Source organism: Ursus americanus, chromosome 9 (genome assembly GCF_024610735.1).
Source record: "Ursus americanus isolate L20-20 chromosome 9, mUrsAme1.1.p, whole genome shotgun sequence".
In the NCBI taxonomy this organism is placed as follows: Eukaryota; Metazoa; Chordata; class Mammalia; order Carnivora; family Ursidae; genus Ursus; species Ursus americanus.
The window spans coordinates 51892760-52181117 of NC_142135.1; the positions used below are offsets into that span (position 1 = coordinate 51892760).

General features: G+C 40.2%; 2 protein-coding genes, 1 long non-coding RNA gene and 1 pseudogene across 8 annotated transcripts; 2 read left to right on the forward strand and 2 right to left on the reverse strand.

The window, feature by feature from the left end:
* Window positions 1–22660: 22660 nt before the first annotated feature.
* On the reverse strand, window positions 22661–23056 carry LOC123797696 (small ribosomal subunit protein eS24 pseudogene; annotated as a pseudogene).
* A 5216-nt stretch (window positions 23057–28272) lies between these two features.
* Window positions 28273–126923, forward strand: TPD52 (tumor protein D52). Of its 5 annotated transcripts, none has more exons than XM_087864788.1 (8): window positions 28273–28482; window positions 101673–101788; window positions 107599–107747; window positions 109281–109382; window positions 110447–110473; window positions 119022–119063; window positions 120556–120604; window positions 124160–126923. In XM_087864788.1, exons 1-8 carry the CDS (start codon window positions 28464–28466, stop codon window positions 124277–124279), a joined length of 624 nt encoding a protein of 207 aa, XP_087720914.1. In that variant the 5' UTR covers window positions 28273–28463; the 3' UTR covers window positions 124280–126923. The 5 variants fall into 5 exon arrangements, with proteins under 5 accessions (XP_087720914.1, XP_087720913.1, XP_045662030.1 ...); XM_087864787.1 differs by lacking the exon at window positions 28273–28482 and adding an exon at window positions 34789–34875; XM_045806074.2 differs by lacking the exon at window positions 28273–28482 and adding an exon at window positions 89116–89557.
* LOC148109468 (uncharacterized) lies at window positions 95934–100379 on the reverse strand. The gene is made up of 3 exons (XR_015725816.1): window positions 100094–100379; window positions 99596–99703; window positions 95934–97603 (listed from the first exon to the last, which is right to left on the reverse strand). It is a non-coding gene; the product is annotated as an uncharacterized LOC148109468 (long non-coding RNA).
* A 3043-nt stretch (window positions 126924–129966) lies between the features above and the next one.
* On the forward strand, window positions 129967–236850 carry MRPS28 (mitochondrial ribosomal protein S28). Of its 2 annotated transcripts, XM_045806075.2 has the most exons (4): window positions 129967–130221; window positions 151658–151839; window positions 212982–213032; window positions 236559–236850. In XM_045806075.2, the coding sequence occupies exons 1-4, from the start codon at window positions 130006–130008 to the stop codon at window positions 236722–236724; spliced, it is 615 nt and encodes a 204-aa protein (XP_045662031.1). In that variant the 5' UTR covers window positions 129967–130005; the 3' UTR covers window positions 236725–236850. The 2 variants fall into 2 exon arrangements, with proteins under 2 accessions (XP_045662031.1, XP_045662032.1); XM_045806076.2 differs by lacking the exon at window positions 212982–213032 and having other exon boundaries at window positions 129969–130221.
* The last annotated feature ends 51508 nt before the right edge of the window (window positions 236851–288358 follow it).

The window sequence follows — 288358 nt, forward strand, 5'->3', positions numbered from 1 at the left end:
GGCTTTCTGTTGCACCTAGAATAAATTATAAACCTCTTAACCATGGCGCCTAGGGACCTCTCCTACCAGCCACTGTTCTCCCTTCCTGCTCGCTCCATTCCAAACCCCACTGGGCTTCTCTGGGTTCCTTGAACAAGCCAAGTTTGCTCCTATCCCTGGCACTTAGCACCAGCTCTGCCCTCTACCTGGAATGTTCTTCCCCAGCCCATCATGTGGTCTGACCTTCTTATCATTTAGTTACCTGCTCCAGTTAAAATTCTTGAAGAGATTCCCTTGTGACCAATGAGAATAAAACTTCTCCCATTATCTCTATGCTCTTACTAGATTTCATTTTCCTTGTGGCACTTACCACTAATATAATTTACTTGTTTACTTTCTTAATCCCCCTTTTACTCATGTATGTGAAGGTTAGAAGGTCATCTCTTTCATTGTGGCCTCTCTAGTGTGTAGAACAAAGCCTGCTACATAGTAGCTGTTAGTTTTTTGTTTTTGTTTTTTAGGATTTTATTTATTCATTTGTCAGAGAGAGAGCACAAGCAGGGGGAGAGAGAGGGGCAGGCAGAGGGAGAAGCAGGCTCCCTGCTGAGCAGGGAGCCCAATGTGGGGCTCAGTCCCAGGACCCTGGGATCATGACCTGAGCTGAAGGCAGATGCTTAACCAACTGAGCCACCCAGGTATCCCGATGTTAGTATCTTTTGAATGAATGCCAGAAAAATTTTCACATTTTATATTTAACCGAATGAAGGAAAAAGGAAGCTTCAAAATGGTATGTACAGTCAAGTCCCAGTAATATTAATACTAATAAATATCTTCACATATGTTTTTATTTGTATGAAACATAAGATTTGAATGAATCCATGGGAAAATTTTCATGATGTATACTTTTATTGGGGTGCCTAGCTGGCTTAGTGAGTAGAGCATATGACTCTTGATCTCAGGATTGTAAATTTGAGACCCATGTTGGGTATAGGGATTACTGCAAAAATAAAATCTTAAAAAAAAAAGATGTGTACTTTTATTAAGATATAATTCACATATAACTTTGTGTAAATTTAAGGTATATAATCTGTTGATTTGATACATTTATATATTGCAATATAACACTGTAGTGTGAGCTAACACCTCCATCACATCATGTGATTCTTTCTTTCTTGCGAAGAGAATATTTAAGGTCTAGTCTCTTAGCAACTTGGAAGTATATAACTCAGTATTATTATTATTTTTTTTAATTTTATTTATTTGACAGAGAGAGACAGCCAGCAAGAGAGGGAACACAAGCAGGGGGAAGGGGGGTGGGAGAGGAAGAAGCAGGCTCCTAGCAGAGGAGCCTGATGTGGGGCTCGATCCCAGGACTCCGGGATCACGCCCTGAGCCGAAGGCAGACGCTTAACGACTGCGCCACCGAGGCACCCCCTAACTCAGTATTATTGATTATAATCACCATGCTGTGCATTAAGTTCTGGAGAACTTACTCATCTTCTAATTGCCAGTTTGTACCCTTCAACCAACATCTCCCCAATTCCTCTACCCACCCCCACTTACCTGGCAACCACCATTCTATTCTCTGTTTCTACAAGTTCAGCTTTTTAAGATCCCACATATAAGTGATATCATAGAATAGTTACCTTTCTTTGGTTGACTTATCTCATTTAACATAATGCCCTCAAGGTCAGGTTGTCACAAATGGCAGGATTTCCTTGTTTCCAATGGCTGCATAATTTAATGTATACGTGATATGTGGTATATATACATAAAATACAATGTGATATTACTAAGTACACACTCTTTATCCATTCATCCATTGATGGACATTTAAGTTGTTTTTTTCTTTTTTTTCTTTTTTTACTTTTTAAAGATTGTATTTATTTATTTATTTATTTATTTATTTATTTATTTATTTATTTGACAGAGAAAGAAAACAAGCTGAGAGAGCAGCAGGCAGAGGGAGAGGGAGAAGCAGGCAGAGGGAGAGGGAGAAGCAGGCTCTCTGCTCAGCAGGGAGCCTGATGCCGAGAGTCGATATCCAGGACCCCGAGATCATGATCTGAGCTAAAGGCAGACGCTTAACCAACTGAGCCACCCAGGCGCCCCATTTAGGTTGTTTTCCTATGGCTTGACTATTGTGAATAATGCTGCAATAAACACAGGATGCAGGTATCTTTTCAATATTCTGGTTACATTTCCCATGACATATGCTTAAATGAAAAAAGGGGAAGTTTTTATATGATGTGTAAAATCAAGTACCATTTCTCTTACTATTAATGTCAATAAAATATCTTTACACATATATGTATATATATGCTTAGATCTGGAGAAATGTACATCAGTTATTAACAATGATAATCCCTGCAGATGGGATTTGGGGAAGTTTGCTTTCTACATTATATATCTCAGTTTTAATTTTTACATAACCATGAACATGAATCTGAAAAAAAGATATATTAAAAATAAAATCAAATAAAGTAGAAATATTTAGAATGGTAAAGATGCTGAAAGTCAGTTGGGTAAAAGGTTAAAAATTGACGTTAAAGGATATAAAATTATGATGAAATTAAAAGGCATGCGTAAAATGGTAGACTCACGGGTGGAGACAAAAAGAACAAAGAAGAGGAGAAACAGGCCGGGTAAATGGCTCTCCTGGGGGCAGAGGGTGAGCCTCTGAGAACACCTAGGCTTGCCCAAGCCTTGTGCAGAAGAAGCGACAAGGCCCAGAGCCTAGCGTGTGTCTAGCATAACCTGCGTCAGAAGGCAGGTGCCACTCTTGACTTTGAAGGCAGGTGCTGCTCTTGAGGGCGGGGAAAAGCCTCGTGGCTCACGGTTCCACAGCTCCAACCTCGTGCATATTTGGACAGGCAGAGGGCCCACAGCAGCCCGTTTCCAGTACACTTTGCCGCTGCCGTATGCCAAGGACCATATGGGTCATGCCATTCTTTTCTGTGTCCTCGGTCCCTGATCCAGGGCCTGGCACTTTAGAAGGCGACGGGAAGTGCTTGCTGCTGCTATTGTGAGCTGCGGAGCCCGAACTGCTGCTGGGAGAAGGGGTGCCCCAGCCACACAGAGCTCCCCCCCGGCAGTTGGCGTGACTCGCCTGGGGAGCCTTGGAAGCCTTACCCCCAGAAATTCTGGCTAAACTGATCTTGGATGGTGTCTAGGCATCAGCATTTTCCAGTACGTTTAGTTCTTTATTTTGACATCATTTTAAATGTACAGGAAAGTTAACAAAATCGTATACAAAGCGCTGTATACCCTCCTCCCAGATTCGCCTGTTGTTAGCATTTTCCCGCATATGCCATATGGTTCTCCTCTACACCGCCCCGCAGAACACACACCTGCAAGCGCACACACACACACACACACACACACACACACACACACACACACACATTCCTTGTTCCCCCTTAGTTAAGTTTTAGGCACGTTGTCTCATTACCCCTACTACTTCGGTGTTTATTTCTTAAGAAAGCAAAGACTATAGCCATAGTGCCACCATCAAATCAGAAAATTAAAAGATTCAAATGTGCCTCCTAATCCTCAGACCCTCTTTCGTATTCTGAATATCGTCCCCATTATTTTCATTAGAGGTCCAGGATCCAGCCCCAGGTCACGTGTTGGGCTTAGTTATGACACTTCTTCAGCTTCCTTCAATAAGGGACTGTTCTGCAGACCTTCCTTGTCTCTAGTTAACCTGTCATTTTTCGGGGCGCCTGGCTGGCTCGGTTGGTAAAGCACGTGATTCTTGATCTCAGAGTTGTGAGTTTGAGCCCCATGTTGAGTGTAGAGTTTACTTAAAAATAAATAAATAAATCTAAACCCCGTCATTTTGTAAAGAATACAGGCTAGTAATTATTTAATTAACCATTGGTTTAGGTCAGTCTGATATCTCTTCATGATTTACACGCATTTGTAAGAATACCATAGAAGTGACGCTGTGTTTTCCTAATTGCATCATTTGAGGGGCACGTGATTTGTCCCCGGGAGACGGGCAGGGAGAGAGGGAGAGAGAGAATCTCAAGCTGATGCGGAACTCGATCCCACGACCCTAAGTTCATGACCTGAGCCAAAACCAAGAGTCGGATGCTCAACCGAATGAGCCACCCAGGCACCCCGATTTGTCTCATTATTGATGATGACAACATTTGTCACTTGTTCAGTGTGATGTTTGCCAAGTTTCTCCCCTATAAAGTTAACTAATGAGTACTTTGTATTCACTAATTAATAAGTAATTAATAGGTACTTTGTAAGGATATATTTTAAGACTTTTACTACAAGGCAGAACTTTCCTTTCTCCCCAATTATTTATATTGTGATGTGTTCATGTCCTCCTAGTTTAGCCTGAAATTCAATCCGAGCTATTAGTATTTGATGTTCCAGTTGTTTCAGAGTTTGCCAGTGGACGCCCTCTCAGCTGACTCCCGTGTCCTGTGTCAGCGCTTCCTCACTCCGGCAAAACAAGATACTCCACACTCATCTTGTAGTTACCTTGTCCCAGATTTACGTGTCCCAGCAAGACATTTCTCCAAGGGCACTAGCTCCTTTTTATTGGAGGAGGATATCTAGAAACCAAGATGCGGACGCGAAGTATACCCATTACCACCAGGATGGCATTCTACCCAGAGACCCTCCAAGAGAAGCTTGGGCAGCAGCCTGTCTTACTGCTGCATTTCTTCCTTTTGCTCAAGGACACTCCCAAGATAGCTCTCTGAACCAGATATTTTCTAGCCAGTGTACAGCCTTCTCCCCCCTGCCCTCTGCGCAGGAGGCTGACTGGTATGGACTAGAATGATGTGTTCTCAGTCCTCTGTCACTCTCGTTGGGTTTCACCAGTCAGGAGTCCCAGTAAGAACAGAGAAGAGGAAAGCAAAGTCAGGGCATTTCTTTCCTTGTCTCCCTCCCTGCGAGGTCTCCTGGAGTCGGCTGTGTCCCTTGACGAGAAGTCCCCATTTTTCTCAAGGCCACTAACTCTACACAGTCGTCTTCTCCGTGTTCCTGGCAATTGTTTCCCTCACCCCTTCAGTGGTGAAGCCCAGCTCCTAAATTCATACCTTTTTAAATAAACCCTCTTCAAAGTACCTTGTTCAAATGGCCATCTGTTTCTCGTTAGGACTCTGACTCATACCTTTTGGGTAAGAATTTGGATATTCCTAAATTGTTCTCCCTCTTTCCCAGTGATCCAGAAAAACAAGGCTCTGTAAAGGTACAACTCTGGTATGAAAGCCTTCCTGTTCCAGGGAGGGCTTGGCAAACTTCTCCCACAGGGCCAGATATTAAATATTGCAAGCATTGAGTTTCATTTACAGCCACCCCACTCTGGCAAAGGATAAACAAAGAACTTGACATTCAACTACAAACATTCAAATAATGCTCCTATTGTATTATCATTCAGTAATGTGGTTGCTATAGGATCTTGTCAAATATTCTTTATAAAGTCTAGGAACACACTATTTGTAAGCTCCGTTTTACAGATTAGGAAACTGAAAAGCACTGAGGTTAATAGCTTGCCATAAATCCCATAATTATGCCGTAGGGTAGTAGAAGTAATCCTCTGATACCAAATTCTTTGTTCCCCTTATCATGCAAAGTTTCTTTGAGCAAGGTATTATTAAGGCAATATTATTTTAAGGGTAATAGGTTAGTGAGGGAGATTTTTGAAGCTAACAGTATTTGAGCATTTACTGGAAATCATATCATCTATCGGTAGGCTTGATTCTAGACAGGCTGTATCACTATGGGATTGCATCTATTATGACAGTAAGACTCTAGGAAAGAAAAGAAAAGAAAAGAAAAAGAAAAAAGTGACATTTGAGTTTTTCCCAAACGGGGTTCTTTTAGAGCTGCTAAATCAACCCATTTTGAAAGCTGTCTGAGAAACAAACTGAGGGCTTCAGAGGGGAGGGGGGTGGGGGAATGGGATAGGCCGGTGATGGGTAGTAAGGAGGGCACGTATTTGGTGGTGCACTGGGTGTTATACGCAACGAATGAATCATCGAACTTTTACATCGGAAACCGGGGATGTACTGTATGGTGACTAACATAATAAAAAAACATTAAAAAAAAAAAGCTATCTCATCTTTAAACTAGTTATTGTTAGCCAGTTCTAGTTATTGTTAAGCAGTTTGAGTTGGGCTTTCTGTCTTGCAACTGAAAATACGCTAATAGACGGTGCTTCCTACTGTGTATTGATTGGGAAGCCAGAAGAGAATATGTAGCAAGCCGAAGCTACTGAATGCAGAGCCCTGCAGGTGCACGCTTGTTTTCTCCTGCCTTCTGCTTTCTGCAATGGTGTAAGCTTTTCAGGAATAGGTCAAAGTGTTTTTGCATATTCAGGAACACTTGTTAAATATTTTTAATGACCCAAATACTACTTAGCTTGTAGTGTATTCGAGTACCTATCTTGTCTGAAAACTATTCAAAACATAGAGTGAAAGGAGGTTATATAAAATTAGGCATTTTATCATTACCTCTTTTTTTTTTAACTAGTGGTTAGTTAGTTAGCTAGTTAGTTTCAATGGTGAAATGCTAACTTTGTCATTTACAAAACTAACTTGGGAAGAGGACAAATGACAAGGTTTTTAGTTTGTTTGCAAGCAAAGCAGTGACAATTTCTGCTGTAGGAATACTGTTAGCTGTTGCTTTCCAGTAAGAAAAAAGTGGGCACTCCGGGAAGAAAATATTCCAAATGTTTTTCATACTTTGTCTAGTCTCTGAAGTTCTCTTTGTTCTGTTGGAATGCCTAAGTCAATGAATTCAGTATTGATTCATTTCATAGGCCCTAAGGCTTGAGGCTTTGAGGGACAATGAAAAGAACGAAAAGAAAGATTTTTCGAAAAGAAAGATTTTTCGTAGACTGTATGAAGCCTCCAGGCAGAGAAAATGTACAAGTGAAAAGCACGTCAGAGACATCTTTGTTCCTTGTTAAAACATGTGGAAAATAGCTCTATTGCCAGAGTGGAAAGGTATACTACTGATTAATGATGAGATTTATAATTTAACCAGGCTTTTTTTTTTTTTTTAAGATTTTATTTTTAAGAAATCTCTACACCCGGGGCGCCTGGGTGGCACAGCGGTTGGGCGTCTGCCTTCGGCTCAGGGCGTGATCCCTGAGTTCTGGGATCGAGTCCACATCAGGCTCCTCCGCTATGAGCCTGCTTCTTCCTCTCCCACTTCCCCCTGCTTGTGTTCCCTGTCTCGCTGGCTGTCTCTATCTCTGTCGAATAAATAAATAAAATCTTTAAAAAAAAGAAAAAGAAATCTCTACACCCAATGTGGGGCTTGAACTCCCAACCCCGAGATCAAGAGTTGCATGCTCTGAGCCAGCCAGGCGCCCCTAGCCAGGATTTCTTAATTCCACGAAGCAAACCTTGACTGTAATATAGTGACCGTATCGGTCTTCTGCTACTTCCCGTGTTCAGATCGCACACCTTGCCTGCTCTAACCGCACAGGTCCCAGCTTGCCCGTGCTGGGCATTCAGCATGTGGTTCATGACTGACTGGCTGGCTGAATTAATGAGAGAGTGCAAAGCTAATTTAAGTATCTTCTTGACATAATTTTTACTTCCACGCTGCCCAGTTAGACATGTTAAAAATTTTGATTTCCTGTCTTCAATTACAAAAGAGAAGTAGGGGAATAAAAAGTAGTATGTTCCAAGAAGGCTAGTTGCTGCTGTCAGTTAACACTCTACTTGAAATAATACATCACCTTCCCATCAAGAAAAATTTTAATGTTTATTGAGTTCTTACTGTTGGCCAGGCAATGAGCTTTATTGTTCACATGAAATTTAAAAATTCATCTCCACGGGGCGCCTGGGTAGTACAGTCGTTAAGCGTCTGCCTTCGGCTCAGGGCGTGATCCCGGCGTTCCGGGATCGAGTCCCACATCGGTCTCCTCCGCTGGGAGCCTGCTTCTTCCTCTCCCACTCCCCCTGCTGTGTTCCCTCTCTCGCTGGCTGTCTCTCTGTCACATAAATAAAATAAAAAAGAAATCTTAAAAAAAAAAATTCATCTCCACAACAACTTTCTTAAAAAAAAAAAAAAGATTTTATTTATTTATTTTTGTGAGAGAGAGAGAAGGAGAGAGAGAGCATGAACAGGGGGGCAGAGCAGGGGCAGAGGGAGAAGCAGACTCCCCGGTGAGCAGGGAGCCCCATGCAGGACGGGAGCCCCATGCAGGACTCCATCCCAGAACCCTGGGATCATGACCTGAGCCGAAGTCAGACACTTAACCGACTGAGCCACCCAGCAGCCCCATAACAACTTTCTAAGTAGGCAGTATCATTTTTCTTATTTTACAGATGAGAAAACTGTAAACCATGTTGCCTCTTGAGTTGTATAAATTATACATGCTTGCACAGAATGAAAATGAGGACATTAACAATCCTTTTACACTAGGTATTCACCCAAAGGATGCGAAAACACTAATTTGAAAAGATACATGCACCCCTGTGTTTGTTGCAGCATTATTCACAATAGCCAGACTATGGAAGCAGCCCAAGTGTCCATCAACAGATGAATGGATAAAGAAGACGTGGTGCATATATACTGTGGAATATTACTCAGTCATAAAAAAAGAATGAGCTCTTGCCATTTGCAGCAACACTTGCCATTTGAAATAAGTCAGAGAAAGACAAATACCATATGATCTCACTCATATGTGGAATTTAAGAAACAAAACAAATGAACAAAGAAAAAAAGAGACAAACCAAAAACAGATTCTTAACTGTAGAGAACAAACTGATGGTTATCAGAGGGGAGGTAGGTGGGGGGTGGATGAAATAGGTGAAGGGGCTTGAGAGCACACTTATCACGACGAGCACTGAGTAATGTGTGGAATTGTTGAATCACTATATTGTACACGTGAAACTAATATAACACTGTGTGTTAACTATACTGGAATTAAAAAAGAAATAAAACAGAGGCCATATTTAGGACTCTGCAAGTCATGTTAAAAATAGAAATAAAAAATAAAATTAAAAAGAAAAAAGATCTGGCTTTTAGATAATTTCCCCTAGCTGTCTCCACTTAACTCACTTCTAATTCAATTCTCAAAGTCGTATTTCTAGTCCACCTCCATGCTCAAGAGTCAGCTCTTCCTAAACTGAACAACCTTTCAATGTCCATTTTTTCGTCATTAAATTATTAGAAGTCTCTAATGCACTTGGTTTGCTGGTATTTCCCTACACATCACCATTTCTTATTCATCCTATAATCCTCGGTTCAAGTGTCATCTCCTTCAGAAAATTTGTATGTGTTATCCTCCCCCTACCCTCTGAAAAAATTATCCTTTTATAAAGAGATTCTTTATCAAGTGACAAGATTCCCTCTAATCTTTTAATACAACAAATACTTCTAATTCATTCCAAAACATTTCAATTATAATAGTTCAATTTGCATGCTTTTCAGTTACAACAACTCTTCAGGAATTCAATTTTTTACATATGAAAAGAGAACTATTAGTTACTGCTCCATTAATGATATTTTTAGATTTGAAAGAGAGATATAATTATCTGAACTTAAAAATAAATGAATACTCCATATTTGTTTAAACCATAACTATAAAAACTTAACTATAAATAAACATAAGACTTTTTAGTATGGAAATTAAATAAATCCTCATATACCTATCGCCCAGCTTCAAAAACTGTCAAAACTTTCCAATCTGCAAATATTTTGAAATATTGATAATAAAAAGAATGCCCATATAATTTATTATTCAAACCAGGACACTTTTGAGAGAGTGAGAAGGGATGTTATTAGTAATTCCACCAGGACAGCAGGCGCTCACCAAATCTGTACTGGGGAAACCAGGTCATATAATCAGCCCTGGAACAAATTCACTTTTCTAATATTTAAGGTATTTAAACATATACCCAGATGTAAGAATGTAGAAGACAATACAGTTCTGACGTGAAGGAAGATACACATCTCTTGTTAAATAGTTTTCTTTACTCATCTTGGTTCTGGACTGCATCTATCTCCTCAAAATTCGTAGGCTGAAGCCCTAACTTCCAGTGCGATGATTCTTAGAAGTAGGGCCTCTGGGAGCTCAGTAGGTCATGCGGGTGAAGCCTCACAATGGGATTTGTGTCTTTTAAGAAGAGGTACAGCTCTCTCTTTCTCTCTCTCTCGCTCTCGCTCTCTCTCTTGCTTGCTCTTTCTCTCTCTCCACGCCATAGGAGGATCAGTGGGACGATGGCCTTTTATGAACCCGGAAGGAGGCCCTCAGCAAGGAACTGAACGAGCTGGCACCTTCAGCTTCCAGAACTGTGAGAAATCAATGTCTATTGTTTAGGCCACTTAGTCTATGATGTTTGTTATGGCAGCCTGAGCACAGGAAGATAATCATGTTGGATAGAATTTATATGGGCTCTGACTACTCTGAGGCAGAATTAGAAAACAACATGTATTTTAAGAGCGTGTATTTGGCAATAAATCGATGACTATAATCTAGCAGCAATGGAGTCATAGGAACTCCCGCAGGGACTGACACAGCACACGCCTGGGTGGGTGACTTTACAGGGAAGCTGGAGCGGAAGCGCCGGGGCTGTTCCAGGGCCAAGACATTCACCAGAAACTCACCCCGTACCGGGGACAGTGCGATGCAGGTCGTTTCTTGCTCCCAGTCAGGGGGGTTCAAAGTGTGGTAACTGGAGCATTTAAAATTAGAGCTTTATTTTCGGTGGAAGACCGCTGGGGTCTGAACGTATCCGTTGAAAGTAAATAGGGGTGGGGCGCCTGGTGGCTCAGTGGGTTGGGCGTCTGCCTTCCCATGATCATGATCCCAGGATGCTGGGATCGAGTCCCACGTCAGGCTCCCTGCTCGGCATGGAGCCTGCTTCTCCCTCTCCCTCTGCTCCTACCTCCTGCTCGCTCTGGCTCCTGCTGTCTCTCTCTTAAATAAATAAATAAAATCTTAAAATAATAAGTAAAAATAAAAGTAAAGTAGGGGTATTATTCACCTCAGAGAATTGCTATGAGGGGTCAAGTCACTTAGGTACAGGGTGTAGTGCAGTTCGGGCCGGCTCGCTGCAGGCCTCAAAATGGTGGTTACCTTACAAATTACTTCTCCTGAAAAACCTCCTGAGAAGGCACAATGAATGGAGGAGAGTCACACCAAAGCTTCTTTCTCTGACACAGAGGAGACAAATCTTCAATGCCTCACATGAGCTCATGGAAGATTCTCCCTGAAAGGCCAACACAATCTTTAATTAGCTCAGAGGACTAGGTTAATACTTAAATTTAAAAGATCCATTCCTGGGGCCCTTGGCTGGCTTAGTCGGTGGAGCGCGTGACTCTTGGTCTCGGGGTTGTGAGTTCAAGGCCCATGCTGGGCGTAGAGATTACTTAAAAAATAAAATCTTAAAGAGAGAAATAAATAAAAGATCCATTCTTGACCACATGTCAACAAACAGAATAACAAAAATGTTTTAAAAGAAAATTTCCTTTACAAGGTGTGTATTGATTATTATATTTCCATAGTTGATGATTTTTCTCAGTAAAAAAATTCTCTTTGTAAAATACCTCACAAATGTTTCATTTCTGGCAATGACACATGAGAAAAATGATACCGTTTTGTTCTTTACTCATTGCGTTAATGGTACCTAAGAGAAGAGGGCTCCGCAAAACTGTAAGTGCCATCCGGTCACTGGCACAGACGTAAATAAAGATAAATCTTCTCAAAGGAAATTAAGTGAAGCCAGCGGGCCATTAGCTAATCCTTCTGGAGCACTTTATTGTGGTCCTAGAGAGAAAGGACTGAAAGATGGACACTTAAGATCTGGCAACATGCAAAGGTAATCATCCAAAGGAAGGCTGTTGGTTATGTCACTCCTCTGTTTTTCCATAGATAATATATTACTATTGAATTATATGAAGGGCGAAGCAAAAATTTGACCAGGTACAAATACCTTAACAGAATTATGAATATAGAATTGCAGTGCGGGATGTATATACACAGAAGCGTCATGTTGGCGTTGGAGTAGGGCACTAATTGTTTTCAAAGCCATAAGCATGGATAAACTGGAGAAGAAAAGCAGCAGAAAGAGAGAGAGAGAGAGAGAAGCTTCAGCTTCAACCGGATAAACAAATAATGGCCTCATTTTATGTCCTGCACAGGAAAGAGTACTTTCTCTTTTTCACACGTGGCTTCCCCTGACCCCTTCCAGCCCTGAGATGTGGTGTTTTTCCAAATCCCCCCGAAGCAGTGCTGCCAAGCACTGGCATTGACAGGAACTCATGGTGCTTCCGGAGGGTCAGTTCCTCTCCCTGGTCTAGGGTTCAGTTTCCTGATTCCCTGAGTGACACATGGTTTCGGAGCCCCAGGTCAAAGAGACACATATCCATCCACATCTGCATGTACTTCGTGCCATCCGAACATTCCTAACCAACCACCATTACTGGTGTGGGAGCGGTGGTTCAAATTGTTCTCGAAGGTTGGAGGCCACTCAGCCAGTTCAGTATCTCACCAGCAGCCCCAGCAAGGCAAAGTCTTTTCTTCCCTCTCTTCCTCTCGTGCGCCTTCTCTCACTTCCTCCCGTCTTTTGTCTCCAAGAATGATCTCTTCCTAACTTGAGTTGCAGAGAGCCGCCTGAGAGGTCAGTTGCCTTGTGTGACCAGTGACAAACCACCCTAGGACCTGATCACCTACAAATGTCTCATTTTAGCTCCTTCTAAATTGAAAAAAAAAAATCAAAAGTGTTCAACAGAGGATTGAAATTGTGATCCCATCGTTCACACCCGCGGAAAGTGGCAGTGACTGCTGTTCTGTGGGACTTCCTTCTGCTCCTTTCCACCCCCAAGCCCCTTCTCCCTATGTCCTTCTCCCTCTTCTCTTTCCTTTCCCTTTCTCAGCTTCTTTCCTTTTCCTGAGGTCCGGCAGTCGTCGAAACCCCAAATCCCGGTATTTCTTCCTTTCCTCTCCAGGTTTCCTCCACACAAGACATAAATAGCATCAGCATTTGCACCAGAAAGAACGCTGCTTTAAAATCCAGCAAAAGCAAGCATTGAAAAGAGGTAATGTTTAAGGACTTAGCATACTCATTATTGAGGGACTTGCTTATGTGTCCCTCTAAATTCCGATCTTAGGGAAATGTTTTCATCAGTTTTTCGTGAGGAAAACCTGGATGACTTGCTTGAGCAGAACTCGTATCCACCGCAGTCATTATTGCTTGAATTCCTGTAAGTAGGCTGAACCTCCAAACTTTAAAAATCTAAAGCAAAGTTTCAACCTCAATCAATGTTTTCATGAGCTGGTAGTAAATAAGCTAGAATAACTGGAGTCAGTCAACAACTCCATTACAAGGCTCACGAAAGAATTCCATATTACTGAATGTGCTAATTATGGTTCCCAGTGGGGGCAGCAACCCCCACTGGGCTTCGGTGGGACACATAGACTTTTGTGCTTTTATACTGTTGGTCTTGGAACTTCCCTCAGGGACAAAATGCGTTGGGCTCTGTTTAATTCTCTGTAACAAATGGTACAATGCCAGCTAGGTACTACATTTTTCTTTTCTTTTATTTTAAGATTTTATTTATTTGAGAGAGAGTGCGCGGAAGAGCACGCACAGGGGGAAAGGGAGAAGCAGACTCTCCGCAGAGCAGGGAGCCTGATGCGGGGCTCGATCCCAGGACCCTGGGAGCATGACCTGAGCCGAAGGCAGATGCTTAACTGACTGAGTCACCCAGATGCCCCATACTAAATTTTTCTTGAAGCTGATCAGTGAGATGGTAGATAATAAATATGGCTTCTGGGCTCAGGACAATGCACAAAATAAACTCACGTCTGATCCTTATTTGTCAAATGTTGTCACTGCAGCCACTGTCATAACCCCACCTAAAATGAGACACCTGCTCTTACCCAATGGCCACGTTGCTTCTGGGTACACAGTCGAGGTGGAGGTTGCTGTCAGGATTCAGAACCTGGGTTCTGGTTATGAAGCGCGAGCAGAGAAGCCTCCGCTCCCTCACTTGTTAAACAGGCACGTGTGGTAGCTAGAATGATGATCCTCCAAGAGGTCCACTTCCTAATCCCAGCAACCTGCGAGTATGTTACCTTACACAGCAAACAGGACTTTGCCGTTGTGACCATGGATTTTGAGAGGGGGAGATCATCCAGGGGGTGCGATGTAGTCACTAGGGTCCCTAGTGGGAAAGAGGGAGGCGGGAAAGTGAGAGAAGTGACAGCAGACGCAAAGGTCAGATTGAGGCGGGGGGCCTCGAACCAAGGAGAGCGAGTATTCTCTAGAAGCTGGAAAAGGCATGGGCATGGGTTCTCCCCTAGAGTCTCCAGAAGGAACGCGGCCCCTGCAGACCCACTTGAGACTTCTGATCCTCAGAACCGTAAGAGAATACGTTTTTGTTGCTTTAAGCCACTGAAGTTCTGGTTATTTGTTACCATAACGGTAAACTAACAGAGGTCAGTCGCCTTGTGTGAGGATGAAATGAAAACAGCGCCAGTCAGTTGAGCATGTGCCTTCGGTTCAGGTCATGCATCGGGCCCCTTGCTCAGTGGGGAGCCTATTTCTTCCTCTCCTCCTTGCTTGTGCTCTCTCTTGCTATCTCTCTTCAAATAAATAAATACAATCTTAAAAAAAATAAAAAATTAAAAATAAACAAAAAATACATGTAGATTCTTTCAGGAGTCTCATGATTCCTAAAAGGCAGGTCTTACTATTTCCTTTTGATAAGAAGTCTGAGTGTGACAGGCTGCTTTGCCCAAGGCAAAGTGACATACCAGAAACATGTCTCCTGATTGAGAATGTCATGCCATGTCCATTACACTGGTCTTTGGGAGTGTCCTGCCCATCACGGTCCGAAAAGTGATTTGCAAACTCCTTCCTGCAGACCGCCTCAGCTGCGGTCAGCTGGCAAGCAGGCATTTAGGCAAGGAGTCCGGAAACAGTGTGCTGAGCTCTGGAGTTATTTTGAGGTCAAAAGCCAGATCTTCTTATGCTGAACACTAAGCTTCCAAAGAGGGAATTGGAGTAAAGTTTTGCTGAAGGTCATTGTATTTTTATAGTCTGCTTGAAACTCTGTATTCTGTGTAATAGCTATAAATTCTTCACTTAATTATGGTAGGCTCTTATAGTTTATTTTTAGTTGCAATGGTGTAAAAAGAAAATAACCAATATTTCTCTTTGAAGTTCTCCTGTGCAAACACAGTAGTCTCTCTTCTGTCTCCAAGTTTGGTAGCCTGATTCATTTGTTTCCAGGAACTTTTCTTTATACAATATAAATTCATTCCCACGGACTTGAGATAATTACACTTTAGACAATTCCCTTCCTATGTAATTATTTACCAGTTCCCTATCCTTTTCTCAGGATGCACATAATTAGTCAAATAATACACTTAATACTCCCCTCATTTTCATCTAAGTTTACATGCTGTTCTAAAATGCAGAAAAATTGTCCAGAGGACTCCTAATTTTGCATTCACTTATTTATGATTGTAAGTATTGTATGGTCCCATTAGTGTTTCTGCTATTTTTGAATCTTCATTAAAAAAAACAAAACTATTTTGTGGGGCACCTGGGTGGCTCAGTCGGTTAAGCCTCCGACTCATGATTTCGGCACAGGTCATGATTGCAGAGTCGTGAGATCGAGCCCCAGTTCTGCATTCAGTGCAGAGTCAGCTTGAGATTCTCTCTGCCCCACCCCCCCCAAATAAATAAAATCCTAAGAAAAAACTATTTTGAAATTCAAAATTAATTAAATGTTGTGTTTTATTTTATTTTGAAAAATAGACATATTTCCATTCTCCTCCTCCCCTCCTACTTATATGTTGTGCATTCATTAATACAAACTACCTGGTTTCTCAGCAATTTTATTATTAGGAGTTTTGAATAAATTAATGATTAAAATGGTAGAATTAGATGATCTTTTACTACATATACACACACTTTATGTATTTATTTATTTATTATGTTAAAGATTTATTTACTTATTTGAGGTTGGGGGCAGAAGGAGAGGGAGAGAGAGAATCCCGAGCAGAGTCCACTCTGAGCACGGAGCCCGATGCGAGGCTCGGTTCCACGACCCTGAGATCATGACCTGAGCTGAAACCAAGAGCTGGAGGCTCGACTGACGGGGCCACCCAGGTGTCCCTACATTTTAGCTAGTCACAGCCATAATACACCATTAGTGAAGCATTTTATAAACAAGCTACTGTGTTTCATTCATTCTAAGACAGAGTTTTTTCACATTTTACCGTTACTGAAATTGAGACATGTCTTACAATCATGTGGTAAGAAAGCATAGCGTAATTAGCACTGTTTTTTCTATCTTGGCTGAATGACATCATTAAGGCTGCATCTTTAATTTGGTAGCATTTTAGATTTGATTAAATACAATATATACCAATGCTATTCTACACGCTTTCCCTCATTCAATCCTCCTAAGCAATCCCATGACGTGGGCAAATTATTCTCCACACTTCACAGAAGAAGAACATAGATTAAGGAACCTGCCCTCCATTGTTTACCAGCTACCCCATAGTCTGTGGCGTGCTGATAACTAGCTCTCGCAGGAGTGGGAGGGAAAGCTTTGATTTGTAGCATTTGCTCATTTCCATGGCATTAATACTCTCATATGGCCAACTTCAAGCTACCAAGGTGAAGTCCCTGAACACGGAGTTAGGAAGATATGGACAAAATCGGCTTTTGTGAGTAGATGTGAGCTGGCTCAGGCACACCGCGTACGTTTCGTGCTCTTCAGGGCAACCGTTACCAAGTCTATGCCGTGAAGATCACTCATACACCAAGTACCACCATATCCAACTCTTCGTTGGTCACCTCCACTTGGATGCCCTCCTGGCTCCTCTAGTCCAGTAGATACATCATAGCTGTCTTACTACTGATAATCTCCTTGAGAATCATTATTGAATACAGGAGAAGGAAATCTGGAATTTAGATAATACGGTAGTAAGAACTGTGAAGGCTATGAGACTTTCTCCTGCTTACAGGCCAGCAGATTAGCCCGCCACAGTTTCGTGGCCGGTCTTACAATATTCCTGGATCAGAGACCAAGGGCTTTATTATTCTCAGACTAACAGTAGTCACAGCACTGACATTTACTTTTTTTCAGCAGTGGCAGCAGCCTGAGTCTGGATTCCCACCGGATGACATCGGAGTCCCGCATGGACAGTGGGAGGCATTACAGGGAGAGGAACCTGAGTTCGGGGCACCCATATCTTATATGGGGGTAACCTTGCCCGACTTTTGCCTTCAAGGAAACACTATCTATCTTACAAGGCTGTAAGCAAACCTGCCCTTTGCTTCAGAGGAAAAACTCTCTGTCTTCCAGGAGGGCTCACTATACAATCATCTTTGACAGGACAGTGTGGAACAAGATGTGCAGAAACATGAGAGACTCACCGAGAAGTTTCCGATGACTCTGTCAGCCGCTCTGATTAATCTCACTTACAGAGGTGAGGGCTGAAGCCATTCGTTTCTTTGTTTTTATTTATTTATTTAGAAGGTTTTATTTACTTATTTGTTTATTTATTTTAGAGAGAGAGTGCAAGTAGGGGGAGGGGCAGAGGGACAGGGAGAAGGAAGAAGCAGACTCCCCACTAAGCATGGAGCCTGACACAGAGCCTGACCCTGGGCCTACCACGGAGCCTGAGTCAGGGCTCAATCTCACGACGCTGAGATCATGACCTGAGCGAAAATCAAGAGTCAGAAGCCTAACCGACCGAGCCACCCAGGTGCCCCAATGAAGATTTTAGTTTTAAGTAATTTCCACACCCATCATGGGGCTCGAACTTATAACCCCGAGATCAAGAGTCACACGTTCTACTGACTGAGCCAGCCAGGCGCCCCTGAATCCCTTTAATCTACCTCACACAGCATTTAATTAAGGCTGCAGTCCACAGCATTCCATGCAGCAGAATGGGGCCAATCTGCAGTATTGACCACACTCATACCCCTAGGATCCTGGATTCGACTAGCTGAACAAATTCCAAAGGCCATCAGGGGGTATCCTACATAGCTTTATGGCTTTCTCCTTTAGTTTCTGTATTGATTTTTCCACTTGGCCTGAGGTATTAATACAGGTACAGTACTAGACAGCACACAGACTCTGCCTTGATCTGTAGAGAAGACATCTAGGGCGGTTCAATAGTGACAACCCCGGCCATTGAACTGAAGATAACCTGAATGCTTCCAGGGGTCAAGCTGGTGTCAGTGATCACCTCAGCCAGAGTCAAGGACAAACTTTGAATCACCTTTTCTAGTTGGATGACTTGCATTGTAGAGACCGCATCAGTAATAAGTCAGTTAACCCTCTGGAAATTTTCCTGAAGTTACAAAGCCTTATTCTGGAGAGATCTCTGCTGTTGTCTGAGGGATACATGATCTACGTATGGTGTTTCCTTACATACTTACAGGTCTCTTATGGTTAATATGCAAGTCAATAAGTTTTTTTGGAGAGTGGCAAGTTAACCCCTAGTTTCCATATAGGAAGCACAGTCCCAGGGGCACACAGGATGTTCCTGGAAAGAAACTGTTGTGTATAATTTTTTTTTTACTTTATTTTTTTTTAAGATTTTATTCATTCATTTGAGAGAGAGAGCACACATGCATGAGAGAGACCATGAGCAGGGGGGAGGGGCAGAGGGAGATGGAGAAGCAAGCTCCCTGCTGAGCAAGGACCCCAATGTGGAACTTGATCCCAAGACCCTGGGATCATGACCTGAGCCGAAGGCAGATGCTTAACCAACTAAGCCACCCAGGCGCCCTGAAAGTTTTGTGTATAATTGTTGAGACCCCTAAGTGGGACCAACACCAGTCAAGGAGCACAGGCTGACAGGGCAGCCAGGGTGGCTTCCCAACTGTCTGATGGGTTTTGGGGTTCCCAGTTCAGTTCAATCTAGGCATTATTTTTGGAGGGACTGCCCAAGAGCAGTCAGTCCAGCCTGTTCAGTTTGTTCATACGACCAGTTGAGCGGCATTCTTCTGCCCCACTGAATGACGGAGTGATGACTCTAGAAGTGGGAGTGAGGAAGAGACACCCAGAGGTGTTGACAGGGCTTTCTTGCCTGGAGGTATAGAAACTGAAGCCATCCTCTGCTGTTTCCAACAGACTTCTTGACAGGATTAAAGGGTGCCCGGATAGTGGTCAGAGCTGTCTGGGGGAGGATGTTAGACTCAACAGTTAAATTTATGACACCTGCAAAAGTTTGGGAGTGGTTTTGTCAGGAAGGCTTCAGTTCTGAAACATAAAGACCATTAATGTCCTTTCTCTCCTATGCCCCTTGGATCTTAAGATGTTCCCTCCACTGCCAAAAAATCAATGTGCTCCATTCTAGTAGCTACAAATTTGCCTTTATTAAATCATCCTCTGCTTGTATTTAGACCTCTCATCTGGAAAGGGCAGATGCAAGAAGGACACGAGTATTTTGTTTTTTAGAGCAGTTCTAGGTTCATAGCAAAATTGAGAAGAAGGTACAGAGATTTCCCATAGATCTCTTACCCCCATATATGCACAGCCTTCCTCATTACAAGTAAATTTTTCAAAACTTTCAGAGACCCATTATGTCCCTATTCTGGTCCACATGTCTAATGTAGGGGACATGATGAGCAGTGTACTCGAACAAGTGGTCATTAACCCTATGATCTAAGCCGTGTCAATCCAAAGAGATAGCTACCACTTTTTTGGTGTAAAGTCAAGATACTACTAAGGCCAGGCTGGCTGCATTCTGAATACACCATTTGCATTTCATCAGTGAGTCTTGTTGGGTCCTTCCTACATCGTTAGTCATTGAGGCCACGTTGACCCTCCTTAAAATGAAAGATATCAGGGGAAGAGTCCCAAGGCCTCGATAGGTCAGGCATTCAGTTTCTATAGGAGCCAAGTAATTGCTTCCAGTTGCTTCAAGTCAGAGGGGCAACAATTCCAAGACCAAAGGGGTATCTTCACAAAGAGGCTGGCTCCTTTTGTTAAAGGCTGCCACTGGGGAAATCATCAAAGAGATGTACAGCAGAAGGTTGTTATTAGGGTTGTGGGGTTCCAAGGGAACTAGTATGTCTGACTTTTCTCTACCAAGATAATCCCCTCTGACCTTTGAGATCATTCATAGTACAGGCAGGTGAAATACCCATACCGCTTACACAGCGTCACTGGAAAACACAGCAGTACATTGAGTAGCCCAAAGGGTCCTAGCCAGAAGATCACATTGGCTTCTTTTCCCTTCCTTGAACCATGCCCAAAACTCATTAGCTTAATCAGGACTCAATTATACCCAAATTCTACTTCATTCCTATTATTTCTAGTTATGTGAACCCATAATTACCTTTTTTACTTAAACTAGCTCGAGTTGGGTTTCTTTCTTTCTTTTTTCTTTCTTTCTTTCTTTCTTTTTTCTTTCTTTCTTTCTTTCTTTCTTTCTTTCTTTCTTTCTTTCTTTCCTTCTTTCTTTCTTCTTCAGATTTATTTATTTATTCTAGAGAGAGAGAGAGCAAGAAGGAGGAGAGGGAGAGGGAAAGAACCCCAAGCAGACCCCTCTCTGAGCGGGGAGCCCGACATAGGGCTCCATCTCACAACCCTGAGATCACAATCTGAGCCTAAATCAAGAGTCAGGAGCCCAACCTACTGAGCCACCCAGGCACCCCTCAAGTTGGGTTTCTATCACTTGCAATTAGAAGAGAAGTGATGAATACAGCGGAAACCTACAAGATATGCTAAGAAGTAGGGTTTAAACATTGAAAGCCGTGTGCAGTCATTTGAAAGATTTCCATCACATGATTGATATGGTCAGCATATTTGGCTTTCTCTGGTTGGTACTGCATTGGAAGCAGTGACAAAAAAAATAGGGAAGCTGGCAGTCATTGACCAAATCCTGACTGTTCTTGTGTTGTTTGCTTTAGAGGTTGTGATTTGGCTTCCTGAACTGGTTGTGATTCAGAGTTCTATTGTCATATGTCATCTACCATCATCCATTTCTATACTCAGTCTCTCAGGCCCCTCTTTTGGTCATTCCCTCACTTTTGAGACGTTAGCCAACTCAGGGAATGCTTGAGATCCAGATCTTTACCCCATCTCCAGGAGAGAATTGTCCAGTTGTGTCCATAGCCAAGTGTATTGAGAGATATCTAGCAAGAGAGTGGCTAAGAAGATGCATTTAAAACACAGAAAATATGGCGAATTCATATCATGACCACTCTGACAAAAACAAGAACAGTTATTGCTACTTGTAAGATGCGTCAATACCAGGAACCCCAGTTGCCCGACTCAGGACACGAGAACAAATCTCATAGGCCTTGAGGATCAATCTTAGAAAGCCAAGTAGCTTTATTCTTCACAGGGTGCAGCGCCTATGTATCTTGCCTGCTTTATTGAGCCGAGTGCAGCAAGAAGTATTACCGATGGTACAAATGGCCCCATGCCTACACAACAGCGAATCGAGAGTTATGCTATTGTCTCTCTCCACTTGTGCCAAACAGTTGTGACTGATGTGTATTGCATCAAGGACAGAGGTGATATGATTATTAACTTTTGCCAGAGTTGTTGATATGCTTCTTACAGTCTTTTTTATTTATACAATTCCCACCTTGGAAACATTGCCCTGGTTGTTCACAGAAGCAGGGAGTCTTCAGTAAATGAAAGGTAAGGCTTCATTGTCCTCTAGTCTTGTTTAGAAGTAAAAAATCATCCTTATTCCTTTTACTCAAAGTGTGACCCAATTTTTTTCGTCTCTGGAAATTGTAGGATCTTTGTCTTCAGTGTTCTGTGTTTCATAAATACGTGCCATGTTCTGGGTCCTCAGTGAGCTTTTCAGATCAGAAAATCATGTCCTTCCGCTTGGAGAAATTCCTATTTTCCTGGTGATTTCCTTCTGTTTCCTCCCTCTCTCTCTTGAGCTCTTTTTTTTCTTTTTTGGGGGGGGGATTTTGGATTGCTGGAATCCAATGTCTAATTTTCTTGTATTTTCTCCTTTATTTTCCAGCTGTTTATTTTTTGTTCTACTTTCTAGGAAATTCACTTGACTTTATACTCCATGGAGTGACTTAACACAAATGTATCATCTTACATTTATGATGATCAGAAGCCTAACATGAGTCTTACCGAACTAAAGTCAAGGTATCTGGAGGGCTACCTTCCTTTCTGGAGATCTTGGGAAGAATCTTTCTTTGCTTATTCAGGTTGTTGGCAGAGTTCAGTTTCATGAGGTCGTAGAGCTGAGGTCTGTATTTTCTGGATGGCTGTCAGTTAAGGGCTTTCCCAGCTTCTAGATGCTACCCACATTTCTTGGTTCATGGCCTCTTTCCTTCATCTTCAAAGCCAGCAACAGTGAGTGGAGTCTTTCCCATGCTTCTAATCTCTCCTGCCTCTCCTTCTATCTGGCATCTCTCAGTCCCCTGCAGGAAAAGTTCCCAGCTTTTAAGAGCTCATGTAACTAGATTGGCCCCACCTAATAATCCAGGATAATCTCCCCATCTCAAAATCCCTAACCTTAATCCCAAGCTTTTGTTTAGGTTTAGGACGTAGACATCTTTGAGAACCCTGACTCTGCCTAGCACAGGAGTTTCAATGTCCACTATAATATATTTAATTTCCAAGAACTCTTGGTTCTTTTTTTAAAGATTTAAATTAATTAATTATTAATTAACATTCTTAGTTTATTAATCCTCTCATGAAAAATCTGCACAATCACCACAGATAAAGCCACTCCTTCTGTTGTCCAATCTCCAGCTCACTTTTTGCCAGCACCAGCACTGGCTTTTGCAGCCCCCCTGACTTTCTTTATTCTGTTCTTGCGTTCCTTTCACTGTTTTCTTGACGTCTTTTTCTTCTCATACAGGCCGTGTCTTGCAAGTCTATGTTTGGGTTCATTTTTCTTTGCATAATCCAAGGAATCATAAGTCATGCCAAAGCCAGTTGTCTTGCCACCACCAAAATGGGTTCTGAATCCAAATACAAATATGACATCTGGTGTGGTCTTGTACATTTTGGCTAGTTTTTCCCGAATTTCTGTCTTAGGTACTGTTGCCTTTCCAGGGTGAAGGACACCAATGACCATCTGTTTCCGCCGAAGTAGTCTGTTGGTGATAGTTACTGTGTCGTTCATGATGGCGGCTGAGCTTCAAGAAGCCGGAGAGGAAAAAGGCAGTATTTTATTTATTTATTTGAGAGAGAGAGAGATAGCTAGAGGGAGCACAAATGAGGGGGGAGAGGGAGAAGCAGGCTCCCCAGTGAGCAGGGAGCCCAACGTGGGGCTCGATACCAGGACCCTGGGATCATGACCTGAGCCGAAGGCAGACACTTAACCAACTGAGCCACCCAGGCACCCCTGTTCTTTTTTGTATAGCAGATTTTTGTTTCATGTTTGGGACATCTTTACTGCTCTCTCTGAATGTAATAATGATAGTTTAAAAAAAATGTTTGTTTTCTTTTCCCTGTGTAGTTTGTTTCTCGTAAGTTGCTTTTTTGTGTGTTTATTTTGGTCCCTATCTTCCATTGTGAAACTATCTGTTGGTTTGGGGCTGCCTGCTATGGGCATTAAGCAGCTGATTGGTCTCCCCGGGTTCCACAAGACTTGTAGGTCCTGGGTTTGAGGGTAAGGTGATCTGGCTTACTCAGTATCAACATTTTAGTTTAGTTTTGTTTTTCTTGGGGTGGTCAAGTTCTTGGGAGATGGATCTTTCAATCCCCTGCTTTCTAGGTATTCCTGCTCTTATAGGCCTGGCTGTCCACATTCTGGGAACCAAGGAAGGGGAAGGTAGGAAACCTTACCATTCATGACGTGAACAGCTAACGAATTATAGAGCAGAGCTGGGGAGGGAACTGACCTACCTAATTCCTTTTTAGGTAGACTTTCAACTAATCTTCCCGGTTTGAACTTTGCTTTTTATACCCACACATACCTGGTGCCAAGTCCTGTGGGTTTGGAAGTTCTGAGGTGGAATTAGGTTCTTCCTGGCTTTCCCCACTGCTAGCTTAGCAACCAGCTTTCTCAGATCTGTAATATCAATTATCATTATGTAATCTCTCAAATCCTCTTGGTCCTTATGGATTTATCTCTTTATTGTAATTTTAGTAGCATGGGGAGGAAGTAAGGATGAATGAATGTTTATTCACACCACTGAATTATGTACTTTAAAAGGGTGAACTTTATGGTAGGTAAATTATATCTCAAAAAAAATAAAATTTTGAAGTCAACGAATGTGTGCCATGTGCCATCTTTCTCCCAATGTGTGCCTCCTAATTTTAGAGGTGTGACTAGTGAGCCTGAGAAGCCCAGAATGGTGATGGTTTTAAGTGATTACTTTTAAGTGAGAGTTCAGCTACATCCACTCAGGTGTTCTGAGTGGTATCTGGCCTTGCAGAGTTGTGTTTTTGGTGACAGTGACACAGACTTTGGTTCCTTGGCCCTGACCTTGGGCACTTGCCATTCTAGCCTACATCATTTCTCCAAGAGGGGCACTGGTGCTCTGGAAAACTAACCATTCTTGCAGGGGGGAAATGGCCTGTGAGTCACTGAGTCAGAGGCCAGATGAAAAATGTGTGAACGTTGCTAGTCACTTCGTTATTAAACCTAGATATCATTGATACAGTTTATACCGTACAATAGTCTAAAGGATAGATGAACATATTTGAGAACAGTGATGGTGGACAGTCCAGGGCAAAAAGGGCTGTGGCCGCCCGTGCTTCCCTCACCACCCAGCTCCCATGATATAATTCGATAAACACACAGAATTCGAAACGGCTTTAAAAAAATAAGGAAGAGTAAGTGGTCTATGGCTTTTCTTAACATAGCCCAAATCAATAAAGTGAGATCACTTTCTATTACCATTCAGGGATTTACACGTCTACCTTCCATTAGTATGAAGCACTCTTTCCTGCCAATACCCATTTTTACACATTTTAAAAGATGTTTATTTCATAATCACAGTCAGTCTTTTACATGGCTGAGAAGACAAGATGGTCATGATATTTTCTGAAGCAATTAAATATTAATTACCAGACATTAAATCAATATTTCTCCAAAACTTGTTTTTTATTTCTTGGGCTTCTGAATCCTCCCCCAGTATATGTATCTAGTTTACTTGCACAGTTCAAGCATTAAGAGTCTGTCTTTCTGCTGGAATATGATCCCTTTCTCAAAGTTGTGGTGTCATATGCCTTCAGTTATATGACTAATCAGGGAGCCAGAACTGCCCTTAGGAACACTTTGGATTGAGAGAGTTGGCAAATAAAAGAGGCCCCCATGAAGATAAATAATGAATATTCAGATAAATAATGAATAATTTCTTTTAGTATAAAAGAATTTAGTATAAAACATACTTGTAAGCATGTTACAAGTATTATAGGGGATATACTTATACTAACAATTATTTGCTGTTTATCTGAAATTCCAATTGAATGGGGTGTCCCATATCTTACCTGGCAACACTAGACCCAAGTGACTGGGGACTCCCTTACTGGGCCCTGGGCTTCAGAGACTGCCCACCAGTGCTTCAGCTCAGGGTAAGGAGTCCTTGGTGCCAAGTGGACATATCCTTCCACTCCTGCAACCTGTTTATAGACCATGCACTGTGTACCTGCAGCTTCAAAATCTCCCACCTAAACCTATGTTTCCAGGGCCTTTGGCCTTTTCCCCAAGACAGTCCTTTTGAGTTCAACCTAGTCCAGAGGTATGACCATGTGGTGGCTGATGGGAAAGTGTGGATAGAGAAGAGATATGTGGCTAAGCTCTCAAACAGAGAAGCATGCCAGGCCCACATGGATATAGGACAGAGCCCTTTATGAAAAGACAGAGCTGGAAGAGAAAGTCAGGGCCCTGCATTTGTACCCTTACTCCAGGCCCCACAAGTGTGAAGAGTGGGTCTGCAGACAGCATCTGACCACCCATACATTTTGTGGGCTTTCTGCTGGCTATCTGATGGGAAATGGCTACAATGAGGGCAGAGTGTAGAAGTTTCCACTTATAATGTAGAGCTTCTATTTCTATCCTTTCCAATATATTCATTTGCTTCAATTCATCTGCTTTTGGGCAAGTATAAATTTTACCAATGGATGGGTATTTGAAAAAAAAACTTAAAAAAATTCACATCACCATTAACAAGAACACTATAAAGTGAATCTAGTGTCTCTTCTCTGTATAGAGTGAGCCTTTTAAGGGATGATTCAGCTAAATGCACCCAGGTGCTCTGTTGAATGGCTAGCTCTTCTCCAGAGATTCCTCAGAGTGCTAAAACATAAGCTCTGTTTATATCAGACGTAACACAGTGTGAGTTGTAAGTGCAGATTCTGTTTGTCAGGGAAAAAAAAAATTAAGTAGAAGGAAGACACAAGAGAAAAGCAGGCTTCTGTGGAAATATCATGTACTGGGTTGTTTATGGTACGAACAGTGCTTATTTAATCTCATAGAGAAAATTAAGTTAATATTTGCCTAAGGCTCAGGATTGCATGAACCCACCTATGTTGGTACAGGCCAGACAGGGATTTGTAAATGGCACATTGCATCAGTTAGGATTGCTTTTGGCTCCATGTAACAGGAAATCAACTAAAATGGCTTTAAAAAGTCAGGCACTTTTTTTAATCCTGTAAGAAGCAGCTCCACCATGCCATTGAAGACCCACGTTCTTTCTGCCTTTCTACTCTGCCATCCTTGCTTGTGGCGTTCTTCCTCATGCTTGCAAGATGGCTGCTGCCCTTCTAGGGAGGGTGAAGAGCAAAAGAAGACAAGCCTGTCTTCTTTTAAAGTGATTTCTTGAAGGTTCCAGCTAGCACACTTTGCTCATATCTCATTGGTCACTAATGCGTCAGAGCGCCATGACCAGCTGCAAGGGAGCCTGAAGTGACCAGTGTTTCAGCTGGACACGTTGCTACCCCAAACAATATTTGGGTTCTTTTAGGAAGGAAAATGGGAAAACTGAACATTGGTTAGGCTATTAGCCATCTCTGCCACAGATGTGAGCAAGCATATAAATTCTTCAAAAACAAAACAAAACAAAACAAAACAAAACAAAACAACCAAGGTATTTTTTCCTTCCAACATACAATTAAAGTCATCTAGCAAATTAAATAGATACAAATGAATAAATACTATTTTCAACCAACACAGTTTTCAAGTGCCATTTATGTGTCTACAGCTTAGTCTCTACGTTGAGACATTATCTCTCCAGATTTTTATCTCTGTGCAATAGATCTAAACAGCAGTTAGTTAAAAATTCTTTACCACATTATAGAATTTTCTGCCAAAGCCAAAATTCACCTTACTGTTACATTTTAAAAATCATTAAAAAAAAAAAGCCTATTATTGCACCTCTTTGTTACAAACACTAGATTGTTAGTACATACAATATACCTTGTTTTAAAATTTAAACCTGAAAGCTGTGCTTAAAATGTTTATTAAATGCATGGTATAATTAAAGGGATGAGAAGATGACCGAAATGATCCTTGACCTTCTCTAGCTTATAAACTACCAGGCAGGAAGGAGCTGCCCTTGACTTACAGTGCAATGGCATGCAGGAAACGTGGAGTCGCCTCGGGTAACTACGGATAATTTTAAAGCATATTAATAAAAGCCTAGTGTGTGCGGAGTACCATATACTATGCTGAGATGAAGGTCAAGCCAGAGTTTCCAGGTACGTAACACAAATGGAAGGTTGCCTCCACTCGCAGACCGACGGCTTATGAAATTGAGGTACCACCTCAGAAGGACATATTCAAAGTGGCTTCATGGAAAATGAGGCAATGCAAAAACCACTCTGAAAATAGAGGGCTGATCATAATAAATAACTGTATTATTACAGGAACTTCGAACTGTCTGTCGATCAGTGACTCTGAAGCCTCAAAATACATTCCTGATTTGTCACCGAAAAAAACCCGCACTGTCTGTGAAAAGAGATTCTTTGTAATTTTCCCCTTTGCTTGTTTTGCTCGTTATTGAAGCTATCAGAGGATGTTGTTTGGGCAGTAGGAAAAGAGCCATTGGCATTTCTAAGGAACCTTCCTGTGTTTTCTACTCAGTGAGTACACAAGAGCAGGTGCTCGCGGAGGCAGAGAAACGGCATCTGCAATGCCTCAGAGGAAACTTTTGATATTATAAATAACTTGAGGGTGGGACGCCAACGCCAGCCGGGTCCGCGAGCCGTCCCCACGCAGCCTCCATGCTTGATTCCACCTCCTCGCCACCCGGCTCTTCCCTCCCGGCGGCGGAGTTCCTCCCGCGGCGAGCCGGCCGGCCCAGCCCTCCTGGCCGGGCACCGCCCGCCGCGCCGACGTGGCCGAGCGCACAGGTCGGCCGGGTCAGGTGGTTGGGTGACGCCCCGGGAAAGCGCTCCCCGCCGAGGGCGGGCGGCGCCGCCGCGCCCGACGCCTCCGGGGGAGGGGACTTCGCGGGAGTCGCGGGCGGAGGCGAGGAGGAGCGCGGCGCGGTGCGGAGCGGCGGGCGGGCGTGCGATCCGAGCAGGACGGGCTGCAGGCGGCGGAGGCAGGCGCAGAGGACGCGAGGCGGCGGGCGGGAGACATGGACCGCGGCGAGCAAGGTGAGGGCGTGGGGACGGCCGGCGCGGCGTCTCCGGGATGGGCGAGGGCGCGGGGTCGGACGCGGCGCTGGGCTGCGCGCGGCCCGGCGCCCGAGCAGGTGCACGGCGTCCCAGGCCGGCGGCCGAGCGGGAGCCGAGCCTTCTTCAAGTTGCATCTTCCGTATCGGGCTCTGGCATCCTGGTGGGGCCGAGCCGCAGGGAGCGGCTCCGGCGGGCGGAGCGGGCTGATGGGGCCGCGTGCGCGCGCGCGCCCGAGACAGAGAGAGAGAGTGTGTGTGTGTGTGTGTGTGTGTGTGTGTGTGTGTGTGAGAGAGAGAGAGAGAGAGAGAGAGAGAGAGAGAGAGAGAGATATGCAGACAGAGACAGAGAGACAGAGGGAGAGAGACAGAGACGGGGGTGGGGAGGGAGAGAAGGAAAGAAGGTTCTGGGTGGCGGCGAAGGGGTTGGCGGCAGGCTCGCGGAGCCGGGGCTGCGGACCGTGATGCGCTTTGGGTAGAAGGCAGCCAGAAGGGAATACTGTACAGCTAGCTCTTGTAACTGGTGGAGACTGAGGAACTGACGACAGTGGGTCGTTTCTCCGTTCAGGATGGGAACATGACTCCGTCCCCCCACCCCTAATATTGAGACTTTTCTGCCCTCTTCTTGTTAACGTGGTTAGAATTCTTGGTGGTGTCTCATCCTATGGCGATGGTTTTGAACGTATATATGTAATATGAGAGGTGTCCCTAAATTATGTCCTGGTGTCTATGGGTTTATTTTGGGGGAAGGGAGCTTTTCATAGTAAGGGGCGTCTTTTACTCATCAAGATGAAACCCCATAGTCTCATTACTACTGCTTTGGATGCACTTGTTTCTGAAAACAGTATCTCAAGTGAAATTGTCTCCCCTAGAATTATTAAGAGAGATGTAAACAAGGGCATGGCTTAAAGATTTAAATATTAAATATTTAAATATTGCTTCATCTTTGTGACAATAAACCAGTAACTGTAATACAGGTGCGTGGCACGCTTTTTATTTTTATTTTCTTAAAGATTTTATTTATTAGAGAGAGAGAGAGGGCGCGCACACGAGCGGGGGCGGGGAGGGGTAGAGGAAGAGGGAGAAGCACACTCCCGCTGAACAGGGAGCCCTATGCTGGGCTGGGCTCGGCTCGGAGCTCCATCCCAGGACGCTGGGATCATGACCTGCTCCCAAGGCGGACGCTTAATCGACTGAGCACCCAGGCCCCCGCGTGGCACACCTTTTAAAAGATACATAAATGATAAAAAAAAAAAAAAGTAACAATATTAAGGTAAATTGTAGGAAGTGGGGATACGAATTGCTTTTATTTTGAGTTCAAACACAACAGTTTTCATTTTTGCTTATTACTCTTTGCATTTAGCTTTATGTATACTTTTTATGTAAATGAAACCATATTCCATACATATTTTTTTTTAAGGTTTTATTTATTTATTTGACAGAGAGAGAGAGAGCCAGCGAGAGAGGGAACATAACCAGGGGGAGCGGGAGAGGAAGAAGCAGGCTCCCAGTGGAGCCTGGAGCCCCATGTGGGGCTCGATCCCAGTACTCTGGGATCAGGCCCTGAGCTGAAGGCAGATGTTTAATGGACTGAGCCACCCAGGCGCCCATTATTTTTATTTTACTTTTGATAAGTTGTAGGGATCTTTGGAACCTTTCAACCCTTCCTTTCTCCCCACCCCTCAAATTGATCTCACACTTAACATATGAGTGCTTATACTGTAAACATTATATACAATATGTAATTTATATTATATATGTATATATGTACAATAAATAATGTATCCTATATATATTATATACACACCCATGTTGTTTAGATTTTAAGCTTATTGAGGTTAGAAGCATGTACTTCATCTTTGTCCATGGTTGGGTAACATGGTGATTTGAACATGTAGATATTTAAATGTTTGAGTCAGAAGGCTCATCTCAGATCTTACATGTATTGTTAGGAGAAGGCCTAGGAGCCACCATGTAATGCGGTATTATTCTGTCTGTCTTGCAGTGAGGGTGTCCGGGCTGTCACACATGTGAGCATGCATATTTGCATCTGCCTTACATTGTCATATTTAACAGGATGGTGATGTTAGAGTAGCTGTGGTTGGTACTTGACAAACTAGAGTAAATAGCTGTTTGACTAGGTGAATGGAGTGACTAATTTTATTAGAGTTGGTGTTCTAGTTCTAGTTTGGCTGGTGAGAATCACAGTCATCAGTGCTGATGGCACCTTGTGTGGTTTTTGTAGGACTAGTTTTTCATGCGTGTGTCTAAGACATATTTTGTAAGTTCTTTGGCTTATAAGAGGAGTCTTTCTGTTTCTAACTTTCAGATGTTTTCCTCGGGTAGTCGTGTTAGTTCTTGTTTTTAATTGTTATTCCTCGAGGGCAAGGGAAATCCATCCTCGTCAAGTGGGGAGTCTGGACACTCAGCTCAGAATGAAAGATGAGTCACCGGCCTTGGGAAGGTCAGCTGGCTCACTCAGCTTTGCTGTGTTGCAACCACGTGGCCTTTCCTTCTGCTTCTGGTTCCATCTGCCTATCTCTTTTGCATTTTCACCTATATGTTCCCATGGCACAGAGTAGGTGCTCAGAAGTGTTTGTGGACTGCCAAGGATGGAAAGGAAAAGTGACCACGAGCACCTTCCGGCTGTTGGAACCTCTGATGCCCTTCCTTGGTTCCCACTTACTCCCGTTCTTTTTCCCCTCATATTTTAAAGGAGCAGAACTCTGTGGTTAGGCAGAGAAAGTTGTTAATAAGGCTGTGTTGGACTGGGAGGGTAAGTTTACGTGGAAGGTCTTTGAGCTAGCAGAGTGGATGGCTCAGGCTTCATCAAATCCATAGTGAGACTTCTGGCTTAAAGGAAGAGGAATTTGGGATTGTAAACCTGCATGTTCACTACCAAACAATGTTGGCTGAAAGAAAGTTTATGAAACTCTGTGATTGTCTCTTGAATTGTGATTTTTGTAAAGTACTTAAAGCCACACAGGGACATTTTAGGATTTATCTAACTTACTTTTTAGTATGCATGGAGTTGCATTTGTCTGTCCCCCCCCCCAAAAAAACCCCATAAACTCTAGATGTAAAATTAAATACCTTACTTCTTGTCTTAACTGTGTTTCTTTATTGAAAATGTGTCCTTGCACCTTCCTTATATGAAGTCGTCAAAGTCTGTTCTTTGCTACTGTTTTTATTTAATGGAGCTATAAAGTTTTAGAACAGTTTTCCTTGTGTTTTATAAGATGTATTCTAATACTCTTCAGTATCTGGCTCAGATTCTTCTGTTTTCCCCACCTTCCCCTGTACCCAGACTTTGTACATGATATTCTGCTTATATTGGGAGCTCAGTCCACACAATTGATTTAAAACACCTTAAACAAATAAAGAAAAACATACCATAAAGTGCATAGTACCTCTCACGAGTTTCTCACCAGAAGCATAGCACATGGACCGTGTGTGGCGCTTCCTACTTTGAAAGTGTAGTGTGGCATGCTAACCAGAGCATACATGTGTAAAAAAACCCCTCCTGGCTGCCTTTTAGGGTGCAAATAAATGTTTATACTTGAGTAGTGTCTTATGTTAGCAATAACCTGTAGTTTAGCACTATATTGAAGTGGCAGTCACCTTAACCATTAGTGCATTTTATCTGTGTTTGAATTCACACACAACACACACACACACACACACACACACACACACCCCAAAGCTTTTTTTTTTCAGGGAGAGAGGGAAGGCTGCTGCAGCCAACAACCTGGGAGAGGAGAAGGCTGCAAGAAAAGTAACACAATGATAGGTCTCTGTAATTTCAGCATTGTAATTATGCCTTTGAAATAATAGAGTGGTGAGAGGTCACTTCTTTAAAAGTAAAACAAATGTAGAGACGAACGGATAAAGCTATGGAGGGTCTGCTCACAGATGTCAGGAACTGACCCACCCCAGTTCTGGGTTTCTTTAGCCAAGTCCCGCTTTCGGTACCGTGCTGATGTCTTTGTCGTTGGAATTCACGTCCTGCATTTATTTTATGCAGCGCCCTGCCCGGTCTCTAGGGCACAAGCTGAGTGGTAGGAGGGGTTGTGATCTCTCAGCAGGATCTCAAAATGGAATAATCTATGCACACAATAAAAGCAGATATACTCCCAGTGTGAAACCAAAAAGAACAGCAAAATCCCATGAATTTCTGTGCTTCTAATCCTTTTGTTGTAGGCGGGGTTCATTATTTCTGTTTTAATTGTTGTCTGATGCAAAGTCTTTCCCAGATTTTATTTGCATATGGTACAGAAACCATAATCTTAGCAATATATTTTTATTAGAAAAATATCCAAGGGATCAAATGATTTAATGTTTAGTTGAAGTTAAAAAAATGTTTAAATTAAAAATACATTTTAGTAGCTGTGAATCGTTTTTCATTTTAGAAAAATCAGAAAATACAGAGAAAAAGAAAAAATCACCTGTAATCCTACTTTGAAAAATCATTATTAGCATATTGGTTTATATGCATCCATACATCTGTCTATCCTTTTAAACAAGTCACAAAATAATTTCTTATTGAATATTTCATTTTATAACTCCTTTTTAAAAATTTTTTAAGCTTTTAAATATATTTAAGTGATCTCTGTACCCTACATGGGGCTCAAACTCACGACCCCAAGATCAAGAGTCACGTGCTCTTCTGATTGAGCCAGCCAGACACCCCTTATAACTCCCCCTTTTTTTTAAAAAAGATTTTATTTGTTTGTTTGTCAGAGAGTGAGAGAGCGCGGGAGAAGGAGATTCCCTGCTGAGCAGGGAGCCCAGTGTGGGGCTCAGTCCTGGGACTCTGGGATCCTGACCTGAGCTGAAGGCAGAAGCTTAACCCACTGAGCGACTGAACGCCTAGGCGTCCTGTTAGAACTCCTTTTGAGAAAAAAAAAAAAAAAAGCTCAATATATTTTAAAAATATACTTTTCTAACATCATTTTGACTACTGTGACCAGGTAATTAATGCATATGCTTAAAATTCAAACGGACTAAAAAGTTGCAGAATGTAAATCTTCCTCCAGTTCCTGTCTCAGTTGGGGGAGGGGTTATTTCCCGAGGATAGCAAGGCCGCCCTTGTAGCAGTTTCTTCTCTTTCCATCCAGAGAGATTCTATGCATGTAGGTATCCATACACTTATATTTGAATATATGTGTATGTGGGTATATATATTAACTGTAGCATACAAATCGTTTAGCCTCTGACTTCTCCATTTAAATACAATATATGTTTTAGAGATTATTCAGCATAGTGTTATATAGAGCTGCTTCATTTTAATGACTGTCTGTAGGTGTACCGTGTTATGTATCATAATTGGTGATATTTGACTTGTTCCCTATTGATGGCCATGTAGGTTTCCCCTGATATGTTGCTTTTAAAACAAATCTGCAGCAAATGAATTTGTATGCAAGTCATTCGATAAATGTGCCAGTATGTCTGTAGGAAGGATTCTTAGAAGAATATGACTGTTCAGTTTGGATAGTGCAAAATCCTGCTGGGTAGAAGTGATGCCAGTTCGACTCCCCCAGCAGTGTGTGGGCATCTGCTTCCCTCCATCATTGGCCTAGGTGTTGTCACACTTTCTCATCTCTGCTTGTCCTATACGGGAAGAGGGGTTTCTTAGCATATGTTTTATTATATATATATTTTAATATGAAGGTGGTTTGGTAAGTTTAAGATCTGTATTTCATTTTCTGTGAAATGTCAGATCATATAGTTTGCCCAGTTTCTGTTTTGTTCTTTTTTCCCCTCGATTTGCAGAATGTAGCCCTCTGTCCACGACATGAATTGCTAATGTATTTTTTTTTCCTTGTTTGTCTTTACTCTTTTGACTTGGTAGTGATTTTTTTTTCCAAGTAGAAATACTAATTGATGGCTGTTTTCGTTTTTTAGCTTCTAGCTTTTGTATCATTCTTAGAAATGCCATCCTCACTCTGAGTTTCTGTTTTTATGGTTTTGTTTTTCACGTTTAAATCTTTCATCCATCTGGAGTTTATTTTGATAAAAAGTATCAGGTATGACTCTTAACCCCCCCCCCCCCCCCCGTGCCATTGGCTACTCAGTTGCCCAATACCAGTCACTGAATAATGGATTGTTCCTCTACTGATTTGAAATACTATTGTTGTCATATACTAAATTTCTGTTTTCTTTTATTTTCCATCGATCTATCTATCTGTGCATTCCCAGCAACTAAACTAAGTTATTGTAGCTTCATAATGTGTAAAAATACCTGGAGGGGCTGGTCTCCCCTGATTACTCTATTTTTCTTTTTTCTTTTTTTTAAGTAGGTCCCATGCCCATCATGGAGCTCGACCTCATGACCCTGAGATCAAGAGTCACATGCTCCACCAGCTGAGCCAGCCAGGTGCCCCTCTGTTTTTCTTTTTATTGTTAGATTTTTTTTTTTTCCCTAGCTATTCTTGCCAGATTTCATTTCCAAATGAACATTAGAATCAATTTGTCTGGTGAAAATTCGACAGAAATCCTGTTAGCATGGATTTTCTCCCTCTCCTTCTCTATCTCCCTATCCCCATCCCCCATTTCCCTCCTCCCCTCCCCTTCCTCCTGCCCCTCCCCTCCCCTCCTTTCTCCTCCCTTCCCCTCTCCTCCCCTCCCTCCCTTCCTCCCCTCCCTTCCTTCCTTCCTCCCTTCCTTCCTTTCTTTCTTAGAGGAAGGGGTGGGAAGGGCAGAGGAGGGGAGAGAGAGAGAATCTTAAGCAGGCCGCACACCCTGCGGGGAGCTGATGCAAGGCTTGATCTCCCTTAGATCGTGACCTGAGCTGAAACCAGCAGTTGGTTGTTCAACTGACTGAACCACCCAGGTGCTCTCCACCAACAGTTATTTTAAAGGGAAGAGGGAAGGCGTGAGGCGGGGAGCAAAAAATGGACAGGGGAGGTTGAAAGGATTCTTGTTTCTCTGCATCCTCAGCAATACTTGTTATTCTGTTTGTTTATTTATTTTGATCGTGGCTATCCTAATGAGTGTGAGGGGATAGCTGATGGTGGTTTTGATTTGCACTTCTCTGATGACAAGTGACTGAGAGTATCTTTTTATATGCTTGTTGGCCATCTGTATGTCTTCTCTAGAGAAATGGCTGTTGAAGTCCCTTGCCCGTTTTTTGATTGGATTATTTGTTTTTGTTACTGTTGTCAAGTTGTAGGGGTTCTTTCTATATTATGGATACTAAGCCCTTATGAGATAAGTGGTTTGCACATATTTTCTCCCATTAAGTAGGTTGTTGTTTCACTCTTGGTTGTTTCCTTTGCTGGACAGATGTCATTGCCTTAACAAAAAAAGTATTGTGAACTTTATAGGGGAAAAGTGTCATCTCTTCTCATTTAAAATTTCTCCATTTACTAGAGAGGCTATATATGTTATTAACCATTTTTCTTCTCCTCTTGAAATTGTTACTTACTCACTTTTTACACTTGGGATCTTGGTGTGTCTTGGCCTTCTCATCATCCCCACCTCATGCCCTTATTAAACCTTTGTGTTGTGTGGCACATATTTATTTTTCCTGTTTTTTTTTTTTAAAGATTTTATTTATTTATGTGACAGAGAGACAGCCAGCGAGAGAGGGAACACAAGCAGGGGGAGTGGGAGAGGAAGAAGCAGGCTCCCAGAGGAGGAGCCTGATGTGGGGCTCAATCCCATAACGCCAGGATCACGCCCTGAGCTGAAGGCAGCCGCCTAACGACTGCGCTACCCAGGCGCCCCTATTTTTCCTGTTTTTATTTTCATTTTGGTTATGTCGGACCTTTATAATGTTGTTTTTACTAACAAAATACAGTAGTAAGCAAATAGTTTCTAGGTGACATTTTTTGGAGTAATTTGCATGGCTCTGAGTAGCTTTCAGTTCTTCCTTCTCTGTGTCTTTAAGTCTTCTGTCTTAGGACACTTTTGTAATTAGTCAGTACTAAAAATAGTGGTTTTAGGCAGGACTGTTAATTTACATGCCTCGGCTTATAGGCATGGTGTAGTTCATGTTACAGCTATGCAAACATAAATGTCAGGTTAAAAAAATCACATAAAATGTGACCTTGATAAAGTTTTGGATTGGGAGTTTACTGTTAGGATCAAACTTCGCCGGTTGTATTCTGAGCTTTGTTGGAGGCACTGCAGTGTGAAAGGGAGCATATGGTACAATCAGTAGGACTATAGGAATAAAGATAGTAGTTTATCCAACGCACTGGGATCTGTACTTGGCTAGAGATAAAGTGTCACTAGAACAGAAGAATGTTCTTAAATTTGTATTCTAGCACTCAGTCAGTTGTGTATATAGCAGGCACTCTATAAGTGTGTGTCCTATTGTACATAATTAATTGGAAAGATTTCTAGCCTAGAGAGAGTCAGATGGGATTAGATAGAATGGGTAAGAATTAGGGAGGGATAATGGTTTGGCAGAGAGACAAAAATATATGTTCCAAATGTGCTTATAGTTTTATATAAAATCACTGAAAATCTGTAAATAGAAGCCAGATTGGCACTTTACTTCTGAAGTATTATGCTGACTGTGTGTGTATACGTACACAGACAGAGGAAGAGACAGTGAGGGTTACGTTTCTGGTCTCTAAAGCATGTTGGTGTAGTGTTCAATAAATACTTCCATAAATATGTTTCCTATGTGGTTCTACCAAAGTTAGTGATTTGCTTCGAATGTGTGCTGAGCTTAGGAGGCAGGAATGGTCTCAATCCATTTTAGAAGTTCTCTTTGAATACGATTGCGAAGGGCAAGGGGTGTGTTGACAGTGGTGGAAAGTACATGCTACTAAACCAGAATGAAAATTCTGCAAAGAGAGAAAAATGCAAACATTTTGGCCGTTGGGGCACCTAGCAAAAGAATGACCCACCTATTGTTGTGGTGTCGGGTGAGTGTATCACTTTTGGTATATCGCTTTATTAGGACTCAGAATGCTGTTGGTGGTGATGGTGATGCCACCACCTGGCTTTTGCACAACTCTTATCCATTTTTCTACACATTATTTCATTTGAATCTTTTAATGCTGGTGGGTGATAGGACGGGTATTGTTTTCATTCTATATATGAGGAAACAGAAGCTGATTGATCATGACTTCCCCATACATACTGTGCCAGATGTGGTGAGCGCTACAGAAACTGTGTCCCACGCCTCTTGTCTCTAAGAGAAGCACCAGGAGCCCCAGAAAAGTTGAAGCTACGTTTGTTCACCAGTTTAAAGCCCTGCAGGTACTTCATATGTCTTAGAAATGTTGGTGGTTTTTTTTTCCCCCAACTAATTAAAATAAAATTGGAATCTGAAGGGACATAGCTTCAGCCCTGCATTATAATTCCCTAACTTTTCCAGCTGGGGTTTTTACTGGGTCCCTTTTAGAAATACTCCTCCAACTCCTAATACCAGAGACAGCATTTGCTGAGTGTATTTTATATGCCACGTTACATTCTGAATGCTTTTCATGTTTCATTTTTCTAATACCTTCACAAGAAACCCATGAGCAGTGCTCTTAATATCCCTGCTTTACACATGAAGAAACAGGTGTAAAGCAATGGAAGAGAAACTTCTCCAGGGGCACACAGCTTGATACAGACACATCTGGGTTTTAAATTTGGGATATTTTGCTATAGAATACATGTCCTTACACAACATGTGATACTACCTAAAAGTTACGTGCAGTCTTCTTTTCCTTTCAAAGGTGTGGTTCAGAAGAGCAGCATGCTGTGGGAGCAGCCGTGGGAGTGGGACCACTAAGGGGTATATCTTTGCCAGAATATGGCCGTGTGTCTGTCCCTGTGCCAAAGCACTGATTGTAAATGTTTAGGGCAAAGAGTGCTGGACTCGAACTTATATCTGGGTTCAGAATTTGGCTTCATCATCATTCTGGTTTTGAGACACTGGGTAAGGCCCTGCACCTCCTTGAAGCTAGTAATACTCTACGTATCTGAGAAAATTAAGTTAAAATCTGTGACTGGCTCTGGTGCCGAATAGTATTGATTCTGAAACCGGATATAAGATGTTTCTGTAAGAGACTCACTTAATGGTTTCCAGTTCAAATCAAACATTTAATTTATTTGGGGGCAAACATGAGGCTCACAGGCCAGACCGAGAAACAGAGAACTAGGTCAGTATAGTGAAGTGGCTGTTGTAAGGGCTTGCATAACTGATGGAGGAGGAAGTGAGCAAGTCCGGTTGGGTCATCAGAAAAGATTCTCCAAGTATATAACCTTTGAACGTGGACTGGAAGGCTAAGCAGGAATCTTTGTCAGCGGTGAGAGAAAGAAGGATGAGGAAGGGAATTCATGGAGGAGAGTCAACACGTGCAACGGTGCTGTGGCATGAAAGGGCAAAACGGTGTTTGTGAATCCTCAGAATTCCCCTAGATCCAGAGTCTCAGGTAGTCACCTGAGTGGGGGAGGGGCAGTGGTGTGCCAGGAGCAGAAATCCGGACTGTGTTCTGTAGGCGATTAGTAGGTGGTCAGGTGCTGGGAGTTAGGTTTTTGGATATTATTTTGGCAGTTGAGTAGAGGGTACTAGCAAACCAGGTGAAGAGCGTCACCGTATTCCTAGCCAGTGTTAACCTTAAGAAATAAAGCTGCCAGTTATTTTACCAGCAAAAGATGGGTTTATTTGGGAATAACAGAATTGCAATCCAGGACAGGTAAACTGTGGCAAAACCATAGGCAAGTCCACCAAACAAAGGAGAGGAATGCTCTTGTAGAAGAAAGTGGGAAGCTGAGAAGACTGTCATAAACAAAAAGTCCATTGGGTAAACTGGGAGTTCCTTTTTTTTTTTTAATAAGATTTTATTTATTTACTTATTTGAGAGAGAGAGAGCGTTTGCACATGCATGGGAGCAGGGGGAGAAACAGAAGGAGAGGGAGGGGAAAGAATCTCAAACAGACTCTGCCCTGAGCATGGAGTCCTACACTAGGCTCGAACCCGCCACCCTGAGATCATGACCTGAGTTGAAGCCAGGAGTCTGATGCCGCCTAGGCGCCCCTGAACTGGCAGTTCTAAGTTATAGTGGCTTTTCATTGGCTAAGCTGGGACTGGCTCTCATTGGCTGGGCTCTTGGGGCAGGAGGAAGCCTTCCTTCTTCCTGCTGGGATAGTAAAGGAGTATCTCTGTGCACGGTGCTGTCTCTTCCTATTGGATCTGCAATTGACTGCGAAGAGTGGTAGTGCAAGAGAGTCTCCCTGCCCACCCTCCCAACTCCATTTTAGTGAGGTTTCCCTTTATTAATTTTCACACCAGAGGTGGGGGTGCTGGATTCCTGAGAGACCGCTGGGTTACAGTGTGTCAGATGTCAGGGGTGGAGGGGATCTGAGGGTAGAGAAGAGTAGAGAAGGGCTTTCAGATTGCATGGAACAGGAACTGGGATAGAAAATCTAGAAAGAAGAGCAGATGCAGGGAGGGAGATAATGAATTTAGTTTGGGCTATGTCACATTTGAGGTCTTTCCGGTTGTCCAGAGCTGCATAACAAACCATGTTAAAACCTAGTGGTTTAAAATAACAGCCTCTATTATGGTCACAGATCTGTCATTTGGACAGGGCTTGGTGGGGACAGCTTGTCTCTGCTCAGCCTCAGCTGGGGCGACTTGAAGTATGAGGTGGGGATCATCTGAAGGCTTACTCACTCCTGTGAGGGGCAGTTGTACTGGGAAGACCCAAGCAGTTGGGGTCCTTGGCACCTGTCTCTGCATGGTCTCCAATGTGAGTCTGTTTGATGATGGCTCTTTGCTTGCCTGTGTTCAGTGTTGCTCTTTGCCGGAGACTGTGCTGTAGACCCAACAGCAGGCAGCCTCAGGGTGCCCAGCCTTGTAACGTGGCCTAAGGGCGCCCAAGGTGTGACTCCTGAGAGAGAGGCAGGCAGAAGCTGTGTGGCTTTGTATGACCTAGCCTCCGGCGTTACTTCCTCCTCCTCCTGTTGGAAATGTGCCTTGAAGGCCAGCCCATATTCAAGGAGAGGGAGGTGGGACTCCACTTTTGGTGGGAGGAGTGTCCGTGACTGCGTGCACATGCTTTAAACATGTCACCTGAGACGCTTATGTGGGTAGGTTCAGGAGTGAAATACGGATCTCCAAGAGAAGGAGCGGGGCAGGATATCGAGGTTTGGGAGACGTGATAGTGGAAGCTATTAAGTTGCTGAGATGGCCCAGGAAAAAAAGTGGAGTAAAAGGAGAGCAGAACTTGGAGGTGAACGTTTCAGGGCAGGGAGAGGAAGGTGCAAGTTAAGCCACAGGGAGTTCAGCTTTCAAGGCTGTGGGGAGCCCAAGTGGATTGGGCAGAAAGAGTAGATATTGGCTGGTGCTGAGTACCCATGGTACGTAGTGCTGAGAGATTCAGGCTCCGTGCGGTGGGATGGGGTGGGGTGGGATTTGCTTGCCTGTATTGAGTGTTGGTTTTGTTTTTGAGTGCAGAGAGGGTGGTAGTTTGACCTTTGTGCATGTTTGTAAAATGAGAGGAAGAAACCAGAGGCCGGGGAGAGTAACTAGCTTTGCTATTACTCTGTATGTCCCTGGTTTTAGTTAAGATGCGTTTAATGCAAAGTGTATTTTAATAGTCATATCCTAGAGTTTGACCTTCAAGGAGCTCAAGTCCGCGAGCAATAATTCACTTTAATGGTAACAGCCTTGCAGAGCATAAGTACTTATTAAATATTTGCAAAATGAAAGTGCAGTATTATACATTCTCTGGGTGATGTGAGAGCCAGAGAAGCAATTTTGCCTAGAGGTGACATTTGAGCCAAATCCTCGTGAAGCGGTGATTATTATTATGATTTTTTTAAAACTGGGGATTTCTCAGGGCACATCTGAAGTTGTGAGCGTTCACTTCCGTCGTGGAGTGTCTTGGCTGTGGGATTCATGTCTGCAGCGTGTCTGGATTTGTCAAATATGCTCGTCCAGCTTCTCTTGAGAAATGATTTTCAGTCCCGAGTGGCAGGTCCCAAACTGGAGTCCATCAGTTATTTCTCTCGGGTCATTGTTGGGAGGGAGACATACCTTTCGTCGATTCTTCTGGTGATTTTTAAATGGATTGTTCATTGCTTCAGGGAGTAAATGAACATTTTGACTAGTAGTAAAGATAACATGACAGATTTCTCGTGATTTAGGGGCTTTTATTTTTCCCAGAATTATAATCTGTTCTCAGACTTCCTCTTTTTAACCTCCAGAAGGGACTCCAGTCCTGGGAGTCTTGCTGGTTGGACGATTTGCCTCTGGCTGGGGCTGTGGTCACTGCAGCTGGTCTGATGATGTTTTCCTAGTCTGATTATTCTATTTATAATGGCAACTGTAGCTGTTAAATTTGAAAAGCCATGAACTCTGCTGAAACAACCAACTTTTCAAAGTGCACTAGAGAACTTTGATAATTCCGTAAAATCCAGAGTGAAGCGTAAACCTCAAATCACACATCTCTCCTTCAGCTGCTCTCAGTTTTCTCTTGGCATGCTGCATTTTTCTGTGCATCTGTCATCCAGCTTTGCTATTCCTTCTTCCCTTAGCTTTTCTCTCTTTTCCTGTCTTTTTTCTCCACCGAATTTTCATTTTCGTCCTCTCTTTTTATCTTTCCCCATTTTGGGCCATAAAATGGAACTCAAAAGAGTTTTGTTCTTATTCTTTTTATTTTGCTTTTACTTAAGGGATTTCATGGATTTATTCATTATTTTATGTTTCCTATTAGTATTACATTAAACATTATTTTATGTTTCCTATTAGTGTTAGCTTTTTTCCTGTGGAAATTAAAAAAAAAACAACAACGCTAGAAGCAGATTTCCTAGTTTGTTCATTTATTATTAATTAATTTCATTGCTATTGTGATGTTAATTTAGGTCTTTCTCTTTCAGCATGTGTGTAATGATTCAAACCTTAGAAAAAATTTCAGATTATTAGTTGGGAATTTTCAAAACTCATACTTTATTTGTTTAACTCTTTGGGTCTCTGTATGGATTCTGGGCAAAGTAGAAACTTAGAGGCTGCATAATTTTTAAAATTTACTGGAAGAGGAATTTTTTATTTTTATTTATCAATTAAAGGAATTGAAGGAGTGGTTATTCAATTGCTGTTCTAATCCTATGCTATCCCAGACCATGGACATTGTCACATTGTCACTTCCACTTTGGATCCTTGGACCTGGTGGCCACCGGCAAGTGCTCCAGCTCCCTGAGCTGAGGAGGAGGCTGTGGGGTGGGTACCCCTCCCATCTGGGCTCCGTGGGGCTTTCATGCACATTTGCCCATACAGCACCGTAACAGGGAACCCCCAGGCACTCTGACTCTCCTTCTCCTGACCCTGGGGCCTGTTCACCCAGTCACCCTTTTGCTTTTGGCAATAAAATGCAGTTTTGGGGGATTTTTGTTTTTGTTTTTAAGTAGTCTCCACACCCAGCGTGGAGCCCCTTGTGGGACTTGAACTCACGATCCTGAGATCAAGACCTGAGCTGAGATGAGGAGTCGGGACACTCAACCGACTGAGCCCCCCAGGCGCCCCTGGGCAATTTTTAATATGTGTTCATTTTCTTATTAATACCACTACCTCACATCTGTATTTTCTGTGCTGAACAAAAGAAAAATGTTACCGGGCCCTTCACGGTGTGTGCCCTGCCACAGGGAGTGTGGTAGTTCTGCCCGTTTCTTTAGAGGTTGGCACAGTGAATGGAAGGGTGCAGAAGGTGAGATGGGGATGGTTTGGGCTTTTCAGCTTTGGAAGAATTTGAAATTCTTAGTTCTTTTCAACCTGTATCGTGTGGGAAGGAGGAATTTTATTTGGCAGTGGTGCTCACAGTCTATTCGTTGAGCCCCTGGGCCTGGCCCCAGCCAAGCAAGTCCGGGCAGCAAATGCCTTATTCGAGTCTCTCTTCAGCTCTGCTCGGAGGTACTCTTCCTTTTCCATCTTACCGCTGAGGGAGTGTGAAGTGTGGGGGGCTTAAAGAACTACCCAATATCCTATAGTTTACAATATTTACCACCTCTCAATCATGTAGAGAGACCTTACTTTATTTTATTTTGTTTTATTTTATTTTATTATTTTACTTGAATTAACTTTTTTATTTTGAGAGAGAGAGTATGTGCACTCCCTGGAGGGGGAGAGGGAGAGAGAGCATCTCTCTCGGGGCTCGATCCCAGGACCCCGAGATCATGACCTAAGCCGAAACGAAGAGTCAGATGCCTAACCCACGGGGCCACCCGGGCACCCTGAGAGACCTTATTTTAAATGCATTTGTTACAGACATAGCTCTGCTAACATGGAGCAGATTTATTTAATAATCCCGAGTCTCCAGTGTACGGAATTTTGCCTGCGAGTCTGGTGCTCAGCACGGATGACTGAAACGTTTGGATGCCAGTCTAGCAGAGTCTTTGGGTCTGCAGGTACAGTCTTGCGATTGCTGTTTTGGTTAGAAGGCACGCCGAGATGTGGAAGTGCAGGAAAAGAAGCATTCCCTAACCCGTCTGGCCTGCCTGAGGACACTTGAACACCGTTTGAGGAATTCATTTTTTCCTTCCAGCAGAAGCCAGTGGGCAGCGCCCCTGGGGCTTTTTGGGAAGTGGCTACTGCCGTCACTCACTTCCTTCAGTACCTGGCATCTTGAAGTTCAAGCAGCTGTACTTCATGTGTTTATTTTTATTTTTTTTAAGATTTTATTTATTTATTGGATGGAGAGAGACACAGCGAGAGAGGGAACACCAGCAGGGCAAGTGGGAGTGGGAGAAGCTGGCTTCCTGCCAAGCAGGGAGCCCGATGCGGGGCTCGATCCCAGGACCCTAGGATCATGGCCTAAGCGGAAGGCAGATATTTAACAACTGAGCCACCCAGGCGCCCCGTTTTGCAGGAATTCTTTACCATTTTTTCCCTGTAAGTTAAGCATCATCTTAGTGGGCGAATGTGTATGAAAGCAAAGCAATAAAACATTTCTTTTAAGTAAAAAGGCCTAGAGACCTCTGTCATCTTAAGCACCCCTCCCGCACATGTATTTGTTTGTGTCTCAGCATCATCCTTTGAAAATACCTGTTAATTAAGGGACAGATATACTAAGGGAAGCATAAGCACATTTTAATGAAAGTAAAAACCCAAGTACAGACCTCATTTCCTGTATTCACAAATATTTGTCTGCTGGCCCTCCCCCCTCCCTCCCCCTGCACACACCCTGTCCAGTCACTATTCAGGTTCTTAAGCACAAGCATGTACTTGAAACACAGGCTGCTTTCTTTGGCAGGCCTTCAGGATATCAGGTTTCCTCTGTTCAAAGGGAACCCGAGACCTGCTTGTGCCTGACTTCTTTCAGAGAAGAGATCTTCTTTAAAGCTGGATTTACCAGTCACCGTTTTGGATATTAAATGTAGTTGGTGTTGGGGGGGAGGGGTGCGTGTTGAGGAAGCACGTTTTCACAGCAACATTTCGGACCTCGACCTGGTGCTGCAGCTGCCTTGGGTCCCTCCATGGCAGCCCAGGTGGAGTTGGCTTCTGCCCGCGTGATTCTGTCAGTCACTGTTGCAGGCTGGCCTGGTCCTCCGCCCCCCCCCCCCCCGAAGATCAGGCTGGCCCCTCATCTCCTGATGGAGCTGGGGCAGGGAGTGGGGGAGGAAAAACGTTCAGGACTGACCTGCTTCTGAGGTGTGCAGCCGTGGGGGAGGTAGAGGCAAGTTCCTGAGTATTCAGAAATGTCTGTTCTAGAAGGTTCCCCAGGAAGGTGAAGGCCTCCTGGGGTTGCAGCATTCTGTTATCGAAGTTAACAGAGAGGTGCAGGGCTTGGTCAATGCTCAGGCCTGCTCCGACCCGTATTAACATAAAGGCCATTCTATCCTGTCTTGCTTTTAACTTGCTTCCTAACTCATTTAGGAATGGAGCTGTTACGGTGGGGGCATATTACAAAACGATCTCTTCATATGTCTTACCACCTTACCCTGTGGTCTTTTTCTCAAGTTTTAAGTCTGTTCTCTTTAGAGGTAAATCATGTTTTTCTTTATTACTCTTGATGTAGTGTTAAATCTTGTCTTTTTAAAAAAAGGGATATTTCTATTATATGAGGCTTTAACTTTAAGCTTCATCTTCTCTAGCTAAAGAGCCCAAGTTTCTTAAATGGATACAGCTAAAAATTTGGCCTTGTTAAAGGAAGAAAAAAAATGGCTGAATGGTGGGAAATGAGAAGGAAAACTGTGCTTGCTTTCAGGCTAAAAAGAGATGATTTTTCTCTGTACCATGGAGAAGCATGGCCCAGATAATTGAATGGCACACAGCTGTTTCTTTGTAGGTCTGCAGTCACTTTGAGCATGGGGTTTTGCTTGTGTCAAAGAACGAGTGGGTTGTGATGACCTCGCAATATCCAAGAGAATAAAGCTTGAAAATGAAGAAGCTGATGTTCCCAGAACCCAGCAGTGAAAATGTACTCTTATTCTGCTTTTTCTCTTCAGTGAAACTTGAAGAGTACTTGTTATAGAGAGTGAAACTTCTACTTGATCTTTTATCGCACAGTTAAGGTAAGAATATCCAGGCTGTTTTAGATGTTGGCTTTTTAAGCTGTTGTAGGATGTGTGTCAAGGGCAATTGCTGCATTTTTGACATCAGATCACCTATATTCTCGCTTAAAAAATTCAGAAGTGGAAAATCCATAATTCTTTATAAAATAACCACTTGTTTTTATTCCTGGTTTGGAACATGGCTTGTAGCAATAATAGGGAGATTAAAAGGTTATCTCTTATTGTCATCTCTCAGCTGAAAATTAAATATAGCTAATCCTATTTTTGTATTACAGGTTTCCATTACCTTATTTTAAAGTGGATTCCAGACTACACTTGAGCGTTTATGTTCATAAATATTGGCAGTAATGGTTGATTTTACCTCTGTGAAGTTAATGAAAAATAAAATACAGGTGTGTGTGTGTGTGTGTGTGTATGTGTGTGTATGTGTGTGTGCATTTCTAGGCCCCACAACTCGGAAAGGAGATGTGAAGGCTTCGAGGGATAGTAGCTACTATCATTTGTTCCTAACATTTGTTAGATTTCAAAGCCCTCTCTCCTGTCTCCTTTTCCCTGCTGCCCAGGCAAACAGCCCAGCAAATATAAGATGACGGTGGGGGCTGGGAGCAGTATTGGCCACTGCAGTGGGGCTAAGGAATCAATCACTGTTGGGCTAAGGAATCAACAAAACAGGACAACAGAAGACTTTGTGATACTTCAGCTTTTCCAAAACAATGTCTGCTTTATTCTTCTCTTATTCTTTGGTAGGTGGCTGTCCAGCGTACTAGAGTTGACTGTCGCGCACACTCTGAGATCAGTCGAACCCACTGAGACGGTAGTGAGAGTTCTGGAGTAAAATTCCTACTTGGCTTGTTTTTCATGATTTTTTATGACCTCCAACATTTCAGTAGCTCACAGGGAACCTCCATTCTCCTATTCCAATAGCTTTTCCTCTACCATAGTTGCTTATTCAACCATTTCTCCAATCCCCTCCTAGTCCCTTTAGTATCTAAAAAAAGTTACTTTTAATTTATGGGAGCAATGCGTGAATACACTCTCCTTGTCAAAAAAAGGTGGGGTGGGAGGGTGAGAGAATGCAGATAAAGATATTTGCTCAGAGACCTCAGTTGGTGAGAGTCCTGTCCTTTCCTTAGGGACCGGAATACAGACCTGTGTAGACTAGCAGTGCTCAAGCTTTTGCTTGCATCCGAGGGCTTGTTCAAACATATTGCTTTACTCAGACTGCTGATTCAGTGGGTCTGGGCTGGGGCCTGAGAATTTGCATTTTTAGCAAGTTCCCAGGTGATGTCAGTGCTGCTGGATCAGGGACCACACATTGGGAGCCCTCATAGAATAGATTTTTGCCTATGTGTGACTTTCAAAAAGGCAAATACTGCCATACTCCGTGCACTTCTGTATTTCTCATCTGCTCTGTTCCGTGGAGAGCTTTCTGTGCTATGTAGTGATCATTTCTTTTTTTTTTTTTTTAAGAGAGGGAGTGTGAGGGGTGTCAGGAGGGGCAGAGGAAGAGGGAGAGAGAGAGAATCTTAAGCAGGTTCTGTGCTTAGCACAGAGCCCGATGTGGGGCTTGATCTCACGATCCTGAGATCATGACCTGAGCTGAAATCAAGAGTTGGACGCTTAACCAACTGGGCCACCCAGGCGCACCCGTGATCATTTCATTCTTTTTAAATGCTGCATAGTGTTTCAGCGTATAAATATGCTCTCATTTAACTTCTATTAATGGGCATTTTGGTTCTTTACAGTGTTTTTTTAAACTGTTATAAATAAATGCTGCACTGAATGTCTTTGTTTATTCCTCCTTTAGGCAAGCGTGTTGGCCTAGGGTAGTACGGAGAAGTGAAATTGCTGAGCATGTATATATTTTATTTTATTTTTGTTCTGACTGATAATGTCACCCTGACTCTTCATGGTGTTCACCACATTAACGCCTAGTTCTGAGTAATTTGTTTTATTACCCTTCTAGGCTGGGACTAACCCAGAGTTGCTAGGAAATTGTAAAAATGTGCTGATTGGGCTCTTTGGAAATTGAGCCTGAAATGGGCCTTGGGCTACTGGCCAATCTTTTTTCCTTTTTTGTAGACTTCCTAAAACGGATATTCAGCTATTTTTTCCGCTCGCAATACACTGGATGGATAAGAATTGCTCTCAGTAACAATGGCTCACAAACTCACAGTCAAGTTTCTAGAGGATATAGGTCCAAATGTATCTTTTTATGTGAAGTCATTGTTCAACTTCTCCATTCTGGATGTTCTTCCCTCATGTCAGACTCTACATTGATAAGCAAATGTAGCATTTCATGTGTCCTCCACTTTCCAAACCAGTTATTCCTCTTTTTCTATTCGGCTCCGAGCAGTGATATGTGAGTGAGTCTGGCAGGTATTAGGTGGGGCAGAGTAAATGGGCGTTACGTCTCAGCACTACCACTGCTAATACGTTTGATTTAATAGATGGGTAAAATTAAAATTAGGGGTGGGGAGCTCACTCTGGGGTTGTCACTTCCTTGTTTTTCCAAGTCATTAAAATCAACCAACATAAAGCCCCACCATCTTTGTATATGTGTATGATTTTTTTTTTAAAGATTTTATTTATTTATTCGACAGGATAGAGACAGCCAGCAAGAGAGGGAACACAAGCAGGGGGAGTGGGAGAGAAAGGAGCAGGCTCCTAGCGGAGGAGTCTGATGTGGGGCTCGATTTTTAACACCCCTCTACCCCCTTCCAAATCAGGAAAGACATAATCTGAGAATAAAGGACATTACCTTTAAGTTCAATTTCAAAAAAAAATTTTTTTTTTCTCCTTTGTCTGCGGCAAGTGAAAATGTTGATTGGTCCTAGTGTATGGAGGCACCTACCATTCCTTGAGTAAAAAAATGTGATGTCTGCACGAGCTTTCCTAGTTTGTCATGCTATGATGGTGCTCCCCAAAGCGACTGCTGGACGTGGGGCGGTCCTCTGCTCTGCAGCTCTCCTGAAGGAGAAGAATCCTTAGGATTCTTGGTCACCTGTTCCCATGCTTTGAGCACGTGCTGGGCGCCAGGCATTGAGTGAGGTTCTAGATAAAAAGAAGCAGATGAAGGAGTCCTTGCATCTCACCGGCTCCCTGAGAGTCCTGCTTCGTCTGTACCGTGCAAACTGCTTTGCCATGAAAACGTGTTCAGAGTTTTATGATGACAACTACTGTGTGTGCTCAGAGATCACTTGCCGTCAAAATCTCCTTGGATTGGTCACTTCGGGCTACAAGCTGTGCTTAAACAAGGTTGCTGTTGTATCTCTGAGCTTCTCGGGAGCATCTCCTTTTAAAGCCAAGAAACTCTATTGTGAGGACACCTGAGTATCTGTAACTTCTGTGCTTTTCTGCTTTGGGATGTGAAAATACCCAATAAATGATAGTAAAATTTGTGCTGATTTTAACAGCAGGGCGCCCCCAAACAGAGTGAACCTCCTCCTCTCGGAGAACTTCAGCAGAGCCTGAGACAGTTGTGCATTTGGAACCTCATGGGGTGTGTGGGAACAAATTAAAAAATAACCCACAGAGTAACTCATTACGGTGTTAATTCTTTCCAAACAACCAAGATCTAAGGGGCTTATTAGGTTTTAAATAGATACAGTGCTTTCTTAGATTTTTTTTTTCTGTTACGACTTATTGGATGAGATGCTGAAGGGGTTGAGATGACCTAAAAAATTTGAAAACCCTGCGGTTTGATTAAAATGGGCACTGAACACTGTGAGGAAGGCAGCTCCACAGCCTCAAGGAACCCGGTGTGGGTTCATTTCAGTGAATCTGATAGAAAAGGTATTTTGAAGAAAGGCCAGTAGGCTCTAGACCATGTGTGCGTCCCATAAACTTCCCCCCAAGACCACTATCCTGAAACCTAATAAATATTTAATAGAAGGGGAGGCATCTGATGCTTTTCCCAGCGCTAAAGGGCTTGCTGTGGGGGAAGCTGGTGCTGGTCTCAGCTGTGTGACTGAGACACTGCAGGCCCTTCAGGAAGGGGAGCAGGAGCGGAAGGTCATTGAACCTCAGTGAGCTGGAAGAGCCCTGTTGGTTCTGATGAGTATCGATCTGTTTCTTTATGGCCTCCTATATTGTAAACTGTCTACTGTTTTTGACTGTTCAGTATTTTTTAAAGTACTTATTTTACTTGGAATTTGGCTTCCTGTTGCAGAATCCTCGCCTTGTATGTTGGTAAAATTAGGATGTAATTTAGTTACTAATTATTTGTATTGTTATCATGATATTCTTTTTTTTTTTTTAAAGATTTTATTTATTTATTCGACAGAGATAGACAGCCAGCGAGAAAGGGAACACAAGCAGGGGGAGTGGGAGAGGAAGAAGCAGGCTCATAGCGGAGGAGCCTGATGTGGGGCCCGATCCCATATCGCCGGGATCACGCTCTGAGCCGAAGGCAGACGCTTAACCGCTGTGCCACCCAGGCGCCCCTGTTATCATGATATTCTTAATAACAGAGGAAAGGGCAAAATACTGTAAAACACATTTGCTTGACAAGGATTACTTTGGTTTGAAGAAGCATAAATGACCTGATGTATTCTGACCGTTCCTTGAATTTTTTTTCTTTAAAGCTAATTATTTAACTTAAGTATTGGAGTCTTTTCCTTGGAATTCACCTTACAGATTAGTCTACAAATAAACTGTGACTTTAATGATTAATGATTTAATATGTATATTTCATGAATGTTATGAGAGCATAAATAACATTTTTTGAAAAGTGTTTTGTTTTTTTGTCTGCTTTTGTGCCTAATACAGTGGAAGGTACTAGAATCTTAATGAACATTTAACACATGTGCTTCATGTTGAAAGTGGAACTATCCAGTCCTTGGTAGGTTTTTAATCTTTATGTACTCTTAGTCCCCAGAGTAGGTTTTTGTGATACGTGTAAATTCTAGAAATGATAATTTTTAGTTGATTCATCAGTTGGCTGCCTTTAATGTGGTGGATATTACTAACTATGAAGCTTAAAAATAGAATTGGCCCGGACTGTACTTATGGGTGGCCTCTTGCTAAGTTTTAATGAGTTCTGGTCAAAGGGCAAATGTGTGTTCGAAAATAACCAAACTTTTCATTATTTTTTTAAAGATTTATTTATTTGAGAATGAGAGCCAGCGAGCATGAGTGAGGTGGGAGAGGCAGAAGGAGAAGCAGACTCCCCAGCTGAGCAGGGAGCTTGATGTGGGGCTCAGTCCTGGGGCTCCAGGATCATGACCTGAGCCAAAGGCAGCTGCTTAACGAACTGAGCCACCCAGGTGCCCCCAAAGTAACCAGACTTTTAAATTGGGGCTGTATATGGTATATAAGTGAATTTGAAGGTTGTCTTTCCAACACTAAAGCCTCTTTTTTTTTTTTTAAAGATTTATTTATTTTAGAAAGTGTGAGTGGGGGGAGGGGCAGGTGGGGGGTGGGGAGAGAATCCTCAAGCAAATGCCCCACTGAGTGTGGGGCCCGATGTGGGGCTCGATCCCAGGACCCTGAGATCATGACCTGAGCTGAAACCAGGAGTCGGCTGCTTGACTGACTGAGCCACCCAGGTGCCCCACCTAGGGCCTCTTTTGGGATTTATAGCAACAAAGGCAAATAGAGATGACTTGACTTTGGGTTCTCGTGTTACGGTTTAGATCCTCCTGTTTGGGGCACAGCTTCTGAAGGCTGGCTCCAGTGAGGGGAAGAGAAAGGGGATGAGATAATAAGCAGCTTTCTAGATGTTTCACATAAACTTGTAGATTGTCTCATTTAGTCCTTTCAAAAGCTGCCTTAATAACTTGCAGTAATTTACAGGTGGGAGATGTGAAGTCCCAAGAAGTGGATGCTTCCTTCCTTGGTCTTATGGTTCCTAAAAGTGGAATCAAGATGCAAACCCAGATCAGTCTGCTTCCCAGGTTCTGCTCTGTGACCACTACCATCAGCTGCTGGAAGGCGCTGCAGCTGACTCGGACGGTGGTGTTCTGTTCACTCCTGAACCACCTGCTTTATCTCACTTCCTTTGTGAATGTGTGAACACCTGTTTCCATCAATTATTCCTCCTTCTCCATTCTCTTCTGGTGGGGTTACAAGAGAAAGTGTAGGGGTAGGGAAAGGAAGGACAAGTTGAGTTCTGCCCAGCACCAGTCTGTTTTTTGTTTTTTGTTTTTTTTCCTTTTTCCTCTTACTCTGACTGTCCCCGTTTTCCAAATGTGATCCCTGACTACAGCAGACCTCTCCACAGTTAATCAAGTCTTTATTACTGGGGATCAGCCCAACCCTAGCTAATGTCCAGTAACATCACTCCCTAGTTTTTTGTGTACACAGATGTGGGATGGCTGAGAATCCTTGATTTGACTAGGACAGACCGGTGTTAATGAGAAGATAGAGACCTAATTTGTGCCTTGAGGAGGTAATGGCTTATATGGGATGTAAGTCTCTGAAACTTTACTGCACCATAAGACGGACTGACCTCATTGTTAAAGTGACTCACATAATTTGAATTAAGGGAAAGGAGTAAATAAGTCTGGTGAGGGAGAATCCAAAGCATTTTCATGAAAGATAAGCCCCACTGGATCTCAGCCTTGAGAATTTTGATAGGTGGGCCTAGGAAAGAATATTCTAGATGGGGGTGCCTGGGTGGCACAGTGGTTAAGCGTCTGCCTTCGGCTCAGGGCGTGATCCCGGCGTTACGGGATCGAGCCCCACATCAGGCTCCTCCGCTATGAGCCTGCTTCTTCCTCTCCCGCTCCCCCTGCTTGTGTTCCCTCTCTTGCTGGCTGTCTCTATCTCTGTCAAATAAATAAATAAAATCTTTAAAAAAAAAAAAAAGAATATTCTAGATGAAGGTGGTATGGAGATTGCCTAACATATGGTAACAAATTCGTATGTATTTTTTTGTTGTCTAATATATTATCCTAAAACTTAGTAGCTTAAAAAAACAAACAAACGTCTGTTACCTTATACAGTTTCTGAAGGTCAGGAATCTGAGACTGGCTACCTACATAGTTCTGGCTGAGGGTCTCTCATGAGTTTGCAGGAAAGTTGTTGGCTGGAGCTTTAGTCATCTCAAAGGTTGACTTGGGTAGTCTTTGGCAGGAAGTATCAGTTTCTTACTCCATGGGCCTTTCCATCAGGCTGCCAGTGACGTAATTTTCATTGATCCTACAGAGAGAGAACCCAGGAGTTGTATTTTATTGGTCGTAGAGATGGTCCCTGGTACAGGTGTGTGACTACAAGCAATCAGTGAAGCCATCTTGGAGGCCATCTTGTGGATCACCCTAGAGATGACCTGGTGTGTAGAGTGTGTGTAGAAAAGGTGCAGAGCCTCTGTACCTGGAACTTTGGCAATGAGGAGTGATATCTGAGAGGTGAGGTTGATGTTGTTGTGGTGTGAGTTGCATGAGATGAGTGCGATGTGGAATTAACCTTCGAACAGCTTAGTCTAGTAGGAGAGTTACATTTTGTACCTAAGTATGATCCCAGGTGGAAGGCAAAATGCATACAGAGGTATGAGTTATAAATATGAGAGTTCAGAGGTTACTGCTAGCGGGGGAGCAGAGTCAGATTTGTAGGAGACGTGGGGTTTGTGTTTGAGGGAAATGGTCCAGGTGTTGCTCCCATTGAGGTGAGGTCGTGTGGTTCATCTATGCCTTATAATGCTGTGGACTGCTGTTAACCTCTTCATTGGTTTATTCTTCCTGGCAGGATGACAGAACCTGTAACGAATACTGGATTTTAAGGTTAACTTTGAGGTGATTTTCACTAGTTGGTTTGCTAGTGTTGATCCCTCCAACTTTTTTCTATTTTTTTTTTTTAAGATTTTATTTATTTATTTGACAGAGAGAGACAGCCAGTGAGAGAGGGAACACAAGCAGCAGGAGTGGGAGAGGAAGAAGCAGGCTCCAGGCTCCCAGAGGAGGAGCCTGATGTGGGACTCGATCCCAGAATGCTGGGATCACGCCCTGAGCCGAAGGCAGACGCTTAATGACTGCGCCACCCAGGTGCCCCACTTTTTTCTATTTTTGAGCAAGAATGGAGGGTGGTAGAAATGTTTAATTTCTTACAGCACAGTGCACTAACCATTTTATTTATGTCATATAAATTTGTTACTATATGTAAGCAGTACATATAAAAATAGAGTACCTGTGGGGGATTGTATTTGTGTGTGTGTGTGTGTGTGTGTGTGTGTAGTGTGTCCGAGCATCAGTGTTCTATGTCCCGCGCTGTCGTGGTTTTCTGTAGCCATAGGGAAGGCTTCACCATTGTTACCCACAACAGATTACTTTTCAGAATTCGTTAATCTCTTTAAGGCCGTTAAAGGCTTAGTGACTAACGAGTAAACCCACTAAATACTACCTGATGTCTGAAAAAAGAGTTAATGTTCCTGGAAAAAGCGAGCTGTTTTCTCTGGTTAACAAGGTGGAGCCGGGTGTTCCCAACGTTTCAGGCTATAATAAGCGCTTGGTGAGTAAGAAGCGATGTTATTCTGGAGACAACTGTTAAGTAATTAGAATTTTACCTCGTTTTAATTAAAATTTTCTAGCTCTAATCTGTCTTCCCAACCGTTGAGCAAGGCAGAGCTACCTGTCAGTGGGGTTCCATTACTGACTTTGAGGGTGACCTCAGGAGCACCTGGGATTTGGGTTAGAGAGGGCTCACGTTCCCTCCGCTAAACAAAGAGCATTTACACAGGCCATTGAACCAACGTCTGTGTGTCACAGCTGGACCAGTGCTGGCAAAATCTCCAGGGCCTTCGCATAAAACAAAGGCATGTTTTGTTGTGTGGAGAGCATAAATAGGCTTGTTTTCTTTCTTTCTTTTTTTTTTTTCCCAGTCAGATATGAAATTGAAATTGCTTTATGGTAACTGCTCAGCGAGCTGCTCTTGCACTTCTCCCGTGACAGAATAGTGAGAAAGTGTGGCTCCAGGAAAAAGACAGAGGGTCAGGAGAACTGGGCTGGGGGACCCGCCTAGGTGACCGTGTGGGTCAGGCATGTCCCTGAACTTCAGGCTCCTTCTTGTAAAAGCTCTGTAGGCTTATCTAGTTAGAGGCTTGGAAGGATAGAAAAAAGCCATTGTATTTGAGTGCATTTAAAAGCCACGAGGCGCTATCCAAATACAAAGGGCTCTTCATTGTTGCTTGTTATTTTAATAGTTGTGCTGATTTTTTTCCCAAAGGGGAAACTTTACCTCTGTCCTTTCAACTGCATGGCCTCGACAGTGGGTAATTATTAACTAAATTAATCTAGATACACACTGTACAGTGTTTAGATAGCATGAGCACTTTATCACTTTCAATGTTCTAAAAGTTTGCAAGTCTGAAACTCAAAAAACATTTTTTTTCACGGAAACACTACTCTAGATGCTAATCGGCACGAGACTTCTTTTGGGGGCGATGAAAAGTTCTAAAATTAAATTGTAGTGATGGTTTCACAGCTGTGAATATAGGAAAAATGTTAAAAAGTGTGGTTTAAAAAGTGTGGTTTTGATTGTATGTGGATTACGTGTCAGCGAAGCTGCTGTTAAAAAACAAAACACCATCCTAAATGTTACCTACAAAACTCCCATCACTTCCTCCCTCCCCGCCAGCGTCCCGGACATAGCGGGCAGGTCCGTATAAGTGACTGAATGTTGAATAATATAGTCGAGATCATCCAAGTAGCACAGTGAGATGAGGGTAGAAAAAGGGGCTGCAGTGGTGGGGGTAGAACTCCAGGGGGCGAGCTCTGCAGGGAGGAGCGGAGGGGGGTTTGGTTGGTAGTTGGGGGGCTTGTGGCAAGATCTGGCCGTGCGGGTGGATGTTTGTCAGGCATGGCTCCGGAGGGAGGAAGAGGAAAAGCAAGTGAGGCTCTGGCGTGGGACGGGCTGCAAATAATCTTGGATGCAGGTTAGATGGAGTCTTGGGTGTGAAGTTGGGAACGCGAGTATTTTGTGGTCCCAATTCTGGTGACCTTGGCCTTCTAAATCAGGAAGCCCTGTGGTGACGGAGTGGCTTAAGGCCAGAGGATGGCTGCATTTTGGGAAAGTGGGGCAGAGGGGGATTCAGGGAGCCACAGATTCTTAATTTTCAGAGCGTCCGTGTCCTTGAGTAGCAAGGTGAAGAGCCTGATCAGGTACTCGGACGAACAAAAGCCAAGAAATGAGGTGAGGCGGGAAGGCAGAGAAGCCTGGCCTGGATCTGGGCAGCTACCAGAGATCTGGTTACAGACTTTGGGAGTGTGGTATTCAGTGGCCTTTTGGGTTCACTTCTAGTTTTTTCACTTGTGTATTCTTTTTATTTTTAATAAATTTTGTGGCGTATATGTTCAATTTTCTAGATGCATGTAGTCTTGTGTTTGGTCAGAATGTATTGAATGCCTTTTCAGTTGTATAATTGCAAAGCAGAAACCACTCTTGTTCTGTTCCAGCACCTGCAGGAGCTGACTACTAAGACTTAAGAAACCACATTTTGCCCCTTAAAGGGCATTCAAATTATCTTCCTGTTGGGTTTTATGCAATGAGGTTTCAGGCTGAGGTTTCTGTCACTTTAGGTATCTTATTGTTCAAGACCATCACCTTCTTAATATGGTCTTCTGAGAAATATTTAAATTCTGAAGGACGGGGCTAGCCCCTTCCTCAAAAGAAGGTATTAACTAGCACCGTCATTAACTACTGAGAGGGTCCTCCTTCTGAGGGCTCCTAACCAACTAACTTTCGTGTTTATTTATTTTTTTAAAGATTTTATTTATTTATTCCACAGAGATAGAGACAGCCAGTGAGAGAGGGAACACAAGCAGGGGGAGTAGGAGAGGAAGAAGCAGGCTCATAGCGGAGGAGCCTGATGTGGGGCTCGATCCCAGAACGCCGGGATCATGCCCTGAGCCGAAGGCAGACGCTTAACCGCTGTGCCACCCAGGCGCCCCTAACTTTCGTGTTTATGGAAAATAATACATGTTCAAGGCAAATGAATTCAAACAATACAAAGGGAAATGCAGTTAAAATCAAATCTCTTCCGCCTTGACTCATTTCCCAGACACCTGTTGTGATCATGCTCCTTGGATGTCCTGTAAGCAGTGTAGGTAATGGTAAATGTATAACCATTTAAAAATCTGAATGAACACATGTCATACACATTATTCTGCACTGTGATTGTTTTACCTACTGTGTATCTTCTTGGATGTTTTTCCTCATCTAACACCGATGGATAAATCTTCCTTTTTTAAAAAAACAGCCTTATTAGTTAAAAAAAAAAAACAAAAAACTGGGGCACCTGGGTGGCTCAGTCAGATAAGCATCTGCCTTTGCTCAGGTCATGATCTCAGGGTCCTGGGATCGAGCCCCACCTCTGGCTCCCTGCTCAGCAGGGAGTCTGCTTCGCCCTCTCCTTTTGCCCCTCCCCCCTGCTTGTGCCCTCTCTCTCTCTCTCAAATAAATTAATAACATCTTAAAAAAATAAGATAAATAAAAATAAATAAAAAGAGCTTTACTGAGATATAATTTGCTATAAATAATTGCCATATGATTTACCTTGAAATTCAGTTGTTTAAAGTGTACAATTCAGTTTTTGGTAAACTTACAGAGTTGTGAATCTACCACCACAATCCAATTTTAGAACATTTCCATTAGCCCTGTGCCTATTTGCAGTCACTCTGCTTTCCCGCCCCTAGGCCACCACTAATCTACTTCGTCTCTGTAGATTGATTTTTTACTCTTTTTAACTGCAACCAGTGGTCCATTTTGTGGAAGTACAAAAAAATGTGTTAAAGGTCTCTGTCCAAGCAAATCTAGATTTTTGCTGATGTTTTATGTTGCTGCCTTCTTACTTCCTGTTAAAAATTTGACAAGGTTGAAGATTTGCCTTTGAGCCAGGCTTGGTAAGAGTGAGAAGGGGATTTTAGTGAACGTTGTTTGTGGATTTCCCAGTCATTAGCTGTAGGACTGGAAGAATTTCAGGGCCTGGTGAATTATCTGTGTTTGAGTAGAAACTGCCTGAGGTCATCTTGGATTAGGTCGAAACCTAAGCATTAATGCCTGTTTTTTACATGTGGGGAAATGGAAATCTGATTTACATAAGATTGAGGGGAATTTTTTATTATTATTATTATTATTATTATTATTATTATTATTATTATTTCCATTTTGTCTCCAAGTAGGAGGATTTCAGGAGTAGCTGAGTGTTCATGAGTATGTCAAAGTATATTTTGGGACCCATTATTGGGTCCTGGATTCTAACCAGCTGTTATTTAAAAAATGAAGTAGAACACAGTAATACCAAAATGCTATGCACGCTATAAATGGTGAGCATTGTTTTCTGAAAATTCAGTTTTAATTGTAAATTGTGTTTGTGTATGTTTCTTTCTTTTTTTTTTTTTTTTTTAAAGATTTTACTTATTTATTTGACATAGAGACAGCCAGCGAGAGAGGGAACACAAGCAGGGTGAGTGGGAGAGGAAGAAGCAGGCTCCCAGCGGAGGAGCCTGATGGGGGGCTCGAACCCAGAACGCCGGGATCACGCCCTGAGCCGAAGGCAGACGCTTAACGACTGCGCCACCCAGGCGCCCCTGTGTATGTGTGTTTCTAATGTAAACATTAGCAATGTTGAAAAGTCAGTGCCCTAGGAATTACTTCTCAGTTTCAGTCAGGGGAACAAATAGATTCTATTCCAGCGTTCTCTTCATCTGAGCTGTATTAGAACTCTTCCTGGGGGCAGGCAGGATGAGAGGACTGACGGAGCGTGGTTCATTGAGATAAACATTTGTTGAATTTTGGCTGGGAAGGTGAGCCAGCGGTCTGGGAGAGTAGGAGGTAGAGATGAAAATGTTCAGGGAAACTTCCTGTGTGACCACATTTTTCTATCAAAATATTGAGTTATTTCCAAAGTTCTAGTGAGGAGGCTTTGGATCCATTTTAGTCAGTTCATCAGTTATTCCGTTCTGGCTTTTTTAAGGCCAGTATATGTATCTAGACTGAGAAGCACTTTAGAACAATTAAATTTGTTGGGTCTGGTGGTTGGAAGTTACTTGAAGTTACTCTGCAGACATCCCTGCTGTAATCTCTCTGCTGCTGCTTCTCCCTACACTTCTCTACATCTGCTAAAGGGGAATTCATTCTCTCTCCAGGCATCCCAGTTGTTCTCCAGCTTCTTCACGTTGACGGCCTTCAGCCTTCCTGTGTCTATGGTTTCTGGATTGGGCAGTTGTATTGTTCTCTATTGCTGCATGACACATTTCCTCAAAATTGACCAGCTTAAAATAACAGATGTTTCATATGTCAAGAATAAGCTGGGAATCTTGGAGCAGCTTCTCTGGGTGGCGTGGCCTTGGTCTCTCATGAGATGCAGGAGATGTGGCGAAGTTAAGGATTGGGGTGGTCATTGGAAGGCTGAATGGACAAAGGATTCACTTCCAAGATGGCTCACTCATATAGTTGTTGACCAGAGGCCTCAGTTCCTGCCTGTGTGAACCCTGGCGTGGATCTGCTTGAGTGTCTTCAGGACAACCCTCTGTGGGATCCAGAGAGGCAGAAAGGCAGAAGCCAGAATGTCTTTCATGGGTTGCGGTAAGGACCAAGGGAGAGAACACCGTACATCCCATAGCACAGTGCCTGGCGCATAGTAAGTACACATTAAGAGCTGCTGTTACTATTCTTGAAATAACTATGACCATGGATTAGGGTCCCTGTGTGTCTACTGTAGCGTCAACTGTATGGAATATTACGTATAGGGAAATAGTTTTCATTTGTTATTTTTTATATTTGGATGACTCCCAATTTCAATTCCAGCCATAATTACTAGATGCCTGTGTCTTCATCCTGTTGTCCTGACACAAGATAACAGAAACTTAAGTTCTAAAAAAATAACAGTGGTCTTATTGTTCTTCTTTGCTGTGTTTTAGCTGTTGTTCCCCCTTCATTGCCCAGGTCCCCCCAAATGTACCAATACTATGGGTCCATTTCTTTTTATAAACATCAGTAGTGTTGTCAAGTTCCTGGACTCCAGGTTGGAAAATTGAGGCGGTTTCTACAGGTACTTCATTCACAATTGAGGAGGTGAAGAGGACTGGGGCTAAGGTGTGGTAGGAGGGATGGAAGGAAGAAATGGGCCCAAAGGAGCCTGAAGGAAGATTCTGGCTGAATTGGTAGATGGAGAGAATGAAGTAAAAAGTATGGAAGTTTTAAGCCTGGTGACTAGAGAAATTGGTGGTACTATTAATAAGAAGTCAGGAGGGGGCCCCTGAGTGGTCCAGTTGGTTGAGTGTCCAACTCTTGTTCTCGGCTCAGGTCACGATCTCGGGGTCGTGAGATCAACCTCCATATCAGGCTCTGCGCTCAGGGGGGAGTTTGCTTGGGATTTTAGCCCTCTGCCCCTTCCCCGTTCTCTCTTCCAAATAAATAAATACATCTTTAAAAAAAAAAGGAAAAAATAAGTCAGGAGGAAGACAATAGACGAAAGAAATAAAATTCTGTTTCAGTTTTCAATTTGGGGGAGGTTGGTGTCCACCAGGCAGTTGTGCATGGGTTACCCGTGGTTGGCCACACTGCTCCTTGCAGCCATCCCTGGAACCTCTCAAGGTCAGGCACAGGGTGTAAAGTCTTTGTTTGCCAGAGCACGCTGCACCCTAAGATAACATCTGCAGTGATTCAGGAAGCGGGACCTATAGTTTACTGAAGAAAAGCGAAGGAGACGAACACGGAGCATCAGGGACTGGTGCTTTTACATGTTGCATTTATTCCTCGTAGCATCTATACACGGTATACGTGGTTACCTCCGTTTTACAAATATAGAAAAAAAGGACCAGAGAGATCAGGTGAGCTGTCCAAAAAGTAGGTGCTGCAGCTAGGATTTGAACTTACCTTTAGGAATGAATGTATCTTCTTTCCCCGTGAGCATCAAAGGGCATATGTATGGCTGGTTGAATTGCTAGAATCTGAACACTATAAAGTACCTCAAAAATGGCATGGGACCGCTGGTAACTAAGTAGTTACTCGGGGTAACTAATTGCCAGGTTTTGTTTTATGCCTCTTTTCTTCCAGCCCATTGTTTGTTCTGTTTCTAGAGGACTTGCTCACGTGGCACTGTATCTGAGGCAGTGTTCCCCCAAAGGTACTGAAGCAGGAGACCTGTGCTCGTTGCCCTGAATCAGTAGGGGGTGGCAGAGAACATTAAAAGAATATCTGCTTTCAAATCCTGTCCTTAAAAACTCAGGCTTCATTAACTCCCCTTCCCTCTTGGCACCTCTCCCATCGTCACCATCACCATGGCATATTGTCCATCCAAGCAGTGCTAGTCTGTGTCCCCTGGCCATTGTGTTGTGTCACCGTGGAGGCTGGTTTGCAGATCAGTTTGCCCATAGGAACCTGAATCCTCACAACAGTAGTCGTCATGGTTTCCGTGATCAACCATAGAATGTGTACCCTGCACTGAATGACTTGCAAACATGGGAAGATTTGATCCTCACAACAACCACATGAGATAGATTTTTAGTCCAGTTTTATTCATGAGGAACTTGAGGTTCAGAGTGTTATATAAAGTTTTAGAATTTCACACATCTAGTGAAGGGTAGAGCCGAGTTAGCATTCCTGATTTTTCTGACCTTCAGCTCTGTTCTTAACTAGGATGCTGGATTGCCTGTTCACACAAAACGTCTCCCCAGACAAAAGCTTTTCCCATGCATCTCTACTCTTATGGTATCTGGGATAGGAGTAGCTGTAATGGGATGGATGGCTGTGACTGGTCATGGAGGACCTGGTCTTTTGGGTTAAGTCTTCTCATAGGTATCACTGAAGGATACCTGGTCCCAAGGAAGATCAGATGTAGCCAAATGTCAACACCGTTGTGTGGGGCTGGAAAAAAATAAACAGGTTAACAGTGGTCCAAGGACTTTTTTTTTTTTTTTTAAGATTTATTTATCTATTTGAGAGAGAGAGGAAAGCATGCGTGAGTCAGTGAGGGAGGGCACAAAGGGAGAGACTCTTCAAGCAGACTCCCCGCTGAGTGGGGCTCATTCCCCAGACCCATGAGATCATGACCTGAGCCAGAATTAAGAGCCTGAGGCTTAACTGACTCACCCCCCATCCCCGTTTTTTTTTTTTTACGACTTATTAATTTATTTTAGAGAGAACAGTGGTCCAAGGACTCTTGTTACAAAAGCTATTTGTTGATAGTACCAGCTATTAACTCTGTAAAATTCAGCTAGAGTCTGGCCCCAGAGTAGTAGGAATGGAGGATTTTGGAGACCTCCTGATCTTTTGTTGACAGAAGAAGAGGATTTCACCTGAATATTAGCTAATATCAGATTAGCACTTAAAAGCAAGCCTGTCTTCCTTAGTGGACCAGTTAGTATTTGTGCTAGGTATTTTGCTGTGAAAAATGTATACTGGGATTAACAAAGCAGATTTATCAGAATAATAATTCAGTAATACCAAGGGAAACATAACAGTAGGTTAGAATGGAATTGTTGGGCTGGTCAGTCACCTGTTTCTCCTCCAGTAGGAAGCCATTTTGGATATCTCGGTGAGTCAGCTGAGTCTTCCTTATTATTTTAGCACTAAGCTTTCTTCTTGGCCTTCCTCTCCTTTCTGTTTACACTTTTTCTTTAAATGCTCCTTCCCTAAATGGATTTAAATGACATTCAGTCATTGATTCCTGAAAGTATCACTCCTTTCCCCTTACCACCTTCAGCAGTTTCCGGAAGACACTCTATATGTGAGTGGGAAGAAAAAAAAAAAAAAAACCACTTAGGACTTGGGAAAACTCTGGGGGAGCTTTTGGGAAAATACTTTTTCCTCAATCCCTCCCTCCCTCTTTGCCCCTCTCTCCATTTCTTTCTTTCTTTCTTTCTTTGAAAGTTAGAACTTCAAAAAAAAGAATGCTTTTATTTGTCTGTTTATTTTTAAGTAGGTTCTAGGCCCAATGTGGGGCTTGAACTCATGACCCTGAGATCGAGTTGCATGCTCTACCAACTGAGCCAGCCAGGCACCCCCAATCTCTTTCTTTAAAAAAAATATTTGTTTTTTTAGCACCTAGTTTGAATAATCATTTATTCTGAATGGTGAAAATAGTTTATGATAAAATGGTTCTTTTTTTGGTTAACAGAATCATGGAATCAGATAATTTGTTTCCTATCCTTTAATTGATACTTTCATGAACTAAAGACTGTTGTTGGTAAGAAAATATTCCCAGTGGATTGGATTAAGGTCAAACTCTATCTTGAGGGCAGGCAGGGTTCAACTAGCCTCAATTAGACATCTCTGAACAGTCCATCTGGTTGCTCTACGTTTTAATGTTTGACTCATACTATAGAATGTTACTTCAAGCTAAAAACTTGCAATTTTTTTTCTAGTATCTTGCTTGTGATTTCTAGCCTTCATATTGTCCATCTCAACCTAAGGGGATAACTAGAAATCCCTGCTATAGGCAAGAGGAGTGCTCTGGAAGGAATAGCATGTGTAAGGTCCTGAAGGACCTTTCCCTCTTCAGAGCATGTGAGAGCTGGCCATCCTTATCCAGGGAAAGCATTTAGAAATACCATAAGAGAATTGGGATTCGAGAGATATGGGGGAATTGCTGCCACTTCCAACCCGAGCTGAAATCAGCTGTGCAAACTATGGAACATAAGTTTTCCTTAGGGAAAAACAAACCAACATCAAAAACATAGAGTACAAGAGCAAAGAAAAGCTGTGAGCACTTAGGTATGTCTCAGCGAACAAATTCCAGAGTTGACATTTCTATCTGTTTGGCATTCTGTTTATAGTACACAGTAATTTGTTCATGTGAGTGCCTTAACAGATTTTGTAATGCTTATATGCGAATTTCATATAAATTTAGTGGAAATATAACTTTTAAAATAATACTTAATATGATTAAAAATTTTTAAACACAAATTACATACTCTAATGAAAAATTTGTTTAATATTTTGTGTGTGGTTTAATTTTTAAAATAATAGCAATGACTTAAAAATTGTTCTTTTTTTTTTCTTTTTTGTTATTTTTTTTTTAAGATTTTATTTGTTTGTCAGAGAGAGAGCAGGAGTAGGGAGAGTGGCAGGCAGAGGGAGAAGCAGGCTCCCTGCTGAGCAAGGAGCCTAAAGTGGGGCTCCATCCCAGGACCCTGGGATCATGACCTAAGCCAAAGGCAGATACTTAACTGACTGAGCCACCCAGGTGCCCCTGTTCTCTTTTGTAAAGTGCATGTTCTGAGGCAAGCCGATAGGAGTAGTAGAAACTAGTGAACATTTTCACTAGTAATAAACTCATGTATATTTAAGATAAATACTGAGATGAGAATGAGGAAGTGTCAAGCAGGGATCTTATTTATTTATTTAAACTACGAAAAATAAATGAAGGAACATATCAACCAAAATTTACTTGCTAGTTACAGGACATTCAAGGAAGCCTCAAAGGTTTAAAGTTTTATAAAGGATCCTATAATTTATATTTTTTATAGTTGGAATATAACATTACAAAGGATGAAGTCTTGTAGTATTCTGTCCTCCCTTCCTCCCAAAAAAATCTAGATAGAAAAATGATCTGGAGAAATTTAGAAAACATGAAAGGGTGAAAAGGTGAATGTTTTAAAAATTATTACAAGTTTTGAGAGAAAAGGTAAAACATTCAGTAAGTTATTATCTATTCATGTAAAATAGAAGAAATGGAATGTACTCTTAGTTCCCAAGTATTTTATTGAAAATGGAATTTACCATTTTAAGGCATAATACATATTTTCCTTCTTTGCATAAAGATAAGTATGAGAATATTAAAGATAAAAATCATAATAAAAGCTAAAGGTAAGAAATTTCATTTTATGAATTTTAAAATCCATAAAAGAGGGGCGCCTGGGTGGCACAGCGGTTAAGCGTCTGCCTTCGGCTCAGGGCGTGATCCCGGCGTTATGGGATCGAGCCCCACATCAGGCTCCTCCGCTATGAGCCTGCTTCTTCCTCTCCCACTCCCCCTGCTTGTGTTCCCTCTCTCGCTGGCTGTCTCTATCTCTGTCAAATAAATAAATAAAATCTTAAAAAAAAAAAAATAAATAAAATCCATAAAAGATTAGCTTAAGCTAATATGTACAAAATAAAGAAATTTCAAGGGAGATAATAAAGGCTGAAATGTAAGGCATTATAAGTGAGATACTTGTTTCTTCTGTTTGTTTAAGATTTTATTTATTTGAGATAACCTTTGACATTTTCAACAGCTATCTGATTTTCATGAGCTGTTTTTTAATAAATGTAAAACAACAATAACAAAAGTCAAACACTTTTGTTTGACAAACAGCACAGAGAAGTACGAACTGAAAAGCAAAAAGCATCCTTATCTACTTCCCCGATCTTTAGTCCCATTTCTGAGAGAGAGACCAGCTATTAAAGTTTGAATGTTTATCTTTATATTTTCATATGATGTATCAGTGTGACCTGTATTTGTCAGGTTACAAGTTATAAGATAACTCAGGTAAAAGCTCAAAATTTTAGTGGTTTCACATAATACCATTTTAATTCTCATTCACAGAATGGTTCAATGTGTGGTGTCTTTGGTTAGGTGGTACTCCGTGGCAGCTTTGTATTAAGTTGGAAACTTGGGAAGCCACGCTTCTTTCATCTGGTATCTTTACTTGCCCTGGTGGAGATATGATAGAGCATCAGAGATCACAAGGGAGGCTTTCATGGGCGGGACCTGAAAGTGGCAGGCATCACTTCTGCACACTTTCTATTGGCTAGCCTTAGTCACATGCCCCACGTTACTGCAGGGAAGGCTGGGAAATGTAGTCTAGCTGTGTGCCCTGGAGTAAAAACAAATGTGATTTGGTAAATAAATAGAAATATCTGCCATAGAACTTTGCTTTTTTTAAAAAATTATTTTAACAATGTTAACATATTTTCATATTGATATTTCTAGCAATCACACTATAAAAATGGAGTCAGACTCTTCCATTCTATAGCAGGGTCAGAGTGGACACAGCTTTCCACCCTCTCTTTATTATAATCAACAGTGCTATAAAGGAATACCCTTTGTGTATATCATGTGTCTAGAATGACAGTTCTAAGCTCCTAGAAGTAAAGTTGTTGGAGGTCTGTATATTTAACATTTTTATAGATGGTAACCAAGTAGCCTCAAAAAATTTGCAGTAGGTTTAAATCTTCAGTAGTGAATTACAGTGCCTGTTGTCTAACATCTCAATATTATCAAACATTCCTCTTAAAATTTTTCTTTTTCTTGGTGGTTTAAATGATTTTTTTTTTTTTTTTTTTTTTTTAGAGAAAAAATTAGCCCTTTGGCTGTCACATAGTCCAAATACCTATTCAATTTGTTATTTGACTTTTGGCTTTGTTTATGATAGCTGTTTCCAAATAGAAGTTTTGAATCTTCACGAAGTAATATTTGTCCATCTTTTCCCTTATGTCTAATGAGTTTTCTGTCATTTTAGAAAGTCCTTTCCATTCCATGATTAATTTTTAAAAATGAGAAAAAAAATCCACCATAATTTCTTTTGTAAATGAAAGAAATGTACAATCAAATATTTCTTCCATCTGGAGTATTTTTGAGTATGAGGAGTTATGGAGGTGTAGGGATCAAGCTTTATGATGTATTTTTACCTAATGGCTAGCACATTGTCTGCAGCAGTGATTACTGAATCAACGGTCATTTCCTTGCTTCTGCAGTTGGCTATCTTGATGGAAACCAGTAACTTAACTTTAATTATTGAGAACACTCCTTTAATGAATTTGTTTGCAGCAGATTGAAATCAATTTGAATAAAATGTATTCGGGCTTAGCATGGCTCCATTTTTGTAAGTAGAGAATTTTAGTTGCAGAATTTGAGGGAAAGAACTAAGAGCTCTCTATCCATGCTGTCGCACATATCTTCTTAGTTTATAAATAATTAGATTTTGTGACTAAGTGACATTCTGTCAAATTTTTTGTCAATTTCATTTCACAGTTATATTCATGCATTTATGAAATGATTGTCAAATTACCAAAATGTATATAAGAGTGAACAGGCGATAAGCAGGAGGAATATAATCTATCAAAAGCATCCAAGCCAAAACAACAAAAAAAACCCATCCAATTATTCACGTTGGAATTGAGAACCAACAAGTATTGAAATGTTTCAAGTTGTACTGAAAAAGACTCTTTAAATTTATAGTTAGCTGATGAATCAATTGTTAGTTGATATGGTTTCTAATTGTGAATTCTTTTATTTAAAGTTTCTGTTAGGGGCGCCTGGGTGGCTCAGTCGGTTGAGGGTCTGCCTCCGGCTCGGGTCATGGTCCTGGAGTCCTGGGGTAGAGCCCCACTTCGGGTTCCCTGCTCAGTGGGGAGTCTGCTTCTCCTTCTGCCCCTCACCCTACTTGTGCTTTCTCTCTCTCTCAAATAAATAAAATCTTTAAAAAAAATTTCTTTTAATGTGCTGTCTAAAATGAAAATGTTCTAAAGAATTTAAAAGCAAATTATAAACTTTTACTTTCAAAAGCAGAAGTATTATTTTATTCTTTCAGCCTAGAAGAAATAATGACTATTTAAAATCCATTTAGGATGAACAGAGGATGTTCGAAAAAAAATCTCAAAAGGTTTCAAAATAAAAACAATTTTTTAAAAGATTTTATTTATTTATTTGTCAGAAAAAGAGAGAGAGCACAAGCAGGGGGATCGGCAGCCAGAAGCAGAGGCAGAGGAAGAAGCAGATTCCCCGATGATCCAGGAGCCCCTTGCAGGACTCAATCCCAGAACCAGGGATCATGACCTGAGCTGAACGCAGACGCTTAACTGACTGAGCCACCCAGGCACCCCCTCCTCCCTTTTTTTAAAAGATAATAAACAAAAACAAATTAAAGAAAAAAACAACTTTCCCTTTGGAAGAGAAGAATAAAACCTGAAACAATAAATTTGGCATTTTAGATACCACATTTTCCCTTTCTCAAAATAGTATAAAATTTGTGATCTTGTGCTTGGATACTGCTTAGGTTTTCAGAAATTAATTAAAGCATAATGGAACCAACATCAGAATTACTTAAATGAACAAAAAACAAATGTTAAGTGAAGCAAGCATCAAACATGTAGGAGAATTTCAGACTCCCTGAGTAGGAGTGTGGACATTTGATTTTACTGGAACTGTGCTCGGCTGAATTGTGTGGCACGTACTAATGCTGGCTTTGTTTACTTGGTGTAGTCTTCACAGTACTCCTTATTTCCTAGAGTATGTGCCAGTTGGTGTGACCATTCAGGACAGCCAACCAAGAGTGCTCTTTTCCTTCTGACATATTTAGGGCCTGGGGATGGCGGTTCTGGGAAAGGATTTGTTAACTCAGCTGATAGAGTCTGCGGCCAGCAGTGGTTCTATGTAGAACTTTGCTGGATCGCCTTAGAGATTGGTGATGTTTAACAGTTAATCTTTAAACATTTTACACTTTGGTTGCTGATTGTCACATTTCATATTTAAATTTCAATCATTAAGCAGTCTTTAGGACCTGAAACTAAAATTGGATGTGGTGTAGATGCTATTGGGATAAGGTCATGGAAGTGAACACGTATGGGGCCCCTTAGTGGCTCAGTTGGTTAAGCGTCTGCCTTCGCCTCAGGTCATGATCTCAGCATCCTGGGATAGAACCCTGCATTGGGCTCCTTGCTCATCGGGGAGTCTGCTTCTCCCTCTGCCTCTCCCCCCTGGCTTGTGCTCTCTCTCTCTTGCTCACTCTCTCTCAAATAAATAAATAGTCTTTAAAAAAGAAATGAACACTTACAAAAGTACTGTATTTTTTGGACTCTAAAATTGGGATAGGTGCCATGGTAGCTTCTGAGATTAGATGAAATGCAGTAATTTTTTTTTAATGAAAATTTCATAGAACTTTTGGCCTGCTTATTAATAACTACTTGGAACAAGAAATACCAATATTATGTCTCCCTTCCAATTGCACTAAATTTGCGTCTTCATCTCTACCTGGGACTCTGTACTCTTCCAGATTCTTGTTCCACGTTAGCTTCTTTCTTGGGTCTTTGTTCTTCCATTCTTCATAAACTGTTACTGCTGAGTCCAGTAATTTTTTTTTAAAGATTTTATTTATAATATCCGAAAGAGAGAGAGAATGAGCGTGAGTGAGGGGAGGGGCAGAGGGAGAGAGAGAATCTCATGCAGGCTTTGCAGGACTGTGGAGCCCTACGCGGGTCTTGATCTCATGACCCTGAGATCATGACCTGAGCTGAAACCAAGAGTCGGACGCTCAAGTGACTGAGCCACCCAGGTGCCCCATGAGTCCAGTGGTTCTTAGCAGTTGCACATGAGGATCACTGGGGGAGCTTTTAAAAATGACTGATGTTGAGAACCATTGCCTTAGCCTGTGAAACATGCCTGTACCCCTTCTTTGCTCATAGGTTCCTCTCTAGTATTGTCTAGATGCCTCCCCGTCTCCTGCATGATTGTCCAGAGTGGGCAGCTCTCTGGAGCTGATTGTCCAGAGTGGGCAGTCTTCACCTCCTCACCTTTTGGTCATGTTCAGCCCGTGTAATGAGGCTTCCTCCTTTCAGCACTTTGCTGAAGTGCTGTTGCTGACGTCACCATCACCACCTGCTTGCCACTGATTTCTTCTTCCTTATTTTACTGGGTATTTCTGTTGCATTTTGGGCGCTCTTGCCCATTCCTTGTTGTGAAACTCTATTTCCCATTCCTTCCAGGTTTTGAACTTTCCCCCTGTTCCTCCTTATATACCTCTTTGACCAGTGCTTAAAAACTCTAGGTTCTCTGTCCATCTCTTAAAGATACCTGTTTCCCCAAAACAGATGAGCAAAAGGAAGAGAGAGAGAGAGAGAGAGAGAGAGAGAGAGAGAGAAGCAAATCAAGAAACAGACTCTTAGCTATGGAGAACAAACTAATGGTTATCAGAAGGGACGTGGGGTGGAGGGATGGGTGAAATAGGTGATGGGGATTAAGGAGGGCACTTGTGATGAGCAGTGGGTGATGTGCGGAAGTGTTGAATCACCATATTGTACACCTGAACTAATATTATGCTGTCTGTTAACTAACTGGAATTTAAATAACAACTTAAAGAAAAGATAACTTTCCCTGCCACTTTGCATGTTCTTCCTCCGGGAGCTTAGGAGCCTCAGGTGTCCAGCTACCTTTCTGTGCTAATGGTTTCTTGGTTATTCCCATCAGTATCAGAATCTTATTTCCACCTTTCCATGCAGCATATCTACTTGGATAACCTATGAACTTGACCAAAATGGAATTTATTTTTTTCAAAGCTGTTTAACCTCCCGTGTTCTCTTGGCACCAATTTTTAGGTTAGAAATCTGAGAGTCATCTTATTTTCTTTTTCTCCTTCTACATGCAGTCATCTAGTAAGGGCTGCAAATCTTATGTCTTAAATTATTTCTCAGCCTTTATCTTTTTCTCTCTCACAAACAACCGGGGGGCTCCCTAGCTCAGGACCTCATTCTCGTGTGGATGCTGCAGGGTCTCCTGACTGGTCTCCCTGTCTCTCGGCTTGTCCCTCTCAGACTTCTCCGTAGTCACCAGAGGGACTCATCTAAGATGCAGATCTGAACTGTCACCTCTCTACCTGGACATCACCAGCATTTCTCTCCTTTCCCCTCATCTCCTTTCTCTCCTTTCTCCTCATTTCCCCATCTGTTTGTCTGGAGTCCCAGCTGGTGCCCTTCTGCCCGGAAGACCTTGCTGGTGTTTCTGACCTCTTGCTGGGCTTGCTTTCCTTTTAATCCTGTCCTCTGTTCCTGCTCTTCACTGGCCTTTGGCAAAAGTCCAGAGGTTCCCTAAACCTTACTTTCTGATCTAACTAATTCACTTACTGTCCTTAGAACTGTCATGTCCTTGTTTATTGCCATTCATTCAGCCCTGACCCTGCTTCCGAGTCAATGCCTTATTCCCTCTGAGTGCTCCAACTTGGTTTAATCTTGTTTTCTGTTTTATTTCGAGATGCAGCGAGTTGCAATTAGAGAAAGCCCTAGTCATGGTGCCAGACCCGATTCCTAGTCGGATGAGAGAACTCTCGTGAGATTTTAGCGAAGTAATTTATTTGATTTTCAGTTTTCTCATCAGTGATAAAACATCATTTGGTAGGGTTTTGTTTTGTTTTTAAAGGCTTTTGTGGGATAGTGTATTGAAAGCACAAGGGGAATATGTAAAGTAGAAATAAGAACAATGACAAACCTAATTCCTTTATTATTATATAATTACTAATAATTGAAAAGAAAACTTTTCACTGTGTCTTATTTCCCATAACTCTATGAACTCAGCTGGAAACCAGTAAAAATCTTCCAAATGAATAAAAAAAAGGTTAAAGTCAGACTTGAGCCTGTGCGCAAACCAGGCTGCCTGTCTGAAAGTAGACAAAAAGTGATCAGCCAGTGCACGCCTTGTGTCTCTAAGGCAACATGGTTAGGTCTGGGCTTGGTGTGCTTTGAAATTAAAATCAGGGATTTCTACTGCAAATGTAATCCCAGTAGGAGCTCCCTGTAACAAACATAGAGTTCAGGCGGGTGTATTATTACATTACATTACATTTTTCCATGGGGTTCCGGAAGTTTCAGGGGATTCGTCTGGCCGGTCTGTTTGGAGTTGGCTTCTTTCATACCGTGTATTTGTTAGTGTTTGCAGTAAGGTGTTTAGGAGGATTAATGACTGCATGAAGTAAGAGGAAACCTAAGACTTTCTGAGAGCTCATTATAAAAACATTCAGTCAAAACCTCTACTCTGTGTGACTGTAATCTTTGAATTGAATTGAATAATGTGACCTCTTATCCCAGGGAGAGGAGAAGCTGTCACTTCATGTATTGTTGGGACTCTTGTCATGTCGTGCCTTTTCTGGGGCTGTGGAAGGGTGGTAGTTTTTCTATGTTCACCTTAAATAGCACTTAATTTGTATTTATTTATTTATTTATTTATTTATTTATTTATTTATTTATTTATGAGAGAGAGTACAGGAGAGGCGCAGAGGGAGAGGGAGAGCAAGAGAGAATCTCAAATAGGCTCCATGCCCAGTGTGGAGTCGGGCTTGGGGCTTGATCTCACGACCCTGAGATCATGCCCTGAGCTGAAACCGAGAGTCGGACGCTTAACTGCGTGAACCACTAGGTGCCCAAAATAGCACTTGGTTTTAAATTGATTATTTGTTTTTAGTGGGAAATAGAAGAGTACCTATCTTAGTCATCTTGGTAATGATCTTTTTTTTTTTTTCCCTTGGTAATCATCTTGTACTTAGCTGGATATATTCGTAATTTTGTGTGGATAAAGGAGGAGAAAACGAACATAAATTTGAATGTTTATTGTAGTGCAGTTTTTTTTGCTTTTACACCACATGAGTATATCTCTGTATTGTGAAGCATATGATAATAGAAGAAAACCTGCTTACTGAAAAATATTTCTCTTAGATTTTTTTTAGCTGAACTGATTATAATAAACATTGTTTTGTATTGCTCCCTGAAGAGGGTCAGATGACAGTGTTGGTAAAAATACAAACCATTTTTAAGATTATAGCTGCACTTCACTTGTATACATATATTGTATTTAAGTCCCATCAATAACTTTTACAATGAACGTGTAACTCAACGCATCCATTTTGTTTAAAAATATTAATTTAAATTTTATTATGTTAAGGTACCATCAACTGAATTCTTACTGTATGTATGTGCAAAGTGTGTAAACTTCCATCTGTTGTAAATATTTTCTTGCAGGCTATGACTTATCTTTTAACTTAACTAATACTATCTTTTATCATAACAGAGTTTAAGTTTGTATGTAGCCAAATCTGTCAGTCTTTTAGTAACTTTTGGATTTTGTATTTTAGAGAAGCCATCACTTATTATGAAAGTAGTCCATAGTTACAGGGTAGAGTGCTACCCCGTACAGTTTTTCTAACATTTTTATTGGGCATATTTGATCTGGAATTTCTGGCGTGAGTTAAGGAACAGTTTATCTTTTCTCTGCTATACTATTGTCCTATATTAAATTCCTCTGTGTACAGAGATATGTTTCTGGACTTCAGTTTGTTTCATTGATCAGTTTGTTTATTCTTACGCCCATACTGTGTGGTTTTAAGTACAATACAAAACTCATACTCTTTCAATTTTAAAAAGTTTACATTTTCTTTTATATGGTGTAAAATGAATTTTAAATGAACAGCAAGGGATAAAATGAAAATTGAAATTCTTCCTTTTAGTTCATTCACCATAGTCTCCCTTCCCATTGTTAATTACTGTTATATTTCTTGACTTTTTTCTCCAGGAAACTTCTGTCCCTGTTCCAGACACACACGTACCCAGGGGTGAAAATGTATACTAATGGGGTCATGCTGTATGTACTACATATTATTATTTACCTTTCTTTTAAAAAAATATAACAGCTTTATTGGGATAAAATTCTCATCCCATACAACTCACTCATTTAGTGTACAATTCAGTATTTTTTAGTATATACTTGTGCAATCTCTAACACAGGTTTAGAACGTCAACCCAAAAGATACCTCCTACCCATTAGCAGTCACTCTTCACCCCTCCTGCCCCAGCCATAGGCAGACAGTAACCTACTTCCTACAGATTTGCCTGTTCTGGACATTTCATAAAAATGGATTTATATGTATGTGGTCTTTTATCATTGGTCCCTTTCTCTTGGCTTGTTTTCAGGATGCATCCATGGTGTAGCATGTACCAGTACTGAATTTCTTTGCTATCAAATAATATTCCATTGTAGGGATACACCACATTTTATACATCCATTCATCGGTTAGTGAGCATTTGGGTTAGTTCCACTTTTGGCTATTTTGAGTACTGCTGCATATTTGTGTGAATGTATGTTTTCTTTTCTTTTCTTTTTTTTTTTTTAAGTTTTTATTTACTTATTTGACAGAGAGAGACACAGCCAGCGAGAGAGGGAACACAGGCAGGGGGAGTGGGAGAGGAAGAAGCAGGCTCCCAGCAGAGCAGGGAGCCCGATGTGGGGCTCGATCCCAGGACCCTGGGATCATGTCCTGAGCCGAAGGCAGACACTTAACGATTGAGCCACCCAGGCGCCCCATGTTTTCATTTCTTTTGGGGATATACCTAGGAGTGCATTTGCTGAGTCATCTGGTAACTCATTGTTTAACATTTGAGAAACTGCTAGACTGTCTTCTACAGTGACTGCACTCTTTTACATTCCTACCAGCAATATTTGCAGAATCTGGTTTCTCCATATCCTCACCAACACTACTTAGTATTGTCTTTTTGATTATAATCATTCTAGTAGGCTTGAAGTGGTACCTCACTGTGGTTTTAATTTCCATTTCACTGATGGCTAATGATGTTGACCATCTTTTCATGTACTTATTGGCTGGTTTGTACATCTTCCTTGGAAAGATGTTTATTCAGATCCTTTGCCCATTTTTAAAAGTGGGTCGTCTTCTCATTGAGCTGTGAGAGGTTTTTATATATTCTAGTTACAAATCCTTTATCAGATACATGATTTTCATACATTTCTTCCCATTCTGTGGGTTGGCTTTTCACTTCCTTGATAGTGTTCTTGAAGCATAAAAGGTTTTATTTTATTTGTATTTATCTTTTCTTTTTTTACTTGCACTTCTGGTGTCATAGCTAAGAAACCATTGCCTAATCCAAGGCCCTGTAGATTTATGTTTATGTTTCTTCTAAGAGTTTCATAGTTTAAGCTGTTATATTTAAGTCTTTTATTCTAAGTGTCGTAGTTTGAGATGAAGTCCATCTTCATTCTTCTGTATGTGGCTATCCAGTATTCCCAGTACCACTTGATGAAGGGACTGTAAGATGTTCCGATCACCCCCATCACTCAGGAAATTACAAGGGTTTTAGGAGCTCTGTGTCAAGAACTGAGGGTAGAGACCAAATGTATATTTCTTAGTATGTCACACAGCCTTAGCAGGCTAATACACTATCCTTATGTCCATACCACACTATCTTGATTACTATAACTTTCTAGTAAGTTTTGAAATTGGAAAGTGTGAGTTTTCCAACTTATTCTTCTTTTTCAAGATGGTTTTGGTTATTATAGGTGCCTTGCATTTCCCTATGAATTTGATAGGGATTGCATTGCATCCATAGATTGACTTGGGGAATATCACCACCTTAACAATATTAAGTCTTTTGATCCATGAATATGTGATATCTTCCCATTTATTTAGACTGGCTTTAATTTCTTTCAATAAATTTTGGTTTTTAGGGTATAAGTTTTATACTTCATTTGTTAAATTTATTATTACTGCTGCTATTTATTTTTTTTAATGGCTTTCCTTTTTTTTAAAGATAATTTTTTGGGGGTGCCTGGGTGGCTCAGTTGGTTAAGTTGTGTCTGTCTTTGGCTCAGGTCATGATCCTGGTGTCCCAGGATCCAGCCCCACATTAGGATCCAGCCCCACATTGGGCTCCCTGCTCAACAGGGAGTCTGCTTCTCCCTCTCCCTCTGCCCCTCCCCCTGCTCCTTCTCTCTCTCTCACTCACTCTCTCTCTCTCAAATAAATAAAATCTTTTTTAAAAAAAGTTTATTTTTTTTAGTGATCTCTACACCCAACGTGGGACTCAAACTCACAACCCTGAGATCAAGAGTTGTATGCTCTTCTGACTGAGCCGGCTAGGTGTCCCTCCACTGCTATTATTAAATGGAACTTTTTTTCTTAATTTCATTTTCGGATTATTGACTATAATCATCGTTATGCATAGTAAGTGTATTATATAGTGTTAACATATGCTATTGAAACATTACATAGAGCAGAATCAAGGAGAGTCGTTATGTGTGTGGGGGTGGGGAGGGGTGGGAAAGAGCGTAGTTGGGATTTTAAATGGGTAGTCAAGGTAGGCTTCAATGAGAAGGTGGTACTTGATAGAATCTGGTAGTACATTAGAGAGAACAGTCTAGGAAGCCAGGTTCTTTGGCACTGATTGGAGAGAGGGGTGGAGGGTCTGGAGGCAGGAAGACCACCTGTGTGAACTGATTCCATGCTTCAGTTGGAAGTGGAAGTTCTTTTCCTCTTGGTTGTGTATCTTTGTCCCTTAGCAAAGAAGTCCAGGAGTTAACTAGCCTAATAAGCTCTGTTTTGTTTTTTTAGGTTTAGGAGAGATTCGGTTTTATGGTGTTATTCTTTACTACCAGTAGTCTAGTGTTTCTTTAAGTATATTCATGAACTATTCATATCAGAATCACTTGGGATACAAGTTAAAAATGTAGATGCCTGAGCCCTTTCTAGACTGATCTTGGAGGTAGGATAATGGTTAAGAACACAAGTTTGAGATAGTCTGTTTGGGCTCAAATCCTAAATCTGTCTCTTACTTGGCTGAGTGATTTTGGGCAAGATATATAACCTTTCTGTTTCCTCATCTGTAAAATGGGAATAATGATCGTGGTAATGATAATAGCTATTTCATAGTGCTGTGAGGATACATTAATTTATGTAAAGTGTTTAGAACACTGCTTGTCACATTGTAAGCATTTAGTTTTAGATACAGTTTTTGTTTTTATGGAATTGTAATCTCTGAAGGTGAGGCCAATAATCTTCATTTTCAGTAGTCACTTTGGGTGGTTCATTCGCCCATGTGCTACAGCATATAATCTTAATACTTCCAAAACTATAGTAATAATAGGTGGTGATTTTTGTTAGAATATGAGACAATTAATGTTTTAATTTCCAGATAGAGTGTTTTTTTTAGCAACAAATGCCATTGTTTACTGCGTGTCTATGCTAACCATGTTCTATTCTGCTGGCAACATCCCTGGGGAGAGAGGTAGATATTAGCCTACTTGTACAGATGAGAAAAACTGAGGCTTATGCTGATGAAGAAACTTGCCAGAGGTGAGACAGTGAGCTGTGGAATTGTCACTGATGTCCCCACTCTGCCTGACTCCAGAGCACTTGCTCTTCCCATAACATCATCTTCTAGTACTCAGCCTTTTTATCTTGAAAACATATACTTTGTGCGGATACCTCCCCGCGGCCATCCTGGAGGTAAACCTCATTGGGCGTGCTGTGTTTGTAGAAGGGGAGTTGCATCATTCTACATGATGGAGAATTGAAAAAAATTTTGTCTTTACGAGCTGTGCTGGAAGCTTTCCTGTTTGCAGGTTTCACCTGTCACAGCTCATTACTGAGATGTGTCTCGGTACTGTGGGTAAAACTAGCATGCCCTGTGTGGTAGGCAGCTTCCACCATGGTTCCCGGTGCGCCCGGTATTCAGTGTTTGTATAGTTCTCTCCCAGAAGGTACCAGAAGGTATCATCATTTCTGATATGTGATGTCCCTTCTCAGATTTCGGTTGTAAAAGTCTGTGGCTTTCTCTCTCTCCCTCTCAGTCTTTCTCCATCTCTCACTCTAGGGGAAGCTAGCTGCCGTGTTGTGAGCGGCTCCGTGGAGGGGCCTATGTGGGGAGGAGCTAACGCCCCCTGCCAGCAGCTACGGGAGAGAGCTTGGCAGCGTCTCCTCCAGCCCACCGAGGACCTCGGAGGTTGCAGCCCTGGCGGATGCCTTGTCTGCTGTGTCATGAGACACCCTGAGTTAGAAGCACGCAGCTAAGCTGCTCCCTGACACCTGGCCTTCCCAAACTGTGACATCGTGACTGGTTGATGTTTTCAGCTGCTGAATTTTGGAAAAATATGTTAAAAAGCCTTAGATAATTTTTAGTCTGAAGTTGAGAGTGTCACCATGGTGTCTGGTCTGTCTGAGCTTGTCATCAGACAGTACTGGGGTCATCATGCCCCTGTACAGTCCCTCCCTCTGATTTCTACTTCTCAAAATTCAGAGGCCAGATTTCCCCAGAGGATTATCTCTCTAAATCAAATCCTCTTATGGAGAATCTAAATTTGAATTGCTCTCTGTTTTGATCAACATGCTGGTTAAGTGTTTAGAACCCTACTTACTGGAGATGCTGGGGCCTCGCTTGCCTCCCTAGAAACCCACTGAAAGCAGCAAGGGCTGCCAACATTAATTGTGTCACTGGGCTGTGATGGGTCTGCCATCTTGCTAGTCTGTTTTCACTGAATTTTGCCTAGAAAGAAAGACTCTGAGAATTGAATGTAGGCCTCAAACTTGGTGCCCTACTTCTGTATTGAATAGATTGTCTGTTTCTGTTTAGTTTTAGGAAGATATTAGACCACTAGCCAGTTTGCAAGCCACCTTCACCTGTGGTGGGGGATTCTTTGAAGATGACAGTACTCCATAAATTTGTAGCATCTTTGATTAGGAAGCTGATAGTCAAACCACTATGTTGTTATTGTTGTTAAGTATACAAGAGGAATTTAGCTAGACTGCTCAGGTGATTGTTTACTTTGCATTAATAATGGAGCTTGGTAATTAAGTCATTTCTTTTTATCATGAGCGTAGACCTGTCCTGGAAACTATATATAAGTGTGCTTTATGTGGTGGTCCTTCAGATACTTACGAAGCCTTGATAACAGTCCGAGCAGGTGAGTTGCAGTGCCCTGGGTGTTTTCCCCTGGGCAGAATAGCAGAGTAGGTGAAACATGTTTGTTGTTGTTTTTTTTAATTTAAATTAATAGGTGATTTTTTAGCGCAGTTGTAGGTTTACAGAAATTGAGCAGATAGTACAGAGAGTTCCCATATCCACCACCCTCCCTTCTAGTTTCCCTTATTATTAACATCTTGCATGTATGTGGTTCATGTTCTAATTGTTTAACCAATATTGATACATTATTATTAACTAAAGTCCATAGTTTACGTTAGAGTTCACTCTTTGTGTTGTACAGTTCAGTGGGTTTCGACAAATGCATAAGGTCACCTATCCACCGTTACAGTATCATACAGAGTAGTTTCACTGCCCTGAAAATCCTCTGTGCTCTGCCCCTTTATCCCCACTTCTTCCGGAATCCCTGGCAATCACTGATCCTTTTACTGCGTCCTTAGTTCTGGCTTTTCCAGAATGTGATACAGTTGGAACCATACAGTATGTAGTCTTCTTCAGACTGGATCTTTTCACTAAGCAATATGCCTTTAAGGTTCCTCCATGCCTTTTCATGGCTTAATAGCTCATTTCTTTTTATTGCTGAATAATACTCCAGTGTCTAGGTGCACGATAGTTTATCCACTCACCTGATGGACAGCTTGATTGCTTACAGTTTTTGGCCATTATGAATAAAGCTTCTGTAATCTATGTGCAGGTTTCTGCGTGGACCTAAGTTTTCGGCTCATCCAGGTAAATACCAGGGAACATGATTGCAGGATATGAAACAGGTTATTGGCCTGGCAATGATACGCTCTTGCTCCTTAGTGACTGTTCTCTCGCTCACTATGGCCTCCCTGCTGTGACAGCCTAACCAGGCTACCTCTGCCAGGGGCTTCTTATTTTTCACTGGAAACATTTTCTGAACAAGACAGAGGTCTTGATTGTGTTCTCAGAAAAGAATATTTAAAGCGTTTAAGAGCAAATACTCTTCACTCATGGTTGCTCTGCTCCCATCTCTCCCCCTATTGCTCCAATTCGAACTTCTTATTTTAGTCTTTCTGGTAGTAATTTAAAGTGTGAATGACTGCCTCAACCCTTAAAGTTATGTGATCTTTTTTTTTATTATTGTTGTAAAATCTGTGTCTAACACAAAGTTTGGGTTTTCTGTTAACCATTTTTTAAAGTATTTTTATTTATTTTGCAAGAGAGAGAGAACAAGAAGCAGAGAGAGAAGTAGGCTCCCTGGTAAGCAGGGAGCCCGATGCAGGACTCGATCCCAGGACCCTGGGATCATGACCTGAGCCGAAGGCAGATGCTTAACCAACTGAGCCACCCAGGCATCCTCTGTGAACTGTTTTTAAGTATACAATTCTGCAGCACTAATTACATTCATACTGCTGTGCAACCGTCACACTGTTTTCTAAAACTTTTTTATCCAGGGATGTGGTCGTTTTAAAAGAGGAACTTTAAAATTCCATCTGAAGCTCTATTTGGCAAAATATTTCTATCATTCAGCTTCCTCTAAATTTTGCTGCAGTAAAGACCTCCAGATCTCAGTAGCTATCAACAGTCTTTCTATCCCCCTCATGTTAGATAAATACCATTTTCGTTTGGCTGGAGCTGAGTCACATGGCCGCAAGTAACGGAAGGGGAAGTTAGGCAATGTAGGAAATGATCTGTGTGTGCAGGAATAAGGAAGCTTGTTCAGTGATTAGTCAGCAGTCTTAGCCGTATTAAGGACAGGTATTGAATCGGACACGTAGCTCTTTAGTTTGATCTTTCAGGGACAATGGAACAGAAATTTCATGATTTCATAGTTCTGGCTACTTCTTAGGAAAGCATTTTTCTCCCTGTGCTCCTTTCCCATTGCACCTTGAATTATCCTATCCTTTTACCACTGAGAGAGCTTACTGGAATGAATAAAGTTATATGCTGTTTCGATAAATACCCGTTTGGTAATGACATTTTCTAAAACCGAGAAAAGTCAGTAAGAAGCCCTAACAATAGTAAGTATGGTTGTTATTACTTAAAAAAAAAAAAACTCCCTGGGTGGCCCTCAGTCTTGTATCACAAGACCGGCCTACTTTAGAAGCCTTCCAGCTACTGATTTGGTTTTAAGATAATGGGCTCTCCTCGGAGTTACTGGTAGCATTGCTATTCTTCTGTTGTCTTTAAAAAGGAAAATATGTGGAGTTTGTAACTGGAGGTGGCTTTTCTTCACCAGAGTAGCGGGTTCAGATAGAAATGCTCTACATTTTAGCATAAGACTATTTCCTGGTAAATTTTAGGAAAACATGGGCAATATTTATGCTGTGTGCTTTTCTTCCCCCTGGGTGCTTTTATAGGTTGATCCATCGGATATACCTAATTAACCTGTTACAGTTAGAAGCAAGCTCAGCTGCCTAAATGTCTGGCTTGGTGATGGGGTATTTTGAGCATTTTGGTATGCCCCAGCTTGCTGATGATTGAAGTTCATACTCAAATATTAATTTTCAGTAAGTGCCTACTGTTCTCAAGCAACTTTCATTCCCTTAAGGAGAAGTGTTTCATTTGAGCCTCTTAGTTGCTGAAAATAGCTGTGTAAGCATTGTGGAAGTTTTTCCAAATTAAAATTTGATCCGCCAGTTCATTTATTTCTTTTGGGTTGTGACAGTCGGTTGTGTTCATAGACCCCTACAGAGCTCTCTTTAAACTCTGTCAGCAAATTGGAAACATTTAGCTTGGGCGCAAAACCTCTTTATCTTCCAGTACTCTGACCGTGGAGACCACTGTGCTCTTAAATACATCCTTAGTACTTACTCTTAGACGGAATGGCCTTTCATTCCTTTCTTACCGAGCCATTGTTCTAGACTGGTTATACTATCCTAATTCGAGACTCAAGGTACTTATCCCCTTGAAAAGGCCTGGCGGGTGTCCACCCTGTCGTGACACAGCCAGTTATGTCTTCTGTCTGAACCTGCTTGCTTTGCGCACTGTTAGACTAGCAGGAAAACAGAAATCAACACCAAAAAGGAAAACCCCTTTGGCTACCAAATCTCTTAAATTTCAAAAATGTGTATTTGGAAAGTGCTAGGGCCATGTAGCCTGACAAGTATTTCGAATTTGTTCCATCTTTTATCCTAAGACCAACTTAGCAGCTGCTGTCTAACGCAAGCTTCAGTTAACACCTGAGGTTGTCCAAAGGGCAGAGTCTCAGGCCCCACCTAGACTTCCTAAGTCAGACTCTAGTTTAACGTGGTCCCCAGGTAGTTTGTGAACATATGGAAGTTTGAGAAGCACTGGCTGGGGACCTTTTACCTGAGTCTGTAATCATGGAAACCACGCATCATTGTGACGGGCCGTCAAACTTTAACTCAAACTGTATTTATAAAGTGAAAAGTCTGTACGTTAGAAATGGATTATCTGGGTTACATGACGCATGTTGAGCTATTTCGTGTTGTTTTCTGGTGTGCTAATAATGCAACCTCTTCAGTCTGAGAACATTAATGGCAGCAACACGTCCTGAATGGATGAGAGATGACCTCCTTGAAAGAGTGAGACCTTTTTGTACATTTCAGAGTCTAATTTCTGACTCCCTGTTGATAGAGAATTCAGGCATTCTTGAGATTTCTCAACAGGTTGTGGTGTTCTCAGTGAAGGGCTCACCCAGAACGTATGTGTGGAAATAGGTTGAGAGAGGAAATGAACTTTCACTGTCATTATAAGTGTAACTCCTCCTCTTTTAATATGTCAAAAACATTTCTTAGGAAGAAAAAAGGTCCCTGGCTTGTCTGTTGGACATGAACTTCCATTTCAGTTATTTTGAGAGAGCAGAAAAATGTTCACCTAGAATATTAGCAGCTCCTGCCACGTGAGAATTTCTTTGCAAGTCAGTGGGTCAAGTACATGGATTTGTACTTTACAGGAACTCATTTATCACTTAGAGTGTTTGCATTTAGGTCTCAATAATTTGAATATGTTTGCTAATTTATGCATGTTTATTCTGGAGAGAGGGTGCCAGAGAGGATAGTGTTGCCTCGTACCATGCTACAACAGCCTTTTTTCCTCTTGGAGTTTAAAGAGGGAGAGTAATGGCAATTCCATGGGGGAGTATTTCCTAAATTCTCCTGTGACTTTCTAATCTGAGGGCTTACTCTCCCCCCCACCCCCCGCCCCTCAGGGCTAACGTTTGTGAAAGAAAGCCAGAATGATTCCATTTAGAATTGAAGGCCCCCTGTCATCTGGGGACCGGTCCCTGGACTGCCTTCTGTGTCTCTCCATCACACACACTACAAATACACAAGCCCTACCTTGTCTTCTTGGAGTTCTACCCTTTTTTCCCCCTCCACTGGCCTCTGCTTCCTTATCTGTCTGGCACCATCACTCTGGCGAAAATTTCTTTGAAAAATCACCAGGACACCAGGTCCAGTGGCTTCTTTTCTGTAGCATTTGGTCTTGTCCATTTTCTTTCCTGCTATTGTCCCTGTGATGTTGGCCACTTGGGTTTTTCTTCCATGCTTTTTGCTTCTAGAGGGCATTTGAGCCAGACTACCCAAGTTCGAAACCAACCTTCACTGTTGACTAGCATGTGCCTGGGGGAGTTAATTCACTCCATGTGCCTTAGTTTTCTCATCTGTAAAATAAGACTCAAGAAAAAAACCCTGCACCGTAGGGTTGGTATGAAGGGCAAGGAAGAGTGGCACATAGTGAAAGTTTTCTAGGGATGAGTCATAACTGTCGTTTCTGCCGCCTCATCATCATCATCATCACCATCCCCATCATCAAAGGGCATTTTCTGCCCTTTGGAGTCTCTTTGACCTGCTTCCTACTTGCAGGTGTTCCTGCCTTTTTTCTTACTTTCATAGGACTGCTCTTCTCTTTGGTCTTGGGGATTCCCACGTTGATCTCTTTAGCCCTAACCTTTTTCTGAGCCCCAGAGTCTAGCAGTTTACCTTCAGAAATCTCCTGAGCATTATAAACCAAAGCTGCCAAAGTGGAAGTCATTCTCTTGTCATCCAGAGCCTCCCCGCCCTCCTTCCACGGCAGCCCGTTAATGCAGCCCGCAGCTTTCACAGCTCCTGCTGGGGAGTCACAGAGTTTGGTCTTTCCCTCGCACCCCAGTCCTCCAGGTGGATTGCAGAATCTGTTGATGGCCCCTCTGGTGGTGTCTTGCAGTGTGTCTTTCCTTCTCTGTTCCCACTGTTGTTCCCTGGAACATACTCTTTGTATTAGTTTGTTCAGGCTGCCATAGCAGAATACCTCTGATTGGGTGGCTTAAACAACAGAAATTTATTTTCTCACCAGAGACTCAAGTCCAAGATGAAGGTGCCAGGAAAGTTGATTTCTGGTGAGGTCTCTTGCGCTCGCAGATGGCTGTCTTCTTCCTGTGGCCTTATATGGCCTTTCCTCTGTGCCTACGAGCTTTCCTGGTGTCTTGGCCTCTTCTTATAAGGATACTGTTTCTATTGGATTAGGGCCCTGTGACCTTATTTAGCCTTAATTAGTTCCTTAAAGGCTCTATATCGAAGATCCAGTGACGTTGGAGATTAGGGCTTGACCGTAATGAAATTTGTGTGGGACACAACTCAGTTCCTAGCACCCTTGGTGCTGCTGATGGGCTCAGTGATTTCCATCTCCCCTCTGTAATCCATCTTCATATGGAGGCAGGAATGATCTTCTAAAGTACAGCTCTGACCAGCTCCCTCCCATTGCTAATAACTTGAGATGGCTCCCTATTGCTTTGGTGTAGTGTGAGGAGGGTTACTGCTAGGAGGCTTTTGGCACCGTCTTTCATTTCTCACTTCCCTGCGTTCACTCATCTGGAAATGGGAAGTTACCTACTCCATGTTGCAGTAAGGATGAAATAAATGCAAACCAGTTGTTTTGTTGTTATAACAAATCACCTTCACGTTCCTCAGCCTGCCATTCAAATTAAGTTCCTCCATCACTTTGTTACTCCGAGTGTGGTCCTGTGCCCTTTTTGGGTTCTCAGACCCTGCTCCAGTGTGTGGGTTAGGTTCCCCACACGCACCACCCAGCAGTTCTCAAACACACCAGCAGGGTATCCAAGATACAAGTAAGTTCTGAGGCTGTCTACTCAGAGGTACCGTCAGATTCCAGGGGTTAAGGGCTCAGTCCTGCAACACTGTCACTCCAGTCACTCCAACCCCCCACCTCCCACTTTAGATGCCAGACGTAAGCCCCAGGCTGTTACCTGTGCTTCTACCTGGCCTGCTACACGTTGGAGGTTCCATTGACCTCCTTAGGTTTGAATAACGTGCCAGAGCAGCTTACAAAACATAGGGAAACACATTTACCAGTTTATTAAAGGTTACAATAAAGGATATGAATCACCAGCTAGATGATGAGATAAATAGGCTGAGGTATGTGAGAAGGGCATGGAGCTTCGCCCTCTTTCAGAATGTGCCATTCTCCGCACGTCCACGTGTTCACCAGCCTGGAAGCTTTCTGAGCCAAGTCCTTTTGGGTTTTTATGGAGGCTTCTTTGCATCATCAAGATTGAGTAAGGCTGCCATTCTCTGATTCAGCCTCCAGCTCCTTCACACTCCCCAGTGGGCATGGGTGGGATGAGGGTGGGACTGAAAGTTCCAACCCTCTAATCACATGGTTGGTCCTTTAGGCAACCAGCCAGTCCCCCTGGGTGGGAAGTCACCTTCCTTAATAACAAGAGATACCCATTTCACCCTTACGGCTCTGTCTGAAGCATTTTCAGGAACTGTGGTGGAAGACCAGATGCACCTACCTGGTCATGTGAATGCCTACATACGTATCTCTCCTATCGCACGTGTTAGCAGCCTCCATCACCTGGAGCCCGTTAGTGACGCAGACTCTGCCTGGTAATTAGACCCTCAGGTCATTTGAATGTGATGTCCTGGCTCAGCATCTGGTGCTTAACTCTAGTCCAGCCCCCCCCCATAGAAAAGGACACAGGCTTTGGAGGCAGACCACCTGTTTCCTAATTCCAGCTGCTTCACCAAATAGTTTCATGTGGGTGTGGATGTTTACAAAAACTCTCTTTGCTTTGTTTCCCATCAGGAAAATGGGCACAGTCCATAACACCCACCTCACAGGTTTTGAGGCTTACTTGAGAAAGTATGTAAATAATGGAACATCTACCCTTGTGATTTTAGATTGAGTTTTACATTTAAAACTAAGTACTTGTTTTGTTCTTGGTTCACGGTACTCTCTGTGTGTGCTTTGGGGTCCAGGTTTGCTTAGGTAGCATTAGTCGGGGAATGAAGGTCGTGTTCACTGACATTTCTTCCCTTCCCTCTCATCTCCCTCCTCACTATCCTGACTGTGGAGCGAGTTCCTCCTGGCCTTCCTCCAGAAAGATGTGACCTGCAAAGGGTGCGATGGTGAGACTTCTTGTACAGGAGAGGGTCCATCAGCGGCTACTTCTGTGGGAGATGGAGAGAGCCCTCCTAGCTCTCCAAAGTGGCCAGGAGCCAGGATGGGCCTGGATATCTACTCTGTGACCGTAACTAAGTCCTGTTACGCCACTTCCTCTTACATTGTTGTCACAAGGGCCCTGCTCCTTTCAGCTCCGGCCCGCTCAAGGCTGTTTAATCCTATACAGAGTTCTTCTCAGTCATTAAAAAAATTTTTTTTCAAAGCTGCAGAAAGGTTGCAAGAATAAGAATGATAAAAACAACACTTGCATGCTCTACCCATATTATTCATTCGCTGTTAACATTTTACCCCATCTGCTATGGTTCTTTGTGTTTGTGTATGTATGTGTACACACACATATTTTTTTTAAAGATTTATTTATTTATTTATTTATTTATTTATTTATTTATTTATTAGACAGAGACAGCCAGCGAGAGAGGGAACACAGCAGAGGAGTGGGAGAGGAAGAAGCAGGCTCCCAGTGGAGGAGCCTGATGTGGGGCTCGATCCCAGAACGCCGAGATCACGCCCTGAGCCGAAGGCAGACGCTTAACGACTGCGCCACTCAGGCGCCCCCACATAATATTTTCTGAATCATTTGAGAGGAGGTTGCATACTTCATGGCCTTCACTCCTTAATCTTTTCGGTTTGTATTTTCTAAGAATAGAGATATCCTCTTACATAACCCCAGTTCAGCTTCAACTTCAGTAAATTTGATATTGATATAATACTTTGATGTAATCTGCCTTTGTATTCCAGTTTTTCTAACTGACCCAGTAACATCCTGCATAGAATTTCTGTTTTCCTTTTGGGGCAGGCCTTCAACAGACTGGGTGAGGCAAGTCCATGTTGGGGAGGGCAATCTGCTTTACTCCTGTCTACCCATTCGAATGTTAATCTCATCCACAAATGCCCTTGCAGAGACACCTACAACAATGTTTAACCAAATCTCTGGGCATTTTTGTGGCCCGGTCTGAATGACATACAAAGTTAAGCACCACACATGGACTCTTGGATTCCTATTTTCAGTAATTTATAATCCACTGCTATCCTTAATTCTGTTGTGATGAAATTGTCGTATATTTGGCCAGCTGGAGCTCCTTCCAGCTGTCTGCTGTGTCACTGTGACATGTCCACAGTGTCTGGTATCCGTGGACTGCCTCTCCTACTGATAATGATGTCATCTGTCTGTGTGCCCTTCAGGGCCCCTCCAAGTGAACTGTATGTGTGGGGTAGCTTTTACATCAGGCTCTCCCTTAAATATCTCTTAAAATTAGGGAGAACCTACCCAGACATATTTGAGTGAAGTGTTAATAGGCAGGTAGAAACTTAATATTCTTTATAGTCATTTTTACTTACTCCATTTCTATTTGCAATAACATGAGTCATCTAATGGGTTATTGTTCTGTAGTATGCATTTTACTGGCTGCACTAAATTAACTTCTGAGCTGCCCAAGGCCTCCCTCTGCTGGCAGTACAGTGTAAACACTTTCTGGGGTTGTAGGATAGGGTTCTTCTGCCCCTTTTCTTTCTTTTGGTTGGTTTACCTCTTTCCGATTATTACACGATTATGGATCATACAGTACAAACAGTTTCGGAACCTGGTTTATTCACTGATGATATCAAAAATATCTTTTCTTATAAAATCTATACATTTCTACATCATCATGTTAATGTTTTGATAATTTCATATTACATGAATTAAATTTAGCATTTGAATAATTCAGTTTTAGTAGGCATTTGTTTTTTTTTCCCATTTTAAATAGCACTAAAACACCTCCTACTGCCATCAGTTTGGGGGAGGGGTTCCACATGTGAATTTTGGGACCTTTGCACGGTGATTAGGTTCAGACGAGGCCAGGAGGAGGATGCCCCAGGATGGGATTAGCGGCCTGGTAAGAAGGGAGCTAGCTCTAGCTCTCTCATCACCATGTGAGGACACAAGATGACAGCATGTGCCAACCAGGAGAAGGGCTGCCACCAGGAATCTAATCAACTGGCACCTTGATCTTGAACTTCCCAGTCTCCAGAACTGTGCGAAAGAAATGTATGTTGGTATAAGCCTTCCAGTCTATCATAATTTATTACAGCAGCCCAAACTAAGACAAGGTACTTAATACAGACACACATGCAATGTAAGCCACAGCTACCTCCACACTTCTCACTATCCCTCAAAAATCCCGTGTCCTTGACCTTCAGTGTTGACATCCAGTGTCACACCTCAGAGGAGTCACTGCCAAGTATTCCTGCTCTATAAGGAGGCACCACCGAGGGCTGTTCATCCAACTTGCACTGTCTGCCTTTTACTGCTTTTCCTCTTCTTTTCTCTCACTGACCGCACCCTACTTCAGACCTACCCGGAGTGTTCCAATCCAGGGAGAGTAGATATATATTTTTTTAAGATTTTATTTATTTATCGGGGAGAGAGAGAGAGAGCGCGCAAGCAGGGGGAGTGGCAGGCAGAGGGAGAAGCAGGCTCCCCGCTGAGCAGGGAGCCCCATGTGGCACTCATCCCAGGACCCTGGGGTCATGACCTGAGCCAAAGGCGGACACCAGGCACCCCAGGAGAGTATATTTTTATCAGGGCAGTTTGTGAAGGTAGAATACTGCCTTTTTTTGTTATGCGGTGATAGACCATTGCCCACCTACGAGAGGGGGTGGGCTCTATTTTCACCTCTCTAATAGAGGAGCCATTCATTCTATAGCAGCAGAACCTTCCGGTGCTATCCCTTGAGCAAAGGCCACGGTTAACAAAAAAGGGTCTGCTAAGAGACTTGTGTCAAAGAAGGCGAATTTGGTGACTTAGAAATTCTGCTTCCGAGGTTCCTGAGGCCCAGGCACTCTGCAGGGCGTGTGCTGCGAAGGGCAGTGTGTTGCTCCTGTGTGTTTGCACGCAGGTTCATTGCAGACTTGCAGGAGCGTGGCCTTAAACCAGGAGGGGCCAGACTCCCTGGGAGCTTTCCCTTCAGAGCTGATCCTCTTGGCAGCCTAAGTAGCTAAAACACCATCTTCCCAGGAAAGGAAAGGGAAAAGAAAGAGAAAAGGAGGGAGGGCGGAGGACAGACTGAAATTTTTGTTACACTAAGCCAGACATTAGATAAAGTAATAATGGAAATACAGCTTTATTTCTATGCGGACTTGTACTTAGGAAGCTGATCACTAAACCAGGAAGCTTGGCTTTTAGGACTCTGTTGTAATCCAGGGTGGAAAAAAGTATCACCCAGATGGCTTTTGGAGGAGATTACTGACTGGTAATCCTTCCTTGTCCTAGAAGATTAAGTCTGCCCTGGTGTAGCTGTGGTCATCTGACCGGTTTAAAAAAAAAATTGTGGTTTCTTGTCATTGTGCCAGTATCTGACGTTTGCTTGAACTGTTTGTACATCTGGGCGATACGGCAGAACCGGACCCTCCTTTATTTACCAAAGAAAGCTCCGCTCCCCGGTGCGGGTGCTTCCACTGCTGACCGAAATCAACAGCAGGTGGTGAATAGAGCCCTGAAGTTGCTCCAGATAAGTCATTTATTAAACAGGCCCGCTTGTCTTGAGGGCGTGAAGGCTGTGAGAAAGGAATATCACACCTGGGCCCGGAAGCCAGGATCTTCAAACCCTGGGGTTGATTTCTTCCCCAAGGTGGCTTGGGAATATGACCAGAGCGGCACTCAGCTGAAGAGTACCAGAGGGTTACAAAACGATGCGTTCTGCATTTGTCTGGAATGGACTGTAGACAGATGGATTTTTATGAAGATTACCAGTCCCCATTTGACTTTGACGCGGGAGTGAACAAAAACTATCTTTACTTGTCTCCTAGCGGAAATTCGTCTCCATCTGGATCACCTACTCTTCAGAAATTTGGTAACTATTAATTTGTGTACAGAACTTGGACACAACCCTGGGTTTGCTTGGCTTTAAAATGATCAGCGTCAAGAGCTACCATGGTGTTGCAGTGTTGAAACTAGTGAACAAAGCTGTTGCAGAATCCAGGCAGAGAGAGGTGGCTCGTTAAATAGTTAGAATATGTTTATTTATACGTAAAACAGGAACCTTAATTTTAAAGGTTAATATGAGCACTAGAGTTCTTCGGATCAATTTGAGTTCATTGACTAAATCACAAAAAAGGGAGACTCTGAAGGTCTTTGCTTGTGGCCATCTATATGTAATTTATTAAGGACCCCCTCCCCACCCCTGTTTTGTCTTTGTTAAAATGAGGCTTGGGCATCTGAGGCCCTGACTACATTTAAGGCCCTGCTAGTGGACATCCTGGATTTTGTTCTGGAATCTGAGAATAGTAGACAGAAATACTTAGGCAAGAGATTTTTTTAAAAAGAAGAACTCAGTATTGCTGTACCTTGGGAAGCACTCATTCCTTCACAGGTGCCAGTATGACTCGTTCTGCAGGCCAGGTACCGGGCAGGGAGAGTCTTCTTTATCCGCACAAGGCAGCAGGAGGCTGGAAGCAGCCTGAGCAGTCATCCGGGCCAGTTCTCTCTTTCTGCAGCGAAAGCCTGGAGAACCCCCTAGAAGACCTGCGCTGTAGCTTGCCAGAGAAGTGAGCAGATTTTCCTAGAAGTTAATGTTTTCCTTATTAATGAAGGATAGGTTGCAGTGTGCTGTTTTTACGTTTACAAAGTGGGTGATTGAGAACGAAGCAGTAAAGGGTACAGCAGGAGACCTGGGTGTTAAGTATTTTAGGTTTTATACTTGCTGACAGTAGACGTTCCTCTAACCATTGGTTGCGGCTATGGCTACCTTTGGGGTCTAGTTTGGAGTTCCAGGCAGGGAAGAATGTTGAGGATACCAGGTTAGAGCTCGTTTCTGCAAGTGGGACTGGGAGGTAGCCATTAGAGGTCTGCAGGGAAGCACTCTCCCCTGCTACCCTTCCCCTGTCCCCGGGGCCCATCTTTGACCTCCGTAATATAGGGGATCTCCCCTATGCCTGGCCCCTAAAAGGGTGGCATCATCCATCCTAACTTCTAAATCCTACGTACAAAAAATGCCTGAAGAGCAACACATGGGGGACCCCTGGGTGGCCCAGTCAGTGAAGCGTCTGCCTTCGGCTCAGGTCATGATCCCAGGGTCCTGGGATCGAGTCCTGCGTCGGGCTCCTTGCTTGGCAGGGAGCCTACTTCTCCCTCTGCCTGCCGCTCCCCCTGCTTGTGCGCGCTCTCTTTCTCTGACAAATAAATAAATAAATCTTAAAAAAAAAAAAAGCAACACACAGTAGGGAGTTTGAGCTCGATGACGAGTAAAGCCCAGGGGACAAGGGGCCACGGAAACAGAGGCTGCAGTTACCTGACCTCAGGTAGGTCTTGGCGGTCGGTGTGCGAGGGGCCGCGATTTGGGGGAAGATTTACCTAGCTTGTTTTAGTTCTCCTCCACTCTCCTTGTGTCTCTTTTCACCTCTCTTCACTTTTCCCAGTTGCAGTAATTGCTGCCTTTGGATGTTTTCTGTTAAAAATAAAGCAGTTTGGGGGCGCCTGGGTGGCACAGCGGTTAAGTGTCTGCCTTCGGCTCGGGGCGAGATCCCAGCGTTATGGGATCGAGTCCCACATCAGGCTCCTCTGCTATGAGCCTGCTTCTTCCTCTCCCACTCCCCCTGCTTGTGTTCCCTCTCTCGCTGGCTGTCTCTGTCTCTGTCGAATAAATAAATAAAATCTTTAAAAAAATAAAAAATAAAAAAAAAAATAAAAAATAAAGCAGTTGGAAAGTTGGAGATGTCTCCAGGCAAATTTCAAATAATTGTCTTTCCAGTTCTTAGTAGCAGTCTGTAGGAGTCCGGGCTCATGATATTAAAAACAAAATTATTAAAAAAAAAGGGCAAGCGAACAACAAAAATTAAAAACAAACTCATGTACCCACTAGTGCTCAAGTTGAGCAGTTTGCTTTAATTGGAAAAAAGGAGAGGGCGAGCATTAAAACAAACAGAAACTACCCGAAGCAGTCATTGAGTAAGAACATGGTGATTCTAAAAAAACCAAATAAAAGACGATCTAGAACAGTAATCAGCAGTCTCCGTGCCGGAGACCCCTCAGGGCACAGGAGGCCTGCAAATCCGTTTGAACAGCAAGCATGAGGCGTGGATGGAAGGAATACTATGTTTTGGGTGCGTTTGTACTCTTTGTATTTCTAAGTAGGAGCTCTTAGGACGGATATATTATAAATACGTTTAAAAGTTCATGTGGCTTTTGGTCATTGTGCATTTTCTCTTTTCTTTTTTTTTTTAAAAGATCTATTTGTTTTAGAGAGAGTGAGCGAGCTGGGTTTGGGGGAGGCAGAGGGAGAGGGAGGGAGAATTCCATGTAGACTGCGCTAAGCGGGGAGCTCTTCGCGGGGCTCAGTCTCATGACCCTGAGATCACGATCTGAGCGGAAATCAAGAGTTGACTGCTAACGAACTGAGCCATCCAGGCACCCCCACCGTTCATTTTCTTAATCAGCAGACACGTAGTGCACGAAAGGGACTGATGTTAAAAGGGCTCCTGCTCAGAAGGGTTGGGAACACTGATCTGAGAAACATATTCTTTGATATTTATCCAGGCCATCATGGGGCAAATGAGAAAGTAATGAGATTTAATCTGTGGGCAGAATGTTCCTAAGAAGCAGTCTGAGTGAAGCAGAGGATGAGGGCCAGTAGCTGGAACAAAGAGAGGTCTTTTATTAGGGATTTTTAAACGCTTTGATATAACCAACCTACATTCAGAGCACCTTATACGTCTTGACCCACAACCCTCATCAGTACAAATATCAGTAACCGAAGAATTCTGTGAAAACAGAACTTACCTTGACTCTTTGTGATGTACTCTGATATCTTACACTATTCCATTTGTTCTTTTTAAAATGCTCATTTGGTACTGCTAAGTGGATTTCACAGCCCCTGGTTTGAAAAACGGATTTTTCAGAATCTGGAATGTACATTGCATTAGGGACGTTAGTCTTTTTTGCTCACTGGTCTTCCCTACCACCCGAAGTAGTGCTTCACATCTGTGGCTCAACATCTACTTGATGAATGAATGAGTGAGCGAATGAATGGATGAATGAAATGAAACTGACAAGGACTAATTCACACTCTAGTCCATTTTCCAGATGTGAACGTTGAGGCCAGGAGAGATGTTGTGAAGCCCCCACATCACAAAGCTCAGTTAGCCCCACTGGGCCTCACGCGCATCCCTCGGTCCTCAAGCCAGTGTTTTCTTGTTTTTTGATCACACTCTCCTGGCCTCTTTGGCGACGGATATTACACAACAGGTTCGTCATTCCAGGTGTGGTCTTTCCTCCGTCAAGGGCTTTACCGTGGAGGGAGTGTGTGGATTCTTCACGTACCACTTGGATGTGTACGTCCATTCTGTCTTTGCGCTCGCTGGTCAGCACAGCTGTCTCTCAGCTCGTGGCCCTTGCTGCATTTTCTCTTCCCTTCGGTGAACACCTACAAAGATAATTTCCCAAGCCCTATTAATGTAGACCCACTCTTCCTCTTACCATTTTTTTTTTTTAATGTACAGAAAGATGCAGCCCTGTTGTATAAAACACCTTTGGTTATTTCTAATGACTTCAGGAAATAGGTTCAGGAGCCATTTAAGAATCTGACATTTTAGGGGTGCCTGGGTGGCTCAGTCGTTAAGCGTCTGCCTTCGGCTCAGGGAGTGATCCCGGCATTCTGGGATCGAGCCCCACATCGGGCCCCTCTGCTGGGAGCCTGCTTCTCCCTCTCCCACTCCCCCTGCCTGTGTTCCCTCTCTCACTGGCTGTCTCTCTCTGTCAAATGAATAAAATCTTAAAAAAAAAAAAAGAATCTGACATTTTAATTTTATGCTATCATATTTGAAACTCTAAAACACTGAAAAAATAAATAAAACTGGAGTTCTCTTAGCTCAGAGTCCTTCTTTTCATTCTGTTTTATTACCCTTTTTGGTTTCTACTCTGTGTCATTCTCACTTCTTTTTAGGGAAGTCATTATTACTTCTTCAAAGTTAGGTGTAATTAATTGTGAAAGTCTTTTTTTTTTTTTTTTTAGGTTTTATTTATTTATTTGACAGAGACAGACAGCCAGTGAGAGAGAGAACACAAGCAGGGGGAGTGGGAGAGGAAGGAGCAGGCTCCCAGCGGAGGAGCCTGATGTGGGGCTCGATCCCGGAACGCTGGGATCACGCCCTGAGCCGAAGGCAAACGCTCAATGACTGCGCCACCCAGGCTCCCCTAATTGTGAAAGTCTTAAATAGCAAATGTATGGTTTACAAAATAAAAATCAGAGCAGAATTGAAGTTATGAAGAACTTCCTTATTCCTACAGAGGAAATTTAAGAATGGAAGTGACTTCCTCCCTGGGGATCCCCAAATTTCTCCATGGCTGACCTTTGATCTCTCTTTTGTGGAGTGCCCTAGTTACTCATTTTACACTTGATTGGGGTTGGGAGGACAGATGGTTCTGAAGTTATCAACTGAAGGGTCCCCCCCTTTTTTTTAAGATGAAAAAGATTTAAGGGTCAGTTTAGGAATTTCTGGAGGAGGTGAGTAAAGCATTTGAAAATACTGATGGGGGCGCCTGTGTGGCTCAGTCTTTAAGCATCTGCCTTTAGCTCAGGGCGTGATCCCAGAGTCGTGGGATCGAGCCCCGCATCGGGCTTCTCCTCTGGGAGCCTGCTTCTTCCTCTCCCACTCCCCCTGCTTGTGTTCCCTCTCTCGCTGGCATTTTGGCCACAGCTTGAGCCAATTTTGAGATGATTCTGGTTTTCACAACTGCAGTTGGCTTTGGGGAGGGACTACCACTGACATCAAGCGGGTAGATGCCTGCATGCCACCCGGGATGATGCCCGGGACAGCCCCCAGCACAAGAATTCACCTGCTCAAAGTGCCCCTCATGCCGTGATTGAGAAGCCCTGTGTTAAGTAGATCCTTTGTTGTTAGAGTTTCTTAAAAGAGAAGGATCTTCCTTTGTTGTGGGGACCTCCAAATATTCCTCTGCGTCCGCTGGCATTTTATTGCATTCGGAAACAGAAGATTCAGAGAGTAGGAGCCCCAAGCACAGCCTTAAAGAGGAAAAATAACTTTATTATCTTGTGATCTTTTTGGCTGGTACCACTAAAGACATTTTGAACTAAATGTTGTTATCTCTTCTTGTGTCTCTAGGTTTTAAAAAGGCACACATTTCCTCTTGCTTGTGCTTAAGTAAAACAGTTCTTAGAGCCTGAAGTTTTCTTATTCATACCGTGGTCCTAAAACCATTGTTGTCTCTTTAAAGACTGTGTAAGAGAGGTGTATACAGTTTTATTTCCTAGAGAAACTTCTAGGGCTCAATTAATACTCTATCAAATTCTCTCTTGAGTAGGCCCAGTGTTAACTAAATAGCATATATCTTAGACTCCTCTTCTGCCACTTCTTCCCTCCTAACTGCATATCCTGGGAGCAGCTGACATCATATTCTTCCCTCTGTAATATCACTTGCGCCCCCCCGCCCCGTAAAAGCATGGTGCTTTTGATTGTGAACACACCTTGTAACGCGAAGGTATATGACCTCCAAATGTAAGAATCTTTGTATAGATTATGTATGAAATGGAAATTGTATTTCTTTAGAAAAATGTCATTTCACGTGTTTTATTATTTTTATTTTATTTTAAAAAATTAAAAAATTTTGTGTCTGTTTTAAATAGAAAAGCCTGTGTAAGTGAAACCAATAAAGTGGGAATGAGATATAAAATAAAAAGCTCAAGATAGAAGGAAGACAGTGAAGGGAGACTACATTCTTCTCTCTCCAACTCAGCTGGGTACCTTCCTGTAATCGATTTATTCGGAGAGTGCTAATGAGCGGCTGTGCACCAGATACTGCGCTGGGCTGAAGTGGCAGGATCGGAACACAGTGCTAAGGTCAAATGTTGCGCAGCCCATCAGGCTGTGTTCTAAGGACAGTAGACATTCCAGAGTGTTACACCCAGAGCCAGGCCTGGGCACGGGGTCCAGGGAAAGCCTCCAAGAGCAGGAGACTTAAAACTGATTGATTGACATGAAAGGGACTTGGAAATAAGGAGGGGGTTTCCAGAAGAGAAAATAACATGTACAAAGACATTAAAAAGAGAGAGAGAGAGAGAGCATAATTTGGAAAGAGACGGTGGAGGTTGCTGTACGCCATTGTGAATGTTGTTCATGCCACTGAATTGTATGCTTAAAAATGGGTTAGGATGGCAACTTTTATGTTGTATATTTTACCACACAAAAAATAAAATGGGCAAAAAATATATGGGAGGCACTTTATTTTACTTTTTGAATTAATATATTACTTTACAAAAAGCACGTCTTCGTAGGAACTGCAGGTTGGAAGATGTCTTGAGTGTGCAGGGCGGGTAAGGGCAGTGGTGGGAGATGAAGTAGGTGGGCTCCAGGTTGCACAGAGCAAGAGCTTTCCTGGGACGTAGGGAAGCCCTAGAAGGATTTCAGGCAAGGGAGTGCCGCGGTCGCAGTCAGGCTTTAGAAGCTCACTCTGGTGGCAGGGTGGTGAGTGGACTGGAGGGACGGACACCATTAGGGAGCTTTAGGGGCAAGAATCTGAGCAACAAATCGCAAGAGCCCCGAGTCAAGGCAGGAGTGGTGAGTTTGGAGGGGAGGCATGAAGTAAATGCCTGGAGGAGTGAGTTGAAGCCTTATCTCAGCGGTTAGAAAAATCCGGGAGGTATCACAGGAGAGGAGATTCCAGACCAAGGTTCAGTGCTGATGCCTTGGAGATGTCACATGACGTCATGACTGACAACTTTTTCATGTTGACGATGAAGAGGGGAGGCGGATGCCAGGTGACGGGGTTGACAAGAGATGGGAAATGAAGAGACCTGTGAGCCGTGCGTCATGGAGGAGGAGACAGGAAGTAACTGGGAAGACTTAGAGCACATGGAAAAGTGGGGCAATAGCACATCCTTACTGAACACTTAATATGTGCCCACCCTCCATGTTCATAATCCTTTAAACTGTTCTTACAAGAACCTGGAGAGCCAGGTGGTATTGCGGGTTGTTTTTTTAAATATGTAATGGGTTTTGGGGGGGCTCAGTTTCCTAGGGCTGCCATAACAAAGTGCTCCAAACTGAGTGACTTCAAACAGAAATGTGTTCTATCTCTGTTCCGGAGGCTCAAAGTCCAAAATGAAGGCATCAGCGGGCCATGTTCCTTCTGTAGGGAAACCCTTCCCTGCGTCATCCTGGCTCCTAGTGGTTGCTGGCAATCCTGGCGTGCCGTGCGTTGCAGCTGTGTCCCTCCACTCCGCCTCCATTATCACGGGGAGTAGTCTCGGCCGCTGTGTGCCTGTTTGTTTCCATGTTGTTCTCTCTGGGTTTCTGTATCTGGCTTTCCTTCTTATAAGGACACATTGGATTAGTGCCCACCCTCACTTACTGTGATTTCATCTTGACTGTATTTTCAAAAACCTGTTTCCAAATAAAAACACATTTGTGGGTCCTGAGGAGTTAGGAAATGAAATGTCTCTTTTTGGGGGACACAGGTCAACCTACAGAGCCATCTAATTTCAAAGTTCATGCTTTATCTACTCTTTAAAAAAAAGTGTCTGCCTCCTATTTCCTCATCTTATTCAATAAAGTGTTTAATATGAGGCAAAATTTTTTCAGATCTGAAATTATATGAAAATGGCTACAAAGTTTTTAAACGATAGTTATAGAAAGTCTTGAGGAGAAGCAGTTGGTCTTAATTGGGTAACAGGTCAAAGGTGAGCCGAAGGGAAGTGTTTGGGTGGGGGCTCCAGGGTGGGGTGGCATGGGCTGTTTCCTTAGCTCCTGAGCAGAAGGGTGTTCGTCGAACTTTTAATTATGCCTTGATTTTAACTGTAGGTTCAAAATTTGTATTTTAAAGAGGCTTTTTTGCTTCTTTCTCTTGTTGAAATTTTTGGGAATATATGTCAAATAGGTGGGCATGCCTGGGAAAGTAAAGAGAAACTTCATTTGAATAAATCTTTAACCAGTAGATCGGTTCAAATACAGCATTAACATTTGCTCTGTTCTTGGCACCGTGAGTACCGAGATGAAAAGATAAGAATATGACATCAGGACTTTATAGTCTGGACGTAAGGACGTGTCCTTCCCCACAGTGCTTGCTCGTCACACACATTTCCACTGCCGTCAAAGACCCAATAAGCACTTCGTTTTGCTCAGATTACTAACAAGTTCTCAGAATTGGGGAGTATCACATTTCATGTCTTCCAGGACACTGTGGATTTTAGGGTGTACCATTATAGTATTTGTTCGGTAAAGGGAAAAATTGCTGCAAGTTCGAAGACTAAAAGACACTGCTTTAATTTTACTTAAAGTTTTTTATGCTTATTAACATTCTTTTCAATTTACTCAGACATATATGTTGACCATAACACTCCTGTGCCTATTTTTTAGAGTAAACCAAGTTACAGTTTTCCTGAAACACCTTCCCATGCATGGCCTAACTTACCAGAATTGCTTTTCAACTGGAATAATCCATGTCTTGCTTTATTTTCCTCACACAAAGTGTGATGCAGACTTTCTCGAAAGAGAGGTCTGTGAAGTTCTCAGTCCCTGACACCCATTTTGCACATTTTGGAGCACGTGTACAGGTGACAAACAACTACGCCATAAGGACTGCTTAACCAGTTGGCTGTTGAGTGCATCTCGAGTTCAAAGTTGTAAATGTAAAGGGAAAAAAAAGTGTCTTAGGATTGCTGGGGCATGATCCCCAGGCCTCTGTTCATCTTCCCTGTCGCTCCCCTGGCAGTGGGACTCTCACCTGGGCACCCAGCCATTTGCCTGTTGGTGGGTTCCAGGCTCTGTCTGCTACATAACTCTTCAGAGGGGAGACAGGCGGCTCTGTTTGCTTGCACAACTACAGGAATTGAGGAGGTGGCTAAAATGGTAACAACCAGAAGGAGCAAATTATCCCCAATTTTCCATCACTTTGGCTCTATAATGATATCCGATATCCGTGACTTTCAGCCAGGGGTCCACATGTGTTCTTAGACCCTCAGGGGACGTTGGAAGCCCCTGGGGAGAAGGCCCCAGCCCTCTGCTTCCAGCTTGCCCTTTGTCCTCCCTGCTCCCTGGAATTTCTCTAAGAAAAAGTATGCATAAATGATGTCATGTATTTGGACCACTTAGTTCAGATTGGAATATACGTAGAGTGCACTCTGTGGTGGAGGCTGTGGTTCTTAATAATTTTCTTAAGTCGTGACTGTCATGTTTTGCCAGTGATTTTGATATCTGCCTTTCTGTTCTTCCTTTGTAGTCTTCATTTTTCATACCGCCCCCCCAGTTTGATGACCCTAAAACAAACCGCACCTTAAAATTTGAATGTTGATAATTTGCTGCCACCTACAGGCTGATGTGGAAAAAGTAGAACCTGTAATTAATAAATTACTAATGACTAGGAATATAAAATCTCAAGGTCATCTTGGAAGTCCTGTGGACAACTACATGACCCCCTTTTCTGAGACATTTATTTTCCCTGGTAGCCTAACTAAGTACTTGAATAGTAGCAGAATCCCCCTAGATTCTTTCTGGAATTGGGCAGCTGTATATAAAGCATTATTAGTAATTAGATATTACATTTTTCTCCTTAAGCAGATTTGCAAACTAGTATTTATTAAAAAGCATGAAAGAGCCTTTGTTTTTTAAGGCATGGTTTAGCACCAGAGTTTTGTTGGACTTTTTTTTTTTGAGTCCTGTTCTGGTTGGAGAGATGGGAAGTCTGAAGAAAACATTAAAAATAAAATAAAGAATGTTTATAGTTAACTCTGTTGTGGTTCTTACTATATTGTCTTATATGATTGTTACCATATACTCCTCTCCCATCCTCAATCTCATACTCTCTTGTCACATAATCTAGCGTAGGGGATACATTAGCAAGCATGCATGGGCCTTTCTCTGTGATTTCTGACCGTACATACCTTATCCATAGTTCAATTTGGCTGGAGTTGGAGTTCGAGGTTCTGGTGGCAGATGGCAGGGGATGGGTCCAGTAAGGCCGCGTGCTAAACCTCACGGTTGAATTTTGTCTGGAAAACAACAGGGAACCAACCGCGAAAGGATTGTAAGCTGGAGAGTGACACGATCAGATTTCTCTCACAGAAGTCTTACTTGGGCAGTCTCAAGGTATTTTAGAGGGGCCCTACAGAAGCAATTACTCATTGAGCTTTTCCATCTACTGACCGTACCCGTCACATATCGTCTGCGCATTAGAAGGCTGAGTCATATTCTGTGTGCCGCTCCAGTTTGTGTGTTTTTGAATTGTCTTACTTGTGTTACTTCTATTCCTTTAACAGTTCTGTAAACACCTTTCAGGTTGGCACTGTTTTGGTACTGTTATGCTAATGATGATTGCTGTTATAATTATTAAGCGCCATAGCGGTTAATATGCATAGAGCCTGTAACAGGTGTCTTCGTACCTCTTACACAGTGGACATACAGGTTGTGTCATTGATTCATATACTTCTTTTAGGTTGGCCGTGGCGCTGGCTGCTTGTTGAACTGCGTGGTTTTTCTCCCTCCTTCCTTTCCGCCTGCCTGGGAAGTCTGGCATCTGCTGCCTGGCACCTTGCTCTGGGCGGGACGCCGCGTCGCTGCTATGGCTGCACTAGCACGTCTCAGAAGTGGACGTGGGGGTGGTGGTGGTCTGCGGTGCCCACTGGCAGAAAGAGGCGAAGAGCAGGAAAAGGAGGAGACCTTTCTCTGGTTCCCTACGCAAAAAATCTGTTGCCAGAGGAGACTGTGAAAACCCAGACCCCTGTGACGTGGGAATGCATGGGCAGAACTTGGCTAGGATAAGGCAAGTGGGGCCAGCAGCCCCGGCCTTAGCTGTAAAATTGAAGAGGGCACCAAAATGCTCTGCCATCAAGACCAGTAATACGTTAATGCAATTTTCAGAAAAATTAAAATGAAAGCATGATGAACAAAATGCTCAACTTTTAAACAGAGACAAGATCAGGAACGGCACTGTGCAAAGCCATTTTGGAGCCTGAGGCGGAAGGAAACGTCAATGATACTGAGCCTATTTAAAATTTTGGTATTTTGTTCATTATAGATTCTTTGAATTAACTTTGATTTTTTTCAAAATATTGCATTAAAGTATTAAAATTATACTGAGTTTTTGGTGCCACCTTAAATTTTGCACCCAAGATTTGGGCGGGGGGGGGGGTGCTCGTTGACCTCACCCTAGCCTTGTGCATGGTTGGTTGGGCAGAAGGGAGGGGAGAGTTGCTGAAGGTCACGTGCCTCCCTGGCCACTCGAGAAGTACCAGGTTCTTCAAGCTGAAGGACCCATAGTGGTTGACTCTATTCCAGGGGAGTGGCTGTGCCTTGTTGGTCTTAAATAATGTGGAAAACTTCTGTGTTGCTGTTGGTCATTTCTGTATACGTTAGGACTTTTCAGGGTTATTGGATTATATATATAATTTTTTTTTAACTTCAGGAAAGGGTTTCCTACCTCCACTAACAATGGAAAGAAATGTAATAAAATTCCTTTCTTTCTTTCTTTCTTTCTTTGGAATAAAATTTCTGTAGGTGTTGAGTTTGTTCAGTTCTTAACTGAGATTAAGTACTGGATTTGATTAGCACAGGAAGCTATAGACATTTACAAACCCCTTTCCTTGTTAGTGTGAATTATTAGTCATGCTGATTTACTAGGTTAGCATTTAAAGCCTTGGCAAGATCCCATTCTTGGCTCTTAACTCTTCTGCTTTGCAGTAACTATATTGTGACTGAGCAAAAGACCAGAAGCTACGCGAGTGCTGTATTTTCTAAATTCATATTTTGGCAGAGTATAATTTGGTGGTTTTTAGTGGTAGCTCAGACTTTTCTTTTTGTCCTTTGCAGGAAGAGCCAGATCATTTGAAGGTACAGAAAGTTGATACGTGGGTCCAGTCGAATTGGTTTTTTTCTCACTGGGGCAGTGGAGGAGCCTAAAGGAGAATTTTACTTAGCTTTTGTACCTTACAGACCTTTTTTTTTTTTTAAATCCCCAACAAGGTCTGCTGAGAACAGACCCAGTACCTGAGGAAGGAGAAGATGTTGCTGCCACGATCAGTGCCACAGAGACCCTATCGGAGGAGGAGCAAGAAGAGCTAAGAAAAGAACTTGCAAAGGTAAAGCAGCATTCCTTTTGGAACTTCATGCTTTGCGCTTAAACCATCATTTGTGTTTCTGAAGCACATGGTAACATCTCATCCTCCGTTCCTGGGGAGAGAAAGGAACATACACTTACTTGTCCCAGAGGTCTGGAGTGGGGGAGGAGAAACAGAAGAGCGTGCTATCAGTTTGTTTCTATATGAATAAAGGGATCTAATGAGTGACGTGGGTGTGAGAAGTCGGATGTGAAGGACGAAACGATGAGAGGAGCACTAGTGAATATCGCCAGAGGGGCTGCCCTGAGTCTAATGCACTTGGCATTTCAGCTGCACCAGTGACTTTGTTTTCCCCTTTGCTGTGTTGTGGATGTAAGTCGGCACTTCGAACCTTCTTTCCCTCCCTCCCTTTCTCTCTCTTTCTCTTCTTCTTAAAATTAACCATTGAGAGGTGTAGGATTCCATGGCATTTAGCACGTTCGCAGCCTTTTGCTGCTGTCACCTCTGTGTAGTTTCCCGTTTCCATCACACCCAGGGGAGACCCGTACTCATTAAACTGGCACCCTGAATCACACCTCCCTCGTCCCCTGGTCCCCTGGCAACAATAACCTGCTTTGTGTCTTGTCTCTATGGATTTACTTATTCTGGATATTTTGTTTAAGTGGAATCATTCATGTTACTTTTTGTATGTGGCCTCTTTCACTTGGCATAATGTTTTTGAGGTTCATTCTTACGGCATGTATTGTGTATTGGTACTTCCCAGGTTTTTTTTAAAGATTTTATTATTTATTAGTTTATTTGAAAGTGAGAGAGAGAGCGAGTGTGCATTTTCAAACATGATCTAGGGGGAGGGTCAGAAGGGGAGAGAGAGGGACAAGCAGAGTCTGTGCTGAGCGTAGAGCCCTATGCAGGGCTTGATCCCACGACCCTGAGATCATGACCTGAGCCGAAATCAGAAGCTGGAGGCTGGACTGACCGAGCAACTCAGGCGTGCCTGGTACTTTATTATTTTTTTATGGCTGAATGATATTCCATTATATGTGTTTACCATATTTTGTTTATCTGTGTGTTGATGGATGTTTTGGTGGTTTCCACATTTTTACTTTTGTAGATACTGAGCTAGGAGCATTTGTATAAAAGTACTTGTATGAATACCTATTTTTAGTTCCTTTGGGTATGTACCTAGGACTGGAATTGCTAAATCAAATGGCAATTCCATGTTTAACTTTTTTGGGGAACCACCAAATTATTCCCCACAGCAAGGACACTATTTTTCATCCCAGTCTGCAATTTCTCTATACATATTTGCCAATATTTTTGTTTTCTGTCTTTCTGATTATGGCCATCCTAGTGAGTGTTAAGTGGTATGTTGTTATAATTTTGATTTGTATTTCCCTAATGACCAGTGATATTGAGCATTCATATACTTATTAGCCATTCTTATATCTTCTTTGGAGAAATGTCTATTCAAATCCTTTGCCCAGTTTTTCTTTTAATTGTTTTTGGTTTAGTTTTGTTTTTGTTGAGATATAAGAACTCTTTACATATTCTGGATATTAGACCCTTATCAGATATATGGTTAGCAAATATTCTCTCCTGTTCTGTGTGTTGTTTTTTCACTTTCTTCATAGTGTCTTAATGCACATAAGTTTTAAATTTTAATGAAATCTAATTTTTCTTTAGTTGCTGGTGCTCTTGGTGATATATCCAAGAATCCCATTTCCAAAGCTCAGAGCATGAGGATTTACCTCTATGTTTTCTTCTAAGACTTTTAGCTCTTATATTTAAGCCATTGATCCATTTCAAGTTAATTTTTTTTTATGGTTTGTGGTAGAGGTCCATCTTCTTTCTTTTGCATGTGAATATTTAGTTTTCCCAGTGCCCTTTGTTGAAGATACTACCCTCAATGAGTGCTCTTGGCATCCTTGTGAAAAATCAGTTGCCATTGATATAAGGGTTTATTTCTGTACCTTCAGTTCTATGACATTCATCTCTGTGTTTATTCTTCTGAGAGTACCACACCATTTTGATGACTATAGCTTTGTAGTAAGTTTTGAAATTGGGGAGTATGAGTTCTTTACCTTTTTCTTCTTTTTCAAAATCGTTATTTAGGGTCCTTTACAATTTCTTATGAATTTTGGAATCTACTTTTCTACCCATAAAATGTGCCCTTGGGATTTTGATAGGGCTTTTATTGAATCTGTAGATTGATCTAGGGGAGTATTGGCATCTTAGCAATATAAAGTGTTCCAGTCATTGAACATGGAATATCTTTCCATTTATCTAAGATGTCTTTAATTTTCTTTTAGCGGTGTTTTGTAGCTTTCAGTGTACAAGTCTATTATTTCCTTACATTTATTCCCAAGTATTTTATCCATATGTTATGGATACTAGATCCTTCTCAGATATATTCTTTGTGCTTTAAAGGTCCTTCTTTTATATATATATATATTTTCCTATTTTTAAAATATGTGTATTTTATTTTATTCTTTTATTTTTTTGAAATGGTACTTTTAATTTTTTTTATTATGATATGTTAGTCACCATACAGTACATCATTAGTTTTTGATGTAGTGTTCCATGCTTCATTGTTTGCGTGTAATACCCAGTGCTCCATGCAGTACATGCCCTCCTTAATACCCATCACTGGGCTAGCCCATCTCTCCTCTAAAACCCTCAGTTTTGTTTCCCGGAGTCCATAGTCTCTCATGGTTCATTTCCCCCTCTGCTTACCTTCCCCCCCCTTCATTTTTCCCTACCTTCTCCTACCGGTCTCCCTGCTATTCCATATGTTCCACAAATGAATGAAACCATATGATAATTGTCTTTCTCTGCTTGACTTATTTCACTTAGCATAATCCCCTCCAGTCCCATCCATGCTGATGCAAATGTTGGGTATTCATCCTTTCTGATGGCTGAGTAGTATTCCATTGTATATATGGACCACATCTTCTTTATCCATTTGTCTGTTGAAGGATATCTCGGCTTCTTCCATAGTTTGGCTATTGTGGACAATGCTGCTATAAACATTGGGGTGCATGTGGCCCTTCTCTTCACTATGTCTGTATCTTTAGGGTAAATACCCACTAGTGCAATTGCTGGGTCATAGGGTAGCTCTATTTTTAACTTTTTTGAGGGACCTCCACACTGTTTTCCAAAGTGGCTGTACCAACTTGCATTCCCACCAACAGTGTAAGAGGGTTGCCCGTTCCTCACATCCTCTCCAACATTTGTTATTTCTTGCCTTGTCGATTTTTTACATTCTAACTGGTGCAAGGTGGTATCTCAGTGTGGTTTTGATTTGAATTTCCCTGATGGCTAACAGACACATGATAAAATATGTGTATTTTATATACATAATATGTAATATATATGTTGCATTAAGGAATGGTAGCTATGATGTGCTGAGCTGGGTATGTTGGCAGCACAATCTAACCAACAAAGGTGGGGAATGCACTGGATCATGTATTGTTCAGTAAGATTTATAGTGGTCTTTCTCCCCAACTGTCAGTAGGGAAAGGAAACTTCAGAGAAGTGTCAAGGGATATTTATCTTTTAAGTCTGTTCTTTGGAGTATTTGAAAAGTTGGAGTAGGGATAGAGAAGGAGGTATTGGAAAGCAAGTAGTGTGCAATGAGAGTTAACCAGTAAACTGAGAAGTGGAGCCTGAAGACCTGGGTTGAAATTCTGGTTCCTACATTATTAGTTCGATGACTTAGGGCAAATCATTTAATTTACTTGATTTTGAACCTCATTCATCCATTGTTGCCTTTTTCTTTTCATATTCCACTTAAATGTGACTTCCAAAACTGGCCCAGAATGAGAGGTCTTGTCTGACAAGCAAGGAGGGTTATCCTTGTTCTGGACCTACATTCTAAGTAATGCCCTCTTAAGAACTGTTTGTTGGGATGCCTGGGTGGCTCAGTGGGTGAAACATCTGCCTTCGGCTCAGGTCATGATCGCAGGGTCCTGGAATCGGGCCCCACACCAGGCCCTGCATCAGGCCCCGCATCATCAGATTCCCTGCTCAGCTGGGAGGCTGCTTCTCCCTCTCCCTCTGCCCCTCCTCCCTGCTTGTGTGCGCATGAGCTCTCTCTCTCTCTCTCAAATAAAAGTAAGATCTTAAGAAGAAGAACTGTTTGTTTTGCTAGCCACTTCACATTTGATTTATTCTTCTCTCCTTTTGTTGAGTACTATTTTTCTTCACTTTGTGTTCCGTAAAGATTTAATCATCAGTGAAAACAGTTTATTTAACAACCCTTTATGTTGTTTTTATTTATTTTATCTTTTAAATTATTTATTCGGCAGAGGGAGAAGCGGAGGGAGAGGGACAAGCAAACTCTTGTAAACGCGGGGCTTGATATCAGGACCCTGAGATCATGCATGACCTGAGCTGAAACCAGGAGTTGGACACTTACTTAACCGACTGAGCCACCCATGTGCCCCCACTATATATTGTTTTCAAAGGCCATGCTGTCTTTGGAATCACTGAACTGTGAGGTCGAGGCTGAGAATATGGCTTTGCAACAAGCCAAGAGAAGCATCTTTCTAAGGGTCTTGAATATTAATGACCATCCCACTTTTTCAACTTCCTGGGACAAAAGGTCTCTTCTGAGTGAGCTCTCTTTCTCCCTGCGGGTCTGCCCCTTGCCCTCTGTTTTTCAGACTCGGGCTTTGCTTCTGCTCTGTGAGTCGTTTTCTGTTCTCCCTAGCTTCTGCTTAGAGTTTTGGCTGCCTCAAATATATTTAAGCTTCCATATCTCCTAATCTCACTGTGCCTTACCTGTACTTTAGGGCTTCTTTATCCAAGTCTTCCCAGTGTTATCTCAGTTTCTCAAACTGGATTCCTGAATGAGAGAGACCATGATCAGTGGAGCATCTCTTTTAACAGCAGGCACGTCACTGGGTAGTGGCCACTTGATGGGTTGGCTGTTCTTGGGTCAGGGGCCTACCTCTAACCGTCCAGCTAAGGCTGGTCAGTCAGCATCAGGGGGTCCACATGGGACTTCTATGGGGCTGTCTGGGGGAGACGGTTTGATTTATTTCTGGCTGTGGCTTTGGCAGGCCCTGGGACAGACATTCCAGTATAAACTCATGAAATACACAGGAAGGTTGGACTTTGGCTTGGCTGTGCATGTTTTGGTGGGGAGTGGGGAGTAGTTTGATTTGGTTCACAAATACGAGTTCTGTGGGCATTCAAGTGGAAGTGTCCAGCTGGAAATGCAGACCAGGGGTCAGAAGAGTGGATGGTATGATAATTTGAATATTATCTGTGTGGAGGTTCGAGCCCTAAGCTTCCATGAGATAGCTGAGTAAGGAAGTGTAGAGAGAGAGAGGAGAAGCCTGAGGACAACTCAAGATAGAAATATAAAGAAGAGAAAAGAGGGGCACCTGGGGGTCTCGGTTAAGTGTCCGACTCTTGATTTTGTCTCAGGTCATGATCTCAGGGTTGTGAGATGGGACCCCACATCAGGCTCTGCGCTGAGCGTGGAGCCTGCTTGAGATTCTCTCTCTCCCTCTCCCTCGGCCCCCTCCCCCGATCCCCACTTGTGTGCTCTCTCTCTCTCTCTCCAAAAAATAAAATAAAATAAAATAAAATAAAATAAAATAAAATAAAATAAAATAGAAGAGGAAAGAGAAACTCTGAAGGAGAGATCAGTATGTAACTAGTTTACTTAACAATGTGCTATATGTTGTTTTTAAAAGAGACAGATAATTGAATCAAAAAATGTTTTTAAATGACTCTAGAATTTTGAGTACAGTTTTGCACTAATAATCTTCACTTATTGAATGACTCTTGCTGTATTTTTACCCCAACCCCCTTCCTCATAGGTAGAAGAAGAAATCCAGACTCTGTCTCAGGTGTTAGCAGCAAAAGAGAAGCATCTAGCAGAGATCAAACGGAAACTTGGGATCAATTCACTACAGGAACTAAAACAGAACATTGCCAAAGGCTGGCAGGATGTGACAGCAACATCTGCGTACGTTCCCTTGATCATACATTTTTCTAGAGAATGTAGAGGACACTTGGCTTCTTTTGTCTGGGCAGGAGAATTGAAAAGGGATAAGGATGCTTCTGCAACTTTCCTTTGTACTACACAGGGCTCTCCCCGCCCAGCCCTCAAGTGTACCTGACTCTTCTCTAACTGGCCTTCCACACTGTTCTAGGGGATAGAAAGAAAACCAGCCTCGTCTGTGAGTGGAAGTAATAACATTTAAGTCCCAGCAGTCTTATATATTGACTTGCCAGAAATGCACACGGGTCACACAGTCCTCAGGATGACTGAAGAGGGTGGAAGGTGAGCCCGTAGCCTGAGATAAGGAAGCAGGATCAGGTAAGGGTTGAGGTCACAGAACTCAAAAATGTGGGGGCAGGATTTGAACTCAGGTTTGACCAAGTACAGAGCCAGTCTTTCTTCAGCCTGCTCTCTAGAAAGCATAAGACTCTTAGTTCATCACCTCTGACAGGGGCTGGTGTCAGAGGCCCACCCCTTAATCTTCTTGTCTTGTTGGTCACACGGATTGTGATAAGGCATTACGACCATGCAGTTTTGTTTCCCAGCACAAGGAGGAGCAGGCCTCTGGGAACAGATTCTGAAGTGTGTTCTTTCTCATCTGTGTCGTTAGTCCCCTGGGCTGAGCTGGTGACCAGTAGCAGTGAGGCTGACGGCATCCTGACATGACAGCACGAGGGTGTCCACCCCCTTTGAGCCACTTTCTACCCACATAAGACCAGGAAACTATTCTGTGACTGTGTATCACCATAAACTTTCTGTTTAAGTAAAAAGGCCTGAGCATCCCTTTCTCTAACACGAGGATCTTAACCTCTTCGTGGCTACCGTATTCGTTTGTTTTTATTTTCCCTTCACTGATCCCTGGGTAGATGGGAAGAGCGGGGCTGGTAAATGATAGCTTTATGTTCTAGCAAATATCACACTGAAGTCACTTTGAGTGTCGCACCTTTTACGTGCTCTGCTGAGAGTCCTCAAGTCCTTATTTGGTAGCTCTGTAGACATGCAAAATTTAAAAAAAATTCTTTATAGCCCATACAATTTATTTGAATAATAAAGTACACATGGGCCTTACTTTGTTTCTGGTCCCTTTTTAGGAGATAAAGTTACAAAAGGCATGTGAGGAATTTGATTTCATTTTTGTTTTGTTTGGCTTCGATGAAAAAGAATAAGGGGTATAATTTCTTTCAGCCTCTGGCTCATTTTCCTCTTTTCTCCGTGACTGTTTTTGCCCCGTCCTACCCTGATTTCCTTGGCCCCCGGCTCCACGGCGTCTGTCCGTGTGGCCGTCCTTAGGCGCTGCCCGAGACAGCGCCTGAATGAGGGGTAAGGATCGGGTGACGTGATCATGCCCACCTGGTGGTTGGGAGGAGTTCGGATGTTCCAAAAACAAAATTTGTTTAATTTTGGAGAGCTCTCCAGGAGATGGTGATCGTGCTTTAAATAACTGCTGTTAGGAAAGGTTAGCTGAACTTTTCTTTGTTCTTTTACAATTCAATGTAGATACAAAAAGACGTCTGAAACCTTATCTCAAGCTGGACAGAAGGCATCAGCTGCTTTCTCATCTGTTGGATCAGTCATCACCAAAAAGCTGGAAGACGTAAAGTATGTGCTCATTTTTCCTTGATCATTGTAGCTGAGGCAAATGACAGTATGCCGTGGTTACATGTATTTCCCGACTTTGCCTGTGGATAAGGCGGCCACGCCTTCGAACGGGACCTGAAATATTGCCTAGATGATCTTAGCTGTAGCCTTCCGTCTTCTAGGCATAGCATTCAAAATAATCGTCTTACGAGTACATTTAAGGTTGTTGGAAATTCTGGCTGTGTACTTTTGTCCTTTTAGTCCTTCCTGATCACGCAGGGTAAGTACGTCTCTCATAGTTGCAAGTCTGTGGTTGTGGGCCGAGCCTGTTGTCCTGCTGGGGACACGTCCAGGAGCACTGACTGCACGCTTGGACTGAGACCTGCCTTCGGTTCTGTGTGGGACATTGTTGTACTGTGGTGTGATTACAACACGCTCATCTGTGGACTGATGTGTACTAATTTGTATGCTCTCTCTACATCCACGCTTAGGCCCAAATCTTGGTATTGAGCTTTGCTTTTCATTTTGCATTTATATTTTAGATGAGTCTGCAGAATTTTTGTGGCAATTTCAATAAAACCACTTCACAGTGCTTTTGTGTGTCCCCCATCCTGCCCCCCCCCATGTGGAGTAGAATAGCGCTGAAAGTGACAAACATGGTTTAAATTTGCTGTGCTTCTGTTAGCATGAAAGTTCTTTTGTTTTACCAACAAAACCCGCAGATCGCATGACTTTGTGTTTTTCATTTGTGGGGAATGTAGCTTTTACAACCAGAATTCTGTCGGTTGAACACGTTTAGCAGTCAATTATATTATATACTCTGTACCAAAAAACCAAATGACTTGTTTACTCAGTCTGGACTATCATCATTGTAAGAACTGTGTACTAAACATAACTCACTGGGATTCTTCTGGCAATTTATATACATCTCGTAGGTGCTCTCCTTGCTTTTATGCCGACTTCATTGTATAGCACGTTAGCGTCCAGTTAAAACCTTACACAACTTTAAAAAAGCAGGTGATTTCATTGTTTTAGATTTACCAGAACTTCCTTTCTTTTTTAATGCTTACTGTGGCTTCTTGCAGATTGCAAGCCTTTTCACATTCCTTTAGGTAAGGAGAGCTTGAACCCTCCCTGCAGCTTGGCCCGTGTCTAAGACAAGTGTGCTTACTTAGACTCTTACGACCCGTTGGATGGTTGTGTTTGTCCACTACGTACTTTTTCTTGCGTTTGGAATATCTTTTTCTCTGGTGCATACCTATTTTTAAGGGAGGCTTTCTTGTATCCCATGGGTAATGGATAAATTAAAAGAATAATTTGACACTGTGGTTCAGGGATATGGAAATGATTTTGACATTCCTTAACTCTTTTTTTTTTTGGTAAAAAGAAGCAGCTTAACCATGGCATACAGAATTCCTCCCTTTTAATGTCTGACTTTGTTTGTTTTTGATGCTTTAATTTCTTTGGTGCTTTTGTAAGGATGTTGGAATTCTCCTTCACGTGGGTCCCATTATGTATCTGTAATAGAGTGCATATGTGCTGCCTCGTGATGTTAGTCTCCCGACTTACACAGGTTACTCTGAATATTTTTTTTATTGTGGTAAAATATACATAAGGTAAAATATACCACTTCTCAGTACTTGTTTTACTAGCTTCTAGTTTTTACTATTTTTTAATTTCAATACTTGTTTTACTAGCTTATAGTTTTCACTATTTTTAAATTTCTTTACACTAGTTATAGTCTTTAAGTGTACATATAAGGAAATTTCATGGTTGCCAAAGGAAAAATAGTCTGCTAGGCTAAAAAGCACATTAAAAAGATGTCAGCCCGAACCATGCCTTATAGAAGGAATCTTTGTGATGTTAAACCTCTTCTCTGTCTCCCATACAGACTGTTTTTTTTTTTTTAAAGATTTTATTTATTTATTAGACAGAGATAGAGACAGCCAACGAGAGAGGGAACACAAGCAGGGGGAGTGGGAGAGGAAGAAGCAGGCTCATAGTGGAGGAGCCTGATGTGGGGCTCGATCCCATAACGCCGGGATCACGCCCTGAGCCGAAGGCAGACGCTTAACCGCTGTGCCACCCAGGCGCCCCAACCCATACAGACTGTTTTATCCGATTAATAGAGAAAAGGAAGTTGGAGGAAGGACTTTAGAGTGTAAGCAGGAAAGGCAACATGGTAGTCTCCATCTCTGTTCCCGTGAATGCCAACTGTCTTCTCAAGCAGCCGCTCGCTATAGTCTATTTGTCTTCTTGAGTAAGGAAACATGTACTTACAGCTCAGGTCTTTCTGTCACAGTGACACTTGGCCCTGGAAGTCAGAGGAAATCATAGGGATAAATCAACTCTAAATGCTGAATTATTTAAAGTTAAAACGATGCTTTTAAAAAAAAAATCAAATCAACAATAGGAGGGTATTCTGTATCTCTGGTATTCAGTTAAAAATGTCCCAAGTGCTCTAGGCAACTGTTAGGACCATTTTATCCAAGGTTGAGTTGAGTGAATAGGTATTCAGTCACATGATCCATTCTGCTAACGTTAGACTGCATTTTGTGGACAGGTCCAAAGAATACAACCATAAGTCAGATACGGTTCTTGTACAGAAGGACCTTAAAATCTTTGAGCGGATGGAGTTGGGGGATGGAAGTGGGGACTAGAAATCAGTGAAGGCGGGAGAGCCCTGTTAACACTGGATTATGTAAAACAATGTTAGATGTGATAGAAACAAAAATCTAAGCATATTTATGTAAGTGCTTTTGAGGAATGATTCATCAGTACATGTCCCCGTTCTTGCTGTATATCTTGAAGAAGATGAAGCAAAGGTACATGGCAAAGATGGGTCAGTATGTGCTGTCGTATTAATTGACCAGGAACAGATGGAGTGCTGCCACTCTTTTCTAGCTCCTTAGGCAGTCACTCTTTTCATTTCATTTAAAAAATATAATTGAGGGGCACCTGGGTGGCTCACTTGGTAAGCGTCTCACTCTTAGTTTCAGCTCAGGTCATGATCTCAGGGTCCTGGGATGGAGCCTGGATTTGGCTCCATGCTCAGTGGGGAGTCTGCTAGTTGATTCTCTCCCTCTGCCTTCCCCCCTAAAATAAGTAAATAAGTCTTAAAAAAAAAAATATATATATATATATATATAGATTATACTCTACTATGTTTAGTCCTGTTTTTAATAGTGTTTCAGGATTTCTTTTCCTTCAGTGCCCATGGCTCTTGGTCATGCTGCTTCGAAGAATGAAGAGGTAGGCCGGACGAAGAGTGGTGGGCAGCAAAGCCAAGTTTATTGAGTGATAGTAAAGTTTACTGAGGGACAGTACAAAGCTCCCAAAGAAGAAGGAAGGGACCCAAGAGGGTTAGAGTTTCGAAGTCCAGGGGTTTTTATGAGATTGTTGGCTGTTTTAATCTGATTAACCTTCCCTGCACCTGTCACCCAATCAGGTTTTTGTCCCTGTGCTCGTCTACTGATTGGGTAGTTGTTCACGTGGGAAGGGTGGAGGGCTCTTTCCAGGGTGGAGTAGAATAATCCTCTTAGGACGGGCCCCTTGCCCCTGCCTGCCTTTCTTCTGACTATCCTCCATTAATAATATATCATGTATCGATAAGTGGAGGTAAGAGTAAGGCTTTTGATTTAAACTTGGAAATTAGAGACATGAGATTATCTTCTGGAAGCTAAGTTTTATAATTCTCACCGATTAAAAGTTGGCTGAAGTCACTGAAATCATTTCTAGGCCAAGAAGCCTTGATCATAATGTGATTTAGTGTGTTCATATATCAAAAATATATGAAAACATATATAAGAGAAATACATAAAAAATACATCATAGAGAACTCTGTATAAAGAAAGCCCACATCTTTTACATCAGTGAGTCAAGGGAGCAAATACTGGCCCCAGAAACTGTCCAAGAAGAGGGAGCTCGGACAGTAGATTTTGAGGATTTCCGTCCCAGCAAGGCCTTTGCTCCCATGGAGACGGATGCAAGAGGCCTTTTTTGCCAAGTGCTTGAAATAGTTGGTTAATCCTGTCAACTACCCTTTGTTTTGAGTCGGTGCTTAGCCAGCAAGCTTGAGGCAGTGACTTCACTCTTGACAGGATTGTGGATGATTTGCTGATGTGAATTATTAGACTTGGCCGCGGTTCTTATGCCACGTTGTCAATTAATAAATTGGCACTTGGGATTTAGATACTTGTCTTGCACCTCAAGTGGGTGTGTGAGGAGGAGGAGGAAGCAGAGGAAACAAGAGAGACAGAGAGATCTGTTTTGAATGCCCTGAGAATTAGGTGTCTGGGGGCCAGATCTGGGACAGGGTGATGAGAACTCTCCTGGGAGGCCCTGTAGGGACAGCCAGCTCCCCCCCCCAACCCCCCCCCCCCCCGGTGGTGTCTTCCTATCCACTCCTCTCCTGTTGGCTTTTTTTCTACACATACATGCTGAGCATTGACTCATGCCTTTACTTTTTTGAGAGAAACTTTGAAAGAGCCTTCTCGTTGTCCTTGGTGCCAGTATTTTTTTTTTTTTAAAGATTTTATTTATTCATTCGACAGAGACAGAGACAGCCAGTGAGAGAGGGAACACAAGCAGGGGGAGTGGGAGAGGAAGAAGCAGGCTCCCAGCAGAGGAGCCTGATGTGGGGCTCGATCCCGGAACGCCGGGATCACGCCCTGAGCCGAAGGCAGACGCTTAACCGCTGTGCCACCCAGGCGCCCCCTTTGGTGCCAGTATTGATCCTCAGTTTTGGTGTAAACGCGTAGTGCAGTAACTCAGCCTCGTTAGCCACGTACCTTGGATACAGTTAGGAGGAAGTGCTCATTAACTTTGCCTTTATTTCCAAAAGAAGTTTCTCCTTTTTATGTGTGTGTTTCTTCATAGAAACCTTTACATGTTTTGTTTTGGGCTCATTAAAATTACTCCAGACAACTCTGTTTTGCTGAAAATTTCCACCACTTAATGGGAAAAGAAATGACGTCTTCTCTTGCAGAGAGTACTTCTTGATTAGAATTTGGGAAGCTTTATTGAACTTTTCTACCTCTCATGCCCGTATTTCCTAATTTTAGTTCCCACAGTTGTTCATTCATTCATTCTTTCATTCAAAAGTATTTGTTGGAATGCTAACCATGTGCCAGTCCCTGGTCTGGACGGTGTGGTTCGTAGCACTGAGATAACAATGGGGGTGCAATGTGAACATTTCAAAGAATATAATCTAATATGAAATAACTGTTAACGTGTGTTTCCATTAAAGTCATCCATTGTAGTATAATGGTGGGTAATTACGTTCCAGGCAAGGCTCTGTCTAGTCCCTCCGAAGTAGGTACTGTTAGGGGATGAAGAAGTTGAAGAAATTGAGCCACAGAGAAATTAAGTGACTTCCCCAAGGTCACACAGCTAAGTGGCTGAAGGCCGTGATTTGAACCCAGGCAGCACCCCAGTTCTGGAGCCTGCCTTCCTCTTCTCTGCATTGTTTCGCCTCCCCAAAGCCATGATAGTTGAAGAATGTGCTTCTCTAACCACTGCCCGACAGTTACCTTGGTTTATCAGGTTCAGTCAAGAAATTACCGTGAGGGCAAAATGGAGTAATAATACACAGCGCACCTGGCACATAGTAAGCATGTTAACCATTCACTTCCCCTCCTTTCTCTGTGTCCTACCTACTCCTTCCTTCCTCCTCCTTCCTCCCTTTATGCCTCCACCTTAATTGTGATTAGGAGTGAAGAGATCAAGTAACTGTGTAAGAAACAAGGAAAATGTAAAAAGAAATCAATTCGGGGGCGCCTGGGTGGCTCAGTAGCTAAGCGTCTGCCTTCAGCTCAGGTCATGATCCCGGGGTCCTGGGATCGAGCCCCGCGTCAGGCTCCCTGCTCTGCTGGGAGCCTGCCTAGTCTTCTCCAAACTCCCCCTGCTTATGTTCCCTCTCTCACTGGCTCTCTCTCTCTCTGTGAAATAAATAAAATCTTTAAAAAAAAAATCAACTTTTTAAAAGAATAACTTTTCTAAAGTAGGAGTAAATATAAGATGGATAAGCATTTAGTGAGAACCTGGCTCCCGTCTGGTTTCTTTTTTGGTCAGTGTTTTCAGGAAACCAGATTTACATTCCTACTTTTATTACCATATTTAAGGGTTACCAACCAAGCTGGAAAAATGTTAACAAAATTTGCTGTATCGTTTTAACTAATCCTCACAATATATCTATTAGAGATAGTTCTGGTCCTGCAGCAACATGGCTTTTTGGTTCTGAAGTTTTCCATATTATATTTAAACTTCAGTGAAATTGGAGATGTTAGGTAAGTTGAGGCAAGTTGAAGCTTTGTGTAACTTTCCATAGGGAAGCTAGGAGTGCAAGAACAGCTGCCCTACAGTTGAATTATAAACTAGCCACCAACCAAATGGAATTTCATCTAAATATGGATTACAGAGAAGTTCAGATAACTGAATGGACTTGAAATTGCTAGGTACTCCTTGTTCTCCCTACTAAAATGGCTACCTAAAACACAGGGAGACCTATACTTTGTATGCATCTGTAATTAATTAATTTGATTTCATTCTCTGTTCGGTGGGTGTATTTTTCTTACTGTGAAATATAAAACCTATAGAAAAGTGCTCACCACCAAATTCAACTTAGTGAGTTTATCACAAAATAAACACCTTATCATTATCGCTTCCTTGCTTTTCCATCTATATTCCCACATAAACATTAAGTGTGTATATTCTTCACTTTGTCTTTGCTGCTAATGGAAGTTCAACACTAGCAAGTAGGACCCTAAAGTCCTTTACAAGAGATACTACATTGTTTCTTAGATTTCTCAGAATGATCATTTTTAACATTCTTTTTAAAGTCACATTGCAGAAATCATTGGGGCCTGTGAGGTACTTCATAACTTAGGTGCCCCAAATTATCAACTTCTGACTTGGTTTTCTTGGAAGACAGGAAGTCCTTTCCTGTAGTAACACTGTAAAAATCAAACATTAAAAAAATTATCTGTATTTCCAATATTACTGTTTTCTCCTATTTACCTTATTTGTCAGTTTCCCCTTCCTGACATCTTGCATTGATGTTCCACTACCCTCTATCTCTTACCTAATCAGGGGAGACCCCTTGATTAGAGTCATGATAGCTCTCCACTGCCTTCTTGTTTGCATTCTCCATCCCCTGATAATTCCAGGTGATGTTTACGATTCAGTTTTTCAACCTTTATGACCCCAGGGCTGATTTCTTACATAGGATAATACTGAAGTAATTAGTGCCCCGGATGTTGAATTTACTATGGTCAACTTGATGCATTTATCATTCATTTTATGATTATTTCTTCCACTTTGCCTTTGACCTGTTCCCTCTTTACTGGCTTGTATGCTGGTTCAAGGGGCACAGAGCTCCCCAAATGGCCATTGGAAGGAAATGAGCGTTTACGCGGGTGCTTAGGGACAGTGGCTAGAATTAGCTGTGAATTTCTGAAATTTGTACTTTCTCCACCTGTTTCCTCATTTTGTCCATACTGTCTGTGAGTCGCATGAACAAGCAGTTTATCACACATTCAGCCATAACTCTCCTTCTTTTGCCGGAATTTGGTAACTTCTGCCAAAATGAATGTTCTAGCAAAGAGTCTTGGTTATGAGGAACAAAATATTGTGTAAATTAGCTGACCTGAGAAGGGGAATGTGCTGCACGGAAGGAGAGTTCTTTTGAAATCCAAGGAGAGGAAAGGAAGCAAGCCCCGGACCCACCCAGACTAGCCCTGCTGATTGGAAAGCTGGTATACATCAAGATCGCTTCCAGAAACCAAGGGAACCATTGCTCCTCTCCCACTCTGCCCCGCAAACCCCCACATGGTCCTCTCTCCTCCTTTCCTCTACCTCCCTCTATGCTTCTATTCAGTCCTTTCTTTGGGAACTGGCTTCCTCTGCTTTCTTTGAGCTTTGCCCTTCGTGGTCCCAAAAAAGGTCTTCCTCAACATCTAAGCCCACATAACTTTTTTAGCTCATGTACTTAGCTGCTAACTGACCAGTGGCTTAGTGTCCTAATTACAAAATCCTAGGATTAGAGCCTTAATTGTCCTTTTTTTTTTCTTTTCATTCAGTCCAAACAATTTGTAGACAAGCAGGAGGTTAGTTCTGGTGGTTGGAGCTCTACTGATCCAGTTGTCATCACTGATGATGATGAAAAGTGGCTGTGGAAATGTGATTATGCAGACAGACTCTTTAGAAGGGTCTAAACTATTGTAAACTACTGTAATGAATACAATTAGAATTGTAAACTAAGAAGGATGATATTTATTCATCTCTATCCTTCAAATATGGATCCAGCCTACTGCAATAGATCAAGCAGGAAAAGAATTAGCAAATTCCTCCTAGAATAGTCTTATGCCCAAGGTATCTACCACTCTTATAGTCTAGAGAGAATGGTGAGCTATGTGGATCTTTGCACGCGTCATGTACGACATTAAGTGTGGAGATGTCCAAATATTTTACCAATTATCTTGACTGTGTGAACTGCCAGCATATTTTGATTTATATCAAGATCATACTCCCATGTTATTACATATTAGTGCAAAACTAGATGGGGGGAGCTTCTCTAGAAACACATCGTCATTTGTAAAACAGATTTTTTGAGAAAACTAAATCACACACGCAATATTCAAATATAATTGAGAACACCTTGGACTGTTCAGCTTTAACCGAAGGAAAGATTCCCTACCAAAAATGCTGTGTCAGTGGTCGGAATATTTCAAGGACAGCAACCACATGAGCAGCTTACAGGGACTTTGTGAGCCCCCAAATTAAAGTGCTTTCATCTTGTGAGGTGGTCTCTATGGGAGATGGCGGAGAGTAGATAACCTTGAACCTGAACGGTCAGCGAACTGCATTGCTTTAGAGAAGGAAGTTGGTCCTGGTAAAACAAAGGGCCAAATACTGTTTGAATGACCATCAAGAACATTTAGTTAATTGGGTAAAGTACAAGTGTCTCTTATTAGAAAATTGATACTACCACTAAGGAGTAATCTGTAAATCTCAACTTGAAGTTGTTAAATAGGTGATTTATTTTGGTCTGGTCACAAATTTGTGGGAGAAAGGCAGCTGCTGGAGCCCTTCACTGGCCTCACTTGTGCGTGTGTGTGTACCTGTATGTGTGCTTCGTTTTTTGAGGGGAGGCGGTGAACATTGAATTAGGAGTCTTGAAGACCTAGGTTCCAGCCTTGATTCTGCTGTGACCTTGGGTAAATCATTTAACATCTGAGCCGTGGTGCTAGACGCCCTACAGATACAGGGGAAAGCACTGGAGACGTTTCGAGGTGCTATAAAATGCAAGGTTGAATTATTAGTTCTATTAACTATGTGGGTTAAATTGGCTCATGAAGGGGCGCCTGGCTGACTCAGTTGGTGGAGCATGTGACTCTTGATCTGGGGGTCAGGAGTTCAAGCCCACGTTGGGTGTAGAGATTATTTAAATAAACTAAAAAAAAGGAGAATATTTATAAAAATTTTTAAAAATTGGCTCATGAATAAAAATAAATTACGTGGAATAACTTTGATCCCCTCCACCTCAAAAAGTAGATTAAGTCTTCATGGTGTCAAGAGAATAAGCTCCTAGAAAGCAAGGTTTTATAATGTCTTATCACTGTACTAACTTGGTGTCTGTCTCTTTTTAATGCTGCCTCTTAGTATCCGCTCCATTCAACATTCAATTAGCATGCCTGCTATGAGGTAAAGTATCTTTTTACAAAATGTAGTTGATCTTCTGCTTTCTTACTCTTCCTTTAGATGTTTAACTTGAACAGTTCTGAAGTAGGGACGTAGGGTTCAGCTCTAATCAGCTGCACAGCCCCACGGTATCAGTTGTCCCGGGCTCTCTTCCTGTGATGTTAAGATAGGTGCAAGAGAGCCATTAAAGATTTGTGCTGAAAGAAAAGAATTATCTCTGTTTTCTTTTGTAAACCTCTACAATTGTTTCATGTCTTTAGTCTGTTTCATTGAAAAAGTGAACCCGACTCATCTAATAAAGCTGCCTTTCCCAGCTCTAATAGGCGTCCCACCACATCTGTCTGCCTTAGCTTTAGCTGCCCCACTTTTCTTCCATCCTTCCCAGTTCCACTTCCCTCGCCCCACTGTGACATTTGGAGCCAACTGCGATTTAATTCTGCTATCCCCTTTCATCGGGAAACACATGCAAGTGGTAGTATTATTATTACTGCACTTAACCTCTCTAGAGAGGTGAGAATTTTTAACAATACATGCTTGGCTTAACCTTTAGTGTACATCAGAACCACCTGGAGAGCTCGTTAAAACCCCCTGCTTGCTGGGCCCCAGCTCTGGTTTCTGTCGGCATCGGGGGGTGGGGGGGGGACCTGAGAACCTGCACTGCCAGCAGCTTCCCAGGAGCTCCTGACGCATCTGGGGACCGCCCCTTGGGACTGGCTGCCCATCACCACGGTGCGAAGGAGGAAACCCCTTGTTCCCTTCTTCACCTTTTCCATCTAGGAAATAGGAAGGGTATTCGAGGTCAGATGGATAGTTTAGAAGTTTCGGAAACCCAGATGTGAACAATGTAGGTGCTGTGATCCTCCTTAATTAATTTGGGTGAATGTGAAGGCGTGGGTGAGGCCTTGCCTGGGCTCAGAGAGCTCTGTCAGCTGGGGCAGCTTTGTGATGCGGGCAAAACCACATTTCTGCGTGCCTCCCTTTCTTTCGGTCTCTCTTTCCTCGTCTCTGATGCTGCTCCCTGGGAACCAGGATCCCTGTTACGGAACCCCTGCTTGGTGATGTGGGTTCATGTGGGACTCTTGCCAGGCAACATGGGAATTTGAACTCGAGTCTTAGAGTATAGTACCTTCACCAGGATTAAAGTGGCACGACTAGATGGTTGAAGTGACAGAATTGATGTTACCTGCCTATGTTCCCTCTCCTCACACGTACTTGACTCTGTTATCCCATATGTCTGACATGGGCTGTTTGTGGAACTGAAAGCATTGTTGTAGAAATCTTAGACCAGAAATTGATCATCTTACCTAGTCATGTCTTACCTAATAATTCAGATTTGTGTGTATGCCTGCACACATATGTACAGTTAAATACATCCGTCTCTTCGTTGATTGAGAATAATGGCGAAGAGGAATACAGTCAACTAATGATGTTTGCAAAATTGGTGAATTTTTTTTCAATGTTTCTAACAACTCTTTGTTCTTCTTTCTCTCCATAGAAACTCCCCAACTTTCAAGTCATTTGAAGAAAAGGTTGAAAACTTAAAGGCAAGTAGAGATGAATAGTGATGTCTTGCTGCTTGGTACCTTAATTTTCTTTGCCGCGGGTAAATTATCTCATTACTCTTTCCTTCTAAAAGTATTTAAAGAGCTTTAGTAACTTTATTCTCTACTTTATTATGGGTGATATGTACTCTTTTAATCAATATTTTTCAGTGTATGTTGTAGCATGGTAGTTGCTAAATGCTGAAAGGAAGTGTATAATTTAAAAAGCAGTAGTACTTGAGAACTTTGTGCAACTCAAATACTTTTATAATTGGACAAAATTTAATACAAATTTTATTGTAGAAAATTAACAAGAACATTACAAAAGCACAAAAAAGTAACACAAAAAAAATTGGTCCTACCTCGTAGAGTCAGTGATATGTATGTAGTAGGACTACGCCTTTGTGCTTTGAGAAAGAATTAACCAAATAGAACATAAACATTTTCCTGTGTCATTAAATATTCTTCCTCAATATTATATTTAATGGTTGCTTGCATGTACCCTATGACAGATCTTGTTTGTTCAGTCCTCAGTTATTGGGCATTTTTATGATGATGATGATATCATGGTGATCATTATCGTTGATTCATGGTTTTATTTTTTGATGGCTATGATTTCAGTGAAGGTGGACATTTTCCACGACTAGCTTTATTAATTTGTAAATGGTATTTTTAAGATTATTTTCAAAACTATAAAATGACTAACTCTTAGGATCACAGGTGACCAGAAAGGTTGTCTAGTTCCCAGCCACTGCCCAGCCTTCTCTACAGAGTTTGTGCAAAGCCACTATTTAATTTCTTCTTAAACTAAATCTGATAAGTACTGTACATATTTTTAAGGATTAAAAGCATTATCTTAAATGCTTTATAGAAATCTGCTTAAAAACAAATATTCAGATTTAGTCTTTCAAAATTGTAACAGAGTCACTTATTTCTAACTGCATCTTTCTTAAATTGCAGAAGCAGGGGATGCTTATAAAAAGAAAACCAAACACTGTCCCGTGACCTGGATCTTTTTTTCTTGCACAGACACGAATCACACCTTTTGTCTTTCTACATAAATGTGTAAACATTTTTAGAAAGGAATCACACTGTACACACAGTCCTATAACTTGGTCATTCAGCCCCCATTAGCATATATGCTCTATGATCCCACAGACATGGGGACCTGTTCTTTTTACTCACTGATGCTTCTCAAGGGCCTAGAATAGTCCTTGGCACATTGAAGCTCCTTAATACATATTTGATGAGCAAATATATATCCTAGTTGTTCTTCTAGGTCAGTATGAGACCTGCTTTATTCTTTTTAATGCCTTGTCATGTATTTGAAAACAAACTGTACGTTGTAGAAGTCAAGGCTTGCTATAATTCAGTTCTCACTATTTGGGGTCTACTGTAAGCCTCTCCTTGAGATCTGCCTTAAGCATTAGTTTTTGAAATGACGGGTTGGAAAACCAGACAACCGTATTCTTTTGACACCGAAGGTGAGGAGAAATGTCCGGGTCATTTACTATATACCCTCCCTCTGAGTATATTTAGATTATATAAATTGTGGTGAAACTTGGCTTTTGAAACATGACTAGGCACCATTCAGATAAAAACTTGTAATTTTTAAAAGTAAAGTTTATGAAACATCCCCCAAAAGGCTGTACAATATAGTTGTATGCTCGGGATATGATTTTGCTTAAGTACATTTATATTCAGTTAAATATCGGATCTACGTGTACTTAGATTTAGATTTTGGATTGATTCATGGATCTGATTACCGAGCATTTACCTTGTGCCGGGGGTAGGCCCTGGAGATACCATGGTGAGCAAGAGACACAGACCGTTTCTGCAAGATGTGTAGACAATTTAATAGCCAATGAAAATAAAGTGAGGTAAGGTGCCATGACAGGGAAACTCGGGGGTGCAGTGGGACCAGTAGCAGGAATGTGTGACCTAGGCTAGGAGGGAAGGTAGGAGAGGGCTTCTCCCAGGACACAATAATATACATGGAGGCCTTTAGGTTGAGGGGAATTTTTGAAGCTTTGGATCCCTTTTGAGGAATACCAGGAACTTCACTGTGCGCAGGAGATGAAGCTAAGGTGAAGGGTAGGCCCCAATAAAGAATTGGGACATAGGGCAATGGGAAGCCTTTAAAGGATTTTAAACAGTATGGGTAGTGTATCCTGTGCCTTTTAGAAAGATCACTCGTGCCCTGCAGATCTGAGGGGAGGAAGATTGGAGTCAGGGAGACTAGTTAGGAGGAAGGAGTTGTAATCCAGGCCAAAGATGGTGATGGAGTGAATTAAGGTAGTGCTGATGGGACAGAGTTGAGCGATATTTAGAATTTAGAAATGACAGCCCAGAAGTCAGTGATTGATCGGATGTGGCACAAGATAGGGAAGGGATCAAGGATGACTCCCAGGGATCTGACTGGGCCAACGAGGTAGGTGCTACAGCCATTTAAAGTCTTAAAGAAGAACAGAGACGGGACCAGTTGTGGGAGGAGTTCAGCGTGAGACATGTTGAATTGCAAGGGTCTTAATATTTTCCTCCAATTAAGAAATGTGTTTTAATAAATTTAATAAATATACAGTAGACATGAGTTGTGCAGATTTTCCAAACAGTTCAAAGATCAGGATGGGAAACCAAAGAGAGAAAATTTCAACTGGATTCCAACTGATATCGTGTGTCTGTGGCTAGTCAGTTAAGATTGAGCTAAGAGCGGGGTCAAGTTAAACCTCCTGTGAGTTGCACTGTGAGTTACTGACTGGTTTCCTAATGTTAGTCGGCTGTCCTGTTGGTCAGTAAGGAGATGTAACAGAGAGAGCGTAGATATATCAGTGTTGTTAAGGATGAAGTGACATAATAAGTGTTTTGAAAATCATGAAGTATTACACAAATGTAAGGCGGACCTATTCATGCAGACAGATGTTTATTGACAAAATTTCAGGCCAGATAAATTGGAGTAGTGCTTCACAAACTATAACTTGTCTAGGAAGCCCCTGGAGATCTCTGTAGATGGAGGTGGGGAGGCTGGTCTGAGCCTGCATGTCTAACAAGCTCCCAGGTGATGCTGAGTCAGGCTGTGGGTCCTTGCACCACACTTGAAGTAGCAGCTGGTTAGAAAGTTTACACTGTAACTGGGAAAATGGATCTGTTTCTTTGCTTTGTCATATTCAATATTTCTTGAATGAGTGTAGCCGAATGAATAATCTGATGGAACGCAAAGTGTTACCCAAATACAGAGAGACTTCCAATAGATATTTTAGAATAATAGGTCTTACGAAGCTTTCCAGACAGATTTTCCCGGGAAGAATTATGAACAGGTGGGGAAAAAAGAGGAGGGGTAGAATCTACCAATCGGAAGATTTCAGCAGAGGAGGCGGCACGGTTTTCTATTACATTGCACAGAACACAGCGACAGTACTGAATTCTGTGTATACCTGACCGTCACGGGGCTACTACGTTCCTGATTGGTGTGTTCTTCAAAGTACAATTGAGTTACTTTTTTGCAGAATCAGCTGAGTTTCTGTTTCATGCTGTCTTGTCCTTTTTGAACTTTTTTTAAAGTCTAAAGTAGGGGGAACCAAGCCAGCCGGCGGGGATTTTGGAGATGTCTTGAATTCAACTGCAAATGCCAGCGCCAGCGCCGCGGAGCCTCTTCCAGAACAGACGCAGGCGAGCCCGTGAGCTTCTCGCCGGTGTCCCGCTACCCACTGCCAGATGCTGCAAGCAAGATCCGGGCACATTGTGTTGACAGTTGTTGCCGTGAATTTCCACCAGATGTGCTTTTCCTTAGCTTTACATATTCATTTGACCAAATAGTTTGTGGGTTGGACAAAATAAAAATATCTTCACCTCTGTTCCTGGGAAACACCCTTTCCTGTGCATTTAAGGCCCCTGATTTAGGAGACACCGTCATAAAAACACACGTAATCCCTGGGGATCCTCATTAGCATGCTCTAAGAAGCTTCAGGTTATCGTAATTGCTTTCCTACTTGACAAAATCACTCTGGATCAGGATGCCACTTTGATCTTTGTCTTCAATACGATTTTCTTGTTTCCTTCTTGAACCTCTGTGTATTTGATTGCTAACTAAAATTTTCTTTAACATTTCCTGAATCCTGGTTATTAAAAGTTTTGGCATAATTTTCTTTATCTCTGAGGGAAGAACGACGAGCTACAAAAATATTTTTGAGTAAACATTGTTCTGGTAGAAGGTATCTTGTATCTTGTGTGTCAGAAGACAGCGGACTAAATCAATCCGCTCTGTGTGCAGTTTGTTACACTTTGGTAAGTGACAACAGGTGCAGCGGTTCAAAGTCCTTGGTGACTAGAGAGTGGAACCCTCACATCCTTGTCACCATTTGTGACAGTAACCATGTCAGCGTATTTGTTATTATGCCACTTCCCTCAACTTACTTTGCACGAGACTAAATTTCTAGTTTCAGAGTAAGTTGGAAAATAACATTTTGAATCAGGCATATTGTCATTACCAGGAGGTTGACGTATGAACACTCTCACCTCATGTTCCATTCAAAAGCCTGCACGTTTTTTAGATCTCAGTAGCTGTACAAATGCTAAAATCAATCACATTAGGGGAAACGTTGCTGTCTTCATTTAATTCATTTAGCACCATTTAAAAATAAGCACACAAAGTTGTATGACTAATATAACTTGAACAGATTTTATACTAAGGGGTTGGTGGTAATGCCTGAGGATTTAATGCATTAATGAAAATCAAAACTCATTGTTTTCTACTTAATTTGTTTTCAGTGTGTTAGAAATTATAAAATGATACTGTAGACGTTGCCCCCCTACTTTGAAAAAATGGCAGGGCTGAATGAACCAAAGCCTCTAGAAGTATCTGCATGGAGGCCAAGGTACTCTATTCTAATATCTACGTATTCATCACTATTCCCTTTTCATTCTGTGTATGGTTATGGCCTATAATGTTGTATTTGTTATTTATCAAATTGTGATTGTTTTGGTATTGTTTATGCCAAATGTTAATTGCCAAGCTTGGAGTGACCTGAGGCATTTTTTTTTTTTTTTTAAAAAGCATGACTAGATTTACTTCAGGTTAAATTATCTTCTGGAAACCAAATTTGAAAAGCCACAAGTGTTGATTGTTATGAGTAACATGCTGCCATTCTTGATTGCTAGAGCTTTTGTTATAGCACTTTAGACGCAACTGAAAATACGCTCTATTAAATGTGAAAAGCCTAATAAATTCTGTATATCAGTAGTGTAGGTCTCAATATTTATTGTGAGACCAGTCGTCTGGAAACAACCTGTATTAAATAATCAGCTAGTGTCTATGCAAAAAAAAAAAAACTTTTTTTTTTAACTGTCTGCTTTAAATCACTGCTTAATGGTGTCAGACTAACGTATAAATTATTTCCTTGAAGAGACTTTAAGGCAGTTGCCCAGTTGTTGAAGCGCTGTCCTGGAGGAGTGGATCTGTAAAAAATTGTCTTTTTATAAAATACTGTGGTTACTCATCATAACTGTTAAATTATTTTTTCCAACTAGTCTTTCATTTTTTTTTTTTTAAATCACAACATCATCTTTTCATCACATTGTTTCTTGGGTGTCCTGCCTTGTTACTATCTTTCAACTTTAGCTGAGTGAAATATATTCAGATTTCTACTTTATAATGAGAAATGATAGCATAAGGAGTGGAAAATGCGGATGGGAGTGTGTGGGTGTTGGTGATGGTTGTGAAATAAATTGGGAGAATCGCTTTTCTAGACACACCTATCCTTAATTTTAAATGATTTAATCTTTTGCAAAGTACTCTGCATCTTAAAAGTAGTAGTAAAAAGTAGTGAGAGGTTGAATTTAGAAAAACAAACATATGGACTTAGAAATATTATTCAAAGTAGTCTTTGTGGAAGATTCAATATTACGAACTCACAGATATTTAAGAAATTTGGAACACAGTAATTACTAAAAACACCAGAGAGGTCCTGGTCACTCTGTTGAATTTTGTGTTTGACACTGTAAGAAAACAGTAACTTGAGAGTGAAATCTCAGATGTTTAAGAGTTCAAGAAGTGTGACAGAAGAAAATAATCCCTGAAATGAACCCTTTTTACAAAGGAATCTCTTCAATTGATGGAGTTTATGGAAAATAAAGCAAGAATTCTCATGCTTGTGAGGTCGAAATAATGGAAAAGAGAATTCACTGGATTATTCTTTTAGTTACTCAAATAGAGAAGAAAAAAAACACCTTTAATTTGGAATCACTGTTTCTGGATCTGTTTATCATGAAATGCACACTGTATTTTTTTTTGTATAGTATTTGAAAACAATAAAAATTCTGTAATTTGGGTATGGGTTCTTTTGTATGTATTACATGTCAGGGAAGGAGGTGAGTTCATTATTACAACTTGTCTCCAGACACTTCATATCCTAGATATGGGAAAAAAACAACAACCCATAAGTAGCTATATGGAATTAGTGTATCAGAACTGAACAAGCTACATGCTGACTGTAAGTGGCTATTTGCTTTATGTATGTAGAGGAGATGCTGCATAAGGTCCTATGTCAGCATCACGTGTGTTACTTTATAGCTCTTAAAACCCAAATGAAAAATCAGATTTTTTTGCCCATAGCAAAGAAACATTTGGCGATTAATTCAGGACTGTCCCATTGTAATTGGATTAATTATAGAGACCATGTTGGGTTAGTTAATATAAAGCATTATCACTTTTTAAGTAAACCTTCAAACCTTATACAAATGATTTCTAGATTGTTCAGACTCTGAAATCAAAATGAACCAAAATCAGAATGAGCAGAAAGAACTCACTCTTAGTTTACAGGCCTTCAGAGGGCAGGGCCTGCAAGTACCTATCACCGTCCAGGATTTCGTACTTAACATAAATGCTACTTGGTGACTAAATTCCTTGCTGACTCTCATATATAATTTTGATTACAGAATGAGGTTGATTGGTAGTGTGATTCTTTTAATTTGGTGGTTTTCCTAGCATATAGTAAAAATCCAACACAATTTTGTTGGAATATTTTAAGTGAATATGATCTTTCACTTTAAGACTCTCCATTTCAACATGCTTTGGTCTTCTCCTTGGTTTCTAGGATCAGTTCTCTATTCTTATTTCCAGTTGGACTATTTTCTGATATTCTCTTCTTCCAGCTCCTTAAATGTTATTGCCTGTCCCTATTGATCTTCCACATGTGATCTCCTTAATGATCTTAGTCATTTCAGCCATAGAAATGAATATCTTTAGAGTCATTATTATCTTCCCAGTGTATCACTAGTCCTATCCCTTTTTCTAGGTTTTTATGTATGCTTTAAGAGACACGAATTTCTAATTACTTCCTGGTCACCTCCACACAGACATTAATAGCCACTATTTATTAAGCTTTCAGTAAGTGTTGGGCATTTTCACTCATTTCTCTTAAGTCTTTGTTCAAGGTTGTGGCAGTGGAACCATTTTATAAATGAGATTACAACCATCAGAGGTGGAGCCAGGATTGAACTATATTCTGTTCACTTCCCTTGCCATCTACCATTACTAATATTTTTACAAAGTGTACTAACAATTTGCAAGCTACAGGGGAAAAAAGAGGATTGTGTTTTTAATAAAACAAGAAGGAAGGTGTAGTGCAAGGAGTAGAGCAGGATCAGAATGCCTACGGTGCCATCAAGATGTTAAAATACTGCCATTAGAGCTGATGTTACAGTTGGTGTTGGTATAGGCTAGGACAAACTGTGTAGGTATCTCCTTGTTGATTTGCCCAGTCCTTTACAGTCCCTCTTATTTCATACTTTTAATGTTCTAACAAGGTAAAGAACTAAGCATAACTTGAAATCAGTTGATACAAACTTTTATTCGTTAAAAACCTCAGGATTTGTCCCAATGTCCATTGTCATAATCCTCAAGGAGTTTACCATCTGGCTAAGGTAGGACATGAATATATCTATTGAATTTTAGAGCTGGGACTTTAGTAATCCCTTTGTTCTGTAGCTGTTGATTTACTTAAATTTACAAAGCACTTAAAATTTAGCAGGGGGTTAATGGCTTGGCTTTACAAGTGAGGAAGCCAAATCAACATTAAGTTGGTTTGCCTGAGATCAGGATTACAGTCAGAACTAGAACTAAGAAGTTCATGAGGTCACTGGCCAGTGCCCTTTACAATTTACTACTTTTTCCTGAAGGGAAGTATAAGTAGCAGTAGCCACAGATAACAATGCAAAAATGTCTCAGGTAAGATTTCATTAATGGTCAAAGGAAATAAATGGCATAAGTGCCAAGAAGAACACCCTGGAGTGGAATCTGTCCGAATTTGTAACCATTACCCTACAGTTGGCTAGTAGTAATAAGTTGTATGTGATTCATACAATTATGCACCATTCCAAGGTTAATGTACTTCTGTGTAGTCTAACCATGCAATTGATGAGAACATCAGAAAGATTTAAAATCTGCAGTCAGATATTAAAATAAGGGCTGTGGTCATACATAAAAACTCATTCGAATGTCAAAGTACTTGGAAATGAACTGTGAAGGGGCTTACCACCTCCCCTAAAATAACTAACTGGATTAATATGAAACTGATAGGTAGAAGATGGACGGACAGTTTAGTTTGCCAACACTTCTTTAAGTATGATGTTAGGCTCGGTTTTGAAAAGAGTGGGCAAATTCTGGGAATTAACATTGATGAGGAAAAGGGAGAAAATCACGAGTGAGGGTGGGTTTGTCTGGTGGTGTCTAGGCACATTCTGAGATACAATTACTTGGGAGGAATTGTAGCGATCTACAGGTGACAAAAACAGATGAATGTTTGAAGGTCAGTGGACCTCGGAAGAGGCAAAAAAGACACACTTGGATCCAGGATTTCACAAACGTTCAGTGAACCCCACTGTATGCCCGATGTCAGGGATCCAACAGCAAAGAGTTAACAAATTTGGGAGAGCAGACGCAAAACATTATAAGTAAACTATATAGCAATATTAATGCTAAATGGTATAAAGGAAACCCGGGGAATCCGATAGTGTCTCTGGGGTTCCAATTCTAAATAAGGTAATCATGGAGAACCTCATAATTGAGCAGACACCCGAAAAACAAGTCTTGAGGCCATCTGGGGTAAAAACCCAGGTGGTGGGGCTAGCAAGTGTCGCAATACCAGAATTTGCAGCAGGACAAGGGCCAAGCGATGCTCAGAGGAACGAAATTCCTGCAAGTCAAAAACACTTTCCACGAAAAACCTAGCAGATCGCTGCCAGTAGGGGACCCCTAGGCATCAACGATTTAATTCACTCTCTCCATCCCCACCCGTCCCACGCACACTCCTGGATCCCCAGGGCTCGGCGAGTGGGCGGACCACTCGTTGCTCCGCCCCGTGGCCTGCGCGCTTGCGGGGAGGTCCAAGGTCAGAGGTTGCGGAGCCGTCATGGCGGCGCTGTGTCGGGCCCGTGCCGTAACTGCCGAGAGCTATCTCCTGCGACTGTTTCTCTTCTCTCGGCCTTGTCGAGGCGCAGGCACTGAAAGTAGCTCCGGGAGTGAGAGTTCCGATTCCACAGAGCCTAAAATGCGCCAAGGCGGCTTCGCGAGCGCTTTGGAGCGGCATTCGAAGCTGCGGCAGAAGGCGGAGCTCGAGGAGAAGACAGTGAGTGGCGCCAGAGACGCGCGGGACGGGGCTAGGGTTTGAGGAGAGCCCGGGTGTGGTGGGTGGAGTGGGAGTCGGGGCGGAGCCTGGCGTAAGGGCTGGAGCTAGGATCAGGGGTGTGTCTTGGCCTGGGAGCGGGCTAGTCCGAAGAGAACTAGTGGTTGGTGTTTTTCTCCGTTTGTTGTACTTCTGCGCGGCATTTACGTGCTGGACCGGCTTTGTCCGCATTCCTTTGCGCCCATCTTCCTGGTTGAGTGCTGAACGGGAAACCAGCAGGGAGCGCTGCCAGTGAGGCGGTCTAGGGCGACTGCTGGGTCTCAGAGAGCAATTGGACTCACCGGGAAAGGCTGAGCTGTCTGCCGTCTAGTTCTTTCTACACAGAAGTTCCAGCGTGTAGCTCGGCGTCTGGCGTGCAAGGTTCTTTATAAATACTTGTTAATTCAGTGAATAGGTGAAAGAGAAATACCGTCTCTATGAACTTGAGCAAGTGATTTAACTTGTCAGTGCTTTGCTTTCCTTTTCTCTAAATGACAAAAAAAAAAAAAAAATTCCATGTGTCTCAGGCAATACTTTGTAAAATAGGATAAAATTATTAGATAAGTGAAATGGAAGAGAGGCATACAAAGGAGTCACAATTTTTTTTATTAGATTCAGCAGACATGAAATTGGATGTCTGGCAATGTTGAATTATATAAAAATAACCGCTCTCCATTTCTGTACTTATTTCTTTGGAGACCAGCACCAAACAGTTAACACACTGGCAGTGTCCTGGATTATAGAAGACTACCTGGAATTTAGCAATTAATTGTTAATAGTTATTGACAAAATTTCCCTAAAATCCAAGGATTAGAAGAAGCCAGCTGCATTAGGTTTCTGTTTGCTTCCGTACAAGTTACCACACATTTAGTGGTTTAAGACAACACAGATATATTATTTTTAGTGCTGTAGGTGAGAAGTCTGATTGAGGTCTCACTGGGCTAAAATTAAGATGTTGGAACAATTTTGTTCCTTTCTGTAGGTTCTGGGTGGGATCTGTTTCTTTGTCTTTCCAGCTTGTAGAGGATGCCTGCATTCCTTGACTTACTGCCCCCCTTCTATCATTTTCGAAGCCAATAACAGTAGATTGAGTCCTCCTCACATCGTATCACTCTGACCTCTCTTCTGCCTCTCTCTTCCACTTAAAAGCCTCTTGTGATTACTTTGGACCCACCCAGATAATTCAGGATAATCTCCCTGTTTTAAGGTTAACTGATTAGCAACCTTAAATCCATCTGCAATGTAATTTTCCTTTGCTATGGAAGGTAACATATTCGCAAATTCCAGGGATTAGAATGTGGACATATTGGGGGGCGCCTGGGTGGCACAGCGGTTAAGCGTCTGCCTTCGGCTTAGGGCGTGATCCCAGCGTTGTGGGATCGAGCCCCACATCAGGCTCTTCCGCTGTGAGCCTGCTTCTTCCTCTCCCACTCCCCTTGCTTGTGTTCCCTCTCTCACTGGCTGTCTCTATCTCTGTCGAATAAATAAATAATTAAAAAAATTTTTAAAAAATTTTTAAGAATGTGGACATATTGGGGGTGGGGCCATTTTTGTCTGGAGAAGTCGTAAAATCCTAAAAGGATACCAGTGACTGACCTGAAGCTGACTGATGAATGGATGTAGGTCCATCCTTGCTGGATGGCTTTGAGGATTAAGTGCCGTAAAGTAGGAAATGTATAACATACATTTCCCTTCCCCAAAATATTTTTATAGGTAAGGGATTTCTGTATTTCTCACACGCCTTCCTGCATTCCAAACACATTCAGAAACTACCAGGAAATAATTCTCAGCTGCTGAGTTAATTGTGGCAAGAGTGAAATTTTAACATCATAGGTAGAGTGTTTGAAACACATGGGGATCATATTTGGGGGTTTCATATGATAAGCAACGTTTGTTTACTGAAGGAAACAACCTGATTATTTGAGCATAATCAGGATTCCATTGCCTTCCTTTCCCTTTGGTTTTTTCAAGAGGAGGCTGGAGTGTTTCTTGGAAATCCCAACACATCTATTGGAATTGCTCGGTCCTGCCCAGGCTGAATGGAGTCTCTTCGGGCAGTTGTTCTCTGCCTAACACAGTTTAGAAAACATTATTCTACTAGATTGAAGTTAAATGTGTTTGGTTGTGGGGCTCCTCAGTTGGTTAAGTGTCTGACTCTTGATCTCAGCTCAGGTCATGATCTCAGAGTGAGTTTGAGCCCCAAGCTGGGCTCCACACTGGGCGTGGAGCCTACTTAAAAAAAATGTGTTTGGTTGTGACATGCGGTTTACTTAATACTCAAAAATTTTTCAACATGTTGGTTTAATGGAGGGACAGAAAATTCCCTGGAGGGGAGGGTATCAGGAGGCTGGATTGTAGTCTCCATTCTAAGAGCTCTTAGCTTTGGAACATTTCCAGTTATGTGGATCCCTTTACTCATTCTTAATTGATGCCACTGACTCCAGTGGCTCCCTGATCTAGGTCATTATACACAGTGGACAGAGTTATTTTCCTAAAGTTGGGCTCTGTAATCAGACTAAGTGAGATGCTCTTTTTGCTTTGCTTGATAATTTTGTGAGCCCTCCTTCACACTGCCTACAGGATTAAATACACATCTCTCCATCATCAGCCTGCTACCATTCAGGACCCAGTCCAGTGCAGAGATTAGAGTTTAGGTTCAGTTTCAGAAGGCCAGGATTCAGCGACTGGTGCAGCCATCTTGCTAGTTAACTCTGGGCAAGTTACTTAGCTATCTTAGTTTGCTTTCTTATCTCAAAGTGGGCATAATACTCTAATTGGGGTTATGGTGGAGTTTGCATGAAATAATACATTTGAAGTGCTCTCAGTCCAGTGACTGCTGCAGAGTAAGTTTTAATTTAGTACATTTTAGCTTTGTATGGCCTCAGCCATTTCTCCTCCAGTGTCCTGCCTTCTGAGAATAGTTTCACGGAGAGAGATGCTTCCAGGATTGGACAGTTCTTTGAATGAAATCCCACTGTTTTTCTAAATAATAATGATTAAACTTTAATTAAAAAAAATGCACATGCCATTCTGTTTAATCCTAATTTAAGGTCATTTGTAATCATTAGTATGTTAACTTGTGGTGCCAGAGTAATGTGTGCATACTTCAGAATAAAGCTTTTCCTGGCTTTTTTTCTGCACTAGAATATAAATTTCGGAGGGTAGAGATCTTGTCTGTCTTGTTCTGTTACATCCCCAGCACAGTGCTTGACCTTTAGTGGGCACTAATAAACGTTTGCCAAATGGGTGAATGAATGAATAGTACACATAGTGCATATGAACTTCATTATGTCTGGGCTCTCTTTGTTTTCCTTCCAAATTTTTATTTAAATTCTAGTTAGTTAGCATGTCGTGTAGTACTGCTTTCAGGAGTAGAATTCAGTGCTTCGTCACTTACATCATAACAAGTGCCCTCCTTAATACCCATCATCCATTTAACCCATCCCCCACTCACCTCCCTCTATCAACCCTCGGTTCTCTGTCGTTAAGAGTCTCTTACGACTTGCCTTCTCCTTTCTTCTTTTTTTATTTCCCTTCCCACACACTCATCTGTTTTTGTTGCCTAAATTCCACATATGAGGAAAATCCTATGGTATTTGTTTTTCTCTGACTGACTCACTTCAATTAGCATAATATACTCCAACTCCACCCATGTCCTTGCACATGGCAAGATTTCATTGTTTTTGATGACTGAGTAGTATTCCATTGTGTGTGTGTGTGTGTGTGTGTGTGTGTGTGTGTGTGTGTGTATACATCTTCTTTATCCATTCATCAGTCGATGGTCTTGGGCTCTTTCAATGGCTTGGTTATCATTGATAATGCTGCTATAAACATTGGGATGCATGTACCCCTTCAAATCAGTATTTTGTATCCTTCGGGTAAAGACCTAGTAGTGCAATTGCTAGATTGTGAGGTAGCTCTATTTTTAAGTTTTTGAGGAACCTCCATTCTGTTTTCCAGAGTGGCTGCACCAGTTTGCATTGCCACCAACAGTGTAGGAGGGTTCCTTTCTCTCCACATCCTCGCCAACATCTGTTGTTTCCTGTGTTATTAATTTTGCTTGGGCTGTCTTTGAATTGAGATCTGTGTGGTAGTGCTTATAAACAGTTGTATAACTAAGAACAGTACAGGTTTCAGCATATCAGTTAGGTGTGCTTGTCCAGAATAATAATTGAGCAAAACCAATTTTAAGAGTAATGAAACTGAAAATACCACATTAGTTTTAGTTTTAGTGCTTATTGGAAGTTTTTAGTGCTTTTCTGACTTCTATTTATGATGATGAGTATGATCGGTTGTGAGGTGTTGAAAGAGATTCAACTTTGTGAAGAAACGTCCACTTTTTTGAAGTTTCTGGATTTAATTAATTGGAGAGTATCCTGAGTTTACAAGATGAATGAAGTTCACCCTTGTATTGTCAAAATATTTGAAAAAGTATAAAAATAACATTTGCTTATTTTAAAAAGGAAATTCAAATAGCATTGAAGATTATAATGGGAAATGTAAGCACTCTCCTTTCCTTTTCCTCACTTTCCAGGCTGGAGAATGTTTGTTTGTTTGTTTGGAGTTGTCACACAAAAGAAGCTTTATTTGCAGCAAGTAAGGAGATCATAGGGAATAACTTGAGAGTGTGTTTTTTGGTGGTGGTGGTGGTGGTTTTTTGGTTTTTTGAGAGGAAGAGGGAAAGAGAAAGCAGGGGAGGGGTAAAGAGAGAGGGAGAGAGAATTTTAAGCAGGCTTTGCCCAGTGCAGAGCCCAACATGGGGCCAAATCTCATGACCCTGACATCATAACCTGAGCCCAAATCAAGTCGGATGCTTAACTGACTGAGCCACCCAGGCGCCCCTAAAGATTTTATTTTTAAGTAATCTCTACATCTAAACGCAAATTGGTTGGTACTGTTTTGAATTATATTATTACTGTTTAAGAGTATAAGCTCTGGATTCCGATAGTCTCGGTTTGAATCCTGGTTCTTCTGTCATTTACTAGCTGCAGTTTTGTGGGAAATTACCTAATATCTATCTTCTTTTCCTTTTTTTGTAAAAATTCTTTGTCTTGAAGTTATTATGAGATTAAATGAATTTATTATTTAAACACTTAGCACAAGTGCCTGATGCTTGATAAGCACTCAGTATATTTTAGTTGCTGCTGCTGAAAATTGCTGTTTTCAGGTAAGTATAACTTCAAATATTTTTTCTTGTTGCATATGTGTAATGTGTATATACCTCATTGAAAAAAATTTGCTTGGTATTCCATAGTGTGGTTGTAGCATAGTTTATTTAACTAGGCCTTCATTAATGAGCTTCTAGGTTTTCTGTTTTGTTCTTTTTTTTAAGTTTTATGTATGTATTTATTTATTTTTAATTTTTTATTATGTTATGTTAGTCACCATACAGTACAGCATTAGTTTTTGATGCAGTGTTCCATGCTTCATTGTTTGCGTATAACACCCAGGGCTCCATGCAATACGTGCCCTCCTTACTACCCATCACCAGACTAGCCCATCCCCCCCCCCCCCCGAAACCCTCAGTTTGTTTCCCAGAGTCCACAGTCTCTCGTGGTTCATTCCCCCTTCTGTTTACCCCCCCTTCATTCTTCCCTTCCTTCTCCTGCCGATCTCCCTGCTATTCCTTATGTTCCACCGATGAGTGAAACCATGTCTATCCTGTTTTTTAGATTGTAGTTCCTGGAGATCAGGGATAATTTTTTTTCACCCTTTACATAAGTTAGGGGTTAAATATATGTTTGTTGATTTATATTGGAGTTAAACTTATACAGTTATACTATCTTGGGTGGCCTATTAGATTTAACAATATGTATGTATAGTCAACAGTTTAGGTTGAAATTTTACCCATTGATTTCATTCTTATCCTTAGAGTGCCAACTTCGGTATGTGTGTGTATGGGCACCTCAGAAGTAAGTGATACTCAGTAAGAGCCAGGCAAGTTATCCTCAAAGGAACTTTCCCCTGCAGGCAGGAATTTAATCAAGGGCAGTTCATCATGAGTACTTATCCTAAGATTTTACTGAAGCTCCTAGCAAAAGGGATCTTAAATTTAAATGACCTGAAATGCTGTTGTTCAGTATGGGGTTTGTAGGTGCCATACTCACCCCATGGTCACTTATCCATTTCTGTTTTTCTTTAGTTTATTACCTTTAATACTGGTTTATGCAGCTGTCTCTTCAATTAGTTTTTTATTTGTTTGTTTTTTGAGGGTAGGGACCAATTCGTTTCATTTTTGTAACCAGCATAACACATTCTTACGTATAGAGGACCAGGTAAATGTTTGCTAAGTATATTTTTTTAATTAGATACTTTTTCCTCTCTTTTTTAAAAAGAAATATTTTAAAACCTCTGACACTCTTGTGTCACTTAGACAATAGAGATTTATAGAATCTGTTAAGCCAATTGGAAGCTCTGCAATAGCAGATGATTTATCTTGTAGCCACAAGATGGCAATAGTTGAGCAAATAATTGGTTTTCTGCTTTGTGAATAATACTGCTTCTTAACGGCAGAGGGAAGCATATGACTTTTCAGTACATTGAAAATGGTTTGCAAGATTTTTTGAGACCACACAGAACATTTTATTCTTTTAAGATAGAGAATAACATTTTACTATTTTAGTTTATTTATGTAGAATACTGATGTTACAAGACAGTTTATAGTTTTATTTTAGCAATATATTAGGTTTCATGCAGATTTTTTTAAATGTTACTTTTCACTTTTTCATGAATATTTTTGATATTTTTTATTTCAAAATGCTGGAACATTCCAGAAGGCAAAATATATAAATCAGATATTTTGTCCATTCAGAATACTGGGAAAATCCAAAATATAGCTTATTTAAAGGATTTGTTTAATGTCAAGGGGAAAATTCTAATTTTTTATTTTTTTAAAAGATTTTATTTATTTATTTATTTAACAGAGAGATACAGCCAGTGAGAGAGGGAACACAAGCAGGGGGAGTGGGAGAGGAAGAAGCAGGCTCCTAGCGGAGAAGCCTGATGTGGGGCTCAATCCCAGGACCCCGGGATCACACCCTGAGCCAAAGGCAGACACTTAACGACTGCGCCACCCAGGCGGAAAATTCTTATTTTTAGTGTAAGTTTTAATTCTACTAAATTCATATAGTAGCAGTATTCTATAGTTTTATTTAAACTTTTGTTTTCTCACTAGTTTTATATTGACAATTTTAAAAATTATACTAGTGTTTTAAAAACAAATTATGTAAAGGAATGTTGAAAAATATTTACGGTTTTAGCTGTGGTGCCAGCCGGTTTTTACATTATGAAATTCTAGGTGAGTTATCCCTGAGTTAGTAAGAAAAATCTTTTGAAATGTTTAGTTTCATGGTAGGGTCTAACATTTTCAAGGCATATTTAGAGAAAATTACCAGTTAATATAAAAACAATAGAAGAGTGAATTGAGGTAGGTATAAATCTCTGGGGAGAAGTCAACACCTATAATATAAATACTATACATTTCCTAAAAGAAAAGATAAGTATATTCTGAATATGTTCTGTATATATTTTGTTTTATGGGCTGTCATACGATCTGATCATCCATGAGAGCCTCTTTTGTGACTTCCCAAAGTCAGCATTAACTTTATTTGTGTTTATTATTTATTAACTCTCACTTTTCCTAGAAATCTCCATTCTTTTAAGGTATTTGTGTTTTGGTTACTTTTAAAGATTATATTAAAATTTCCTCTTTTAATTATATAATAATAATTTTAAAAATGTTTTAAAGCATTTTTTAAGACTATTTTTTCCTCCTCTTTTTTTTATTTTCTTGAAGTACCTCCACAACCGTTGTGGAGCCCAGGGTGGGGCTTGAACTCAGGACCCTGAGATCAAGACCTGAGCTGAGATCAAGAGTTGGGCACTTAATTGACTGAGCCACCCAAGCTCTCCAAAGAGTTTTTTTTATTTTAAGTAATTTCTGTACCCACCGTGGGGCTGGAACTCACAACCCCAAGATCAAGAGTCACATGCTCTCCCAACTGAGCCAGCCAGGTGCCCCTGTATTAATAATAATTTTTATAACATGATTATGTGCCTTATGTTTGTTTTTATCTGTTGGCATTAAATAATAAGGGAAATAAAGGAAACTATCACAGTTGAGTAGAGCCTGGTTTGTAGGGATTTGGGAATAAAACAATTGATTTGTTTTGGGTTTTGCCTTGCTTTTTAAAGCACTCTGCTCTTGGCCACTAGCAGATAATGAGTGGTGGACTTCCATTCCAGGAGAAGTTCAGTTCAGCAGCTCATCTCTGGCCCGTTACCTAAATTGAGATGGTTGGGTTCTACCAAAAAAGATGTGTACACTAGCGCACTGAGTATTTATCCCAGAGAGATGAAAACTCATGTTCATATAAAAAAAAACCTGTACGTAAATGTTCATAGCAGCTTTATTTGTAATAACCAAAAACTGGAAACAGCCCAGATGTTCTTCAGCTGTTGAATGATAAAGCATGGTATATCTCTACCATGGAATACTACTTAGAAGTAAAAAGAACAAACAGTTGATACACATAGCAACTTGAATGATTCGGGGGTGTTATGCTGAGTGAAAAAAGCTGGTTCCAAAGGGTTGTATAGTGTAAGTCTATTTATGACATTCTTGAAATGACAAAATTATTGAGCTGGAGAAGAGATCAGTGGTTGCCAAGAGTTAGAGATGGGGTGGAGGTCAGAAGGATCATGGGGAGTTACAAAAGGGCAACATGAGGGATCCTTGCAGTGATGGAACTGTCCTGTAACGTGACCGTGGTGGTGAATACATGAGTCTTCACATATGATAAAATTGTGTAGAGCTAAATACACATACAAGTAATTGCATATAAAGCTGGTAAAATCTGAATACTGTTGGTGGATTATATCAGTGTCCGTTTCCTGGTTGTGGTTTCTTATATGGTCTTAGTACCCTTGAGAGAACTGGGTAAAGGATGGATGGGATCTCTATGTATTATTTCTTTTAATTACATGGGAATTTACAATGATCTCAAATAGAGAGTGTTGTGTGTGTGTGTGGTTTTTTTTAAGGATTATTTTGCTAGTCTGTCAGGACCAGCACTGGTAAGACCAGTGAATTCCATAAACATGAGCCCATTATCACACATCATTTCCTGTAAAATGATTTTTTTGTTTAGAAGCTACTGTGTGGAATATCATGACAATGAATCAGAGATTCTATTAGTTTATGGATGGTGGTTTTGGTAGAAGCCTTGTGGGTAGGAAAGGCAAATCCATATTTAGAGTAAGTGTTTATTCCGGTGATAACATATCACTGTCCTTTCTATATAGAATGGCCCAGTGTAACCCGCCACCAGGTACCATCTGATCATTTTAGGGAATGATGCTATATTGGAAGCTTATTGTTGGTTTCTGCTGTTGGCAGATTGGTCATTTAGCGGTTGCCGTAGCCAGATCAACATGGGTGAGTAGAAGTCAGTGTTTCTGAATCCATGCATAACCTCCATCCCACAAAAACTCAGGGACCTGCCATCTTGGTGAAATTTTTCATTGGCTAACAGTCTGGGACATGTTGAGATATCCCTTCTATCACTAAGACAGAAGCACATCCCTGCTGCTGTGGCAGCTTTGTTCTTGAACCCATTTGTGGGGGACAGGAGTAGCTGGGGAAAGAGGTTGACATCCACAGGACTCGTTGTCATCCCCTGATTATTAAGATTCCTTCTGCTAAAGAAATCATTTACATGTGACTGATTTATTTTCTCACTCTGCCCATTCAGAGAGGTTTATCTACATATCTCTTTCCCAAACCTTGTCATCTATTTCTCAATCATGTGCCTTCTAAATCCCTGACCATCCAGCAAAATCATTAGTCACTTTACACCAATTAATATAGATCCATACCTTAGGCTGTCATTCCTTCTAGGCGGAGTGATCAGGTGTACTGTTCAAAGTTCGGTCCACTGGGAGGCTATTCTTTTACCTTCAGGACTACTCTAGCTCTGCGTTATGATTCCCCTAGAGAGGTTTGGCAAAGTCTTTATTCTACATCTTTTTCTGCTACAGGTACTTGAAACACTACCACATCTGTGGGGTCATAAAGCCCAAGTGGTAGAGTAGCTTGCCTGGTAGTCTGTACCTGTTGTAGAGCTTTGTCTTATTCTGGGCCCCCCTCAAAACTGGCAGCTTTTTGGGTTACTTTGGTAAAAGAATTTGAGAAGAATGTCCAAATAAAGTATTTGTTGCCTCCAAAATTCAAAGAGACCCATTAAGTACTGTGTGTTGTTCTTAGTGGAGAAAATGGGCATCTCAACATGGCCCAGACCACTGGCCTCCTAGGAATTTCACCAAGGCCCAACATTTTTGTGAGATTTATTTCCCACCCTCTGGAATACATGTGTCTTGCCATGTGTCTAGAGGTGTTGCAACTTTCAGCTGGTGAATTGGTATAACCCCAAGTTATATAGTCTCCACTAGCAGATCTAGAAAAAGAAAGCATTTGTCAGATCAGTTAGCACATACCAGGTGCTGAGGGATATTTGATTTGCTCCAACCATGAAACCACATCTGGAACAACAGCTGCAGTGGGAGTTACCACTTGATTAAGTTTGTGATAATAAATTATCATTATCTAGGACCCATTGTTTTCTGGAGGGCCACATAGGCAAGTTAAGTGTTGATGTGGTAGAAATCACCAGCCTGCATCTTCTAGGTGCTTGGCACTAATCGTTGCAAGTGCCGCCAGGAATGTAGTATTGCCTTCAATTTACTTGTTTGGTAGGTAGGGGAAGTTCTGGTGTTTTTCACTTCTCCTTTCCTACCTTAATAGCCTTCGCTCCACAGATTAAGGAACTAAAAGTGGGCATTCTGCCAGTTGCTGAGTAAATCTGTTTCCATTATGCATTCTAGAACTGGAGAGAGAACCACAGTGAGTTCAGGGGATGGGCCTGAGCTGAAACTCCCGTTAATCATGTGACCACCGGCATAAGCCTCTATTCTGACTGGAAGCAAATTGAGTCTTCAGGAGTTATGTCAGTTCACTTAATCCTTGAAAAGTGTGATTATTTCTCCTTCCCCAGTGGACACCCTGGAAACAGTCATTGCTCTCTTTAAGAAAGCTGGTAGGAAGATTGGCAGTATAAATGTTTCGCTATGTAGTAGGATCCTTCCTCAACGTGGCATGATCTTCTCTTCATTCAGAGGACTCAGTGTCTGGGAATTGGTTCAGGTTGGGAATTTGTTGTGTGGCCCTGAGAGTCAGTTGTGGTGATTCAGGCCAGACTTCTGTTCATTAGAACTACAGAGTTTTCCCATCTATTTCATTTCTGGGACGTCATCATCAATCAGCCAACAGCAAAGAGCTCTTCAAGTCGGACTGTTCTGATTACTGCTTAGGCTCTCTTGAATTATGATAACCATGCCCATCATATTGTTGGCTAGGAAGTGCTGACCTGACTCCTGTCACTTCAAGATCTCATTAGCTCCTCTGAATTCAGAGAGCTGTTTTTGGAAGCAGCTCCCACCAATCAGTCCTGGTGAGGAGAATAGTCACCACATAGCAATTCAGAAATGCCGGCACTCCCCTCACTCCTCAGCGTCGGTGAACTGAGTATCTTATAGATCCTGCTAGGGACCACAGTAAGGGCTAGGTGGAAAGGTCATAAACGATAAATCCACTTCAACATTGTATTATTTGCTTCAAGCATTTGGATGCCTTCCTCTGTGGTATGCTGAGGAGGTTCTGGTATTTCAGCTTCATATAGTGTAGTCTGTCTTTGCGTTCAGGTTTTATTCAGTCAGCCAAGCAAACTATTAAAAGCCATGCCTAGCCTCTGAAGCTAACATATTGTATCTGAGTCTCTGCTTAGTGAGCCCATACTAGTAAATTTGGCCTAAGGCAGTACTGTCTTCCCTTCATTCTGACCCAGTACCCTTAGGATCCATTCCCCTGCAGATCCTTAGTTTATATTGATACAAATTAACAAAATCATGCAGTTCTTTTGGTGGGTACCCTACCTCTTCATGGACTGTACTTTGTATCTCACCCCTTGGGGTCTGCTGAGAGTTGAATTATAGATCTAGTGCTAGCCAATAGAATTTTCTGTAATGATAGAAATATCCTATAATATCTGGGCTGTTTGCATATGGCTGTTGAGCATTTGAAATGTGGTTAGTGCAATTTAGGAAGTGAATTTTAAATTTTATTCAATTTTAATTAAATTTGAATAGCTACATGTTTCTAGTGAGTACCGTGTCGAACTCTGCAGTTCTACAAGCAATGAGAAGTGGGAGGGATGGGTGCTTAGGAGGCTCAGTGGCCCCTTGCAACTACCTCAGGGTAGACCATTGCAGGTAATTCAGGAAAGGGAAGACTAACCTCCTCAGATTGGGATGGAAGGGCTTCTTCTCTCGGCAAAGGACACTTGGCAGAGTCTAGGGGCTTAGAGTCTGCAGGTTTATCAGCGTCTGGCCATATTCCCATTCTGATCTTCGGGATTCACCACCACCTTCCTAATCAATGCCCCAAATTCAACACTAGAGAACCTGTGAAATTGGGAACTCAGTTTGCTTTGTCATTCAGCCATCTGCAGAATTAGACTTTGGAGGATTTTTGTTTTGTTTTTTAATTTCAGGCCTGAGGCTAAAGGAGATAAAAGATTTCTTTTAGGACAATTGCAGAGGCTTTCAGATCTCTTATGTTAACCTTTAGCTGGGAATTTAAAGCCCTGAGGTTACCATTTTCCAGTTCACTTAACAGAAAACGGCACTTTTATACTTCTGTATTTTGCCTTAATCGATATGAGGCATAAGTTACTTGCCATGACAAAGCCTTGCCCTCTGTAGTCACTTGGTATTGGTGTCTACAGATGTTAATTTGAACTGCTTTGCCAGTGTACACAATGGACGATCAGTGTCCTTTATCATGGAAATGAATCACTAATGCCTTTAGGTTGAGTCAATTCAGAGAGCCAACCCCAGATAGCTGAGAAGTAATTTAGACAAGCCATCTTACCGTTGTGTTCCTCTGGAACCATTTTGGTAGTCTCATCTTGTGTTCACAGTCTTACCCTAGGGACTTTTTTGAGTGCCTGTTTATGAGCCAATTCCTGTCCTGGACAGTTCTTCTGGACTTTATTTACTTGTTCTCCCTGTGTTTTTATTGTGCAGGGTTAGAATAAATGTAGAAATAGATAGCAGTGCATTTTATAGCAGTTCCAGATCCCTGAAAACATGTTTTAACTATTGAGTTTGTTAAACATTGGAACATGGGTAACAGAAAGGGGTGGTGCCATGGATAGGATGGAAATTGATTTCAGAAGGTTCTTTTTAGAATAGTCAGGAAATACATCCATCCTATTTATTTGTCTTCCAGGAACTAAGATAATATATTTACGTAAACTTTTTTTTAATAGTGAACAAAACAGATATCTCCTTTTCCATCTTGAAGTATAGCAAAGAAGACAAACATTTAACAATTGATTTTAAATGTGATGACTGTTATTAAATTGCATAGTACTAGAACTAGAAGATATAATGCTAAGTGAAATAAGTCAGAGAAAGACAAATACCATATGATTTCACTAATATGGAATTTAAGAAACAAAACAAATGAACAAAGAAAAAAGAGACAAAAATACCCCCAAACAAACCCAGACTCTTAAATACAGAGAACAAACTGGTGGTTGCCAAAAGGGAAGTGGGTGGGGGTGGGGCAAATAGATACGTGGGATTAAGAGTACACTTACCATGATGGGGGCGCCTGGGTGGCACAGCGGTTAAGCGTCTGCCTTCGGCTCAGGGCGTGATCCCGGCGTTATGGGATCAAGCCCCACATCAGGCTCCTCTGCTGTGAGCCTGGTTCTTCCTCTCCCACTCCCCCTGCTTGTGTTCCCTCTCTCGCTGGCTATCTCTGTCTCTGTCAAATAAATAAATAAAATCTTTAAAAAAAAAAAAAAAGAGTACACTTACCATGATGAACACTGAGTAATGTATAGAATTGTTGAATCATTACATGGTTCACCTGAAACTAGTATAGCACTCTATGTTAATTATACTTCAATTAAAAGAAAGAAATTGTATAGTACTGAGTTATATAGGATCTTAGAACATGACATTTAATTCAGTTTTAGAAGTGTCTTATATCCCAGAATGGTTGGAAGTACAGTTCCATGTGTATACTTGCATGCCTTATCTTTTGGTCAGACAACATCTGTCTTACTAGAAACCTTTAAGGCATCCTTTGGCCCCAGATTGTGTCTGTCTCTCCACTTCCCTCCCAGCATCTGCGAGGGTGTGGCTCAAGCTCATCTCAGAGAGAGGGACAGACAGCCACTAACTGATTATCCAGCCTCTCCTAATTCTGTTTCTCCCTATCTAGCATAATTATTCTCCTGCTACTATGATATACCTCTATTACAGAGATTTTGAAACTTTCTTTTCTTATGCCCCTTCACTAAGAAATCGTTGAGCATATGTTCCAATATTTACTGGGAAGTTGTCTTCCATTTATAGTGTTTATTACTTTATAAAATCCTTTTTACGTTTTAGAGTACTGAAGAATTCCTATTACTAAAATTTGTAGATATTCACTCCATTTTTTTCTTTTACAAATGAGAAGACAAATTTAAAACTTAAATGACTTATTCAAGATTTTTTAGCTATTTAATGGCAGAGTTGGTCATAGAACTGAGGTTTCCTGAGTATTTGTTTTTCTCCTGTATGTTTCCTTCAAGTTTTAAAATAATGTTTCGGGGCGCCTGGGTGGCACAGCGGTTAAGCGTCTGCCTTCGGCTCAGGGCGTGATCCCAGCGTTCTGGGATCGAGCCCCACATCAGGCTCCTCCACTGTGAGCCTGCTTCTTCCTCTCCCATTCCCCCTGCTTGTGTTCCCTCTCTCGCTGGCTGTCTCTATCTCTGTCGAATAAATAAATAAAATCTTTAAAAAAATAAAATAAAATAAAATTAATGTTTCTATCTGCTTTCCAACTTCTGAAGCAACTCGCATTTAAGAATCACTGCTTAGCCATATTATGTAGTTTTGAATAGCAGGTATGGTACTCACGTGTAAAGTGAGGTAGTTGGACTCGTTGATATTTCATGTTTCTTTTAGCACTAATAGCCTCTAATTCTAAGCTATATATTAAATGTCCTCATATGCATGAAAGTTATATATACTTAATATACATTGAAACTTTAAAGTAATACATAGACTTTATGTTCTAGATTTTCTATAATAAATAATACAAAGAAAAATTAGTCCTATATAGAAATTATTACAGTTAGCATTTGATATATTTATTTTGAAGAACTTATTATATCACTATAAACATGTGTAAATTTATGTTAGTATGTATATAAATATGTGCACCATTATTTCTTTCTTTTAAGACTTATTTATTTTGGCAGGGGAGGAGGGGGATGGAAGGGCAGAGGGAGAGGGAGAGAATCTCAGACTCCCCACGGAGTATGGAGCTGACGCGGGGCTTGGTTTCATGACCCTGAGATCATGACCTGACTGAAATCAAGAGTCAGACACTTAACCAACTGAGCCACCCAGGCACTCCTTTGCACCATTGTCTTTAACTACCTACCAGATAGCCAGTATTCCCTGAAATTTTATGGGTATCACAGCCTAATATGTGCAAAAATAATTTACTCTCTTACTTTTACCGCACTGTTCTTACACCTCATTCATAGCTGCTTTTCTGCCTTACTTTCTATAGCCAGTTGAAGATCAACTCTTTGCTGTGCTATTTGGTAAATAGCTCTTTATTCCTTCTGCTATATTCCTATGGCCACTGCTTCAGTGTAAGCCCTTTATCATCTCTGTCCTAGCTAATTGGAGGAGCCTCTCAACAGTTCTTTTCATTTCCCCCCCTCTCTCTGGTCCGTCTTGCATATTTCTGTCAAAGTTTTCTTTTTAAAATGAGGAACACATACTGTTACCCCATTAATGACATACCTCTTTTGAATCTGATGCCACTTAGCCTGTGGTACAAGACTCTTTACAACCTGTGTGAGGGTAGCAGTTGTTTACAGCAACTTTTTGGACCCAAATCTCTGTTGTCATGTTGGTTTAACTCTGTATTTCCCTACCATTTCACATATTTTTATATTAAGGTTCGAATAGAGCCTGGTACATGACAGGCACTCAATACTGAATACATTTGATAAATGAATAAATTAAAGTGATACTGTTTGCTATTTTTCTAATCCCTTCACCTTCCCCCATTCTACCTGGACAGTCCTGTTCAACTTTTAGTCCTCAAAGGGAAAAAATGGTACAGTAGAATAACAGGAATACTTGGAAATCTGAGCCCTGTGACTACTTCTCAAAGGAAGCAGTCAACTCTGAGGTACCTGCTTAATCTGTGGTAACTCTGTGAATGAGCTTTATAGAAACATTTTCCATAACCAGCGTTAGACACTGAGCTCCATGGTATACCCAGTAGGTGACAGTGTGCCTACTGTCTCTGCTGTCTGCATCAGCGTAGGAGGAGCTAACAATGTTGTTGTCAATGTGGGTTGAAGGAATTGCTACATTTATTGTTTTTAGAAGACATTTGACAAGTAAATGAGGAATTCAGAAATGGTTCTAGATTATGATTTTTGAAGGAGAGCTTTTTCTGATTACTTGACATAGTGTCCAAACAGAATAATAAGTATACAATTTAAAAGCAAATTCAGGTGTTAATCCAGGGGTCTTATGCTTGTGGTAAAATTATTTCACTCACTGAAAATACATTGACTTCCATTGTAAAATGTAACAAAGCATAGGCAGAAATAATAGAACAAAAAACAATAGCATTCTATTACTATTTGAATTTAAAATCTCTTTTTTAAAATATAATTATTCATATCCTGAATAGCCAAAGCAGTCTTGAAAAAAAGAACAAACCTGGAGACACCACAATCTCTGATTCCAAACCATATTCAAAGCAATATGTTATTGGCATAAAAACACATAGACCAATGGAACAGAATAGAGAGCTAGAAATAAACCCACACATATATGTTCAGTTAATTTATGACAAAAGAGCCAGGAATATACAAGGGGAAAGGATAATCTCTTTAAGAAATGGTGATGGGAAAACTGTACAGCCACGTGCAAAAGAATGAAACTTGACCACTCTTTCAGCATACGACAAAAAAGTAACTTAAAATGTATTAAAGACTTGAACATAAGACCTAAACCCATAAATCTCCTGGAAGAAAACTAAGTGGTAGGGTCCTTGACATAGGTCTTGGTGATGATTTTTTGAATTCAACACCAAAAGCAAAGACAGCAAAAGCAAAAATAAACAAGTGGGACTACATCAAACTGAAAATTTTCTTATAGCAAAGGAAGGAAACCATCAGCAAAATGAAAGGCATCCTACTGAATGGGAGAAAATATTTACCAGTCATATATCTGATAAGAGGCTAATGTTCAAAATATGTAAAGAACTCATATAACTCAATAGCAAAAAAAACCCCAAAATAGAAAGAAATTCTAAGTAGACATTTTTCTAAAGAAGGCATATGGATGACCCACAAGTATATAAAAGATGCTCAACGTCATCAACCATTAGGGAAATACAAAGCAAAACCACAGTGAGATTTCACCTCTCCTGTTAAAATAGCTATTATCTAAAAGACAAGAAATAACAAGTGTTGGTGAGGATGTAGAGAAAAGGGAGCCCTGTACACTGTTGGTGGAAATGTAAATTGCTACAGCCACTGTGGAGGACAGGACGGAGGTTTCTAAAAAAAAAAATAAAAATAGAACTACCATATGACCCAGCAATTCTATTTCTGGTATTTATCTGAAGAAAGTAAAGACATTAACTCAAAAAGATGTATGCATCCCCATGTTCATAGCCGCGTTATTTATAATAGCCAACATATGGAAACAACCTAAGTTTCCATTGATGGATGAGTAAAGAAACTGTGGTATGTATATATACATATACATATATATATATATATATATATATATATATATATATATATATATATATATATATAAAATGGAGTATTGTTCAGTCATGAAAAAGAAGGAAATCTATCATTTGCAACAACATTGATGGACCTTGAGGGCATTATGCTAAGTGAAATAAGTCAGAGGAAGACAGATACGTATGATCTCACTTATATGTGGAATCTGAACAAGCAAAAAACAAAAACAAAGCTCATAAGAGAAAAAGCTCATAGATACAGAGAGCAGATTAGGGGTTGCCAGAGGTGGGATGGGGGGGTGGGAGAGTATATGGGGTCAGAAGCTACAAACTTATAAAATAGGTCAAAGGAATGCAGCATGGTGACTATAGTTAATAATACTGTGTTGTATATTTGAAAGTTGCTAAGAGACCAGATCTTAAAAATTCTCATCACAAGAAAAAAAAAAACTTTTTGTAAGTACATATAGTGATGGATGTTAACCAGGCTTATTGTGGTGATCATTTCATGGTGTATACATACATCACATCATTATGTTGTATACCTGAAACTTTTATAATGTCATCATATTATATGTTGATTGTACTCCAGTATAAAAATAATTATTCATAATTTTATGAAATTTATAATATAAATATTTTACAACAGATTTATTAAAAAGTCTTAAGAGATCTTATTAAATAGTCATTAACACTTAATTATTTTCTAAAACTTAGGAGGAAATACCTTTTACTGTCATACTAATCTTAGCCCAAACATCTCTTCACAGTTATAAAGGAGATTATGTAACATATTTTAGGAGCAGGCCTTAGCGATGACTAAATTGTTTTCAATAAATGTTTAACTATTAGATTTACTACTGGATCTTGCTATCATCTAAGGCTGTTTTAATTAGACCATGGCTTCAATTGAAAGTCTTCCAAAGGTGGTGGGGGAAGAAGAAGAGGAGGAGGAGGAGGAGGAAGGAGAGAGAGGAAGGAGAAGCTGTCAACCACAGGAGTGGGGTAATGGGAAAGCAGGTCATAGGAAGAAGGGGGGAGGACGACCCCCTTTAACTGCAAGCAGGATGAGACCCAGAAGCTGATACTCTGCTTTGCCTTTGAGCAGTGCCCTTTTCAGCTGCTCTGGTGGCAGCTGTTATGAATGATATAGTGGCTCCCAGTGGAGTGTCACAGTAGCTGCTCTTGTCACTGCTGGGTTGGTATGACTCTTTGTGCTACCTCTAGAGGGCAGCTCATAGCCTATGTCTACATAGAGTGTGTTTCATACTTGGCTCTCTACAAGAAAGAACTATTTTTTTGAGGTGCTTGTTTGAGGACCTTTAAAAATATACTCTGTGGAGTTATAAAACTAGTAGTATGGCTCAACGCGTAATATTCCTGGCTACCTTTTCAGCTCTGTTTGGCATCTAGACCTACTGACTTGTTTTTGGTTTAAGTGGACACTTAGGTGCTCAGGATTCCTTCCCAGTGTGTTTCAACTCACTGAAACAAATCCACCATCATACCCTCCTTCCTGCGTCTGAGGGACTTGGCATCAGCCAAATGTTTTGACCTTTTTTTCCTTTGACTTTCTTTTCCTTGAGGCAAAGGTCATAAGCTTTTGGTGTCTGGGCCAAAGTGTGCTTTACCACATTGATAAAGTAGAAGGCTTTTTTAAAAAAATAAACATGGAAAAATTGGGAATTTTACGTTAACACGTGGATTTCTGGCTTTTCTTGGAGAATCAAAAGATGTGGCAACACTGAACTCGAATTGCAGCTGGAGCTGGAGCTGAGCAGTGAATGTACCTTTTAGACGGGCACGTAATTCTTCTGCTCACCAAGTCCCCACCCAGCCTGGCATCTGAGTTTGTAATTCTTGGAGTACTGCATGTATTAAAAATGAGTCATAAATACGGTTTTATAGTTTGTAAAGTAAGCATACTATCAAACTCTTAATAATTCTCCCTGAAATAACAGATGTAAAACTTATTCCAAATACAGGATATAGATGGATTAAATTGTTAGTATTCTTCTGTAATTAGCTCTCACAAACTGAAACTTAGTACTTCCCTTAATTTGAGCCAAAGAATGCACATACCACACCAGACACAAATTAAAGATGAGTAGAAGGTACAAGTCTGTACTCACAGATTTCTGAAAAAGCATGTGTTTGGAAAAAAATTTGTAAGTTAAAAAAAAAAAAGAAGTAAGGAGCCTGCATTTTAGGTTTAGTCAAACCTCAAGTAAATTCAATATGTAAAAAGACTCCTGGAAAATGAGCAACACAAAACAAGAAGCTATTTTTCCTTTGAAATTTTACTTTAGGAAAAAGAAGAAAATTTTAACAAACCTGTTGAAAAATATTATATAACAAGAACTCATGTTCACCCTGGTAGTTGAAGGACCCTTAATCACTTCTAATCTATATTTAAATTTAAAAAACCTTTTATTGGGCTATTTTTTATTGAAGTATAATTAACATACAGTGTTATATTAGTTTGGAGATATGATATGATTTAACAATTCTATACCTTAATGCTCATACGATAAGTGTACTCTTAATCCCCTTTATCAGTTTCACTCATTCCCCACCCCCACTTCTCCCTCTGGTTTGTTCTCTTTATTAAAGAGTCTGTTTTTTTGTTTATCTCTTTTTTTATTTGATCATTTGTTTTGTTTCTTAAATTTCACGTGAGTGAAATCGTTAAATTCCACATTTGAGTGAAATCATCTGATAATTTTCTTTCTCTAGCTGACTTATTTCATTGAGCATTATATGCTCTAGGTTCCATCCATATTGTTGCAGATGGCAAGATCTCGTTCTTTTTTGTGGCTGGGTAATATTCCATTGTGTATTTATACCACATCTTCTTTATCCATTCATCTGTCACTGGACACTTGGGTTGCTTTCATACTTTGGCTGTTGTAAATAATACTACAGTAAACTTAAGGTTGCATGTATCTTTTCAAATTAGTTTTCATTTTCTTTGGTTAAATACCCAATAGTGGGACCTACTGGATCATATGGTAATTCTATTTTTCATTTTTTGAGGAACCTCCATACTGTTCAGTCACTCCCTCTAAACTTGAAGTCTTTTTTCCCCCCAGATGATCGGTGTTTAGAATAAAGTTAATCACCTTCTTGGATACCCTACTCACATGGTCAGACTCTGACCTCCTTCTGTCCCCATGGTAAGAGGTTTTGTCTGAGGATACTTTTTACTTTGCTCACATTCCAGATTCTACTCTGAGCCATCACATCAGCATCATTTCCCACTAAGCGCTTTTCTTGGTTTCCTCTTCAAGAAGGAAGGGAGGAAGAGGAAGTTAAAGAGTATATCTAGTTTTTTAAAGCAGAATTCCATTTAAATATTTTTTCGTATTGCCACAAAATATAAATATATAGCATATTGACTTTTAAAATTTTTCCCTGTAAGATTTTATTGTATCTTCATATTATACTTTTATCTTGAATTATATGCATATAAATCTCTCCTCTTTTTTTTAGGGCTCTCTGCAAAATGTGGAATCCTTTGCATCTATGCTGAGACATTCTCCTCTTACACAAATGGGACCTGCCAAGGATAAACTAGTCATTGGACGAATCTTCCATATTGTAGAGAATGATCTTTATATAGATTTTGGCGGCAAGTTTCATTGTGTATGTAGAAGACCAGAAGTGGATGGAGAGTAAGTAGAATCATTCCCAAGTGTTTTAAGAGTGTTGATAAAAGTTGAGATACCTCAAAAATATTATTGAACTTTAATTAGTGATTTGCTAAAAGACAGAAAATATGTTTTATTTCTCTTCATTATGCTAGTTAGGGAAGTTAGGCTTAGATTCATGTCATGTCATTTTAGTCACATTAGGCTAGATTCATATCTTTTCAAAGTAGTGAGGGCACTTTTGGGGAAGATTTTGATGTTCATCCTGGTGATAAACTGTTCCCCACCATAAAATTAAAACCAGCTTTATAGTAATATATGCTGCTCAGGCCATTTTACATGTAACCTTTTTTGCCTCTTTGTTCCACAGTCTTCTGCTTCTCAGAGAAGCCTCCCTTTCTACTTCTTATGCTCCTTTCCTCTCCTGCTACCAAATTCCAATGCTTTATCATTTTCTTTTCTTATTTTGCAGCTACTCTCAGAATTATTATTTTTCCTATTATAGAAAGAATTCATTCTGTTTATAGCTATAAAGATATTTTTGAGTATAAATATGCACTGGGGAAACCGTTAAGGTGGGAGAGCTAGGAGTAGAATATCAAGAGTGAAAGGAGATGTGGAACTAAGATTCTGGGATTGGAAAACAGTAGTAAGCAATATAGAAATGATTTTTTTCCCATCAGCGTTTAGTGTGCACATTTTAAAAATTTCAGTATTTCTGGTGCCAGGATGCATCTTTGAGTTGATGTTATGTCAATTGAATTGGCCATGTTTTTTATTCTTAATAGTACATAAAGTCATGGCGAATCTAGTATTCAGTGGCATCGTAAGGTGAATTTCAGTGATAAAGAAGTTTGTGATGTTTAAGAATGAGTCGTATTATAGAAATGAATAGGGAAAGAATCTGCTCTGGATCTAAGAGAGCTGTTATGAAAGTGGGTTGCCTCTCTCTTGAGAGTTCTGGATAGTTAGAGGTCCAGTTGATAACTGGGCTCAAATGAGTAGGAGACATGAACTCGTTCTCCCTGAATCTGAATTGGACCTGACAAACTTAATACAAATTTACTCTGATCAGTGGCATGTGAATAAATATTTAAAAACTAGTGATTCAATAAAAAAGGCCCTGATTTGCCAATATCTGTGGCCTGAAACACTCCCACCATGGCCAATCTTTAGTTACCAATATGATGTCCCTGAATGCAGAGTTGGGAATATGTGTACACAGGCAGCTCCCACAAGGTGGTGCAGTCAGGCTCCAGCACACCTCTACCTCGGATAATCACAAGCTAGACAGTGTCTTGCAAGGTAAGTGCCATGAACCAGGACATACCTGGGGAGGAAAACGGGCTGCTTATGCTACCTGGCTTTGAGAGGTAATGGCTCAAGATGGCCTGTCTTGGCATATCAAATAACATGTACGCTTAGTCAAAAATAGTAAGAACTCAAGAAATTTCTAAGTAGAATAAGTCTGTCAATGCAGATATTAATACTGTCTGTTGTGTAATGGGTCATTGAAGGGATTAAATCTGATAATGTATGTGAAGATTTAGATTAGTGACTGACATATAATAAACAGATGCTACTATTATTACTATTCTTGAAATCCTAGTGATTTGGATTTTTGTGAACTAATGATGACAGTCCTTAAGAATTCTTACCAATGAGGGTTTATGCAGGAGGCAAGTGTGAAGATACGTTATCCTTCAAGAGAGGCATCCTGAGCTCTTGCATACTGTCAGTAGTGGCTGTGGCAGATCATTTTTCATTAATAGAAAACATATCAGTAATTTAAAAATGAAGTACTGTGTTATTTTATGTAAAGAAATCTTCTCATCTCTTCCCTACAATTGATAAGCTTTTCATCATGCTCCCATGGGTGCTACCCAGGTGCAGTGCTATCTTTATTCTTGCAAGCTGACCTGACTGGCAGCCAGAACATCAAGTATTAACTTTACAAAAAATGCCTTTTATGGATAACTCTGCTGAATTTTGACTATTTCACCTGCTCAGTCAGATTTATTACAAGTTGCAAATGTAGTATATGTGCATTTCCTTATGTTTGTGGCTGGAATTTTGTTTATGATATTCCTTTCATGGGTATTTATTTCTTTGTGGATATTCTTTTATGCATACTGTTCTTTTTTCCCATTTCATTAAAATTTTAAAACATCAGTTTTGTCATTATATTTTTGAGCATAATACAGAATGCCTTAGAGACTAGAATTTCTGATTTGATTTCCCAGGCCTTACTTACTACATCACAGAATTTTAAGTATCAGTATTTGTGACTAGATATTTCTCTGGTAAGTGCCATAATATGGTTTGAATTTATTTTATGTACAGTATAGCTTTAAATGGTCAAATACTAGAATTTGTTGCAACGTTTATTATCTTAATTTTTCATTGAAAACTAATACCATAGAAGCACACACTCTGTTATAGAAATTACTATATAGTTGAAGCCCTCATCTCTACATATATTCCTGCTAGCGAAGCAATCTACGTAACAATTGTTTTTTTGAGGTGAGACAGATGGCTCATTATAATTTTGCGAGTAAATTGTCTAGTTTGTGGAGCAGTCACTGTATTAGAGTCTTTTTTTTTTTTTTTTTTAATATACTTAGGGTTAAATGCCTGCATCTCTTTGTTTTGTAGTTACCTGTAATAGTTACCTTTCAACTCCTGCTTCCATCTGACTGCCCTGGATCCAATCACTCTTACCAGGAGTTCCCACTTCAACTTCCAAATCACTCACAAAATCAATACATTTATGACTGAGGATCATGAAAAGGGGGGGAATCATATGGTGCAGGAGTTGATTTGTTCGTTTGTTCATCCATCCATTCATTCGACAGATATTTGCTGGACCTCTTCGGTTTGGCAGGCACTGTTGTAAGGGCTGGTAAACTAGTCAGACTACCTCTCTGTCTGCTCTCATGAAGTTGGGGCAACAACTTCTACTGGAAGGCAGGAGAGTATATAGTAAACAAGCATACAAATCAATTTTAGATATCGGTAATTACATGAGTAAAAAGGGACAATATGGTGACAAAATGTTGGTGGGTAGAAGATAACAGTAGTTAGGAAAGGGCTTTGACTTCTACTTCTATTGCTGAAAGTCTGAAATATCCTCAGAGTGCTTTTTTTTTTTTTTTTCTTTTAATGATAAGCAAGAGTCAAGGCTTAAGTTCTATTCCTCTCTGTTCCTACAGACTGGTAATGTTATTTCTAATAGTGTGCTAAGGAGAGTAGTTCACTTTAGCCAAGAATTAACCTGAATAGTGTGGTGACTTTCGTTCTCTTCCTGGCTGTGTATATACAGACTTTAATGGCTATGTAGGTAACAACAAAACCACACATTGTTTTCTGGGGAGAAAATTTCTATCTGAACAAATCCTTTGTGGTCCAGTTTTTAATTCATCATGGAAAGAAGGTTTCTACTCTTCATAGAATATTTATTAAATTTCTTGATTTCTATGTATAGAAATGCTTAGGTTCTTTCCAAAACCCTTCCCTAGGTCTCTTACAGCTACCTGTCACTTATGCTTTGAAACTATTGAGGTGTGTGAGTAGGTCAGTTGGTTAAGTGTCCGACTCTTGATTTCAGCTCAGGTCATGACCTCAGGGTTGTGAGACTGAGCCCCTTGTCAGGTTCCACGCTGGGCATGGAGCCTGCTTTAGATTCTCTCTCCCTCTCCCTCTGTCCTCCCCCCTTACTCCCCCCCCAAAAAAGAAACAAAGAAAAGAAAATATTATAGAAAAGTGTCAAAATAGCATAATAACTGTTCCAGTTACTTTGCCTTTCTGACCTGTATCCAAGACAAAATTTGTGGGTGGGAAACATTTTATTTAGATCTTATGTGTTGTCTTTACAGTTGGTAGAAAGATGATAATACCAAATGAGAAAGTAATGAGATCCAGCTAGGTCTCTGGTCATCCCCTTTTCATACCTACAAGTTTAGATTATATGACTAGATAGAACAGCTTTTTGGGCTGGACGCGTGTTTACTTCTCCACCTCCATGATGTCAAGCTGCCTCTGAGCAGATTTTAGGAGGGTAACTGAGTAATGGCAGAACTTCTTGCTTTGATACATTTACTTAAGAGACTACAAATAAGATGTAGATATTTTAGATAATTTGTTCATCATTCATCATCCTGACCGGCTTTTTAAATCCCTTTTGAGGCCATTTTTTTCTCTTCAGTTTGACTTTTGTGTCGTTGAATCTGTTCTACTTTAGGACAGTTTAAATTAATTAAATGCAAAGAAAAATAACTCAAATTTAATAAAATACCCAGTTTGGCAAAATGTTTTAATTTTTTCATTATTTTTAAGATTTTTTTTTAAGTTTTTAATTTTAATTCCAGTATAGTTAACATACAGTATTATATATAGTGATGCAACGATTCTGTACATTATTCAGTGCTCATCATAAGTGTAATCTTTAATCCCCATCACCTGTTTCACCCATCTGCCCACCCATCTCCCCTCTGGTAACCATCCATTTGTTCTCTATAGAGAAGAGTCTGTTTCTTGGTTTGTCTCTTCTCTTTTTTTCCTTTTGCTCGTTTGTTTCTTAAATTCCACATGGGTCAAATCGTGTGGTATTTATATTTCTCTGAATGACTTATTTCACTTAGCATTGTACTCTCTACCTCTATCCATGTTGTTGCAAATGGCAGGATTTCATTCTTTTTTAAGGCTGAATAACACTCCACTGTGTGTATATACCACATCTTCTTTAACCATTCATTTATCAATGGACACTTGGGCTGCTTCCATAATTTGGCTGTTGTAATCCTGCAGTAAACATAGGGCTGCATATATCCCTTTGAATTAGTGTTTTGTGTTTTGGGAGTAAATACCCAGTAGTGTGATTAATGGATCATAGGGTAGGTTTTTTGTTGTTTTTTTTTTTTTAACTTTTTGGGGAACCTCCCTTACTGTCTTCTCCAGTGGCAGCAATAGTTTGCATTCCCACCAACAGTTCACAAGGGTTCATTTTTCTCCATATCCCTGCCAACACTTGTTGTTTCTTTCATTATTGCCTTTAATATAGTTGATGGTATTTCAAACTCAGAGCAACTGATAAGAATCAGAAATTATTTTGGTTAAAGGAATATTCTTTTTTTTTTTTTTAAAGATTTTATTTATTTATTTGACAGAGAGAGACAGCCAGCAAGAGAGGGAACACAAGCAGGGGGAGTGGGAGAGGAAGAGGCAGGCTTCTAGCGGAGAAGCCTGATGTGGGGCTCGATCCCAGAACGCCGGGATCACGCCCTGAGCCGAAGGCAGACGCTTAACGACTGCGCCACCCAGGCGCCCCATGGTTAAAGGAATATTCTAATTAGCTAAGTAATAGCTTTTTAATAACTTCTATAGCTTTTTTGTTTTAATCTTTGTTTTTGATTATAGCTTGCTCTGTGCCCAACATGGGGCTTGAACTCACAACCTTGAGATCAAGAGTCACATGCTCTACCGACTAAGCCAGCCAGGCATCCCTGATTATAGTTTAAAGGAACACTTTTCAGCCTTCGTCCCAGGAAGCTCTAGAGTTCTGCAGAAAGGCTTTAGAGACTGTTCCAGGGGTAGTCAGGAAGTTAGACCCTACTTTCAGAGTGGCTCTACCTTCGTTATTTTATATATTACAATTCTGGGAACACTTTGTTTAAAGAGTTGGGGGGGGCACCTGGGTGACTCATTCGGTTAAGCGTCTGACTCTTGATTTGGCTCAGGTCATGGGCTCCATGCTCTGCAGGGAATCTGCTGGAGAGTCTCTCTCTCTCTCTCTCTCTCTCTCTCCCTCCCTCCCTTCCTCCCTCCCCACCCCCTCTCAAGTGAATAAATAAATCCATAAAAAAAAAGTGTGAAATGGTAGTACTTCTACCACAAAAAAATAAAGCATATGAAAAGCACTTTTAAAAGAAAATTCTAGAAAGACATATAAATAGTAACATTCAGAGCATAAACTATGGTATTTAAGCATGATTAGTAGTATTGTCATCTACTTAGACTGAGTTACAAAATAGAAGTAAATAAATTCAGAGATTTTGGAGGTGTGAATGGGGCCTAATTCTTATAATACCAACCTTAAAAGTTTTAACCATTATATTGTTTTTCTTTCATGTCGGATTGTGACTTAAAATCAGAAATCAGATTATGACAAATTAGAATGAATGACTCAGGCATTAACTTCTTTGGCAGGTATTGCATTAACTGACTTGCTAAATTAATCAACATTTTCTTCTCTAAAACCCACTGACTGATACCAACATTAACTGGAAAATTAGAAATTGGTGGTCTGCTACAATATCTGGTACTTTTGCTTCTTCCATTCAGCTATATCTTTAGCTAAAGCTAGTTGTGTTTATTCTAAAATCTATTTATATTATTAAGTAATTTTTTGATTATTGCATAAATTAATAAAATATGAGAATGGAAAGGGTTTTTGTTCCTAAGAAAGTTAATTTTAATGTTTTGGAAACACCCTCATAAAGGAGAGTTGTTTGTTTGTTTGTTTGTTTGTTTTAAAGAAACTACTATTGAATTAGTTTGGGTAAGAAACCATAAAGATAGGGAAGGGGAATCATAAAAATCTGGCAGGAATTGCTTTCAAAATGTCTGTCTTTTCCTGTTTTACTTTAAAGTGACTGATTCTGGCAATCCCAGACATTGTAATAAGGGTATTGCTTATATAAAGAAATCAGTGCAGAGCTCCAGTGAGTGGACCTCTTCTCAGCGAGAAGGCCTGGACCTCTATGAGAATATTTGCATTAATTGCTAAACTAATGTTTCATAGTATATGTGTATGCTTTTTTAATGAGTTCTCACTTTAACCTACTTTTCCATAATCCATTCTGTAAGTTAGAGGGCTTCTACTGTGACTTAAAAATATAAAGCACTTTCCTGTCATGTGAACCTGCCTGCCCTTTTCTTTAGACATTTTTTCTTCTGTTATTAACATAGCACACAATTTCACAAAATTCGTCCTAGTGTGAATTAAGATTGTTCCCTTTCCATATTTCCATCTGATAAACATAATAGCTAGTGTTTTGAAAACCTACACTGGGACTCTATATGTATTGTGTGTTGGCGACTCTGGAAAACAGTATGGAGGTTCCTCAGGAAGTTGAAAATAGAGCTACCCTATGACCCAGCAATTGCACTAGGTATTTACCCCGAAGATACAAATGTGGTGATCCGAAGGGGCACCTGCACCCCAATGTTCATAGGAGCAATGTCCATAATAGCCAAACTGTGGAGGGATCCCAGATGTCCATCAACAGATGAATGGATAAAGAAGATATGGTACACACACACACACACACACACAACGCACACACACACGGGAACATTACTCAGCCATCAGAAAGGGTGAAATCTTACCATTTACATTGACATGGATGGAACTGGAGGGTATTATGCTGAGCAAAATAGGTCAATCAGAGAAAGACAGTTATTATATGGTTTCACTCATATGTGGAATATAAGAAATAGTGTAGAGGATCATAGGGGAAGCGAGTAAAAACTGAATGGGAAGAAATTAGAGAGGTAGACAAGCCATGAGAGACTGAACTATAGGAAATAAACTGAGGGTTGCTGGAGGGGAGGTGACTGGAGGGTTGGGGTAAGTGGGTGACAGGCATTAAGGAGGGCATGTGATGTGATGAGCACTGGGTGTTACATGCAACTGATGAATTACTGAACTCTACACCTGAAACTTACGATGTGCTATATGTTGGCTAATTGAATTTAAGTTAAAAAAAAAAGTAGGGGATATTTTCTCCATTTTCCAAATGAAGAAAGTGAGTCTCCAAGCATAATGTGCTACAGTGAGACAACTGGTGATTAATAAGGCAGGGATTCAAACCTTAGGCTGTGTGTATCCAACGCAGCCCATAAGTGTTCTTTTCACTCTACTATGCTGCTCTCTAGATCCCACAGCATATAGTTACTAAGTATCTAGGACCTCCTAAAATGGTCTCACATATGAGCCAGTTTTTATACCAGGGACCCTGAGGACAGTTTGGTGGGAAGGCTCTATGGAGGTCTGTTAAAGAATGGTAGGTAGCCTATTAATAACATCCTTGGTTGTGGTGTCCATGATCTAATATGTTTGGATAACGTTACCACTGATAAGCTAATGACCAGTGGGTCCAGGCTTTGCTTCAGAATGGATATGTAACATAATTAAGGTGAGACTTGTAGTCACAGGAGCTGGTTAACGTCTGACAATGATTCATAGCTTAGAGTCACCTGCCTGGGAATGCTTTATTTCAAAAAAGTTTATTCTGCAAATTGTAGAAAGTTGACTCTTTACATGTAATACTCAATTTTTAGTTTATTCTGCAAATTGTAGAAAGTTGACTCTTTACATGTAATACTCAATTTTTAATTCTTTGATTCTTTTTTATAAACTAAGTCATCTACTTTCTTTGAACCTTGTCAGACCTAAAGTAGTTTAACCTGTTTTTTTGGTCTTTGTTTTTGATGATCCGAGGTCATAATTATAAACATTAATTTCTGTGTTGTACCTAACTCAAATATATAGAATTATTGCTCTTTAGCTGCACAGCCCTCCAATTCTGTTAAGACTCTTTCACTTTTAGATGTCATTATTCTTTCTCTGCTGTTGTACCTGTGTCTCCATTTTTTAGCTTTTTTGAACTTCTTAATTTTCTTCTAATATTCTGATGCCCAGGAAATTGGTCACCAAATTTATTGTGCTTAAAATAAGAGCAACTAGTATTTGAGTAATGACCTCTCAGCCTCTTCTATAAGTGTGTGTACTTTAATACATGGACTTCAACATGTATTTTGACAGCTTCTAAAACTTTTCTGTTTAGTTCTCATTGGGTTCTGTGGAGACTTGATGTCACCAGATAACTAACTTCCTGATAAGTGAAGTGTAACTAGGTTGGGGTCTTGCCTGTGTTGACTGTCTGTTCACCTTTGATAGGGATTGTCACATCTCAGAACAGTGTTTGTTGAACTAGTCAATGTGCTGAGTGTCTTCGACATGAGTATTTATTGTGGTTGAGACTTTAACACCTCCAGTAGGAGCATTAGTGAAAATAAGTTGGGTTTATTGGACCTCAAATACTCATTGAGATGCCATCAATTCTTACAGTAAATTTGTAAGTAAATGGGTAAATTCCTTAAGAACATTATTAAACCCAAAGTATTGTTTTATAGCATTGATTAGTTTGATTGGCTTGGAATGTACCTGTAGTACATTTTATCGGTTTTGAGAATTAAGCTATTGATTTTATTATTTTTATTATTTTTTAATTAAGTTTTTATTTTGATTCCAGTATAGTTAACATACAGTGATATATTAGTTTCAGGTGTACAATATAGTGATTCAGCAATTCCATACATCACAAAGTGCTCATCACAAGTGCCCTCCTTAATCCCATCACCTATTTCACCCATCCTCCCAGCCACCTCCCCTCTGGTAGCCATCACTTTGATCTCTGTTGTTAAGACTCTGTTTCTTGGTTTCTTTCTCTCTCTCTCTTTTTCTTTGCTCATTTGTTACTTAAATTCCACATATGAATGAAATCATATGGTTTTTGTCTCTGACTGACTTATTTTGCTTATCATAATGCCCTTTTGCTCCATCCATGTTGTTGCAAATGGCAAGATTTCATTCTTTTTTATGGCTGAATAATATTCCATATATATCACATCTTCTTTATCCATTCATTTTATTTTTAAATAAACTTAGTCATGGTGCAGTTTTTCACTGAGTTAGCAAACATTTAACAAGCAGCTATCATGTGTCACTTCTGTGTTTTATTCTGTTGATGTTCAGATTACAGACAGTGCCTGCTTTCAGGTACTTGATGATTCAGTCAGGGGGATAGAGAAGCAAATTGATATATATTACACTGTGTAAGTTCTATTTACTGTATCCTATAGGAATGAAGAAGAGGGGATCAGTGATTCTGTTAAGTTGTCAGAGAAGGTTTCCCAGAGGAACTAGCAGTTGCATTGGGTTGTAAAGGACATAGGGTAGGAGAGACAAAGTACAAAAAATGGCTGCACTTGGAAAAGTTTTAAGTGAGAGAGAAGCTGGCTCTTCTGGGAACTCAAGTGACTTAGTTGGTTTAAGTTGAGAAGTGATGAGAGAGTGGGGAGATGGGCAGGAGCCAGATCTTCAGGGGATTTTTATATACCATTTTAAAAAATTGGGGCTTTATTCTGAAAGTGATAAGGAGCCTTTGACTGGGTTTGTGTTTCAATGAGATCATTCTGGCAGTGGTGTGGAGCATATAGTGGAAGAGTGCAATGAATTAGGCCAATAAAGAAGCTTCTGGAAAGAAGTGATGAGAACATTAATTAAGTCTGAGGGTCAGGAGAGGAGGCTTCATTAGCAGTTTAGGAGATAGAAGAAACAGGTCTTGATGACTAAGTATGGAGAGTGAGGGAGAAGTTTTGAATGGTGTTTGATTTAAGACATAAACAACTAGGTAGATGGTAAGTCTGGTTGTACTAGGGAGGTGGAGAAAGGAAATGGATAATATTGATATTTTTGCCTGCTTGAAAAATTAAAATTAAAATGCCCAGATTTAGGTCAGTTTTGATTCTCTCATTCCCACTCATAGTCATACTACTTCTGATTAGTATCAGTTGAGGAACATTTATCTTTTTACTGAAATATAAAATTCTTGTCGTTAAGCCATGCTTACATTTTTGGTTAAAGAACCAAATTCTCTAAATCTTACTTCATTGTTATATTTTAATTTTGATTTTTCAAGAATTGTATTTATTTCTGTAAAATCCTAAAGTCCAGTTTTACAAATGAAGTCTATTCATTTATTAATGTGTTAATGAACGTCACGTCTTTTAAAGCATTATTTCTACACTGGCATCTCTATCAAAACACACATGATTGACAGTTCTGAAAATCGAAGAGTTTCAAAACAAGCATGATTGGCAGTTCTAAGGTAACTAGCACATGCACTGCATATTATTTGTACTTTTGTTTGACACTAAGGTGGAAAAAACGAGCTAATTTCCCAGTCTTTGTTTCTATTTCAGGTTGTATGATCTATAGGGTCAAATAAAGAGTGGGATGGGTATTGAATGTTTCAAAGACTGAAGTTTGCAAGGTGTGTTGGTGGGGGAAAAGAGAAAATAAGAATTTGAATAAAGTGGTTCTCTTTATTCCAGAGGACATGGTACACAATTAAAAAGTATGAATGTTTTGAAATACATTTGTGATTGAAGATCATTCTATCATATTTTCTTAACAGAGCTCTGATTATTTTTTTAGGATGAAAGAGCATCTGTTATATTTAACTTTTTAGTAAGAAGCCTTAAGAATATGTGTAAATTATAAAATATGATCCCAGAAGTGTTCTAAGTTCATGAAACACATGTAGTCAGGCTTTTGAATAGCATTAGACTTAAAAACAACAACAACAAAACCAAGCTCACAGATGAAGAGAACAGATTGGTGTTTGCCAGAGGCAGGTGGTAGGGGGCGGGCAAAATGGGTGATGGGGAGTCAAAAGGTACAAATTAAAAGGTCTCATCACAAGAAAAAAAATTTCTTGCAAAACTATGTATGGTGACGACATTAACTAGACTTACTGTGGTGATCATTTCACAATATATACAGATACCAAATTATTATGTTATACACCTGAAATTAATATATTATATATGTCAGTTATACCTCAGTAAAAAAAAAAAAAGTTTTTAATGAATAGCATTAGAGGTTCTTCTCCCCCCCCCCAGATATATGGCATAGCAGTGTTCTATTGGATTGATTTGTTTTACTAGATTCTATTTTGATTGATGTACAAAATTGATTTGCTTCATATAACATATTCACATAAGTATCACTGTATTAGCCCAGAGACTATAAATTTATATGTCTAATAAGTTTGCCATATATGGCTTCCCAGGACTGTAAAGGTTAAAAGTGAATCTGGAAACTACTATGGTGGCTGCTTGTTAAGGAGTGCAAGCAATTAAGTGTTCCCACAAAAGCTTTGAAGTTAATATCTTAATAGGATGAAGAGGAGAAAAAGTCAAGGCTGCACTCCCTACAATTGGTTCAGGCTGTAGTTCTATTGACTTAAGAATAGACTTTAGAAAAATTAAAAGCTATCTTAAATAGAAAGTGTGAGTTCTACTTTAGTTTGTAGAATTTTGTATTTATTTAGATTGCCACTTTATAACATCTAGAAACTCAGGGACCCACGATTTCAGCGTGTATTCTGTAATTTGTGGTTAATAATAAGAACAATAATAGCTAACATTTGTTGAGCACTCTGTGCTAGCACATCACTGAGTTTCGTATGTACTATTTTCTTTAATCTTTTTATTACTCTATGGTGGGTACTATTAGAATCTTCATTTAAAAAACACTGAAGAAACAAAGGCTACAGAGATTTTAAGTCATTTCCCCAAGGGTAGCAGCTAGTAAGTAAGCAGACCTGAGACAATGTAGCTCCATATTGTTAACCACTACTTTATACTGATCAAATACACTTCCCGGGTGTGTGTGTGTGCATGTGCGTGTGTGTGTGTGTGTGTGTGTGATTTGTTAATTTTTTCAGCAAATATTTATCAAGTTTCTTAATTACGTGTGCTGAATGCAGTTTGAATGAACTGTATGATGGCTTTAGGAGGAAGGGTGCGTAGAGCACAGTAACACAGAGGAATACAGGAATGATGTAGGCAAGCACAGAAATCAGGGGAGAAGCTGAAGAAATGAAAGTTGAAATGGTTTCATAAAAAAAGGACCCCCTCAAAGAGAGGAAACTTTAGCTAGATTCTGAAGGATAGGGGGAGGGGTGTTAGGAGATGGATATTAAGAGGATATTGGTCGGGGAAAAGCATGAGTAGTGGCAGGGAATTGAGAATGAGCTTGACAAGATCATGTTAGTTATCTCTACCTGTGTAACATGTTACTCCAAAACTTAGTGTCTTGAAACAATAAAAGTTTATTCTCTCACACAATTGCTGTGGGTCAGGAATCTAGTAGTGTTTTAACTAAACAGTTAGGCTCAGAGTTTCTCATGAAGTTCAGACAAGATACTGGCTAGGGCTGCAGTCATCTGAAGGCTTGACTGAGGCTGGAGGATATGATTGCAAGGTATCTCCCTCATGTGCCTGCCAAGTTAGTGCTGGCTGTGGGCAGGGGGTCTCAGTTTCTCATCACATGGCCCTCTCCATTGGACTGCTTGAGTGTCTTCACAACATAGTAGTTAGCTTCCCCCAGAGTGAATAGTTTAAGAAAGTTTGAGTGGTTGTGATACCTCTTACAACCTAGTCATGCATTGTCACTTCTGCCTTATTCTGTTCATTAGAATCAAGTCACTAAACCTAGCCCACAGTCAAGGGGAAGGGAATTAGTCTCTATCTTTTAGAGGGAATCGCGAACAAAATGTGTACCTATTTTAAAACCACTGCAGTGGTCAGTAGCCCGTGGCTTGGTGAAGTTTTAGGGGGGTAATGAAATACTTGCTTTGCTAGACAGGTAAGAATCCTTATAGAAAACTCTGAATTTCAGGCTAAGACTTAGGACAATGGAAAGACAGCAGAGAGGCATTTGGGAAGTGGTATTTTTGTGTGATGACACCCACAGTGAGGTGTGAGTTGGAATGGACGCAGCAAGGATGGTGCTGACACTCTCATAGTAGTCCATGCAGGGGCTGGACCCCAGTGAGGAGAGATGCGGAAGGAGAGCTAGGAGGAACTGTTCACAGAAATGACTGGTGCTTGAGGTTTCCAGCCTGAGGGACTAGAAAACTAGAGGTCCCAGCAGTAGGAAGTGGGGCAGAGTTGCAGTTCACAGGGCACAACATGGAGCTCCGTTTTAGGCATGTTGTGGTTTTTCTGTAGGCATTTGGCCATGTGGGATTGGATTGATGAAAAATTAGGCTGTAGAGTAACAATAGACCTGGAATTAGCGAGTTCATATTGGACTGTAAGTTTCTGTATCTCCTCTTTTATCAGCAAAAACAAAACAAAACCAAAAAACAAAGGCAACAGTATCAGTGCAGCTTTGCGTTTGTGCCACATTAAGGGAGAGGGACTGATGTGAAGAAACCTTGCAGTGGTCAGGTTCAGGCGTCCTTTTAGATCTGAAACAGCTTTATTTCTGAAAGTGGAATACGAATATAGCAGTAACAGATGAGATCCCAGAGAAGTAGCGAAACCTTGCCAGGTGTATTCAGTAGAGGTTCGTATTCAACTTTGGCCAGAGTTCGCAAAATTCTTTTACTCACTTTTAGTAGATTTCTTATTACTTCACTTTCTTCAGTCTTGGGCCTCTTGTTCCTCTCCTCCACCTCCTTAGCAGATAACCTTATCTCCTTCTTTATTGAAATCAGGTTCATACCTTAGTTTCATTCATATGAAATTCCTATTTTTTTTTTAAGTAAAAAGTTGAATATCTGATACAACTTATAATATCCCCGGATTTCCTATTTTTTACCTTAAGCCATCTTTTCTAGAGAATTTTATAAAATTTGAAACAGTTTTACCTTGTTTCCCCTGCAAACCATTGTTCTATTCTTCCCTGTCATCCAAATTGCCCATTTTCCAGATTCCCATTCATACCTCGGGTCAGCTCACCTGGCTTGCCCTCACCATCCTACTAAACGAAAACACCCTGTTAAATTTGGCAGTGACCTGGGCATGTGCCCAACAGTTTGCTCGAACTCTCTCATAGTCAACACCAATGGCTCTTCCCTTTTCTGAAACCGTCATATACCTTCATATTCTTGGTGATCCTTCTACTTCTCTGTTCTTTTTATACATTCCTCTAAAAGTGATTTATAAAATTTTAGGGAAGAAAGATGGTAAGGCGGAGATACAGTAGTTTTGGGCATGTGCAGGGAAGTTGAGCAGGGCAAATATCAGGAAGAACGTAGGAGTGGAGGGCAAGAGGCCATGGTCCTAATTCTGTATCATCATTGAAAAACACTTTATGTGCCTATAAATGACCTTTATAAATGTCTCCATTTATATGTATCCCTTTTTCTTTTATTTTAATTGTGAGTAAATTAGGAATTCAGGTTCAACATAGTCCTGTACTTGAAAATATGATGCTTTGTTTTTAGCTTGTTTTAATTCTTAAGGAAAGATTTTTCCATAAATACACTACAGTTAAATTTCTTTTAAAGTTTTAATTCAGAACCTTAATTTTGGACCTAAAATAGAATACTTTGTGTTCTTTTTTAAAATGCAAATTAGTATTAAATAGGTATAATTAAATCCTTAATTAGTACTGATTGAGCACATTATAATGTTCATGTGGATTGTATGCTACTGACTGTGTCATTTTTGAATTTATTAAGCAACGACTCTTTCCTGGATGTATTATCCTTAAAAAAGCATTTTTCTTTTTATACAGTACTTTTTTTTGAAAATGGAATTATCAGTTACTTGTTATGGCATGTAGTAGAGAGAGCTATCCCTCTTTCAGTGTGGAATATATGATTCGAAGTTACTCGGCTTTGGGAATATGTTGCTGTGAATGTATATATCTTGAGACTCAGCATTTTTGCTTGAGCTAACCTTACCTTAGAACTTTTGTTTTACTCACCATCCATTTTGTTTTGGCCTTTACACTACATTTACTTTTTATTTACTGGAATGATACGATGTGCCAAACTGGTTTTGAAAGTTAACAGCTAAACATAATCTCTTTAAATCTCTTTAAATCTCACAATCTAATCCAGAAACTAAATATCTTTTCCTAATTGCAATTGCAAATATTTTAGCCTGCCTATTTCCTGAATGTAATTTATTTAGAAACTTTTAATTTTGAATTTAGCTTGTTTTTCAAATACTGTACCTTCATCATGAATTTTTTAAGGTCTTTGTTTCATTTGTTTCACTGAAGGAAACATCTGAAGTTTGAAGGGCAGTGTTCCAGAATTAAAGCTTAGCATATGCTAATTGTGATATAAGTTCTATATATGTTAGTAATGGTGATGATGGTGGTGATGATGATGGCTGATTATAGCAGCAGCCACTTCCTAATTTTTAGAACTGTTACGAAATTGCCTCTCCAGAGGAATCTTTAAGTCAGTTTAAGAAAACAAACATATGCTTTATCTTTTGGCAAAAATAATTTTTAAGTGTCTGGCAGAGTGCCTTGCAGTTTATAAATTCGCCCTAAATATTAAGCATTTAGCTAAGAGTAGGGTGTTGCATTTATTGGTTGAGAGGTACTGTTCCTAGTTTTCCATTGGTGTTACAAAGGAACAAAATTACATTCATTGAGGAGGTAGAAGTATTCCTGTTTCAGTAAAGTAACAAGAACTGTTAAGAAGAAAAATAAAACTAATGTTGAATTCAATGAAAATTTATTATTTTCCAGAATTAGAAATTGGTAGATATCTGTTCCTATCTTCATAGTTATCTAATGTTATCATAATCATGTTAGCCAGTAATTATCAGCTGTTAGCTCTTGCCATGTTTATTCACTTCTAAATGTCTCTGTAGTTTAAGCTCACTGGCCTTGAGGTAAGAATTCCTTCACTTGAATCCTGACCATATTACTTATTAATTGTGGGATCTTGGGCAAGTTGCTTAACTTTTTGGAGTTTCAGTTTTCTTGTCTTTAAAATGGATGAATGAATTGATAGGACTTCCCTCAAACGGTTGGTATGAGAACTAAGTGACGTTGTCATCGTCGTCATCATCATCATCGTTGGCATCAGCAGCTGACATTATTTTGAACCTTTTCTACGTATCAGACGGCTACCATACACACATGTCTTACTGTCATTACACCTACATTACGGATGAGGAAAGTGAGCCTCAGAGAATTCCAGTGACTTTGCAAATCACTTGGACTTGTGTCAGCTGCACATAGCAGAAAACCTGACAGCCTTTGGCTTAAACATATAGAGGCTTACTTTTCTTGCATAAGAATTCTGGATGTTCATGGGTTGGGGGTTGCTTCAGGGACTTGACCACATCAGCACTGGCTTCACGCTTCTTGAATCATGGGTGCAGTAAGGCTGCGGATAACGTATCTGTATTCAAGAGAAGGAAGAGAATGGGGTGGGCCTGTTAGCTTCTCCTGTCTTTTTTTGTCAGGAAAACAAAAGCTTTTTTAGGAATCTCTTCCAGACGTCAGCCAACCTTTCTTTGATCAGACCTGTATACGTTGGCCCCTCCCTAGCTGCAGGGAAAGCTCTGAAAACAAGCATTTAATCTTTTCATGGTGCTGTGCTGCAGGGGAGAGTAACTCTCCTGTTACCTAAGCCAGTGGGCTCGGCCCCTTTGCCTGAGCTCCATCTGTTGAGCGGCAGAACTGAGGTACAGATCCAGCTGTACTGCACTTCGGAGGCCCGTTGCTCCAATTCTGCCCCTCAAAACAATTCAAGACACCCACATTACAAACATTCGGAGTAAACATTATCCAGCATCTACCTAGGTACAGTTTTTCTTCTTAAAATTTTGTATTTTTCAGAATAAAAATTATTTACCTCTTTAGGCTGGCTGAATTTTGAAGTTATAGGTTATGTGTCTCTATCTTCAAATAAAAATATAAAACAAAACAAAAATTAGTGACCGAATGTTTTGTATATTAGAAATGACTACTAAAGATATGTTTGTTTCAGGGGATCTCTGATAATATTTTTCAACTTTCCATAGTAAAAAAAAAAAAGAAGCCATAATACATAATTAAAGTAATAAGTTTTTGCCTCTTTCCGTTCTAATTATTATGTTTTAACTCATGGTAAATGACTTTGTTCTATGCTCATTTCCTAAGGGGTGGTTATCCACTGATTTCATTTTCTCGAAAATAAAATTATGTCACAATTCTTGGAAACTGCGTATTTATTTATTTTTTTGTTTTGTTTTTTCAGAATGGGGGTGGGGTGAAGAGTGGGTGAAATTAAGGTCATAATTCAAATTCTCTATTCAGTCCTCAGAGACATAACCATTGCTTACTCTTTTATTTTGTCTTGTTTATATTTGAGGTAAATTACACTGAATTTTGTAGAGGAAAAAGGGATAGAGTAACATTAGATAGAGTAACATTTTGAGCTGGGCAACATTATCCACATTGTGTAGCTAAGGGGACTGAGATCTAGAGAAGTATGAAACTTAGGCAGAGTCAATAAGCTAGTACACAGCAGAGTTTGAATCCGAGCCGGACCTGAAATCCTGAGCAGTCTCCACTTAGGACAGATCTTTCTGTTTCTTTTAAAATATTTAAATGACATGTTTATCAAATACAATATACCTCTACATTTCACTTTTTACATTTCAACAACTTTTTATTGCAATAATCTTTTGTGAAATAATTAAGAAACATAATTAACTATAAGTCATAGTTTATCTTAGGCCACAATTTTCTGATCTTTTCCTACCAAATTACTTTACCAGAGACGTTATCAAGTAACATTTATCTAAGTTAAGCTAAATTCAGCCACACCATTGTCAACCATGAACTATCATTGATTAATAAAACAGATGGGACTGTTCCTGTTTGACCTTTCTAGTCTGAATTTCAAAATATGCCTTTTTAAAAAACTAATGACATTGTGATATGTCTATCTACAATTCTGTGTGTAGAGCTCTATTTTCAGGTTCATATTTTTAAATTGGATAATTAACCAAGCAAAATATTTCCAGCTGCATTTTTACAAGAAAAAGGAAAGTTTAAAAAAGTATTTCTACATTTATCATTGTAAATATCATTAAATATAACTACTGTATTCTTTTACATTAAAATTTTATGGCTTACTAAAAATTCATGTTTTAATTTCAGTCTTATGCAAGTTTTTGTTCTAATTTTTCTGTATGCTCTTTTGTTTATTATAAAGATATACTATTGACCAAACCAAACGCAGTTAATTCTGTTGCTTTCTTCATTTTAATTTTAAGATTTTAAGCAATCTCTGCACCCAGCATGGGACTTGAACTCACAACCCCGAGATCAAGAGTCTCACACTCTACTCATTGAGCCAGCCAGGCACCCCCAGTTTCTTCATTTTAGATTGAAATTTTAATTCACTTATTCTATATATTAATCACTACAATATCGAAGCTAGTACTCTTCGGTGATCAAGCCAAATTGCTAAAATTATATTATGTTGGTATTTCTGTGACTAGTTTTTTTCTTTTTGTTTCAGCTTGTAAAAGTAACACATTCTCATAAAAAAAATAATAACCTATGGGAAATTCCCTAAGTAAGATGATTATAAAACGTCATAGGCCCAATTTTGTAACTATGTGTGGTGATGGGTGTTAACTAGACTTATTGTGGTGATCATTTTACAATATATACATATACTGAATCATGTTGTACACTTGAAACTAATATAATGTTATATTTCAATTATATCTCAATTAAAAAAATACTACTAAAACTCTAAAACAAAAACCTTCATTGGTCCACTGATCCTTCCAGTCATTTCATGTAGACATGATTTTTGCTTTGTTTGTATATGGTTTTAATCATATTCTCTTATAGAATTTTGAATCACGAGTTTCTCAGTTTTATAGCCTAGCATTTTTCATTGGGAAGGATGCCTTTTTATTTCACAATTTCTTTAAGCGTTTCTGTTTATTAAATATTTAGGTTGTTTCTTCTCTTTTATCTCTTATAAGTGACACAGCTGTGAACATCTTCGTGGATAAGACTTCTAGGATTATCTTTTTATAAAAGGTTAAGTGGAATAACCATGATTAAAGGTTATTGATATTTTTCAGTCTTATACAAACAGATTGAACACTTCATATGTTTATTAATAATATTTTTTTGTAAGTTGTCAGTTTCTTTACTTAGGTTATTTGTCTGTTAGGATTATAGTGTCTTCCTGATAAATGTACATGAGCTTGATTTTTTTTTTAAGGTTTTATTTATTTGAGAGAGAGAGCGAGCGAGCAGAGGGAGGAGCAGAGGGGGAGGGTGAGGAAGGGGGAAAGAATCTCAAGCAGACTCCATGGAGCCAACTTAGGACTCAGTCTCACAACTCTGTCATCTGAGCCCAAATCAAGAGTCAGCAGCTTAACAGACTGAGCCACCCAGGCACCCCTCATCTTTTTATTTTAAAAATACTGTTTCATTATAGAAGTAATTGACACTTCTTGCAAAATACAAATTAAGATAAATTAGTGGAAGAGAACAAAGATCACCTTGTGAAAACATTTCAATAAATATGTAAAAAAGTTCATAACAAAAATCTTATTAAATACCATGTCACAACTACTTTCCCCCAATACATCTGTAAATATGTCATAAACAAAATTGTTAAAGACTACCTAGGATACCATCACTATAAGTTATTTCACTAGCCCCCTATCTCTATATATTGATGTTGTTTTCAGTTTTTACTGTTTTCATAAATTTTGGCATCATTATCTGATTTTTTTAATTAAATTCTTTTGAGTAGAGATCCAGAAAGGATATACATTAATTAAAAATGTATGCATATTTCCAATTTGCCACAAAGTAACTATTTCTCTTTTTAATACTAGGTGGTATTTTATTTTTTATGTTTGTCAGTCTAATAGAAAAAATATTATGTCATTGTTTTAATTTGCGTTTTTGAGGCAATGATGAACATATTGCCATTTATTTAATTCCGAAATGAGTTTTATATGCTGGTTTCATTAGCTCATTCTAGTTGTTCATTCATCTTTTGGATTTATCACTTTATTAATTTATACCCCTTTTCATAATGATTAAAAACTGTTTACCTTCAGTTTATTGTTGGTTACTTTTGCCGTACAAAGTTTTTCTTTTATTTTAAAATTCATTTTATGTATTTTTTTTCTTTTACAGTTTCTAGTTTGGTTGTCAGACCATTGCCTCCATGGAAATATTGGCATGTTTCCTTCTAGTATTTTATAGTTTTATATTATAGCTTTAAGTTATTTTAAACTTTGAAATTTATTTTGTAGTAAGTCATCTACCCTCCCCCAGCCCGTCATATTAATTGCAAATATTCACTGAACTCTTACTACCTTCTTTCATTGTTCCTAAAACACACATTTCTTTGCATGTTAATCTCTCATCTCCTTGAAGTCACTGTTTGGCCAAGTGACTCTTGTGGCATAGTTGTCATTGCCTGCCTGTAGGCAAAGTTAGTCTTGACTATATTACATGTTTCTCCCTGCTATCCCAATGCAGATTGTTTCTTTGAAACCTTTTGTAAGCTGAAATGGCATTAAGTGAGGAAGCAGTTACCATTTCATAAAACTGAAAATCTTCAGGTGTCTTTTTTTTTTTTAAGATTTCATTCATTCATTTGAGAGAGAGAGAGCAGGAGCAGGGGGAGAGGCCTAAGGAGAAGCAGACTCCCTGCTGGGCGGGGAGCCGGATGCTGGACTTGATGCCAGGACTCCGGGACCATGACCTGAGCAGAAGGCTTAATCAACTGAGCCACCCAGGCACTCCTAAAATCTTCAGATTTCTTTTGGTTAGTGAAAACAGGTACTGATGTAGGTCTTTGGTAAAAGTGAAGTGGTGTAAGGCAAATTTTTGCATAGTGTAGTGGTGGGAAGCCTGTTATCTTTCTTTTTCTTTTTTTGAGATAATGTCCTTGATAAACTATATATCACATGTATTGGGTCATTCTCTGCTTTTTTTTCTTTTTTTAAAGTAAAATAGGTTAGGAAATATTAGAATGCACTATACAGAGCAAAACTTTTGCTTTTGGGAAACATTTCAGTTGTGTGAATATGTGCATGGAAAGGGATCTCTGTGAGGGAGCTGGGTTATGATATAAACTGTTTCTTACTTGGGTAGCCACCGTTGCTCAGAGGTTGTAATGGTGAGGCCAAAGGCAATTATGGAAGATTGTAACCACTGCTGACAAGAAAGGACAAAATGGCTGGTGCTGGAATGTGACGTAAGTTCAGATTTCTGTGTACCAGCTGCCTGTATCTTCTGAGGATCTTCACCCTCTCTTGTGCTCTCTCACCTTTCCTCTTGGCCATTCTTCTGCCTGCTGCCATTACCAAAGTTCTGGACTGTGCTTGGCAGAAACACCGATGGGGGTCAGTGATGCTTGACCAATGTATCCTCCAATGTCTGCTTCATACTTAGTACTCATAGATGCTAACTTGCCCTAGCCTTCCTGAAGCACACCCAATAGATAGAAGCAAGGTCCCTTATTGTCCAGAATATATAGTTTACAGCATAGTTTATAAAGTTGTTCCAAGATTGCTTACTACAAATCCATTGGGACAATAACTCTTTATTATCTTTACAAAACAGTTGGAGAAGCTAGCTTTCATTTTCTTTTCCAAATCAATGTATTACATTTACTTTGCTCTATTGAGCACCCATCAGTTTTCTCTCTTAAAAATAGTTTTTTTCGGGGCGCCTGGGTGGCACAGCGGTTAAGCGTCTACCTTCGGCTCAGGGCATGATCCCGGCGTTCCGGGATCGAGCCCCACATCAGGCTCCTCCACTATGAGCCTGCTTCTTCCTCTCCCACTCCCCCTGCTTGTGTTCCCTCTCTTGCTGGCTGTCTCTATCTCTGTCAAATAAATAAATAAAATCTTTAAAAAAAAATAGTTTTTTTCTTCTAATGAATGAAAGTATGTAGATATTACCTAATTAGATAAATTCTAATTTAGTTTTGAGAAAATTTAATCTGTTCTTTTTTATTCATGTTTTAATATCTTAGAATGTTTGACATATATCTATAGCCCATATATAGTATTTTCATATGGCTTAAATAATAAACAGAATATTTACTACATGGTAACCCTTTTAAAGGTATCTTTCTGTCTGAACTCTGCATCTGAATTTCATGTACTAATAGTGTGTGGTTTTTAAAAAACATTTTATCAATAGTTGGTTTTTTCCTTCAGTTACCTATTAGTAGAAAATAAGGGGTTTGTATTTATGATCTGATTGATTGTTAATGATTTTTTTTAACGATTTTATTTTAAGTAACCTTTACACCCAGTGTGGGGCTCGAACTTAACAGCCTGTAGATGAGGAGTTCATGCTCTACTGACTGAGCCAGCCAAGCGCCCCTGTTGTGATTTTAAAAGCAAGAACTTTTTGAATGGTGGGAATGTAAAATGGTTCAGCCACTGTGGAAAAGAGATTGTCAGTTCCTTAAATACTTAAATAGAATTACCACTCCCAGGTATATAACAAAAGAAACAAAACAAGGTTGTTCATAATAGCCAAAAGGTGGAAACAACCGGGATGTCTACCAGCTGATGAACTGACATATATGTGTGGGTCCATACAATGGAATATTATTCAGTCATAAAAAGTAATGAAGTACTGATACATCACGATATAACATGGCTGAACCTTGGAAACATTATGCCAAGTGAAAGAAGCCAATCACAGAAGACCACATATTGCATGATTCCATGTGTATGAAATGTCCAGCATAGGCTAAGTTACAGAGGCAGAAAGTAGATCAGCTGGTTGCTGAGGGGTGGGAGGATGAGGAGAGCGGCTTAAGGGAGTGATGGCTAAGAGATACCGAGTTTCTTTTTGGACCAATGAAAATGTTAAAAAATTCAATGTGATAATGTATGCACAGCTCTTTAGGGAGGGTACTTAAAGCCATTGAAGTGCTTACTTTAAATGGTGAATTTTATGGTATGTGAATTATATTTTAATTTTTTATAAAAGGACTTTTGGGGGTGCCTGGCTGGGTCAGTTGGTTAGAGTGTACAACTATTGATCTCAGGGTCGTGAGTTCAAGCCCCACTTGGGTGTAGAGGTTACTTAAAAAACAAAACAAAACTGGAAGTAAAAGAACTTTTCCATGCAAGAATGGCAACATAAGGGAGTCAAAAGACTCAGTTTCTTTGTTCTGCTTTGCGAACTTGAGCAAGTCATGTACCCTCTGTGGTTCTCATCCTGTTGTCTTGTTGATTTTTAGAGCCTTCCCAACTCTAAAAGCTCTGATTTTAATTTGGGGGGAAATGATCTGATTATAGCTGTCAACAAATATGCACTTATACACACTGATTGCTCTTATTCAATGGTTTCCCAAATTGCAGGCATGCTGATTTAGTAGGACTAATCCTGCTGTCCTCCTCTCCCTTATCATGGCTTCTAGAGGAAAGTCCATTGTTTGTTTATATTAAAGGCAGCATTTTCCCAACATTACTATACAGTGCAGTTTACCTCATTTTTTAGCCCAAACAATACATGTGGTGCCACTGAGTCTACTGTGTAATAGCTTTAGTTACTTCTTTATAAAACATGCAAAGAGTAGCCCTTGTCGCTGTGATGTTAGTCAGACTATCTCAGCAAATAACCACAGACTTTATTTATAGCAATGTATGTTTTGGATTTATAACATTTTATCTGTTATAGACATAGTATATTATTTGCTTGGTTACTTTATAATTGTGATAGTTTCATGCCACCCACTATAGGTTGTTCTGCAGTGGTTATTCTAACCACAAATTAAGGAGTTATTTTTCTGTGGTTCAGTGATACACAAGGATTATATTGCAAGAGTTGCTGGAGCCCAAGTTCTGTAAACAATTTTTTTGGAAGAAGCCTTTGTCTAAGAGACTGACTAGATTGTTGGTACTCAGAACATTAAAGGACAGACTTTAGAGGAGCAAACACAACTTGTCAGTGATAACATTGTTGAACACTGTGCTGTAAAATGTCAGAGGAGGAATTTGCCAAGTGTTCTTTGTATTGGTATATGGCAGCAGTCTTTTCAATAGGACAGATTTTAGGAATTTTCCTACACCTAGAGCTTATGTTTTTGCTCTTTGAGGTAACAGGCCCACTTGAGAGTGCATTGAGGCACGTTGTCTGTCTAGGAAGATTTATAAATATATGTACATGCATACATTTTGCATTTAATTTTAGGGGGGTTCACAGATTTCCCACAACACACCCATTAACCATTGGGACCCATGAACCTATGTTAAAACGCATGATCTGGAGGTCTGGGAACAAGATAGATTTTCTTTTCTGGAGTCACCAATGGAGATAATTCAGACGTGGAGCCATCTGTTCCTTATGGCTCTGTATAAGGTGTGTAAAATGTTGCTGACCTTGTTGGAAGTTAGCGGTTGTTCCCATGATAAGCGGCATAGGAATGCCTCACACATGCCTAGCTCTTTTGGTTACTGCTGTATCCAAGCATGTGTAATAGTAGGTGCTCTGTAAATATTTACTGAAGGAATGAATGGGTACTGCAGAAGAGCTAATTTCACTCTATTTTGTTTCTGCCCTTTCTTAGTAACTGATATTTTAGAAGCAGAATAAGAAAAATAGATAGGAATGCACCTAGTAATGATGTAACATTACAGCAGATGCTCGTTTTGCATCTGAGCACAAAATTAGCTTTCCTGTTTACTTCTCACCTTGCACAACTGTAATTGTTTTTCTTTTATTGTAGACGACCAAGTTTCTCTATCATTCTCTCCTTTATATGTCAAGTATTACTTTGGAAATTAAAGAAAAGCAGACTTCATAAATAGTTTTTGTACTCTTTCTCATTATTTTGAAAACTACAGGATTTCTTGAAATATGTTTTTGGCTAAAAGTTTGGTTTTTGGAAATTTTGTTCTGTGAGATTCTGTTCTCTATTTTTCAGTTCTTTTTCTATACATTTAAAAAATAATGGCCCAAAGCTAGAGTCAGTATTTCCTTTCTTTTTTGAAATTCAAATAGATATCTAAGATTCCCAAGTTGTTTCTGCTTCTCTAGTGAATGACTTCAAAAGATTTCCCATATAAAGGACTTTTTTTTTTCTTAAACAGGTTTAATACATCATCCTTAGTCACCTTTTGAGCAGTAAATGAAAAGAAGTTATATTGAAGCTTACATATAAAGTACTTTTTTCTTTTAGTTTTGTACCACAACCAAGAAAATTCTTAAATTGATTGGCTTAATATAAAAGGCTGGTTCATAGCCTAAGAAATAGAAATAAGTTTTAAACAGGAAGCTAATATTTAATGACCAGTTGCTACAATCCAGGCACATGCTTTACATGCATTAACTCTTTAACCCTAACAATTATGTTGGACACACACTGTTCTTATTCCTGTTTTACAGTGAGGGCAACTGAAGGCACGCAGAGGTTGAATAACATGTCCCAGGCCACATGTTATCACTTACTCATTAGTAATTTGCAGAGCCTGGATTCAGACATTTGCAGTCTGGTTGTAGAGCCTGTACCCTTAACCATCACACTGGACTACCTCTTAACCTCTGTAATCAAGAATGAATAAATGGTAGAGGTAGTCAAGGAAGGCTTCATAGAAATCACATTTGAACTGATTCCTGAAAAATCAGTAGAAGTTGTGAAAGGAGAGAAGAGAAGAAGGCAGAAATGTGGATAGCCAGTACTGTGAAAGGGTTGTGTTTTGAGGGAAAGGCCAGAAAGGGAAAATTGCAGGAGATGAGAAGAGAAGGGGATAGGTTGGAGTCAGATTGTGAATTGACTTCTGTTCTATTCAGGGGCTGGACTTTATATTATAGAGCAGTTCCATAACACAAATCTGGAGATTGATGCTGGGCTGGTTACCTCAGAATCGAGTGGGGAGTTCATTAAAAAGGCAAATTCCTAAGCCCCATTCTAGGAGACTCTGATTCAGAAAGTTGAAGATGAGAACTAGGAATCTGAGTGGCTCTGAGGGACAGGCATGTTTAGGAGCTCTGCTATAGGCTGTGAGGAACCAGTAGAGACTTATAAACGGGCATGACAAGGATAGGATTTTTGCTTTAAAATGGAAATTATCAAAGCTAGTACAATATATATTGGAGAAGCGGGAAGATCAATTAGGAAGCTATACTAAAAATTCAGAAAAGAGATCTTGAATTAAGATTATGGTATTGTTGATAAAATTGAGGGGACTGATTAAGAAGATGTTTCAGGTAAGAAGTGATAGTAAAAAAGCAGGAAGGAGATCGAAAAGAGATAAAGGATGTTAGGCTTTATAGGCTGAGCAAATGGGTGGATAATCATTCTTTACCTGAGAGATGAACAAAATCATTTTGCCATACTAACTTCTGCTCATTTAAATCTGCACAGTCACGATATTATAAATAATATGTATCAAATTATATGAATTGAGGCGAAACACAATGTTTAGTGTAGGAAATAAACACTCAGGGTATTAGTAAAGGCTGCAGGGAGAAGAGGTTTAGCAGTTCTTTCAGAAGAATCGCTCCTAGCGAAATGTGGAGAAAGTAGAGAGGAAGAATTGGCAGCATCGTATTTGTTTCTTGCTCATGCTGAGTGCCTTTTGCGCTGTCCAGTATATAACAGCACCTTTAGCTACGCCGACCACCCAAGCAGTGGTCTCTGGGCAGCCATGTTGAAATCATGTGGCCTTTTCCATCTGATTTAGACCAGAGTAGGTACCCCAAGCTGGAACCAATCCAAGTTTCATCCCCTGGAGTGTGGAATTGGCAACAAGAAAAAGATAATTAGTCTCTTCACATGTGAGGCTTTACCATGTAAAATCAAGGGTTTAAGTAGCCATACTATATGCCATGCAGACAGAAGAACAGAGAAAACTGTTTAAAGAACGAATTACAGCCATGTGGAGCGAAGAGAGGTGAGAATCAGGAGAGAGAGAGGTCATTGTCTAAGTCTGTCATGGCTTCTCAGTTTCTGGGCCCAGCCCTTCTTGAATCTGCTTCAGGGTTTCTTAAGGCACTCATGTATCCTTGTAATGAATTCGTTTTCTCTCTCTCTCTTAAGCTAATTTACATTAATTTTTATTTCTGGGAGTCGAGAGTCAATATCTACACATCAATACTCCCTGTTCTCATATTCCTTCTTGGCTGTTGTCAAAAGATGTTACCAGCATGTGCTATCAGACATAACCAGGCCTATCATTTTTTAAAAGTATTTAGCCTTTAGACAACATATTTAGAATCAGTGATTCAAAATACAGGTCAGGCCTTCATATTTTTAGTCCAGTTTAAGTGTTTGGATTGAACATTATCAGAATTAGCACTTTAGAATGGGAAATGCATTGGTATGCATTCCAACACAAATATTTTAATTCAGGTACATATCTGGTAAGTCTCTAAAACTTAATTCAGGGTTCTGAATTTTACTGTGCTTTCCCTTCTTTTTTTAAAATTAAAATTTTTTTTTATTTTATGAGGGCGGGCCGAGGGAGAGGGAGAATCTTAAGCAGTCTCCATGCCCATCGCAGAGCCTGACGAGTGGCTGGGGTCTCAGAACCCTGAGATAATGACCTGAGCTGAAATCAAGAGTAGGACTGAGCCACCCAGGCGCCCCTATTCTTTTCCTTCTTATTTTCAAATGATTCTTGCCAAGTATTGTAGCTAGTTTGTGACTATAGAGAAATTGGAACTTACTCAGTGTCTTAGTCCATTGGGGCTACTCTAACAAAAATACCACAGACCGGGTGGCTTAAACAAAACAAAACATTTCTCACAGTTCTGGAGGCAGGGAAGTCCCATGATCTAGGTGCTAGCAGATTTGCTCTCTAGTGAGGGCCCGCTTCCTGGTTCAGAGACGGCTGTCTTTTGCTATCTTCTCACATGGCTGAAGGGGAAAGGGAGCTCTTTGGGGTTTCGTTTACAAGGTCAGTAATCCCCTTCTTGAGGTTCTACACTCAGAACCTAATCACCTCTCAAAGGCCACACCTCCTACTGCCATCACCTTTGGGCGTTAGGATTTAACATAGGAATTTTGAAGGGATAGAAGCATTCAGTCTGTAGCTTTCAGGAATCAGGATTGCTTTTTTTTTTTTTAATAATTTTTATTTTTTATATTAGTCACCATACAGTACATCCCCAGTTTTTGATGCAGTGTTCCGTGATTCATTATTTGCGTATAACACCCAGTGCACCATGCAATACTTGCCCTCCTTAATACCCATCACCGGCCTCTGCATCTGTGTAATTGCTCAGCAATATTTAGAGAAGAGTATGTACATTGGAGTGAAAGAATCATAATGTATACCTTCAAGATAGAAAATTTTAAGATGCCAAACTTACACAAATCATGCTTTGAGGTAGTCTAGTTGAGGAAGGTTCCTTTTTTTTTTTTTTTTAAGATTTTATTTATTTGAGAGAGAGAGAGCATGAGCAAGGGGAGTGCAGCGGGAGAGGGAGAAGCAGATTCCCCGCTTAGCAGGGAGCCCTCCAGGCTGGATCCCAGGACCCTGGGATCGTGACCTGAGCCGAAGGCAGAGGCTTAACTGACTAAACCACCCAGGCGCCCCGAGGATGTTTCTTAAATAGAAAGTGAGATAGAATAGAACATTGAACATAATACCAAAAACTAATGATGTACTATATGTTGGTGAATTGAATTTAAATTTAAAAGAAGAATAGAATTTATTATAATGAAAAATATTGGTCATATTTTTATACATAGCATACATGATTATACTGTGCTAACCAAGTATTCTTTTTAGACAATAAGAGAACTAAAGCCAAACTGCAGGCGATTAAATAAATTACTTCACAAGAATTTAAAGTGCCCTGCTAGTGTATATTAGGCTGTTATACAGTACCTTTGAGCAACTTTGCTAAGTTATGTATTTTTCATGTACTTTTTCATGCTGTTTCCTAAATTCCATTATTTCTTCTTCGACTCATGGGTTATATAGAAATGTATTTTAAATTTCCAAACAAGTGAGATTTTTAAATTATTTTTAGCATCATTGTACTGTGATCACAGGAAGTGTCACCAATTTTTGAAATTTATTAAAACTTCTTTTTTAAGTTGTGTCTGGTCAATTTCTGTAACTTATTCCATTTACAAACCAATTCTGATGGTGGGTTTGTCTTATCTTTCAATTTTTACTGTTTGAAATGAGGCTGTCTTACCACTTTCATACAAGTTTAGTATTTTCCTATCTTCTAGGTAATTTTCTCCTTTTTTCATCATGTAGAGAAACTTTGTATCATAGAAATGTTGAAAGAAGCTTAACGTTTTACAAAACCTGACCTCAGTCGTCTGTTTATTCTGAGTTCCAGCTCTCTTTTTGTTTTCTGCCTTTCTATAATCAATTCTAAATTACTATCTCACTGATACAATTAAAGAAAATGTTTTTTGGTATTTTAACCACTATGTTTATTTCTTTTTAGCAACAGCTTTGGTCAGTTTACTTGATGTAACATACTACTAGACTGGAAGTCCGTTACCTTTATTTGTGACTTCATTGTAATGGAGACCATTCACGAATATTTGTATATGTTTATAGGTTTCAATTTTAAGAATAAATTAAATCAGAGCCATATGGAATGAACTTTTAAATAAGTGCAAAATTTTACTTCAACTTCTAGCATGGTTCTTGCTTGGTATTGATGTTCCATTGACCAATACCATGAGAGATTTAAACATGGGGAGGCATTCTAAAAGTTATTGGAACGGGGACTTTTTTTTCCTTTTAAGTAATCACTTATATGCTTAAAGCATCTATCCTCAAGGTAGTTTTTTTCCCCTTAATTAAATCCTTTGCATTCTCAGAATCACTGCAGATATAATTAACATATAAGATTTAATTCATAAGCATGAAACTAATTATTGTTGTGTGGTGATAAAGAATTATGAAAGCAATTAAACAAAGCATTTTACTTTTGACTCCTACTAGCCTGGCTGTGGTCAGCAACTGCCTGTTCTTCAGAAATGATAAAAGGATATACCTTAAGCATATTTTAATTCACAGCACATTATTTGTGAGGCTACTGTGGTAATATGGTTTGACTCTATGCCAGAACCTTCTAAGAAAGTGGGTTCTTTGCTAACTATAAGAATGATAGTACTACTTAACAAGTTGTTAGAGCTGCTCTTATAAGAATATTAATGAGACAGTGTAGTGTAGTGTTTATGAACACAAGATCAGAAGTCAAATTGCCTGGGTTTGCTTATTTAATAGTGTAATCTTAAGTGAGTTGCTTAATGCTGTGTCCTTCAGTTTCGTCACGGTAAAATTAATAGTGCTTTAGGTAAATTACTTAGAAGAATATATTGCCCCTGGAATAGCAAGCAGCTATTTGCTATTGTTTTCTCCTCTCATAAGAATCATTGGGCTGTACACTGATATAGATTTGGGGGAAAATTCCAATCATCTACATCTTTAGAAGTTTTCATAGGTTTGTGTGTCCTATACGTGTTGCATGTATAGCATTCATAAAGCTTGAATTTATGTATTTACTAGAGACAACTAAAAACAACCTCTGGGGGCGCCTGGGTGGCTCAGTCGTTAAGCATTTGCCTTCGGCTCAGGGTGTGATCCCAGGGTCCTGGGATCAAGCCCCGCATCAGGCTCCCTGCTCTGGTAGGAGCCTGCTTCTTCCTCTCCCACTCCCCCTGCTTATGTTCCCTCTCTCGTTATGTCTCTGTCTGTCAAATAAATAAATAAAATCTTGAAAAAAAAAAAAAAAACCTCTCTGGGTAAAAGGGATATGTCAGGTACTCAGGGATCAGTGATCTCAATCATCTGCTAAGAATTTTCGTATAGAGTCATGAATATAGCAGTTATCTCACTATGGGAGTGTTGGTAGTGTTTGCAGTGTTAGTAGTAGTTGTAAAATTGTTGTAGTGGTGCTAATAGCAATTGGGGCTTATGCTCATTATAGACAATATTTATTGAATGTTTACATGGTACCAGGTCCTCTTCTAAGTATCTTGCATGTATTAACTTATTTTATCTTCACAGCAACCTGTGAAATGGGTCCTGTTATTATCTCAATAATTATTTTTTGAATAGAGAAATGAGTTGACATCCCATTTTACAGATGCAGATATTAAGATATTGAGGGGTAACACAAAGTCACAAAGCAGTAATTGGCAGAACTAGAATTTGAACACACTCTTAGTTCCAAAGCATGCCCACTTAAATGCAGATGCAGTTCTGCCAACATGTTTTGGCTTAGGGCAGTGACATTTCACTCAGCACTGGAGCTTGTCCCTTGCTTTAGCTAGCTAGGTTTTCTTGGCTGGTATCAAGCAAACTAGTCTTAAGCCTATGGAAGCTGTCTGTTCATTGTCTCCACTGAATTGTCTTAGAATTCTGTTTTATCCTTGGGTTCGGTTCTTTGTTGTTATAGCCCCATTACCTTGCGAAGTTGGCATAAAGAGAGATGTGTATCTACTTGGGACAATATGACATTTATATATACGAGGAGTGAAATGCCGTTGCCAGCCTTGCTGATGCTGTGGACACCCTGCCTGGATCTTGCCTTTTCACCTGCTTTCTGCCCCTGTTCCAATGGTCTTTGTTGAGTCCTGATCTACATTACTCTAGTTCCCTGCTTTAACCCAGTCCTGATGTCTTCTTACACTTAATGAAGCCTTTGAAAGATAAGTATGACAGAAAAGAAAAAGCCAAACAATAATTCGATCGATAACTATATTAGTATCAAACTGATGATGACTATTCTAGACCCTCTAAATAATGCCTTCGTTGTATTTTAACTCAGAAATCACTTGCCTCATGGAAGCTGGGATAGGAGGAGTTTTATCTAGTGACTTTCCAGTTCTCACTTGACCTGTCATGTGCATATGGATACAAGTGCTGGCCACAGGGAAGAGTGTGGAGCATTCTTCCGCCTTCACTTCCTCGGCTCTTTAGCCCCCATTGAGCTGTGAACAGTGGCTGAGGACAAAAGCTGTATACACTGTACAAACAGAGCACCAAAGCAGCAGTACACTGAGTCATTCTTCGCTCTGTGTGAGAACTGAGGGGGACTCTATTCATTTCCTTTGTGCTGGTGTCTGTCAACAGCGCTGTTTGAGGCAAGGCCTATTGTGCTGGCCAGTGTTTCTTATTGACCTAAGTCTGTGCCTGCTATGTTCCCAGGGTCGAAGTTGCGAGTGAGAGAATGTTTGAAAAGGGGTAATCATAGGCTAAATGCATTTTGCTGCATTGTCATCTGACCTATTAAATCTAAACTGTGGTCTCCGTTAATGCAAACAGGTAATTATATAGTCACAGCTGCAGCTATTGACATCTGGTTACCGCCCCATTGGAAAGAAATATGCAGTTTTTGTCCTGTGTCTAGGTTCTTATATGCTGGACATTAATGATTTTTAACTGAAAATAGATCATGGGTTAGGAGGACTAGAAGATCAACAAGGTGGATACTTCAGAATAGCCTCTGCCACAGCTGTTGGCATCTCCTTTCCTTTGATAACACAGTGCTTTCCCATGACTCCAGATTGGGTAATCTCGGTTCAGTTTTAGTCTTTAAGGATGTAGTAAAGATAATCTCCATCCTATACAATCTCATCACCATACTAAGTCACTTTGAAGTTTGCCTCTCATAACTTCATTTTGCTTGCTCACCTACTGATATTACCCATTGTGTTTCATTGGCCTGCTCCGCCAGTGTAGGATGGTATTTGCAAGAGCTCCAGGGTCCCCAGTCATGACAGGGCCGCTGGAGTGAATTGAGCCTTATGGCTATTGATTATTAATAAAGTCTATCCTTTCTAGTTTCAGTATTCTAAAGAGCAAAAGTTAGGAATAAATCAGTCCTGGACAAGCACTACTTTTCTATTAGTAGAAGAACAAAATGTTTAGAAATATGTTCCCACCAGCCATGAAGATCCATTTACCACTAGAACGCTCTATTCATATATTTTCATTCACCTCCACCCTTTGTTAGTTAACAGAATTTATTAAAAGCCTGGTAGGTGATAGAGTCTTTGCTGGGTATTGGGTACAATTTAGAAATAAAGTCTGTTGCCTTAGTTTTTCTAATTCACTGTCACTAGTAGCATTATGAGGTATATCAGGAGTGGGACTGATCCAGGAGATCAAGGAAAACAATTTTTAAGACCTTGTAACTTCAAGCTTTTTATGTTCTGGCACTTTCTATCTCCTCATGTTTTGCTGCAGTATCTCACTGAGTGGATAGTTAAACAAATCCCATTGGGACCTTGATGAGAACTCATTCAGGATGCCTAAGTGCCCGGATCACGTCGAGTTTTGAGTCAGTGTCTGGTAAACTGGGCTCAGCTCGTGCCTTCTTGCCGTGTGCGGCTCAGAGTGTGCTAGGGCTGTTGCTCCGGGCTCTTTGTGAGCTTGTGGTATTATTCAAAGGATGACAGTTCATCATCACCTCCTGCATCCTAGCTCCTGGAGATACAGTGATGAATAATATAAAACTCTTACCCTCAGGGAACTGAGATGAAATGCCTTCTTTTTTTACCATCCTCACCACAAGCACAATTTGGAGGGGGGGGGGGCATAGTGATTGAATTTAAAGGCATAAATAATATAATAAAAAATCAAATAATAAATATGTTCTACCTCTGAAAAGTGGGCCAATAATGAAGAAATATTCCTTCTACTTTAAAAAATACTTTCTTTCAGTGTTCCTAAGTAAATTTGGCATCTTCTATATGGAACACCACGTGGAATTAAAATATTTACTAAAATGCATACCAGTCATTGTCTTAACCCTTAGGAATGAAAACTATTTTCAAATTCTTATAATGAAATCTTCTTTACAAATAGTTTTTTTTTCATTTTGTCGTGCTGCTGTTTCATACGCAGAATTATTTTAACAGATACCGAGTATAATCACTTCAAAAGGCTTTTCATATTTGTGAGAAATAACAAACCATATGCCATCTTGCAGAAGCCTTAATTTGGAAAGAATGTGGCTCTTGGCCAGCAATTAATTAAGCATCTCTTTTGTTTTGGCCATCCTGTGGTGTTTGCATAGGTGTGAAATTTTCTGTCTTCATCAGATAGGAATATTCCTATGTATCTACCATAGTTATTAGGGAAAGCAGGCAACTTCAGTGTTGCTTCCTGCAAAATAATAGGAATTGCAGGTACATGTAATCGAAGCACAAGAAGAAGGGGGAAGAGCTATTAGAATAAAATGTGAATATGAATTTGGCACTGTGGATAGCTAGAAAGTGACTCCTGTCACTTTGGTCCATTTAGAATTGTCTCACTGTTGACAGGAAGATGAAAGCTGAACATCTGTAGCAGATGTCTGTTGCTAGAGAATCTAGAATAGGAAAAAATTACTTAACTATGTGTTGTATATATAGTGGATACCCTGTTGTCAAAGAGAGAAAATAATTAGCCTGTCTAATCAATTTCCTGCATTTCTCCTAAGTCTAGTTTAGAAAATCTTAAATTATCTTCAAATATAGATCTTCCCCGATACCAGATCGTATGGGCTCGATTAGCTTATTTAGTGTTCCTCTTATGTAACTTTACTTGCTTCTCACTAGAGCAAAATTAGCTTTTTACTCAGGATATAGTAGTTAAACAGAGTTATGGGCCTTGGGTCTGAAGATTGCAATCAGGGAAGGCTGGCCTCAAGAGAGCTTCCTTTTACCCATTTTGACCATTGTCACTGCTTCCCCTCATTCATCCTCTTTGCTGTTGATCTTAGCAAGGGACCCAGAGACACTATTGCTTTGCTTACAAATAAGGTTTTATGTTTGATCTTTTCGTTTTGTAAAAAAGATAAAGCACCTACATCTTAAAAGGGTGCTTTCTTTTTTTAATGAACAGCAGTGGCTCTGGGAATTTCAAAAGCTCTATAATGTTTTGTTCATATGGTAAAAAGGATTCACCACAGACATTGGGATCAAATACTTGGTTTCTTTTTCTTAATGGAAAATTATTTCCCTAAGATTAAACATGATTAAAATATAGAATTCATTTTCACTTTATTCCAAACCTTAATAAATAAAACCAAAGTGCACATGTATTTTGGAGCGGTTTTCTGAACGCTAGCTTCAGGTATTGGGTTTCTCATCTTTTACAGTAAGTACCGGTAGCAAGTCCTGGGCTGTGGGTACCTGCACGCACTCTCTCCCCCCACTGCACATTGGTACAGCCTGGTGCATATCTTTATCTTTGGGAAAAGGGAAAGCATATTGGAGTGCTTTGCAAATAATTATAGGTGGGTGTAGTGCAGAGAGGGTTAACCATCCGGCATTTTCAGTGGCTTAATTAGGCTCTGGCAAAGAGCCAGGATCAGTAGAAAATGGGACAACCACAGAAACCAGTGGGTTTCAGCATCTTGGCAAGGTCTGGAGCATTCAGCAGCAGTCTGTGCTTGTGCCTACCTGTTGTGGGAAAGTGAGAGGCTGTACAGACAAGGGACAAAGCAGCCAGGCATTTTCCCATCCAGCTTTCCTATTGTATTTGTCTCTTTAAAAAGGAGGCAGGCGTACCTGTCATCAAGCACGACTTCTGTAGTGATTCACTGCTCAATGCTTTGCTCCATTCAGGAAGGGCTAGTTTAAATCCACTGAGGAAAGCCCTGTCGTCTCTCTGAGACTGCACAGTGTGGAAAGCAGTGTTCCCTGTAAAGCAGGATGTTGTCAGGATTTGAAGTTTGGGAATGATCCATGGGGAGATTTGGCAGTGTTGAGAAGTTTCAATCAGTCAATGTTTAGACTCTGTGTTTTTTCATGAAAGGAAAGTACTATAGCTTTATTGTTGCTATTATTGATAAAATTAATATTGGTCATAAGATCAGGAGCCTTTGAAATAAAATATTATAAATATATGCTTTTTAAAACATATACACTAGTTTTGTGAAGTATACAAATCCAAAGGATCAAGGATTGTAATTTAATATTTTCTACTTGTCTTACTAGGTAAAATAAATCGATTTCCTGTTTGGATGGTTCATGACTCAAGTTTTTAGGAATAAAGCTCTATAGTAACCTGTAAACCAAAAACCCATAGTGTAAACATGCTTGAATTTATATCTGCTAAAAAGTTTTTCTGGATAAAATCATTTCAGATGGAGGAAACCATTTTTGTATTACAAACTTCCATCTGTCCCATTTATTTAGAGTTGTACTATTTAATCTTTCAGAATGAAATCCACCTTTAAAAGACTATGTATATGCAACAAAATCTTGTGGCTCTTAGAAAAAGCTTCAAGTAGTCTTTTTATTTAGAAAAGCCAATTTTCCCATAACTCTTAAAAATAGGTGGAATATCTCCCTGAGAATAATAATTTTTTCTCATGTTTTACAGCCTTTGTATAACAAAGATTTCTAGCACTTAGCCAGTGACCTGTTTTTTGAAGCATTACTTAACATAGTACTATTTCACTTCCATAAGAAAATTAATAACAGTATTTTGGAGCTGATTTACTGCCACAATTAAAGTCAGGCTAACAGTAGAATGTTCTTAGTTCAGTAAGCTTTGTTGCATTAAAATAACATGGTCCTGTACATTCTGCTGTTTTATATGCTCACATGTGAAAACAGAAAAGCATTTCGTTTTAAAGTCTGTTTTGTAGCTGCAGTGCTAAAGTGCATCCTGCTGTTGTTCATACCATGCATTTATTTTGGTACTCATTTGTAGACAACCTTGTATTATTTCCTTAACTCACATAGTCTCCAAAACTAGATTGTAACCCCATGGTTATGCTGAAAGCAGTGTTGGTATTAAGACTTAGAGTGAACCCTCATTAACTTCGGTTGTGTAATTTGCTTGAATCAAGTGAGCTGAGCAAATCTGAACTAGTTTTGGTAGGCCCTTTGGGGTTAAATTTGAAACATTTCTTATAAGATCTAAGAAAAATTCACCTGATTCTTTATACACAGAACCCAGTGTCTGTGGTGTAGAGTACCCATGGCATTTGTTATTATTTTAGCTGTGTGGACAGAGTAGATAGAATAACAGGGCACCTGTCATTCTCAAAGTCAGTTTGTGTTGATGTACGCTCAATAGCAAAGTCTCCAGCCTCTTTTTCATTCAAGAAAAACTCAAAATCAATTAGTGACTCTTTCTCAGTAGATGTCTTCTAAAAACTGTTTGGTGTAACAAGTAAAATTAGCAATACAAATTATTTTTATTTTTATTAAACACTTTTAATTTTTATTGAAGTATTATTAACCTATAATATTGTATTAGTGTCAGATGTACAGCAGTGATTTGACAGTCGTGTACATTACAAAATGCTCATCATGATCAGTGTAGTCACCGTCTGTCATCAGACAAAGTTAGAAAAGTGTTTACTACATTCCCTGTGCTGTACTTTTTATTCCGAAGACATATTTATTTTGTAACTGGAAGTTTGTGCCTCTTAATCTCCTTTGACTATTTCACATATCTCTCTACCCTCCCCCCACCAGTAACTACCAGTTTGTTCTCTGTAGTTATGAGTCTATTTCTATTTTGTTGTTTTACTTTTTAGATTCCACATGTAAGTGAAATCATTTGATATTTGTCTTTCTTTGTCTGACTTCATTTAGCATAAGACCCTCTAGGTTTATCCATGTTGTTACAAACGGTGAGATCTCATTCTTTTTTGTGGCTGGCTAATATTCCATTGTGTATTTATATCACATCTTCTTTATCCATTCATCTACCACTGGACCCTTAGGTTGCTTCTGTATCTTGGCTATTGTAAATAATACTGCAATAAACATAGGAGCACATATATCTTTTTGAATTAGTGTTTCTGTTGTTTTCAGGAAAACACCCAGAAGTGGAATTACTGGATTGTATGGTACTTCTATTTTTAGTTTTTAAGGAACCTCCATGCTGTTTTCCATAGTAGCTGCACCAATTTGCATTTTTACCAATAGTAAAGCTGGTAATTTAACAACAAAAGAAGGGTTTCCTTTTCTCCTCATCCTTGTCAACACTTGTTACTTATTGTCTTTGGTACTAGCCATTCTGACTGGTGCGAGGTAACATCTCATTGTGGTTTTGATTTACATTTCCCTCATGATTAGTGATGTTGAACATTTTTTCATGTGTCTTTTGTACACAGGTCTTCTGTATGTCTCCTTTGGAAAAATGTTTATTAAGGTCCTCTTCCCATTTTTAACCAGAGTATATGTTTTTTAGATGTTTAGTTTTATGAGTTCTTTATATATTTTGGATATTAACCGCTTACCGGATAGATCATTTGCAAATATCTTTTCCCTTCATTAGGTTGCCTTTTTATTTTGTTGATGGTTTCCTTTGCTGTGCAAAAACCTTTTAGTTTACAGTAGTTCCAATTATTTATTTTTGTTTTTGTTTCCCTTGCCTGGGGAGACATATTCAGAAAAATACTGCTGAGGCTGATGTCCATGAGTTTACTGCCTATGTTTTCTTTTAGAAATTTTATGGTTTCAGGTTTACATTTAGGTCTTTAATCTGTTTTGAGTTTGTTATGTGTTTGGTAAGAAAGTGGTCCAGGTTTTTTTTTTTTTTAAGATTTTATTTTTAATCTCTACACCCAACATGGACTCAGACTCACACCCCCCCGAGATCAAGAGTCACATCTTCTACCGACTAAGCCAGCCAAGCACTCCGAAAGTGATCCAGTTTTTGAAAATGATTTTTAAAACAGTTTTTGAGTTCCTTTGAATCTCAGCATTTTCTCCTTCACTCAGGTATCTCCTTTCATATTATGCTAACTGGGGGAGATTTTCAAAAATGATGAAAACAAGTTTCTCTTCTAGCTCTTTTGAAAACATTGCAAAAGGTAAAGAAGTTGTAATATAACATGACTGAACCCTGAAAACATTATGCTAAATGAAGGAAGCCTGTCTTCAAAGACTATATATTATATGATTTCATTTTTATGAAATGTCCAGAATAGGCAAATTCGGAGAGACTGAAAATAAATTTGTCACTGCTAGGGGGCCAGCAAAGGGGGAAATGGTCTAGAGACTGTTATGGGTACAGGACTTCTCTTTGGGATGATGAAATGTTCTAAAATTAGATTGTGGTGATAATGGTATAACTCTGTGAATATACTAAATCACTGAATTATATGTTTTAAATGGGTAAATTTTATGATAATGTGAATTATATCTCAATAAAGAATTTTATAAAGTAGTAATGGGAAGTTATTAATAGTCTATGCTTATAAATTTTTGTTTTGAAATTTGATTAGAATCGTAGGGTTTTTTTTAAAGATTTTATTTATTTATTTGACAGAGACAGCCAGCGAGAGAGGGAACACAAGCAGGGGGAGTGGGAGAGGAAGAAGCAGGCTTCCAGCGGAGGAGCCTGATATGGGGCTCGATCCCATAACGCCGGGATCACGCCCTGAGCCGAAGGCAGACACTTAACGACTGCGCTACCCAGGCGCCCCAGAATCATAGATTTTTAAAACTATATGCTTATTTTTTATTTAAGCCACTAAGTTTTGGAATGGTTTCTTATATAGGTGATAGGTGATTGGCATAGATTTTAGTACCTGAAAGTGGAATGCTGTTCTGAAAATAACCTCAAAATGTATAACCCTCCCAAAGTGTACCCTATTTGAGAGTAGTAAATATGTTCTATGTCAACTAAACCATTAGCCTAGCTTGATTTTAACATCTTATAATAGTACCCTCAATATGACAGTGTTAATCTGTATAGTCCTGAAAGTTGACCGTTTAATAGACATTGTGGCTTCTAGGGCTACATTATTAGAAGAGTTAAAATGTATCTATTTAGCAAATATTTGTTGGTTTTCTAATATACGTCAGATACTGTTCTATTTGTTAAAGATACAGAGATGACCAGGGTATAGTTCCTGCCCTCTAGTATCTCATCATTAATAGAGTAGACAGACAAAAGCAAAAGCATGCCACACAGTGTGGCAGTGTCATACTTGATGCCGTAAAGATATGGCTGTTCTTTTGTAGCTGACTAGCATTTGGGGGACGGGGAAAGAAAGTGCTGTGCTGTACCTCAAGGTGTTTTTTTTTGAGACTCTTTGAGAAGAGGATTTCGGTCTAAGTTGAAGGGAAAAGAGAATGTGCTGGAGACAAGGCCCTCTAGGTAGTGAGATGAATAGCTTATGCCAAGGCATAGGGGCCAGATGAAAACAAACAAAACAAGCCCAGACTGCTCAAGAATTTTAGGTGGCCCAGGTCACCTCTAAGCTCAGGGCTCATGTGACAGGACCTGCAGCAGGAGGGGAGCTGCTCAGGAAGGCAAGCACAGGCCCAGTTGCCAAGGGCCTTATAGGCTTTGCTAAATTCATTATGAAACAGCTGTGAGAACTGTTTAATTATTATTTAATCTTATTAATTTATAAGCACCCAATGTAAGCACAGAAATCGGGAAGTATTCAGTACAGCCTTTTATTTTTTAAATGAGGAAACTAAGGGCCAGTGAACTTTGTCAAAAGGCAGATAAGATGAGGTAAAGCAGGACTGAAATATAGAACTCTTAAGCCCCATTCCAGCAGCTTTGGTCCTGTGTTTCTTGCCTTTGGAAAATCGGAGGCTGAAAGGTTTAGTAGCACTCAGTAAATGTTAGCTACTCTTAATTTTCAGAAGTATATTTTTAATACTGTCCAGTGATAACTAAGAAGTACTAAAAAATTGTCATCCTTATTTATGGAATGTCAACTTCACATATAGAACAAATATTTCAACCAAAACGTTTGTTTTGAAATTTGATTGGAATCATAGGTTTATAAACTATATGATTGTTTTTATTCTAAGCCACTAAGTTTTAGAGTAGTTTCTCATATAGCAATAGATTTGAGTACGTAGAAGTGTAATGCTGCTGTAAAAATAACCTAAAAATATGGGATTGGCTTTGGAACCAGGCAGTGGACAGAAACTGTAAGGACTTTGATATGTTAGCAGAAGCCCAAAGGGGATCAAGAAGGCTTAAATGTTATTGGAAGTTGAAGGGAAGGAGGTATTTGTTACTCAGTAGAGGAAAGCTTGGCAACATAATCACCTGCAATAATATGGAAAGTAGAAAACGTACCTACTGAATCAGATGATCTTGCTAAGGAGATTTCCAGGCTGAGGTGACAAGTGCCACCTGGCTGCTTCTACCTGTCTGTAATAAAATGAGGAGACAAGAGAGATGAATTAAAAAACAAGATGTTCAATATAAATCAGCTAGGACTTCCTGGGTTCAAATATAAATTTATTTTCTCATTCCAGGCCTCTCTGGATGGTAGATGATTCTAAAATTAAGAAATGGCTATGGGCAAAGATGAAATCCAAGGGTGCTATCAGGAAAACATGGTCTAAAGATGAAGTTAAAAATGTCATAAACTGAGGGCTTCAGAGGGGAGGGGGGTGGGGGAATGGGATAGGCTGGTGATGGGTAGTAAGGAGGGCACGTATTGCATGGTGCACTGGGTGTTATATGCAACTAATGAATCATCGAACTTTACATCAAAAAAAAATTAAAATTAAAAATTAAAAAAAAAGAAAATAAAGAGTCCATAACAGTTGTAAAAAAAATAAAAAATAAAAAAATAAAAATGTCACCGTAAAACACTTCGTCAAGACCTCAGAATGATTTAAGGTGGTGTTTTACAGACTTTTTCAAAAAGGTCCTCTTAGAAATCTTAAGGGCGTGCCTCATAGATTGTCTTTCATTAGAGATTAAATAGAGCTTCTAATATTTTCAAGGACATTTTTCCATAGCAGTTTTAAAGGTAGAGAAGGGCTAATCTCAACAAGATTTGTGGGTGTTAACTTTGGTATAATGGAGTGAGCCCCTAATATGACTCATAGAAAACTCACAGAGTCTTTAAGAGAATTGTAGTGGAGAAGACACTGCCAACTTTGACTGAAAGGTACAGAGGTAGTCTAAAATGAAGATGTATCTTCATTGGATCCCTGGATTTCTAAGGAGAGGAAGCAGGCTGAGAGAACTCAGCTGTAAGTGCAGGCTACAGTTTTTGGAAAAGGAAGCATAATTCATAGGATGACACCAAGAACCCAGAGGGCAGAGGAAAGCCCTAGAGAGTCATTCATTCCCAGACAGTAGGACTAAGTCCTAAGCAAGCAACAGGCAACATTGACTGGATTTCAGAGTTGTTGTGGACTAGAATCTGCTATGTGCCTCCTGTTTCCCCCCTTTTAGAACAGAGTGTCTTTAGCAGTTATCCTATGCCTGTCTCACCATTGTATGTTGGGTGTTTGTGTATGCAGCGATAATTTGTTTTTTTAGTTTGTAGATCTTCATATCAAGAGGAATAGTAATAGAGGATCTGTTCCCGTGGAGCTATACTCAGGGAGCCTCATCTGCACCTGGGCTTGATTTATATGATAAGATTTTGGACCTTGAACCATAGTCTGGTGCCATCATAATAAATGAGACTTTGCAAAGATCTTGGAGGAGAGAATGAGTGCATTTTGCTTCTGAGAGGAATGTGAATAATCTGTGAGCAGCATCAGACTGTGGTGGTTTTAAAACATGGCCACAAATTCTTTGATGCTCCTTCCATCTACAGGTGGAATCTAATTTCCTTCCTTTTGAATATAAGCTTGCCTTACTCTTCACAAACAGAATGCGGTGTAGGTGAATGAGGACATGACATGATTTCTGAGGCAGTCATGAGGCAATTCAGCCTTTGCATAGCTTTCTGTCTTTGGTGATTTAGCCACCATGCTGTGAGGAATCTGAGACCACATGGAGAGGACAAATACAGGTATTCTGGGTGACAGCCCCAGCGGAGGCCCCAGCTAACATCCAGTATCACCTGCCATGCCTGTGTCTCAGGAAGCCTTTGAAATGACTTCAGGTCCAGTGACTGACTTATCGCCGTGTGAGGACCTGGAGTGAAAGCTGCTTGCTGGTTTTTCATTGATAAATTGCTTGGTCAGAGTAGTTACTAGTTTTGTTTGGCAGTTCCGAACATTTTAATTGAAGAATATCATACATACAGAAAAGTGTACTAATTCTAAGTGTCTGGCTTAACAAATTATCCCAAAGTGAACACACATATGTTACTATCACCCATTTAAAAAAATAGGAAATTACTATTACCTCACATGACTTCCACGTGGAGTGCCCCCTCCCAATCACTACCTCTTTTCTCCTTTGCAAAAGTCTTCCTTATCCTGACATCTAGTAACATAGATTAATTTGGCTGGTTTTTAACTTGATTTAAGTGAAATCATATAGTAGGTATTTTTTATATCTAGATTATTGTGCTAGCCTGTTGAGATGAGCCATATTGCTGTGCATGGCAGTAGTATATTCATTTTTGTTACCGGATAATATACGATTGTATGAATATACCACAACTTATTGTTGATGAACTTCTGGGTTATTTCTTATTTTGATTATTATTGCTGTTAATGTTGTACATGTTTTTTAGTGTATCTGTGCACACACTCATAGTAAAATTGCTGTATCATAGGGTATGTATATATTCAGCTTTAGAAGATAATGCCAAATGGTTTTTCAAAAAGACTATAACAGTTATACTCGTACTAGAAGTGAATACGAATCCCAGGTACTTCACATAGTTGTTATTATCAGTCTTAAAAATTTTAGCCACTCTGGTGAATGGTAGCGTTACTTCATTTTAGGTTTAATTTGTATTTCCTCGAGGTTGAGAATTTCCATGTGTTTATTGGCTGTTCTGAAATTCTTTTCGTGTATATGTGTGTGTCACACTTAAGTCATTTGCCCATTTTTCTATAGGATTTTCTGTCATTTTGGGGGAAAAAATTTGTAGGATTTCTTTGTATATTCTGGATATCAGCCCTTTGTTGGTTATGTAAATTGAAAATATTTTCTACTGTGGCTCTCCTACTCACTCTTTTAATGGCATCTTGGTAAATAGAGGTAGTAGTTTAATATATTCATCTTCTATATGCAGTACTCTTTGTTTTCAGTTTAAGAATCTTTCCTTACTCTGAAAGATAAGATCCTATTATATGTTGTAGAAGTTTCCTTGTTTACCATTTACATATAGCTCCTCCTAGAATTGATTTTAGTATGATGTGAGGTAGAAGTCAAATTTTATTTTTTTAATATGATTACCCAGTTACCCCAGAACCATTTTTAAAAGCACTTTCCTTTCTCTAGTTCTGTGCAATGTTGCCTTTTTCAGAAATTAAACGCTGTAGGTGAGTGGGTCGGTTTCTGGATTTTCTATTCGGTACTGTTTGTCTGTTTATATGTCTGTGCCCCAATACCACAGTATCTTAAATATTATAGTTATATTGGTTGAAACTTACTTTGTAGCCTAGCATGTGGTCAGCTTTGGAAAATGTTTCATGTACATTTGAAAAATAGATGTGTATTCTTAACTTGCTGGGAACAGTGGCTTGCGTATGTCAATTGGTAAAATATTGTTAATTTTGGTCAGATCTTCAAATCCTTAAAAAAAACTTACTCAATTTTAAGTTGTTTGGTATGTTAGGTACTGATAAAGTAGCTACTATGTTTGTATATTTGCCCATTTCTCTTTTTATTTGTGTCAGTTTTTTTTTTAAAGATTTTATTTATTTATTCGACAGAGATAGAGACAGCCAGCGAGAGAGGGAACACAAGCAGGGGGAGTGGGAGAGGAAGAAGCAGGCTCATAGCGGAGGAGCCTGATGTGGGGCTCGATCCCACAACGCCGGGATCACGCTTGAGCCGAAGGCAGACGCTTAACCGCTGTGCCACCCAGGCGCCCCTTTTTGTGTCAGTTTTTGATTTACATAGTTTGAGGGTATATTATTAGGTGCCTAAAAATTTAGAACATTTTTATCTTTCTGGTAGAATTGGTCTACTCGTAATTATGAAATATTTCTTTTTATCTCTACTCATGCTTCATACCTTTAAGTCTATTTTGTCTTTTATTAATATGCTACAGTGGCTTTATTTTAGTGTACGTTCATATGGTTTATCATTTCCCATGCTTTTACTTTCAACCTTTGTGTGTGTGTGTCTTATATTTATTTGAAGTGTTACTCTTTTAGCAGCATTTCCTTGGGCTTTGTTTATTCAGTCTGCCAATCTTTGACTTTTAATTGGACCTTTTACATTTTATGTAATTACTCATTTATTTCTGTTTAAATCAACATTTTACTATTTGCTTTTTCCTCCTCGTTTTCTGTTTTTAAATATGTCCAACAAACAAAGTAGACATTTCCAATAACCCAGGAAATTCAGTTAACTAGAGGGCCCCATCCTCTAAGTTTTTGATATAATCAAGGTTTTGCTGCATATATCTTCCTGTTGTATTGTCAGGAAAGAAAAGTACCACACTCTGTATGTGGGTGTATTTTTAAAAGTTAAAATATAAAAGATATATACACTTGACTCTTGAAACCTCCCAGGGGTTAGGGGTACCAACCCCTGTGCAGCTAAAAATTCGTGTATAACTTTGACTCCCCAAAAACTTTACTAATTGTTGACTGGAAGCCTTACTGATAACATAAACAGTCACATATTTTGTATGTTATGTGTTTTATATACTGTACTCTTACAGTAAAGTAAGCTAGAGAAAAAATGTAATTAAGAAAATCATAAGGAAGAGAAAAGACATATACAATACTCTACTGTATTTATCAAAATAATCCACATGTAAGTAGACCCACACAATTTAAACTGGTGTTCAATGAGTCAAGTGTATATTATATTATATTATATTATATTATATTATATTATATATAACTATGTATATTTAATATATAAAGTTAAAAATATATATGATATATAGTTAATATTTATATATTATTTTTATATAATATGTATTATATAATTTATATATAATCATGTGTAATATATAAAATATATAACATTTTATATATATGTATATGTTTTAGCTTTAATTAGAATCAAATGTGTAGCAAAGGATATGGAGGAAAAGGGAAAGGCAGTGCTCCAGCCAGGGGGAAGCCAGCTGAGATGGCACAGTAAGGAAAGTTGCCAGTCAGGCTTGGAAGTTTCAAACCTTCATCAAACCTTAGGGTAGTGAACTTAGTCCCCATGAGACCGGGGAGCCTGTGCACCCCTGAGTCTCTTACAGCACCTGCAGTCAATATCCCAGCCCTGACAAGATACCCATTATAGAATGGTAGGTTTTCCACTCGCAAAATAGAAAGTTGGTGTTACCATCTCTATGAGTTAGGGTTCCCAGAGAAAAAGAACCAATAGGAGATACAGATATAGCTATAGATGATTTTTTAAGGAACTGGCACGCACAATTGTGGAGACTGGCATGTCTAAAACATGCAGAGCAGGTCAGCAGGTTGAAAACTGACGCAGGAGTTGATGCTGCAAACTTGATCTTGAAGCAGAATCTCTTCTTCAGGAAACCTCAGGGTTCGCTCTTAAGATCTTCAACTGATTAGGTTAGGTCCACTCACATTACTGAGGGCAATTATGAATTGTAGGCTAACCCAGTCTCTGCACAGTACTTTCACAGCAACACCTAGATTAGTGTTTGATTAAGCAACTGGGTCCTAGAACCTGGCCAAATTGACACATAAAACTAACCATTGTACTATATGTAGCACCAATGAGTGTAGAAGAAGTAACGCTGCAGGTATTTTTAATAGCATTATTGCCTACAAGATAAGAGAAATGACCACTTGTGGGGAGGTAGCAGTGAAACCAGGAAAGAGACCGGTGGAGCAGCCACTCTGGGTCAGGCACCGTAAGGGATTTGTGTAGTTGTATCAGGAAGAATTCACAAGCACATTAATCCCATTATTCTTCATCATGACTTTCCCACCTTCAACTGACAAGCATAAAAGGGAGGAATCAGAGAGAAACCATTGGAAATGTTGCTACTGGGGAGATCTTACTCAACATAGCAATGTTACACAAACGACCATCACAAAATTCAAAGGACATATCAGCGTGTCTCTATCATGCTTCTCTAAGTTGATGATCTCTGTCTCTGTCTTTATATGTACCCATCTGTCTGGCTTCATACAGTTATGATTTGCCTTCTCTCGCTCAACCTTTTTTCTTTCATTTCTTTTCTCTGTTGTCCTAAAAGAAATTTTAAAAGTCATTTTTGTTTCAGTTGTGTGAATGAGATCAATGATCATTAATTTTTAACTTCCTGGGAAGGGATAGTTCTCTTACTACTAACTATTCTGTAACTAGAACTATATGCATCTATACATGCAGATAGAGCTCCAAATCCTGAAGAGATTCTGGTAGACACCCTGCCCTTGAGAGCAGAATGCTAATGGAATTGAACACCCACTGTCCTCTGCAGCAGCGAGGAGAACTGCGCACACCCCTTGTATCATGAAATCCACAACCAGAGGGGCATTGTATTTTTTAAAAGGGAGAGAGATGGCTGCAGCCCGCTGAGTGCAAGCAGCTGCTGTTTGTTGTCTTCCACTGTGAGAGCACCTTTCTGACAGGTTCTCAGGCTTGAGTCTGAGGTCAGAACAGGATTATAACAGGAACCCCCTTTGCACCGACAGCTGCTCTGTTAGTCAGTGCACTGACTTCAGCTCCATGGCTTCTGAAGAATGTTTAATAATTTTCTCACTACCAAAAGTTATCTCTTAGAAAGCTGTAATCATGTGTTTTAACTGATTTTGTTTTTTGCAAGAGATTGTAATTTCCCCCCCAAATCCAATGAAATTTTTGTCTCTGGCCTGCTCTTGTGTGCTTTACCGAACAAATTTATCAGTTTTATCTAATTGTTACTATTCAGTCTTCTCTTTATTATCCGCGAATAGATAATTTGCCTTCCAAAACTAGGCAGCTCTCAAGAGAGGCCCAATCATTGTACTGAACAGCTGGTTCCTATAACAGAGAAACTCCCCATGAGAAATAAGAAACTCTGTTGAGGGTGTAGGACCCTTCCCCATGTCAAGGACCCTGATGCTAGGAGGTGGGAAGAAATCCACTAGTGAGAACTCTGATATCTTTGTTGGTGCACTTTCTGTGATGGTTATTTTGCCATGTGGTGATGAGATTCCAGCCCATTTGGATCTTTTTTATTTTATTTTTTTAAGATTTTATTTATTTATTTTAGAGAGAGAGAAGAATGCAGTCATATGAGGGAGGAAGAGAATCTCAAACAGTTGACTCCATGTGGAGCACAGAGCCCAACATGGGGCCAGATCTCATGATCGGAGAACATGACCTGTGCCAAAATGAAAAGTCAGGTAGTCCACCAACTGCGCCACCCAGGCGCTCCCCAGCTCCTTTGAATCTTTTTTTTTTTTATTAATGATTTTTTATTATATTATGTTAGTCACCATACAGTATATCCCCGGTTTCCGATGTAAAGCTCGATGATTCATTAGTTGCATATAACACCCAGTGCAGCTCCTTTGAATCTTAACACCAAGGGGTGCCTGGGTGGCTCAGTCGTTAAGCATCTGCCTTCGGCTCAGGGCGTGATCCTGGCATTCTGGGATCGAGTCCCACATCAGGCTCCTCTGCTGGAAGCCTGCTTCTTCCTCTCCCACTCCCCCTGCTTGTGTTCCCTCTCTCGCTGGCTGTCTCTATCTCTGTCAAATGAATAAATAAAATCTTAAAAAAAAAAAATCAAAATATTCCATAGGAAAAACATTTCTGTCTCTACATGAAAACTATTTAAGGTCATTCTCTTGCAAAGTAGAGTATGGTGACATTTCTATTTCCAATGGAAATATGTTTGTTCCTATTTATATGGTATGTAGCTCATTGATGAGCTGGATATTGGAAGGCTAGGGGGGAAAAGAAAGAAAGTGGGCTTACTAGATATGTAGTTTTCTTTCTAATATTCCATGTTAAGTCCATCATGATGATATATCCCAATTTGTATGAATAAAATTTTATCTGTGATCTTAGAAACTGCTGAAAATAATCTGAAGTTTTGAAAGTGGATATTTTAAATGGTTTGATTTTAAAATATGGGCTATGTAATATATAAAATTCAGTTGGACAAGGGAGGCTGGGAACATGTCAAAGGGATGGACAGTTATTTTCCAAAGTTGATAATCTAGGTTCTTTTGAAATCTGTATTACTATTAAAAGCATATTATCTTATGTATCAGGGTGTGTTTAGCATTTAGAATACTTTCAGCTGCAATTAAAAGAAATCCTCACTTTATCTTAAACAATAAAGGAATTTATTAACCAACATAACAAAGAATCCAGAGGTGGGGCAGTAATTTAACTGTAAAAAGCCCTAGGTCCTCCTCTTTGTAACTCTAGTCTAACCAGGCCCTCCTACCTGTATAGGTTTATATTCAGGCTTGATCTTGTTATGGTTACAAAATGGCAGTGATGATATCAGGTATCACATACAGAACTGACAACTTATAGATGCAGAATAACAGGCCTCTGTTTCTTTTGTCTCCTTTAAGAGTAAGAAAACTTTCCAAGAACTTCCCCTGCAGATACTTTTTCATATATTCTGGCCAAAATTTCATCACCTGGCTAGATATAAAGCAGTCATTGACTGGGGGAGAGACCACCATGACTGATTCAGTCAGCACTATCTTCTAGGGCTCACTGCAAAATTAACAGGGTTCAGTGCAAACTGAAAATGTGGCGCCCAAGCTAGGGGGGAAGGAAATTAATCTACTCTTCCCTTGAGCCCACCACCCCAGTCCACAGTGGAGGGCAACCACAAAGGATTGCTGCCTGCGTGCCAGGATACACAGAGATACCTCCATGGTGCATGGTGGGAAGTGCCAGCCAGTTAACCCATGGAACATGGCACCATCAGCCTGTGGTAGGAATGGCCACCTACTCCCCTTGTACTGAGATTCTTAGGAGTAGGTGTCCAATCTATGCATGTACTCAGGCCCCCACTATAGACGGTGGGTGACAGTGGAACATGGGCTTTCCCTACCCTTCTTGGGATAGAAAAGGGTAGCAGAACACCACATGTAAGCCAGGGCTCCGATGCACGTACCATTGTTCCATTGTATTTCACTTATAAAATACAAATGCAGAGATAAAGTTCTTTAGAATTTCAGGCCAGTGACCACAGAGCCTTAAACCCCAAGCACAGGGTCCTTTGGTGCATGAGTCCCTGAGTGACTGCACTGGTCATACTCCTATTAAACCAGTGCTATGATCTACTTGGGATTGGGAATATAGCCAGCCACCCCTGACAGATATCAAGGTGGCTTCCTGAACAAAATGGAGCTTTATCAGAAAGGAAGAAATAGAAGTGAGAGAGAAGACTAGGTTATAGGTTGGGAATCAACAGTGTCTGCTGTAAGATGCCACGACCAGAGAAAATGCAGTGGTTTGGAATATTAGCTCCAAAGTGTGACTCACAAGGGCAAATGTTCTGAATTCACGCTGGAAACTCCAGGATGGTTAGTGGCAAAGATTTATTTATTTAACATTGGTTAACACTTGTCAGCTAGTCTGATAAGGAAATGCCCCTACACTCAAATTTTACTTCCCATAGCACAAGACATTTATTCTAACTGTATTAGTAAAGATGCCTTTAGATTTTTGTGAAATTATTTATTTTCACTCATATATCTAAGACATTTAATAATTATTACATATATTACAGTTTACAGATAAATCCTACTACCACTGTATCACCTAGGTCATTTTGAAAGAATTATCAGGTAACTTCTTTCAGTAAAGGTTTTGCTAGAAAATTATGCCCTAATGTCTTAACACATTTTATATAATGAATTAACTTCTTACTCTTTTTATTCTTGGGAGAATTGAGAAGAAAGTCATTGAAGTTATTTTCTGTGAAGTTTAATTCTCAGGTGAACCCCAGTTGAGAAAGGCTGCTAGAGAATACATTGAAGAACACCAAGGGCTTTATTTAATTCAAGCTACTTAAAAATAAAGATCACCACCAAAAAAGTAAGCAAATGTTTTATTGATAATATAAAAGTATTGTTGAAAAAATGTGTGAAGTATGAAAACCTTTATAGTAGTACCCTTGGAGTGGAAGAATGTGATCAAGAAGATGAAATATGGAAACATTAATCAAATTTTATGATCACATCCAGTATTTTATTTTTGGCTGGTGATTCCATTACGTTAGCCTCCCTCCCATCCCAGAGACGTGGTGTTTGTTGACAAATCATCTTCCCATCATCAAAGTGAGGCCCACAAAAAAATGATTGTTTTGTCATTTGAGGAGAGGAACAATTATTGTGAACTAGCCCTTATATAAATGTATTATGCCAAGAACTATAACATACATATTATACTATATAATATCTGATCTTAAGAGAAACCTGTGGAGTTGGAATTCACCACAATTAAAATAGTGGTGACAGGATCAGTATTAAAATTTGGGTCTTTGTTTTTGCTTCCAGAGTTCAACCAAACTACTACTTTATTTGATTTGTCAGTGTAGTTTATTTACTCTACTACTGATTGTCAAACACAAGCCAGCTTATCCTGTCCTGTTTGATTTCCCACTCTCTGCCAACTCATAATGATAAGAGAAAAGTATTGGGTACCAAAATCAGACGAAAGTGTCACCAAAAAAGAGAATTATGCACTAATATTGTTCATGAACTTGGATGCGAAAGCCCTTAACAAAATGCTAGCAATCCAAAAATAATTTTTTTTAAAACAAGTTCATTGCAGAGTCTGCTGGTTGGTTTTCATGGGGATCTTGTACATGTTTTATGTTTATTCCCAGGTATTTTATTTTGTTGTTGTTATTATTGCCAGTGGTGTCTTGTCTTCTGTGTCTTCATTCTAATTTTTGTTTGCATGTATGAAGACTGCTTGATTTTGTGTTAATTTTGTGTCTAATTGCGTTACTAAATTTATAGTTTATAATAATTATTTTGGTTATTTTGGGTTTTCCAAGGCCACCATCGTCCCCCCAATCTTTATACGTTTTGTTTTCTAAATACATCAGACAGAATGGCACTTCTCATTATTAAAAAGCTTCTCTTTATTGCTAAATTTGAAAAGAAATATAACAACATGATTTTCATTACCTCCTCAACTTACACTGAAATTTATTTTTGAAATTTTAATTTGGGAAAAAGTATTTAGGAAACAGTGAGACTATAATGGAAATATATATGTTTTGGAGCTAGACAGGCCTGGGTTCAAACCTGGTTAAATTATTCAGTTAAATTATTTAACTTCTCTGGACTGCTTAGCTCCTCTATCAAATAGGGTTGATAATTCTTGCTTCTCAAAGACATTAACATTTCTTGAGTTTCTACAATGTGCCAAGCACTCTGCTATATGCTTTAAGTAGCTCTAATTCTCAAAACAAACCTGAAAAGTAAGGTAATATAATGTGGTTATATCCCACTGGTAAGCATTTTATACAGATTACTTAGTAACAGATCTAGCTGGTGATTTTCATGTGGAAGAAGGATGAGATGAAACCAAAAGAGAGGTAACAGATTATTGCCAGTGTCAAGGTGTGATATTTGGATGAGTTAACTTTGAGTAGTGGCACTGGGATATAAAGGAAAGAATGGATTCATGAAATATTTAGAAAATAGTAAGCAATGGAATTAGTGTTTAAAATGGGACATTAGGGTCAAGGAGGGTTTTTAGATTTTCATCCTAGGAATCTTGGATAAGCAAAATTTGGTCTTGAAATTATGTTAGAACTTTTTGGTTTGGTCCCTAACACAAATTAGGTTTAGTAGTTTTAGGAAGATTTCTCATCAGTCTCTTTTGCTCTCATCGTAAAATGGGGCTTTACAGTAATGTACCTTGTGGAGTTGTTTTAAGGACTTAATGAGTTAGTACGAAAAGTATTGACTTGTAATAGCACTGAGCATATATTAAATGCTCAGTAAATGTTAGCTATTTTTCCTCTGATTTGCACAGGATTACATGCATGAACTTGCTTTTTCTTTTATTCTCTCATAGCTTTTTAGATCATATAGTTTCTTATGTAGTTTTGAAAAATGTTAAGTCATTCATTATTTTAACAATTAATGGAGCTTTTACATTTATTCAGATAAACGTGGAAGTAGAGGAGGAAAGCCCTGGAGCTGCACATGTGCATTGAGTTGAATCCTTGACATGGAAGCAGTATTTACAATCTGGGGAAAACTGGGGTAGCCCCAGCAGAAAGCGTAACTTACAGGAGTATGCCACTCTGGGAATGTAAACTGCAATAAAAATACAGTGTTCCTATAAAGTATTAGAGGAATGGCCAACTCTGTTGAATCTTTCTTAATAAAACTTCTTTTTCATTGCAAAACTGCAGAAAATAGTATAACAGCTGCCTGAATGTCCACCACCTGGAATGAACAAACTCTGATATTTTGGTGATGGTGGTGGTGGTGGTGGTGGTGGTGATTTTACTTCCTTTTAATCAAAGAAACAGATATCAGTAGATTAAAAAAAAAAGTTGGGTGAAGCTAAACTGAACCAAATCCCAGAATTCTACTGGCTTACCACTATTTCTCACTCACATAAAACTGCCATGTAACTATTCCTGGTTGGTAGCTGGCATTTCATGTGGGGATATAAAGAGCCAGACTCCTTCCATTTTAGGACTCTATCACCTTTAGCACATGGTTTCCAAGGGTACAGTATTCATGTATAATAAGCAGATGGAAAAGGAAAGAGAGATTGTGGAAGGCGCTCCCACTGTTTAAGGTTTTTGGTCTTCATGTGACATGCCTTATTTCTGTTCATATTTCATTGGTGAGAAAAAGTCACATGACCCTATCTAGATGTAAGGGTGCTTGGAAATATAATCCTTGGCCTCCCAGCAACAACTTATGAAGAGGCACATACAAATCTTTGATGAACAGCCAGTTTTCTCTGCCATCTTTACTTTGTTCAGCTTCCCTGTACTTTCTCTCCAGAGACAACTACCATCTTGAATAGGTAGCATATACTCAAGTTCTTATATTTTTACTATGTGTATACATAACCATAAAGAATACATATTGCTTTGTGTGTGTTTTCGTTTGTGTTTAACTTGATGTCACTTTGTAACATTTTGATCAACATTATGTTTTTGAAATCTAAGAATCTACATTGAGATCTACTTCATTCATTTTAACTGCAATATAAATTCCATTCTATAAATATACTCCAATTATTGTTTATACTTTTTCCTAATGATGAACCTTTAGTTGGTTTCTAATTTTTTAATTATTATAAACATTATGAGCATTAGCAGTCTTTATACATGTCTCCAGAGACAAATGCTTTTGTTGCTAATATTACCTGGAACCTTAATTGTTGGATTGAAGACTGTGTACACATTTTCTATTTTTTTGGATACTGCCAAATTGCTCTCTCATGATTTTACTCCATTTTACATTCAAAGTTTGTAGTGGTCCCCATTTTCTCACATATTCACCAAACTTGGGGAAATTTTTAGACTTTATTTTGACAGTCTAATGTGTGCCATATTTTGATTTGCTTTTTCCAAATCACTATAAAGTTGTATTGAACATCTTTTTCATATGTCTATTGGACATTTAGGTCCGTCTGCCATGAATTGACCATTCATATTCTTCATGTATTTTTTATTTGATTGTTTACCATTTTCTCGCTGATTTATAGTTCTTTATGTATTCTGCATATTAATTCTTTCCTACATGTGTTACAGATTCCCTCTTTTCAGTTTATCTCATGTTTTACCTTTTTCATGGTAACTTTCATTCAAGGGTTTTAAATTTTGATATAATCAACTGTGCCTGTCTTTTCCTTTATGAGTTGCTACATAGTCTTAAAACATGCCCCCAAACCCTTTGACATTCCTCCATCAAGGGAGTCTGTATCTCCCCTTAAATGTGGGCTAAATGATCTCTTGAACAATAGAATATAGCAGAGGTGACATTGTACCAGATGTGGGGGCCCAGGCTTTAAGAAACCAGCCCCTGGCACTTCCTGTCTCTTAGGATGTTTTTAGAATATAGCCATCATCCTTTGAGGGAGCCCAATCCCTGCAGAAAGGTACACATAGACAGCAACCAACAGCCAGTACTAATTTGCCATCTACGTGAGTGAGCCACCTTGGAAATGAATCCTCTAGTTCCAGTCAGACCACCCCAGCGACATGGCATGGAGCAGAGATGAGCTGTCCCTACTGAGCCTTGCCCATATTTCAGATTCTTGAACAAAATTAATGATTGTTGTTCTTTGAAGTCACTGAATTTTAGGGTAATTTTGTTATGCAGCTGGAATAATAGTGTCTTATGTGGAAAAGCCTTTCCTACTGTGAGGTCAAACAGGTATTTCCTCTGTTGTTATATTTTATATTCAAAGCTTGATTTTTCATTTTGTAATGTATCTGCAACCTATTTTTTCTTATTGTAATAAAAAATGGAATTTAACATTTTAATCATTGCAAAGTATACGGTGTAGTGGCATTTAATATATTTATAGTGTTATGCAACCACTACCACTGTCTAATTCCAAAAGTTTTCATCATCCCAGAAGGAAACCCTGTACCCATTATGTAACTTACTTTTATATATGGTTTGATATAGGGATCTAATTTCTTTTTTCCAGATGTATAGCCAATTTTTTTCCTAGTATGATTTACTGAATAGCCCATTTTTCTTTCACAAATGTAAAATGCTTTCTCTATTGTTTTTTTTTAAGGTTTTATTTATTCAGTCATTTAGAGAGAGGGGGAGAGTGTGAGTGGGGGGAGGGGCAGAGGGAGAGAGAATCTCAAGCAGACTCTGCTCTGAGCACGGAGCCTGACATGGGGCTCAGTCCCACATCCCTGAGCTCGTGACCTGAGCTGAAATCAAGAGTCACCCAACTGACTGAGCCACCCAGGTGCCCCAGAATGCTTTCTCTATTGTATACCAAGTTTCTTACATATACTTAGGTGTTTTTTTTCAGGGCTGTTTATTCTTCCCAGTTCTCTAATATTTATGAATATACTGCCTTATTGGCCAGGCTTTATCATCCCTTTAGTTGTTCCTTGTGTGTGTGTGTGTGTGTGTGTGTGTGTGTGTGTGTGTGTATTCCTTTCCCTAATAAACTATAACAGATCTCTGAATGATCTGCCGCATTCAGATACTAGGATACTAGGACTTTCCAAAATTACATACTGGCTTCATTGAAACTTACTCTGCTTTATACGTTTTGGTATAAAGTCATATGTTCCTATGCAGATCAATCTAACTGTATTATTAATAAATGTACTTTGATAGTAATAGTCATATGTTGATTTGAAATTTTGTATTTGGCAAGATTGCGGCTTTAAATAGGATTATTTTTGAGTGTTTAATACATATCTTACTACTGTTCAACATTGACTTAAGCCAGTGTGGTCATGCCCTGTTTTTAGCAAAATCTCAGAGAAATTCTAAAAGCAAATCTCAGACAAATTCTGTTGCACATATGGCCACATATATAGAGATTTATTAATTAAATATTAACAAGCAGGCACAAGGCAGTTTTTGGAACCTGAGGAAACTCCATCTCTGAGTCCTCAGAGAGACTTTGACCAACATACGGCAGAAAAGGGGTCACGTAAGGATAAATTCTGTCTGCTTCATACCAGCAACTGGCAAATAGAATCCTCCACATTCATGGATAGAGAAGTATTTAATTTAAAGGGGGTCATCATCCATAAGGGAAAAATATCCATGCTCCGGTGAATTCCTATGCTTTTTTCATGAAAGGCTGGGGCAAGTTGTAAAACTACTGTTTAGCCAGTCCATATTTCTTAAGCACTTTTTATTTTAAAAATGGGACCCTATTTTTAATATTCATGCTAGTTATAGCCCACTGTTTTCACCAAGGAAACCTCTGACATTTAACGTAGTGATTAGCCAAAGGTCAGTTGCCTACCAAAATACAACAGAGACCCTTACAGTAGCCCCCTCTAGAATATGGATTTTTATTATGACTACAGTTGACCACCCCCTGAAATGTATATATTTTAATATTTCAAAGTAAGTCACAGACATCATGATCAAGTATAGCCAGTATTTTTTTAAGTAAAAATATTTCCTGAAAGAGAAATATAAATATCAGTTCTGCCTACAAACTTTATTTAGGCTTTTAATCCATTCTGAATGTATACAAAGAGATCCATTCTAATGAAACAGAAACAGTCTTTTTTGGAAATGTTAGTTCCCACCAAATCATTGTCAGCCTCAAATTCTGTTGTATCTTGGTATGAGTCTCAGATTTTTGGAGCTTTATAACAATGCTAATGATAGAAAAATCAGTTGCTGTTGGTAACTTAAAATTTTGAAAAAAATCTTCAAGATGCTTTATTGCTTAAAGTAGAAATTGGGACATATATAACAGTGTTTATAAATAGTGAGATTTTGCTTCTGTGCATAGAATACTGAGGAATCTAAAAATAAAATTGTCAAAAACAATGTAATATCCCATAAATAATATTCCAAAATAATTTGGAAATATGTGTTATCCGTAAAAATTTATTTGTATTCATTCTTTTCTTCATTTCTTGTGCTATTGTCACATAGCACACTCTATAACAGTATGACAGGCAGGCAGCTGCCGTCACAGCCATTGCCAGTACTGGAGATTTTTCTAGGCCTTTAGCACTCTTCTTTCATCTGTAAGGACAGGCAAGGCAGCTGTCTTTATGTACTGGTGTAGTGTTGGCATGGTTTGCTAAGGCAGCTGCTGGTCTGACTTCACAGCTGGGGAAATAGCACTTGGTATTAGCAACAAAATTTAACAGAAGTATGAAAAAGACAATTGGCAGGGGGAAGTCTTTTAATCTTAGATCTTGGCCAGTTCAAATGAAATGGGGCTATTGATTCCTCCTAAAAATATAGATAATTAATGGAAGGATTCTGAAGTAGTTTTAATTGAGTTTCCTGGTAGCTTTTTCTTTTTTCTTTTCTTTTCTTTTCTCTCTTCTTCTTTTCTTTTTCCTTCCTTCCTTCCTTCCTTCCTTCCTTCCTTCCTTCCTTCTTTCTCTCTCTCTTTTCAGAATCTCTTCTTGACTAATTAGGACAGGGCCATACAACTGTGGGTTTTTTGTTTGTTTTATTCAAAAGTGGGCTACACAGTTAAAATTCCTTTTATCTGTAGACTGCATATGAGGGCTTTTTCATATATTAACCATGGGTATAATAGCTTGTTAAAAAATTTAAGAATATTAATTTTTTAATATTTTAAAAGACCAGTTTAATTAACTTCAGTGATAAAAGTGCACAAATACTGGTCTAGTGTTGCCCAGAGATCAGTTTTGATGAAGTCCATGAACACACTTGAGAACTGTTGAGTAAATTCACATTTACCCTATAACAGCTCTGACTACACTTCCAGGACTGATCTCTCAGCTTTGTTGACAGAAATTTCGTGAGAGAAACTAGTGTTACAGAACCAGATGGTTACAGACATTGCCTGCAGTTGGTCATTTAGCCAGAAATTTGGGGATAATTCTAGGAGTTTGAGACTCATCTTCAAAATCCCAAAGATGTCAGTCATGTCTTTACTTTGAGCGGAGTCAGTTGTTGAAACTGAGCTATCTTGGGGTCGGTATAAAGCACCGTTCCTGCTGTTGGTAACTTGTGAATCTCTTGAGATTGTGACTGTATTTTCCCCCTTCTTCCACCACACTTCCTTGAGTGTGCAGCCTGGATCGGCCAGGGAGTCAGTGTAGACTCTGTTGCCATCTATTTCCCACTTCCAGTGGGATTAAAATATAGTCCCTGAACCTCCTCAAACAAGTCAAATATGTTCTAATTTTACCCTGCAATTTTAAAGATCACTGTGCTCAGATAGCTGGTCACCTCAGTAGGAAGCTGTGTGCACTAGTGGAGTCTTAAATCTCCAGGTGGTTTATACCTTCCTCAAGAAAGTTCCTTGCCAGCTGACCACATTAAAATAAGTTAAATGCACATGCTATGCTTTACCTTTTTAAAAAAATTTTTTTAATTTATGTATTTATGTATGTATGTATGTATGTATTTACTTACTTACTTACTTACTTACTTACTTAATGCAGAGGGGGCAAGGGAGGGGCAGAGGGAGAGAGAATCTCCAGCAGACTCTGTTCTGAGCATGGAGCGTGTTGGGGAGCCTGATGTGGGGCTTGATCTCACAACCCTGAGGTCATGACCTGAGCCAAAATCAAGAGTCTGAGGCTCAACTGGCTGAGCCACCCAGGCACCCCTTTCATGTATTTCTTTAAATGATTTAATTTATAAATTACCAAAGATAATATATCTCACTTTTTCTTAAAGACGTATTTTTTCTAGCATCTCACTAATCGGACTTAAAATTTAAATTTTATTTTTAAGCATAGGTTTATATCACTGATGTGTCTATTAGTAGGAAAAAGGGATTATACATATTCACAAACGACGGTTCCTTTTCAGGTATTTCAATACTAGGTCCAAAAAATCATGAAATATAATCAATGTTGTGAGCTTCATTGCTTTTTCATGTGTGAGAAAACTCTTTTCAACGATTCTTTCTACCCCAAGGGTACTATAGATTGCTTGTACTGTCAATACTTTCCTCCATTTCTTTTGTCCAATACAATGCACCTCTTTGTCCCCTTTTTTTGAGAGTGGTGGTAGAATTTCACCTACCATTTAAAATGTAGATGATGCATTGTTTGGAAAAGTCGGCTTTGAAAAAAGTAGTTTAAATCTAAGTGAATTATCACCTAAGTTGTGTGTGTACCTAGACCAGCAATCCGATACTGTGGGAAAACTACACGTAAGTTTGGAGATGGTGAAGAAAGAAAGGCTCTGCTGTATAGTTTCTTTTGCTGTGAAATAAAGGCAGGGCTTCTTAATCACTTGTCTGCTGTTCTTTCAGAATTTGTAGTATATAACCCATCCTACAAGACTGATGTCCAAAGCATAATATATAAGAGAAACCTTAGAAATAATTTGTCTAGAATAAAACTCCTGTAATGACAGCTCTCCAAAACAGAGGAAAGATTCTGAAAGTAGTGTGGCGTTCTAAAAGCAGTGACCACAGAACATCTGAATTAAAACCTGGTATCTTTTTACCAGATGTTTCTGCTTGATCTGTAACATTAATCTCACTCCAAATGTAAAGAATCAGAATATCTTCAGATGAGGCCCCGAGGTCAACCTTCAGTACATCCCCCAGCTACTTCAAGTACTTGCTACAAATGAGGAATTGATGTTTCTGGCCCTTGTAAGGAGCTTCATCAACCCTCACTGACATGTATTTCTTAATAAGGTTATTTGGTTTCCCAGCAAAGAGGAGATTAGAAGTGGTTTACTTCTAAAAACCATGTGGGAAATTGAGGCAGGTTCCAGCATGGCAGGAGGAATTGATAACATTGTGAAAAGAGACTAGAAACTAAAAGGTGCCTTCCTTAAACAGAATTTCCTTAACAGAATACTTAGTAACAGTTTCTTGATGATGGCGACTAGGCTGATTTTTTTTATTTTTATTACAAAAATAATTTATTGCTTACACAGTAAATTTTTACAAGCAGTTATGGTCACAACAATCTAAAAGGGCAAGTAAGTATGTGTATCTCTGATTAGGTATCCTTTCTGTCTTAAAACCATCATGTAGGCAAAAGGATCAATGACAGAAAATGTTTGATTGCATGACTACATCTTGATGATACTTAAGGACTCAATATGTCTCTCAGCCAGCAACAACTTTGTCAAAAGAGTGTGTCGTGCTTCCAAATGTGTAAGGATGTCATGTGACCACAAAAGATGTTTTTTTTTTTTTTCCAGTCTGAGCAAAATTATCTTGAAGGAAAAGATGAAAGTCATTAGTGAAATCAGGTGAGGTAAATGAATTCATTCTTAGGAATTTGTAGAGAAACTCTGCCCTGATCTTTCACTGTCTCTGAAACTGTGATTGCTAGTACACGTGGATAGAGACGGAAAGTCAAAGCAGTGGTCAACAGAGAACACCCCAGCGCCCTCCTCCCCACTCTCATAGCCGGCTCAGCATATCCAAAGAGTCCTCGACTCATATAGACTTTATGTTAAATGTTTGTTTTCACTTTAATATTTGTAAATGTATACAAACATCATTTTGTTTCTTTTTTAATTTATGTATATGATCAAATCAGAGTTCCCTGAACAGAAAGCCCATTTATATCACTGAACTGATAGTCCAGCTTCTCCAGAAATCAGTTAGGTCATAACTTGACAGTCTAATTAATGTACCTTTTTGACAGATTTTCAAAAAAAATTATCCAGTTTTCTACCAGTTTTCCTCTTTAAATTTTTATAAAAAATTTTTTTAAAGTTTTTTTTTTAAATTCTAGTTGGTTAACATACAGTATAATACTGGTTTCAGGAGTAGAATTCAGTGATTCATCATTTACATACAACACTCAGTGCTCATCACGAGTGCCCTCCTTAATACCCATCCTCCTTTCAGCCCATCCCCTACTCCCCTCCCTCCATCAGCCCTCAGTAGAGTCTCTTATGGTCTGCCTGCCTCTCTCTCTCTCTCTCTTTTTTTTCCCATTCCCCTCTACCACTTTTCTTATGTCAGACACTTTAGTTTGGATTTAACTTGTCTGAACAAATGGACTTTATCAGTGTCTTTGAGGAGAGAAGAAACACTGGCAACAAGTAGAGTATTTGTAATCTGGTGGCATTCACTGCTAAAACTTTAACCCATAATGTGTGCCATAATGTTAGCATTCAATCAGTTTACTTCTCTTGACCCAATAACATAATGAAAAGAACACAGACTGGAATCAGAGATCCGTGTTTGAATCTTGAGCTGCACTATTTTTTACCTGTATGACTTTGGGAAGGTTTTTTCACTTTGAGAATGGTGATAGTAACATCTACCTTTAAAGTTGTTTGTGTGAGAAAAAGTGAAATAACATGTGAATAGTAGGAGTTAAATAAGCTCCATTAAAAAGAAAAAAAAGTCCTATGTTCGGTGAAGGCATATGTGTTTCCATGGCATATCCCCCACCTGTGTCTTGGTAATATGGCATTCACATTTCACTTGATAGACAAGCATTCCCCCACAGTACATTTATTTAGTAATTAAATCAGAAGGGATCTATACATTTCTTAAAAGATGTATTATTTGTTGACAGGTCTTCATTTATCTAGTTTGCTCTTATGCCTTTATTTATGAACATGATTTGGTGGTATACTACTGAACACAACAGATTAATTGACTTCCATAGTAATAATACTTTAAAAATATAAATAGTACTTTAAAAATATAACATGAAGTCTGCTTGTATACAGTGAGGAGAAATCCAGATCACAAACCAGGTACTTTTTTTATTGCTTTTCCAGTGATGGCTCTTTTGTTTTTGTTTTTTTAAAGATTTTATTTATTTATTTGACAGAGAGAGAGAGGCAGCGAGAGAGGGAACACAAGCAGGGGGAGTGGGAGAGGAAGAAGCAGGCTCCCAGTGGAGCAGGGAGCCTGATGTGGGACTCGATCCCAGGACTCCGGGATCACGCCCTGAGCAGAAGGCAGACGCTTAACGACTGAGCCACCCAGGCGCCCCTCCAGTGATGGTTTTTATTTTATTTTATTTATTTATTTATTTTTTTTTTGAGAGAGAGTCCCAGTGGGGCAAGGGCAGAGGGAGAGGGAGAGAATCTCAAGCAGGCTCCCCGCTGAGCACGGAGCCTGATAAGTAGCTCAGTCTCAGGACCCTAATATCATGACATGAGCCAAATCAAGAGTCAGACAGCTTAACTAACTGAGCCACCCAGGCGTCCCTCCAGTGATGGTTTTTAAACAACCATGTAGTAAAGCAGTATCACTTAATAGAGTATAGCTCTGTCTCGTTTAATTAACAGCTGCTTTGGAAACACTTTTTTTTTTTTTGGCCATTTTAAACAAATTATTTTATTTTTTCCAAAAGAAATAACATGGACAGGTTAGCAGAATCACAGACAGCTATGTGGATTAAAACTAGTTTACAAAATGTGTCATGGAAAAAGAATAATATAACTCAAGGGGTCAAGTCCACATTTTACATGGTATCAGAACTCATAGATCTTCTTTGTGTAGCTTCCTGGCTCCTATGCAAGATATCAGAGGAGAGTAAGCATATTAAATGTATAAAGTATTAGAGAAAACGTTTTCATCCTTTTAAAATAACCTGGGATTATGACCCGAGCTGAAGGTAGTTGCTTAACTGACTGAGCCACCCCAGCATCCCCAAACACATACGTCTTTAAGAAGAAATGAGTTACCCTTTATTTCCTTAATGATAATAAATCAAATTTTGGCATCATTTAAGAAGGCAGTAATTTAGGAGCTTTTTACTGTTTTTTTTTTTTTTTTTACTAGTTCTGAAACTAAGAGGATACTTATTAGAAAATAGAGAAATTTTTTCATCCTTGGAATAATAGTATTAACTATTATTAACATTTTAACTTTTCTGGGCAATTTATTTATTTATGTGAATGGGGGAAGTGGCAGGGGGAGAGGGAGAGAATCTCAGACTCCCTACTGAGCATGGAGCCTGATATGGCCCTTTATCTCACAACCTTGAGATTATGGTCTGAGCTGAAATCAAGTGTCAGATGCCTAACCGACTGAGCCATCCAGGCACCCTAGCAAGCATATTTTTTTAAAAGGTGGATTGCCATCATATCGCAAATTTTATAACCTACTATTTTCATTTATTAACTATACAGTGAAAATACTTTTGTCATATAGTCTCTTAAAGTATATTTTTCTTGGTTGTATAGTACTCCTTGTAGAGATGTATCCTAATTTATTTAACAAATCCTCTATGGTTAGATACTTGGCTGTTTCTAAATTGTTTGTTCTAAATAAAGCTATAGTAAACATCTTGATGCCCATCTCTTCTTGCTTGTTTTGGGTAAAATCCTAAAAGCAAAATTGCTGGGCCAACTGGTATAAACATTCATATTGCCAAATTGCTCTCTAGAAAGGTAGTACTGGTTTAAAATCCCAGCTAGTCTATTCCTTTGCAAACATAGATATTCTGTTTTTAAATATTAATCATGTCAATAGCAAAAGTATCTGGATTTAATTTACATCTGTTTGATTATTAATAAAATTGAGCATTTTTTTTTCTTTTGTTTGGGGAGCAGATGGAAGTTGTGGGCCTAACATGTCATTTATCTCTGGTAAATTTCTAGTTATATTCTGTGTTCATTTTTGTCTTGGTGTACCTTAATTTTTTATTTTATTTTTTTTCCTTCTTTAAGCCCAGATATTGATTTGTGGTAAAGGTAAATATAACAGAAGTCTTTTATGGTATAAAATACCAAAATATACTGTTCTTATGGAACTAACAGCTTATATTGTAAATTTTCTGTGAGGAATGTGTAGTTTACAAGTTTTTTATTCTTGAGAATATATTGCCATTTTTTAAATTTTATTTGAATTTATGACTTTCTAAATATAAAGTTCTAGAATATTCTCAGAATTGAATAGCTTCTTTTTATTAGGTAGCTCATATTTAAAGTCAGTAATTTTCAGATGATCACAAGTCTAATATTAAATGAAATCAGAAAACAAATCAACTTTACTATATGTTCAGGATTTGGACTCAAAATAATAATAGATGGCAGATGTAGTTGTTCGCCTGTCATGTTAAACAAACAAACAAACAAATAAAAGGGAAGAGGAAAGGAATGAAAGACAATTTCCTTACCAAGCAATCACACAGTTTATTGTCTAGGAAATAGAAAAGAAGAAAACAGAGAAAAAAAGAGCCAGTTTTGTGTACTGTTGAGCACACAGATGTTCCTCTTGGCAGCCATACAGTACTAGTCAGGATTGGGGTTTTTGCAGACATAGAATGTGAGCCTTCTTTGTTGGAGACAAAGTGTTGCCTGTGGTGGGAATTGCTGCAGTGATGGGAAAGTATCGTCATGTATTGTTGGATTGCTGTGATTTTCAATAGAGACAGTACATTAAAGTAGCTTTGTGGGCAGTGGATTGTTTCAGCCAAGCCTGGCTAATAACACACTCATCTGGGCAAACTCTATTTAAAAGGTAGAGCTGGCATAGTTTGTGGTCATGGAGCCTGTCCCATACTTGGACACCAGAATTACTTTTTGCTAGCACTAGTTTTTAACAACCAATTTATTTAATGTGATCCAACAAAGGACTTTGCCACTATAAAGTTAGAGCTGTAACCACTTTTCAAATAGAACTATTTCTTTTTTTAAATTTCTTTTGTTTTTACAATTACTAGTCTATTTCAGAATTGTTGGAGAAAAGATCTTTTTAATTGAGTTGCTTCTTCTTAGCCCGCTTGTTTGTTTAGGATAAGGTTTTGCTACAAAATAGGTGCAAAACTTACGTGTTTTACATTAGCATTGGAGTATTTTTTGTTATATATAAATACTATTATTGTGAAATGTTTAAACCATATGTTTAAATCTAATCACTAGAAAGCAAAAGTAAGTATTTTTTAATTTGCTTGCCAATGTTACCTGTCCTAGTCTCCCCTGTAGTTTACTTGAAGTAGAACAGTTAGCTGTGCTGTACTAGATGTTAACAACGATCTTAACTGTGTTTTAAAGTTAAAGTTTAAACTTTAAGGATTGATCATTGAATTGTTTTTAGTTGCCCTCCCTTTCCCCCTTTTATGTTAAATATAATATCGAGTGAATTTTTATGGCCTTTTAGTTGCTTATGTAAAGTCTGAACAAGAAAGGAGACTATCAAAAGTAGTAGAGACTGGAACCTTTACAGTCACCCCTAATTAGATGGGGTTGGTAAATAAGAGATTGAACTAGTATGTTCATGGAGGTTTAGAGCTTGTAAGAGCCAGAAAAAAGCGAGACCCAGAGAAATTAATCAGTGATATTCTCTTCATTAGTGAGGAGTCAGAACCTAAGTGATTATAAGCTCCTGATTCTCACATTTAAAATGTTCTCTTCTGTATCCTTTAGCCTCATCAAGTCAAAGCAACATTCATTATCTAGGCTCCTACTCTGTTGAAGGATTCATCAGATATGATCCTTACCTTGAAGAAACCTACATTCTAGTTAGAAAACAAGGCATGCGCTCATTCAAAGTTGTTGGTAATGAAAGATTTAAATAGTTCAAGGCAATAGTAGAAGTCATACCTCAGAGCACTATTTAAATGGCCAGATGAACTGTGTGAACAATAATTATGCTTGAAACTCTGTAAAAAGGTATATATCTTTAGGCTAGGATAGTCAGAGGGAAACCTTTTTCATAGAAATTGGGTTTTGAGGGCGCCTGGGTAGCTCAGTCGGTTTAAGCAGCTGCCTTAGGCTTGGGTCATGATCCTAGGGTCCTGGGATCGAGTACTGCATCAGGCTCCCTGCTCAGCGGAGAGTCTGCTTCTCCCTTTCCCTTTACCCCTCCCCCTGGCTCATGCTCTTTCTCTTGCTCCCACTCTCTGTCAAATAAATAAAAATCTTTAAAAAATAAAAAAGAAATTGGGTTTTGAGGTAGGTCTGGATTTTCTTGTCTGCCTCACTGGTGAATTTCCACTTACTCTACAAAATTTAACGTAAATAGCAGTCATTCCCCGTAGGGCTCCCTGACATTTTTTCCCTACTAGAACTATTTGCATTTACATATACCTCTAGTATAGTATTCCACATTTCGTTATAGTTCCTTTTCTCTCCTGCTAGACTGCTAAATTCCTTAAGATCACGCTTATTCTTCATATCCTGAGTATCTGTGTGGTACATAATTATAACAAATACATGTTTCAAATAATTTAATATTTGCATGTACTCTTACAAAGAGGAATTCATATGACAATAACACATTGTTATGGACTGAACTGTGCGCCCCCAAAGTTTATATGTTGAAGACCTAACCCTTAATGTGACTATATTTGGCAATAGGACCTATAAGGAGGTAATAAAGGGTAAGTGAGGTCATTAAGGTGGGGTCCTAATCCGACAGGATTGGTGTTCTTGTAAAAGGAGGAAGAGACACATGAGCGCTCTCTTGCTATGTGTGCACAGAGGAAGGGCCGTGTAAGGACATAGTGAGAAGACAGCAGTCTGCAAGCTGGGAGCACAGTCTCTTCCAGAAGCCAAATTAGCCAGAACCTTGATCTTGGACTTCTAGCTTCCAGACCTGTGAGAAAATAAATTTTTGATGTTTAAGGCCCCCAGCCTGTGGTATTTTCCTATAGCAGCCCAAGCAGACTAATGCACACATATATGAACAACTAGGTGCAGGAGTAAACACTGCTTTAGAAAATTTTAAAAGTCCTGCATCCCTAGGTCCCGCTGCACATTTTTGAAAACTGTCGACGGCTGTCTATCTTTGTAAGGATCCAACTCTATTGCCAAGGCAGTTTGCCTGCCCCAGAGAACCTTACAGCCAGGCCTATGCCAACTATGATAGGAAGTAGGTGGTTGCGCACCTGCCTAAATTGTTTGTTAAACTAAGAAGAATACAAGCAGTGTATTAAAGAGTCAGCTCGGCTCTACTGTGATCCTGAATGACTTAGAACCAAGACGGGCAGATTATCAACAGACCTAGGTCTGGTTGCTGTGAGTCTGCAGTTTGGTATGCCGGCACAGCCTAGCTCTCAGTGCAATGCATTTGCCCATGGACAAGTTCCTGATTAGCCCCTGAGCCCTCCCCACCCAGTGTCTTTCCATCCCTGTCCCCTACAATTCATTTTCCAAAGAGTGGCCAGAGTGACCAGAAGAAATTTCTCTTCTCCTCGGGCTTTCCATGAGCATCTAAAATAAACCCGAAACCTTTTACATTGGTGTATGAAGCATTATGTGGCCTGCCTCCTGCCTTCCTCTCTGCCTCTGGCTCCTACCCACCTTCCTGTCACCCAGGGCTCTCCAGGCTGGTTTTCTCTTGCTTCTTCAATCATGCCAACTTTGTCTGACCTTAGAGTCTTTGAACTAACTGTGCCTCTGCCTGAAATGCTCTACCCCCATCTTCACATAACTGACTATTTTGTCATTCAGGGATCCACTTAAATGTCACTTCTTCAGGGATTCCTTCCTTCCCCACCCAGGCTAATGCCATCCCTCTCCCCCATATCACCCTGTTTTCATTTTCTGTACAGCACTTCTATCTGCTTGATTTGTTGTCATTTTCTCCCGACCACAGTGTAAACTCTGTGAGTGATGGAACCCTGTCTTTCTTATACCCTGGTTACTCCGGCACCTAGAACAGTACCTGCCACAGATGGGCTTTTAAGAAATACTTGTTGAATGAATAAACCAGTGAACAAATTGGCAAGTCGGAGTGCCAGATCCAGAGCAAGCAGTCATGCCAAGCCCCTCTCCCGCAGGACTCCTACTCCGTTCCCATGTGCTTAGTCACATGGGTCCTGCTCTTGACAGAGAGGCCCCCTAGGGGCTAGAGACACACTTCCTCAAAAGTCCAGCTGCCATTGCTTATCTAGTAGATTAGCTAATTGACATCTATCAAAAGTTAAACCCAATTTCTGTGAATAGGGCGTCTTTGGAAACTTTTTGTCTATTGCTCTCCATCCCCAACAGGCATCAACCCCCTGCCACATCAGTTTGCCAGTTGCAGTAAACCTTATGGCCAGATCTACATTAATTGTGACAGAAAGTAGCTGTATGCCTGAACTATTTATGTGTTAAATTAGGGGGTATCCTGACTAAACTCTTACTGCATTCTCTTGTACAATCTTGCAAGAAATCCTTGGAGGGTAGGTACTGTGGTGATTCCCATTTCACAAAAGAAGATAGCCTTGTCTAAGATTGCATAATCATAGAATTGTTCACATAAAATGAGAAAATTGGGAAACAGAATTGTTCTTAAACACTGTCAGTTTGTTATCCAAGGTTTTAGTTATCTAGTCAGTAAACCAATAAACAATGGCTTTCTTTAGCTATTTTTTTTAAAGATTTCATTTATTAATTTGACATAGAGAGACAGCCAGCGAGAGAGGGAACACAAGCAGGCGGAGTGGGAGAGGAAGAAGCAGGCTCCTAGCGGAAGAGCCTGATGTGGGGCTCGATCCCAGAACGCCGGGATCACGCCCTGAGCCGAAGGCAGACGCTTAATGACTGCGCCACCCAGGCGCCCCTTCTTTAGCTATTAATATGACATAATATTTGTTCTCTGAACAGAATTTAGCTGCTCATTCACCTTTTCTTGGCAAGTTAAAAAGCTCGAGGATCTTGAAATTTTTTTCTCCCGTTTTGTAGGCACTGATTTAGGAAGTCCATTTACATGGGCAAGGGAAGCTAGATGCAGGTAAATAGAATTTAAGAGGGGAACTGAGTGCTTGTCAAAAGTTAAGAATTTCTTATTAAAAATCACTAATCCCTTTTTGTTGTAAAGCAAAAAATTAAATCACTGTTCTGTCCTGCTTTGGTTTACTTTAAAAGCAGAAGAATTTATTTAGAGATACTTACATTAGTCAAAATACTAACCTAACACTGTTCTTTTGGAATTTTATTACGTTTTGAATGTTGTTTTCTGGGTAGTAAGAACTCTAAAATAATATCATTATCTAATCCCAAGGAAATAACCACAGCCTCCTACAAAATAAAAGCAAAAGCAAACAAAAAAGCTTTTATTTAATTTTAATCATAAATAGGTGCTTTGATTTTGATTCGGAGACTCTAAAGTATGCAGAATTTCATTCCAAGATTTTTGACTCTTGACAGTATTTTACTCTATTAGCATTCAGAACAAAATCATTCAAGAGATACCAATGTTCTCAGAAACAATTTCTTTTCTTAAATCAGAAGGAAAAAAATTCCCTGTGATTTCCTTCATTAATACACAAAACAACCAATTCTCTTTCCAGCCACCTCTGTTAGAAATTCTTCCTCATACTAAACTGAAGTGTGCTAAGTTGGTCATCCTATAATTTCTACCCACTTTTCTTATTTCTCTTTTTTGGAGGTACACAGAATAGATGCACTACGTAAACATTGTGACCTCTTTAGTATTAAAGCCTTTCAGATTCTTCACTCACGTAATAAGGTCCTCTTTCTATTCTTTTATTTTCTTTTGTTCAGCCTAAAGGAAAAGCTAAATGCTTTCCTTCCCTTAATTCATCATTCAACATAACATTATTTTACCATCTTCTTCGGGATGGACCCCAAATAACAATGACCCTATGATTGTGTTGCCCAGATAGATGAAAATTCTCTAGAGATGGTCAGAAAACTGAAAGGAGATTGGGATTATTATGTGGAATGTATATTTATACTAATTCTGCCAAAAATTCCACTAACTTTTGGGGGGAGTAAAGCCACATTGTTGACTTTTATTGAGCTTGAACTTAATCTAAAGCCACCTTATCACATGAAATGCCTTTAAACTAGTTAGTTTTCTTTTTTATTTCTAATTTCTAGCTTCTCTAAGCTTCCGTGACCTCCATTTTTTAATTAAAGGTCATGAACTAGAGTGTTTAGTAGATACGCCCAGATTTGGAGGTGCAAAGGGCAAATATCAACCAAGGCTTGTAAGTGTCTTTTTAAAACCAACCTGACTTCAGTATTGGCCTGTGGTATGAGTTTTGTGTCCCACCCGCTGCACCTTCAACTCTCCCTCCTCCCCCCCCCCCCACTCCATCTTCTCTCCTCATTGACACTGGTTCTTGGCCTACACTGGAGACTGTTTAAAATTTAAAACACTTTGGATTGCATGAAGTCTGCAGCATGGGTCCAGTTCTTTTATAAAGATTTTCCTCGCTCACCCTTGCCTGCCCACATAAGCTACTACAATAACAATCTAAGTATTTGGCTTTCCAAAAAGCATCTCATAGTCTCATCTCTTGTCGAACGGGCACAGAAATCAGGACCAACCTGCTAAAGTAGTTCTCTGTCCCACCAAGGTAGAATATGGCTCTTCACTCCGTTTTTGACTCTGTGGGTTGGGAGGGGACAGGATAGTTTCTCTCTTTCTCGTTGGTATCCCCTTACCTCATAAAGATGTTGAGTAGGTATTTGTTGAAAATTCAACAATACTTATTTAATAAGTAATTAATTTAGAGAGATAGAAACAAGATTAAAAGAAAAAAGGAAACTCTGAAAATGGGTTGGTACAATGACTTTAGAAGTCTTCTGTTCTCTTAATGTAGTCAAAAGTGCAGAGAGTTAGGAACCTGGAGACAGAGCTTCTACCAGTGGAGGAAATAATCAAAGACATTTTAGAGCTGAGGTAATAAGGAGATAACATCTGCCATAAGGTAATTTTCGAACTAAATTTACTCTTGTTGTATATGCTAGTAAGTGTTAGGTTTTCAAGTACTGTGGAAGTGATTTTGAAAATCTTTTGGTCATGAAAATACATCCTTAACTATAGTAAATCTTATATAGCCAACATAAAATGATTCAGCCCTTTGTTTAGATAAAAATACATATTAATCTCTTCAGTATTTATAATGGCAAAACAACTTTGTTCATCTCATATTTGACATTTAAAAGTGCAGTTCTAATTTTGACCTTCTACATAATGTCTGTACTGCATGCACTTGTTAGGAAATTAAAGCTTGAATTGGGCAAGATTCAGCTTGGCCCAGAAACTGCCATGAACGATTCATTTGGAATTTGATTGAGACAAAGACTCAGAGAATCTAACTTACGAATATACTAACCAATGCTTTTGGAACAAGGTCAGGGAACCAGACCCATTTGAGGAACTTTTTCCCAAATGTGAATGAATCTCCAGCTCTACCCCCATTGATTTTGATGAAGTAGGTCTGGGTTGGACCCCTGGCATCAGTATTTTTAAGAAAAGAAAAGAGAAGAGAAAAGGAAAAAATTGTAAAAAGCTTCCACGAGCAATTTTGTTATGCCTTCCAGTTCTACTCCCTGTAGAGTCAACAAAACTCTCTATAAATTACAATTTCTGGATTTTATTAGCCGCCTCCCTCAGCTCCAAATTTAAACTCAAAAGAATGCCTTCAATGAGTTTTGTTTTCCTTTTTTTCTTCTATATACATTGAAGATTGCTACTAGACTTATTCATTTGGACAGTGTTCTAGTATCTTCTATAAATCCATATTTGAAGTTACTATCCTTTCAGTTGTCTGTTACACCTTATATAAGTATGAATGTGGTGAATTTCATAATAGCTAATATTTATTGAGTATGTATTATGGCGAAGCACATTCCATACCTTATAATGCATGAAGGTTCACATCAACCTTGCCAGGTGGTATATATTACCCTCCTTTTACAGATAAATAAACAGTCCATTCAAGGTAAGTTTCTTGCACTCAGTCATAGTCAAACCTAGATCTTTCTATAACTATTTAAAGCTCGTACTCCTTCCTCTTTTCTACACTGACAAAACTTTTCTCTGGCAATAAATACGTATATTTGCTTAAAAATTATATGACCCAAAATGTATGTCTTTTTGCTTTGATGTCATAATATTAGCTCCAGTTTGATCCCAGTGTTAGTCATCAGCATATTTCAGGTGTCTCATATCTTGATACATCTTATTTTGTAGCTCGGAGAAAAGATTATAACTGTCATTATTGATTCTATATGTAATATATTACATTATATGCATATTCCACATGATAAAAAGTGATGTTATTTATTATACATTTGAAAATATTTCAGTTGCACATTTCATAAAATAAATCAATGCTTGAATGAGACAAGACTTCTGTTTATTGACACAGAATATAGCTAGCACAGTAAAGGTTAAAAAGAACTTGGTTTAAGGGAAAAACAAAATCATATATTTATATTAGAGTTACAGAAAAAAAAATGAAAATCCTTATCTAGGACGATTGCAGCTTGAGGGAATGCAGTTTGGTATTAGGAACAATATCCATTGCTCATTGCCACAGTGGCATGTAGATTTCCAGTTGCCAGTAGATTTGCATTGTTTATTTTGGCTTAGTGGATAAGCACACTCTCTATAGTTTTTTTTTAAAGGGATAATCATTAATTTTTTCAAAGGGCTTCTGGTAATAATTCAGGTTGCAGAAGTTATAATAATTTTTGTTTCCCATTTACATCTTCTAATGACCTGGGATAATAAGTTAGAACTTAAGATTTGTGCTGCATTTCAAATTTTAATGAGTGGAAATATTGGAGAGCTGTAGAACTTAATGAACACTTTCTACCTTTGTTTTGTTAACCTTGGTTGCTGTGCTTGATAATATGATATGGATAATGCAGTGGTGAAAAAATCTTGAAAGACATCTGACAGATTGGACAGAAAGAAGCAATAGACCAGATAGGTCAGGGAAACATGGCAACATGGTATTTTGAAAAAGTGAGACAAATCCAGAATGCACCAAGTAGTTTGCATAGGGTTCACTTGTTAATTGAATATTTAAGGCTATAATAACATTTTATATATTTTACATAGCTAATAAAAATTATTAAAATCTTTCATTTTGTATATATTTAATCAGTTTTGCACTTAAAATCATTTTACACTATATCAGTTTTCAAATACTTATTAACATTGTATAGAAGTAGAAGAAATCCTAGACCTGCAGAAGACCTTAGATCTGTTCTAATACTGTGCTTTTTAAAGATGAGGAAATTGATGTCCACAAAGTTCATTTGAAGAGCAAAGTACACGCATTTCCACATGTGCTCTCTTGCTTGTATGTGCGCTCTTGTGCTCGCTCTCTCTCTCTCTTTCTCTCACACACACACACACGCACACATGGACAAGTTGCTGGCTTCACATACAGATCAACATCACTGTGAACGTTTGTATAAATTAGAAAAAATCAAATCGGTATTAATTGAACCAATAGACATATTTTAACTTTTTCTCTTCAAAAAGGAAAAGAAAAATGTACTTCTAGAGTCTTAAAACTTTAAATGAGGAATTGTATGAAAATCAGAAAAAGTTCTAAACGATTTTGACTCATTGGGATAAAAACATAGATGTCTAATGATTTCAAAAGAACTATTTTTAAAACCTCTGAGAATTATGATTACAGCGAGACATCTAAATTAACTCGCAAAGTCAGGATTCCTAGCAATATTCTCTTCAGATACTGAGATTTAATCCAAGCCTTATATTTGTCAGCTTTGTATTATTAATATATTTATATCAAAGAACTAGTCACAGGGATTCTCTCTGTTCTAAGTCTATGAGAACCATCACTAGCGTGCACTGACAGATGTTAAAGAATGTCTGTGGAAAGAATGTCAAAAACCTCTCCAAAGGAAAGTCTTTAAACCATGTCCTTAATAAAGAAATGCAAAACCAGATTTAATTGCCCTTTTCCTAAACAGCTCAGCCATGCAGGCTCATTTACGACAGCATATGGTCTGAGAAAGCGCACAGTGGAAGAGAGCAGTCATGGTGAAGGCTGGGATTGAATCCATTTAGGCTGGAGTTCACAAAGATCAGTCAGAGGCAAGCACTTGAAGTTAAAAGAAAGAAACACACCAAGCAGTAGAAACACAGGCTATTTTTATTTTGAATGTACTCATTGGAGACATCCTATTTGCCTTTCAAGACAGCAGTATACAGTGGTTTTAGTATAAAATATAAGATTTCTGAAAAAACTAATATCTGGGATGTTTTTCCTAATTAAAAAAAAAGAAGTAAAAAAAGAGACAAAATTGCATGAAGCCACAGAGATTTTTTTTCTGATCTTATTATTTGTTACCACTGAAAGTAATCATTTTTCTAGTGGGGGAACAGTCAAAATAATGGGTTAGATGACAGTAATGTAGCCTATGTTTTATTTAAAAGGGAAGACATATATAAGCTTATATGGAGTGGTAAATTCTTACCACCCCTAAAGGGATTAAGTTTATAGTTCTTGCCAGAAGTCACAGGTAATTGAGAACTTGAGAAAAGGAAGAGGAAACAAAAGCCTGTGAATCCTTTCATACCACTTTGTGGCATTAGGCAAGTGATTTTATTTCCATGTATCTTAATTTTATTCCTGCAGTATGGGGGAAGCTCTCTTTATGAAGAACTTAATTATAACCTCAAAATATCTAATAAGACAGTTCAGTTGCTATGGGTCTAGTACAATGTCACACACAGAACTGAGGAAGAATACAAAACGTAACAGAAAGGAAAGACATGTTTGAGGGGTTAGTAATGGCAAACGGCTATCTGACTTTATTATTGCTGAATCTAGTTGGTGGTATTTATTGTAACTAATTAGTTCAAAGTGAGGTTTCCTGCAAAACTAGCCTTTTTGCCTCAAAGTATATTTTATATATTGTGGGACAAGTATGCTTACTTGTCAGTTTGAAGTGGTCTAGAGCTGCACTGTGATGTGGTTTTTTAAATTTAAATCTAAATTAAATAAGTATAATTTAAAAGTTCAGTTCCTTACACTAGCTGTGTTTAAAGTGCTCAGACCTTATCTAAAGTGTTTCTGTTATCACAAAAAGTTATGTTGGGCTGTGGTGTTTGTTATTATTGATATTTTAGTTAAGTTTTTATCAGTGCATTTCATTGAAAATAAGAACATAAATCATGTATTTTAGATGGCAGGTATAGAGGGGACTGATCTTCTACCAATGCAAAGAGTAGGCCAAAGGTTAAACTATAAAGAGGATACACTTACCACGTGTATCAAAACACAAAAATGAAATGGCTTGTTTATGGTGATGTGTTTTTTCCGAAACAGTGAACGTTCTGAACAAAGTCAGTCTTCTATTCACTTACACAGTAATCACACTTTTGGAAATTTAAACTTTTATTTAAGAAAATAACTTGTTGGGGCGCCTGGGTGGCACAGCGGTTAAGCGTCTGCCTTCGGCTCAGGGCGTGATCCCGGAGTTGTGGGATCGAGCCCCACATCAGGCTCCTCCGCCATGAGCCTGCTTCTTCCTCTCCCACTCCCCCTGCTTGTGTTCCCTCTCTCGCTGGCTGTCTCTCTGTCAAATAAATAAATAAAATTTAAAAAAAATAAATAACTTGTTATCTTTAGCAGATATAGTTCTAGGCTTAGCTAATTATAAGTAGGTTTTCCACCCACATCAGTGTCTAGCACAGATGCAGGACAACTGTGTTGTGCAGAGAGTTCTGTATATTACAGAAAGTCTGCATTCCACCCACCCTCTGCTAAATGTCAGCCTCATCATTGTGACAACCAAAAGTACCTCTAAGTATTTCCAACACATTTTAGAAAACCTGTGCTCTATGGTGGCCCAATATTCAAGACCGTGGGCCCGTCCAGCCTCTTAAGATAATCATCTTAAACCTATTTCTTTGTTGGATACTTTTTATTGATTTGTCTTTTTCTTCCATATTTTTTAAATTGAAAACATTGAATTCTTCTTTTAACACCTGTCCTTATTCACCCCTAATAGGGTAGACTTAATTAAGTGACCAAGGATAATAAAAGAAAAATTTTTTTCTTTACATTTATTATGGATTTAAATTTATATCCCTTAGAAACTAAAGCCGTATGGCTTTGTATGGCTTTGCGCATTAGCTCCATGAGCTTGCAGGAAAGTCCTGGGTTTCCTTAAGAAGCACTTCGGAAATAAAACAGAAGTAATTATCACAGGGCCATGATGTGTCAATAAAATGAGAACCCATTTCTTTTCCTTCAAGAAAGATAAACAGACTTAAAATCTAGAGCAGGGCTGCTTAATCTTAGAGGTCCATGGATGGCCTTCAGGTCATCTGTGAAACCCTTTCACACTGTAGCAAAATTTTGTTATGGGTATCTGCGCATTTTTAGAAGAGTGCATTGATAACAATCAAAGAAATGAGGAAGAACTGGATAAATAAAAGAATAATAAAACGCCATTATAAAAAGAAGACAGAGGAGACAGATTCAGGTTTAGAAAAAATCATGAAAGGGGGTAGTTGATTAGGTTAGAAGTTAAGGCTACTGTTGAATTTAAAATGAAGCTAAAGATTGCTTCTTGGAAGAACAAATAATGAATCTACAGAAATTGTTATCTACCTCTTCTAAGAAATGGTATGTGCTAAAAAATACAAGTAGATTCATAAAAGGCTTAACTCCACCAAAAGTTCATGAAGCAAGAGGGATAGCAGAGAGGTACAATGAGACACCTTTTCCTGCCGCTCAAGCTTCCTGAGCCCCTCCCGAAAAGAGTACGAGAGTAGATAAATCACTGTGACCCTTTTGTGACTGACAGTATATGTGGTTTTCTTGTTTCTAGTTATGTTGTGGTCAGTGCTGGGAAATGCGGACCATTCACTGTGTAGTTCTCTGAATTTTACTTGCTTTTGTTCGAAACTATTTTGCCTCACATCCTCATTGGAAATTCAACGTTCATGTCAAAAGAAATGGTTTTAATTTTTGTAGAACGTTTTTGTTATAATGTATTTTAAGAGAAGAGTGCTTATACCATTAAAATAAGTAAAATTTGAATCAAAGCAAATATGGGAAGAAAACCCGCCTCCACATTTCCCTTGTGTAGGAATCTTCTTTTGATTCAGTTGTAACTGCAATGCTCTTGTGCTCTGCATCACTCCAGCATTCAGGATCAGTTTTTACTGGGCTGGTGTTGATGATGCCGATGCTGGTGGTGGTGGTGAGTGATGTGATAGCTAACATTTGTGAGCGTTTATAAGGGCTCGGCGTGTGTTCATTTATTTCATGCTCACAAGAACCTAGGACATGGGTTCCCATTTTACAAATGAGGACACTGAAACAGAGATACAGTAGCTCAGTTTCGTGTTTATTTATAAGTGATAAAACTGTGCACATGTCTAGTTATCTGACTCCAGAGCCCATGTTCTCAATCACTGCATTGCCTTTTCTGGGTTTTTATATTTAGGCCAAAATCTTTGAATAAAGTGACCATTTAAAGGCTGCATAAACAATCCGAGGAAAGAGTTTACTGGCATATTCATTTTTTGTTTATTTTTTTAAAGATTTTATTTATTTGAGAGAGGGAGTGCAAGAGAGAGCGCTAACAGGGAGAAGGGGCAGAGGGAGAGGGAGAAGCAGACTCCCCGCTGAGCAGGGAGCCAGACTGGAGGCTTGATCCCAGGACCTGGAGATCATGACCTGAGACAAAGCCAGATGCTTAACAGACTGAGCCACCCAGGCGCCCCTGGCATATTCATTTTAAATCTTGTTATGTGGAACAATGGAAACCCAAATGGGAAGACTAAGTAACATTAGTGATTATCAAAGACTACAGTACTGAAGGTTCACCTCGAATTACATTGGAAGAAGTGGAGTTCTCAGAAATACATTAGTTATTTCTTTTTTTTTTTTCCTTTAATAAAGTGTTTCAAAGTTAAAGCAAGGATAAACTCCATATTAATTGTATGGCTGCTATTTCTGTTGGAGAAGTATGCTGATCTTTCCATGTCCTGGATTTTCCAGAGCAGAGGGTCTGAGTGCAGGGGAGGGAGCCCCACTCCAGGCTATCAGTGGGCTTTGTTCAAGGAACTCTTTTTAGGTGCATTCCTCCATTATACATTCCTGACTTTTTTTTTTCTTTCTTTCTTTTGTTTTTTTAATCTATCTAAATTACCCCAAGAGACTGTTGTCACTTATGGAAAACATCTGTTAGTCTGAAGCTTGTTAATGGTGGCCACAAAGTTTTGTCACAGGTCCTCATTTTACTGGCCTTTTGTATTCATGTACACTGTCCTGTCCTCCTGCACTTGACTGTATATAATAAACGTAATTCTAGGCCAGATTTTCTCAAGTGGTGACTAGAGGAGCCTGAGTCAGAATCACCTGAGAAGCTTGCTAAAAAGGTAAATTCCTAAGTTCCACCTCAGATTTGCCAGCTCACTCTCAGGGTTGCTTCCCTCCATTTGCGTTATTAACCAGTACCCCAGGTGTTTCTGGTACACTGGAAGGTGTGGAAACCACTGTTCAGAGGGCTACATTATGTGAAATGTCTTCATGGTACTATAAGGGACAGATATGAAACCCTGCCCGTAAGGATCTTATAGTCTGAGAAAGGAGATAACACGTGGAATTAACCGTAATAATAGAGTAAAAATGAAGTACCATAAAAGTAGAAACAGCTACTCTAGATAGCAGAAGTAAGAGAATCTTTTAAAGGGTTTTTTTTTGTTTTGTTTTATGTAGTGCACAATATGTATATTTGGATAATTCTTCTTTCAGCACACATAAAGGCCTGCGGTTTGCTTTTCATCTCCATTTCCATCTCACTGGGTAATTCCCAGAATTTCCATACTTTTTAGAGATGAAGGCAAAGCTTTCATATCATTAAAAGCTACTGCATCTGGGTGACATAGTTGGTTAAGCTTCGTACTCTTGGTTTCAGCTCAGGTCATGATCTCAGTGTTGTGAGATCGACCCCTGCATCCAGCTCTGCCCTCAGTGCGGAGTCCGCTTGAGATTCTCTCTCCCTCTCCCTCTCCCCTATCCCACTTGTTCTCTCTCTCTCTCTCTCACTCTAAAATAAGTAAATAAATCTTAAAAAAAAAAAAAAAAGGCTACCACATCTAAAAATGGGGACAAACTTTTGCCTTCCATAAATTACCAAGCATACTGGGCACCCATGGTGTTTCTGTTTTTATTTTAATTGGAGATTTTTGTCATTAATATGACAGACACAGAACCACTTACATTGTGAACTTCTTCTTTACTATGACTTTGCCCAGAATTTCTTGTCCTTAGTGTTTGTGACATGTTCAACTGTTTTTATAAAAAGTCACTGTTCAGCTCATGATTAGTTTATAATCTACCTATGAGTAATGCTCCTAAAAATAAGTAAAAAGAAATAAGCCAACAATGAACAATGGAAGAAGAAAACTAACATTTATTAGTCACTACATCCTAGGCATAGTCCCAGGCAAATTTCAGAGAGGTTAAGTAAAATGTACCAGTCCACACAGCTGCTAGAGCCAAGAAAATAGAAATTCTAGATCATCTGTGATCTGGTGGCTTTTATCAGCAAGTATCATATTAATTTATTGACAGACATTTGAGTACCTGGTGCATCAGCGTACTGGAAGGGTACAGAGATAAATAACTGTGGCAGCTCTTGGGGAGCATACAGACTAATGAGAAATCAGAGCATACAGATAACCAATACAAGTATGGGAGGGGCACTAACATTTGCAGTCATATGCTAAGTGTTTTCAACATATTATCCCATTTAACCTTCACCTGCAAAGTGGTCGGAATCACTGTCATTGTAGGTGAGAAAATTGTGGTTCAGAGAAAAAGCAAGTTACCCAGGGTTACCCAACTGTAAGTAGCAGGGCTCAGATTTACATCCAAGTCTATGACCGCAAAACCTTTTTCTTCCATGGGAATTCCAGTGACAGACTCTTCGTTCCGACAAGCAGAATATCACGGTTCTCAGGAGCTGCATTTGATGTATCCAGTTCTACGTGGAACTTAAGAATCAGTGGGATAGATGATAAGTTCAAGCAGTGCTGGCAGTAGAAGCAGAGTTGCAGAGATACAGAGGAACAGAAGTATGTGGGAATGGACACTGGGCCAAGATATGGAACCCATCTTGAGAAGCAGGCTAGAAACGTAGGCTCTGAGAAGATCACGTCAGACCTCAAGCTTCAGCTAAGGGGTGACGAGACTTGAAGGGTTAAGTTCAAGAAATATCCTGGGGCGCCTGGGTAGCGCAGTCATTAAGCCTCTGCCTTCGGCTCAGGGCGTGATCCCGTCGTTCCGGGATCCAGTCCCACATCGGGCTCCCCTGCTGGGAGCCTGCTTCTTCCTCTCCCACTCCTCTGCTGTGTTCCCTTTCTTTTCTTTTTTTTTTTTTTTTTAATGATTTTTATTATATTATGTTAGTCACCATACAGTACATCCCCGGTTTCCGATATAAGGCTCGATGATTCATTAGTTGTGTATAACACCCAGTGCACCATGCAATACGTGCCCTCCTTACTACCCATCACCAGTCTATCCCATTCCCCCACCCCCTCCCCTCTGAGGCCCTCAGTTTGTTTCTCATAGTCCATAGTCTCTCATGTTTCATTCCCCCTTCTGATTACCCCCCTTTCTTTATCCCTTTCTTCCCCTACTGCTCATCCTAGTTCTTATGTTCCATAGATGAGAGAAATCATATGATAGTTGTCTTTCTCTGCTTGACTTATTTCACTTAGCATGATCTCCTCCAGTGCCGTCCATGTTGCAGCAAATGTTGAGAACTCGTTCTTTCTGATAGCTGAGTAATATTCCATTGTATATATGGACCACAACTTCTTAATCCAGTCATCTGTTGAAGGGCATCTCGGCTCCTTCCACGATTTAGCTATTGTGGACAGTGCTGCTATGAACATTGGGGTGCATATGGCCCTTCTCTTTACTACGTCTGTATCTTTGGAGTAAACACCCAGTAGTGCAATGGCTGGATCATAGGGTAGCTCAATTTTTAACTTTTTAAGGGACCTCCACACTGTTTTCCAGAGTGGCTGTACCAACTTGCATTCCCACCAACAATGTAGGAGGGATCCCCTTTCTCCACATCCTCTCCAACAATTGTTGTTTCTTGCCTTGTCTATTTTTGCCATTCTAACTGGCGTAAGGTGGTATCTCAGTGTGGTTTTGATTTGAATTTCCCTGATGGCTAATGATTTTGAACATTTTTTCATGTGTCTGTTAGCCATTTGTATGTCTTCATTGGAAAAGTGTCTGTTCATATCTTCTGCCCATTTTTTGATTTGTTTATTTGTTTCTCGTGTATTGAGTTTGAGAAGTTCTTTGTAGATCTTGGATACCAGTCCTTTATCTGTAGTGTCATTTGCAAATACATTCTCCCATTCCGTGGGCTGCCTCTTAGTTTTTCTGACTGTTTCCTTGGCTGTGCAGAAACTTTTAATCTTGATGAAGTCCCATGCTGTGTTCCCTTTCTCGCTGGCTGTCTCTCTGTCACATAAATAAATAAAATCTTTAAGAAAAAAAAAAAGAAATATCCGTTAAAGAAATGAACTAAACTTACTAACTGGATGTTGCAGAAAACGACGGGAGGAGGAGTCAACATGAATCAAAGCTAATTGGATGAATTACTGTGAGTCATGCTGTAAGGACAAATGAAATAATCTGTTAGAACATAGGTTACAGCTCCAAGTAATATAGAAAATAGTGTTCAGCTTTACCTCGTTTGTGCACTAACCTTATTTTCCCACTGGTTAATTCATACAGTATGTCCTATAATTGCTGTTTTCTAAGAACATAAAGCTATGCCTCAATTACTATTCTAGGATATCTCTTTAATTTTTAAAACAAAGATAGAAAGTAGGATCTGTGCTGTCAAATGCACACTCATGTATCCATACATGTAAATATACATATAGAAGGACTAGAAAATATGACTTCACTATTTTACAGTTTTACAAAAGAACGTTTATTTCTATAATCAGAAAGAAAAATACGTTTTTATAAAACCAAATAGCCTGGGACGCCTGCGTGGCTCAGTCAGTTAAGCATCTGCCTTCGGCTTAGGTCATGATCCCAGGATCCCAGGGTCCTGGAATCAAGTTCTGCATTGGGCTTGCTGCTCAGTGGGGAGTCTACGTCTCCCTCTGCCTGCAGCTCCCCCTGCTTGTATTCTCTTTCTCTGTCAAATAAATAAATAAAATCTTAAAACAAAACAAAACAGAAAAAAACCCAAATAGCCTTCATGTTTACTTAATGGACCATTTATAAATTTCCTCAGAACACCTAATAGACGTTGTGTGGAGATTCTTCATTATATGGTCTACAAAATTCCTTTTCCAGTGACTTTTTTGGAGAACTTTGTTTCTTTACTTTCCATTTATGTAAATTATTTAATTTTAAAATTAACTTAGAATACTTAAAGGGCACAGGCATACCTCAGAGATAATGCAGGCTTGGTTCCAGACCACCACAAGGAAGCAGATATTACAATAAAGTCAGCCAAATGAATTTTTTGGTTTCCCAGTGCATGTAAAAGTTACATTTACATTGTACTTTAGCCTATTAAGTATGCGATAATAGCATTGTGTCTAAAAAAGAAATGTACAGTTTGCCCTTGAACGATGCAGTGGTTAGGGGCTCTAACCCCCATGGAGTTGAAAATCTGTGTATACTTTTGGACTCCCCAGAAACTTAACTACTAACAGCCTACTGTTGACTGGAAGCCTTACCGATAATATAAATAGTCCATTAACATGTATTTTGTATGTTATGTGTATTATATATACTGTATTCTTATAATAAAGTAAGCTAGAGAAAAGAAAATGTTACCAGGGCGCCTACGTGGCTCAGTCAGGTAAGTGTCTGATTCTTGGTTTTGGCTCAGGTCATGATCTCAGGGTCCGTTCTGGGCATGGAGCCTGCTTAAGATTCTCTCTCTTCCTCTCCCTCTGCCTCTCCCCTGTTCCTGCTTATTCTTTCTCTCTAAAAAAACAAAAACAAAACGAAACAAAAGATAATGTTATAGAGAAAATCATAAGGAAGAGAAAATACATTTATAGTACTGCACGGTATTTATTGGAAAAAATCCACATATAAGTCAACCTGTGCAGTTCAAACCCTATTCAAAGGTTAACTGCATATACTTTAATTTAAAAATACTTTATTGCTAAAAACTGCAACCATCATCTGAGCTTTCAACCAGTTGTAATTACTGATCACAGATCACCATAACAAACATAATAATAGTGACAAAGTTTGAAACATTGTGCAAATTAGCAAAATGCGACAGAGATACAAAGTGAGCAAATGCTGTTGGAAAAATGGCGGCAATCCACTCGTTCAACACAGGGTTGCCACAAACCTTCAATTTGTAAAAAATGCAATATCTGCGAAGTACAAAGGGAAGCACAATGAAACAAGGTATGTCTGTATATTTAGATTTTTAAAGATTTTTGGATTTTAATCAGTAGCAATATTTTCATTCTCCTGCATCTTTTCGTAATGTTAGTATTACACTCTTAAAATACTTGATCAAGGAAGAAGGCAAATGAGTTTAAATTTTCATTTGGTATTATAAATATGATTTTATTGACCAAGGTGAGCCATCATGCATGTTATGGCTGTTATTACACTAATAACAGTGCAATTAAGCCCCAACACTAAGCTTCACAGTCAGACATTTTTCCATTTTGCTTTTGTACAATTTCCTGTACTTTAAGAGCAGATTTTAACTTTAGAAGAAAAAATGTATCTGGAAATCTTTTTTTCCTCTTGATGTCACTCTCTGATTTTAAAAAAATGATGTTAAAATAAATGTCAGTTTCAAGAATTGACTTGTTTGAATTTTGGTTTGGACTGTGTTTTTATTTTGCTTATAAAATCTTTAAAAGTCTCCTTAAGATAAAAATTCTGATACATCTAAATTACTTTTCTGTCAAAAACAGCTATTTCTCAGATGCTGGTATAAAGTTTTTTTTTTAAAAAAGATGTATTAACTTCTTTATTTTGAGCCACCACATTAAAATTAGAATTTGAGCTTTACCTTAAACTAGTGGTTCATATTGTGATATGCAGAATTCATGGAATTGTTTTTCTTACTATTTAGGAAATACCAGAAGGGAACCAGAGTCCGGCTGCGGCTATTAGATCTTGAACTTACATCTAGGTTCCTGGGAGCGACTACAGATACAACTATACTCGAGGCGGATGCGGTTCTCTTAGGAGTCCAGGAGAGTAAAGACGCAAAATCCAAAGAGGAACATCGTGAATAAGAAACAAACGTTGCTTAGTGCATTCACTCCTTTTTTGTTGAACCCAGATATTCATCAAGAATACAATTAGAAAAATTGTGAATAAATGATTGAAAGAAGACATAATAAATGAAAGCTATAATAACAGTTCTTACTCGTTAGAATTTTCTTTAGCTGTTTCTCCCCTCTCCACCACCCCTTTTACACCCATTCCTTCTTTTGATTGGAGTAATATAAACTATTCTGAGAAATTCTGTCATTCAATTAATATGTTTTGAGAGTGCTTGCTATGGGCCTGGCACTATTCGAAACAGCAGTAAACCTATTAGACAAGATTGCTTGCTTTGTGGAGTTTCCCTTTGATTGAGGAAAATAGAAAATAAATGGGTGAAATATATAGCGTGTTAGACAGTGATATGTGCTAAGGACAAAATGAAGCAGGGACGACAGAGGACCTGAATAGACGTTTTTCCAAAGAAGACATACAGTTGGCCAACAGGTGCATGAGAAGATGCCCAACATCACTGTCATTACAGAAATGCAAATTAAAACGCAGTGAAATCATCTCCCACCTATTACAATGGCTGTTATCAAGAAGATAAAAAATAACAAGTATCGGTGAGGATGTGGAAAAAAGGGAAGCTTCTCGCACAGTTGGTGAGCATGTAAATTGCTGCAACCACTATGGAAAACAGTATGGAGTTTCCTCAAAAATTTACAAATGGATGGGGCGCCTGGGTGGCACAGCGATTAAGCGATCGTCTGCCTTCAGCTCAGGGCGTGATCCCGGCGTTGTGGGATCGAGCCCCACATCAGGCTCCTCCGCTATGAGCCTGCTTCTTCCTCTCCCACTCCCCCTGCTTGTGTCCCCTCTCTCGGTGGCTGTCTCTATCTCTGTCGAATAAATAAAATCTTAAAAAAAAAAAAATTTACAAATGGAAATACCATATGATCTAGCAATTTCACTTCTGGGTATTTACCTGAAGAAAACAAAACACTAACTTGAAAAGATATATGAACCCCCATGTTCTTTGCAACACTATTTACAATAGTCAAGATGTGGAAGCAACATTAGTGTCCATCAGTGGATGAATAGATAAAAAAAATGTGGGGTGTGTGTGTTTATATATATATATAATTCAGCCATAAAAAAGGAAATCTTGGCATTTGCGACAACATGGATGGACCTTGGAGATATTATGCTAAATGAAATAAGAAGAAAGATAAGATAGCATATTATCTCACTTATATGTGGAATCTTGGGGCGGGGGGAAGCTCATGGATACAGAGAACAGACTAGCACTAGTTTCCAGAGGTGGGAGTGGGGTGTGCAGAATGAGTGAAGGTGGTTAAAAAATACATACTTCACACTTTCAGCTATAAAATAAATAAGGCCTAGGAGGTAATATACAGCATGGTGACTATAGTTAATAATATTGTATATTTGAAAGTTGCTAAGAGAGTAGATCTCAAAAGTTTTCATCACAGACAAAATTTTGTAGCTATGTATGGTGATGATGTTAACTAGACTTACTGTAGTAATCCTTTTGCAGGAAATATCTATGTTAAACACTTGAAACTAATACAATGTTATATGTTAACTATATCTCAATAAAATAAAGCAGGGAATGGGGTTGTGAGGTGTCAGAGTGACAGATTGAAATTTAAGTGTAGTGTCAATGGAAATCCTCACAGAATCTGCTTTTTTGTAATGTATAGTTTTTATTTTTCCACTGATTATTTAGACAAATCTCTCCTTGGGGCGCCTGGGTGGTTCAGTCGGTTGGGCATCTGACTCTTGGTTTCAGCTCAGGTCGTGGTCTCGGGGTCCGGGGATCCAGTCCGGGCATTGGTCTCCATGCTCAGCGGGGAGTCTGCTTGAGATTCCCTCCATCTCCCCGTTCCCTGCCCCATGCTCACATGTGCTCTCTCTCCCTCTCTCTCAAATAAATAAATAAAATCTTTTTAAAAAGCTCTTTTACGAGCTTATCTTTTTAATTGAGGTGTAATTGACACATAACATTGTATCAGTTTCAGATGCACAACGTAATGCTTTGGTATTTGTATATATTGTGACATGATCACCACAGTAAGTCTAGTTAATATCTGTCACCATACATAGTTTCCAGGAATTCACTTTTGAATAATATCTGAAGGAAATGAGGGAGCTAGAGCTGGCACATGAGTATCTGGGAGGGAGTATTCTGACGGAGGAATGGCTAGTGCAAAGGCTCTGAGGCAGGACTGTGCTTGTCCAGCTTACGGAACAGGGAGGAAGCCATTAGTAGCTGAGAGTAAGAGGAGTAGGAGCTGAACCTGAAGAGTAGGAGAGGCCTTGTAGGTCCTGGTATGGACTTTGACCTTTACTCTGAGATGGAGGGTCTTCGAGAATTCTGAGTGGAGGAGGGATATACTCTGACATTTTAGCCGGATCCTTCTGAGTAGATTGAAGACGAACAGCAACAGCGAGACTTATGAGGAGACTTGCAGGTAATCCAGATGAGAGGTGATGGCAGCCTGGATGAATGTGGTAGCAATGCAGGCAATGAAAAGTGGTTGCAATCTGGATATATTTTGAGGGTAGAAACAGTAGTATTTTCTAACATTGGATATGGATTAGGAGATCAAGAGACCAGTGAGAATGCCTTTTCATCTCTTATGACACCAATCTAAAGACTACTTTTTAATCACTCAGATTCCCAGTTACATTGGGTTGAATAGTGCCTCCCCCTAATTCATGTCCACTCAGAACCTATGAAGGTGACCTTTTTTGAAATAGAGAGTTTGCAGATGTAATCAAGTTAAGATGAGGTCATGCTGGATTAAAGCGGGTCCTAAATGTAGTATGACTGTTGTCCTTATATGAAGAGGCAAATTTGGACACAGACACACAAACACAGAGAATGTCATGTGACAACTGAGGCAGAGAATTGCTGACAACCACTAGAAACTAGGAGAAAGTTGTAGAAGAGATTCTCTGAGGTCTCAAAAAGGGAACATCCCAGTGACACCTTGATTTCAGACTTCTGGCCTCCCAGACAGAATGGATTTATGTAGTTTTAAGTCACCCAATTTGTGGCAATATGTTATGGCAGCCCTAGGAAACAGATACACCAGGCATGTATGAGAAGTCTGACATCGGGCACTGATTTCCCAGCCTGACTCAGACAAAGCTCTGCATTGCTCCTATGCTTTGACTCTATGATCCTACAGGCCGCCGGTATTGTATCTCTAGTTTCCTCTGCTCCATGTAATACTCTTTCTTGCTTCACTTCTTTATATAGCATGTCCTCCATTTGCAGCCTTGATGAAAACCTCCATCAGGGTCTTAACCTAGAGAATCAGTCCCCCCAAACATCAGTCACCTAACTAAAATCACCCAGGTTTAAGAGGCGCCTGGGTGGCTCAGTTGTTAAGCGTCTGCCTTCGGCTCAGGTCATGATCCCAGCGTTCTGGGATCAAGCCCCACATCGGGCTCCCTGCTCAGCGGGAAGCCTCCTTCTCCTTCACCCACTCTCCCTGCTTGTGTTCCCTCTCTCGCTGCCTCTCTCTCTGTCAAATAAATAAAATCTTAAAAAAAAAAAAAACCACCCAAGTTTAGATATCCAAGAAAATCAGTTTTCAGTGAACAGTCTTTTTTCCTTTAATATTAAAGTATTTGAATCAAGTCAATACTATTTTTGTAAGTCAACTAATCATGCCAAATAAAGGAACAGAACGACGATCTCACAGCGTTTGTGTCAGCTCAGGTCCTCTGGGAAGCAAATGCTAAGAGTAGGAAGTGCAACTCTGGGAGAAAGGTCTGTGAGGGATAAAGGATGAAGGGGCAAGGTTTTATAGATTTTCAGGCAAGATTTGGTTGTGTAGACATTTACATGTTCCCTAGCAGCTGAAATCTCTCTGATTAATCAAGAGTTTATGTCTTTGATCAATAAAACCTTAAAAGAATTTTCTCTAATTAATATTGACCATGGTATATCCTTAGAAAAATAGTCGATTATATTTTCTGTATATCCCAGAAATTTTTTCTAAATACTAACTTGGCCTATACTGGGGAAAGCATTTTGTGTAGAGCCTGTATAGATGGAGAGATGCTAAGGAGAAAGGTGATAGCAATAGAAACGGTGTGCAGAATATCTAGTGACTTGGCACTTTTGCTTATGCTAGTGTCAACTTACTGCAGATTTTATGGTTGAAGGGGAAGGTGAGACTCCACGGGGGAGGCCATGGGTGAGGCCATGGGGTTTGGAGAACGTAAGATAATGATCCCATGCCTCTGTGTATCTCTGCGATAGAGGTGAAAATTACTGTATTTTGTCCCGATATACAAATAAATCCCGCTCAGACCCTAGGACAGGCCTTGTCTTTCATCTGGAGGGAGATGGCATTGGAATAGGAAATCGGCCTACAAACCGGACCTTACAGAGGGGAGAGAGAACGCCTGACTTTCTCTGGACCTTGACTGGGAGTTATCTAGATACGCTTGAGGGAACACTGGTGAAAGCAGAAGCCGTTCTCTATCTTGAGGCAGGAGGGCAGAAACAAAGCTGAAACAGACCCTAGGGTCCTATAAGAATGAGCAAGTCTTATCTAATTAGCTAAAGCTCTTTGTTATAGGTGAGCTCTGTGTCTGGTTCCCTTAAGAACTAGGAACTACAGTCTTCCTTGCACATTACAGCCTCTTCTCAAGTGATCACCCAGTCCACACCATAAGCATCCATGACTGGTTACTTGCCACCTCCTAGGCAGGCTTGGAGAATTATTTAGAAGATAACCATTGTTATGTTAATTCACCTCACGTGAGTAAGTCTTGAATTTCTGGTTTACCAGAGGATCGAACTTTATAATCACTCTCCTTTTTAGGGCTTTTTGTGGAATCTTCTCTGGTTTTTCTAGTTCTTGCTCCACACCTATCAAATGACATTGAAGTTAGATTATGTGGAGGCTGATTATAATATTCATTTGATAGATTATCCAGGACTTTTTTTTTTTTTGGTCCATTAGTCATTTCAGATTTCATTAACACCTGCACCAGAGGGTGAATGGGAAAGGGAAAGGTGTTAAAGATAGAAATGACTAATGGACCAGACATTTTTTTAAACAAAATTATAGGCATGGAATTACTCTTAAATTGTCATCCATCTTGTGGTTCTGTTTGGAAATTTACTAGTATGTTGGGCATCACTAAATATATCTAAAAGATAGTTACGCAGTAACATAACTCAGACATACCATTATTTCTGAGCAATAAGCTTGCAGCATTTACCCACAGTCCTTGTCTCAGCCGCCTGCCAGAGTGGAATTCCCACTCCTTTTGGTTTGGTTTTAAGCGTTGGGACATCATCTTTATCTACTGGCTTCTGTGGTATTTACTGCATCTAAAATGAAAGATTTTGCATTTAAATGTTGCCTGGAAAAAACACAATATCTTGCTTTCTTTTATTCATTCATTCGAAGTAATTATTGCTGTCATGGTCTCTTGTGCATTGTTTCCAAACCATAATGATTTGAGACTTATAGAGCATGGTAAAAGAGTTGGATTGTTTTTTCAAGCAGGCAATTTTGTGAAGCAAATGGTAGTAATCTGAGCCAGTTTTTGGTTTCTAAAGATTTCATCTGTCCGCAGGATGATTTCAGGAGCCATATAGTTCCTTACCTGGAGGCTAAAACCCCATGTTTAAAATCCCGTTTTTCCATTTCCCACATGTAGGATGCAGGTGTGAGAATGTAAAATAAGTCACGTTCATTCACAGAGTTTCCTACATCCTTTGGCTCAGAGCATCTCTAAGTTCTTTGTAATTAGTTTAAAAGAAACATTGGGGAAAAGTTACAGTCTTTTCAAATAAACTGCATGTTTCTCTTAGGAATTTTTACTAAAATGTGTATTTATTTTTAAAAACCAAATGATATGAATATAAGAAATGCAATACTGGGTCAGCCCAATGGTCTAACCAGCCTGTGGTTTCAAAGTCTCATAGTATTCCATTAATGTTGGCCTCAGAAGTTTGGGGATTTGTTTCAAACTCCCTGGTGTTTTGTTTTGTTTTAATACGCAAATCTGGATTTACCTTTCATAGATTAATCTAAACCTTTCCTGAATTTACTTATATCTTTAGTGTACATCAACTAAAGAAACAAGTTCCCCAATGGCAAGGGAACTACACCTTATCCATCCTGAGAGTATAGCAAGGGTTCTACTTTAGGGCAGTGAAGAAATGAGATGAATAACTCAATCTATCACAATTGTCCTCTTGGTCATAACTATTGACATCCCTCCCACATGCAAAACTCATTCACTCCCATCCCACGGCACTGCCTCCCACCCCCTAAAATCTCATCTAATCATGGTATCTGCCAAAAGTCCAGGATCTTGTCATCCTTATCAATATAGGCCAGGTTTGTATTTAAAAATAATTACAGGATATATGAAAATATAAACTACCGTTTTTCTAATGATACAGCACAGTCAATATTTATTGGAGAAAATTCTTAAAAAATTTTCTTGATCATGGGCGCCTGGGTGGCAGAGCGGTTAAGCATCTGCCTTCGGCTCAGGGCGTGATCCCAGCGTTATGGGATCGAGCCCCACATCAGGCTCCTCTGCTATGTGCCTGCTTCTTCCTCTCCCACTCCCCCTGCTTGTGTTCCCTCTCTCGCTGGCTGTGTCTATCTCTGTCGAATAAATAAATAAAATCTTAAAAAAAAAATTTTTCTTGATCAAAACATTGCAAACTCTTGCATAATCAGAGAGATTTCAGCTACTAGGGAATATGTAAATATCTACCCAACCAAATCTTGCCTATAAAACTCTAAAATGTATTACTCAGTTGCCTGTCCCCAAAACATTTCCTGCTTTTTAAAATAGAGAATACCGAACAGGATTTAAAGCTTTCCTTGATGACTCAGGGTTACCATTATGGAAAACAATTTCATGATGATGTGATTTCCTAGGGATTTTTAAGGTGGGTTGAGCTGCTAGTTCCTACTGAATGGCTCCAGAACTTGGCGCTCTTTGGATTTTTTTTAAACTTGTTACCTATCACCTCCCTTTGCTTATCTGCTGATACTTGGTACTTATGTTGGCGTATCTGCTTCTAGTTCTTCCCTTGTCACTCTTAATCGGTATGAATCTAATTTGGGGTCATATACTAATTGACTCGCAACAACTATTTTTTTTTGTTCTTCTGTTGGCTTTAAACATTTTTGCCACCTATTTTCTCCGCTGTCAGCTGCCACTTAATTGGCGTCTGTGTGCTTTTCTGTGCCTAAGTTAAAAGCTTGTTTTACGGTAGTCTGGAAGAGGATTGAGAGTAATTGTGTAAAACTGTAGAAATGTGCATAAATTTTGTGATATCTGTTTTCTATTTTGGAGCCTTTTGTCCATTATTTTCAGAACTACAGCTGTGTTTTAGATGTTAAAAATTGTTTCAGGGGCACCTCGGTGGCTCAGTCGGTTAAGTGTCTGCCTTTGGCTTAGGTCGTGATCTCGGTCCTGGGTTGGAGTCCCGTGTTGGTCTCCCTGCTCAGCAGGGGGTCTGCTTCTCCCTCTCCTCCCCACTCATGCCCTCTCTATCTCTGTCTCTCTCTCTCTCAAATAAATAGATAAAAAGATTTTTTTAAAAAAAGTTGTTTTCAGTCTGTCACTGAAATGAAAAGTTTTAGAAAGAAAGAGAAAACAAATAAGAAAATAGACTTTGTAAAAAATCAGTTTTAAGAGTGTCCTAATACAATTTCCTTGACCTTAAGTATCTAAAAAAGTAGTTGAAAGGATCGTTGGATTCATTGATTATTTCTGCTTTGAAGCCAATTAGTACTCTGTAGATTTATCTGTTAGAGGATCATTTATACATTCCTAATCAATTGTAAATATCTCCAAGAAAGGAATTGCTTTTTACTCCTTTTTTAAACCTTCTGTGCCCAACACAGTGTCAAACACAGAGAAAATATTCATCAGTATTTGTTGAGAGTAATTTGCTTGATCCAGTGGCCATAATTGTACAAGATTATCTGTCAGTAAGAGAAAGATTAATTGTTCTGCAAATGCTGCTCCCTCAGGTAGGAAGCAGGTGTCTTCAGCAATGAGGTGGCACAAATCTAGATGACCTCCCATTTCTCTCTTCCTTTCTTCCAGTCTTCACACCAACTCCTCACCTCCGCTGCCACCCCATGATTTCAGAGTAAGTGATGTTTCACCACCTTGTGTTAGAGCTTTGAACCAAAATTAAAAGATGATGCTACATGGACAGGTTTCGTGCATCTAGATTTCAAGCATTCGTCTGAGTCTGGTTCATATCTCCTGGTAATTTTATAGGAAAAAGCTGGTTGCTGGGCCCGTGTCTCCATGTTTAGCATTTTGCTGACCTATAGGGCAGGAATAGGAGGTGACTGTGTGTGTAACTCAAAAAGATGCCTCCTTATTTTATGTAACTGTGCTCTTTTATCTCTGTGTTCATACAAACACTGAAGGATTCATTATACTCACTGCAGCCAGGAAAGAATTTCTTGAGTCTAAAGACTGTGGGCAGTTGGAGGAGACCGAAGAAGGGAAGGCATAGAATTCCATTTTCCTTTTTTAGCCTCCTGGTTCTTTCATGAACTGCATGCAGGTCTTACAGACTTTCAATGCCCACTGCTTTCCTGCCTCTGAGTTCTTTTCCTTCCATCACTCATAGATATTGTTTACGCAAGTGTTGACAGGCAGCTTTTTCCTCAAGGATGCTGGAAAGATGGTTACATTGAAGCTAAACATTTGGCTCCCTGTCCAGTACTACAGAAAGTGGACAAAGGGTGCCTCTTAATCAAATTTGTCCTCACAAAGAGATAATCTCTGCTCTTTGGCTTGAGAACCACTCATATGCCCCTATTCTCATAGTAAGTGATGGCTTGTTAAACTTTCCTCCATGTATATACACAAAACAGTGTCACTCAAATAGAGTGAATAATCACATTGTCCACACAGTAAAACTTCCATCAATTCCATCTGTTTCTTCTAATCCAAGCCCCACAGATTAAACTGTGACATAACAGGAGAAATATTTCTATTTACCTAAAGATGAAAACACAAGCAGTGGAAACTATGACAGCGGCCCAGCTAGACTCAAGCCTCTAACATTGGGTAGCCCTCTTACATGTACTTTCATGGAAAAATTCTAGGGGTTTGTTCATTTAGTTACTTATTAGGACTTAAGAACAGAAGTAGATCTGCTCTTTGCGGTGTCCATTCTAAGTTAGTTAAAACAGCAACAGTGATTTAAAAAACATTTTTCAACTGTCATATATACTTTCTTAGCACCACTGGAAGCTCTATGTTGGAAGCGACTCATTTTCTGACCTCCAGTTCAGCTGTATGAGGCTGATTCCCCAGGGAATAGATAAGTGAAGGCACCGGTACACCTTGTTTTTGTGGACTTGAAAGTGACATTTATTATAAGTCATCACTTCCAGATGGGTATTCTGGCCCCACAATTTTTTTCCAGTGGAATAACATTCAAAGATAACATTTCTGTCTCTGGCAGAGGTAACACCTTCTTTCTGGATCTAAACCTATTACCCTTGTTATGGCAATACAGAAAGTACAAAAGTATATAATTCTCTGTCTTAGATTTATTAATGCCATGTCTCTGGTGTTTTCTGGTCAGTTATTTTTTTAAGTTTTTTTTTAAGATTATTTATTTATTTAGAGAGTGAGCATGAGCAGGGAAGGGTCAGAGAGAGAGAAAAATCTCAGCAACGTGGGACTCAGCCTCACAACCCTGAGATCATGACTTGAGCTGATTTCAAGAGCCAGGAGCTTAACTGACTGAGCCACCCAGGTACCCCTGGTCAGTCCTTTATGATGGCTTACCTCTGTGTTAGATAACTTACCAGTAATCTTTCAAAGATCTTGTCTAAAAGGCACAGAAAAGTATTATGAATTTTAAAAATGACATTTTCTTACAGTACTTTTAGTGTATGGAGGTTACATTAAAAACCAAGAATATATATGTATAATACATTCCCCCCACCCTTAACACAGATCTCTCAAATAATGACTAAAGGATTGTTAAGTTTGTTTGTATCCTTTCTCAGTCTACTTTTATATTAATTTTATTTAGTAATTTAAAATATTAATTAAGGTTCTATATCCTAATTCCCGTAGAAAATGAGTAATTTACAAAAGTTCTACTTTCAATTAAATCACCGCCAAATCAGAGATTTATTTGTGCGATAGAAACCCTCCTACCTGACTGCTTTGGGGCCTGAGTAATCTGAACATAAGCACCCAGATATTCCAGAACCCTTGTCTCCGCTGACCTAATGTTACTGAGGCTGCAGAATCACCCAGTGTAGCCTGTGCCTGGAAATGCTTCCAGCCAACCTCTCTCTACCTCCCCACCTCTCTTATCCCACTTCCTGCCGCCATGTCATTCAAGCCCCAGACAGTCTGGCTTAACCAGCTTTCCGGGTAGGCAGGACTCACTACAGGCATTTCCATTGTAATAAGTAATTAAAGGAAACAAACAGAATAAGCAGCAAATGGTAATATATTTTACAAGCAGGAATTATATATTCAGTTTTTCTTATGACTTGCTGGATTTCTTTCCAGTTTGTCCTGGTCTTTTCATTTTGGTTTGCCCATGTTTTAATATTCTCAAAATAGCTTATCTTGAAATCTTGCCTTCCGCTTTGTATAGAACTCAGAAGGAGAATGGCGCCTTTCTGAGAAGCCAAATAACTTTGTGTCATATTGTAACAAACAGAACCTTTAGTTGGGAGCAAAGTATCACCATAGTTAAATGCTCTCCAGATGCCTGCTTTGCCACCAGAGTGTAAACAGATATTTTCCAGTCTGTATTTACCTCTTCAAAATTCAGCCCTTAAAAAAAAAGGAAAAAAAATGGCATTAAGAGGTTCTGCCTCTAACTGTGGACAATTAGTATTTTCCTCCCTTGAAGGCAACTAAGAAGGATTAGAACCCGGCCTGTCATTCTGGAAACTCTGTTGATTGGCTCGACAGTGTGAAAGTTCTCCAGGACTGTGTGGGGGGAGGCTGCAACCCTGGACGCATTCCTGCTCCCAAGGGGCTTTCAGGAGAGAGGATAAAAAATGAGAAACAAGTAGAAAAGCGTAAAGGTATAAATTAGCATAATCCAGTATGGGGATCATCTCTGGTAATGTCTAAAAATTCTATAAATCCTCAGAGCTCTCCACAGTGGACTTTCCAGGGGCTCCTTGAAAGACACTGTGGACATAACATTTCATCTAGCACTGTTCTGGGGATGAGGAGTACAAGGGGGAACACGGCCCTGGTCTCCCTGAGCTTACACTTCAGCGGGGGAAACAGATAATTGTACACTTAGTCTCAAAAATAAATGTAATAAGCATAAATTTGGTAAGTTCCAGAAAGAAAAAGCTCAGTTTACATGGGAACGTAACTTAGTTTAGATTGGAGGAATCAGGGGAAATTGGGGCTGGGACAGGGAGAGGAAATACGGAAGAGGGAGGGGGGCAGACATCTAGATAGAAGTACTGCTATATGTGAAGACCCAGAAGTGTGTGATAACTTGTCTGGTTGCAAGGACTGAAGAAAATGCTAATATGCAGAAGTGTCAGGACCATCGCGGGGCTAAGTCAACAATGATGGTTTTACAAATTTGACGACTTTGAAACTGCTTCTTTGAAGATAATGAAAAATCTGAAAATTTAACAATCAGTGCAATAAAATTACCACTTGGTTAGGGATACTCTAAAAGTATTTGTGTGAGCTGTATTCACTAGGGATTGAGTTCAACTGCAAGTAAGAGAAAAGCCAACAACAGTGGCTAAACCCATGGAGTGGCTTCTTCTTCTCACACAAATACAAAGCTAACAAGTGGCTGCTGTTGGTGGCCCAAGGTCTCTGTGATTTTCTAGGCCTTTCCCTCATGACTATAAGGTGCTACATGGACTCCAGTGTCAGTCACCATCTCAACTTTACAGGCAGGGGCAGGAGTAATGTGTGTATCAGGAAACCAAAATCTTGAAACTCGTCAACAGACTTCACATGAATTTTGTTGGTCAGAAGAGTGTCATATGGCCATTCCAAGTTGCCAGAGAAGAGGAAAAGTGTTTTTTAAGCTGGGTATGAAAATTGGTTTCTGTTAATAAGGAAAAAGGGGAGTATGGATATTGGATGGGCAACTGGTTGTCCTTGCAACTTAAGGTTTTTTAGCCTACTCTATGGTTGGAAATGCTTTTTTCTATATCCATGCAAATGATTTTGTTGCAGGTGTTTTATTTCTTTTTTATTTATTTTTTTAAAGATTTTTTTTAAAGACTGATTTATTTTAGAGAGAGAGAGAGACAGAGAGTGCATGGAGGGGCAGAGGGAGAGGGAGAAGGGGAGAAACAGACTCCTTGCTGAACAGGGAGCCTGACACAGGGCCTGATCCCACAACCCATGAGATCATGACCTGCACCAAAATCAAGAGTTGGACGCTTAACCGAATGAGCCACCCAAGGGCCCCTGTTACATATATTTTTAATAAATTATCACATTGGGGAATGTGTTCTTTATCCCTTATAGTCCAAAGAAGTCTGTTGTAATATTAACTGCACTTAAACCAAAATGAATCTTCTTGTGGTGAATGCATTAGATTGACGTTTGTGTTTCACACAGATTGGTTTCACTTAGGGCTGTATCTTGACCTGTTCCACAAAACTGGAGCCTCTGATCTGTTCTGTTCCCCTGTTAAAGGGCAGAGAGTCATGTGTTGGCTTCTGTAGCCTGTCTGTTGTGGCTTGGGGGTAAAAGACAACCAAGAAATAAACTTTCTAAATGATTTAATCAATCCGAGCTGTATACCATCGATTGAACTTGTGTTTGAGAACTCTAGCTTAGCTCTTCCCATAAGTATTTTCTGAGATCCTCATTTCATTGAACATCCTCCTGGGTTGAACTTGAGGAGCCAAGGAAATGATTGGGTATGAATGGTAGAAAGCATGAAGTAGGCGTAGCTCAACCAGGCCTCTGGACTGCCCTGACTTATCTTCATGTATTATTGCAGCTGTTGTTAGGGTAGATGCTTCTGTATGCGTTCTGGCACATTTTGTGCTGACACCGCCCCTTAAGCACTTACCCACATATGGGTATATATGATAGCTAGCCTATATGATAGCCCCCAATTATCTCCACTTTCTTGTATTCCCATTCTCATATAGTCCCTTCCCATATTGTGTCAAGTTTGGTCTGTGTGACCAATAGCATAGATACTATTGGCTAGGAGATAAAAGACATTGTGGCTTGTGCTTGCTTTTTTGGATCACTCATTCTGGGAGAAGCTGGCTGCCATGCTGTAAAGACACACAAGCAGCCCTATGGAGAGGACCATGTGATGGGTAAATAGCCAGCGAAGAACTGAGATGTTCTGCTCTCAGCCATGTGAATGCGCCATCTGGGAAGCACATCCTCCAGCCCACAGTCAAGCCATCAGAGGCCCAGACTGACATCTTGAGTGAGACATCATGAGTGACCCTGAGCTAGAAACACCCAGTTGCTCCTATATCCCTGATGATTCACAGAAACTGTGAAATAATAATAACTGTTTGTGGTTTTAAGCTACTAACCTTTGGGGTTATCTATTCTGAAGCAAAAGATAATGTATCATATATTTGTGCTTTCTACCCTGTGGCACCACAGATACTGATGAGTGTTGGCTAGGCCCAAGCACCTGCAGAGATCAGGAAGTTAACACTCCTGAGGATGACCTTGACCAATAAAATGGGAGCCAATGGGTATATGGACTCTCTTCCTATCTTTCAAGAGGACAATTCTGGAAGGCATTAAGTGGGCTTCTCAGGTGGTCCTTGGGAGGAATCAAGTCCCTGCTTCCCAGAGTAGGGTGTTTCCCACCTTTGCTGTCCTGCTGTCCCTGATCTGTCTTCTCCTCCCTAGGATTAGCCAGATGATCTCATCTGCACACAAGCCCTGATATCAGCCCTTCCTTCAGGGAAACCCAAGTTAAAACAGTGAGAGTGTGAATAAATATTCCATGCCCCAGCACTGTGCCAAATGAGAATGTGAACATTTAACTTAATAGATGAGAGTAACGGGCTCAGCCTAGCTCAAGTGGAATGTACAAATAAGAAGCTCATTTTTTTGGAGGACTTCTTTAGCAGTGTAATGCTAAATTCTTTTTTTCTTTTTCTTTTCTTTAAAAAAAAATGTGAGCATTTTAGATGATGTCAGCTTTGAAAGTTTCCTAATTAGACGTTTACATGTCAAGGGCCCTTATAAGCCCTTTCTCTTGCCATTAATGAGGAATAAAATAGCTCCTGAAGAAAAAAGGTAAATTGTTCATATTGCATTCCTTGGTCCTCAGAAAAGAAAGCGCATTCACAATAGGCATGATTGCCAAGTTCAGGCACAGTTAAGAAGTTCCTTAGGGCTTTGGTGTTCACAAAGGAAGCACCCCCACCTGCCAGCCTGCATGGTGGTCTGCTAAAAGAATGAGGGCTCATTGGAAAAGTATTTTCCTAAGGATAAGGAATTCAAACTTGTTTCACTGTATAGGGTATCTTTCTTAGTCTCTGTCCACATACAATCATTTTGTATATGGCATGTTTTAGGGTAACAGGGGAATGAGTTCTTTGAATTTCACACCAGCCATGGAGCACCAAGATGGTGGGAAACAAAAGTAGCTCTTTTAATGGGTGTTTTAGTCCATTCATCTCTTTCTGATGAAAAGAATTGTTATTATGCAATAGGATTTCTTTTTCTTAACTAAAAGAGTTCTCTTGCATTAATCTAATTTCATCAACCATCTGAAGTCTGAAGGAGTACCTTAAAGCCATTTGACTTCAAAAATTTAAGGAAGTTATAAGGGCTGCATTCTTTTGGCCAAGACAGTGTTCTTCATGCGCATGAGAGACGGTCAGCAAGAAGACGACAGAACTTCGGTCCAAGTCCAAGTCCATTTCCACCTGACTGAGACCCAGGCTTATGTAGCGTGCAGTTACTTTTCATAACCCTAACCAACCTTACAAGTCCAAATTCATAGCTGTGATGAAGCTAAAAGCTATTGTGGCCATGAACAAAGTTTTATTATAAATTTGGGTTTCAACATGCAGATGACAGAATGAGAGACCATCGAGTGGGGATGAGACAGAAGTGAGGACCACAACAGAGGATAGCGGACTTTGGAATTACAGAAATTGAAACCTTACCGAAGGGCTATTGGTCATTCATTCAACATTTATAGACTGCCACAAGGTGCCCGATGCTATGCTAATTTTGTAAAGATGACAAAGGCACAGACCCTATCCTCAAGACGCTCAGCCCAGCAAGAAATAGGACTTTGTTTTTTAGAAAAATAAATGATTCTTAGTTGGTATCATTTTTGAAAATTTTTCAATGGGGTATTTGTAGACAAGGACCCTCAGCAGACTTAGAATTGATACGTTCCTATTCCATACACCTCTTTCCTAGTAAAATAACTGTATAGGCTCACGTAATTGAAAGCTGAGCCTGACAAATGTTAAGTCTCCACCGAGCTAGGTGCATATAATGGCTCAAGGTCTCCCATTCCAACTCAGTTAAATTTTCCTGCAAGACACAAAAGCCTAGTTTCCTAGGACTTGCTCTCTTCTCCTTATTCGGTGTTTCCATCATGACCCCCACCTATACTTGTTTCTTCTGACGTCAGGGGAGAGAGGGCTGCACTGGAACTTGCCAGTGAACTGAGACCCATTGAGAGCTGATCCTTTTGACCAAAATATCAAAGCAATCCAGCTGCAGATTAAGGAAACAGAAGGCTCTGAAGCTTTGGTTTAAGAGTCAGGTCATGGAACTCTTTGAAGAGCTTGAGCTTTTGGAGAAAAAGTTCGAAGCAAGTTTCAAACGCACATTCATATTTAGATAGAAGACACAGAAATATAAAGTCAAGTGACAGATTCTTTAGCAAATATAATAGCATCCATATCTTAATGAGTGGTATATCCTTTGATGCAAGTTTCCATGCTAGATAAATGCTTATTTCAACAGCTCAAAGTAATTTCCTTTGGGAATTTCCTCGAAAGTTGGCAGAGCATTCTTTTGAATATCCTCAGTAGAAGGAATTTTATCCTTTAAGAGAGGACTTAATTTTTTTTGTTAAAGAGTCAAAAAGCCATTTAAAGCCAAATATGGCGAAACACCCCTTCCCGTCAAGTGATCAAGCAGAGTACTATTGTTTGTGACTGTACAGTAATGAGGCTGGTTTGGGTGCATGGCCTCGAACTGCTGCTGAGGGCATTCCACAAAACCCAAAACAGTTCTTTGTAAGCAAGTTGTGCTGGTTTGCTAAGGCTTCCATAACAAAGTATCACGGTCTGGGTGACTTAAACAACAGAAATTTATATTCCCACACTTTTGGAGGCCAGAAGTCCGAGATCAAGGCGTTGCAGGGTTGGTTTCTCCTGAAACCTGTCCCTTGGCCTGCGGACGGTCGTCTTCTCGCTGTGTCCTCACAGGGCCTTTCCTCAGCACGAGCATCCCTGGTCGGAGACATCCCCGAAGTCTCTTTGTGTCCAGGTTTTTTATTCTTACGAGGACAGCAGTCAGATTAGATGAGGGCCCACCCTAACAGCCTCATTTGAACCTAATCACCACAGTACAAGCTCTGTCTCCAAATGCAGTCACATTCTGAGGTCCTTGGAGCCAGGGCTTCAGCGTAGGAATTTGGAGGAAGCACAGTTTAGCTCATCATACGAGTCGTCTCTGAGTAAGTGTATAGTCTTCGGAGTGCCCTATTCTGAAAGACAGCATCATTTTTCGAGTAAGTACTGGTGTGCTTGTTAGAAGGTAATTTACTTCCACCTATGGATGAATGGATAAAACAAAATGTGGTATATAGGCACAATGTTACTCAGCCTTAAAAAGGAAGGAAATTCTGACACAGGCGACAACATGGATGAAACTTGAAGACACTGTGCCGAGTGGAATAAGCCAGACGCAAATGGACAATATTGTATTATTTCTCCTATATGAGGCACCGAAAATAGTAAAATGCTTAGAGAGAGGAAGTAAACCAACGGTTACCAGAGGCTGGGGAAAAGGAGAATGAGGAGTTATTGTTTAAGCGGTACGAATTTCAGTCTGGGAGGATGAAGAAGTTCTGGAGGTGAATGGTGGGTGGCTGCCCAACAATAGGAGAGTGCTTAATGCCACTGAACTGTACACTTAAAAATGGCTAAAATGTCAAATTTTGTATTGTTGTGTATATTTCACCACAATAAAAATATTTTAAAAAAAATTCATCTGTAGTTGCTGGTCAAGAAATAGAACCTAAGCTTTCCAGTAATAAATGTGGCTTGGGGCTCCTGGGTGGCTCAGTGGGTTAAGCGTCTGCCTTCGGCTCAGGTCATGATCCCAGGGTCCTGGGACTGAGTCCCACATCGGGCTGTCTGCTCAGCACGGAGTCTGCTTCTCTCTCTCACTCACCTTCTGTTCTCTCTCTCTCTCTCAAATATATAAATAAAATCTTTAAAAAAAATAAATGGGCTTAATAGGGCCTATCTGTTGAAACAAAAGATAAATGTATAAATCTAAGGGTATCGATAGCTCAGAGACCCAGGAAGTGGAATTATAGTGTAGTATTCAGTGTTTTAATTATTTCTGAGCAATAGTTATCTCAGTCATGCAGAGTAAGAGCAGCTGAGTGACCTCTATTTCTGACTTAATAGTGCTGTAGGCCACATGAACCTTCCTACCAAGAGTCGGCCACATCTCAAGTTTGTTGTATGAGATTGCTGCCCACACCCAAGACCTAACGTGGTTAAACCATAAAGCAAATTAAATCTAGTTTCCAATTCCCTTTTTGTGCTCCTTATCCATCTGCTGAAATCTGATTTCCCCTTCCCACTGGGCAGTAGTGCCTTCTAGTCCTGAAGTTTTAAGCCCGAATCCTCTTGCCATCAATTACCCACCCCACCCCCATGCTTGTTATCCAGGAAGCCTGGCACAATCGACCAGAATTATCCGTCCTTTCACCTCTTGCTCTATCCCATCAAACCTTCCAGTGATCTGATGACAATTTTCAGAGGGGCCATGGATCATGGAAAGAAACCCTATCAACTATAGAACATACAGTAATTTGTAAATCCATCACTTAAAAGGAAAACAAATTCATACTAAGATGTAAATGACCGGAGGATTTACTGGCAGAAGGAGGCGATTCGTTAGGCCATTGCTATAGCTGTCATTGCTTCTTGTGCATGGATGGCCGCTCTGGGTCTCGTGAATCATTTTTCTTATCTAGGCATGAAGGTCAGAGAGGAATTTTACTTAGATTTGCAGTCCTCAGTTCCTAGCTCTTTACCACAATTAACCAAACCCACACAAATGTTACTAGAAAGCGAATAGGAAGTCATTGCTTCTGTTGTCCATATGTTTGACCAAGATAAGCCTTCTCAATAGGATTATTCTTGCATATATTGAGAAATGTAATAATTGTTCTCTTAAAGAAATGATTAACTTTGTAAAAATATTTGTATAAGTTGCTTCTAGTTATGAGAGAAACTTCTTCAAATACAGTTCTCTATAAAGTAAATCTTTGACTTTCCTGAAAGATATTCTAATTTTTGAAGTGTCCAAGGCATTGCGATACAGTTCCATTCTGAAGATGTTCTCATGGTATCAGACCCAGAATTTGGCACCATGCTTCATTTAAGGTATATGCAAAATAATGAACATTGACTCATGCATTCTAGAATATAAGATTATTCTATGGCAGCAACAAGGGCATGATTTTTGTTCTCTCCTTTTTACTCCTACCCCATTTCCATTAGTATCAATGCATTAAACAGTATCTGACTGTTTGTTGCTGTTGAAGGTACCATAGCTTTGAATTTTGGAACTGTGCTGAATTTTTAGCCTTTCCCATGTTGCTAGTGCTGTGGACTGAATTGTGTCTCCCCTCCGCCAATTCATTAAGTTGAAGCCCTAACCCCCAGGGTGATTGTACCTAGAGATAGGGTGTTTAGAGGGTAACTAAGGTTAAATGAGGTCATAAGGGTGGATTCCTAATCTGACAGGACTGTGACTTTATGAGAAGAGGAAGACAGAGTTCTCTGTCTGCCTCGTAAGGACACAAGGAGAAGATAGCTGTCAGTAAGCCAGGAAGAGACTTCTCCCCAGAACCCAACTATGCTGGCATCCTGATCTGATACTTCCAGCCTCCATAGCTGCAAATTTCTGTTGTTCAAGCCACCCAGTCTATGGTATTTTGTTATGGCACTCAAGCGGACTAATACAACTAGTTTCATACTTTTCACTGGCTTATCTGAGTCTTGAGTGAAAAATAAAAGCAGGGATCTTCCCTGTTGGGTATTTAAGAAACAGAAGCATCTCTGATGCTGGTTAAAATCTCAAGCCTTTGAGGGAATCCTTTAGACGAAAAAGCTAATGCAGGGTCCCTCTAGTGAGAATGTGACTATTGCTTCTACAAGCGGGATTTCTAAACTAATATCTAACAAAAAATAAAATGTCTTCTCCCCTCTTGCTTCCTCTTCTGTCCTCTCTACTGCTTTACCACAGACAAGACCGATTCTACTTTATCCAGCCCAAGTCTGTGGAACCCTTTTGAGCATGGAGTCAGACAAACTTGACACCTACTAACTGCAGCTTGGGCAACTCTCTGAACTTCCAGAACCTTGCTTTACTATCCATAAAATAGATTGTTGTGAGGAATACAGGAGGTACTGATCAATGCACGTGGCGGGTATGAAGTAAGAGGAGTTGCCCTGTGCTTATTACTAGGTAGAACAGGGCCTGGGGCGTCTATTTGGGATGGGGGCCACGACTCACTCAGGCCTACCAGCTAAGCCCTGCTGCCGAGGTCATCACACAGGTTAGCAAGTCCAGATACCACGCAGCAATTAGTTGTGACCCCTTGAGCCCCAAAGAGTGAGTGACGTTTTTTCATGTGTTAGCCGTTAGCCGTTCATGTGTCTTCATTGGAAAAGTGTCTGTTCATATCTTCTGCCCATTTTTTTATTTGTTTATTTGTTTCTTGTGTATTGAGTTAGAGAAGTTCTTTATAGATCTTGGATACCAGCCTTTTATCTGTAGTGTCATTTGCAATATCTTCTCCCATTCCATGGGTTGCCTCTTTGTTTTGTTGACTGTTTCCTTTGCTGTGCAGAAGCTTTTTATCTTGATGAAGTCCCAAAAGTTCATTTTTGCTTTGGTTTCCCTTGCCTTTGGAGCCGTGTCATGAAAGAAGTTGCTGTGGCCGATGTCAAAGAGGTTACAGCCCATATTCTCCTCTATGATTTTGATGGATTCCTGTCTCATATCGAGGTCTTTCATCCATTTGGAGTTTGTCTTTGTGTATGGTGTGAGAGAGTGGTCAAGTTTCATTCTTCTGTATATAGCTGTCCAATTCTCCCAGCACCATTTATTGACTGTCATTAGCCATCAGGGAATGTCAAATCAAAATCACATTGAGATACCACCTTGCACCAGTTAGAATGCCAAAAATCGACAAGGCAAGAAACAACAAATGTTGGAGAGGATGTGGAGAAAGGGTAGCCCTCTTACACTGTTGGTGGGAATGCAAGTTGGCACAGCCACTTTGGAAAACTGTGTGTAGTTTCCTCAAAAAATTAAAAATAGAGCTACCCTATGACCCAGCAATTGCACTGGTGGGTATTTACCCCAAAGATACAGATGTAATGAAAAGAAGGGCCATATGCACCCCAATGTTCATAGCAGCATTGTCTACAATAGCCAAACTGTGGAAGGAGCTGAGATGCCCTTCAACAGATGACTGGATAAAGAAGATGTAATCCACATATACAATGGAATATTACTCAGCCATCGGAAAGAGCGATTACCCAAAATTTGCATCAGCATGGATGGGACTGGAGGAGATTATGCTAAGTGAAATAAGTCAAGCAGAGAAAGACAATTATCATATGGCTTCACTCATTTGTGGAACATAAGGAATAGCAAGGAGATCGGTAGGAGAAGGAAGGGAAAAATGAAGGGGGGGTTGGAATTAAACAGAAGGGGGAATGAACCACGAGAGACTATGAACTCTGGGAAACAAACTGAGAGCTTCAGAAGGGAGGGGGGTGGGGGGATGGGCTAGCCCGGTGATGGGTATTAAAGAGGGCAGTATTGCATGGAGCACTGGGTGTTAAATGCAAACAATGAAGCATGGAACACTACATCAAAAACCAATGATGTACTGTATGGTGACTAACATAATAAAAAATAAAAGAGTGAGTGACATTGAGCGGGGCAAGGATCCCGTGTCTTTCCCAAGAGCTCAAGCTCCCGTCCTGAATCGTCCTGAATCGGCATGAGGGCGATGATGAAAGAAGCCAAAGTTCTGTCAGTGCCAGGATAGACTGGAGCGTCCTTGGCAATTCACAAATGCCTGGACTGGGTGGGAGCCGTGGTCTAGGCAGGGCAGGCTTGGGTGGCTCAATGTGCTCCTGTCCAATTTCCCATGAAATGACTTCAGAGGAAGGATGAGCATCTGACTGAATTGGGAGAAAATCCCCCCTCGAGGGGCACGATAAGGGAGAATCTAATCATCTGCGAAGGTGAAAGTCATCTCCCGAAGGCTGACTTAGACTCCTGGCGCGGGATCCCCTCTCCCGGGTTCATCTCGGCCTCCGGGTTTCGGACAAGCCGTCGGGCCCGACCAAGAGACGGGGGGAGTCCGTGGTGTGGTTCGGGCGCCCCGGGGTCCCCAGGGAGGGGCTCCGAGGCGGCGGGGGCGTGCCCCGAGGACAGGGACGGAGGCCGGCCGCGGCCCGGGGGCTGCGCCGGCCCCGGGGCTGTGAAAGAGCAGCGGCGCCGGCCGGCCTCGCGCCCCGGCTCGGCAGCCGCCGCCGCCCCACACACGCGGGATCACAGGGGAGCTGACGTTTCATTTACCGACTGAGCGACTCTGAAAAAGGCCCCTGTGCCCAATTACCGCGGCACGCCGCCGTCTCGGCGGCGGGCAACCCGCGCCGGGGCGGTGAGAGCGGGGGGGACGCGGAGGAGGGCCCTTTCAGGGGAGCTGCCGGCAGCGGGACTCCCGCGTGAACCGCGGCTGCCGCACAGCTGCGCCGTCACCCCGGCACCCCTGACGCCGTGGGAAAGCGGCGGCCGCGCGCCCCCGCCGCCCGCCGCCGCGCGCCGACCCCGCTCCGCCGCGGAAGGGCACGGTCTCCCTCCGCGCTCCCGCGCTCGAGCGCCAGCCGTTTCTCAGGACCTTCTTCCTTTCCTTTTTTTCTTCTTTTCTTTCTTTCTTTTTTTTCTTAAAGGAATCTGCCAGTAGCATATGAGAATACCACCCCCCCCCCAGAATTACCAAATAAGGCTTGGATTTTATTTCGGCCGGCGCCTGGGTCCCCGGCCTTGCACTGCGTCCTCCCCTCCCCAGGCGCGCGCAGCCTCCCGGCGGGCTAACCAGCGCCCCGTCTGCTTTTGGCCAGTGTTCTCCGCTTGAAGACGCTGTCTGAACCCCTAGCTTCGTTGATTCGTACTTGAAAATGTGTAATAAGGAAACGCTGCGTTCCACAGGTCACTGCACGTAAGCAGGGGGCAGCCTAATCACCAGATCAGTTAACCTGTTTACCAGACACCTGACAGGAAGGTGGCGCGGTTGAGTGGCAGTGACAATGGCCTGTACGTCAGGAGCCCGGGGTTATGTTTCCAGCTTTACCACAGACTGAGCCGGCTCTCCTCACCGTGCCTCACTTTCTCCGTGGAGAGAGCCTGGATAAAGGCGCTTTGAGAAAGCTGCGCTGAGGATTAGTGAGATAATATCTGTGTAGAGCTCTGCGGTTCTTGAAGGAAAATGCTGTGTAAATACAACTTGCTGAGCTTGTTGTAATCATCGCCCTTCTCGTGGCTATTAATCTTGACTTCCCTTCCTCGTCTGGTTTGGCTTCGTTATATAACCCGGTGTGTGCATGCGCGTGCCTGCGTGCATGTGTGTTTGCGGACGTGGGGGTGGGAGTCAGATTCAGAATAAAAGCCAGCCCCTTCCAGACCAGTAAAGCCAGGTACATTCCAAGCTGGGAAACCCCTAAAGTTTGACAGATTAAAGTATTATCTCAGTTTCAACTCGGCTGCCCCATATTTCACATTTTCTTCTTTTTGTGCTACATTAATTTTAAGAGACTTCACTGAATGATCAAGAGCATCAAAGTGAAGTTTAAGGGGTTTTTGTCTTTGTCTTTGTGCTTGCTTGCCCATACCCAAATAAATAGGTCTATGTTTAAATGATTGCGAGACACTTGAGCAGGATTTAATGTTAAGAGATAAATAATTGCACTGAGTGAAGCTAACAGTTCACTGGACACTATTCCTTGGGGACAACAAAGAGTTCACCAGTTCTGTCTGTCCAGTACGAAAAGTTTTAGTGTGGGGCTGAGGACAATGAGGTCTGCTTTGACAGGGCTCTCAGTAGTCACCTTGCTTTCAGCTCCCTGTCCACCCCTGGAACCTGGTGTCCTCCTGCCCACCACACTCTAAAGCTCCCAGGTCAGAGTGGTGAAGGGCAAGGAAGAAACTTCTGGGCTGATAATGTCTTTAGTGTATATTTCTGTTGTGGCCTATGTGGTTGGTACTTGAATTTAAAAAAAAAAATCTATATATCTATATATAGATATATACACACGCACAGCCTGATAAACTTGTAATAGCCTTACATTAATACTGCTTCATTTCTAATAAAAACTGTGTTCTAAAGATTTGGCCTAAAAGGGCTGTTTGGGGGGGAGGGATGGGGTAACTAGGTGATGGACATTGGGGAGGGTATGGGTTTTAATGAGCACTGGGTATTTTATAAGACTGATGAATCACAGACCTGTACCTCTGAAATAAATAATACATTAAATTTTAATTAATTGAATTTAAATAAAAGGGCTGTTGGGGGCACTTGGGTGGTACAATAGGTTAAGCATCTGCCTTCAACTCCGGTTATGATCTTGGGGTCCTGGGATCAAGCCCTGCATCCAGCTCCCTGCTTCTCCTTCTCCCTCTGCCCCTCCCCCCCCCACCTTGTGCTCTCTCTCAGACTCACATGCATGCTGTCTGTCTCTCAAATGAATAAAATCTTTTTGAGAGTGAGACAGAGAGAGAGAGAGAGTGAACACAAGCAGGGTGAGGGGCAGAGGGAGAAGCAGACTCCCTGCTCAGCAGGGATCCTGATGTGGGGCTTGATCCCTGGACTCCAGGATCATGACCTGAGCTGAAGGCAGACACTTAACCAACTGAGCCACCTAGGTGCCCCTGAATAAATAAAATCTTTAAAATTTTTTAAAAAAAATAACAGGGCTGTTGATTTTTGTGATGGATTTTATCCTCCTAAAAATCAACTAAATCAACTTAATGCCTTCTATGTATCAGGTGAAGTTATAGGCAGCTGACAAGAAACATATCTCCTTTTACTTTATTACTTATTTTTGAGGGGCTACATGATTAGCAGTAACTCTCACTTTTAAAAAGTCTGAATCGGGTTTAGATCCCTGAATCCCAAATGGCAGAAAACAGGCACCATGAGGCATCTAGTCCATCAACTCGACTGATAAAGCTCTATCCTCTCTTTTTTGTAAAGCCTCCTTCAGCCTTTCCATTTATGAAAAGTAAACATTTAGGGAAATCACTAAATACAACATTGTCATGATCAGGTACACTCTATCCACAGCATTTGACATACCGAAAATAATTCAAATATGAGGTGAGTCGTATCAATTATTTTCTTACTGAATTGATCAGAAAAGGTAAAAGATAAAATTTCTGTATCTAGTTCTGTCCCTAGCGTTCCCGGCCTTGTACAAGTCGCTTCACTGGTCTGTTCCTGATAATGCAAGAAAGCAGGGCTTGTCAAGAAACTGGCTGGAGGTGATGAGGATTAAATACCTCATGTTCTTTAATCAGGAAATGCTCTGGTGCCGTAACACCTCGTTCAAACAATGATGCCAATTTTAACTCTCAGACACAACTATCAAATTAGGAAGCATTAAAAAAAGAACAGCTCAAGTAGGCTATGCACTAAAGGTTACATCCCTTATTATTAGGAGATTCACATAGGCTCAGAGCCTATCTGCTTTTTCTTGAAGCACAATTCTAACAGTCTCGGTTTTTTGATTTTCCACCACACAATAAACAGAAGGGGGATGATGGGATACTGACTGTAACTGAATCCCGAAAGGAAGTTTAAGACCCAAAAAAGAAGTGATAAGTAATTTCAAACACGAATACTCATCTGGAGGCTTTGTGTGAGCAAACCTTTCAACACAAAAGATCTGGAGTTCATCAGTATATGTCAATATAAATAACAATAATTATGAACATTAATAAGTAAGATAAAGTGAAATGATGCCTATTGCACTCTGTTTAGAAAGGCAGGGAAGTTCATGAAGATTTTGATATAAAATACATAGTTTTAGTACTTAAAGGAATAAGCTTCAGTTGGTTGTGAAATAGAGTAGTAAAATTCCTCATTTTTCAAGAATGTTAGACAAAAGAGGCATTGCGATAGGAAAAACTAATAGTACCTTAGGTTTACATGTTATTCCAGTGGATGCCCTTCAGATAAACTTCAGACAGCAAGGGGTGATTGGTTCAATGATGATTGCAGGAAAGATTATCATCCACTAAATAATTCAGCTCATATCCTTTTCCCTCTGGTATTCTATCCAAGAAGCATCAAAGCCTGGTTTTGCTTAGTGAGATCTCAATCCGTAGGAGGTTGGCTAAAGACCATGAGTTCTAGGTATGTTAAATGTGGGTCACCAAGCTGTCTGTGTAAGCCATTAAGGGTTGGGAGGCAGTTTGATAAAACTACAGAAAGCATCTGGGAAATGCAAATTAAGAACTAGCCACAAGAATTACCTGGAAAGATAAGCTGGAGGTGCTTAGAGCACATCAGACCATGATTGGTCATGTTCCAACAAATATGAAAAAAGCATATCTGGGTTTCTCTAGAGAACACAAAAATGAGAAAACAAGATCAGAAGAACTTGGTTATTCTGGAGCAATACAAAGAGGAAAAGAATTTTTTGTGAATGGAAATATGGCTTCAGAAATGAAATTCTGAGATTAAGATTTCATTTGGATGAGCTCAGTTGCAAGGATAGCTGATGGATGTTTCTAAAATCAATTCTAATATTTGAATATGGAAAAAATACATATATATATTTTTTTATTTTTACCCAACATCTAATTTAGAAGGGAAAGAAAGCTTATAGTTTGCCCTGGAGCAATAATCACAAAGCTATGTTAATAGATTCGCTAATGCCAAAGGTTTTCTTACTTTAAGAAAAGATAGATGCAAACCACAATATGTTGTCACTTGAAAAATTATTTCGTGCTTTCCCTTTAGTAGGTGATGTCTATTTCAAAACACACTCAAAATATCTCCTTTCTCCAATAACTATGGCTGAGTCTATTTCTCTGCATTGCTAAAGTGGTAAGGGTTGAGCACTGGCCCCATTATAGGTGCTCACCTGAGTTATCGTGGTTAACATTCATAATAATCCAATGAGAAAAGTATTTATTATCTTTTTTTTTTTTAAGACGAGGAAGCTAAAGCTTAAAGAGATAAGGTAACTTGCCTTTGTTCACTTGAGTAGTGAAGTGTTGGAGTTAGTCTTCAAACTTAGGTCTGTGTTTTCCAAAGCCAGTGTTCCACCATCTGCCTTACCATAAGAATAAGACTCCATTTGCTTGTACTGGCTTATTCATTCCAAGGTCTGGATGCATACCAGTCTTTAAGCATCTAAAATTTATGGAATATGTTTTGAGACTCTGAATATCAGTGAAGTGTCAGAAATTTGGAATTCTTTTTTTCCTCCTTTTTCAGCAAAGATTCAAACTTTTCAAAGTAAAGATCAGTCCAGAAATTAAGTCAGGTGTCTGCTTCTCATTTATTACTGCTAAGTTGCTTAAAATGCAGTTAGATTTGCCTGATGAACGTCAGTGCAAGTTAAGAAACATGATTGTGTTCTTTCTGCAACTCAAAGAGGAATAGTCCCATGTAATTGGACTAGTGGTTGGTATTGTATTCTGACATAGAAAAAGGATTTGGAGGCTTTTGTGGTTGTGTACTTTCTACTCCTTTGTTTAGAGGTTTGAGAAATTCTGAGAGGTATAAAAAGGTACTAACACAAAGTTTAGGTTTGTGAAAAAGAAAATTAGGAAGCACTTAACACACAGTATCAAATTTCCTTTTTTAAAAAACAAAAAACAAAACAATAAAACACTACATTCCCCATGATTTCTTTTCAGATAATAGTGTTTGTTCTTCAATGAGCTAACATTTTAACTCTTCAGACCTCAAAAATAAGTAGGGTTCCTTTTCTCTCCACCTTTCTCTCCTTCCAGTGTGTGGTGGGGAGCAGGGAGCAATCAGAAAATAACTTACCAATTTTATTTAATGTAATTTTTAGATTTAAAAAAATGTCCCATGGTTAAAACTGCAAGAGTGAGGCATAAAACACCCTCATGAACAAATACATTTTAAAAGGCTTCCTTTGAAATAGAATTTCTGGTGTGGTTGGGAGCTTATTTTTCAGTAGGATTATCAATATCTATAATACTACATGAGGGAGATAGATACTAAAAAAAAAAAGTCATGACATGACATAGCTCTTAGGGTAGAGTGGGTAGAGAAGATATTTCCCATAACAATGGGCAAGAAAAGCTTTATGTGAGAACAGACATTTGAGATGAGCCTTGAAACATGGTGAAGATTTGCCAGGTAGAGACAGATATTGGGATACAGAAAAGCTATTAGCTGAATTTATGAAAGTTTATCATCCTTAGAAAGTTTTTCTTTGGTGGGGGTGCCTTTGCTTTATCGTAAGTTCAATTTGGCCACAAAGGGTTATCTCTCCTGAAGAGGTAGCTTTTTACTAAGAGAAGCAGGGTTACTGTCAATAACATTAAGTATAAAATAATGCTTGGATGATCAAAACTTCAATCCCACAAATGCTTATGCAGTGCCTACTCTGCGCAGGGCCCCGTACGGGGAAGTGAGAGGAGAAGGGTAATTCCTCCAGGAGCCACAGGATTACAGTTTGCTCTGAGAAAAGGAAGTCACCTTTTGTTGAGAGGTAAGGGTGCAAGACAAAGCAGTTAAAGTGCAAGGGAATGATGTGGAGGGAGAGAAAAGCAGACTGGTTTTCCCAAGACCTATGTTGGTGATGGGGAAAAAATGGTTTAAGACAAGTGGAAGCTGGAGGAGTTAGCTGGCTTTATTGGGAGCATTTTCCCAGAAGCATTCTATCTATCTATCTATCTATCTATCTATCTATCTATCTATCTATCTATCATCTATCTATCTATCTATCAACTATCATCATCTATCTATCATCTATCTATCTATCAACTATCATCATCTATCATCTATCTATCATCTATCTATCTATCTATCTATCTATCTATCATCTATCTATCAATCTATCCATCCATCCATCCATCCATCCATCTATCAGGATAGGAGAGGAAGGGAGAGTGAAGATGGGAGAATGGAAAATGCAATGTCAGAGTATCTGGTCTTAGAGATTTTCTCCATTACCGTGAGGCTAATACAAGTCACTGCCAAGACCAGAGAAGTGATAATATATGTCAGAAGCCACAGCTATGTAGGAGTAGTTTTCATCCCTTCCCTGTGGAATCATCATCAGAACATGTTAAGACTAGAAGAGGTATTAGAGAACACCCATCTGCTCCAGTCTCCTTCCCAGAGACAGGGAAATGGAGGGCAGAAGTGAAGCTAAATAGCCAGCTTGCTGGAGTGGACTTGGGCCTCTGGCTATAGTCTGCTGCTGTTCCACAAAAGCTGTCAGTCTCACTTCATAATTTTCAGTCGTGATAGTTTTGCATTCTGCTTCATAGCATATACATTTTTGTTCTAATATCAAAATATTTTAAGTTACTTCGTCCGGTAAAACTGCTGTTCATAAAGATCCTGTGGCTTCCCGTAATTCTGACACACTGCTGCTGCTTGGGACTCCAGCGTGAGACGCCTGGCTCTCCACGAAGACACTACTTCCTGTTCTGCAACTGGACCTGCTACTTAGACTCTTGTGCTCTCCGTGAAAATAAAGAATTCTCTTCTTGGTGAAATTTCAGTTTTCAAGGAGGCCTAACCTTGCCGTTTATGAGAGAAGGAAAGTCTCCTGTTCTCCTTGTATGGCATCTGTTCCCAAGCATTCACTCTTCCATTCAACAAATATTTATTGAGAAACTACTACATGACAGGCAATGCGTCGTGGTGAACAAGACAGTCAGGGTCCCTGCTCTTGGGGAGTCTTCATCTTTGTCAAGAGAGAAATAATAAACTAAAAGCAGACATCCCTGCCTTCTCATCTCATTCCGCATGAACTCCACATCATGAAAATTTTATGAATCCTTCTGTCTATGCAATTTAGTTGGAAAGCAAGAAATGATCATAAAATGAAACCCTCAAAAGTAACACAGTGATCTGGATATAATTTTGGCTGCCAAGACAATGAAAGCTTTGAGAACTTTGAGATAGACTTTGAGAGGAGACAGTCCGCACCATTTCATCCCATGTTTGGAAAGATGAGACCACCATGGCCCAGTACGTTGTTCAAGGTCATTTGGCTTACCAGAACTAGGACTAGAACATGGGCAGAGTCTTCTCACTCTATCTCCCCTTGGAATTCTATGGCCAGTGTTAGGTTTGGGGCACTGTGAGGACAGAGCACCATCCACGTCTCAGGCTCATAGGAAAATATGCTGATTCTGTAGGTGGGGGCTGGCAAAGAGTCTGCCATTGCCCTGACTTCTTTAAGTAGCAGGAAGACTTCCTCCTTATGACTAGAATCTGAGCTGCTCCTCCTCTGAATCTTGAATCCCTGCCTTTTCCTTTTAACGCTGTGTTAGGTGTGAAACCCATCGCCAAGAGTAAACAGCTACAGTAGGTGAAGAGGGATTAAGATGGCCCAGGCAAATCCTGAGGCCGGCACTTTTCATGGCTGAACAGAAAAGTAGAAGGGAAAACACATTGCCTAATGCTGCGGGAGCTGCCTAATGCATTATCTATAGACTAGATGCTTATCTTTTCATCCAAGTGTGGAAGATAAGTGTCTCCAAGCACAGAGTACAGCCTGTGCCTAGACACTCAAAGGCTGGTTATTGTTGAGGATTATGTAAAATGGCTGTTGGGAGCTCAAAAAAAAAAAAATCACAGAGTTCTGTTTGTTCCTATTGTCAGACTGAGATATGAGCCAGGGAAAGAAGGAAGGAAAGAAAGACTAACACCTGGCCAGGTAGCTCTCGAGTGCCCACATGAGCCAAACCGCTTGACCTTTTAATTACCACAAACCCAGCTACTGTGGGTGTTTGCACCCTTAGGAAGCAGTGTTCTGACTGTGCTACGCAAGGCTGGACTGGGGAACGGGGGTAAGATTTTTAGATTCATGCCTAGCTACTTTGTGGTTGGAGAAGGAGGTCCTTCTCCCGTGTTCCTGTCTAAGTTAATGGCATGTTGTACACTCACTTGCCTATTGGTGAGGGCTTCTCCCTCCTCTCCCCATCGTGCCCATTGTCTGATCCTGCCAGTCTCCCTGCCAGACCTCTCCCAAGCCCATCTGCTTCTCTCCATGTCCAGGGCCACATCCAGTCCAAGCCATGGTCATGGCTCATGCCCAGTCTCTACAATAGCCTCCCGACTGCTCTTCCAGCGTCCAGTCTTGACTGCGTCTCAAATCCATTCTCCATTCTGCAGGCACCGTTACCTTTTCAAAGTGCAGTCTAATCTGTTCAAAACCACCACTGACTTTTCGCTGCTCTTAAGATAAAATCCAAACCCTTCAGTGTGACTCACAGAGCCCCCCATCAGGTCAGTCCTCATCCTGCTGTCACTGCCCTTGTTGTGGGTATGCCAGCTACCCTGGCATCCACTCATTTTCTCAAATGCCCCATTCTTTCCTGTTTCAGAGCCGTCAGCATGCACTTCTCTCTGCCTGGGAGGCCTCTCTCACTGTCTATCTGGCTTCAATAATTCCTTTATATCCTTGAATTCCTGAGAAAGAATCTCTCTGACTGCCTCGCTAGGTCTGTTACATGCTTTCTTAGCACTCAATTTTTTCTTTATGCATTTATGAGTTTATAATTAAATAATTGATTGGTGTTTGCTTAGTATACATTTCATCTAAGAGATAGCACTCACAGTGAGGGCACATACTATCTCTGTCTACAGCATCCAGGGCAACATGCTTGGCATATCGCAGCATGCGGATTTTGTGGAATGAACAGAAAGAGATCTCTTCCACTATGCCACCTTCTATCCCAGGCCACCACAGAACCTAGTATATCAGAAGTGCTAGATAAATTTTCCTCAATGGATTTTAGGTCATCGGGTTAGTGATTTAGAAGCACAACTTCTAAACGTTTCTCCCAGAGACCTGCTTATATTTTAGGAAATCTAACTTAATAAGTGAAACTTCCAGTGACTTTTTCATAATTGCTGATTCAACCTGAATCTATGGTTCTAAGCCTTAAAGTTGTCTCTTTTGCTAGTTTTGCTCTTTATTTGTGACTGCTTAGTTAATATGGACTGGGGAAGTGTTTCTGGGGAGGACAGCTGAGAAGGGGCATGGGCAGGACCTCACAAGGTAACTTAACCTCTGCATGATCCTTTTCTGCTCTCCTGGCTGCTCCAACCCTTCCTCCCCCCTTAAGCCTTCTAGGACTTCCCTTGACTTTTCTACTTCCAGCAGAGACTGTTTATTAAGAAAGTATATCAAGGTGAAGCTCTTACTTCCACTCAGTTGTATTTTCACTAATATTCTCTTCTTTCTTCCTCTTCATTTCTTCATCCTCTCCTTCCTCCTACTATCTCAGAACAAGTGGCATTTTATTCTTTTCCAAAATTTACCCTCCAGCCATACTCTTAATCCCAGCTTCTCCTGTCTGGGTTAAGACTTTGATCTCTTCATTGTGACTTCTCTTTTATCTTCAGTCTCTCTCTCCACTGGTCCCCCTTCATAGCCTACACACATGCTCAGTCCTCAAAAAAATCCCTCAAGCCTTTACTTTTATCCGAATTCCATCCTCCACCTCTCTTTCTTTTCCACCTCTATTCTTTTACGATCAAATTCCTCAAAAGTGTTGCCCCCCACACCATCTCTACTTTCTTTACACCTGCTACTCTTGTACTCCTTTTGTTTATGCTTTATTATACTCACTCAATATTGTTTCTGACTTCTCTACTTTAGTGAAAAACAAAACAGAATGTCCGTGATAACCTCCAAAAAGAGAAATTCAATGAATGTGTGTGTGGTATGTATTGTAAACTCCACGTAAGGGATTGTATCGGGTGTGCAGTGGGGCAGAGACATCATTCCTGCTCTCCTGGAGCCCAGAGACAGAGGAGCATATAAGCATCTACAGTAAAAGAAAATAATTGCTTTATGGAAGTACCCATGAAGTATGACGAAATCATGGGGCAGTCTACCTAGAAGAGATGATATATGCTTCAGTGAGAAGTCAATCCTTCAACTGAGAGTTGCAGAAAGCAAAGGTGATGGATAAGGTCGAACATGCTACGTGCTCTAAGAGAGTAGAGCACAAATGTAATGATAGAGGAAAGCAAGAGAACTTCCAAAGAGGTGGAGACAACAGGGACGGTCAAAGAATTCTTGAGCAAGGTGATGATACTTGATCAGGAATCCTGAGACATGGATGGAATGTGGACATTTTGGAAGTCAGATGGCTAAAAAGCTTGAAGGATTTCAGCTCTAAAAGACTGAAATATGGAAGGCGAGAAGAGAACTGATCTCCCAGAGGGAAGGCCCCATTGGTTTTAAGGAATCAGGGTAGATGGTAACAGCACCTGCACAAATGGTGTTTCCAGGAGATTATCAATGAGGCTGTTGTCTACCTTTAATCACATGTGTTAAGTGTTTTTACTGAATAGGGAGTGCACACCAAAGGTTAGAGGGGAGGTCTAAGTGTTAGCTCTTCCCTTGCAAACTATCTCCGTCTGCTCAGTGTGATTTAATCTGCCCTTAAATGAGGGAGGAACAATGTAACTGAACAGGTCTTTCCCCCTCTCTCATTTCTATGTATTTTACGCATAAAACGAACCATTTTATAAACCCTTTCCCTGCTCTATTTCTTAAACTCCCCCTCTCCTCTCCCCTCTGGGTCTGTTGGCAGACAGAAAGGGAACAATATTCCATTTGTGAGTGAAAAGAGGACACCGATAGAATGGTTTAGAAATGGAAACAATGCCCAAATAAAGGACTTGTTCTTGGCTTCTCCCTTTCTGCACCCCACAGAGTAGTTTTTGAACTGTGTCAGGACACTTCCCTTCATCCACTGACCCAGGGAGCCAGGAACGGTTTCTGTTGAGTGGTTTTTAAGTTTCGGCCAATGTCACTATCAATTAGAACATCACAAATTAAAAAGCAGGATTGCCCTAAGATACAAATACAGAAAGCTAACGTAAGAATAAAACTGAGGTGGGGGTGGCGATTGGGATTTTTGCTTTCTGGCCCCAGGACGAAGAGCTGGGGAGGGTTGCTGTTTTTATTAGCCATATTGTGACCACACTAGGATCAGTAGTGAAAACATTACTGAGTGTTGAGTGAGGGCTAATCCCCGTGGGGAGCGCACAGAGGACAAGGGCCTGCCTTGGGCTGGCAGCCACAGATAAACAGGACAAAACAATAAACAGTAGAGGTGAACAAGGCTGGAGGAGGAAGAATTTAATAACCTAGGGCTCTTTTGCCCAGAGGAGAATGGCCCCCTTCACAGGCACCTGCCAAGTCCTTTTCAGTAAACCACAAGAAATAGCGGGAACGAAGGCCAAAAGAGGTTCTTTATGCATTAAAGCCTCGTCCAGATCACACAGCTTACGGGCTTCACGGGAAACATTTTGTTGTGTGTCATGCAACATGCTGTTTGAATGAACTAGACTTCACAAATACTTTATAAATGTAATTTAATTTCTTTAATAATCTGAATGGGGCAATGCCTTTTGTCCTCAGCATGGGTGCAAACTCTGTGAGGTCGGGGCTGTCACTTGGTCTTGTGTGTGAATATATGTTTAGATGAGGTAGAATTAACAGATACTAACATGTAGAGATCTCCAGTGCTCAATCTGTTGAGTTTTGACAATTGCGTACACTCATGTGACCACCACACAAAACAAGATATAGAGCATTTCTATTATTCTAGAAGTTCGCTCTGGCCCTTTTCAGCCTTGCCCCATGCCCCATTCCCAACAAAACCACCGCTTTCTGACTTCTGTCACCATAGATCACTGTTGTCTGTTCTTGGATTTCATATAAATGAAATCAGATGGCATGTGGCCTTTTGTATCTGGCTTCTTTCCCCTTATAGGCTGTTTCTGAGATTCATACACACTGTGTGCGGATCAGTAGTTTGTTCTTTTGTGAGTAGTATTCCACTGTATGAATATATCACAGTTTATCCAATCTCCTGCCGGTGGACGTTTGGGTTGATACGCCCATGATGAATAAAGCTCGTTTTGTGGATATATGTTTTCATTTCTCTTGGGTAAATACCTAAGAGTGAAATTGCTAGTACATAAGGTAGATGTAACTTTAAAGTCAAACTTCCAAACAGCTCTTCAAAGTGGTTGTAACGTTTTGATTCCCACTAGCAACGCGTGAGAGTTTCCAGGGCTCCACATCCTCAACGGCATGAATTGTCAGCCTGTTTTGTTTTGGCCTTTACTGCGTGTGAAATGGTATTCACTGTGGTTTTAATTCGTATTTCCCTGATGGCTACTGGCATGCCCTTTTACATGTGCTTATTGGACAATCCTATTTCTTATTTTGTGAAGTGTCTATTCACATTTTTTTATCCCTTTTCCAAGTAGATTGCTAACTTATAGGAGCTCAATATATATTCTAGATATGTCTTTTATCAGATATTTGTATACAGTTACTTTTGCTATTCTGTGGCTTGTCTGTTAATTTTCTTAATGGTGCAGAAGGTTTTAATTTCAATGTAGCCTGATTTATCATTTTTTATAGTCAGTGCTTTTTATATGCAGCCTAAGAAATCTCTGCCTACGTCAGAGTTGTAAAGATATTCAATGTTTTCTTCTAGATGCTTTATGGTTCTAGGTTTTATGGTTAGATCTATTAAATTAATTTTTGTTTATGGAATGAAACAGAGGTTGACTTGTTTTCCATATGGATACTCAGCTATTCCAACAACATTTATTAAAAAGACTTTCCCCATTGGATTAACTTGGCACTTTAATTTGGAAATCAATATGTGAATCTATTTCAGGACTCTCTAGTCGGGTGCCTTGATCCCTCTACCTATCCCTATGCTATTACTTGTGTGTTTGTTTCTGAATTCAGAATTGCATTGCCTATACACCAAACCCAAGCATATGATCATCAATAGTATATTTTACATTTGTCTAGGGCTTGAGACTTTTCAGAGCCTTTAGTATACCTGCGATAGTATGTTAGTAGTAACAGTTACTAAATGCCTGTTATGTGCTAGCATTACTATCTGTTGCTTCTATACATTCTATACATTTTTTTCATTTAATCCTTATGAGCCCTTTTACATAGGTATTATCTCCATCTTATTGATGAAGAAACTGACGCATGGGGTAAACTGCTCTAACTTACCTAAGATCACATAGCCAGTAAGTCTTAGAGCTGGATTTCAAACCAACTCTGATGGTACTACTCTCCACAGGGGGTACAATGAGGTATTATAATCTACTTTTAGCCAAAATGTACTCCTGGTAGACAATTTAGAAAGTGTATTGTTTTTAGATAAAATCTCAACTATATATTTACTTATTTTGGCAAGTGCTAATGCTGCTGTTCCCATCTGTACATCAGTAGAACCTTTGAATTAATGAGTAAAAACTAGAGGACATGAAAACGAATTCCTTACTATGTAGCAAAGAATAAGGGGAGCAGCAAATGGGAATTGGTGAAAAAGCGGGAACTGTCCACATTTCTCATGCATCTCGCTGCTGATGGAGAGTTGGGATAGTTTCTTGGGGTGTCCTTGCTCAACCGGGCTCAGGCCCTCTTTCCAGTGCCCCACACTGCCCGTCTGCGTGTAGCGTGCCCAATAAAATGAGTAAATGCTCTGAGCTTCCCCTTGCTTTCTTGGGTTTACAAATGACTCTAGTAGGGGCGCCTGGGTGGCTCAGTCGTTAAGCGTCTGCCTTTGGCTCAGGCGTGATCCTGGGGTCCTGGGATCGAGCCCCACGTCGGGCTCCCTGCTCCGCTGGGAGCCTGCTTCTTCCTCTCCCACTCCCCCTGCTTGTGTTCCCTCTCTCGCTGGCTCTCTCTCTCTGTCAAATAAAAAAATAAAATCTTAAAAAAAAAAAAAGTCAAATGACTCTAGTAAGGTGGAAAGTGGGGGATCTTAATCGTCTCTGCTTAGAGCCAGCGACTTTCGAGTTTTAATAAAAACAAAGTACAAATAGAGCACCAAAGACACTTTCAGGAGAAGCCTTCTGTAGTTATGGAGTGTACTGTAATGAAGAGTTTGCCTCCTTGTGTTCTTTGTGAGTTTGGTTGCCTAGAGAAAGAGTTTGGCCACCGTGGGGTTCATCACTATGGACAAACAGCAACGAGGGTGGGGTGGTGGGATTGCTCATACCTCTTAATCAGTTCCAGCAGCCAAGCAGGGCAGGGGTCAAGTGCACAGGAGGAGAAAAACCAACCTGGTCGAACTAGTTTGACTTTTTAAAGGAACCTGAATCATATGTTTCTTTTCACTTTGAAAATCATTTCTGGGCTGTCATTTAAATGCCACCTTAGAGTGAGGAAAGTCTTCTGAGCTACCAGATTTGAAAAAAAAAAAAAAGACTAGATACTGGTTTAGAACTTTTTTTAGCAACAATCACAACAGTTGGATTTTCATCCCTTCATTCATTTATTCATCCATTTCTAATTCAACAGGCATTTAATGAATAGTTTTGCGCTAAATGCTATATGGTAAATAGTTACAATCTCTGTATTATTATTATTATTGTTTTAAAAGATTTTGGGGCGCCTGGGTGGCTCAGTTGTTAAGTGTCTGCCTTCAGCTCAGGGCGTGATCCCGGAGTCCTGGGATCGAGCCCCGCATCAGGCTCCTCCTCTGAGATCCTGCTTCTTCCTCTCCCACTCCCTTTGCTTGTGTTCCCTCTCTTGCTGGCTGTCTCTGTCAAATAAATAAATAAAATCTTAAGATTTTATTTATTTATTTGTCAGAGAGAGAGAAAGATAGAGGACAAGCGGGAGCAGCAGGCAGAGGGAGAGAGAGAGGGAGAAGCAGGCTCCCTGCTGAGCAGGGAGCCAGATGCGCGGGGCTTGATCCCAGGACCCTGAGATCATGACCTGAGCCAAAAGCAGCTGCTTAACTGGCTGAGCCACCCAGGTGCCCTTATAATCTTTGTATTATTGTCCAAGTTATTTTCTTCTATTCTTAGGGAAATAACATTATCACCTTGAATGGAATTCAGTTGGGGGATGAAGGAAGGACAGATTGGTCAGGATGTTTTAACTGCAAATATATATCTAGAAAGCAGAATATAATTCTTATGGTTCTATTTCAATGTTAATTTACCTTAGAATAGTATCCCATAGGAGCACCTGGGTGGCTCAGTCGTTAAGCGTCTGCCTCTGTCCCAGAGCCCTGGGATCCAGCTCCGCATCGGGCTCCTCTGCTGGGAGCCTGCTTCTTCCTCTCCCACTCCCCCTGCTTGTGTTCCCTCTCTCGCTGGCTGTCTCTCTGTCAAATAAATAAATAAATAAATAAATAAATAAATAAATAAATAAATTTATTTTTAAAAAAAGAATTGTATCCCATAGATTTTGATGAGAGATTTGCTTTTATAATTCATCAATATTTTTTCATTAAATAGATTGTTACAGTACCTTTGGCTAAATTTGATTACCTTATAATTTACTTTTTATGATATGGTGAGTAGCTGAGGGTACTGTAAAGCGAATATTTGCAGACACTTCATTTTTTTGGTTTAAATATTAACAGTATTCTCAATTTTGCAAGCAGGTCAACTGTAGATATACGAACATAAGCCTGACCGATAAACATACCTGACTTTTTTTTTGGCAGGGGGGAGGGAGGAGCAGTCTTAAAAACTTCTGCAAAATTTCTCCTGAGTTCCATCAAATAACAGTATGCCAGGTCTGTGGGTTAGCATTGCTGCTTGTGGAACGGGTTCTACTCTTTCATATCAGCTCACAGTCATTTTCCAAAATACTTTTAGGTTTCTAGTTAAAGTACTGTTGCCATGCCAGGACCCTGAATTGTGGCAGATAGCAGAGGCCAGGACCAAGGGACTGCCAAGGCTCCGCTGGGAATGGAAAAAGGGAGAGCCAGACCCAGGAGCTGGCAAGTCATGCGAGTGCTTAGAAACTAGCAGTTAAAGATGGAGCCTGGGCAACAGGGAAGAGTCAGGGAACACACAAATATTCGAGGTGCCCCGGCCTGTGCCCATGGTCGGGAGAACAGAGAACTGGCTGCAGAGAGCCTTGGCAATGGAGCCGATGTCTTCCTCTGCCAGAAGGCGATCCTGTGCTTCTCCCTGTGTCTGAGGCTATTCCCAGGTGTGCAGCCAGTGGTGGGGGGGGGGGGGTCAGTCCGTGAACCCCTGGGGAAGGGACATGTATGCACCTGCCCAGGGCCACCAGGGCAGGCGTCGGGTGGACAGCAACTTCAGTCCTTTTACTCCTGGTTCTGGCTCCTTTCAATATGCCACGACTGCTGCATCTGACCTGGAAAGTTTTTCTGGTACAATGGTGCCCCTCATCTTTGTCCAACTCTAAGTAGATTAGTTAGTTACAAGGCAGGAAGTTGAATAGCTTTGGGCTTTAATCTCCTGGTTATTCTGGGGCTGTTTGATGTTAGCCCTTCCTTCAGACCAGGCTTTGAAAAGGGCTTATTCTTCTTCTGTGACAGAGAAATGACCAGAACACAACCATATTTAAGTTCCAAGGGCTCTCACATCTGTTTGCTTCGTGCATTCTCTATACAAATACACATGATGGTTTTTAAAGGACATTTCTCTATTCTCTCTCTCGAATGTATTTTTGTTTCTTACTCCTGTTCCCTCTGAGCTCATTTTTATTTCATTAGGATGTAATTGGGCTGATACTTCAAGTGTGCTTACTCAGCCCGAGGGGTGAATATAGGATTGAGAACACAGGCAGAGCCTGACAGCCACGTTAATTGTTTACTTATTTACTACTTATCACGTAGTATCAGCCTGCTTACTGTACTGGGTAGCAGCTGGCCTGATACGCTCTAGCTCCGCTGTAAACCCTGACTGCCTCAGCCTCACTTGGACAAATCCAGTCGCAACTGTAGAATCTTACAAAAAAAAAGTGCAAATTTAATGCTTTGAAGAATGTCCAACCAGAGTAATAAAATACTATTTAGGACAAGTTCTTAGGGGATCTATTTTACTAAAAGGAGAACAAGCTTCATAATCAGCATATCGATGGCACTTAAATGGCACATCAAAGAAGTTCACAGCATTGAGCACTTCATGCTTTTACTTGTCTTACAAATTCTATGATCAGTTTTATATCATTCATTTGCTTAGTAAATTCTTTTTTCATCCGTAATACAAAAGTAAAATTCATTTCTACTTCTATCCACATCACGCATAACTTGATTATAAATGTAATTGTGTCTTTAGTTCCCGTATGTGTGCTATACCCATCATCAATCAAGGTTTTCTTTACTAACATGATCTTTTTTGTGGACGGTCATACTCTCCTAAATAATCAAGTGAATCTTTGTATCGTCCAACAAAGACAAATGCAGTTTTAGGACCTTAGCTTGGCTGAGTAGAAGCAGTAGAATGTTTTGCTCATAGACTTTTAAGTTTCAATTTGATACTAATTTTGAAAGAGACGGCAGGTATATGATCCTGGGCTTAATGGCCTCTAACTTGCAATATTTTCCTTAGATTGTCAGGGAGCTCCAATCTTTTTTCAATGGGGAACCCAAAGGAATTTCAGCCTGTCAGTCTGGGGCTCAAATCTGAATAAGACATTTTAGAAGGAGAAGAAAGAAAAGTCATACCCGGATGCAGATTCGGAAGAGAAGTGATGTGTGAGTTGGGGGCATTATGCCTGCCTCAGTGTGTTCTAGGGGAACCCTGGAAAGTCCCACCACAAAAGCACGCTTCCCCAAGGCCTCCAATTAAGCCTCAAAGCACAATCAATTTCCCTCTTATCCAGGGAGAATATTATGTCTTTCTAAGGAGGCGGCATATGGGAGCTACTGGGAAGGCCGTCCAGTCCAATTAAAAGGCAGATAGATCAGAGAGCACAGGACTCCTGAAGCTGTCTGATCTTTTGCCTATGATTTGTCTCAAGTGCCATTGACAGCCCCAACTTGCAATTACAATGCAGAGGCTGGTGTCGCTGGAGACTGGTCCAACAGGGAGGGAGGGTTTGACCATTTACATGCAGTTAATTATTAAGGGCTGTCAGATGTCAGAATGGGAATTGGTAATATTGTGGTTAAACGCCCACCACATGTCTAATTTGAGTTGTGCCCACTACCTCCAGCACCGGTTCAAATTAAGTCCACATTAATGTCTGATGACTCACAGCTGTGCAGCACACAACTTTGTGCACTCGGGGGGGGGGGCGGTGCAAGGGGGGATTTGCATATCAGTTAGTGCCAGATAACCATTATGAAAGACGTGCGTTTCTCTTTGTTGAAATACGCATCATATAAGCTAGATCCATAGTTCTTATTATTACCTTTTAAAACCATCATCATGCCTAAGAAAATCTTGATCTAAGTTAGCTTCTTGATGCACTTAATCCAGTTTTAAAAAGGCAAATCCAGGTGAAATAATATGCATGTTGTCCATGGGTCCCAAATAGGTCCTAAAGAGAGCAGAATATGGCCAAATGAGAATTGAAGTAAAGCCTGTCTCTGTAATCATTCTCTATTAAACTTGACGAGAGTTTATATAGTGGGCTGCCAAAATACTTTTCTTTTTTTTAGGATTATGATTTTGAATATGGTGCTCCAAGTCAGCCCCTGGGGCGATGGCCTTGGTGCCCACCTGCCTACCATTTGGTTAAGGGAGTTCTCCGGGGGTCTTCCACTGTGCCAGTGATCTCACAGCAGGCTTCTACCCATCCAGACAGGCAGAGAGCAGGTGTCACTCGGCTTGGAGGGGCACTCTCATGGTGTCCAGGGACTTCCGAAGCTTTGAGAGTGATGGCCTATTTCCAGCAATCCAGAGGGCTGTGCAGGGAACCCCTCATGCAGAAATATTTTGGGGTCCTGGGCATACATATGGTTTTGTGATATGTGGTAAGTGGTAAGCAGAAGGAAATGGAAATTGGTGGTTGTGGTAGGGAGCCAGGTGGGCATATTGGCATTCTTGCCCTTGACCATTCCATGGGCTGGCTTGCAAGAAACGCCATGCTCAGAGGGAAGCTAGCATTAGGCACTCCTTCTTAAGTTCTGAGAAGAACCCAAACATAAATCCTTTATTTATAAAACAGATGGCATAGACTCTTTAATCAGAAATCATACAGTCCTGCCATTTATAAGCAAATCGGCATGAGGTCATTCCACGGAAACAAAGCAAAGCTTTAAAAAAAAAAATTCATGCTCACTCTTGGCATCAGAGGTGTTTCATTTTACTGAGAGAAAAAAAGAGATTGTGCAGAAGAGACAGATGAAGGAAAAACAGGACTTTGATAAGATGTGAGCATTTTCAGCACTGACCGTTGAAGCATGTAGGAAACACAAGTGGATGTGAGTGTGTCACACGCTTGGGTTTCTTGCTAACCAGATAGCGGGAGCGGTGGAATGGAGACCTCGCTTGGGGCCAAGAGACTATCAGACTGTTTCCATCAGCGTGCCTAAAAAAAGCCTGCGTGGGGAGGTGGCCTCCGGCTGGGAGCAGGGGGCCAAGTGCAGGCCACAGCCTGGCCACTCTGGTTAGTGTTCTCTTTCTGTCCTCCAAGTGGGCGATTGGGAAGCCCAAACGTAATGATCTGTTAAGGACAGAGATCACAGCTTCTGTGGTTTCCAGAAGCTGCTGCTGACATCGTTTTGACAAGAGCCCCAGCTCAGGGGTCACTTGAGTTGGAGCTGTGGGCTTTGTGTCCTGAGAAAACTTCAGAACCGGGGACCGTGGGGCATCACGCAGAGTGTGAGGTTGCTTGCTTTCATCAGGTTTTTTGTGTCTGAGCTGGACTGGTGCTTCTCTGTTCATTATTTATTGAAAGCAGAGTTATTTTGCACGGAGCCCAAAGACTCGGTCGTGATTGTGCAAACGGCAATGCTCTCTAAATAATAACCAGGCGCAATGACTGTACAGTAATCATTCGGCCATCGGGGGCTCGTCTGAAATCCGCCGTGTGTGGGATGACTAACACTCAGATGACGGTACACCTGTTGGCAGGGTCTTTTTTCTTTTCCATCTATTCCTCTGATTTCCTGTTTTCAGAGACATTGAATAGCCCCGCCTTCCTGCTTTGATAGCAATTTCTCTGCCTTTTGAAACCATAAGTTTGATGAGTTTTTCTATATTCAATATCACATTTCTTAAAAGGCCTGGTAGGAAGTGCGGTGGAAAGATTGGGAAAGAAATTACATTTGTGTTACGACGTCTACCAGGTCTTAGGACAAGGGTCTCATGCCTGGGAGAGTGTAACTATTCTTCCAAAAATGAGACAAGCCAATAACTTTTACTAAGCGAGAAGGTAGTCCGTAGGAGCCCCAGAATGTTCCAGTCAGGTTGGCTCTGGTCCTATGCCCAATGGGAACTGGTTCCCCAGTCCTGAAGAATGAAGTCTACACACATGCCGATGGGGTTGCTTTCCTGGTGGGTAGAGATGGAGGGAAGCTGTCACACTCAGCCCAGTCCTTAGCATTCCCCTCTTTAGTGAGTTATTTTTAACTCTCTAGAATCTCATGAACTTTGTTGGCAAAATAGGGGAAATAATGACACCCTCATTGAAACCATTGACAGGGTACGTGTAATGCACTAGCCCAGTACGCCCAGTACCAGACATGCAGTGAGAACTCAACCCATGTGCCCTTCCTCCCTGTCTTTTTTCCATCAGGTCACAGATATCTTAATGGCAATATCTTTCATTTCAGGTATTATGTATAGTTTTCAAAACAGTTCATTGCAGATGATGTTCGATACTGCACTTCCTAATTTTTTAATACTTACTGCACAGGACATTAATTGATTTTTTTATATCGTGATCTGTTTCACATCTGTCTTCTTAGAATATACTAGCTCTTCAAAGACAGTGGCCATGCCTGCCTTGTTCACTTCAGTATCCTTGGTGGCTTCCATCACCTGCCACAGAGGACACACTCAACATTTCTTCTATAAATAAATTAATCCTTATGAAAACCCAGACTTCCAGGGAGTCCCATTGGAGAGATAGGTAGTTGGTGGGCAAAAAATTGTCCTTGTCTACTGTTCTAGGTCTTCTGATTGCTGCTCTAATACCCAATAGCCATATTGCTTTCCCTGGCAGTTTCCCTGGTGTGGCCTTGTCCAGTACTTAGGTACCTGTAGTAAGGTCCCATTGGATGAAAGAAATAGCAAGGATGAATAGTGAAATGTCCACTAAACTAGACACCTTATACTTTTTACTTGGAAAACCTTGGGATGAATTAATCATCAGCCTTAAATATCAGCCTCATTTGGGTCATGCCTACTCTAGGCTTCCACCCTGCTGAATTCTCTCCCAAATCAGGTTTGGGGTGCATGACATTTCCTTTATCTTTTCGATGGTCCACTGTCACACATTCCCTCCTGTGCCTGCCTACATCCTGCTTATTCAGATCTCAGCCTAGAGGTCACTTTCCATACCACACAAATGTAGGTTAGGTCCTCCTTCAGGTGAGATCTTGTATTTCACCATACCTGAAGTGTAGCATGCTATGCTCTAATTTCCTTACTTATCTGTGTTACTCTACAGCATTTAAGCTTTCTAAGAGCAAGAAATGTGTCTATCTCATATGTCCAGAACCCAGCACAGTGCCTAGCATTAAAAAAAAGGTGCTCAAGGGGCACCTGGGTGGCTCAGTCCATTAAGCCTTGACTCTTGATGTTGGCGCAGGTCATATTCTCAGGGTCATAAGATCAAGCCCCACGTCAGGCTCTGTGCTGGCGTGGAGCCTGCTTAAGATTCTCTCTCTCTCCCTCTGCCCCTGCCTCCCACCTCCCACTCATGCACATGTGCGCATGTGCGCGCTCTCTCTTTCTAAGAAAAAAAAATGGTGCTCGAAACATGTTTGTTGACTGAAAGTAGAAAGAGAAAGTCCTGTATAAGTCCCTCTCCCCCATTAATAACCAGTTTTATGATTGGCAAGGCAGATCCAGTCACCTACTTAAAGACAATATACCTGTATGGGTCACTTACTATAGAGATATGTGAGTATTAGAGAAAATATTTTAAAATAATTTAAGGCAGCAGGCTTTTGAGTCCATTTACTGACCTTCTCCACTGTGGACTGGCTTTTTGAAAGTGAGATGAATGAAGCGGGTTTGCCCTTCTTGAATCCCTCCTTGTACCTACATTGGTTATTTGGATTTCCCACGACTCCGTCATTTTGCCTCCCCTTATATAAGGCAATAAGCCCCACCCTCTGCAATCTCTTTGTCTTTCTCTGGTCTCCAGCACAGGGGAGCAGCACACAATACCTGCATTGGGTCTTGGAAAAGAGGTACGAGAACTTCCACAGTTTCTGGGATCTAAGCAACCAGGAACAATTCCCCACTGTTTTCAACTAAGACAAACAGAAAAAGAGAAAAAAAAAAAAAAAAAAGGATTGTGGGGGGAGGAGAAGAAAACCCTGGTCTCTGATAAATAACCTTTCCATATGAAGTGCACATCAGTCTGACATAAGTAATTAGCTGTCAGGTGCTGGGCTTTGCTGTCAGAGGCCAATTTTCAGATTAGTGTTAATTGCAGGGGGGCCTGATGGCCTTTGCTCCCACTCCCTCACCCCTTCCGTGGGCTCCCTTCCCCAGCTTGCTGCCAGTTTGACTGGAGCCTGGAGTAATGGAGCTGGCAGGGTGGAATCAATTACTGGCCAATGAAGATTTTCCCACAGGTCTGGGCTTGGGAAAGGAGGGCTATTCCTGCTGCCTAGACAGCTGGCCTGACTGTCCACTGGGAAGGGAGCCTGCAGAAGGCGAGGGAGGGGCCATGCTCGGGGATCAACTGCTGACAGCCCCTACATTATTGACAGGGTTTGGCAGGGGTGCTTTGCTACTCTTTCTTGTCTTCTCTCCCCGTTTTCTGCCTGTACTGGCTCCTGGGTTATCCCAACGTCTTGTTGCCCAAATGAAAGCACAGACAGACAAAAATCCAAATCCAATTTGTTTATGGGTCTCAGCTCAAGAGGAAAAAGAGAAATGAAGGTGGCATGGCATTATTACAGTCTAGCAGCAACATTTGGACATACGTGTTCTTTGTACAATTTTTTTTAATTTGAAATTTTTATTTATTAGGGTTGTTCTCTGAATGATTTTGTTTCAATTGTGGTCCCCACATATAATTCATGATGGCACCTGCATTTTATTGTCACTTCCAAAGTTTCACGACATTTCAGGCTTTAGTCAACAGAGGACACATTTTGAAAATCCATTCCCCACCTCTGCCCCTGAGGTTTTCTGCTCAGCAATATAATAAAATCTACATAAAGATGTTTTGCTTTCAATTACCTACTATGGTTTATGCCTTTAGCTGAAATTTGGAGCAAGAATAACCATTTGAATGCTGGCAAACAGTGCCTTAGCTTTTTCCTTCTGCTTATGGTTTTTTATTGTGAAGGTTAATCAACCAAATGATCCAACATTGTTTTAACAGTATTTTTGACTTTTTGAAAGCAAAGCATTCATATTAGATAATGTGCCAAAAATCCACTTGCTAATGATGTAAACATTTCAGAGAAGTTTTGGTGTTTGAAAGATGCGTTTATCTATTCAACTTTCCATAAAAAGGCATTAAAACAAGACAAGTGCCCTGGAAGAATGATGTAGAAACTAGTGCCACACTATACAAAATCAAAATATTTATACATGAAAATATTTTCTTAATAACCTCCTACTTAATTTTCCTTTTGTTGTTTTTCTTTTCCTTTTACGAAACTAACGTTCAGGCTGAATTCTCTGTGTATGTGTGTGTGTGTGTTTGTTGTATGTAAAATTTATGCAGATTTTAGAGGGAGTTTAGCTGTATAATTAAAATAGTCTTTGGTGACTATGACTCAGTTTAAAATTTAAAAAGACGTGGATATTACAGTTAAACAGGTCCATATCCCTTGGGTGACAAGTTTCAGACACTAGGCCTAAAAGATCTCTTGGAAACGTAACAATTGGGATGGGAAATACAAGTCTGAGATCCACCTGGCCATACTTCCTGTAATCACAGAAATGTGATCCTGGGAGGACTCTTCTTTCTCCCCTGCTCTTTGCCCTCGAGGAAGGCTAGAGGCAGGGGCATAGGAGCTAGAGACAGGAATCAGAAATCCTCCCTCCTATTCTCTACTTGGGGCAGGGGGGGTTCTAGCATGTGATTTCTTTCAAACCACACCTGTGACAATGTTAAAGGATTCTAAATTCCACAATGAGTGGTTTGTGACCAAAGTCCTGCTGTGAAGTGTCCTGATCAACCTCTATGGAATCTTGAATCCCTGGTCACTGAAATTTAAAATAATGTTAACACTCATTTTTTAAGGCCACTACTGAATTACTCTGCCCTATTTCTAGTGTGGAGCAGTCTCGTATTAATTAGGGCATAGTAGTTCTGTGATGCGATTCACTAATCTAATTTCTGCTTTTAGAACATTCACCAAGTTTGTCTTATGATTTTGTTGGCTGGAAGATATTATTCTCTTTTTTTTTTGAAGAATGGAGATAAAAGGCTGGGCTAAGAGCTGCTCCTCTGTGCTGTTGTGGTGTCCTGACATATCTACAAGAGCATTGATCACATTCTGAGTTCTTTCTCTTCAATGTCTCTGGTCTGCAAGGTCCTCAAGACCAGGGATTTCCTATTTTATTTTTATTTTCAAAATCTAGCACGTAGAGGGCTATCAGTAAATGCTGGGCAAATTTTAAAAAACGGAGGGAGGGAAGAATGGAAAGTGAAGACAAAATGACATTGAAAAGTAGAACTCACCTGCTCAACAATGTTGGCATGTTGCAATGTCTAGACCAAGTCATTACGAAGACTGAGTTTCTTAATGGCCTTTGTATTCCTAGCATTGCCATTAGACACAGAATTTAAGCTTAGCTCAGTAAGATCCATCCCAAATACAGTGACTTAAAAAACAATAAAAATGGGGCACCTGGGTGGCTCAGTCAGTTGAGCTTCCGACTCTTGGTTTCAGTTCAGGTCATGATCTCATGGGTCATGGGATCAAGCCCTGTGTCAAGCTCCATGCTCAGCAGGGAGTCTGCTTGAGATTCTCTCCCTCTGCCCCTCCTGCTGGTCACTCACATACTCTCTCTCTTTTTCTAAAAATAAATCTTTAGGAAAACAACAACAGCAACAAAACAATAAAGTTAACCATCAATTATATAATTAATTATGATTTGTTTCTATGACTTCGCAAGACTTCTCCTATAAATGTATTGGGTAAAAACTGCTCCATGACCCTGAGACTCAAGAAATGTCACATTTATTTTTATAAATACATTAAACGAAGTTTAGCCCTCAACAGTCTAGTTGGACATACCTCTAGTTTCAGTTATTGTTTCAGGGTTCTCAATTCCTCTACTCTCCCCTGAGACCATAAAAGTTTCCTAGGGCTTATACAAGCCAGGGAAGAAATAGGAAAGAGCCTCTGGTCTGTAGCTTAACATGTTTTCCGAAGAAAAGTTCATTACTGAAGCCCCTTCATCTTCTCAAAGGAAGGTGACTCCTCTAGTGTGGGGCCAAGTAAGAGTCTCAGATACTAACCACAGCCCCTAAAGCCAGGAAGCTCAGTGTTGGGTTCCCAGACATTCATCCACTCTGTCAGAGTTGCTGCCCCTCCTGGGGGCCTGTTTGAGGTGGGCCCAGGGTCCATTAAACTATCCATTGGACAACTTGTCCTCTAAATTTCGAATGATGGTGTGATATTGGGGCACATCCCTTCACCTCATTCCTAGGATGGGGATCAAGAGCTATTACCTTCAGGGCTCTTCTTTCAATAAGGAAGAAGGAGAAATTAACTTTCATTTGCACATTAAAAAAAAATCCTTTGACATGCCAAGTACTCCAAACTTTGATTCAGATGATATGGTCCTACACAGAGACAAACTAAGTGAAGGAAAGAGCCAGTCTCCAGAAATATTAAGTAGTTTTGATAACTTGGAAGCATTTTGAAGCAAAAACTGTTTCCAAAGGAGATTTTATGTAGGTCATTTACAGTGTGGCCATTCAGTACTCTGAACCCATCTACGTACAAGGAAATTATTTTTACAAATATTAAATTGATGCATCTCAATTTCCCTCTTTGCCTTTCCCACTATCTGATAGCTTCCTAACCCTTTAGAAACCAAGCCAGGAAGGTAGATTAAGGTGAATCCTCAACAACACACTTTACAACCAAGAGGAAAGGAGGATTGTTCTAGGTTCTTATATTAGTCAGATTATCCAGAGAAACAAAAATGATCTGTTATCTATCTATCATCTATCTATCTATCTATCTATCTATCTATCTATCTATCTATCTATCATCTATCTATCAGCTCACACAATTATGGAGGCTTTAAACCCCAGAATCTGCAAGGTGAGTCAGCAAGTGGGAGACCCAGGAGAGTCAGTGGTTTAGTTCTAGTCCAGGTCTGAAGGACTGAGAACCAGGGGAGCAGTTGGTGTAGTCCCAGTTTGAAAGCCAGCAGGCTCAAGACCTAGGAAGAGTCAGTGTTACAGTTCACGTTCAAGCAGAATAAACCTGATGTTCCAACCCAAAAGCTGTAAGGCAGGAACAATTCTCTCTTATTTGGGAGAATTGGCCTTTTTGTTCTATGAAGGCCTTCAACGGATTAGATGAGGCCACGCGCTTTAGGAAGAGCAATTTGCTTTACCCAATCTACTGATTAAATGTTAATCTCATCCAAAAAATCCTCCCAGAAACATCCACGATAATGTTTGATCAACTATCTGGACACCCTCGTAGTCCAGTCAACTGCAGTTCTTGGCACCCATATGCATCTTCTCAAACCATACTCCATCTCCAAGACAATAACATCATAATTCTGCCTAACATGACACAACTATCTTATCTACAACTGAATATGTACTAACTTCTTCCTCAAAAGAGGAGGTAAAGTCCTTGAGTGATGTTTATTCTTCTCCTTAAGATCCCATAACTTAAATACTGTGACATAAAGTTAATGATACTTAAATACTATGACATAAAGTTAATACATCTTATGTTACATGATAGGGGATAAAAGAGAGAGAAAAAAACCCCAAAGATATTATTCACAACAACACAAGAAGGAAATACCCATGCAAATTACAGTCCTCATTTTGTAACTGGCCATAAAGCTGTAGCTGGTATCTATAACTATCTTCTTCTACTACCCATTCTATATGCTCTTTGCCTTCAGCAAGCACCTCAGTTGATCATGGTTCTTTACGTGGTAGAATGACTCAAACCTTTATTCCTAAAGGTTCTAGGCCTTTAGTAGTCCTATGTGGATTGGATTATTATAGTTTTCCATTGACCTTAATCACAGGACATGATAATACTAAGAGATTTCCCAGGAGATCTCCCGTATTCTAGAGATACTCTTCCTTACCTCCAGTGTGGAATTGTGCTCCAGTTTCCCCTTGGTAGTCAGGATCAATCACCCCAGCAAGCACAGCGACTCCCTTCTTTGCCTATTGGTTCAGAGGCATGCAGAGTGCAAAGTGGTGGACAGCAGTCTTCACTTCCAGTTCAATAAAATCATTGCTCTGTTTCCTGGTGGAAGCATTCTTTCCTTAGAACTAAAACCCATAGGCCAGTAGAGTATAAGATTGTGTGAACAGGAAGCAAACATTTAGCTAGTGGGTCACTAGGGTAATAGTAAGCGTTACTACTACCATTTCCACCCCTTTGTTCTCGGACCCATGAATCCTGGCAATGGGACAGACAGTATATTGGATGCTGATTCTGAGCATACCCTTCTAGGGAACCTTGCCCCAGGCCTGAAAGTTATTACCACCTAGCCTGTGCTATAACTAAGACTTCAAAAGGCCATTCCATTGTTCTGTCAGATTAGATGCCTCAGGTTGGGGGGGAACATGGTAAGAACAATGAATTCCATGAGCTTGGGCCATTTTCTCAATTCAGTTGCTACGAAGTGGGTTCCTTGATCAGAAGTGATACTGTGTGGAATACCGTGATGGTGGATAAAGCATTTTGTAAGTTGACAGATGGTCGTTTTGGCAGAAGCACTGTGCGCAGGGAAGACAAATCGATATCTGGAATGTCTATTCCAGTAAGAACAAAATATCACCCTTCCATGGTGGAGGTGATCCAGTATAGTCAACCTGCCACCAGCTAGCTGGCTGATCACCCCAGGAAATGGTGTCATATCAAGGACTCAGTGTTGGTCTCTGCTGCTAGCAGATTGGGCACTCAGCAGCAGCTATAGCCAGACCAGCCTCCATGAGTAGAAGTCCATGCAGCTGAGCCATTACATAACTTCCATCCCTGTCACTATGGCCACTTTGTTCATGAGCCCATTGGGCAATGACAGGGTGGTTGGGGAAAGAAGCTGATACACACAGAATGTATCATCCTGTCCACTTTATTATTGAAATTCTCCTCTACTGAGGTCATCATTAATGAAAATTCACATGGGACACAAACATCTTCATGGCTTTTTTGTGCAGAGAGGTCTGTCCACATACCTCTTCCTCAAATTTCCTTGTCACAAATTTTCCACTCATGTTCTTTCCAAGTCCCTGACCATCCAGCCAAAGCATTGGCCACAGCCCACAAATCAGTATGTAACATCTGGCCATTTCTCCTTCCCAGCAAAGTGAACACCCAGGTCCACTGCTTGAAGTTCTGACTACCAGGAGAATTTACTTTGACCACTGTCCTTCAAGGACGTCCCAGAAAAGAGCTGGAGTGCCATAGCCATCCACTTTTGGGTGATGCCTGCATATTATGCAGAACCATCTGTAAATTGGGCCTGAATCTTTTCTTCTGTCACTTCCCTGTGAACTGAACTCCCTATGAAACCATAGGTATAGCTGGGAGAGAGAAGGTAGTGTGGCAGGAATGGGGACTTAGGGATTTGAGCTGCTTCTTCATGTAACTTACTTGTGCTTTGAGGGCCTGCTCAGGCCCAATATGTATATGTATTCCACTTCCATTTGATGGTGGAGTGCTGCTGTGCATGCCCAACTTTATGGCTTAGTGGGTCAGATAACACCCAGTTCATGATGGGCAGCTCAGGTTGCCTGGTAACCTTGCAGCCCATGGTTAAGTGTTCAGTCTCAATGTAGGCTCAGTAGCAGACCAAGATCTATTTCTCAAAAGGAGACTAATTATCTGTAGATGATGGCAGGGCTTTGTTGCAAAATCCTAAGGGCCTACACTGAACTTCCTATAGGGGCCTGCCAAAGGCCCTAAACAGCATCCCTATCTGCCGCTGCCACTTGGTTCAGCTCAATTGTATGGCCCATGTAGCAGAGCAGATGGCACAGC

Excerpts from the sequence above, each read along its gene's own strand:
- TPD52 (XM_045806074.2), top strand. The coding sequence starts at position 89,419 with ATGGACTGTAGACAGATGGATTTTTATGAAGATTACCAGTCCCCATTT. Across the intron at positions 101,789-107,598 it reads TAAGAAAAGAACTTGCAAAG|GTAGAAGAAGAAATCCAGAC; the intron begins GTAAAGCAGCAT and ends CCTTCCTCATAG. Across the intron at positions 107,748-109,280 it reads GATGTGACAGCAACATCTGC|ATACAAAAAGACGTCTGAAA; the intron begins GTACGTTCCCTT and ends AATTCAATGTAG.
- MRPS28 (XM_045806075.2), top strand. The coding sequence starts at position 130,006 with ATGGCGGCGCTGTGTCGGGCCCGTGCCGTAACTGCCGAGAGCTATCTC. Across the intron at positions 130,222-151,657 it reads CGGAGCTCGAGGAGAAGACA|GGCTCTCTGCAAAATGTGGA; the intron begins GTGAGTGGCGCC and ends TCTTTTTTTTAG. Across the intron at positions 151,840-212,981 it reads AGACCAGAAGTGGATGGAGA|TCTGAGCAAAATTATCTTGA; the intron begins GTAAGTAGAATC and ends TTTTTTTTCCAG.